Source organism: Trematomus bernacchii, unplaced genomic scaffold, assembly GCF_902827165.1.
Source record: "Trematomus bernacchii unplaced genomic scaffold, fTreBer1.1, whole genome shotgun sequence".
Lineage (NCBI taxonomy): Eukaryota > Metazoa > Chordata > Actinopteri > Perciformes > Nototheniidae > Trematomus > Trematomus bernacchii.
In genome coordinates this window covers 13,034,810-13,323,167 of record NW_022988050.1, presented here as the reverse complement: position 1 = coordinate 13,323,167, position 288,358 = coordinate 13,034,810, and the positions used below count along the sequence as shown (strand labels likewise).

At 40.2% G+C, this 288,358-nt stretch overlaps 9 protein-coding genes across 35 annotated transcripts; 3 read left to right on the top strand and 6 right to left on the bottom strand.

Moving 5' to 3' along the window:
- Window positions 1-26,276: 26,276 nt before the first annotated feature.
- On the bottom strand, window positions 26,277-28,657 carry arl4d (ADP-ribosylation factor-like 4D). The gene is made up of 2 exons (XM_034118992.1): window positions 28,564-28,657; window positions 26,277-27,662 (listed from the first exon to the last, which is right to left on the bottom strand). The coding sequence occupies exon 2, from the start codon at window positions 27,534-27,536 to the stop codon at window positions 26,931-26,933; it is 606 nt and encodes a 201-aa protein (XP_033974883.1). The 5' UTR covers window positions 27,537-27,662; window positions 28,564-28,657; the 3' UTR covers window positions 26,277-26,930.
- A 588-nt stretch (window positions 28,658-29,245) lies between these two features.
- On the bottom strand, window positions 29,246-38,885 carry tmem106a (transmembrane protein 106A). Its single transcript, XM_034119930.1, has 8 exons — window positions 38,745-38,885; window positions 36,466-36,636; window positions 35,617-35,680; window positions 35,336-35,489; window positions 33,862-34,002; window positions 33,740-33,783; window positions 33,599-33,652; window positions 29,246-29,954 (listed from the first exon to the last, which is right to left on the bottom strand). Exons 2-8 carry the CDS (start codon window positions 36,629-36,631, stop codon window positions 29,846-29,848), a joined length of 732 nt encoding a protein of 243 aa, XP_033975821.1. The 5' UTR covers window positions 36,632-36,636; window positions 38,745-38,885; the 3' UTR covers window positions 29,246-29,845.
- Window positions 38,886-43,534: 4,649 nt separating this feature from the next.
- nbr1a (NBR1 autophagy cargo receptor a) lies at window positions 43,535-60,923 on the bottom strand. 4 transcript variants are annotated; one of them, XM_034119199.1, is made up of 22 exons: window positions 60,714-60,923; window positions 60,300-60,362; window positions 59,422-59,440; window positions 59,129-59,151; window positions 58,472-58,654; window positions 57,874-57,951; window positions 57,556-57,770; window positions 57,194-57,313; window positions 56,624-56,923; window positions 56,119-56,278; window positions 55,526-55,774; window positions 54,444-54,569; window positions 54,230-54,305; window positions 53,953-54,063; window positions 53,413-53,592; window positions 52,753-52,923; window positions 52,461-52,606; window positions 51,874-52,310; window positions 50,926-51,011; window positions 50,473-50,577; window positions 50,162-50,261; window positions 43,535-45,024 (listed from the first exon to the last, which is right to left on the bottom strand). In XM_034119199.1, the coding sequence occupies exons 1-22, from the start codon at window positions 60,813-60,815 to the stop codon at window positions 44,985-44,987; spliced, it is 3,090 nt and encodes a 1,029-aa protein (XP_033975090.1). In that variant the 5' UTR covers window positions 60,816-60,923; the 3' UTR covers window positions 43,535-44,984. The 4 variants fall into 4 exon arrangements, with proteins under 4 accessions (XP_033975090.1, XP_033975091.1, XP_033975089.1 ...); XM_034119200.1 differs by having other exon boundaries at window positions 50,162-50,253; window positions 50,490-50,577; XM_034119198.1 differs by having other exon boundaries at window positions 50,490-50,577; window positions 53,413-53,589.
- A 78-nt stretch (window positions 60,924-61,001) lies between these two features.
- On the top strand, window positions 61,002-66,424 carry psme3 (proteasome activator subunit 3). Of its 2 annotated transcripts, XR_004555083.1 has the most exons (11): window positions 61,002-61,154; window positions 61,791-61,823; window positions 61,915-61,977; window positions 62,395-62,499; window positions 62,599-62,647; window positions 63,025-63,143; window positions 64,743-64,879; window positions 65,045-65,099; window positions 65,292-65,343; window positions 65,539-65,625; window positions 65,729-66,424. XR_004555083.1 is itself a non-coding variant. In XM_034120169.1 (10 exons), the coding sequence occupies exons 1-10, from the start codon at window positions 61,113-61,115 to the stop codon at window positions 65,807-65,809; spliced, it is 771 nt and encodes a 256-aa protein (XP_033976060.1). In that variant the 5' UTR covers window positions 61,002-61,112; the 3' UTR covers window positions 65,810-66,424. The 2 variants fall into 2 exon arrangements, 1 of the variants encoding a protein (XP_033976060.1); XM_034120169.1 differs by lacking the exon at window positions 65,292-65,343.
- A 13,786-nt stretch (window positions 66,425-80,210) lies between these two features.
- Window positions 80,211-98,796, bottom strand: g6pca.1 (glucose-6-phosphatase a, catalytic subunit, tandem duplicate 1). The gene is made up of 5 exons (XM_034118975.1): window positions 98,405-98,796; window positions 98,212-98,321; window positions 83,444-83,549; window positions 83,242-83,357; window positions 80,211-81,125 (listed from the first exon to the last, which is right to left on the bottom strand). The coding sequence occupies exons 1-5, from the start codon at window positions 98,620-98,622 to the stop codon at window positions 80,620-80,622; spliced, it is 1,056 nt and encodes a 351-aa protein (XP_033974866.1). The 5' UTR covers window positions 98,623-98,796; the 3' UTR covers window positions 80,211-80,619.
- Window positions 98,797-100,339: 1,543 nt separating this feature from the next.
- g6pca.2 (glucose-6-phosphatase a, catalytic subunit, tandem duplicate 2) lies at window positions 100,340-103,733 on the top strand. Its single transcript, XM_034118971.1, has 5 exons — window positions 100,340-100,631; window positions 100,727-100,836; window positions 101,642-101,762; window positions 102,083-102,198; window positions 102,715-103,733. The coding sequence occupies exons 1-5, from the start codon at window positions 100,402-100,404 to the stop codon at window positions 103,227-103,229; spliced, it is 1,092 nt and encodes a 363-aa protein (XP_033974862.1). The 5' UTR covers window positions 100,340-100,401; the 3' UTR covers window positions 103,230-103,733.
- Window positions 103,734-104,879: 1,146 nt separating this feature from the next.
- On the top strand, window positions 104,880-109,410 carry LOC117473352 (zinc finger protein 2 homolog). The gene is made up of 3 exons (XM_034118907.1): window positions 104,880-105,079; window positions 106,083-106,268; window positions 106,834-109,410. Exons 1-3 carry the CDS (start codon window positions 104,989-104,991, stop codon window positions 108,399-108,401), a joined length of 1,845 nt encoding a protein of 614 aa, XP_033974798.1. The 5' UTR covers window positions 104,880-104,988; the 3' UTR covers window positions 108,402-109,410.
- Window positions 109,411-120,197: 10,787 nt separating this feature from the next.
- LOC117473305 (ankyrin-3-like) lies at window positions 120,198-272,404 on the bottom strand. 22 transcript variants are annotated; one of them, XM_034118825.1, is made up of 45 exons: window positions 223,023-223,154; window positions 198,784-198,885; window positions 197,953-198,051; window positions 195,240-195,338; window positions 190,770-190,868; window positions 185,677-185,862; window positions 184,239-184,262; window positions 181,804-181,902; window positions 180,157-180,255; window positions 179,381-179,479; window positions 178,578-178,775; window positions 176,194-176,292; window positions 175,764-175,862; window positions 174,359-174,457; window positions 173,757-173,954; window positions 172,390-172,488; window positions 172,050-172,148; window positions 168,729-168,926; window positions 168,435-168,533; window positions 168,010-168,108; window positions 167,723-167,821; window positions 167,375-167,470; window positions 166,328-166,400; window positions 165,830-165,889; window positions 160,947-161,070; window positions 157,457-157,468; window positions 155,338-155,425; window positions 152,865-152,971; window positions 151,441-151,473; window positions 149,933-150,157; window positions 146,683-146,837; window positions 145,758-145,969; window positions 145,095-145,302; window positions 144,552-144,648; window positions 144,230-144,458; window positions 143,604-143,729; window positions 142,304-142,426; window positions 141,775-141,801; window positions 141,148-141,229; window positions 130,076-130,150; window positions 128,066-128,197; window positions 127,727-127,870; window positions 121,751-122,468; window positions 120,930-121,122; window positions 120,201-120,629 (listed from the first exon to the last, which is right to left on the bottom strand). In XM_034118825.1, exons 1-45 carry the CDS (start codon window positions 223,137-223,139, stop codon window positions 120,216-120,218), a joined length of 6,162 nt encoding a protein of 2,053 aa, XP_033974716.1. In that variant the 5' UTR covers window positions 223,140-223,154; the 3' UTR covers window positions 120,201-120,215. The 22 variants fall into 22 exon arrangements, with proteins under 22 accessions (XP_033974737.1, XP_033974716.1, XP_033974725.1 ...); XM_034118834.1 differs by lacking the exons at window positions 157,457-157,468; window positions 223,023-223,154 and adding an exon at window positions 272,117-272,404 and having other exon boundaries at window positions 155,338-155,440; XM_034118830.1 differs by lacking the exons at window positions 157,457-157,468; window positions 223,023-223,154 and adding an exon at window positions 254,400-254,582 and having other exon boundaries at window positions 155,338-155,440.
- Window positions 272,405-276,195: 3,791 nt separating this feature from the next.
- acsl5 (acyl-CoA synthetase long chain family member 5) lies at window positions 276,196-285,138 on the bottom strand. 2 transcript variants are annotated; one of them, XM_034118795.1, is made up of 21 exons: window positions 285,031-285,138; window positions 283,883-284,051; window positions 283,398-283,509; window positions 282,990-283,054; window positions 282,798-282,899; window positions 282,603-282,702; window positions 282,112-282,290; window positions 281,837-281,869; window positions 281,694-281,745; window positions 281,283-281,356; window positions 281,122-281,199; window positions 280,902-281,036; window positions 280,088-280,222; window positions 279,913-280,008; window positions 279,192-279,264; window positions 278,675-278,763; window positions 278,151-278,267; window positions 277,733-277,876; window positions 277,560-277,661; window positions 276,703-276,774; window positions 276,196-276,348 (listed from the first exon to the last, which is right to left on the bottom strand). In XM_034118795.1, exons 2-21 carry the CDS (start codon window positions 284,036-284,038, stop codon window positions 276,214-276,216), a joined length of 2,049 nt encoding a protein of 682 aa, XP_033974686.1. In that variant the 5' UTR covers window positions 284,039-284,051; window positions 285,031-285,138; the 3' UTR covers window positions 276,196-276,213. The 2 variants fall into 2 exon arrangements, with proteins under 2 accessions (XP_033974686.1, XP_033974687.1); XM_034118796.1 differs by having other exon boundaries at window positions 283,883-284,048; window positions 285,031-285,126.
- Window positions 285,139-288,358: the final 3,220 nt, after the last annotated feature.

Sequence of the window (288,358 nt, the reverse complement as noted above, 5' to 3'; positions counted from 1 at the left end):
GAGTGACCTGCCTTGAAACCAGACTGGTGCGGATCAAGAAGGTTGTTCTGATGGAGATAACAGGAGAGTTGTTTAAAGACAGCGCGTTCAAGTGTTTTAGACAGGAATGGGAGGAGAGAGACAGGCCTGTAGTTTATAACATCGGACGGGTTGAGAGTGGGTTTCTTTAGGAGAGGGTTTACTCTTGCCTCCTTGAGACTGTTTGGAAAGTGACCAGAAGTTAGAGAAGTGTTGATGAAATGGGTGAGAAACGGTAGAATATCAGGAGCGATAGTCTGAAGGAGGTCTGAGGGGATAGGATCCAGAGGACAGGTGGTAGGACGGGCAGAGGTAATGAGGGTAAGAACCTCACTTGGAGAGAGAGGGGAAAAGGAGGTTAGTGTGTGGGTGAACGTGGGACTGGTGACCCAGTGGTGACTAATGGTGAGTCGGAAAATGAAGAACGAATATCATCAACCTTTTTTTCAAAGTAGTTAACAAAGTCGCTTGGAAGAAGGAGGGGGAAGGGGCTCTGGGGGGGTCGAGGAGGGTGGAGAAGATAGAAAATAGTTTTGGGGGATTGGAGTAGGAAGAATGGATCTCATATTGAAAGAAAGTGCTTTTTGCCTGAGAGATCGAAGAAGAGAAAGAGGAGAGGAGAGATTGATAGAGTAGGAGGTTGTCAGGGCGTTTGGATTTCCACCATTTCCGCTCAGCTGCCCGAAGGATGGTTCTATTAGCACGCAGTGCGTCATTTAGCCAGGGAGCAGGAAGGGACTGACGAGCCTGCCGAGATGTGAGAGGACAGAGAGAGTCCAGAGAGTAACTATCGGTTTTGGGGGCTCAGTACTTATATTCCATTATTATATTAATATGTCAGTTATTTATATACTCAACATAGACCAAAAAGACAAGAAGTTACAGGATAAAGGTATAAGGTTACATTTGTGCATTGAAAATAGCTAGCAACAACAGTTACAAATTAGCTTTAGCCAGCTCCGGCTCAACGGTTGTGTTGTAAATTGCTCTTGCTAAATAAACATATAAAGTAAAAAGAACATCTAAAATTACAAAACTAAAAGTGTTTTTCTGATCAGAAATCTTTTTATTGTGTTTCGGCAATGCATGAACAGTGTTTGTAATTTAGAGATGGAAAGCTAAATATATGCATGCAAATGAGACAGTGGTCTGTACTGATTGTATGTACAAAGAGAAAAACAAATTACAAAGAACACAAACAAACAATAATAACGACTAAAGTAATCCCCTACATTCACTGCCAGTGAGCCTCATACACACGATTATTTATCAGACTCAGATGAGTATATATGCGTGTAATATGCATATACACAGGGGTGCACATAACTTTTTTAGTGAGTTACTCAGATGAGTACCAGGAGACAGCGTTTGGTACTCACCCCACACGAAGCGTGGACCTCCTCAGTGTCTCCTTCACTGTCCTCTATTTACACTTCTTGCATGCTAGATGATGAAGATGATGAAGATGCACCTCCCTGTCTCTTTTTAAGCCTCCGATTTGCTTTCTCCAAAACTTGTTGCCAAAACTGTGAAGTCCTTGCATTTCCTGAGGCCAAGTTGAAGGATCAAATACTAAGAAATTATCACATGACTTGAAGTCATATCTGATTTCAGATGTGGGAAGTTACTAAGTACACTTATTCAAGTACTTTGATAACACTTTAATGATCAATAATTATAAAACATATCATATATATTATTCTGAAATGGACCAATCTGCACAGTGACTACTTTTACTTTTGGTACTTTAACTATATTTTGATAATAGGCTACTTTTCAAATTTTATTTGACTAACATTTTGAATGCAGGACTTTTACGGCCCGTCCACACAGCGGCGTGCGTTGTAGCTTGCTCCATTTTTTGGAATATGAGGAAATGACCTGCGGTGTGTCTCTCCCAGCATACACGCGGGCCGTTTCTCAATCTCGAGGAAACTGGCTTCCAAGCCAATATTTCAAGGATGCTACGTCATCGAGTGCCGCCGAAGGACTGTTCCAATCTCCAGCATACTTGGAATTCCACCGAGGCCGCGTCCTTGGTTTGGGGGAAATTTCGAGGCTGCACATGGGTAGACTTCGCGTCCTTAAAATCCCCACAATGCTTTGCGCACGGACCAATTTCCCCAAATCTGTGGCGGAAGATGTAAGGCGGGGCCTCTCATATGACGCACACCTGCACACTTGCTAGCCTGTTCCACTCTTCGTTTTCCGAATGCCAGGAAGTATTCTTGCCTCGCTTCTGAAGCAAGATGCTCGGCAGACTTGTGCTACCAAGCAAGCGTACTCGCGATTGAGAAACACCCCGTATGCCAGGAAGGATTCTTGCCTAGCTTCTGAAGGAAGTGACTCGGAAGACATGTGCTACCAAGCAAGCGTACTCGCGATTGAGAAACCCCCACAGTTTGATTGGCTGCATAAACGGGATTTGATTGGCTGACGCTTCCACCGAAGCTTCAGAAGCTTCAAAAGTTGAACATTTCTCAACTTTTGCAGCGAGCCACGCCAGCAAAGCTCCGCTTTGCTTCCCACAATGCAGTTCGGCGAAAAGTGACGTCACCCCATTCAAGTGAATGGTAAAGCTTTCAACGCACGCCGCTGTGTGGACGGGCCGTTACTGTAACAGAGTATTCCTACACAAGATCTGAGTACTTCTTCCACCTCTGTCTGATTTCAAACTCTCCCATGAATACCCTGAGTAAGTTTGCAATTGCAACTGTGTGTTTTACTCCACTTTGTTGAAAATAAAACTGCAGCAACTTGACCACAGAGCGTGAACGTTGTGATCAGCTGATTTTGCGCAGATCTCCAGTGTGTGCGCGGGGCACAGAATGTGCACAGGGGAGTCTCCCACTGCAGCCAGTTGGCGGAGTTTTGGCACAATTCTGTTGTTCATACCGACGTTAACCCTGTCTGTGCACACGGTGAACAACTCTGTCATCTTCCTGAGGCCTGTACTACGAAGCTGGTTCAACCTATCCTGGATATGTTTGAGTTAGCCGGTTGGCCTAATCCAAAACATACGCGCTCTCGCTAAGCGGTCCTACGACGCTGGTTATCAAGTGGATCGCTCAAGCCAGCCGTGTCCTATCTAGTTAGGTGCGCGTTCACATGAAAGGGGTGGTATTTGGAGCATTCGACCAATCACAAACATGGACAAGCGTACTGACAGCGCAGCGTCATACTTCCTGAATGAAAAGTGAACTTTAATATTAGTCAAATATGAAGAAGTTAAACTTTAAACATCCATGACTTAAACACTTTATCCAGGATAAAAGCCACATAGCTGCACCTGCAAGGTGAATACAGCTGGTAAAAGAAAAAGTGTTTGAATGCGTACATTAACAGGTTTATGATATCACTGCCCCGTCCAAGACACGATCTGACTTTAATTACATTTGACTCGAATGTTTCGTCAACTTAATGTGTTGCTTAAAATAATACTTCTGCATACAGTATGTGACACTGTGAGTGTTGCACGGCCAGATACGGCTCAAGAAGCTGACTCAAATAAGGAAATATATGATACATTATGATGTGATATGAAATGAATGATAATGGGACACATCAACGTCTGCACTCACAGTGCCGCGGACTGTACTTAATGTTACTCTGATCCGGTTACTTATGTCGTGGCAGATATTTAAGTAAGCTTTCTTAACGCTAATGTTATTATAGTCAGATTGCTCTGAAGATGGGAGGGGATATTCTATTAATTTTCACGTTCACACAGTCAGTTGATTTTTGCCGGCCGTCTTTCCTGCAACGGCAGTTTTTCTGTATTTCCTCTATCCTGTAATATGACTTGATAGCTTTAAACTCCGCACACGGAGCTCTGATTGGTCAGCAGGCGGTGCTTTCACTGAGTTGATCTCTTAGTCTGCAACCTAACCTGCTCCGGAGGAGGTTAGCCGCTCAGCATAAGTTACCATGGAGTTCTAGCCCGCTAAAAAGAGAACCAGCGTCGTAGGACCGGAAAGCCCGAGTTTTCCCTGAAGTTAGCCGGCTAAGCGAAAATCCGGGTTCGTAGTACAGGCCTCAGGCCTCTGGTCCGACGGTTATGTCCTGCGCGGCTCGCAGCTCCAGTTCAGTCATAGAAAGTCCGAAGATGTTTTGCAGGGAGCGAAACGGCAACGTAGCTGCTTAATGTCTTTGTTTTTGTTGACATGTATGTCTAGTAATGTACTCCATTGAGTGTTGACAAGAAACACGTGTAGACGAAATATGTGTTTTGTTTTGATGTTTTGAGGTACGCAAAGGCGTGTAGTGACATAAGTGACGTTACGCAATTCAGATTTGTGCCGCGCATGCGTACCGGCTGCGTACCAGTTATGTGCACCCCTGCATATACATACATGCAGCAAATACCTACCAAATACACATACATATACTGTATACTGTACATATGCTGCAGATAGGCTATACCAATTGCTGATTGTTTTATAGATATATAAAAATTAAAAGTGTTTTTGACGCATATTGTGCTGGATGAGAGATGCAGTTAATTTATCGGTTTTCAAATTATATTCTACGATTAATCAACAACAAATTGCAACTTTTCTTTTTGTTTGTGCAAAATTGTCTTTTAAATTGAAAAAAGCATAATTAAAATTAAAACAAAAATGATACATACTACCGTACATTTATATTTTCAAACTAAGGTCCCATGGGGACACTGAAAGGGGTGGACTTTAAATCTCTGTTGCAGAGTATGGTTAAACTCCAGGTCAACTACTACCATAGCCACATTTTACCTCATATATTGCATTCAGTAAACATTTGTAGGATTCTCAAATGCAGTTTTTTTATATTTCCTTCATTTTTAACAGCTGTGAGTTTTTGCATAACAATATACCTAATCAGTCCTTTTTTTATTGCCAATTTAAAAAAACGTCAACAGCAGCAGGCTCCGGGGGCAATAATGTAACATAAAAATGCAGAATAGATAAATTACGGGGAGGGAGGGCAACCTCGAGCCCCATCTGGCTGAGAGAAGTCAGGACTTAACTTTGATTTAGTGGCATTTTTATTGACAGTTTCCCCTTCCCTCATTCTTCATCATGATGCTGCATGAACAGTATGGGTGACCACCACCTGAGTCCTTCTGCAAATCAGCTGAGTGACACTGCACGCTCAGATCTGATTACTTTTATTACTATTATTATTTCCTTATTTTAGAAATTAGACTTAGATATTAGGCCCTGCCAGATGTTTGGGTCAATATATGTAAATTCAGACACTTTTTTCTGTATAGGTGGAAAGTATTGTACTATTTGTTTTTATCTTTTCCACATTTCTCAAGTAAATAATCCATAGGAGCCTGGTAATCAGCGTCCAATTTTCCCAGGGGAGCTTAAAGCAGCCCTGACTGGGACATCAGCTTTGTTTGCATCTTTTAACAGCTGCATACCAGCAGGGCAGATGGAACATGGAGGACCCCCATCAACATGTAATATGCATGTACATTCGTATGTGGGATATTCCTTTGCTCGTGCACATGCAGTGGGCAGATACATTTACATGTCCTCTCATTGTCAATCCAAAGACTTCTTCAAACGTGCGTGGGCGAAACATGCATTAATGGGTTTTCCTTTTCATTTCTTGACCAAGACAGCATCCCTTCTATAAATGTACACCCATCACTGTCTAAGAAACACCAGCAGAGGTTTGCCATGGCACATGGGAACATGGCCCTCAAGTACAGTATACAGTAGAGCCTTAAATAGTTTACAACATCAGAAAAGCTACTTTAGGGCAAAATATTAACTCATAGATATCGCCATGTTGGGCATTGTGTTATACAATGTGTTTTTAAGTGCCAGGTTAAAAATTCTTGTTTAATTTCTTCACATAAATCTATGGATTTACAGGGGGAACTTCGGATATTATTATTTTTTATCACAAAAATTTCCCAGATTGGGATCAATAAAGTATCTTATCTTATCTTGAATAAGTAAATACAGTCAACAGCCATAAGAATATATATATACATTTTCGCAAAGCCTTTTAATAATAAAATGTTGCAGGGTATGGATTATGTATGAACTTTCTAAAAACGTACCTAATATAAATAAATATCTGTATTTATAAAAATTAATTAACTTATAAATCACATTCAAACTTCCCCAGTCGATTACTTAAGACAATTCATTTCTATGCTTCAAGTTTTCTGAAATGTAAATATGCACATTTATTATTATAAATCTACAGACAAATATAGTATAGTCAATACACACCTGAATGTATATTTAGGATGTTATCTTTCCACAGATAAAACACATATTATGGAAGCAAAGTAGCCAAAACTCTAAAAGATTGGGCGTGAAAACTGTATTTTTGCCTGTAAAGCATCTAAACTAAAGCATAGTCATTAAAATATAAGAAAAAGGTCTCTTTTCTTAATTCTAGAAGCACCCTCTCTTGCTGAATTCTCCAGATGGTCTCTGCATGTGCTGTACTCTATCATTTAGAGCTGCCTCTCTGCATGCACGCTCTATTGTAATGCATATCTGCACATGGTGCCTTTTAGCCCTGAGTTCCTTTCAGAGCAGAACCACTGTGTCTCAATCAATCTGAGTTCTCTTTATTCACACTGACCCCCGCTCGGTCCGGCTTTAGCCAGGAGCTTTTGTAGGCAGTCAGTAGAAGGTTATTTGTCTTATATTGGAGGATATATAACAAAAGGAATTTCTATAGGATGGGGGAAACAACAAGTGTGAGGTGTGATTGATATAACCATCTGCCTATTGGCCACCTGGATAAAACTTGAGGAGAGCAATCTGAATGCTGATGCCTTTGGATAGTGCGAAGAATTTTAAGTGTAAGGCAAAGATCAAAGTAGAAAAAGTGGGGTATTATTTTTTAAGTATTATGTTTGCATACATTTGTGTAACGTACCTGTCTGGCGTTTCAGTTGGAGAGTGTGCTCCATTCTACTGGGTGGTCATTCTGTGCCCACATTAATCTCAGTGTGGAAACAAAAGGTCCTGACCTCGGGTGTTATTCTTTTCGGGGATGTCATTTTTAGTCTGGGCAGTCTGCTCGTTTCTGATTTGTAAATGCAAAGCAGTGCCTGGTCAAGGAGTGTCCTTTTTGTCTGACTGCGTATTTCCTCTGTGGTTAATTAAAATGAAGGCTGGGAGTTTACTGAAAAAATAAATATGGCTAGATTAAAATGCAAAGCAGAAGTTATTCAAATAATTAAACAGATAGAGAACACAAATGAAGAGCTTTGAGGTTTTTCCCGTGCTTAATCAATGTATTATGTGTAGTTTCCATTTAGGGAGAAGTGCTGTGTAAGAAGAAGATTTATTTTGGATTAATCCGGCTATACCTTTCTCAATTTGTGATATTTAGTCTATAAAATGTCCAAAACATTTGAAAATGTTTTGGTGTAGTTGAGTTTCAGAGTTTATTTATTTTGACAAATAGATTAAAAAACAAAGTAACTAGTTCATTATATCATAAGACCAAAACAGCTCATGATTGAGAAGCTGGAGCTAGGTAGAGTTTGGAATGTTTAGACTGAAAGATGCTTTTCAGATTTCTAAAAGGTAACAATTGTGCCGTAATGACGTTGGTAAAGCATGCCAGTGAAACAAGCATCACAAATCCTTGCAGACTCCCAACATCTTCTCTCCTCTGAATAATAACCTCTGTCATCAGGAAGAAGACTTTGTGTGCCAAAGTGCAAATCAAACCGCTAGTAGCTATAGTTTGTTCCAAGCCACTGCACTCTAATGCTAAATAGGCTTACACAAGCACTTAGTACTTCTGCACTTTAATTGTTACATTATGGGTACAAGTTGTCCGTACATCCAGCCTTACATCCGTTCCATTCTCGTGAATGAAATATAACAAGATCGCCGGAGGAAATTTGTTTAAATTTAGCAAAAGCATTCACTTGGCCTCAAGGAAGCACACATTTGATTTGGTGGTAAAAAGCTGATGTCACTGTGACCTCACAAGTTTATGGCCATAACTGAATAAGGAATTGGCTAAGATAATTTCATACCAATGTTTTAAATTATGAAGTGATAACATTTAGTTTTCAAGGTGCGATGTTTTTTATCAAACCAACCAACCATCCCTCCATTTTAAAACCACAAATCAATCATCAAACCTGTGTTATCGGTACACAAACATCTATTTAATTCTCCATATAATATGCATTGGGTCACAGTTTAATGGGTAGATGTCTTTTACTAGTTCGCCATGAGTCACTAAGCTATCATTTAACGACATGACCTCTCCTCTGCCCCTTCAAATTAAATATTTTCTTTTAGTAAGTCACAAATCTCCTCCTCTATTTTCACACTATTCTAAGATGACTGAGCAACCATCCAAGCCTCCTTTCCAGATCCTCTCCAATCATCTAAATTATTAATATTATAAATCAAGGCACATGAATGTATTATTTAGTAAGGTCCTTCAAATTATGCCTATGAAACATATAAAGAGCTTTCTTGTGGTTTATAACCCCTCCCTCTAACTAACGGTTTCATAACTTCCATAATTCACCAAAATAGGGTTGTACTGTGATTCAACACTGCCCCATACAAGCTACGATTAGAGGCTGTGTGAGAACTGATAACATTCTCCCATCATAACAAACACTTTGCTCGCTTTCCACCACAAACAGACCTCAGTCTTGTTAGCAGAGAGTGCCACGTTCGAGGTCAGGATTTCTCACATTTTCTAAAATGCGATTTACAGCCGTGACTCACAATGGCCTCTTTGTCACACAGTGTTCAGGCCTAATGTTATTTCAACAACAGGGACTGATAATGTGATAACCACAGCCACCCAGCAGTGTTGTCTTAGGTAATCTGTGATCAAATAATGACCCCCAGGAAAAGAGTCTGAGGGTATAAAGACAAGCCTGGCTGTTTGTCTGAGCTGACAGCGGCGCAGACACTAATCATTCGAAGGGGGTTGATTCGAGGAAACCGAGCAGAGTTCAGTGAATCCACATCTCGTGATGCCAGTGTTTTGATATAAAATTCCTTCATCCATCCAACAGTTCTTACGTAAGCTTGCTAGATCATGTTATATCACAATGACTGAGCTGTTTTCACATTAAACAGATTTAATGGTTACATAGAAACAAGTAATTTAAGACATCATGACCTACTTTTAAAAGCCATGTGGGAAATATGTTGATCACCTGATCACATTGTTGTTCTAAGAGGCTGGATTTAAGCAAAGAAAATACATATTTCTTGCCTATTTTAAGAAGAGATGATCGATACCACTCACATGTGTGTGTGTTAAATATGAAACTGGAGGCAGCAGAAGATTAGCCTATAGCAGAAAGACCGGAAACAGAGGGTAACTGTTAGCCTGTCATTGTCCTAAGTGAAGGCAAAGCTCACTTATTAACATGTTGTTTTTTTCTGTAATTCATACAAAATGTAAAACCCCAACTTTTTAAAGTAGCTCTTGTTTCAGTTGGTTTGTTCTCTTGGTAAGTACTGGCCAGATTGTAATGACATTTGGTATAGATATCCCTAGAGTATCATATTTAATGATTTTGGTAACCCTGTGACCTCTACTTCACCATTAGGCAAGAATCAGATTTCAGAAAATGGACACCCCTGTTTCCTAAAAAATAACGTTCCCATACAAAAAAACTGCATTGTCATGACATTTAGGTTTAGAGCAACAAAACTACTTAAGTATAACTTTGTTTTAGCAAGGCACAATCGCAGGTGTTTGGGATAAAACCCAGACTGGTATATCCACCTGATCTCCACATTTGAGGACTCGGCCGCCCATTAATGAGAATCATATCAGGTTAACCCTAAACAAGATACGTTCTCAAAGCGCTATTGACAATACAATTGAACTGTTTTGGAACTTAATTTTTACGAGCTAAGGCCCATACCTATACAAAGCAATAGGAATTGTCCAGTATGGATGTTATTCAGAGGGACATCAGGCTGCATTAACTTGTTAACAAGTTCCTGTCATGAGAGTGAAAATCAAATGGTAGAAGTTTTACTGAAAACATCATGTCCTAAAAGTTGTGAAACGAGGTGAGAAAAAGGCAAAACATTGACTTGTTTGTCTTTTTGTTTGGGACATTGTGAGCCGTCCCAGATGCTGCTTCAGTTCATTCCACTACGACACACAGCAGCTATAAATCCACTAAAATGAGTTCCTCAGAGACTTTAACAACCCCGTGTGATTGAGCTCATGGCTGTGTGCAGTTTTTTGAACATTAGTTCAGTTCTATCTTTAGACCCTTACAATAAGTCAGCTGGATGGAGTTGGTGAGAAGTATTGACATGTGGCTGAAGGGAAGTAGATCAATGTGTCACTGCCGCTAAGGATGTCATTTCTGTTTAATTGACTACTTAATAGTCACGTTTGGCAGGTCTGGTGCAACAAATGTTGTCATTATAATCTGCTCAAAGTCTCTTGACTAAGACAAAATACTGTACATAGAAAACCATGTTTAGTATGGCCCTTAAACGATTGGGAAACTGCATCCAATGCGAAGTTATAAATCCTGAGAGTTCTCCAATATGGTTGACTGTGGATCTCTTGTCTCAAGATTAGTGTGAAGATTACATGTATTGCTCCTCCTAAAGGGCTGCTATGAATCCAGGCAGTCTACCATATTGTTCTTTTCTGCAGAATCATAAATCAAAGGAGGGTTAGAAAGCTTGCAGGCATAGTGTGACGGATAAATGCTCAAACATGTTACACACTTTTACATAGGGGAAATGCTGTTTACGCAAACACCTTTTCGAGTCGAATCTTCAAGACAATACATGGTGCTTTTATACTGTAGATAAAAAAATAAAATAATGGGGCCATGAAAGGTGGGAATATATTCCAAAAAAGAGAAATCCTACTTTCCTCTCCAAATGCACACATTTAATGCATACAAGAAAACATTTTTTCACTTCCACAGCCGCGTATTTGTCCTGCTGTGGATAACCTCATCAAATAATACTTCACAATATGATTAAGCATAAAGAAATAGAATATCCATATAATCAAAAACATCCAGAATTTGAAGGGACGTTGCCCTGAAATGGGCCTTTCAGGAGAAAACAATGATTTTTGACATGTTCTTAATATGCACTTCTCACTAACATGTGTGTATGCATTTCCTGTTCACCACTAGAGTGATATAAGGATTGTTGAAGTAAAACAACCATTTTTTAATTTCATGTTTCTCAGAAATATTTGACTTTAATCTCAGATCATTAAAAACAAAACCTTGCTAACGTATGAATTTATACCTTTAGAAAATATCTGTGATTTTTATCTTTTGTTTCCTTTGGAATATTAACCCCTCCCCTGGCTCAGAATAAATTATTAAAAATGAATATTCTGTAAAATGTGTAATTTCCATAATACGGAACACAAGCCTGAGTTGAACATTGCAGCAATGAATTATTGACAGTGTACATTATTCCTTAAAAGCTTAATTATTTGTCTAGTTGTTTTACTTTTTTTGTTCAATAGGGGCTTTCTCATGCACACTCATGCCTTGCTGTGGTCCCTCTGTATGTGTGTGTGTGTGTATAACCTTGACAGTGAAATCTAAGCTTCATTGAGTGCCTGCGAGCGCTGTGCTATCTTTAGCTTTTGTTGAAGCTTTTACCACTGGCCTCCTCCTACTCTTCCCACTCTTCCTCCTCCTCCATTCCCCTCAGCCCACTCACTGTTGGCTGCACATGCAAACAAGCACACTTATTCATGCTTGCACGCATACTCGCACACACACTAGTGTAACATACAGATGAACACTGCATAACTGTTACAGGGCAGATTAGAAGAAGCAACCTAGTTCTGGGGGAGAAAAAAAAGGCTGATGTTTGTTTCTTGTTGCAGAGTGAAAGACCGACTCCTGCTCCCTGAGCCGCCCTGATTCCTGCCTGAAGGCAAGCTGAGAGTCTCACAGGATACACTCGTATTCCTATTGGCCCAAAATGTATTAAATTCAGTCAGTGGTGCACTCATCAAATATAAACTATTAATAAATAAATTTGCCCCGAACCAAACTGTGCTTACACCAATTATATTTCATCAGTGTAATGGCCCAGCGCCTCTTCAGAACATTTATATTGCATATTATGCACATGGGATACTGATACTTGAAATGCATTTACTGTTGGTTCCTAAATCAGCTTTTTAATTTGCCATGTTGATTCAGTAATATTAATGCATGCAATATTTTGACTTTTTTCCAAGATAGAAAAACTAAAAACTAAAGTGGCTAATGTAGATGGAATAATCAACAATATAATGTTATTGTTTTTATCAAACAATCCAAAAAAAGCTTCAGTCATCATTTGTAATCATGTTAAACACTGTCTTAAGTGATGACAGTCAATCGTCATCCGACATTTAAGATATTCCACAGAGGTTTTTTTAGCATGCACATCCCTTTTCATGCTACATATTCATTTGTTAAAAGCTCAAATAAATTGCAATATAACATGCCACAATTCAGTAACCCTGAAATAAACATATTCGGTTTAAATCGTATCTTATTTAGTTTCTTTATAGAAAGAAAACAATGAGGTTAAGCAGTTCCCTTAAATTGGTCATCTGATACCTCTTTATGTAGCAGATCTATATCCTTCTCAGCAATTTCACTGCTAATGTTATTCTGTAAAGACTTCTTCAATGATTACCGTTCTCATTTTATTCTATTATCAGATTTTTACATTAAAGGCCAAAAAGCCGGGAGAGGTTTAGCTTATCTTATCTTATCTTATCTTAGCTTAGCTTAGCAGGAAGACTGCTGGCAGGGGGAAACAGCCAGCTTGGCTCTGTCCACTTGTTTTTACAGGTAAGGTTTGTACTGAATGAAGACATAAGATGTAATTGTTATTAAGTGAGCTTTTACCTTCTGACAGAGCCAAGCTATCTCTTATCTTTAACGGCCAGATAAGAGAAGAAAGTGCTATCCATCTTCTCATCTAATTGCCAAGAATACAAATATTATTTTTTTATCATTGGCCGGATTGCATATAAAAAATGTCTGCAAAACACTGCGTCATTGATGCCTAAATATGTCTGACAAAAGTTCATTCAATTTTAATAACAATAATACAGGAAAGAAAATACTGCAAATAGGGAGAATCATTTGTACGACGACATTATAGGCAACCTTTAACATTTAGTTTTTATTCAAACATCTCTGTTTAAATCATAGTGTCTTAGTCATCAGCGGGACAATCTCTCCTCCCAGCATGTGAGAATTACCTGGGAACTATTCTTGCATTCTTAATAACCATGAAATCATGTCAGTGTGGGGTTGTCTAATAATAGTCATTTTACAGGGCAGAATGAGCGTTATTGGTGTCAGTGTGCACCAGTAATAGTGTCCTCCCCTCTATCCTCCTCTCTCTGTTTCTGCATTGCAGTGCCTGTATGTCAAGAGAGCATATGCACTGTGTGTTGTGCTGGCCTCTGCTGCCTGTCATCTCTCCCCTGTGCAGAACAGGCCACCAGGCAACACATCGAGTAACAGGATACACACTTCCCCTGTCCTCCCCGCTTCATCTCTGAGCTGTAGTCCCCTGACACACACCTAGCCGAGAGCTTTACACTGCAGCGACCAGAAAGTATTGCAGCTTCTAAAAGACAAATCAGATTTTTATAATATGCCTCTCACTGTTTGAATAAGCTGGGTGCATTCATTCTCATTCTCCTCAACACATATTTAGAGATTCAGTGTATTTCGCTGCTAACCTCCTGCAGTTTTTCCACCAAGGTGTTATGCTTTAATCCCAGTATGTGCGCTTCAAAACAGATAGAACCCAACTGGTGAATAATGAATGGAATGGCACATGTGTGGCCTCCACTGCCTTAATATAAATAATACCCAAGTAAAAGAAAGAGTAGTTGTCAAATCCTCTACATTTCCCTGAGATTGTAAAAGCCTGCCCTTGACAGAATGACAGGGTATTTAGTCGCATTCGACTGATGCCTGGGGCGTTTCTTCTTGTTTCTTTTTTACTGTCGCACTCTCCGAGTTTCCATTCAGGTTTAATAAGTTCCTAATGAAAGGGGGCCGGCGGAAGCTGTTTCACTTGTGCACAGTTACAGATCATTGGATGCCTCATTTAGGGTGATTTAAATGTGTGCCATGGGACATATTCCAAAAAGCAATTGACACAATGGCTTCCCATTTACTTTCCTCCTTCTCCTCTCCTATTATAGAAATGGAAGTGGGATTGTCTAAGGCAACAGACAAAAGAAAGCACAATGGTTATACCCCCCAACTCAACCCCTCCTCCCATACTCTCCTTGGAAATGGCATGACAGTTAAGTGTGCACCCCGGTGTCATTATAAAATATATATAAAGCTGCGCGATCAATCGAGTAAGACAAAAACTACCGGTGCAAACTATGCTGCATGTCACCACTTTGCAAACATATATTTGGACTTTGCACACTGACTGTGTTGCTTACTTACAGAAATATGTTGAAGTATATATGGCCCTATAGGGAGAGTAAGAATGTTCCTCGGCTCAATACATTTTAATAATAAAATAAAATTAATATGACACATTAGGAAGATTATGTCCTTAGTTCTAAGTGTATCCATGTCAATATGTTGAAAATCACCCGGCTCATCGATGGTACACTCCATAAAACCTAAACCTTAAAAGTTGCATTGAGCAGCTTTTTGAATTCAGATATTGATGTCTCTAAATTGTTTCAAAAGATTTCTTAAACGTCAACTGCATTTGTAACGTCCATCTCTGAAGACAGACTTTACTAATCTCTTACAAGGACGTACGATTCTGAAAACAGAGGGAGGACCCGATTGCTAAAGCATTACAAGATTAGCATACATTTTTGGCTAACTGTAGCCAAAACACTTTTATCAAATAGCATGTTTACAGCCAAGCCAGCGAGCTCACTTGGAGATTTCACACATAATTTCCTAATCATTAGACAGGACATGGGTCTGCATATGAAGGGTGTTACTATCCATTAGCTGTCCTGTCTAGACAGGACTTAAGGCTGTTTGTGACCTGCGGGTCTCATACCACTGGTGCTCCCTGGCAACACTTTGCTTTAGGTCTGTGTAACAGGATTAAAGCCTGGAGGACTTGTGTATGTCACCTATGAGATGGGGGTGGGGGTGGGGGTGGGGGGGCAGTAGACGTGATACAACCAACAGCTGTAACGCCCTTGATGCTTGATGTAGAACAACTTTATATAAGATAGATGGGTGAATGAGGTTTCTAGTATTATAACCTTAACCAAATAGGTATGGTTTAGGTTTGGTTTGTTGGTTTAGTTTAGCATGATTACATAAGACTACTATTAAAATGATTTTCATGAAACGTGGGGGAAGAGCAGATTATATTTTGGAATGTAATGCATTTTTTAAATGCTTTTGTATAGGTTTGCGCTCACCTAGTGTAATCTTTGTCTGTCCCTTTATTTTTGCCCTAAGTTTTCTCAACACGATGATCGTGAAATGTCCCAACACAAATGTAATTGTCAACATTGGTCCTTAGAAACATAATCACATAGCCACGGCATTGATATGAAGTTAATATATGCAATAGAAAACCTACGGTGGCCCTGAAGTGCAAGTCACTACAGCATTTCACAAAACACTACAGCATTTCATAAAACACAACGAAATTTCAAAAAACACTACAGCATTTCAGAAAACGCTTCAGATTTAACACATTTGAATCCAGGTTGATGTAGAGTTAACTGAATTACCACATCCCCTTGTGGGAATGAACTCACTGTTGTCAAATGAGTCCTGGTGGTTCCTGTGTTGTAATGGTCACTGGAGGACAGAGATTTTACTGCTGAGCCTCAATAAAAAAAAAACACTCAACTTTATCCAAGCATGATGCCTACTTTGAAGTACTGTACCATGTATAGTCTGGCCAACTTCAGACCCTCAAACAATGAAATCCTTGATAAAATAACACGGAAAAGCAACAAAAGGAACGCTGTGATGGCTGAAAGGCCGGAGCATGGTCGGGATGAACAAAAAGGCCAGTATGGAAGCCTCATTTGGGAGATCAAGCCCCAAATACCAGATCTGATCCGCATGGGTTCCCCCTCACAACCTTGGTCAAGATTTCTGGGTTCTCCTATACACAATACAGCTTGCAGTCTATTGTACACCCATTATGGGCATTTATGACTGAGAAATATTCTTACTAAGTGAGTTTGTCATTTTCTAGTCTTCACTTTTTGTGTAAGTAAATAAAAACTATAATTAGATTGCAGCTTTCCCATTCTTCAAACAAAGATTAGGTTATTTTTGGACATATTTATGCCAAAAGGATCTGAGCTTTAGGACTTTGGGTGGGAGTTTCAAATCATACAGTTGACTGAAATTTGAGAGCCGGCCTTGGTAGAAGTGTGCATGTGTGAGTCAAAGAAGACTTTGTCCTTTTAAAAAAAAGCCCAAATAATGCAGTGTCGTTTTTAAGACGGATGGTAGAAGCTAGCAAGCTAGGCTAACTAGTTAGCTCAACATTGGGTTTGCTTTATCTAGCGTTATTGTTGTGTAATATTACTAACGTGGTGTATTGCAAAGCTACTATCTGCAGCTGCATCTGTTTCTGTCACAAAAATATCCGTACTTAGACTTATTCACATTACAGCGGAAGTTGGTACCGGTGAAATTGTCAATTGTTTTCTATTAAAGGCTTTACTGCTACAATGAATACTCCATACTAGTCATAATGTGGTGAATACAGGGAACAGGGATATGACACAAATGCAGATGAAGTTCAGTGATGTATTCAAGGTAAAGACTTACTCACGGCATTTCGTGTTATAGTCACGAAATTAATCTATTGACTCGTGTTCCAGTGGCGTCGAAGCCCCGAATGTTTTTTTTTAGCCCCGGACAATTCTCCCTCAATAATATAATACATTAACCGTGCTCTACCTAAACCTCATCATGACACTAGAGAGGATGGCAGGATTGTAATTTCCCGTGTTCAGTGAATGCAATTATTATGTAAAAGATTATTTCCAAGGCACACCTTCATATGATCATTATAGTTATAAAATAAATAAGAGAATAAATGAAAAACAGTTATGAAATACTATATGACAGTAAAACAAGAATACAGTTTAAAAGGGGAGTGATTTGTAAAATATCCATAAAGAAAAAGAAAATCTGTTTACAGTTCTGTTTCATATGGGTGTTGAGAGAGGTATCCATATCTCTTAATTTTGCTCTCAAAGTGCACCAGATTGATGCTTTTAACTTCAATATTTAAAAAAAACTCTTCCCGGGGGAGCATGCCCCCGGACCCCCCTAGAGGATGTTAGGTCCACACACCACCTATAAAAATAGCACTTTACCCCTGCTTACACCTATATGCTGTGAGTTGATCATCGAGCCTTCATTGTAACGGTCGCGGGTACACTGTGTATGTGCGTGGGGATTGTTGCAGTAGAAAATTCAACTGTAGCGCCCGGTACATTAATGGGAAACCCTACATGTTTGAGCACCCTCTATGAAACGTCAAGCTACCCCACAGCACCACCAAAAGAAAATCTCTGGCGCCACCACTGTGGGCGAAGCCCCGGATGTTTCCAGGTCCAGGAAACGCCCCTGGTGTTCACCAACACGATTTCCCCATTTCTTTCGTGTCACACAGAACGATTTTAAAAGCAATGTAAATAATAACAAATTAGAAGGAAAAAAAGATTTAAAAAATACAGATTTCAGTATTCTGAGGCTCTGAGGCTCTGAGCCCCATTTATTTTCCTTGCGGACGACATTATACAATTTAAAATAAAAACAATAATCGTGGCATGATATTGAGTAAGATTTTTTTTAATGAACCACACAGCTTCCGGTCTTCCAAGACCCGACCGGACAAAAAGACGTGGTGCAGGCACGAAACATACTACCAATAGAAATACATTGCTTTTAAAATCGTTTTGTGTGACACGAAAGAAATGGGGAAATCGTGTTGGTGAACACGAATCAATAGATTACATTTATTTCGTGACTATAACACGAAATGCCGTGAGACTGGTTTGGTAAGCAGACAGGTCCAGGTCCAGGTAAAGGGGCAGAGGAGGAGAAGCAGAACAAAAAAGATGCAGCTTGGTAACTTTGATGGTCTTGCAGGGAATGAATGGAACTAGGCAGGTATATTAACTGAGAGACTGATGGTGGACGGGGAAGCCCAAAATCCACAGGTGCAAATACTGTATGCAGTTGATCACATCAAATATGTAATTTAAAAGGACAACACTAAGTTAATTTGTTAAAGGCTAACCTGCAGAACAGGATTCCATTGTTTCCTTTTAAGTAAAGTCAAAAAAAGTCATGTGACAGGGAAATCTAGTGGATGCATGGAAAATGACCATGAAAGGACCTGGGTAATTGGAAATGAGCCCCATGTACCTGAATCAATAAAATAAAGAAACAAGAAGTAACACATATTTAGAATGTTACAATTCTGCCTTTGTGGACATGTTGCACTATACTGAGTAATCTGCTACGTACATATGTTGGCAGCTTATGTCAAAATATTCAACACTGTATTCTTGATTGAAGGTAAGTTTGGTGCAGAAACAAATCAAAATGTAGTTATCTATGTGCAATTGTAAGTACAATTCTGACCATCTAAGTACCCAAGCATGCACCAAAGGATTTTTTTATTTCAGTTCAACATCAAAATTATCCAGGCTGAGGTTGGTGACACTTCCACACAAAACATAGTATAAGTAGCAGTATTTGTAGAAGTACTAAGAAAAGTTTAGACAAAATGTTTTGTACTGCAAGGATATTACATTTTAGTCTTCAGTATGAAACAATACATTTGTTCTATGACGGTTTTCTAACAAAAACATTCTATCTTGTTTTTACATGAGCTCTACAGCTCACGTGCAGCCTCACTCCCACATGTTCTTGCTATCTGTCCAAGGCTGAAAAACACCGGCCAGTTTACAGCTGGTCTTGCTTTCAGGGAAGAGCCACAGCACCCAGGGGTCCCACACTTGATGGAGCTCTGATCTTGATCTTCCAGGTGGGACGCAGAGTCAACAAAGAGGTCACATGGGGACAGACAGTCCGACCTCAAAGATAGAGACTTGGCTGCAGTGGATTGAATCAGCTTCTTTTCTGACACAGCTGTACTTCAGTGCATTGATATAGTACAAATTGTCCTGAATATGATGCTAGGTGAGATTTTAACTCATTTACTCATCTGGTATTCCCTGCATAGTAAACATTCAAATGTCTCTGTAGCAAAATAAATGCTTTCCTCACAGTTTTAAGGTATTTATCCAGTCCATTTAACTTTTTACTACATTGATTTGACATCTATAAGAACTCAAGATTGTACATACTGTCGGGGAAAAGAACACATGGTTAAATTGTAAGATAGGCATTATTATAGATTAAACTGCCCAACAGTTTTTATAGTTATTCAAATCAGCTTTAACTCTGCTAGCTAAAACATTCAAGTACTGTTTAGACAACTCATCATCATCAAAATGTGTGTACTTTTAAGTACTTGGCTAAACATATTTGTACAATATTTGTCCTATGGTATTTTCCCATTGTAATATTGTTAGTCCCCCTAATCTAGTAAATTGAGATTTAAGACATTTATGGGTAACTAGTTCACTGTAGAATACGTTTAATTTACATAAGTAGCAGAAGTGAAGCCTTGAATTTATATGAATTTGTTAGCACACTTGTGTACACTTTTTGACACTTAAATGCAGAAGAATAAATATAATGTATTACAATAAGTATGGCCAGTGTCTTCAGCATGTAGTGATTCACAGCCATGATCTCTGAGTCCATCTTTAACAGCAGCAATTATTTATGTCCCATTCCATCACATTAAATTATTCCATTGCATCAAATCAAACCACATTATTCCTTTGTCAGCACATTCACGGATCAGCCCACTGGCAGGGTGACACAAATAAACAGCCCTGATCCTGATGGAGCACCTCACAGCACGTCTGATCCACATCTAGGGGTTGCAGCTCAGAGGCCTGTCTGCTGTTAAACGGCAGTAATAGTCAGGATTAACAAGAGCTGGTGTTTTTGGTGGCCACTGGGGCATTGATCATGTACACCCCGCTAGCTGGCAAGCACCAGATGGGTTTCTGGGTAATCCTAGCGTGGGATCAGGGGTAGACCCAGGGGTGGAGGTGTGGGAGTGCAGCAGAATATACACTGGATTATCGCTGCCATATTAACCCATTTGTGCCAAGAGACTATGTTTAGTATGATAAGGAAAGATGCCACAACAATTTGGTCGTGATTGATCTTTACATCTAGAGTCAACGATGCTATGGACAAATCACACTTTCATCAATAGTCATAAAATAAAATAAAGAATGTCTTCCCTATGAGTTTTATATTCAACTTTTTAGTTCTTAGTTATTTGCCAAAGATATTCTATGCTCTTGGTAGTTTCTAAGATATAGCCATTTTCTTATCATACTATATTTAGTCTTTGGACACCTGGGATTATTATCTTTTTCCTAAAAGGTAATTATATATTAAATTAAAAAACAGTAGTCCCATCTCCCCAAATAAGAAAAACTTGCTTCACAGCCGGTTTGACCGATTTTGTCTTGAGATTTGTATTCAAAATATAATTTGGCACAAATGGGATAAAAGAGAAGACACCATAAAACGTGAGCAGCCAAAAAGAAGGTATTCAATTTCCAATACTGTTTTAAAATTCAAAACCAAATGTTCAAAAATGACTTCAATATGCTTCACCTCGTGAGAACTGTGCATCAACAGAACACAATAAGAAGGGCTTCTTGAATGATGATTTAATCTCAACCCTTTTTAAACTCACATGAAATCATCTATGAAGTCATATTTGAATCCCCCCTGCAGCCAAATAAGTTTGGTCATTAGGTTTGGATCACAGTAAATATGAGGCCCTTTATTTCCGCATGGCTCCCATGAGCAATGAATCACCCTTGACTCTGACTTAAATGTATTTGTGATTATGAATAAATGATCTCTGACCCCTGATGTGATACCAATTCTTCACACATAAAATGAAAATGATGACCGTCTTTTAGCTGATGGCAAAGGATGAATAAACGGGTGATTACATCCATATGTTTTGGTGCAGGGTCACCTCAGAGGTAAAGGGGATTTCATATCACCACAGAAGCCCCACCTACTGTGACATTGTTTTTCTCGAAACCAAGACATACAGCTTTGGTGTTTCTTCATTGTCAGCCCTAGGGTGAACGGCAGCACTAAAATCAAGCTATGGTTTTCCTCACAATCCCCAAGCTTCCATTCAATCCTACAGGCTCGGCTCTAAACGAAGGCCCAGTGGCAGCTTTACGACCTTTCAGGAATAAAAGCCAAAGCAACTAATCCAGCCCTCCCACCACCATTGTCCCTTTTAAACCCACAAAGGACTTTGACTCTGCAGCATGTCCGGTACAAACAGCCAACTCTCCTCTGAAGTACCATCCCCCCGCCTACATCCAAGGCAACGTCAACAAGGTCCATTTCCTAGAAAGATACTGTAGTAGGGACATGTAAGATACTTGAATCAATACCTAGAAAAACAAGGCAAATGACAGTGAAAGAGCAACACCTTTATATCAGAAGGAGATGAAATAAAGACACAAGTAGGGGGATAAAGAGGTTAAAAGAAAGATGGGAAAAGAAAGAGACAGTTATAAGGATTCCAGTATTGATCTGAGCTTCTATTTCCAATCTCTGTAACCTTAGCTGGATTGGACATCAAAGCAATTTGACCCCCACAGCTGCCCCCACGGGTCACCCTTTAGTGACTGCTGACTCCAGGTTGCCATAGTGACAGAAGAATTATGTCTAGGCTCTGTTTGGACGGGTTTAAGAGACTTGGATCTGTGCCCAGCACCCGATTGCTTTTAATCACGGGCACTATAAAAACGCTGCAGCAGAGCATTATTGCTTTTTTGCTTTTGTTCTATTGTTGTTATTCTTCTGGGTATTGTTTTATGTTTTTATGTTTTTTTGAGAAGAGGAAGAAACATTAGGTCTGTCACATCCCTCAGTTGAATTTCAAGTTTGTGCATCATCATAATATAAATGCCAATGTGGAACTGTCTGTCCGTAAAGCCATCCACCATTTTGTTCCAGATTGAAATATCTGAAAGGCATCATGGATTGCATGGATTGCCATGAAATTGTGTACATGTCGGTGAAAAAGAGAATGATTCCTAATCAGATGCTGCTCACTTAAAAAGGCTTTTGATACTGTGAACCATACTATACTGCTACACAAATTAGAACATTATGGCATAAGGGGTCAAGCCAAAGAATGGGTTAAGAGTTATCTGATAAATAGGCTACAATATGTGGATATAGACGAGGCGAAATCAAACAATCTTCCTATAACATGTGGAGTCCCTCAAGGATCAATTTTAGGTCCAAAACTGTTCCTGATTTATATTAATGACATAATCAACACCTCCGACATGTTAAAATTCATTTTGTTTGCCGATGATACCACCATTCTCTGCTCCCATCATAATCTTGGTGATCTTGTTAAAATTGTTAATGCAGAATTAGAAATACTATGTAACTGGTTTGCAGTTAATAAATTATCCCTTAATGTGGCCAAAACAAATTACATGTTATTCAATACAAAGTCTGAGAGTAGAAATGACTGTATTATACGGATTTGCAATACTGAGATAGAGAAAGTTGGTGCATGTACATTTTTAGGACTCATTGTTGATGAAAAACTCAACTGGAAGGTATTTTGTATCGTACTAAGAACATTCTCGAGGAAAAAATACTCAGAACTCTTTATAACAGTCTATTTCTCCCTTACCTTTATTACTGCTCCGAAATATGGGGAAACACGTACTCAACAAATCTACAAAAAATAATAACATCTCAAAAAAAGTATTACGAATAGTCTGTGGTGTTGGTAAATATGAACACACAACTCCCATATTTAAAAAACTCAATCTATTCAAATGTGTTGATATAGTTAAGCTTAAAAGATTACTGATTATGCACAACATTTTCCATAACAAAATGCCTACTAACATTCAAAAGCAGTTCCAAACCACAGTCAGGAAATACCCAACTAGGCATCCTAACTGGTTGTGTAGCAAGCCCTGTAGAACAACCATCAAATCACACAGCTTATCCATAATCGGAGTTAGAACGTGGAATGGACTTCACCCAGACCTTTCAAGTATCACTAGTCATCAACAATTCAAAATTAAAGTAAAAACAATTCTATTTGCAGATTACTCCAGCTAACAAGTATTGGATATTCCCAGTATTATTTATATATGCATTTACTTTTTTCTTGCCCTAACTTTTATTTTATTTTTTTCCAGTTTTCATTAGTTTTCTTTATTTCTTTGTACTCCTTAATTTCTATACGTTTTTGACGAAATAAATGCCATTGTTACTGTATATTGATGCTTATGATGATGCACGGGAGGGCTACTCCCCATAAGCTATGCTTCAGCCCTCCCACTTCTACTAATTTTGTTCATTTGTGTGTATGAATTATACGTTTTTGTTTTTGTATGATTTTAGTAGAATAAATAAATTTAAAAATAAATTTAAAAAACTTACCAAATTGTCAAAAGTGTGGTTACAAAGAACTTATTGATTGTATTTAAAGTCCCCACTTTTGTATCTTTAGGTGTGTTAAGTGATATACTAAAGGATCACAATGAACTGAGTTTATGGCTTCATTATTGTCATTCTATTTTTGACGTAATCACTGTAGTGCAGTGTTAGATGTGTTTTAATCAAGTAAAATCAATCAATCAATAAATGGTTCCCAGAGGATATACTGCTATTACTTTGGTGATTGCTTGGATTTAACTCTTCCGCTAACATGGGGTTCTGTCTCTGATTTTTGATGGGAATTAGTTTTAGTACAGACAATAATATTCTGCTCAATATGAATTTTAATCATTTTGGTGACTATTTTATTTGACCTCTTATGTTTAGCATTTCTGAAACATTGCTTTGTGACTAAATACCCTCAAAACATATGACATCAGCCGTTCCCATTAGCCTCAGCTGCCAATTTGTTAGCTTGCTGACATTAGCTCAAAGCTATACGCTGTGTCTAATGCTGCCTTGAAATGAAGGCTAGCAACATTTTGCAAGCTAGAAAGTAAAGCAATACAGGAAATGCTATGGCAAAATAACAAAACAAAAAGACTAGGCCGTTGGGATGTTTCAACATTTTTCTTCAGATATATTTTAAAAACTCAATTTACCAACAACCAAATAATGAACTTCCATGGCCTCCCACCATTTTTGAAAACGTCGTCAAACATGTCAGGTAGCTTTCAGAAAATGTCCACTATACAGGTTGTGAATACCTAAAGAGGGGGTCATACTTATGGAGTCATGTGAACGCAGTAAAAAAAATGCCTATTTTAAGGCAGCATAGGTACAGCTTCACTGTACAGCCTACAGAGCCGCTAGCATCTCTGTAGGCTGTAACCTCATAATCTTGTTAGGAACTTTTTAACAGATGGTGCCCCTTAGCAGTCATTGGATTGTGTTTTTGAGGAGAGGAAGATACATTTAGGTAGTTTATGACCTTGGGTTGACTTGATTTACTGGCCTGTGAATGATTTATGTCACATGGTTGCAGGGAAACACCTACTGTAGCTATGTGCAACCACATAAATAATCCCCAAGGCTTCCCTCATTTGCGTGTTTCTTGTCAGCCACCATTACACGTAAAGCATAAGAGGCAAGAGAGTGGCACAGGGAATAACAGGGACAGGTGGGTAACGGAATGAACGGAAACATGCAAAAATCACAATGCACATTCTGCTCCCTCAGGTTCCCCCCCTGTGGATGTATCACGGCTCGAAATTCAGCAAGTCAATCATGTGTGCAGTAGCTCCACTGCCAAAAAACAGCACATTTTCCTCAGCTGCAGTGTCTTTTACACCTTTTTTCTCAGAAACGTTGGCGTATAGCTGCCTCCACATGCCTCACAATGTGTCTCAGCTGTTGAAAACGCCGCATCATGATGCAAATGTATTCCGGCACCAGCTGCTGTGTCAAGATGATTCGGCAAAAGACATCCTTGAAAGTTTTAATGAGCTTACCTCAAGTAATGAGGACACTCAGGTCACGCAAGTCAAGATGTGTGCTTGCTTGGGCGTGTGTATCAGTGTCTTTTCATATTATATGCGCATGCATTTATGTCTGTTTTGACATTCAGCATTTAAACACACTCTGTGGGAGGCATCTGAGTAGGTAACAACTCATTATCTCCTCATGTCAAGCAAGAAAATGACGCAGCAGGGGCACACACACTCACACTGTGATAGTATGCAGGTCAGTAATGTGTGAGGGGAGATTGGACTTTGTATTTGTTGAATAACATCACATTTCAGGACCAAATTAATAGATTTGCAGAAAAGCAAGCGGGTTAAAAGACTTAAGCCCTTACAGATTTGCCACAAACTGAAACCGGGCATTCTGAACAAGCAAACAATCACCGAACTCTGTTACCATACACAGTGACGTGACAAAAACTCTGCCTGGATTGAACAAAAAACATGATTTAGGATAATAAATTAAAACAAAGAACCCTTCAAATATGACTACAAACTCATGTGATGATCATAACCTGATTTAGTTTCAGTTTGGAAGTCAGAGTAAAGCATCTGCTGATCTCACAACAGGGCTGAGCTGCCTCACCTCTCAACTACCTCAACACTAATCGATGCAATTACAATGTCAGCAGCTGGCAGACTAGAAGGTGGGAATCAAAGTAAATGGATTGTTTCAGATTGTGTGGGGAAGGAGGAGGGGGAGAACTCCCCTCTCTCTGCTGACTCAGGCATAAATAGGGAAGGAGTGTCACAACTCCAGACTTCAACATTTGGATATAATCCAGAATGAACTTTCTTTTTTGCTTTATTTTTGGTCTCCACCAACTCTTGAGGGAAAATCCGGCTCTTTTATCTGCTAAATAGTCCACCATGTTCCTCAGCATTTTTCAAACTGCTGCTAGGCACAGTGGTGTTTTCAGAGAAGATTCACTAAGAAAACCAAAAAGATGAGTATTAAAACCCCCACTTGAATGTTACATAGAGATACATCACTCATAGGATCCTTTGTTAATATAAACATTTTGATTACGGCAACTTTCATTGAAATACTGAATCATTTGCACAGATTCACAATTTCTTAGTCCCACTCCCAACCCTAAACCTCAAAATGATCCTTCATTCCCATTTATTAACTTCAAGGAAAACAATTAATTTTCTGTACAGTGCTTTTATTTATTAATTCTTCAGTGTTAAAAAATGTACAATTTGTATAAACATTATTATTATTAATAAAGTAACTGAAACTTAACCTGTGTGGCCACAAAGGGAATGCACTTGGGATAACTGTTCAGTCATGGCAACAAAATGAATTATACGTTTTAGCTCCTTCACCAACTGAAATCTGTCTTATTTCCAAAAAGAAGGTCCCTTTTGTCCAACACAAACACAGAAATATGGAATAAATATTTCGGGGAAGAATCCGTGGAACATAAACAACCATTTAGTGGAGGAAAATCTGTGCAAGCTTGTGAAGGATATTAAGGACATTCAAAATTCTATAGGAACCTGCCACATGGAAGTAAATCTTTATATATTGGTCCTACAGTTAACAGGCAAAGTCTTCTTTAAAACAAGTGTAGAAAAGCACTTAGTGAAAACTAATTGCTATCAAGGTTCCCTTCAAATCTATAATAGCTTTCAAGGGGCAGAACAAAGGATTTGTCGATACTGCTTCAATTATTATGAGCAAATCCATTCCTCCTGACCCTGCGGCCGAGGGTTATTGTTGTTGTGTTGGCACAAATCGCCCATTAAAAGGGTCCATTAAAGAAGTGTCCCAACCGTGGATAAATCTCCTAATGTCCACAGCGTCAATAAAGAGTTCATCTCCTCCTGTTCTTATTGTGCTTCACCATCTTCTTCCTCTTGAGAATCATCTCGTAAAGTTTCTCCAGGCCCTGTTGGAGCCCCTCACCATCCACAGCGCTGCAGCTCTGCACGTGATGCAGCGTGTACATGCTCAGTTCGTGGACAGAAAGCATCTTCTCCACTTCGCTGACGGACAAGGCTGACTCCTGGTCCTGCTTGTTGGCCAGGATTAGCACGGGGACCCCCTGGTTCTCCGACGTGCGGGTGATCTTGTGGAGCTCCACTTTGGCCTCCTCCATCCGCTCCACCTCAGTAGAGTCCACTACAAACACCAGGCCATCTGTCCGTCGGGTGTAAGACTTCCACAGGGGGCGCAGTTTCTCCTGGCCGCCAACATCCCACACCTGGAAGTTTATTGTCCGGGACGTCCCAACGGCCACCTTGATCTTCTCCGTGTTGAAGCCCTTGGTGGGGATGGTCTTCACGAACTCCTTCAGTTTGAGCCGGTAGAGCAGAGAGGTTTTTCCGGCCGAGTCCAGCCCGATAACAACCACGTGCAGGGACTGGAAGTTTGGCAGGAAGGACGTGTTAGGAGCGATATCAGTCAGCTGGTTTCCCATGGTTGCAGCCAGCAGATCACACCTACTTAGCGTCAGGTGACAGATTCCTGATTTAATCCTGTTTTAGTAGAGTGGCATTTGCTCCTGGTCCTCAAGAGGCAGACGGGATCAGATTGGGCTGGAGACCTTATCAAAACACAAACAGAGTTAATTTTTAATGAGAAGACAATGGGGGCTTCAGGAATGTCAATCATACCAAAGGGATTTTACAATAGATAGTGATGATTATCAGTAGATGTGAATTCATCCCAAAGTGTTTCCTGCTGAGTTCACGCCTGAGATTTATCACTTTAAGCCAATACTATTTATTCAATTCATGTCTGCACACTTTTAAATGTGATTATACAAAACAATAAATGCTTTAGCCACATTACAGAGCCAAACAACAGCTAATTGGCTGGCTGGGGTTTCCTGGAGCCTAAATCCTCTTACCGCTGCTAAACCTGAGAGGCTTTTCTTCAAGGCAGATTGATTTCAATGCAGTACATGGATAAGTATTCACTGTGTCTATGAGGACTGCTGCAGCAGCACTAATCCGGTTGTTGTTGACATCCTGATACCCATCAAACATCTGCCAGGAATTGTTTGTTTGTTTAGGATATATTTATTATATTTATTATTGACGAGCAGGCGAATTCTAATGCTGCATATTATTAGAAGAGTATCATTCAAGTATTATTGATTATAGAGGCTAAACTGCTCATTCATGTTGGTGAGTCGATGTTTTATGACTTTTTCTTTTTACATTATTATGTTGGGAATAAGCCACCGTCTTCCTCTCCAGCACGAAAACACCTAATTTATATTGCATGATGTTAACATAGTATTTTAAGTGTACGAACCCAAATAAATTACACCATTTAAAAATGTCCTACTATGCACAGAGCTTGAAATATAAACTTTAAGAGATAACCAGACTCAATTAAAGCTCAAAAATATAAAAATGCATGAGGGTTACACATCAGAAATAATTTAATCCCTAATATTAGATCCTGTCCTCGTTAATGTATGTTTAAAATAAACGTACCTCTTTATATGTGCAGCAAAAACATCATCCACAAGCAATAAACACGTCCATGGTGAAAAGATTATGTTTGTCCCGGCGGAAACATCCGCTCCTGTTCTCCTGCAGCAGCACTGAACAGCTCGAGAGGCACGAGAGCTCACAGCACCTAAAGCCCCGCTGACGTCACGGCCACCTAGAGAGATGCGCCCCGCCCCCTGCAGGTACAGCGGTTAACTGCAGGTTCTCTAGTGGCACAAGCAAAATAGATTTTTACCAACTAAATACAACAATTACAGCAGAATGGTTAAATGTAATATCATTTAATTATTTATACTGATGCAGGCATGCAAGTTGAAGTTGATTTTAATTATTTAGATTGCTATTGTTTAGGGATATTTTATAATTTGTGTTTGGTATCTTCATCTAGAATGTCAGATCCATAAAGTAAAAGTTGCAATATTTACTTTCAGCAGCACATTTTACTAAGGAAATTGCATATTTATGACTGAATTGCCTCATTTAATGGCAGCTCTACATGTTAACTTACCATAGCCTGTCTACACCGTCAGCTTACAAAGCGTTGGCTCCACCCTGTGTCCACGATCAAGATCTCCAAGAGCAACATTTGGGTCTTGTTTTTTTAGTTTTCTATACATTAACATTATATTGGTTGTCAAATAAAAACAGATTCTAACAGACAGAATCTTAAATGCCAAAGTTTAATGCAGTGCAAATTACATAAGTCACGATTATCATAGGTGATATCATACAAAATATGGCATCGTTTTCCCAAAACATTGTGAATCAGTTAAAATGTTAAGAAACAAACACATCGTCATACAAAATCCACATTTGTCACATTTTATATTGTGCTTTTACACAAATGTAGGACACCCCTTATAGAACACATAATAGAAAAATAATTGTTTTAAGTTGTACAGAAGTGTATTTTAAGCATCAATATGTTTCTATTGTAATATTGAAGTGAATGATTGAAGTCTTATTAAGGCATGCTAAAACAACATACATAAATGGATACGTGTTTTAATGTAACCAAGCACATTTTTCTCACTGTTTGCTAGAGGAATTTAAGTACACGTTGTTGCTAATACTTGATCTCTACTCAAGTACAATGTTGAATGCAGGACTGTTTTCATTGGTGGTTTCCTGAATCACTGGATAAGATGCATTTTCACAGTAGTTATCATTCACAAAGTCACATCCCCGAAGAAGATGAAAAAGGTGCAATGTAGCAATATTCATTATTTCACACTCCCACATTGGTGGTTTCCATTTGATCTCATCATCTCACGGGATGAGGGATTGTTGAGTTGGTGCCACAGTCAATATACTCATAGGTGTCCAGAGACAGCTGCTCAATGTGAGAGAGATAGGAAATATTCAGTGTCATTCTGGGGAGAAAAGAAAAATAATATTTTAAAGCTGAACCAATCAATATTTATTGGATCAATGGTTGAAATAACGATGCGCTGCATAGTGTTTCAGTGTCTTTTAGCACCTTGTTTTGGTTTTCAACTTACAAAAAGAGCCAGATATTTTTCTAGTTTGTTGAGACCAAAACGTAATTTTTTTAAGGCAAGGCAAGGCAAGGCAAGGCAAGTTTATTTATATAGCACCTTTCAACACAAGGCAATACAAAGTGCTTTACAAAAATGAAAGACATTAAGAAAATGGCATTTAAAAACCGTCATTAAAAAGCAAGATAATAAAATAAACATTAAAAGAAAAAAATACATGGATAAAAGTTACAGTGCAGTTTAAGATGTGAATAGTTCAATTAAAAACAGCGGCAAAAAGAAAAGTCTTCAGCCTGGATTTAAAAGTAGTCAGAGTTGCAGCGGACCGGCAGGTTTCTGGGAGTTTGTTCCAGATATTTGGAGCATAATAACTGAGCGCTGCTTCTCCATGTTTAGTTCTGACTCTGGGGACAGAAAGCTGACCAGTCCCTGAAGACCTGAGAGTTCTGGATGGTTCATAATTCAGCAGTAGGTCAGACATGTATTTTGGGCCTAAACCATTCAAAGTTTTATAAACCAGCAGCAATATTTTTGAAATCAATTCTTTGACACACAGGAAGCCAGTGTAAGGACTTCAGAACAGGGGTGATGTGATCCACTTTCTTAGTGTTAGTGAGGACTCGAGCAGCAGCGTTCTGAATCAGCAGCAGCTTTCTAATAGATCTTTTAGTGAGGCCTGTAATGACACCATTGCAGTAGTCGAGTCTACTGAAGATAAAAGCATGGTTTTCCAAATCCTGCTGTGACATTAGTCTTTTAATCCTCGATATATTCTTAAGGTGATAGTAGGCTGATTTAGTAATTGTTTTAATGTGACTGTTGAAACTCAGGTCAGAGTCCATGACTACACCTAGATTTCTGGCTTTATCTGTTGTTTTGAACATTGCAGACTGAAGCTCAGCGCTAACTTTTATGCGTTCTGCCTTGGCTCCAAAAACCATTACCTCAGTTTTATCTTTGTTTAATTGGAGAAAGTTCTGACACATCCAGTCATTCATTTGTTCAATGCACTTACTCAGTGTTTGAATTGGAGCATAGTCTCCTGGTGAAATGGTTACGTAAAATTGTGTGTCATCCGCATAGCTATGGTAACTTATTTTGTTGTTTTTCATTATCTGAGCCAGTGGTAGCATGTAGATGTTAAAGAGAAGAGGCCCCAAGATGGAGCCTTGAGGAACCCCACATGTCATATTTGTCAACTCAGATGTGTGTTACCTATAGAAACAAATTTTTTCTGTCCTTTAAGTAGGATTCAAACCAATTTAGAACTGTTGCCGAAAGTCCCACCCAGTTTTCCAGTCGGTCTAGTAATATGTTGTGGTCAACAGTGTCAAACGCAGCGCTGAGGTCTAATAATACTAACACTGAAGTTCTGCCACTGTCTGTGTTTTAAGTGGATGTCATTGAAGACCTTTACAAGAGCAGTCTCAGTGCTGTGGTTTGGACGAAAGCCTGACTGGAACACATCCAAACAGTTATTTAAATGCAAGAAATTACTCAACTGTTGAAAAACAACTTTTTCAATGATTTTACCTAGAAATGGCAGGTTTGATATTGGCCTGTAATTGTTCATTACTGAAGCATCTAGATTATTATTTTTTAAGAGCGGTTTAATGACTGCAGTTTTCAGGGCCTGTGGAAAAACACCTGAGTGAAGAGACTTGTTTACTATGTGAAGTAGATCTGAGGCCGTGCAATGAAAAACATCTTTGAAAAATCCTGTTGGAATAATATCAAGGCAGCAGGAGGAGTCAGATGTTGTATAATATCCTCTAGGTTTTTATCATTAATCTGATGGAATTGTGTCATGATGTCTGAATTGATTTTAGGTGGACACAGGGACAACACATTTGCTGTACCTGATACAGAGGCACTGACTGCTTGTCTAATTTTCTGAATTTTGTCAGTGAAGAAGGAGGCAAAATCATTGCACGCCCTGGTGGATAGAAATGTCGTGCATTTTTCAATTCCATAAAATTATAAAAGCCAAGTCTCTCTTTATAGATTTCAAAATGAACCTGGAGATTTGTTTTTCGCCACCTACGTTCAGCTTTTCGACACTCTCTTTTTTCTGTTTTCACGGTCATGGCCTTTGTCCATGAAGATATTTTCTTGCAAGACACTTCCTTTATCTTAGTTGGAGCAATGGCATCTATAACATTTTGAATTTTTGAATTAAAATGATCTACTAGCTCATTTACTGAGATGTTAGCAGGGGCAAGTGTGGAAGAAAAATTATTTTGAACATTTTTGTGAACAGAAATAGAGCCCTCAAAGAAGACACAGGAATGATCAGAGAGTGCAACATCAGTCACCACAACCTTAGAGATATTCAGACCCTTTGAGATAATTAAGTCCAGAGTGTGCCCCTTATTGTGCGTGGGCTCCGCCACATGCTGGGTCAGTCCATAGTTATCAAGAACACAAAACAGTTCTTTAGCCCCTCTGTCCTGGGGGTTGTCAACATGGATGTTAAAATCACCAACAATGACTGGACGGTCAAAGTCAATACACACTATAGACAGCAGTTCAGTAAAGTCATCAAAAAAGCTTGCATAGTATTTGGGTCTATAGTTCCTAAATATCTATAGATATTTAGGATATATCTATAGATATTTAGGAACAGAGCTCGAGAGGAGCATTTCAGCTGAAGGGCCACATATTCAAAAGAAGCAAAGTTCCCATAAGATGTCTTCCTGCATTGAAGGGAATCATTGAACGCAATAGCAACTCCACCTCCTTTCTTATGCATTCTTTCCTGACTCATAAAACTAAAGTTGGGAGGGGTTGATTCGATAAGAACAGCTGCACTGTTATTTTGTTCAATCCAAGTGTCCGTTAAAAACATAAAATCGAGATTGTGCTCAGTGATAAAATCATTGATTAAAAATGTTTTTCCTGGCAAAGATCTGACATTTAATAAAGCTAGTTTAAGTTTGTTAAATACACTATCAGTCAGATTTTTTGTGACAAGCTGTGGCTGACATGGAATCACTGCTAAATTTGATAAACTCACACAAACGTTTGAGCGCTTCCTGTTTCTAAGCTGATTCACCGATCTTAATCTATTACCTATCAACAGGTACATGAATTTACATGAATGCTTGTTTGCAATAACAACTTCATAAGGTTATAATATGTCGATGTTTTCAGATTGTTCAACTGCCCTTAATAGCCAGAAATACATGAATGCTGTTTTAAATGTTATCACAATGACAAAGTTCGATTGATCACTTTTCCCTGCGGTAAAACCTGTTAAATTATCTTTTTAGAGGCCTTTTAGAGTTTTTGTATGGCCAATGAAAGCTGCCAAAGTTTGACTTTAGTGTGTCTGTCTTATCATCTCTTCCCCTTTTATCTCCAAATCAAATGTCTCATTGAAAGATTAACCCTTTATATAAAAAGAGAACCAGTGTGTGGCTGTGATTGTGACCATGCTTTTTACACGTAGTGGGTGTGAGAAATGCTGTGAGGCGGCTGCCTCCTCCGGTGTTTGTCAGATTGAGATTGATACTTACTGCAGCTGCAGAAATAACGTGTGAATCTTGAAAGACTTCGACTTGCAGTAAGTGCTGAAAGAGAAAGAGGCAGTTGAGTTCAGACATATAAACAATAATGATGGAGGAATATGTTACTTTCTCACAGTATTTCAAACTTACTTCAAGCCTTTATCAGCAATAGGCAGGTCAATTTGAAAGGTGTACTGCAAAAGAAGGAGGAAATGAATTGCGTGTCAAATACAACAACAGTATGAATGCGAGTCATCCTGCGTGTAACTCACCGAATTTTGTGAGCGGGCCTGGATGTCGGTCATGTTAGAAATCTTGGCTTTACCCACAACTGCGTTAGAGATAAGACCCTGAACGCTAAACTCCACAATCTTCACTGGGACATAGTTCTGGTTGGAGATGTTGACAAGATTCTAGAAGAGAGAACACACACAGCTGGTCAGGTGCAGCAAACACACCTTTCCATCATTAAAAAGTCAGCGGGAACTTTGTCCTGTAACTGCAGCAGCTATCTACAGTCAGTCATGTGAATGCAACTCAGACACTTCTTGGTGGACGAGGTTTTCACACCTACAATAAAAATATGGTTGCTCAGAATGTTCAGCAGAGAGCAAATAAATGTCACACTTTTTATTGCACACTTACACACAGTATAACACACTGTAGCTGTGTCTCAGGGGCTAGCTTTAGGGTTGACATTGTTAGCTTTCTTTTCTAGCTGTTTGATGGGTGCTAACTAGAATATGCTTGGTTTCAATCTATGTTTTATAGTTACTGCTAACAACAAGTTACACATTTGTTCAGCCTCAGAGTTGGCAGGGCTTTGCGAGAAAAAAAACACACGGCCAATGAAAACAGCCCAAAAACAAACTATTCCCCCGCCAAACCATATACTGACACACTGATTTTTCAATTCCAACAGCATCTCTATCATTGCCAAATGTAGTGTTTCTTCTACAAAGTAAGACCACACATGGTTAATGTTCCAGCATACACAGTTTTCCCTGAAGAGTTATTTCCCTTAGTTTCTAAAAAAAGGTCTTGTGAAATGTAATTATTATATAATAGAGCTAGAATAAAATCCAAAGATAGAAAATCTTTGGGTTTTATGACTCCGCTCATCAGGTTAGATCCTGGTTTCCAAAATAGCATTACTTCATCATTTTTGATTTTAAGATATTTGTGTCATTGTTTTTATAATGAGAGCGTAAATTCCTGACTTATGGTCCATAAGTCCAAGAAAATGTTTTCGAAAGATTGGAAGAAATTCAGTATTCTGAGATATAGCTTTCACGAGAATGGCATGGCATCATTTTTGTTTATGTAAAGTCAAACAATACTCAATTCAATTGTGTGTTTGTATGCATAGGAGTCAGTTTGGTAAGATGTTGATATGAGTAAATTATCTAATGACATACATTTAAAAGAAATATATATGATTCATTTAATTTGCATACACAATAGGCCAACAAGTGATTGAAACAATTCATCCCGCGATAACATTTCAAACGCAACCCAATAATATTATCACTACTACTTATTTTATATATATATATATATTGTTAATGTATGAGCAAGACTCTGGTCCTGATTCACTTTCAAACTAAAATATAGCTTCTTTAATTTTGGCGTTGCACTTTCCTTTACCATAGACACAAATGCAATCCCTGCACATTGTTATACTTCCAAACAACAAAGAGGTGGCACAGATGTACATGTAACAGCATTACTGTTCCTTTTACTTACTGTGACCTCCATTTTCACAGTGTCTGGTGTGAAGTACACCATGACTGACAGCACAGACACAGGCGTCAGAGTGACACTCCGGGGGAAGAGGAAGAAGAGGATGAGAGTGCAAACGAGGAGACACAAGACCATTGACACGCACACGTACAGCTTCCTGAAAAACAATACACACATGCTGAATTATATGTGTCATGGTGATACCCTTACTTACATGTGCATGTTCAAGAGACATAAACACACTCACACTAACACATACACACACGCATTCATAGGTCACTTACGTGCGCCTTGGTTTCAGCCTCACATCATTACAGGGTATTACAGCCACTAACTGGTCTTCATGGCCTGGCAATACAAAAACACAGCTTGTTTAACCACAAAAATGATCTGAAACTGGCATCTCGTAAATGGTTATTATGTCTGGTGCTGTTTAGGAAATGTAACATATAATCTTTAATAGTTGTAATAATAAAAGGGCATATTTCAGTACTGTATAAAATATTGCTTTCCTACTCATCTGTATCCTCTGATGGTCTGAAAGACTTGATGAAAAGGATAACCGACACTTACACTAATTTTAACGTACATTAATTTATTAGTTAGTAAAACTATTATATTCTCTCGTGATATTTTTATGAACTACACGTAAATTGTTTTATTGTTTAAATCTGAATATTTTATTCTGAAAAGGAAAAGTGAAGCCTTTATCACTGCTTTGCTCTTTGCTCTTGGCCAATAACGGTGCATATGTCCAGTTTTTATAATTAATAAATAAAGATAAAAATTACTAAACAGTACAGAGACATTTTACTGGTGACTATCTGGGTCAAACAACCTCCTGCCTTTCATTTTTTATTTGTATATTTCTTGCCTTTGTCATCTGACGTGAGATTGTTTTGTAACTCTATGGTTTGAAGAGATATTCTTTTCCAAAAACATGAAGTGAAAGTGGAACAGTAGTGGCAAAACAAAGTTCTGCTGCATACACGTTTGTGACTCTCGTTTTGACTTAGTTCCTTTAGTTGTTGGATGTGAAATGAAACATAATTTGAGGATGATGGTCTCAGTTGGCTGCCCTTGCACTAAAGCTGCTCAGAAGGCCGTCAAAATCATCAAAAAAGAAGACCAACCTCTGGGAATCCTCCCGGTGCCGCGACATGTGGGGCAGGTATCTCCTGCTGAGGTCCCATTGATGGCGCCGTACGGAGGGAAATACTTCAGAGTTTTCACCTTGTCCATCCCTTTGATCACATCAGGTACTTCTGTGGTTTTGCTGTTCTTCGCTGGTGCAACCATTGCACCTTTAACAGAAGAAAAAAAGAGAAGAAAATGGCTGAAATATTCTCCTAAAACTAACCAAACAGCCAAATGACGTGTTGCAATAGGAAATATATTGTGACTTAGCAGTTTAAAAGTTTGAATAAAAGTGAAGATCTAACTAAAACATTGTCAGAGAACAGGGAACATCATTTGTATTGTTTTCCATCTGAGCTGTCTAGTATAGCAGTATAGTGCCAATAAAAACTTATAAGGAGACGTTTGAGAATTTTAATGTGATGCACACAAAGTGCCCAACCCTCATGGGTAAATTGACACCTGAGATACAGCTGCTGTGGTTTAACATTGCATCCCATTAGAAATGACTTATAATGGCATATTAGCCAAATCTTCCAAATGTTTCAGATAATATCTGCTATGGAATATGTTCCTTTCCTGGAGCAGAAGTCAAGTTTTTCTTATCCAGTCTAAAGAATTTAGCATTTATAGAGGCCATTTTCTCTTAAAAGTAAATCCCTTACTGTATGTCCTCGTTGACAGGACAGTCAAACACAAAGTGAACTTCATTCTCATAGCCCCCTTACATACATTTTGTTTTTCACTAAGATAGGACTAAGGATGGGAAGGCTCAGAAACGACCAAAATATGATAAAAGCAACTTCTTTCCCCAGATATCTTTTTTTTTGTTGAACAACCTCAAGTGGAACTAATTTCTCTAAATGGCCAATTAACGCCCATTCTTGTGCTAAATGTCCTCATGTGATCAGAGTCCATGGTGTGGGAGTGACAGAGAAACTCCAGCAGTGACTTATGTTATAACTGACTTCACAAAGAAATGAATAAATATAATGCATATATTAAAAAATCCTGTTCCTTCAATTGAAATTATCTAATCTTTGAGCAAAAGGTCTTGAAGAACACATGTGATAGCATTTAGGAATTTAAACACATTTGGGCTTTTGTTTTGCAAAGTAAATGAGCTTTTAGTATTCACTTGTGTTGTACCATCTCCGACAGGATTAAATGATTATATGACACATTTTTACCAGTATTTTTCTGGCAATGGTGCAATAACTAGCACTTTCTGTGTAGTGTTACAACACTTCACTGGCGGTTGAGTTTATTAATCAGGCACAGAGTCTTTCTGTTTTCACAATGTGATTAACTTGTGAAACCAGGATCAAAGCTGGTATAAAATCTAAAAAGCAGCAGCCTAGTATTAATTGTATATATACTGAGCATTATGTATTTGAAGGCAACTGCTGCCATACATCATAACATAAAAAAAGCCTTATTTTGAACTTTGACTTCAACAAGTGGATTTGGACTCCTTCCCGTTTTTCTAAAAATTAGCTGAGCTGGTTTGTTTTGTTGGTTATGTTGCTCTGTAGCTCCACTGACTTACAGTAGGCCCAATAAAAGTAAAATGAAAAACAATCTTACAATAGCCTACATTCTTCTTTCTAGGAAGTGTCACATGGGTGTTCTCACTTTATTTTGAAGCCCAATTTTAAAATAAAGTTTGAAATAAAACACACAATTAATAACTCTTCAAACATAAAGAGGAAGTTATCTTGTAAAATATAGAAATCATGATAATTTACATTGCCTATTTAATGGCTTAATCAGGAATTGATCATACAAATTGAAGTTATATTCACCTGCATAGTTGGAAAGAATATAAAAGGTAAAATTACTACTGTATTAACGGCAGACATTTCAAATGCAGGACTTGTACTTGTAATTCTTCCGTGTATTTATATTGCCGTATTGCAAATAATACTTAAATTAAAGATGTGAATACTTCATCCACCAGTTAGGAGCAAGATAATAGCATTTTGGACGTGTTTCATTTGGATTTAATGTTAAACTTTACATTGTTTATTAGATTCAAACCTCCTGGGAGACACCTCCCATTAGATAACCTCCATCAAAGATGGCGCAAACAGAAGCGATGGTTTGCACTTTGGAGATCATGTATCACTAATCTATCTGACACCATATTATTAGCAACATGCCTTTGAAACCTAGATGTCGCAGTGAAACATGGTTAGCAAAGACGCAAAACATGATGAGATGATTGATCCCGCATTACTGCAGCGGGCAGAAGTCAATAAAAACAAGTGTTTACCTGACAACACGACTCAGCTCCGAGTTGAACTGCTCCACCGCTTACTTCTCTGTAGTTTTAAAAAGATATGAAAGCTAAATGGTGACCGCCTCATACCTCCAGTCTACAGAGAAAAGTGGGAGGATCACTTCCTCCTTTAGGTGACAGCTCGGTTACAGCTGCAGATCACATGTGCTGCTTTCCATTTACTTATAAAGAATGGCAACACATTTTCACACCTAATCTAAAAAATGTGCAACTAACCCCAAACGTTATAGTTCAAGCTATTTTGACCCTGGCATCTTATTTGTTATACCTTGGCCAGATTAACCTGAGCCAAGGGGGACCCTCCTGACCCCAAACAATGATGACCCCCAACCTTAGAGTATCTCGAAGATTTTCATTTAAGTCACAGTCTATTGCTTAATTGAGCATAATGAGGAACAGATTAAGTATTGCCATATTTATACCTTAACAATTGATACAAACTGGACATATTCTGAATTAAAGGGGCCCAATATCCTTATTGGGGGTTTCCCTTTCCTGTAGTGTTTTCTCCCACATACAGTAGTTTTACTAATTGCATTTACTGCCCCATTAGTTCTGGGACTTGTAGTATCAGCAGAGGTGGAAGAAGTATTTGGAACCAGAGTCAGAGTGTCGGAATACTCTGTTACAAGTAAAAGTCCTGCATTCAAGTACAAAAGTATTTTCATCAAAATATACTGAAAGTACCAAAAGTAAAAATACTTATTCTGCAGATTGGTCCATTTCAGAATAATATACATCATATGTTTTCCTTATAAGTATTGATGCATTAAAGTTGTCAAAGCTGGTAAAGGTGCAGCTAGTTTTAATGAATTTGTATGCTGCAGGGTAGCTTTTGAATTTACTCCAGGTGTAACTAAAGTCTGATTTAAGAGTTGATTATATTTCACATTATTCATCCAAATCTGCAAAGTAACTAAAAGTGTTAAATACATGTAGTGGGGTGAAAGTACTCACTTGAACTATGAATTGTAGTGGAGTAGAAGTACAAAGTAGCATAAAATGGAAATTCTCAAGTAAAGTATCTCAAAATTGTACTCAAGTACAGTACTTACGCCACTTAGTATCAGACTGCATTTGTTACAGGGTGATGCCAAATCAATCATGACCCTAAGTAAATCCCGCTGATGATAGTTAGTATGTTCTTTTTCTTAAAGCTTGGGTAGGAACATTTGGGGAAGCAAGCCAGAGTGAGTTAGAGATTTAACATGACCCAACCGAAAAAACAATCCCAGTGTTGCGAACTGTCAATATTGGTCAAGGTGAGATTTCCATATCTCGGATTATGATGACGCAGACACCACAAATATGTCAGAGCTGGAAACACTGACTAACCAGAGCCGTTTTGGGAAAAGGGCTTAAAGAGACAGGCACTTAAAACTGAGCATTTCAGACAGGTGGTGATGACAAGTATGCTCAGATACAGTATGAGAAAATTGATGTTTTTTTAAACATTTATGTACTTTCTAGTACAAACTCAAAACTGTATGAACCTTAAAATTATATGTCAAGTGCAGTGAGTCAGCCTCTTGGCTACCGACATACATTAGTAATGCAGCTTTGATGTACACAAGCGGTCATAAAATATGTTAAACCCAACCTCATTCTGTCAGAAATGCAGCATCATCACTCCTGTATCTGTGACAACCCTGTGGTTGTCCAGCATGTGGTGCTGTTGTAACCTTGGTTTTCCTTGTAATCAGCAGTGATGAGACCCACCTGTGGCACCTGGTTCCAGTATTTAAGAGGGCTGCAGAACAGGCTCTCGCTCTCTCTCGGCTGCCCTGCTCGGTGCACCAGGCCACCGCTCCTCTGTGTGTTTTATTGTTAGTTGTAACCACTGTGTTGGGATAAATAAATGATCGTTTTGGGCAACTCCTGTGTGGAACTGTTGTCCTTTTGTCACAAGCAGAGCCAGCTTGTAACATATGGGGGCTCGTCCGATCCAAGAACCAGGTGATATTTGTTTACTTGATTTGTCTGCCTTGATTGTTAGACAGTTTATTCCTGGTGTAGGGCATTAAGGAGTAGCTTTGGGATTACCTTTCCTGATAGGCATAAGCAACATCTCCTTTAGGGGAGCTTGTTGGTTTGTTGTTTTTGTTTGTTGTTTTTGATGATGATTCGACATTTTTGTCATGGGTACACGTCCGTGGCTGTCTTGGTGAGTAACAGCTTCGCTGGGGCTTTACCGGGTCATTGGGTAAGTGTTTAAAACACCTGTCGTGGCATGCATGAAGACTAGGGTGAGACAAGATAGTTAGTATTGGGTAGGCAAACAAATCCTTTTAAGTGTCTGTGCACCAGGTTCAAGGGAGTTTGCATAATCATGGCTACATTGATGGATTCTGTTAAGAGTCCCAGTGTGGAACTGCTGGAAAAATGTACCAAAGACCAACTGTTAAAGATTGCAGAGCATTTTGAGGTAGACGTTCCAAAGCAGGGTCGTAAAGACACCATAGTGACTACGTTACAGGCCCAGTTGGTACTGCAAGAAGTTCTGCCAGCAGTGGCTGTCGATGGTTGTTCCGAGGATGAGTTGGCTGAGAAGGCAGCTATAAATCCAGGGCGGCAGAGAAGTGCAGGTTTTTCTTTGTCTGACTTTGGTGAAATGACATTTGAACAGAGAAAGGAAATAATGCTGCTGCAGTACCAACAAGACAGTGAACGTGAGGAACGAGCAAGTGCTCGTGAGGAACGAGCAAGTGCACGTGAGGAACGAGCAAGTGCACGTGAGGAACGAGCAAGTGCACGTGAGGAACGGGCAAGTGCACGTGAGGAACGGGCAAGTGCACGTGAGGAACGGGCAAGTGCACGTGAGGAACGGGCAAGTGCTCGTGAGGAACGGGCAAGTGCTCGTGAGGAACGGGCAAGTGCACGTGAGGAACGGGCAAGTGCTCGTGAGGAACGGGCAAGTGCTCGTGAGGAACGGGCAAGTGCTCGTGAGGAACGGGCAAGTGCTCGTGAGGAACGGGCAAGTGCTCGTGAGGAACGGGCAAGTGCACGTGAGGAACGGGCAAGTGCACGTGAGGAACGGGCAAGTGCTCGTGAGGAACGGGCAAGTGCTCGTGAGGAACGGGCACGTGCTCGTGAGGAACGGGCACGTGCTCGTGAGGAACGGGCACGTGCTCGTGAGGAACGGGCACGTGCTCGTGAGGAACGGGCACGTGCACGTGAGGAACGGGCAAGTGCACGTGAGGAACGGGCAAGTGCTCGTGAGGAACGGGCAAGTGCTCGTGAGGAACGGGCAAGTGCACGTGAGGAACGGGCAAGTGCTCGTGAGGAACGGGCAAGTGCACGTGAGGAACGGGCAAGTGCTCGTGAGGAACGGGCAAGTGCTCGTGAGGAACGGGCAAGTGCTCGTGAGGAACGGGCACGTGCTCGTGAGGAACGGGCAAGTGCTCGTGAGGAACGGGCAAGTGCTCGTGAGGAACGGGCAAGTGCTCGTGAGGAACGGGCACGTGCTCGTGAGGAACGGGCACGTGCTCGTGAGGAACGGGCTAGTGCTCGTGAGCAGGAAACAGTGAAGATTACTTTAGGGTAAAGACTGCAGTGCTAAAGGCTTATGAGTTGGTGCCTGAGGCCTACCGTCAGCAGTTCAGGAAGCTAAGGAAGTCAGAAGGACAGACTTATGTGGAACTTGTTCGGGAGCTGACGATAAAATGTAATCGATGGGTCACGGCTTCTGAAGTAGTAAATCTTAATGATTTGAGGGAACTGTTCCTTCTTGAACAATTCAAAGATATCCTTCCAGAACGCGTTGCTACGTACTTGAATGAGCATAAGGTTACAAATGTAACAGATGCTGGGGTGTTGGCTGATGAATACACTTTAACACACAAGATTCATTCAGGGGAGAGATTTGACTGGGAGAGCAGAAATAACTGGTGACCCCAGAGGTAAAGTGGGTGAAGTGTTAAGGTCGGAGCAAAGGTCCGTGCATGGCTGGGGGGATAAAGTAGATCTAAAAACTTGCAACTTTTGTTTGGGTAATGGTCACAGGAAAAATGAATGCCCGGAACTTAATGCAAAAACCAAGGGACTCCAAAATGGCCAGGTTCCCAGGCCTGTTGCCCTTGCAGCTCCTGCCCACAAGGTTGCTAGGGAGGAGGCTATAGCTGCGGTTAAACTCCATTCTACCCCGCAACCAGTTGCTGCTGCGGTTTCTAACTTGGGACTAGCCCTGCAGGAGGTGAAGCCTCGCCCCTCCCTGATAGCAGAGGAATTTGATCCAGGTTATGCCCCTTTCATATGTCAAGGTTATGTGTCTTTGCAAGGAAGTGACAAGAAATTCCTTGTTAAGATACTGAGGGACACAGGTGCTTTGGATTCGTACATAAGTGAGGGTGTTCTTCCATTTTCCTCGGAAACTGACACTGGAAGTTGTGTATGGTCTAGGGCAGGGGTTCCCAACATTTTTTCCCAAGAGCCCCCCCAAATGGCTCCTGTTGGAAGCTCTTATTTAAGAGGGCTGCAGAACAGGCTCTCGCTCTCTCTCGGCTGCCCTGCTCGGTGCACCAGGCCACTCTGTGTGTTTTATTGTTAGTTGTAACCACTGTGTTGGGATAAATGATTGTTTTGGGCAACTCCTGTGTGGAACTGTTGTCCCTTTGTTACAAGCAGAGCCAGCTTGTAACATATCTAACTTCTGAACTTTTGACAAACTCCATATAACCTAGTACAGCCTGTCCTCCTGTATATCAGATATATAGTGTACCATGACTTACATCTAGACATTTGGCATTAAAACAAAAGAGACAAGCGAGATGTGCAAATATTTTATTGGCGGATTGAGAGTAGAAGGATATTTAATGTATACACTCTGTGACAGAGGAATAAGTTGACAAGCATAGTAGATATATTCAGAATTATTCTTCAGAGCATGATTTTTTTTTTTAAAGGTGGGTGATCAACAAAAGAAAATCCTCAAGCACCCACACAGGATTCAAAATAACAGACATCAACTTAAATCTGCACACTCACACCACAAATCACCACATGTATATTTCAGTAAACTAATAATCATGTTTTTATAAAGGCAATGTAAGGAAATAAGATATACTTTGTTCCACTATGAGAGTGAGGAATGTGTTGTTAGAGACATCTCGGGTTTAAGTAAGTGTTAAATGACTGTTTCAGCTGGATATGCGAATAGAGAAGATGCAGGCAGGATGTAGGAAGCGGACACTTTCTACCGTGACTGTGCTAAGACCACGAGAAAACACATCTCTAAAGCCTCTACCTGTCATGCAGGTGTCTCCTAAAAAGCGATAGAAAACATCCGAGTCAGTTTCGGACAGTTTAAGTATACATTCCACATGTCAACGTCTAAAATAACAGTACTCTGATACAGAAAGAAGATTGCATTGTTTAGGCAGAGTTCACTACGATAATCGGGAAAAGTTTAAATATTCTCATTTCTGCACTGCTGACCCTTACCACCCAGATATCGTTAGCTACGTTAGCTTCAGTAGCACACATGAGAGCTGTCTCTTTCTATCTTTAATGACATTCAACAGTATTCATTTTCCTAGCTCTATTTGTGAGAGGAATCTAGCCAAGCCCTGTCAAAATACTTATTTTTCAGCGCCGAGGAAGCAGCAACAACAGCCATACGAACACTAAATATGAAGAGCGGGAATACGCACTTTTTGCCTGTCGAAGCTACAGCTCCTCCCCTTTCACCAGGTACACAAGGCATGGCAAAGGCTAACCACTATTTGTAAGAAAGCGTAGATATGGTTAATTTTGTCAAAATGTTTAAGCTAAATCAAAAGGCAATGGCAGAAAAAGCCAATATCTATTTTCTCTCTGAACAAGTCCAAGAAATAAATCCTCTTTAGAGACTTTGCCGTCTTATTATCGCTAATATTAGTTCCTAAATAACCATCCACCCTTTGGAAAAGTATTGAATTGCACGAATCATAAACATCTTTCTTTACATAATTTAAAACAAACTAGACACTGGAAAGGGTGATGTATACGCAGGTCATAATCTTAATATTCTCTTGAAGTAATGTTTAAAAGTCAAATACATTTCTTTTTAGAGTAGCGTTTCCCTGGCTCAGTGCGGAGCATTGACAGCTTTGCTCTGGTTGTCCTCGGCGATCTGCACCAGCTCGTTGACGGTGTGCAGCAGGCTGTAGCCGTGCTTCCTCAGCAGCCGCTGGTTGAGCCGCTGGTCTCTGAAGCCCATCTCCAGCAGCATGGCCATCAGGGAAGGGTCCTGCCGGGTGGCCGGGTCGATGCCTCGCTGCAGGGGGGGAAACAAAACAGGGATGAGATGGTGAGATACGGGGACATACAGAGTAAATACAGAGTTTACTACGTTTGAGGCAAATATTCTACTATATATTTATTGGACAGCCTTAGTTACATTTATAAAAGTCAGATGTTTATTAAGATAAGATGTACTTTTATTGATCCCAATTTGGGATTTTTTGCATTGCAGCAGCACACAAAAAACAAGGCATTGCACAAAAGAGAAATTAAAAGAGTAGAAATAAACAATTCTAAAATGTAAACATCTCAAAATATAAATTATTTATAGTATAATTATTATAAAATATGAATCAAGTAATACATTTTATATTTTATAATTGCCACACCTTTACCTGTGGCTTATTATAATCAGCAACAAGGTATTGTTATATTATTATAATAATATAATGTGTATACGAGTATAAAATGCCATTCTATATAATGAGTAGGGATGGGTATCGTTTGAAATGTATCGATTCCTATTCTGCTTATCGATTCCGGTTCTTATCGATCCCCCATTTCGATTCCAAAATTGTAAAAGAAAGAGGTCAAACGTTTAGATAACAAAAATATCTTTATTCTTTTAAGCTTTAACTGACATTTTTACAAATAAAAAATATACATGCAATACAAATGTATTGCATGTATATATACAGCAATAGCTGTGCTTTATTTGAACTGAGCTATGCCTGTGGCAAGCTATTAACAGGCATTACACTGTGCCTTGTCTTTTTCTTTTTTAGTGTAGTGGAGCCTCACTTTAGAGCGTTTACCGCGATCCATCTTTGGTGTTATGAAGTGACTGAGCTCGTGAACTGTCTACGGGAGGGCGGGGGGAGCCTCGCTGCGCGGCAACTGTGGACCTCTGTCGCCTGTCAGCGCAACTTACATGATGCCGTTTAAAAAAATTAAGGGCGGTGCCGGCCGTCAGCGTACCGAGCCAGCCGTCAACGGCCCGCTGACGACTGGCCGTTCTGTGATTCTCCAGAACACACAGATGGCCAGTCCGCCCTTACCCTGTATTCCACGGGTCACCACGGCGCAGTGGAATACAGGGTCTACCGCGTTTAGGAACCGTTAAGCAGAACCGAAATTGTGTATTTTGTATGGGTACCCGGTACCCGGCATTTTCTTATCGGTTCTCATCTGGAACCGAGTTTCGGTTCCCAACCCTAATAATGAGTACCTTTTCTTTTTCTGCTTTACATGTAGATGCTGATGAGTACTTTAGTACTGTTACAATAAAGTAAAGTTTTGAATGCAGGATTTTTACTTGTAACTGCGATTTTCAACATTTTCCTATTACTGCTTATACTTTGTAAAAGGTCTGAGTACTCCATACCTAAAACAGAGCATTTGGTTAATGGAACGTGTTGGCAGCAGCTTTATACTTTATACTTGTTGACACAATTCAGGGAAAATATGTGGGGTCACAACGGTTAATGAACTTCTGGTCTGACTCACTACACAGGCGAGTAGCTACTGAAACAATACCAATCATATCATTCCCGAGCTCTCAAATGCACTTTTCACTTTCATTTGATTAAATGTTAGGATTAACAGCAGTTTGTTAAAGTTGCATTCTTTTCCCAGCTGAGTTACAAAAGGGTAATGGAAAAACCTTTAAATGCAACACTGACATATTATTACCTTCTAAAGCTGTTATGATGAACTTTGAGTTCTGACCAGGCTTGGATTTTCGTCATTTTAGGGGCAAGGCCATTTGGCTTTTGGTGTCACACGTTTTTTCAGGGCGGAAAGGCCACATGCCAAAAATTAGGATTTGGAGCTTACAAATAAATAACTTCACTTTCTGATAAGAAATGACATGGAAAACAAATCACTTTTTTTAATATCAATAATGTCAAACATATCATCATATAGGCCTATGCCTCCTTAGTATTACCGTATACTTTGAATAATTAGTGTTTGGTATGTTTTCCATCTACTACTTCTCCCATTCACAAATCCGAAATCAAATAAAAAAAATCTAAAATTCTATTAATATGTAACAAATATATTCCATTTCAGAGCAGAAGAAACAGCCTTCAAGGGTCAAACTCTGCACATACATCATTCAGCAGTGCACAGTGAAGCTCCAACATTCAACTGTATGAACAAGCAATACTTTGAAATGCAAAAGTCTGTGCGTGTGCATGTGTGTGTACGAGAGTCTCTTTAATCAACTCCTCGTATCTGTTCAGAAACTGGACAAAAGTTAGACATGTACAAACCACAGACTGTCTGTGTGATGGCGAATACAGTTGCTGCTTTAATTCGGTCTTTAGGACGTTGCTGTGAGTTTGGACGGAGCAGCTACAACGTTAGTTTAGCCTGATCGATCCAATCTCCATTCAGAAAACACGCATTTTAAAAGGTTTTTCGCCTGCCGTCTTGTCTGCACACTTAACAAAGCATTAAAGCATGTTTTTTACTAACCGTTATCAGTATGTAGTTACTTCGGCATCATTTTGAAACGCGTGTTACAATTAAATCACGGTAAAATAGGTTAATTTTGTCGTAGTTGGTTTCCACCACAGTATTTACATGGATATAAGCCCCGGCCCCTCTCCAGCGCGTGCTGTTTGAATGACAGGAGAAAACACAGCTGACAGCCGCGGTGAAACTCCAGCGGTTAGAGCAATGCGAATATTCGCATCGTGTCCGTTGTGAACGCAGCATAATGCAGTTCAGAAACCACTGTTCTGACGCTTTTAAAGCAACTTCGAGATTTTAACAGTGCGAGGGGCCCAAAGGCCATGGTGGCCGTAGGACGTACAATTATTTTGTGGGACATAACGGCCAGACCGAGGGGCTACGACGGCCATGGCCGCCGTGAAAATCCCACCCTGGTTCAGACACAGAGCAGAATTAGCTTTCTTTTGATGTCCATTGATGATATTCACTTTCCTTTAAGCTCGGTTTGTTCTAAAAACTCCTCAGTGGATATATCTGGCTCTTTAGTTTCTAAACGCTCCACTAGTTTCACCAGCCGGTAGCTTATTTTGTCCCTCTGCTGTCTGGTGCTGCACAGGTTGTGTAAAGGGGGTTTACCAGACATTGTTTGGTTGGAAAAAGCTGCCTGCTATTAATGGAAATGTGAAACAGAAAAAGTGAAGTGAGTGAGAAAACAATTACCTGTCTGATGGGGATCTCAAAATGTTGGTCATACATTAAATCTCTGTCACACCTTTCATATTACACATAGAAGTAGGACCTGTTGTTGTTATTATAAAATATTCCTTCTTTAAATATTATCGATCACATTTTTGCAAAATGATCACACATTTTCTGGGGAAAATGCTGATGCAAAGATCATAAGATCCTAGAAATGTAATATCTCTCACGCATGTTCTCGCCAATGTGATTACATTTATCGGAGGGCCAACTCTTAAAAGGGGCCATATTATGATCATTTTCAGGTTCGTATGTAGTGTCTCTCCTGGGACATGTCTCCATGCTTTAATGTTCAAAAAGCTCTTTTCACCCTCTGTCTGAAACCAGAGCCCAGTCTGCTCTGATTGGTTAGCTGGCGGGCTCTGTTGTGATTGGTCAACTGCATAGACATGTCCAACCCCTTATATATCACGTACAATGTGTTGGAGCGCTTGCCGATAAGATGTTACTATGTCACGGAAGAAAACAAAGGATTCCGATGGAGGTGTTTCAGGCAAGGGTTGGGGGAGGGAACTTTGCAGACAATTTACATGCACACAAATCTATATAACAAACTACAGAAAAGCGAAAAAAATTTAGTTGAAAAAACTATATTTTGAAATGAATATCATCCACTTGCCCTTCAGTAATGTAATCTTCCCACTATAACTCTGATATACTGTTTGTTTTGCTATGCATTTATGATACATAAAACAAAAAAAAACTTGAAATAAGGGTTTCTATTGCCCCTTTCACACCGGCGCTTTTCCAGCTCCTGCTCGGAGCTGGAGCTGGAGCTGGAAAAGCGCCGGTTTTTCCTGTTCACACCGCAGCGGCGCCGCCTCTTAGCTCCGGAATGCGGTTCACTTCCAGCTCCAAAGAATTGTCGGTCTAGAGCAGGGGTCGGCAACCCCTGGCACGCGTGCCAGCATTGGCCCCGCTCTCTTTAACTCCAGGTGACTTTCTGCCGCTTTCCTCCGTGGTGCAGTGCTGATCGTTTCACCACGGAAGAAAGCACTTCACAAATTGCAGTACCCATAAGGAGCTTTACAAATGTCGCAGTTTTTGCGTGGCTGTGCGTGTCTTTAGTTGAAAGCCCAGTGGCGATCTGCTCATCTCTCATTGAAATAATATGCTACAAAGGGGCGGACTGGCCATCTGTGTGTTGAACTTTCCTGTCGGCTCCCAGACCGTAGTCGAGGAGGGCAGAAGCAACGAGCTTCAGGTTCAATAACCCACTTTAGCTTAAATGACTGGAGAGAGGCGAGCTCTTCTTGAGAGGCCGTTGCATTTATTTAGCTGTTCTTCTGTTTCACAAAATACATCACAGACCTCTGTTTTTCTGCTGCCTCGTTTCACTTCCAGAAACATACTCACACGCACACGCCACACCCCTCTCTCTCTCTCTCTCTCTCTTAAAGGGACAGCGATCTCATCTCACTCTGCATGACCCTAATATCATAACATGTGTGTTCTGGAGAATCACAGAACAGACGATCGTCCTTATTATTATGCCGTTTAAACCAATTATTTAAATGTGTTTGTTAAATTCGGTATCATGTAAGTTGCGCTGACAGGTCCACACACTGCTTCCCCGCAGCGAGGCCCCCCCGCCCTCCTGTTGATAGATCACGAGCGTCAAGCTCCTCAACATCCTCAACCCCCCCCACGGCACTCTGGAGAAAAGTATAAGGTTGGAGAAGTCGTTATTTTATTTAATCTGGCTTCGTATGATTAAAAGCAACACGATCATCGACCCGCCGCAGTCCCCCCCCCCCGTTGTTGTTGTTGTGAGCTCCGTTGGGGAGAAACTCAGCGATGTAAACGGTGACGTCATGACGCAGCAGCAGCAGCAGCTGGGCGGTGTGAACAGAGCGGGAGCTGAAAAGGGAAACCGGAGCTGAACCAGAAAAGCTCTAGCTAGGAGCTAGAAAGGGAAAAGCGCTGGTGTGAAAGCCGCATGTGTGATGTACCTGTATTGAGCAGTTTGGTCCTGTGAAGAGAGCTTTATAAGCGGACGCTGCCACAGAGAGGGCCCCTTTGACAAGTCCCTCGGTGATGCCTCCTTGGCCCCTTGTATAAAGACAGGGATGTGGTTAAGCTGGGTTGTATAACAATAAAGCAGAGAACAACATGTTCTAGTTAGACTTGTTTATAAAAAAAAAAAAAGACTCAGATCAGGTTGTTACACAAATAAAATATAAAAACAGATGCGTGTCGTCAACACAAAAGAGAAACCAAAGAAGGAATCTGCTTTATGAAAGTGAAATATATCAAATTTTACTCTTTGTTGTATTGCACCTTGGCTGCAAAGCGTTGCTGGGTCTGGGGTTGTATGTCTCAAAGGCACTGGATGCTGAGCCTGCTGATCTCGACAGACCAGATGATACTGCAAAGCAGATTTAAAAAAAAGAAAAGAATAAAAAGGAACAACACACATGCAAACACAATATTAGAGGAGGAACAAAGCATTCTGCTGAAGCAACAGATTCTGAAAGCTTGTGTGCGCTCTCACTTCCTGTCTTCTCACAAAGGGCAAAAATGTGTTTCCTTTCTGTGAGGCAACACTGAAGTCAATCCACCACTGTCTTATTTATAGAACACCCAAAAAACACTGGTGAAGATGTTGTGTTGATATTGCTGTGTCATGCTCAGTGGTGTTATGCTCCATGTGTGCCAGTTTGTACTATGACACTGTGATGTGCTTAAAGCTGGGGGGATAAACAGTGAAACTCACCATTTAGGTGGACCCTCGGTTGATGTGGCTCATATGGATCACAGGCTGGAGGACTGGGATCCTCGGCCAGGTACAGTGCCTCAGACCTGAAGCACAAATCAAACAAAGACGACTTAAAACATAAGTCTGTAGCAGGCAGAAGAAGAAGAAAAAACGAATCATTTAATGCTCTATTTAATCCCAAATTACTTTTTTTTTTAAGTGGCAATAGACAAGTTATTTCCTTTAACTTATTGTGAAGTAAATGTAATAGGTAAAGAATAATTAAACCATCAGTGTTTAGATTGGTTCCCTATAAGTCTAGCTTTCAAAATGGAATTCTGCCTGACCAGGTTTGATCTCTTGGGAAAATAAATGCGTAATTTACGCACAAAGCCGTGGAAAACAAAATGCAGAGTGCCGTGTGCAAAGTAGCAGCATTAGTTAAACGACGCTAAGGGCATTTATTTGCATAATTTGCGCTGATGATATGAAGTTTCTAATTTTGTCGCTTGAAGTAAGCAATCTGGTTTTCATTGTGACAGAGGCGGCGAGAATAATACCACTTGAAAAAGCGCAGTGATAAAACCTTGCCAATGTCACATATTTGAAACGTAAACATTTTCTGGAAACAATCAACAGTTCAAAAACTGTTATCAGTTGGAGGATAATTCCCCATTTGCTAACTTACAAACACATTTAAAGTTTTTTCATTTATTTAAAAGAGACATTATGTATTTTAGCTTTTGTAACCAAAACCGTTCACGGTGCAATATATCGTCATTAATTAACTTTCATACTGGGTTCCCATAGGGATGGTCATGTGTATTTATACTTGACATTGTTAACGAGGAAAACGAAGACATTTCAACCACAAGAACAAAAAAACTGACAGAAATCCAGCTTAAATACTGATTCACATCCAAAAGTTAGTTCCACACATGCCAAAGACCATTTGTGTGATCTAACCTGGGTGAGTAGAGTGTGGGGGGGGGCAGCAGGGGGTCAGGCAGCACTGGTGGAGGCACCACTACAGGCGTGAGCGTCACGGCGTCCAGGGTTTGGGAGGCGCACAGCATCTGGTTCACACTGCTGTGGGGGACGGGGACGGGTGGGGGCCACGTGTTCACAGACAAATCCTCTGCATCCACCGCCTCCTGCCTCTCTCTCAGCGGGGCCACGTCATCCGGCTCCGAGTTGGAGTCTTCCTCTTCCTCTTCCTCCTGCAGTGCGTCCGGATCGGCTGGGGTCACATCATCAGCAGCAGCAGCGGGGGGGGCGGGGTCCGGCTGCGACATGGCGGAGCTGTACATGGACTCCCCCAGAGGCCGGCTGGTGTCAAAGCAGTCTGGGAGGACGATGATGTAATCGTCGCAGGAGGAGACTGAGGAGGTCTGACTGCTGACCTGAGACACAGGAGGAGAAGATGGTGGATGTGATTACATTAAGACAACTGATGTGGTTAGAAGGGAAATGTGGATCTGAAATAATAAAGCAACTCTTACAGATAAGATGCCAGAGAAAGGTTTCAGTTTAAAAAAAGGTTAAACCCTCACCTCCTCCCAGTCTTCTCCTTTAGTTCCACCCTCCTCTTTCTCCTCTTGAATTTCTGCCATGTTCTGCATGTCATCAATGACTTCTTCGTTCTCGATATCATGATGTGAACTCGTATGCAGGTTTTCATTTGCTGGTTCCAGCAAAACTGAAAAGAAAAGGCAAAAAAAAAACACAAAATTAGCATCTAAGAATTGCAGATATCAAACTGTCGGTGTGCAATTATAACCACAGATGTAATACAAATAAGTTAATAAACAGGAATAAACAGAATCCTGGAAGTGTTCCACTAACCTGGTCTGGTCTCCTCTTCCTCTGTGATCTGGTTGAGGCCTGTGTTGACAGGCAGAGCTGAACTCTCCAGTCTAACAGCACAGATCTCCTCACTTCCCTCCTGCACTGTCTCTGTCGTCTGCTCAGCCTCTACAACCCTCTCCAAGCAAAAGCTGGTGCCCCGCGACACAACTGGAAGAAAAGAAGGGAGAAAAACTAAGTGTGAGCACCTGATTATACTGCACAAAACAAAACTGAATTTCTGAGTTAAATTACTTTGGCAACAGTGTTTAATAACAGTAATGGAAATACGGATTATCAATAAAACACAATGCCATGATGTTGTAAAAACAATAAAATCCTGTAAGCCTTACTTAAAAATAGTAGATAAATGTAGATAAGATGGTGCAATGTGACCACACAGGAAGTTACAATTGATCTGATCATGGGTCTAATGCCCTTAGAGTCATGGGTCAGTAATATCATGACTCAGCATGTATTCACTGAATCTGTATAAAAGCTGACTCAGTTTGAGTTGTTGCTCTGGGCTGTAGAGACTTTTGCTTTCTGAAAGCTGTGTGACTCCAAAGTTGATAAAAGAGTCAGAAGGACAACTCTTGGCCAGTTCATTTCAAGGGTTTCCACCACATAACACAGTGTGATTGAAGGTCTCATTCTCACCTTGAGGTTTGTGGCTGCTGTGCTGGGCCCTACGCAGGGGTCTGTGATCAGGGGCCTCCTCTAAGGTGAGGGAGCGGATGACAGTCTCACAGAGGAACTGGGCTCCACTGATCTCCTCCTCCCGGTCCTCCTCCTGGACCAAAGGCTCCAGCTGCTCCTTCTGCTGCCTCAGTCTTACTGCTTGACCAAATACAACACATATTAACAGAGTAATCCACAGATTTACCAATGAACTTCTGTAATGGACTAATGATATACTGATTTATGTGGCAGAATCAGAGATATCTTCTTCTTTATTCCACACATTATTTTTCTTGTTAAAATCTAGCGACTACATTAATATGTTATGCTAGCAGTGGCTAATGTTATGCTAGCAGTGGCTAATGTAGCCTTCAGCCGCTAGCCCAAAGATAAAACATGCTGGATACTTTTTTTTTTTTTACTTGAGTTGCATTTCCTTGGGAAGCAACAGACAACTTCATGTTTACAAAATTAAGAACACATAACTCAGGATTTTTTTTGTTACACAATCAGTCTTACCAAAAAGCTTTCTGACCCCTGTGACCTCTGCGTCTTCTTTAATCTGGAAATGTACGGGCTCCTCCAACACTGGTGGATCATGGGGCAGAGGAGATATGCAGGGAGTCAAATCTACATTCAGGAAAAGCAAACGCAACACATTTTACACACTTATTTATCGATTCTCAAACGTGTAAGTGTAGCCATTTTTTCCTAGCAAAGCTAAGGGACATTTTGGAAGGGAGGAAGTGGCACAAACCGCTCTCTTTCAACTAATCTCGTTTAAAATATTTCTCACCAACAGGAGTGTTGTTCGGAACCTTCTCCAACTCTTGCACAATATTTATATCCAGCAGCTCAAATGACAGTAGATCCTATAAAGAAACAAACAGAAGACATGTATGGAAGGTAAAGGCTGTTCTGTGAGTGTGTGCGATCACAAACAAAGCAGAGGTATTGGCTGAAAATACATGATACGGTAGATGTATGGCAGATTGTTTTTGAGCGTGCACCTGTGCAGTGAGCAGGTCCACGGAGGGGAAGTAGTAGTCTTCGTGGTTCAGGTCTACAGGAAAGACAGGGCCGCTGTCCTTTGACCTGACATCCTCCTCCTTCTCCACTGGACTCTCCTCCTCCTTCTGAAGCACACACAAGCACCATATCATGAGTATCACTACAGTGTGCGTTCAGAAAGTTCAACCATTACATTTTAAAGAGTAACCCAGGTTTAGTGTCACAATGAATTTAAGGGTTCCACAATGAAATATATGTTTCTTTAAAACCTAAATCACAGATATCCTGTTTCTAATTAATACCCTAGAACCAGACACATCGGCTTTTAAATTGGATTGTTTCTCTAATATTCGCTTTTTTGTGAAATACTGAATAATGTAACCTCTTTACAGCCCCCAACTAAAATGTAGGGGAAATCTCTCTTTGGTAGAACTGCTAACAACTCATCTGAAATGTGTATGTGTTTTTTAAAGTAAAACGCTAAGCGATTTTGATCCTGTGTCTTAATAAAAAAATGTATAAACCTAAAGGACAATGTTACTAGGGGTGTAAATCTAATCATCATCGATTCAATATAGTTTATGTAAAGTGAAACCATTGAACATCTTAAGATATGCTTTTATTTTGAAATTCCTTTGGCTGTGACCATTTCCGTCCAAGTGTATATACTTTACACAGAACCAACCCATAAGATTGTGAAATAAAATGTCAGCTCCCTTTTTTTTATAAACAAATATAAATGATGTCAAATGTGAGTAAGATGTCATCTCAAATCGAGCCCCTAAATCGGAAATTGTGGCAGAATTTGTGATTCAAGCAAAGGATGGTATTGTTGTCCAAAGAATACAAAAATATATTGTTGGTGTTAAAAATGTGATAACACCCCTCAATGTACCTTATCATTGTATCTGTCAAATAAGTCCAGCCGAAGTATAACAGAGCAAAAAATCGATATACTCAAGTAAACTACCAAAAAGATCGGTACAGCACTAGTTACAGATAATGGCAAATCTAGCCGTGCATGCCAACAGTTAACGTTCTCTCTGCAGTTGTACATTGTGTCATTGGTTATCAGACTTGCCAGTGGTTTGCTCTGATGCCCGGGTGCGTTCCGGCCGTCACCGAGGTCGACCACGATGCTGCACCAGACCCGGGGGCCAAACTGGCAGCCGCAGTGCGCCAGCCGCCAGTGGGAGGTGTACGTCCCCTCCATCACGGGGGCCACAAAGGCCACACTGACCACTCCCACTTGTCCCGGCAGCAGCAAGGGGACCGGCACCTCCTTCCTCTCCTCTGACGCCAAGCCGAGGTTTCCCCACATGAACACTAGCTGGGTGCACGTACACACATACACAAAACACAAAATAGGAATACACATGCGAAAAAGGCACAAGGACAAGAGCATGCAGCCAAAGTCACTCAGCAGAAAAATAATAAACTCAAGTGAGGGATACCCACACACACACTCTCAAACAATGACGAAGACTTAAAAACTTAAATAACAAAACTGAATTAACTGAATTCAAAACAATTGAGATCTCAGACGGAAAGGGCATTAGTAGGATTAGGCTGGGAAATACATTTTAGCTGGTGTTAGTGGATAAGAAGCTGAGTAGGGACTCAAAGTGGGAGTGAAGCAGAGGGGCCTGTCCTCTCGGCGGGGTGGAGCAGTACCTTAGTCTCTGAGGTCCAGCTGATAGTGCCCGAGTTCCTCATCTTCCAGTATTTGATGAACTTGGTACCAGGCTCCAGACGGGTGCCGTCCGGCAGATTTTCATCCAGAAACAAGGCAGCCATAGTAGGAACCAAGGACGTGTTCGAGACCCCGGGACCCCTAGTTTCAAGTGTACAGAGCATTGTTGAAAATAGCCCTGGTTTCTTATAATACCCATCTCTTTTGTTCTCTATGAATCAAAAAGCAGGACCACCAGATTTTTTTTTGCAGCTCAAAAGCAATTTTTCTTAGAAAATCTATGAAGCAGCAGCAGCAGCAGTTTCACATTGAGGTAGTTCCAACATTTTCCACCACCCCAGAGCAGCCAGCGACACACTCATACAGACTAGATTACAAAGATGGCATATTTTGATTTCTTTTCTTGGAAAAAAAGGACTTTTATTGCATCCATGCTGGGTTTGAGGTACCCAGCACTGGCGGACGCCCTTCCCACATGGCGCTTACTCTGGACTGGAGGTCTGGGGATCAGGGGCCAGGGCAGGGACGGGACCTTGGGCTGGGGCTGGACCTGAGGCAGTTTCTGTGGCAGCAGGGGGGGACAGGGCTGGGACCTGCGTGGACGTGGAGGCCATGTTTGTCAGGTTGGCTCTGCCTGAGGTAGAGGGCCCACTCCACTGCAGCCCCCTCTTCTCCAGTCTCAGTTTCTTCTTGATTTCCTTCACTTCAGCTCTGAGCTGCCTCCTTTCAGCTTTGAGGCGCTGTCGCTCGGCCTTGCGCACAGTCATGTCTCCTCGCCTTGGGAACCTGGTTTGAAATGTCATCAGGAACACCTATTTGTTGACTATCAAAAGTTTATTTTCCAAGAACAAAACACATACACACTTATTATTCATTATTTACGGTAATCTAGCTGCTAAAACATGTTTGCAGTCTTGCTCTGCGACTATTTCATATATATGTTTTCCTCCAATAATGCAGAAGAAGTGATAGCAAAAAGGGCTAGCACTGTTGCAAGTAAGAATGTCTTATAGTTTCAAGAAGTGGGAAGATTGATCCTCGGTCTTGGGCGTTTACCTCAACTCTCCCGACATGCCATGCTCAGGGATGGAGAGAGGTGTCTTGGTTCTCACGAGGTTGTGGCTGGGGTCATGGCTGTGTCTGCACATCTCACAAAGGATGCAGGACGGGCATACACTGGCAGGACACAAGCCAAGAAAAAGCAATTATATGGATACTCATAAAGATGCTTAAAGAGCACGGAATGCAGGAAAAAGTTTGACGTAAACAAAGTGCAAACTTAGAAAAAGGCACAAAGGTCTAAAGGACCACTAAACATTGTGTATGACAATATCTGTGACATGTTAAGATCATCTCTGTTGACTCATCAGGTGAAACATCACGGAGCTCCTTCTCATTGTATTATCATGTGTTCCTACCTGCACTTGTAGGCCCCTTCAGAGGTGAGTTTTTTGCAGCTGCTGCAGTTGGGGGTGTAGCCCAGGGACCCACTTGAGGTGGAGGGGCCCGGCCCTGGCCCTAAAGGACCGCCACTGGCTTCAAGGGGCCCATCTGGTGATTTGTGGGTACAACACTGGCCAGAAAAGTCATTGCACATCCTTTCCACCACCTCTTTCACTACCTCATCTTTAAACTATGGAACAAGAAGGGGAAAAAAAGAGTTTGATTTATATTATTAAAAGCTGGAGAGACAACAATATTAAGTTGAAGTTTAATTTTTTGTATTGAAATCTTACCTTCTCCATGTACGATCTAAACCACATGGGAGGTGGTTCATCTTCTGGCTTGTTCCCCTTGTTGTCCTTTACTGTGACCTGTATCAGAATAAATCAGACTTACATCAAGGAGGTGTGAAGTTAATTTTCTAGCATATTTGAGTTGAGCTTGACTTTCATTATTAGACACAAACTGACCACACAATTCCCTGTAATATTTCCATCATTGCCAGATAAATGCATAGGCAATGAAAGACTGTTATCTGTCCTTAACATTAATTGGGCTTTGCTGAATTGCATGGTCCCAACCGGATTCGAACCCGGGTATTTCGCATGGGGACCAATCAAACAGAATAAAAAGAAATAAAAGGTTGTTTATATAAAATTGGAATCTAAAGGTTATGGCTGAAGCTTTAACATATAATGTACAGCCCTATAAAAGCTATTTAAATAATAATACTACAAGAGATGAACCACAGCGGGTGCTTAAGATGTGTTTCTAGACTATTACTGTGCCTAACAATGCCAAAAAGACGCTGTAAACACTGCAAGTGTGAGAGCATGTAATGAGTAGAAAGAGGAAGGAGATGGGAGGAGGAGAATCTGTTTGTTTCCTTACAGCTTCTCGCTCCGGGGTGACCTGTGTGCCTTTATCCACCGTTTTGACCCTTGATGGATACGGAGGAGCAGGCCGGAGGTCTCCTTTCAGCTCCTTCACCTCCGTCTTCAGCGGGCCTCCACAGGCCTGACCCTTCATCTTGTACACGTTCATGTGCAACTGGTTCCCCTGCTTCTCTGCACTCTGTGTGGAAAACAAGAATGAAACACATACCACAGGAGACACAGAAGTATGAACATTTGACAAATTGAATAAAAACAATAAGCTAATATCTTGACTATGCCAAAAATAAACTTATAAGGATAAAATATAAAAACACAGTGTAGTTGTTGTTGGCACAATTGCTCTTTAAATATCTATTTAAACAACTATTGGAATGCTGCTAGACTGGTTTATGTCTTAAGGTAGGTCACACAATACATGTGATGCGTCACCTCATATTTTGTCACATGCCTGGAGAGTAACAGTCACGCAATGCAATGTTTTTGTATTTTCTTATTCACGCAATAATGTTTGACTGAATTCTCCTTCCACTACAATCGTCACTTGATTCCCATATCCTGCATGATCTCTTCAATTTTCTAATGACTTGTGAAATGTGCCTTTAAATCTCATCTTGTCTTTAATATGCGACAGAAATAAAGCAATGCCCTGTACCTTGATGGCTTCTTCATATTCATCTGAAATAAAAACACAACAACAGAACATTGATAAGTAACAATTAGTTGCACACACATATGTAAAGTACACATATTTCCACTTTTAATATGAATTATTTATAAGTATTTGTATATTGTTGGTAAGAATTGTGTATTTTCTGTTGTCTTCTTCGTTATTCCGCAGTAAGAATTGTAACTTTAAAACAAATCATATCAGGTATTATTGTTTGCTCATATTCTACTTCAAATACATTATGAAATGAAAAGATAGGCAAAAAAATGTTTTCTTACCTTGACTGTTTATACAAATCTGAAAGAAAAGAGTGAATGAGTTAGGAATATGTCAATGGATTACGCCTAAAGATCATGCAGGTCAAACATTATGATCATTTTATCCTAAGTCTAAAAACCAGTGCTGGAAGAAGAATAGAAATACTGTTTTACAGGTGAAATTCATGCATTCAAAATGTTACATAACATAAATATTATCAGCAAAATGTAAAGTAAGAGGACTTACTGTAACAAATTGATATATATCATGATAGAGAAAGGCCCAATTCAGAATAATAAATGGTATCAATTATTGTCAGTGACACATTAGTATCCACATCTCTTCAGTGTTGTGGCTGGTTAATGTGGGGCCAGTTGTCATAACTCTATATATTGCTGGGTAGCTTAATATATAATCAGTTATAATAAGTTATTAGTTGGTTTTATGTTTCGTATTAATAATCTAAATCTGGAAAGTATTTGTATAAAAGTGGTTCAAAATGTAAACAATGAAGTAGAAGTACCCAAAAAGTGTACTCCTTTACATTACTTGAGTAAATGTACTAAGTTGCAGTTCACTACTGCTCCCTTACTTAGCTAATAACAATCTTACTTCAGTTTGAACTAAAGTATTCTTATGTTTGTTAACAAACTACACTGTTTATTTATATGTTGTCCTATTAATCCGAATCTACAAAGTAACTCAACCTTTTAAATAAATGAAGTGAAGTAGAAATGACTATATTGCCATCCCAAATGTAGACATACAATAGCATAAATGTACATAACCAAGTATGGTACACTTACTTAGAGTACTTAAGTACATTTACCAAGTAACATTCCTTCAGTGGTAAACACAACAAAACGGACACATACAGTATTTGTATACACTCCCTTACCTCTTCATTATCCTCATCAAAGTATTTGACTTGAAAGTGGTTGATCCCAAAAGACGCTTTGATCTGAAATGTACACATTTAAATAATTGATTATCAAACCCCGAGGAAAAATATATTTTTTGAATCAGATTTGTGTTCCTCACAAGTGTAAGGAAAACATCAATAATGGCAAGCCGAGAAATACCTTTACAGTACAGCTAGCTACTGTAATTGTCCTGTAAAACGCATAATAGCAATCCTAACCCTCATATTCAGGGTAAGCATTAAACAATAACCACGTATGAACATTTTGTCGCAACAGTATTGCCTGTCCTTCAGGTGGTCTATTGTTTACGTGTCTAGGCCATGTCTGGGCCTGCTCTTCACCAAACTGCGCCAGCGTTTAGCCAGCACGCTCAGCTAGCAGCAGCTTACCCAGGCTTCAACGGACTCCCACTCCAGTTTGTCCAAATCCTGAGCCAGAAATCTCTTCACGTTCCCACGGAAATTTACTTTAATCGTAACAGGCAGCCCCATGTCAGCCGTTTATGAGCATATAGTGGCTATCATTTGCGGTGACACCGGCCTATTTGATCCCTGTTGCCCTCGACTGTCTTTTCTTGTTTACATCGTCAGCTGCGTCGAGAAAAATACGGTGACGTTTTCGCGCAGGCGCAGTCCAAACATCGAGTCCCTTTCTCCTGTCGCGTGTCAACCACGTCATCTTTAAGCTCACAAAGTGTGGCTGACAGGTAAAATAAGCCACACACACGTTTCAAAGGCCAATTTAATGCTATTGGAACACTCTTTTCTTCACCTATTTGATCACATAAGATGTCTTCGCTCCTCAAGGTGGACAATGAAATTAAAACCAAGGTAAGGTTTGTGTTTCTGGAAAGCCCAGTTGAGGTTATACGACGTGTTGTTGCTATTGCCTGCTAGCATGTTAGCCACGTTTTGTAGCATGATATGAGAACTCAAGCTAACAGCAGCTAGCTATCTAAAAGCGGCTAACCGTCTTGTTGCCCGCCTGTTGGAATGCACCTGTCAAACCTCCTAACAGGCGTTGATACACAAAGACAATACGCTTCTTGTGTGGAAGTTAACGTTGCAGCACTGTTTGTGAACAGGACATGCATTATATAGGCCTGAGCTAACAAGTTAGCCACTTAAACAAGCTGCCGTTCTCATACCTGCGTTATGTTAACAAGGGATATAGCTTTAAATTGTAATAGTCTACTGACACACTTGCTACACCTAGACTGTGTATGGTCATAAGTAAAAAAAACAGTGCATTTATTGATCATCCCAAACCTTATTTACCTATAAGTATTCATCAACAACATTAACTAAATGTATCGTATTCCTTGTGCAGTCAAATGTTCTAATCATTTTAACTTTAAATTATATTTTGGCTAATATTACTAATGCATTGATGTGTATGTTGCGTTTACTTGCTGTTGAAGTTTAAGGTTATGTACATTTGTGGACCCTTGTGTTGTGTTTTTGCAGGTCGATGCTTTCAGGGAACGTATTACTTCAGAAGTAAGTAGTGTCACATGAAAAAACACAGCAAACATACTGCTATCAAAACTATTCTGGTTTCCAAGTATCTAAAATATTGCATTTCTTTTAGGCAGAAGATCTAGTTGCAAGCTTTTTCCCAAAGAAGTTGCTGGAACTCGATCACTTCTTAAAGGTCAGTTATACTGTATGTCCATTCAACTGAACACACATTGATGAGCCTTAGATCTGTGCACATCTTGGTTAGAAGTGGGAGATTTGGGGGTTTTCACTTACAAGGAATTTGCCTTGGTGTGTAACAATAAACAACATACATGGCAAAAAGGGTTTTTGACTAATCAAGTAAGTAACATCAAGGTGTTTCATTAATCTGATCCAAAATGTATACAAAATCCAAGACGCAGATCTGTCATTACAAACTTGGAGAAAGACACTCGTATAAAAGGTCAAAATCGTTTGTCAAAATTATTTATCAGGCGATACATTTTTTATAGTCCTACAGTATATATCTTTATATCACCAAACCCTTGATCTTGCCAAGAGACCGATAATTATTTATAAAATAACAGCTAGTAAAATTGTTGATTTTCAGGATCCAATCATAAACATCGCTGATCTGAAGGAGATACACTCAGAAATAAACCTGACTGTGCCAGACCCCATTCTGCTCTCAAACCTCCATGACGGATTAGAAGCGGTGAGTCTCCATTTTAGAGAATAATTAAATCCTCAATAACTAATGTGTGCAGGGCAGAGGGGAGTGTGTAGCCTGATCCTGTTTGTATCTGTTTCTCAGCAAAATGCCAAAAAGAGAAAGCTTGAGGATGGAGGTGGGGAGGACAAGGGTGAGTACAAGACTATTAACTAGGTCAAATAGATTTAAAGGGAAATAATTCTACTTACCGGTACTTTACTTTTTTTCTGGATCAATGGACACCATTCATCCTTTTTTCGCGGATCAATAATAATAATTTAGATGTGAATAATTCTGCTGTAAATAACAGCCTTCTTATGTTTGGATATGAGTGGTGTCTTTACTTTATTAGCTCACATCAAAAGAGAAACGTTTTCTTTCTTGCAAGCAACTAAAACGCATTTTACATTTTTTTTTTTCTTGCGCAACGGTAACACTTCTTTGCTGATACATATACCAAATGTTCCTGCTTTCCTGGTTGAAACGTAAATATTCTCCCCTCCTTTCTCTCTTCCCTGTGTAACGCAGTGACTGGCACCAAGGTCTTTGTCATGCCTGGTGGGATGATGAAGAGCAACGGAACCCTTGTGGATCTCATTGAAAAAGTCAAACCAGAGATCAGGACACTCATAGAGAAATGTAACACAGTAAGTAATGTCTCTTATATCCTGTCCCAGGGTCGTACTCTTGCGTCAGAAGCTGAATGTTAAAATACCAACAGTAAACCTACATGAGTTGATACAACTAGACATTTGTAAAACAAGTCTAAGACTAATATAAGGTTATTGATGAATATGGTGTGAAAACTATTCTGAGTTGCCAGGCTTGTCTTAATTCAAAACATACACTTACTAAAGAGACTTCTAAGGCGCCGTTTACACAAGGACAAAACTGCTTGTATCTGCATAGTTTCGCGTGCGTATAGCCCTATTATTTACACGAGGCCGATAGAAACGGACCCCACAAACGATAACGGGTCCCAAGGTGGATAGATTTGCAAACGAAACGCTCTGGGGGGTCAACCGAGTCCGTGTAATCACCTCCATACGAATATTTCCTGAAAAAATAACGATAGCCCCACCTCTCCCCGCCTCTGCTGCTCACTGCTGTAGCATGGCCAGTAGCCATCTGTAACGATCAACTATCAAAAATAGCTGTGTTAATTAAACGCACAAGGGGTTCTTGAATGAAATAATATTATAAAAGGCAAACCAGAATTGTTAACGCCCAATATACTCCTTAAACAAAATAAACAGAGTCAGATTTCATGCATTGATCCATTATATTGACAATTTTCCAGCCAAACAACACAAACAACACAAACAGTCCGCTCTGCGATACACCAAAATTGTCTTTACTGCCTAATCCAGGCCATTATTGTTCATTGCTCACCCGGTGTTTGTAGAGAATATCTCTCTTTCTGAGCGCGTCCTCTCCACGGAGACGTGCTTCTTGGTCGGTCGATGCAATATCCACAGATTCGGTTTCTTTCAGTTAACTTCCCCGTTGCATTTATCCATATATTTACATGCTGAGGAAATTACTACATCCCGCTGAATACCAGCAATCGCCACACACAAAATAACGATAGCCCCACCTCTCCTACTCACTGCTGTAGCATGGCCAGTAGCTACTGTCAGTAGCTACTGCTAGTGCTACTGCTACTGACCATGCTACAGATGTTAGTACAACATCTACAGCTCCTCTACCACAACCATCAGCAACAAGTGGACATGGAGAATTACATTAACTACTACATGTTGCTAAATCCACCGCGGGGCATAAACAGAAGGGTAGCCATGGCAACATTGCTGCGGGGCTGCTTCGGGGTCTTCTTCGCTGCTTTTGGTGTATTTTGGCGGAAGTTACAGCGCCACTTACAGTCCCGGCATATGTACTACAGCGTTTCCAGCAGTCTCGTTTGAACAGACACGTTAAATGAAACGAATGCATGTGAACGGAAGACTTTTTTGAAAGCGCATACTGTGCATAAACGCAAACGTTCCCGTGTGCACAACGCCTAAAAGGGCAAGCTATGCGTCTAACTGGTTGAACAACTTTTCTAGCCTAAACGTATTCACATTCAACCTGTTAATGAAGAACATTATTGTTAGTATTTAGTGGCCACCGTTTCCAGACAGTTACTGCAACTGTTGTGGACATGACCAATCTACGTCTATACTTCACTGTGAGCCTTCCAGATGTTGCATCTTTTTGTTCTTAGCATTTTTTTTGTTCTTCTGTAGGTCAAAATGTGGGTTCAGCTGCTAATCCCCAGGATAGAGGACGGCAACAACTTTGGAGTGTCAATCCAGGAGGAGACGGTAGCTGAACTCAGAACAGTTGAAGGGGAGGCAGCATCTTACCTTGACCAGATATCAAGGTCTTTCAAATTCCTAACCATATTGTTTTACAAAAACCTGGTTAATGTCAAATTACTTGGATGCTACAGTTTATTTTCCTGTGTTTGATTGTTAACTTGTTCTTTATAATTTACAAGATTCTTCCTGGGTTTTTTAGCAATGTTAACTGTCTTCTTTACTTCTAGATACTACATCACAAGGGCAAAGCTCGTATCTAAAATAGCAAAATATCCACATGTGGTAAGTAAATATTTTTGTTAGCACATAGCATTGCCTCTTTTTGTCTATGAAAAAGGGTTGATTTTGGTAGAGTTTCAACATTTTTAAACTGCATTTTACTTTACTGTTGGTTCTCGACACTATGGCATGCTGATAAAGTCACGATAAGTGTTTAATGAATCTTTTGTGCATGTGAATGCGATTTTATTCCAGGGCGAGAGTGGCTGTCCCTCCCACAAACAATGAAAACTTCTATAGAGAGAATGTAAATACATTCAATGGCTATTACTGAAAAATTGTATATGATAAATACATTTAAAAAATGGGTTTGTTACCCTGAACATAAAATATAAAGCAGTAAAGAAAACGGAAGTTGTCTGGCCCTTGTGAGATTGTGTCTAACTTAAGTGAAGATGAGCATGAATATTGACATTTGGATAAACTCTATGTTTTTTATTAGGAGGACTATCGGCGCACAGTAACTGAGATCGATGAGAAGGAATACATCAGTCTGAAGATCATAGTTTCTGAGCTCAGAAATCAATATGTAAGTTATTATTTCTATTTCTCATATAATATTTGTTTGAGTCAATGGAAGTATATCAACAGTAAGCTGTATTTTCCACATGGTCTCTTTATTTTCTGTGAAGGTAACGTTACATGACATGATCCTGAAGAACATAGAGAAGATCAAGAAGCCTAGAAGCAGTAATACTGAAGCGTTGTACTGATGTTCATACAGCCATCTCTGCCTCCACCCCTCCTCCACCCTATCATGCCTGTTGAGCTGCAGTAGCCCTCGTCCGCAGGACTACAACTCAACTTTCACCTACAGTACAATCATCACCACCCAGTACAAGGACAAAGCATCCACACAGGGACACATGTTTTTGTTTTAAATGTAAAATATTGTTCTTGTTTGAAACCCTTTGAAGGAAAATGGGGAAATAGATCATAGACAACAAAAGGCTCTATGTATTTTTTAATTTTAATTAAACATTTCGTCCTCAGCTCCATTTATATCTTAAAATAATTCAAAGCAAAGTGGTTTGTTTCATGTCCACTGCTTTACTGAATTTTCCTTTTATTTAAGTCTTCTATTTGACTCTTACACCATCTTTCTTGTTGCACATCCATTATAGTCTTGAGGATACGCAACACGAAAGCTGTTTTTGTTTTTTCTCCGAATGTTATACATTACACAGTATAATAGTAACATCTGAATACTAAGCAGGTTTTAGGTCTACATGCTTATTAGTTTTCAGTGAAAATTCCCGAGTCACCAAAGCATCTCTTATGTTAAGGCATTGATGTTACTGAATAAAACCTTTTGATAAAAGAACTACTTCTGGCATTTATGTTTTTTTTTTTAATATATCCTTTTGGATATATGATGAAGATAGTTTTATAGACACATGTAAAGAGGTTTTCATTAAACGTTCATACTGTAGTTATGGGTTTAGGCGTACAGTAAAAAAACATGTAGCTATGTTTTCTCTAGACCTGCAGATGTCACTGTTGCTCTCTTTACATTAGCAGAAGACACAAGTAGCGCGTTCACACCGGAGTACTTTTCCCACAATAGTTCATCAGAACTACGATATATTTGCGTTCACACCAAAAAGCCCCAGGAACTAAATTAGTTAATCTGAACCATTTTGACCCGCTTTTCAGTCCCTGCTAGAGAGCAGGGACTTTCGTGGGAGAAAAAGGTTCATACGTCTGATTGGCTGTGCGGAATGCAAACCACGCCCCGTACAACTCCCAAAAAGTGTTATAAAGCAGCCATTTTACTTGCTCGCATTAAAATCTCAGCGTAGCAACGAAGATATTACTTTTTTGAAAGAAGCTATGGCAACACCAAAGAAATCAGCGGAGCGGTGGAGTGATGATAATGTGTCGGCGCTTCTGGAGATTTACTCGGACGACGCGATCCAGAGACTTCTGCTGAAGGCATTTTCCAACGCGAAAATGTACGAATGTATTTCGGTAAAGTTAGCGGCCATCGGAATCGTCCACAGCGCTAAGTCATGCCGGGACAAAATAAAGAACACAGCAAAGACCATCGATTCTGGCACGACCCTAACCGCTCGTAAAACACAGGAGGTATGGAAACTAAGAACACCATATGTGGTAAATTGTACAGCTAATATAACACAATACATTAGTTGTATTTCCTTTAAGGTCTGTGTAGTAAGAACAACACCAAAGTACTCTGTTTTCCCAAGGATATGGTCTCCGACTTGGCTGAGAAGATCCTGCATATTGGGGCTGAACATCCGACTGTGAAGAATGTGGTACTACATATTGGAACAAATGATGTTGTGAAACAACAGTCAGAAGCGCTGAAAGAAGACTTTAAATGTCTGTTGGAAACTGTCAGCTCTCTAAATGCGGAGGTGTTCATCAGTGGCCCTCTACCGCCAGTCAGAAGAGGAGTGGAGAGATTCAGCAGACTGTTTGCATTGAACATGTGGCTTTCAGCTGCCTGCACTGACCATTCTGTCCATTTTATTGACAATTTTAACTTTTTCTGGGATCGCAGACATCTTTTTAAGGCAGATGGAGTTTGCCTGAACAAGTCAGGAGTGAAATTGTTTATCTCTAACATATTCAACTGCCTGCGTCAGCAATCTGTTCCCTCTGCCAAGGACAAGCGGCAAGAGGAATCAAAACAGGAGAAAGACACAACACATTGCGCAGAAAACCCTGAAGAAGTATCACTGCACCCGCCTGAGGAATGTTCTGATTATGGGAGACCTATGACACAAATGGAGGAGTCTCCACTGCCCGTCACCCCCCCTGTCAACGCCTTTGAGGATACTCTTCATTCATCCCCCAGCTCTCTCTACTCTCCGCTCACCCTTTCACCCTCGCCCTCCCCCCTGGAGTTCGATGACCGCATGAAGGCGAGATGCAGGGTTGGCAGCATGTCCTTTACCCCCGCCCCTCAACGACGCCCACCAAAATCACCGAAGACAAGCCTACGTCAACCACCTCCCCCCCCCTGGCAGCATCTCCTTTTCCCCCGCCCTTCCACAACGCCCACCAAAATCACAGAAGCAGAGACGCGCACCATCTCCCTTCCCTTCTTCATCACCGTGCCTACGTCAACCACCTCCCATCCCTTCAAGAAAGCATCTGCAGTCTCCGAAGCCTGATAAGGATGTGTGTGTACAAAACGCAACAAACTTTTACTGATATGTGCTGGGTCCAGGCTCAAGGGCATATGGCACTCTCAACTCTTTCCAGCACATGCCGGGGCCCTGCCTGCCAGTAGCTTTGCCGATATCTGTGTTGATAGGTAATAGATTAAGAGCGGTAAATCAGCTTAGAAACAGGAAGTGCTCAAACGTTTGTGTGAGGTTATCAAATTTAGCAGTGATTCCATGTCAGCCACAGCTTGTCACAACATGTTTTACTGATAGTGTATTTAACAAACTTAAACTAGCTTTATTAAATGTCAGGTCTTTGGCAGGAAAAACATTTTTAATCAATGATTTTATCACTGAGCACAATCTCGATTTTATGTTTTTAACGGAAACTTGGATTGAACAAAATAACAGTGCAGCTGTTCTTATCGAATCAACCCCTCCCAACTTTAGTTTTATGAGTCAGGAAAGAATGCATAAGAAAGGAGGTGGAGTTGCTATTTTGTTCAATGATTCCATTCAATGCAGGAAGACATCTTATGGGGACTTTGCTTCTTTTGAATATGTGGCCCTTCAGCTGAAATGCTCCTCTCGAGCTCTGTTCCTAAATATCTATAGACCACCCAAATACTGTGCAAGCTTTTTTGATGATTTTACTGAACTGCTGTCTATAGTGTGTATTGACTTTGACCTTCTAGTCATTGTTGGTGATTTTAACATCCATGTTGACAACCCCCAGGACAGAGGGGCTAAAGAACTGTTTTGTGTTCTTGATTGGTTAGGATGTATTAGAACGAAATCTAAAATGAAAATTGTAAATAAGCCATCTGTATGTAAAAAACCACCTGTATGTAAATTGTAAATAAGCCATCTGTATGTCAAATATGTCTTATATGTCTTAAATGATATGATGAATTGGAAATGGGGGACCCTGATGTAAACAAGACGAAAGTCTTTCTCTGGTCTGCATCCCCTTAACAATTGTATGTTTTGAGCTGTACTGTACTGTACCCAATATACAAGCTGTTAATAAACTTTTCAATCAATCAATCAATAACTATGGACTGACTCAGCATGTGGCGGAGCCCACGCACAATAAGGGGCACACTCTGGACTTAATTATCTCAAAGGGTCTGAATATCTCAAAGGTTGTGGTGACTGATGTTGCACTCTCTGATCATTCCTGTGTTTTCTTTGAGAGCTCTTTCTGTTCACAAAAATTTTCAGAAAGAGGTAACCACAAAGCGATATTTAACAGAAAATACTAGGGAAATGTTTACTCATAATTTTTCATCCACACTTGCCCCTGCTAACATCTCAGTAAATGAGCTAGTAGATCATTTTAATTCAAAAATTAAAAATGTTATAGATACCATTGCTCCAACTAAGGTAAAGGAAGTGATTAGCAAGAAAATATCTCCATGGAGAAAGGCCATGACCGTGAGAACAGAAAAAAGAGAGTGTCGAAAAGCTGAACGTAGGTGGCGAAAAACAAATCTCCAGGTTCACTTTGAAATCTATAAAGAGAGACTTGGCCTTTATAATTTGGAATTGAAAAAGGCACGACAGTCTTTCTTCTCTGACATCATTACCAAAAACAAAAACAACGCACATGCCTTGTTTGCTACCGTCGACAGACTAACTAACCCCCCAGTGTCAGTAGCCTCTGAATTTCTATCCACCAGGGCGTGCAATGATTTTGCCTCCTTCTTCACTGACAAAATTCAGAAAATTAGACAAGCAGTCAGTGCCTCTACATCAGGTACAGCAAATGTTTTGTCCCTATGTCCACCTAATATCAATTCAAACACCATGACACAATTCCATCAGATTAATGGTAAAAACTTAGAGGACATTATTCAACTTCTGAAATCCTCCTCCTGCTGCCTTGATATTATTCCAACAGGATTTTTCAAAGATGTTTTTCATTGCATGGCCTCAGATCTACTTCATATAGTAAACACATCTCTTCACTCAGGTATTTTTCCAGAGGCCCTGAAAACTGCAGTCATTAAACCGCTCTTAAAAAAGAATAATCTAGATGCCTCAGTAATGAACAATTACAGGCCAATATCAAACCTGCCATTTCTAGGTAAAATCATTGAAAAAGTTGTATTTCAACAGTTGAGTAACTTCTTGCATTTAAATAACTGTTTGGATGTGTTCCAGTCAGGATTTCGTCCAAACCACAGCACTGAGACTGCTCTTGTAAAGGTCTTCAATGACATCCACTTAAACACAGACAGTGGCAGAACTTCAGTGTTAGTATTATTAGATCTCAGTGCTGCGTTTGACACTGTTGACCACAACATATTACTAGACCGACTAGAAAACTGGGTGGGACTTTCGGCAACAGTTCTAAATTGGTTTGAGTCCTACTTAAAGGACAGAAAAAACTTTGTTTCTATAGGTAAATACACATCTGAGTTGACATATGACATGTGGGGTACCTCAAGGCTCCATCTTGGGGCCTCTTCTCTTTAACATCTACATGCTACCACTGGCTCAGATAATGAAAAACAACAAAATAAGTTACCATAGCTATGCGGATGACACACAAATTTACGTAACAATTTCACCAGGAGATTATGCTCCAATTCAAACACTGAGTAAGTGCATTGAACAAATCAATGACTGGATGTGTCAGAACTTTCTCCAATTAAACAAAGATAAAACTTTTTAACATAAAATGGTTTTTTGAGCCAAGGCAGAACATATAAAAGTTAGCGCTGAGCTTCAGTCTGCAATGTTCAAAACAACAGATAAAGCCAGAAATCTAGGTGTAGTCATGGACTCTGACCTGAGTTTCAACAGTCACATTAAAACAGTTACTAAATCAGCCTACTATCACCTAAAGAACATATCTAGGATTAAAGGACTAATGTCACAGCAGGATTTGGAAAAACTTGTCCATGCTTTTATCTTCAGTAGACTCGACTACTGCAATGGTGTCTTTACAGGCCTCACTAAAAAATCTATTAGAAAGCTGCAGCTAATTCAGAACGCCGCTGCTCGAGTCCTCACTAACACTAAGAAAGTGGATCACATCACTCCTGTTCTGAAGTCCTTACACTGGCTTCCTGTGTGTCAAAGAATAGATTTCAAAATATTGTTGCTGGTTTATAAAGCTTTGAATGGTTTAGGCCCAAAATACATGTCTGACCTACTGCTAAATTATGAACCATCCAGAACTCTCAGGTCTTCAGGGACGGGTCAGCTTTCTGTCCCCAGAGTCAGAACTAAACATGGTAAAGCAGCATTTAGTTATTATGCTCCAAATATCTGGAACAAACTCCCAGAAACCTGCAGGTCCGCTGCAACTCTTACTACTTTTAAATCCAGGCTAAAGACTTTTCTTTTTGCCGCTGCTTTTAATTGAACTATTCACATCTTAAACTGCACTGTAACTTTTAACTTTTATCCATGTATTTTTTCTTTTAATGTTTATTTTTATTATCTTTTCTTTTTAATGACTGATTTTAAATGCCATTTTTAAAATGTCTTCCATTTTTGTAAAGCACTTTGAATTACCTTGTGTTGAAAGGTGCTATATAAATAAACTTGCCTTGCCTTGCCTTGCCTTTAACTGGTGGATTATGGATATATAGTTGCTGATCGAAAGCTGGAACACAAACCACCAAATACAAATAAATAATTCAGATCCAGTCGTCATGACTCCACTCCGGAGGGATTCCCCGATCATTTCTTAGAGTTTCTCATCAAGGGGGTGTCTCCTGTCCCCGGTACAAACACACTGGCCGTTTCTCAATCGCGAGGATGCTGGCTTGGTAGCACAGCCAAGCCGAGCATCTTGCTTCAGAAGCAAGGCAAGAATACTTCCTGGCATTCGGAAAACAAAGAGTGGAACAGGCTAGCAAGTGTGCAGGTGTGCGTCATATGAGAGGCCCCGCCTTACATCTTCCGCCACAGATTTGGGGAAATTGGTCCATGCGCAAAGCATTGTGGGGATTTTAAGGACGCGAAGTCTACCCATGTGCAGCCTCGAAATTTCCCCCAAACCAAGGACGCGGCCTCGGTGGAATTCCAAGTATGCTGGAGATTGGAACAGTCCTTCGGCGGCACTCGATGACGTAGCATCCTTGAAATATTGGCTTGGAAGTCAATATCCTCGCGATTGAGAAATGGCCACTGCCTGAGGAAGGTTAGGTGTATTGTCATTAACCTTTTTCGGAACACTTATTTATTTATTTTGGTGACGATCCGACCTCCATGCTGCTACTCTGGTTCAAACTGCATCCACCAAACAATATGATTTATCTCGACCTCTCGAGATGTATTTTTTAGCTGTTCTGTCGTCATTTCCTGCGATCTTCTTCATGCAGTCAGTCAAAATGAATGAATGAACAGCGACGTGCAGTCAGGGGAGGCAGGGGAGGCAGAGCCTCACCTGTCATACTCCAATGTAACGGAAAAACAATTAAAGAAAAACTAAATAATAATAATAATAAAATGTCTCCACTGATCTTGTGTAAATGTGATTTCTGTATGATTCCAATCGCATTTTATAGTCAAAATCAGCAAATTTGCCGAGCTCCGCTACGAGAGCGATGAAAAGTGAGGCAGGGACGAGCTCTGCCTCATGTAAGCCCACAATAACTTGCTGGAAAGCGGGCCCTAAGCGCATGCCTGTTCCCATCTCACTGTAGGTCACCAATGTAATGTTTGTAGATCCCTTTATTACATTTATCCTCGCCATCCATAGTCTCTAAATATGGGATCTTACTTAGAAAGAACAATCCAATATTTAGATTTTGGGTATCCTTTTGTTGATCGGTCTGTTTCAAATTAATCATAGCATCAGACTAAAAAAGCTTTTGAAAATAACAGAATATTTCGATTAAGGTCAAAATAGGCTATAATATTTGTAAATCTGACTCTGAAAGAGTCAGTGCCTCACCAGCCATGAACCTCACCGCACGTCACTGTGAATGAATGGGCGTTTCTTTGACTATGTATGGGCAAATATGGGTGTGATGGGAAGCCAGCAAAAGCTGCGCCACATTTCGAGTCGATTGTGATTTATAAAGGGAAACAGGCGTAGGAAGTGCAGTACGCACTTCCCTCGCCGGTACGCAATGTTTTGTGAATCGGAAAATGTCGGAACATTTCTGTACCTATTTTTTTGCTTTGTACTACGTAAGCAACCTTCCCACGTGAATCCTACGCAAGGCGTTATAAATGAGGCCCCTGGTCTCAGAATAGGGATGTGTGATCCATCTACTGCACCTACACACTGTGGCACACCCCATCTGCCCTCAAAATATAACGCCATCTCTAACTTCTCAGAGTTCGGCCATGGCATGAACTCTGGAAGGAGTAGCGTCACAACAGAGGAGCAGAACTCCTGCACACAGCAACACACCGTAGATCTGCCGACTCCAAACAAATGAGAGATGGTTCTGTACTCAGAGTTGGTCGCAAGTTTCCACAGTGCTATGGCAATTTTTTTAGGCACGGCCCGGGTACACACTCCCGGTAGTTGGTGTTGCGTCTCCCCAACGTTGCTTTCAGGCGAATACAGAGGAGTTGAAAAGAGCCCTTGGACATTCGGAAATCTTTGATCCACTGCACATTGGTGTACGTTGGCACCACCTTCTCCCACCAGGCCGATGTTCTATTGTTCACCCAGAGAGAGCGCGGGACACGACGCGTTCCGTAGTATTCGCATATCTGGAACACATACAAAGACACAAATTAGCCCTACATAACTCCACAAATCCTACATTAGATAGTATTAATGTGATTTACTGAACTTACCATTGCTGTTCTTTGGGCGTGATAACGCTCATCATCCTCAGCTGTCCTACGGCGAAACATGTCCATAGAGAGGCGAAGTCCCTCCCTTTCCGGTGGACCTCCATGGGACCTTATTTCGGAAAAGTTATGCATTGAAGTCAATGGAGAGAGAAAGATTATCTTTCGATCCGTTTGAATTGTGCCACGAATTACACATATGATGTTTGTCAATTTAAAAGATAATTTTACAAGTCAAAAAAATAAAAATGTGTCGTAAAACTGTGAAGTAACACTTTTTTTTGTGTGAACCGCTCAATGACCTACATCTCCCGTCTCGCACCACACACCAAGACGGCCGTCACGTTGGCACATTTCACTTCTTTCTTTCAGAATGAGGCGAAAAGTATTATAAGAGGTGAAAATCACTACAAGTCTGGTCATGTTGAGAGCTGTACATACACAAAAGGGGAGTTAGTCGGTTCCTAAGAGCCAGCATGTGGGACCGGGATTCTGGGATTTGTAGTCTTTCTAGTTGCGTATTTTTCATAGTCTTATATTTCAACAGTTTTACGACAAACTGTGACTTTTTTGACATGGAAATTATTATTTAAGATTGACAAACATCATATGTGTAATTCGTGGCACAATTCAAACGGGATCGAAAGATAATCTTTCTCTCCCCATTGACTTCAATGCATAATTTTTCCAAAATAAGGTCCCATGGGTCGGAAGTAGATGGGCGGGACTTCGCCTCTCTATAGCGTGTGCTTTTCGTCGTCCAATCCTTTTGTTAAGGCTTCTTAACCGCCTTCGCCTCCGAGTCAGCATTTCTATTGCATTTGAATGGTCGATCTGTATTTGTGGCTGAGTTATTGGCTTAAATAACTCAGTTACGAAGCTGTATAACACGAGCACCAAAACCACAACTTCAGTCAACTCCATACCGTGTCTGAGGTCGGAAGGTAAACAGAAGCATACAGCGGAAGCGGAAGTTTTTTTTCTTCTTCTTCTCTCGGTTTTTTGGCGGATTGCAACTTTAAGGTGCATACCGCCACCCATATCTATGCCGCCACCTACTGTACTCGCCGTGAAGTTGTTTGCGGCCTGCCAGTAAACCCAAAGCAGAAGAAGAAGAAGTGACGTGAGCGGTTCATTTGCCTAATCCACCCCCAGGAACTCATTTTGGTGTGAACGCGATCTGCTTTAGTTCATGAGAACTAAAAGAGTTCTCATGAACTAAAGTTCTCATGAACTATTGTGGGAAAAGTACTTGGTGTGAACGCGCCTTATAAGCACACTGGGGTAATAACCAAAATATACAGTTTTTATCCAAGATTGAGATAATTTTAATATGTGCAATTTTCTTTGCAATAGATGCACATTTGACTAAATGAAAACGTTTATATTGTTAAATCCCTTGAAATTTGGATGTAAATCTATCTGTTGATTATAAATGCTAGGAGTTCGGGTCAATATTCTGTAGAACATTTTTTCCATCACATCCTGAGTAATTGTTGAATGCAGTATCTTAAGAAGAAGCTGTAATAATACATCCATTAAAATGAAGGCACTAAAGCAAAGGACTCTTAGTAGTAAAGATTCAAACACTGCCTTATCATTTAAAAGTCAACTGATGTAAACAGGGTAGTGTTGCTCAATGTTTCTGACGCAGTTGTAGTGTCTGTCCCCTCTGTCTGTTTTACCCTCCCACAATCTAGCCTGCTCTATAGAGCGTCACCATATAGATATGGCTTCATGTGATAAGCAGCGGAAACACTTAAAGGTTGAGGTATACTAAAATAGATTTATACTGTGCATTTTTCCAAACTCACATTGGTTTCTCATACATGACATCATGCCGTACAAGAATCAAATGGACAATGACGTATCTCCAACGAGGCGTTTTGGGGAGGTATTTTCTGTGTTAGAGTTTTACTCGCTATAGGGTGTACTTTGAGGGTTTTGACTCTGCACACCGTTTACATGCATAAAAACCTTCATAGCACACAAGGGGACGGGTAATAACCGGAAAAGCATGACACCTCTCCTTTAAGAGGGACCGCAGAGATAAGAAAAAACACACTTGCAGTTGGGAAATGTTACTATCCACAATGATTATGTCACCAAGAGATTTCTCACTTTGACCCTGTCTACGGTGTGCCCAGCTAAATTAAACCACATTGGGATAAAATAGCATAGCAGACTAAATCTTACATTTTTGAAAATGACAATATATAACTTTGGTATTTTAATAATAGAAATAATTTACATACTTGTTTTATCATTACTTCAATGACTTAAATTGACATCTAATTGCCCTCAGTTTACAATATTATAAGCACACTTCCAGAGGTTCGTCTTTCTCTGCAATCCTGTTGATCTCACGTACATCCTTTAATAGCCCGAACAATGTGTTTCTTTTAGAGCCTGAAAAAACGCACGTGTTGTCTGTAACGTATTCTGCCCCTTGACCCTCCATGTCCCTCCCGAGAGCGCATGGCTGTGGTGAAAGGCTGTGTCACTATGTGGGACTGCCGAGTGAAGGGAGCATGCTCTGGTTAATATTTAATGGTTGTTCCTGAAAGAGAATTAATCAGTATTAGTCTGAGACATTCGGAGAAATCCAATTGGGGAGCCCAGCAATAGTCAAATAAGCACAATTCTTTATAGGAAACAAATGGTTATAAAACAGTTTTTATTACATAATTTATTGATCCTTTTGCTGATTAAGCACTTTTGTTTTCTGAATTTCAAACTACATTTGTATAAAAATCTCTAGACTATCCAATAAAAGAGCCTGCAATGTGTGTAGAGCCCTTTTCAGGGAGAAAAGACAGTTGACCTAAACAATCAGACCTTGAAGGCCGAATTTAAACAAAAATGAAACATAATTTTATTTCACTTTACTGTCTGCATCTACATTGTTGAGCCTGTTAGCCTAGCTTAGCATAAAGATTCGAAACATGGGGGGAAACCTATCTTGGCTTTATTCAGAAGTGAAAAAATCAGTCAACCAGCACCTTTGAAGTTCACTTGTATACATATTTCATCTTCTTTGCTTAATCTATACTAAAACCAAGAGTAAAAGGTAACTTGAGGTTTCACCATGAGGTTGATAACCAACTAGCGCAGGGGTACTCAAACTTTTTTATTAAAGGTCCACTTGTGAACTTTATACAAGGTCACTGGTCCGGATCAATGCCAGTAAAGTCACCCCCCTCCCCCCCCCCGGAGCGGAGCAACGAAACTGAAATTAAGAAAATGTTTCTTACGGCGCTCTATGCATGGGGCCCCCTTGAGGGGGTTTCCCGACATGTCGTTGCAATAAATTAAAGGGTGTTTCATGTTGTCGTTGCTGTGGACCTTCTTAATCTACCTTCTTTGGGGGCCCTCTTGTAATATACACACACACATTCAATACATACATACAGTATGATGGCTTGAACTAGTGGGAGAAATGGCACTGTTTGTCTGTAGCCAATGCCTTGAACCTCGGCAAAAAAGGCATTAGAAAGTCAAGGTAAACTTGCGGTTAACTTGCGGTCTGCAATGCGTGTCACGCTCGTGCACACAAGTAAATATATATGCATGTTGTTGGAGCAGAACACCTCTGCTACGCGCCGTTCGTTGGATGAGGCTGGATCTCTATTAAATTAAGAAAGGAATTGAAAACACCGGAATCAAAGTTATAACAAATTATCTGAGTTTACTTCTAGTAGGAAACCAAACACATATACAAGTTATACAGAGTACTCGAGCACTCCGGGCTTCAGGCCTGTGATGCGGTTTTACAGGTAGACAGACCAGCTTTCAGAAAACGAGAAGTATGGACTCCAGGTTTGTGATGCGGTTTACCGTCTTCTAGCACCAGCTTTCAACAGACCAGAAGCATTTTTACATACAAAACCAACCGTATACATATCCCTATTTTGGGGCGGAGATGTGTTGAATTCTTCCTCCCCACTTTTCTCCCAAGCGAATTAGAGAACCCCTGGGGAGGAGCTGTTTAAACTGACCACCTCCCCCAAGTGCCCTGACTGGCTGGATTCGCTTCTGGCCGGGTTCAATAGTTCTCACCAGGACTTGAAATTCCAAAGTCCCCTAAGGTCAAAAGTCAATTCTTATCTCTGTCCCGATCTCCCCTCCCTACCTTTTCCAGGGGAGTTATCTCATAAACTTTTCTTTTTAAAACAATTAAACCTTTAGTGCCCCCATAAAAAGAGACCCAAATCTACCTTAAAAACAACATCTGGTGTGTTGAGGTGAAAGGGACAGGGTGTGTATATGACCCAGGAGTGTGATTACTTAAAACAGTTCAAACATGTTCACTAAAATACAATTCAAAATAATACATCTTTACTTCAATACAGTTTAGAATCATATCTTCTTACTTCAACGTTCATTCTCACAATGCGTCACACAAGACGCGCGTACACAATGATGTACATTAATTTATCAGAATCATAATTTTTTTTTTTTTTTTTTATAATGGGACACAGGGTTCGGTCCGGATTGATTTGCAGTTCGGTCCGGATCCGGACCTTGGTCCGGAGTTTGAGAAGCCCTGAACTAGCGTATTACCAAAAAATTGCCTGGACTGACGACAATAAGAGATTTATATAGATCGTCTTGGACTTTTGGAGGAATTGGTATGTACATTTCGCCCCTCTACTGACATTTTATAGACCAAATTACTTATAAAAAGAACATAATCTGCAGATTATCAACAATGAAAATCGCTTAAAGGTAGGTAGCAGTGGCGGCCGGCCCATAGGGGCGCTAGGGGCGCCGCCCCCCCTCTTCCCACATTAAAAATAAAAAAAATAAAAAAATATATATTTAAAAGATATATATGTTTTATTTTTATTTTTATTTTTAATAAACAAGGTAAATATTACATAATTGGTATCAGTAAAATGTATAATCTACAATAAAATCTCGTTTAAAATTGTGTTACGATGTCTAAAGTTACTGATAAGTCACATGTTTCCTGCCTGGCCTTGCCCGTGTATCATTACTCCCTCTCGTCTGGGCGCTATGCACAGCGCCCAGACGAGAGTGCAGCAAGTGCAGCAGAAGCCAACTGTTGCTATCTTTAAACTATGCCGCCGAAACATAATTTCAGCCAATCAGCGTTGTCAAATCTGATGGTCACAGGGCTCCTACGTGAGCGCCCGGTGCAGTCTGTGAGTTGTTTGGACTCGTATCCAAGGAGACAAAACAGGAAGCTGTCATACACTCTGGAAGCTACCATTAGCAGCTAATGAAAACTCAGTTTTTGACATAAAAATTGAATTATGGATCATCAATCATTTTTCAAAGTGACAGACACATTGGATTAACCTATGGATTAACCTTCAGCTGCGTTTTTCTCGTTTTTGATCAGAATTGTTATTCTGCAAAAGGTGAGCATATCTCCGTGTTTTGCTACCTAAAGCTACGTCGTGTGATGTCTGTATTTGCTTCCCCTGTCGCGAGTTCTGATCGCTCAGTGATGATACTTATATTTCTAGAATATGTGGAATCTCAGCATGTAAGCTTGTTTGTGCATATCCGATAAGTATATCGATTGATTTATACCTAGAGTGCGTTAGCATTTTTTCGCTCAGGGCTCATTTAGACGCTTATTGTGAGACTTGTGTTTTGTTTCGGTAAACATGGTTCATATCATCAGTTAGATGCGTTTCCTCTGAGTAGGACACATGCATAGTTTATTACATTTTAAGAAGCCCTGAGACACAGTTTCGTGAGAAAAAAAACGGGGGAAAAAAGCCCCTTAACAGGTTAAATGGGAATTAAATCAGTGTTCCCAAAGCCCCGGTGTTCTGCAGTTTGTGTGGGCCTACTGTACTGTTGCACAGTTTATGCTGTAAAAACTATGTCCAGGACAAGGTGTTTGGAAGTTTTGGAAGATTCATAGCTAACCACACTGAAGTTATGGAGGTATTGATCAGTCTTCTCATATTTTTAAGCCTCAAATTGTCCTTCCCCCCCCCCCCCCTCTAACATCACCAGAAGTCATAATTTAAGGGGTCTTTTCTCAAAAAAAATTACCGGGGGAGCACCCCCCCGGACCCCCCTAGTATTGTTTGATCACCATTACCACAGCCCCACCTAAAATATTTTCCACCAGCCGCCACTGGTAGGTAGGCCATCCAGTTATTTTAGAATAATTGGTCGTGCTTTTTACAGCGCCACGGCTTCCACAGATGACATTTTTTTATGTATTTATTGTCAAAGCATTTAATGTATTCATTGCTATCGGGATGTTAAGAGCATTCCATGGAATTAAGTGAATTACCTACCCCACCTTTAATATAACATTGGCGAAGTCCAGCTAGCTGCATACCCGTTAAGCTAAGCTAATAGGCTGCTGGCTGTAGCTTCAGTGCTACTAGGCCTACAGACATACAGTAAGAGTGGTATCAATCTCACTCTCTAAATTAGAGATTAGGCACAATTCCTGAAATGTCAAACTACAGTACATATTCCTTAAAGGAACTGATATCCACGCAAGCACATTAAATTCAGGAACAAAGTCCTAAAAGTCTAAATGTCCTTGTGCATTAAACACGAGGTACACATAGAAAACGAATCTAATAATTGACTTTAAACAAGAAGTTGTTCCTGAATCACACCTTCTTGTCATCTCTATTTCCTTTGCAGATCCAGAGCATAGCCCAGGGAACCAGAGTGGTCGGGATTAAAAGTGCAACCGCGCTTTTAACAAAAGACAGGAAATAGTAAATCATGTCATAATCAGAGGCAAATGTCCATCCATCCAACAGCTGGAGCAGAAATAGGGAGACAATAATACATCCAATCTTAAAACCGGTGCTTGTATATTTCTTAGTCTCAGTGTAGAGGGGCGAGTGCAGGCCGAGGCCCAGGCCGAAAAGCGTGCCCATGTTACGCAGGAGGCTGGCGAAGGGCGTGGAGTCCATGTGGACCCACTCTGCCCTCACACACCACTTCTGGGCTTTTTCCAACGTCCACAGAAGGTCCACACCCACAGCTTTAAGCAGCAGGTAGAAGCCAACAGCGAATGAGGTCAAGAAGAGAGTTGTGTAGAAGTATTTCTTCATGCTGGCGCTGTAGATCCATTTCTCCTTCGAGACAACTTCAGCAACAAGTACACCTGACACAAAAACAGAGAAGGTGATCTGTTCAACAGAGGGCCAGAAGAGCTTCATAGGATTTTAGGTGCGTAATGGTTTGATTGCACATACTTCTCACTGATATTTTTTACCTGAACACATCCACACTATTATGTGTTAGATAATTGTTGCTACATTGTATGGAAATCACGAAACATAAAAACACGTGTCGGATTATGAAGCATTTAAAACAACAATTTGAATCCCTGTTAATTCATTCACCGTGAACCTTGATTTTAAATGTCCCATGTCATGCTTTTCCGGTTATTACCTGTCCCCTTGTGTGTTATGAAGGTTTTTATGCATGTAAACGGTCTGCAAAGTCACAAACCCTCAAAGTACACCCCGTAGCAAGTAAAACTCTAACACAGAAAATACCTGTCTATGCTGCCCCAGAACGCCTCGTTGGAGATTTCTCTTTTTCCATTGTTTTCTTCCTGGGTACAGTGACGTGCCCATACCCAAATGGACCCATTGGTCCAAATGGACCAATCCGTGGAGCCGTTATGTTACGTCCGCGGAGCCGTTACGTTAAGTCTGTGGATTGGTCCAAATGGACCAATCGGCGGACTTCCTCACACACACACACAGGCCGTTTCTCAATCTCGAGGAAACTGGCTTCCAAGCCAATATTTCAAGGATGCTACGTCATCGAGTGCCGCCGAAGGACTGTTCCAATCTCCAGCATACTTGGAATTCCACCGAGGCCGTGTCCTTGCTTTGGGGGACATTTTCGAGGCTGCACATGGGTAGACTTCGCGTCCTTAAAATCCCCACAATGCTTTGCGCACGGACCAATTTCCCCAAATCTGTGGTGGAAAATGTAAGGCGGGGCCTCTCATATGACGCACACCTGCACACTTGCTAGCCTGTTCCACTCTTCGTTTTCCGAATGCCAGGAAGGATTCTTGCCTAGCTTCTGAAGGAAGTGACTCGGAAGACATGTGCTACCAAGCAAGTGTACTCGCGATTGAGAAACACCCACGCTCAATCTTTTCTCAGCTGCAGCTCCGCCGATTTACAGCGAGGCTGTGAGTCGGGTGTGAGTGTGAGTGAGTGTGGGTGTTTCTCAATCGCGAGTAAAGCTGCTGCAGAGCCACTATTTCAAGCATACTACTTAATCGAGTGCCGCCGAAGTACTGTTCCAATCTCCAGCATACTTGGAAATCTACCGAGCCCGGCGTACTCCGTTTGGAGACATTTCGAGGCTGCACATGAGTAGACTCCGCGGTCTTAAAATCCCCACAATGCTTTGCGCACGGACCAATTTCCAAAATCTTTGGCGGAAAATGTAAGGCGAGGCCTATCATATGACGCACACCTGCACACTTGCTAGCGTGTTCCACTCTTCGTTTTCCGAATGCCAGGAAGTATTCTTGGCTCGCTTCTGAAGCAAGATGCTTGGCATACTCGCGATTGAGAAACACCCTGTGTGTGTGTGTGTGTGTGTGTGTGTGTGTGTGTGTGTGTGTGTGTGTGTGTGTGTGTGTGTGTGTGTGTGTGTGTGTGTGTGTGTGTGTGTGTGTGTGTGTGTGTGTGTGTGTGTGTGTGTGTGTGTGTGTGTGTGTGTGTGTTCGGGCTGGGTTTTGCTGTGTCTCGCTGTCTCGCAGACGGCCATTGGGCTCATAGAGAGGGGGGGGGGGGGGGGGGGGGGGGGCAGGAGCTCCAACAAGCCGTTTAGGACAGAGAGTGAATACACATACTATACAGAGATGCTGTATGAGAAACCAATGTGATTTTGGAAAATTGCACAATATAAATCTATTTTAGTATACCTCAACATGACATGGGACCTTTAAGAGTGCAGGGACAAATGAAAACTCACCTGGTAGTGCCTCTCGGGGCCAAAATAAGTATTACAACAACAAACACTTGATCCTGAAAGAAAAACACTTCCCAAAACTCCATCTATTTTCACAGATGGAATAAAAGTAGCTAAGAAAATGCATCCTACCTCTTAAGTCATAAACACAAAAGAGAAAACACTGAGGATCAGACGATATTTTTTTATCTCACTTGCCTCTTAGGACTTCCATATGCCATAAATTGTTCATCAACACAAAATGTATGACTGTTGAATATTTCTAGCAGACTTACCTGTAAGGACTCCAGCAACAACCTGGTGGGGGAAGTGTGCAGCCATGTAGACCCTGGACATGCAGACCACCAGCACTACCAGCAGCATGAGCGTCCACAGGCCTACCTGAAATAATCTGACCAAGAAGGAAAACTGAGCAAGAGTGCACAACAGATTATTAATGTTTCAAATAAATAATTGGTTGTATTTCCAAAGACTCACTTGCACAGTAAAGGGGGGCATCGCTTCTCTTTGGCAATAACTAGTAGCGCTGTCACCATCACATACCAGACCCCAGCTGCACCCATAGCATGACCTGAGGGGCTTCCTGTAGGGAACAGACTTACTGTGAGACTTCACCAAATCAATATACATCACATCATTTGTGTCATGGAACACAAATAGGAATGTATTAGCAGTTAGAAGGCAGCTTTTATTTTGAAATGTACTTTGAAAGAGATGGCACTTCCTTTGTGGCTATGACCACTTCCTTAAGTTCCAGGAAGTCCTTTTACACTAGGGGTGTTTCTCAATCGCGAGTAAAGCTGCTTCAGAGACACTATTTCAAGCATACTACGTCATCGAGTGCCGCCGAAGTACTGTTCCAATCTCCAGTATACTTGGAAATCTACCGAGCCCGGCGTACTCCGTTTGGAGAAATATCGAGTGTGCACATGAGTAGACTTCGCGGCCTTAAAATCCCCACAATGCTTTGCGCACGGACCAATTTCCCCAAATCTGTGGCGGAAGATGTAAGGCGGGGCCTCTCATATGACGCACACCTGCACACTTGCTAGCCTGTTCCACTCTTTGTTTTCCGAATGGCAGGAAGTATTCTTGACTCGCTTCTGAAGCAAGATGCTCGGCAGACATGTGCTACCAAGCAAGCGTACTCGCGATTGAGAAACACCCCTGGGTTGCGGTCGAATAGTCCAAAAATCAGCTCCTAAGTTCTAACCCTATCGTCTATTCCTTGACCTCTGAGTGAAACGTCACGGGGTTAAGGGATAGTGGATAGGAGAATTCAAAAGGATTTAGGAGAAGAGACTGCGGTACTTTAGAGAATCCGACTGCACTTTCACTATCCGACGTGTTTATGATGCGCCAGCGGAGGTCATAAATGTGCGCCTGCTGCTGTGGGGAAACTATGGAAACTACAGTTTTCTATACAGCGGACTACAACATGGATGTTTAATAAGAACGAGGGACTACTGTAAACTCATCTAGAGACTGCACCGTGCTCTGATGCTGTTGTTTTATGCTTTATGAACGGGGACAACAGAGAAACATATTCTTCATGACCAAAGTTGGAATTGAAATAAAAAAGGAAAGTGAAACTTATGCTCGTCACCCTCTCCCTCCGGTCCACATTAATACAAATGATCCCAATACGTATGATTGTATGAAAAGATCTTAAAATCAATACAAATGTATTTATTATAAACGTTAGTCCTTAACATCTATCACTGTGTATATCACCATTCAAACATATTTTAAAAGTTGAACAAACCCCACACAGCTCAGTAAAGACTGTGAAATGTTGACTTTATTTGATCATTTCAGTAAAAACTAACGTTCATATTTCTTTTTTTGATTATAATAGCCTACTGATGAACGTTCAAAACAAAGCACTTTGGCAACTTACCACATACGTTTTAAAATGCTTAATAAGCACCGTAACTTTCATGATATCATTTCTCGTTCATAATCGGTTGTTTCCGTGAACGGCCGACTGTTGTGTGACGGCAAATGCCGCGGCCCACGGCCGCAAGGCATTGTGGGGCAGCATTTTCTCCTCTCCTTTAGGTTAGGGAGGTCCAGTGGTTCCTAAGCTAAAGGAGGTTATAAAGGAAGTTTGAAACCTCCTTTCCTTTCATTTAGAGAATTCGAACGGCACTTATCATGGCTGCCACTGAGGGACTTCCGGGTCATTTCACTCCGTTAGGAAGGTTCCTAAGCTAAATGGACTATTCGACCGCAACCATGGACACTAATGCAATAAGCATGTAATGGGAGCACTCGCTGCAGAATCCCCATCCATCCTTCGTTCTAAGCCCTAAACGTGGTATTATCAGTAAGTCGGTGGTGAAGGATGAGGTGGCGTTGTCACAGGGTTTGAGAAGTTTGCTGATGGTGGAGAACAGACGCTTGGGGTTGCTGGAGCCAGGCTGAAAGAGTTGTGAGTAGTAATTAGACCGGGCTGCTTTGAGTGCGTTACTGTACTGCTGGAGATAGTCTTTGTAGATTTGAAGATGGACTGTTAGTGTGGTTTTCTTGTGTTGGCGTTCAAGTTGACGTTTCCTTGATTTCATTTGGCGGAGTTCGGGGGTATACCAGGGGGCGGAGTGTAAGAAAGAGACATTTTTAGTTTTTGTGGGGGCCAGTTCATTGAGACAGAAGGAGAGGGTGCTGTTATAATAGTCCACAAGTTCAGATGGGTTTTCAGAAAGTGGGGGTGGGGAGACAGACATCTTGCAGGTAATGGAGGCAGTGATTGCTGAAGGTGAGATGGATTTGAGATTTCTGTAGGTTATTGTGTGTTTTTGCTTTTGGGCGGGGATGGGGATGTTGATGTCCATAATGTTGCATTGCATATTTACCTGCAATAACCTGTTCTTGTAAAAAGTTAATTTATTCTGTAAATGTTAAGAACATATCATTGTTTTATGTGTACTTATGGAGAAATGTATTTTGTTTCAGTTTCCCACTTCTTACCATTAAAATCCCTGCCAAATACAACACCTGCCTGTTCCTTGGAGGAATGATGCTGAGGAGAGTTTAGCTGGCTGTTAAGTTTCAATATCCATACATTGAAACGAGAACAGTACAGTGAAATGATACCTACATTACAGAAGAACTGGATATAGATATGGATTTATGTGAGTATGATGCTCTGCTTGCTGCATATCCAAAGTCATACAGCCCAGACACATACTGCTTACAACAAGTTATTGTAATTCAACATCATGGAGGATGAGTTGAAATCAACATCGGACAAGGAAAGTCTTAAAACACGTTCTCATGTATCCCACAGTAGTAAATCCGCCCGCTTTGCTAAATCCTCACGCTCTTCAACAGCAACAAGTGTTAGCATGGCAGCTACTAAGGCACGTGCGGAAGCTAATGCAGCTCAGGCTAGGGCAGCCTTTTCACAACGAGAAATGGATATAAAAATTGAGAAAGCTCGTATCGAAGCGAGAATGGATGCTCTTCAGCATGAGAAAGAAGCAGAGTCAGCACTCGCTAAAGCACTGGTCATGGAAGCTGCTGCTGCTGAGTTAGGCTCCCGAAGTAGTGTGGAAGAGATAGAGTCCTTAACTTCTCAGATAAGTTCACATCAGAAAGTCAGTGAATATATAGCTCAACACACAACTATAAATGTTAACCCAACAGTCAAGCATGAGTCTGACTCACGTCGTCTAGAGCAGTGGTTCTCAACTGGTGGGTCGCGACCGTTTCGAGTGGGTCGCAGATGTGTCAGTGAAGAAAAAAAAATGGAAAGAAAAATTGAAAAAAAAAAAATTTCCTTTTTTTTTTTTGGGAAAAAAGTCAAACTTTTATTTTGAAGGCCCGATTTTCTAACGCTGTGCATGCAGTAGGCGCAGGGCTGGAAGTACCGGAGACCATACACGGTTTTGAAAACTTCTGTCACGTAGTGATCATCTTCTCAATAAAACATCTTTGCTGATGTTTTTTCGAGTCTTCTGGCCAATCAGAATCAAGATTGTTGCCGGAAGTCCCCACGGAGAATAACTTCTAACTATCTCCTCTTTGCTCTTCTCTCTGTGAGGAGCAGCAAGCTGTCAGAACTAAGTGAAAAACAAACAATGGCATAAAATATTATTAATATGTCGGGTAGTAATAGATTTATTTATTTTCTTCTCAGTGTACCAGAATGCTTAGTTTATATGTTAGTATTTCAAAAAATCTCCTGGGGGACAATCCCCCCAGACCCCCCTTCTGGGGTTGGGTTTTCAGCATGTGTGCCTTTTCATGTTAGTTCAGCTTTGATTCCATCATCTCATTAAACCTTTTTTATTTTAGTTCTGTGAAGGGATATAAGGGATGCACTGTACTTCACTTTAATTAATAATGTATGCTGAAAAGCGTATATATTACTGCACGATCTTTTGTTGAATAGATTTGAGTGGTTCAAAATTTCGGGTCGCGATCTATTGACTAAGGAAAAAGTGGGTCCCGAGGCCTGACCAGTTGAGAACCACTGGTCTAGAGCAACAGTCTGATTCACGTCAACAGGGACTACAGTCTGACTCACGTCAACAGGGACTACAGTCTGACTCACGTCTTCTAGAGCAGCAGTCTGACTCACGTCATCTACAGCAGCAGTCTGATTCACGTCAACAGGGACTACAGTCCGACTCACGTCATATGGGGCTACAGTCTGACACACGTTCTCTAGAGCATAAGTTCAGCCCGTATCAGGTTCATCATGAGCATCCTGACGCAAACCCTTTCAGCAAAGCAACCAACAGCATTCTAAATCACACCACCAGGACCAACATCAGGGCAGTTTTTATGGAGACCAGCATCAGACTGTCACACCATTTCATGATAATGAACAAGCTCTCAATCAAAACCGCTCATATTCTCATTATTACCCAGATCAAAGAAAATAAATGTCAGAACTTGCCAAATTTCTAGCCAAAAGCCAGCTGGTGCTAGGCGGATTGACAACATTTGATGATCAGCCGGAACATTTCCTCGGGTGGAAGTCAACGTTCAACAGCTCTGTGGAGGGTCTGGATCTTTCTGCTCATGAACAAATTGACTTACTCATAAAATGGTTGGGGCCAGAGTCAAGCAAACAAGCACGTCGACTCAAATCAGTCAATGTCAGACACCCGTTGGTCGGCCTCAAAATGATTTGGACAAGGCTGGAGGAAAGTTACGGCTCACCTGAAGCCATAGAGAGTGCTCTGTTTTCTAAAATAGAAAACTTTCCAAGGATTTCTAATAAAGAGAACCACAAGCTGCGTGAGCTTGGTGACCTGCTCTTTGAACTAGAAGCAGCCAAAGAGGATGGATACCTACCTGGCTTGACCTTCTTGGACACAGCAAGAGGTGTGGGTCCTATTGTAGACAAGCTGCCTTTTCATCTGCAGGAAAAGTGGATGTCTGTAGGTTCCAGATACAAAGAAGAACATGGAGTAGCCTTTCCACCTTTCTCCATTTTTTCTCAGTTCATACAACGTGAGGCCAAGGCTAGGAACGACCCCAGCTTCAATACCACAGTCTCTACTACACCTTTGATAAAGGAAAGACCAGTAGGAAATCCCATCAGCAAATACCCTGTCACAGTGCATAAAACCAGTGTGTCCATCGAAACTGCCAACAATGCAGAGACATCATCAGAAGATCCTGGAAAATATGCCCGATACACAAGAAACCTCACGCACTTGGGAAATGCAAGAGTTTCAGAGCCATGCTTCTTGAGGATAGGAAGAAATTACTCAAAGAAAAGGGCATATGTTTTCGCTGTTGTGCCTCAACTTCTCATCAGGCCAAGAACTGCGAAATAGTGGTAAAATGTGCAGAGTGTGAAAGTGAGAGACATTTAACAGCACTTCATCCAGGTCGTGCTCCACACCTACCAAAGCCATCAGGTCCCTATAAAGAACATGGCGGGGAGCAGGTAACTTCCTTCGCGCACTTATCTAACCAAGCCGCACAACCAATGTGCACACAAGTCTGTGGAGACAGTTTCAGTGGAATGTCATGTTCTAAGATATGTCTGGTAAATGTATATCCATGTGATCGTCGTGAAGAAAGTAAGAGAATGTATGCCATTTTGGATGACCAAAGTAATGTCTCATTAGCCAGGACGGAATTCTTTGATGTGTTTAACGTTCAGGGAATGCCAGCACCATATGTCTTAAGAACCTGCGCAGGGGTTGTTGATGTATCCGGTAAAAGAGCTCAAGGGTTCATTGTGGAGTCACTCGACGGAAAGACAAGCATCCCTCTCCCAACTCTTATAGAGTGCAATCAGGTGCCGAACAATAGAGAAGAAATTCCTACTCCTGAAGCCGCATATCACCACAGCCACATGCGGGCCATAGCTAATGAACTACCAGCACTTGATGACAATGCAGATATCCTGTTACTCCTGGGACGGGACATTCTACAAGTCCACAAAGTCCGGAAACAGTTTAATGGTCCTTATGATGCTCCGTATGCACAAAAACTGGATCTTGGATGGGTCATTGTAGGTGATGTGTGCCTTGGTGGTGCACACAAGAAAAAAGAGGTCAGCACTCTGAAAACCTGTATCCTTGAGAATGGTCGACCAAGCCATTTGACACCCTGTGAGGGTCAGAGTCAAGGAGAACTTCAACCTGGGCTGCCCACAGGTCACTCCAGACTGGTCTCATATGCTAAAACCAAAGAATCGTGAAGCAGAGGAACGTTTCGGCCAGACAGTCTTTCAGAGAACTGAGAACGACTATCAACTTGCACCTTCATCAGAACCAACTATTCCCAGACTAGAACTCTGTGTAGCAGTACTGGCAGTAGAGGTTGCAGAGTTTGTCAAAGAAGAAATAGGGCAGAAGCTGGACAAAGTGACATTATATACTGATAGCAAAGTTGTCTTAGGATATATCTGCAATGACTCACGAAGGTTCTATGTGTATGTGCACAACAGGGTTCAACGTATAAGACAGTCAACTTGCCCAAGTCAGTGGAAGTATGTTGCCACTGACAACAATCCTGCAGATCATAGGACACGGTCTGTTTCTGCAGGTCAACTGCAAAGTGTCAACTGGCTGTCTGGACCATCGTTTCTCCTGGAGCCTGAGAACTCTACATCTGACAACAATCCTCAGTTCGAAGTGGTCGATCCAGATTCAGATGTAGAGATCCGTCCAATAGTTACGGCTTGTTCCACCAAAGTCTCAGTAAAGGAGCTTGGCACAAAACGTTTTGAACTGTTCTCATCGTGGAGTTCTCTAACGAAGAGCACAGCTCGTCTCTGTCACATTGCACAAGGTTTCAGCAAACAATCAGACAACCCCAGCTGCAGGGGACGGCATATCTGCCCAACAGGTCCCACTATTGCTGAGATCAAAAAAGCAGAGCATATAATCATTAAAAGTGTCTTCTCACCAACCTAAAAGAGACATACACAAGGCCTATCTCGGACCTTGTGCTTCTCCTGGCTTCTGGGGAGTAACAGGAAAGAGAAGAGAGGAAGTAGCTAAATGTGGCATCATTAATGACGCCAGACGGGGAGTGTCATGGAACACAAATAGGAATGTATTAGCAGTTAGAAGGCAGCTTTTATTTTGAAATGTACTTTGAAAAAGATGGCACTTCCTTTGTGGCTATGACCACTTCCTTAAGTTCCAGGAAGTCCTTTTACACACGGGGTGTTTCTCAATCGCGAGTAAAGCTGCTTCAGAGCCACTATTTCAAGCATACTACGTCATCGAGTGCCGCCGAAGTACTGTTCCAATCTCCAGTATACTTGGAAATCTACCGAGCCCGGCGTACTCCGTTTGGAGAAATATCGAGTCTGCACATGAGTAGACTTCGCGGTCTTAAAATCCCCACAATGCTTTGCGCACGGACCAATTTCCCCAAATCTGTGGCGGAAGATGTAAGGCGGGGCCTTTCATATGACGCACACCTGCACACTTGCTAGCGTGTTCCACACTTCGTTTTCCGAATGCCAGGAAGTATTCTTGACTCGCTTCTGAAGCAAGATGCTCGGCAGACATGTGCTACCAAGCAAGCGTACTCGCGATTGAGAAACACCCACGGACACTAATGCAATAAGCATGTAATGGGAGCACTCGCTGCAGAATCCCCATCCATTCTTCGTTCTAAGCCCTAAACGTGGCATTATCAGTAAGTCAAGTTACTAATTATTATTTTAGCTACAAGTGCTTGATATTATTTGTGGTAATATAATTTTGTAGTAAGGATAATTATAATTTTTGTAAGAACTTGTTGCTGTGTTATAGAGTGTTACGTAATGCTGTGTAATGTTGCATTGCATATTTACCTGCAATAACCTGTTCTTGTAAAAAGTACATTTATTCTGTAAATGTTAAGAACATTTACATCTGTACATTTACATCTGTACATTTACAGATACGTATACGGCGCCGTGCTGGTGGCTGCCTGTTGCTTGCAGCTCCCGGTGTTTTATTGATCTTTGTCTTTTTGTTTACATTTATCCTTAGTTGTACTTTTTTCTTTGGATATTTATTTTGTCTTGTAGCGAACTATGGCCACGTTTTATTCTGACTCGTGATTTGTGATGTGAATCCTCCGGCCGATACTCTGAATAAACCCATCAGTGTTTGACATCAAAGCTCCAGCTCTACCCCGTGTCTCCTTCCTGAGTCGGTGACTCCCACTGCATTGCTTCACAGACGTTTTCCCGCACAGTATCCACCAGGATTGTGAGGAAGTGGACTCCGGAGGCCAATGAGGCTCTACAGGACTGCTTCGAGACCACTGACTGGGACGTGCTTTGTGTGCCACATGGAGAGGACATCAACAACATGACTGACTGCATCACAGAATACATCAACTTCTGTGAACAAACAATATTACCGGCTAAAACTGTCAACTGTTTCCCCAACAATAAACCCTGGATTACTAGTGGCCTGAACACTCTTTTAAATAAGAAAAAGGAAGCTTTTAAATCTGGGGACAAATCACTGCTGAAGAGTATCCAGCATGAGCTGAGAGACAAGTTGAGGAGGGGCAGAGATTCCTACAGGAAGAAGCTGGAGACTAATGGCGCGTTTCCACTACAGCGCGGAGCACGGTTTAAGAGGGCTGTGACGTCAGCGGCCCGTTTTTGGTTGCGTTTCCACTTGGCCTAGTACCGGCCGGCGGGTCCTAATTCACAGTTTTTCTGGCCTCATAAAATCGTGGGTCTAGGGCCAGAGACAACGAGGCTGAGCCGGGCTGAGTATGCTAAACTAGAGAGAGAATCGCTGGCAAGGGGGCTACAACTACAACAAGATGGACATATTTGACCGTGATTTAATTGTAATACACGTTTCAAAATGATGCCGAAGTAACAACATACTGATACCGGTTAGTAAAAACCATGAATTAATGCTTTGACAAGTCTGCAGACAGACGGCAGGCGAAAAACCTTTTAAAATGCGTGTTTTCTAAATGAAGATTGGCTAAGCTAATGCAGTATATGCTCCGACCGTCCACACTCACAACAACGGCCTATACAGACATAAATAAAGCAGCGACTGTATTCGCCATGACACAGGCAGTCTGTGGTTTGTACTTGTTTAACTTTTGTCTAGTTTCTGAACATATATGAGGAGCTGTGAGCTCTGAGTGCTAACAGCTAACGGCTGTGTTGTTTTTCTGGGGTTCTCATTGAAGATGACGTCACGGCTCCGCCTACACTGCGTTACTATAGATCAGGGGTGGGCATTTTATGGCCCGCGGGCCACATCCGGCCCGTTGGCCGGCCCGTGTGAGGTTGATCATAAATTATAACATAATGAAAAAAAACAGCAACCTTTTCAAAATAAAAGCAACACAGCTGTATTGCTTGCATGGCGTAAATACTTTTCTAACTGTGTTGCTTTTATTTTGAAAAGGAAGCTGCTGTTTTTTTTATTTATTTACGTAAACGCTTATGCCGTAACAGCTACGAGTGATGCTGGCCGGCTAGTCCTCGAAATGTCCGCTAAGGGCAAAAAAAGAAAGATCGATACTGAATGCCGCGTTTTCAACAAGACATGGACCGCTAAGTATTTATTTACAGAAGTGAAAGGTAAAGCTGTGTGTTTAGTTTGTGGTGCGCAGGGCGCTGTGTTCAAGGAGTACAATTTGAGTCGCCACTATGCTACCAAACACGCAGATAAATACAAGAACCTGTCTGAGGAAGAGCGGGCAAAGTCGGGTCGGATGCTTTGCTAGCTAAGCTGCAAAGCCAACAACACATTTCCACAAAACATTCCACATCCAGAGATGCAGCTGTCAAGACGAGTTATGTCTTAAAAGTTAACCGTTTTCGGACGAAGAGTTCATTAAGGAGTGTTTGTTGGACACTAATATGCCCGGAGAAAAAGGAGGCATTTGAGAAAGTGCCGCTCTCCCGACGCACTGTTACGAGGAGAATTGAGGACATCGCGGGAAATCTGGAGCTTCAGCTGCAGAACAGAGCGGTCAACTTTGACTTTTTTTCCTTGGCTTTGGATGAGAGCTGCGATGTACGTGACACTGCCCAGCTACTCATCTTCCTACGTGGGATAACTACAGACTTCAAAATCACGGAGGAGCTGGCAGCCATGCAGTCAATGAAAGGTACAACAACAGGGAGTGATTTGTTCACGGAGGTAAATGCATGTGTGGAAAAGTTGGGACTGAAATGGGACAAGCTGGCAGGCGTGACAACGGATGGTTGTCCAAATCTGACAGGGAAAAATGTTGGACTATTGAAGAGAATGCAGGATAAAGTGACAGAAATTAACCCTGAGCAGAAATAGGTATTTTTGCATTGTATTATACATCAGGAAGTGTTGTGTAAGTCAGTGTTAAAAATTAACCATGTTGTTGATGTTGTAACTAAAATAGTTAACTTCATCAGGGCAAGAGCATTGAATCACAGACAGTTTGTTGCACTTTTGGAGGAAAGTGAGACTGAACATCGTGACATACCCTACCATGCAGCTGTCAGGTGGCTCAGCCTGGGCAAAGTGCTGAAAAGAGTATGGGACCTGAGAGAAGAGATTCAAGACTTCTGTGTGAAGAAAGGAAACGACATCCCACAGCTTTCAGATGCAGACTGGATGGCAGACCTTGGTTTTGCTGTAGATGTGACTGCACTAATGAGTGAACTAAATGTCAAACTGCAAGGCAAGGGCCTTTTTGTGCATGACATGTACAGTGCAGTGAAGGCTTTCATGAGAAAGCTGCAGCTTCTCTCAAGCCAAATGGAGGACAACATTCTCACACACTTGCCAACACTGAAGGAAGCCACACCATCAGCTGATCACCTCCAGAGGTACTCATCCATGTTAGAAGCACTGCATGGTGAGTTTTCAAGGCGATTTAAAGACTTCAAAACAGTTGAGAATGAAATGAACATGATCTTTTCCCCATTTACATGCCATGTGGATGATGCACCCAGTGATGTTCAGCTTGAACTCATTGACCTGCAGTCTGACACACTTCTGTCAGAGCACTTTAGGTCAGTCTCACTGCCTGAGTTTTACTCTTCCCTGAAAGAGGAGAACTTTCCACACATCAGGAGACGTGCTCAGAAGATGATGGTCCTCTTTGGATCTACCTACATATGTGAACAGACATTCTCAGTGATGAAGTTCAACAAATCCAGATACAGATCCTCTATCACTGATGATCACCTCTCAGCTGTCCTTCGCATATCCACCTCAGACATTGAACCAGATTTGGTGCACTTGTTCAAGCGCAAGACAGACTGGATTTTTCTCACTGAACAAGTCAAATTAACTGAAAAACAAAAATCAAAAGCACTCATTTCTTTTTGTATAAAGCTGATTCATTTCTTATCTTTAACATACTGTAAAACACCTTTTCAGTATTGCTATATTGAGCAGAATTAAGTTCAACTTATTTTTGATTCGGCCCCCCAACACAGTTCGAGTTTCTGAAGTGGCCCCTTGTAAAAAATAATTGCCCACCCCTGCTATAGATACTACCCCAGTTCCTAAACTGTAATGGAAAGCACAATAAAGTGAGCCAGTCCTAACGAGGCCTAGCCATACCGAGCGAGGCCGAGCGAGGCCGTATAGTAGAAATGCGCCATAAGCTCCAGCAGAACAATAGCAGGGATGTCTGGGCTGGGATGAAGGCTATCACTGGCTTCAAAGGGAGAGACAGACTGACTGTGGGCACCCTGGAGAGGGCCAACGAGCTGAACACCTTCTTCAATAGGTTTAGCTCTCTGCCCGCTGCTGTCTCCTCCACTTCCTCTTCTCACCTCACCTCCTTCTCTCAGCCTGGCGTCAGCATCCCCCCTCTGCTCACCACCTCCACTTCACACCTCTCCTCCACCACCCAGCCTGGCTTCTGCACCCCCCCTCTGCTCACATTGCCGCTGACCCCCCCCCCCCCCCCCCTCTGCTCATCTTGCCTCAGACCCCCCCCCCCCCTCTATCCCCCTGCCATCAAGCCCCCCCCCCCCCGCTTCACTGTGAGCACAGGACAGGTCCAGAGACAGATGGAAAAACTCCACCAAGGCAAGGCTGCTGGCCCTGATGGTATCAGCCCCAGGGTCCTGAGGACCTGTGCCCGCCAGCTGTCTCCTGTTCTCCAACATCTGTACAACCTGAGCCTGCACCTGGAGACCATCCCGGTGCTGTGGAAGACGTCCTGCGTTGTTCCGGTCCCTAAAAAGACGACTCCTTCTGGGCTCAATGACTATCGCCCTGTAGCACTCACATCTCATGTGATGAAGGTGCTTGAGAGACTGGTCTTGGCCCATCTCAGACCGCAGGTGAGATCATTCCTTGCCCCTCTGCAATTTGCCTACCAGCCTCACCTGGGGGTGGACGATGCCATTATTTACCTGCTGCAGCGTGCTCACTCATACCTGAATGGATCGGGTTGCACTGTGAGAATCACCTTTTTTGATTTCTCCAGCGCATTCAACACGATCCAGCCTCGGCTACTGAGTGACAAGCTGCAGGCTATGAGGGTAAACTCGTCCACCATCTCCTGGATTACCAACTACCTCACTGACAGACCACAGTACGTCCGGCTGGGCAGTGTGCTGTCTGATGTGGTGGTTGGTAGTATTGGAGCCCCACAGGGGACTGTGCTGTCTCCTTTCCTGTTCACCTTATACACCTCAGACTTTCAATACAACTCAGAGTCATGCCACCTGCAGAAGTTTTCGGATGACTCTGCAGTGGTAGGGTGTATAAGGGATGGACGGGAGGAGGAGTACAGAGCGCTGGTGGGTGATTTTGTAGAGTGGACTGGTGGAAATCATCTGCTTCTGAATGTGGCCAAGACCAGAGAGATGATCATTGATTTCAGGAGGAAGAGGACATCTCCTCCTCTGCCCCTGTGCATTCTAGGAGAGGATGTGGCCGTTGTGGAGGACTACAAGTACCTGGGAGTGCACTTAGACAATGGGCTGAACTGGAGGATCAACACTGACGCTGTGTACAAGAAGGGGATGAGCCGACTCTATTTTCTGAGGAAGCTGAGATCCTTCAACGTATGCAGTAAGATGCTGGAGATCTTCTACCAGTCTGTTGTGGCTAGTGCACTCTTCTTTGCTGCGGTCTGCTGGGGGGGCAGCATAAGAGACGGTGACACCAGCAGGATCAATAAACTGATCAGGAAAGCTGGGTCAGTCATCGGCATCAAGCTGGACCCTTTTGAAGCTGCGGTGGAGAGGAGGACACTGAACAGGCTGTTGTCCATCATGGACCCCACCCATCCTCTCCACCTGCAGCTGGACAGTCAACGGAGCTCCTTCTCCAACAGACTGCTGCAGCTCCCCTGTCACAAGGACAGATACTGGAAAACGTTCCTGCCCACTGCAATAACTCTGTACAATAAATCACCTCTGGCTGGAAGAGAACTCTCTGCTCCATAGTTTCTCTAGAAATTAAACCACGTTGTACATTTTACTCATATAATCTGTTCAATATTTATACTCCATATTCCATAATGTCATATATTTTGAATATATATATATATTTGTATATATAATATCTGCATGTATATTTTCTATTTCAACATGTATATTTTATTTTTCTTTCTATTCTTGTATATTTATTATTTTGTAGTTTTGTTTTATTGTAAAATGCCTTTTATGCTGCTGTAACAACAACAATTTCCCAATTTGGGATAAATAAAGTACGATCTATCTATCGATCTATCTATCGATCTATCTATCTATCTATCTATCTATCTATCGATCGATCGATCGATCTATCTATGGCCGTGGCCACCGTCCTGACGTCAGGACAGTGTTCAAATCGGGATCAGTTTTTATCAGATCCGTTGCAGCCCCTTTTTTAGAGATTTGGGTATGGAGGAAAATAGAGAGGGTTGTGTTTTCTGACACTTGGTGAGTTCCCTGGAACACCGGGGACACATATTCATGTATAAAAGACGTACAAAAGTGCATTTTGCATGATAGGTCCCCTTTAAAATCCCTGCCAAATACAACACCTGCCTGTTCCTTGGAGAAATGATGCTGAGGAGAGTTTAGCTGGCTGTTAAGTTTCAACATCCGGAGACCGTTTTTCAAATTATTTTAAACTTTAAACAATAATTTCAAAGTCAACGCCAGAACAACTTGTTTTAACCTAAGAATGATGATTAGATACTGTTTGAAAAGGACCTTTGTTGTGTAACCTCTTTGCATTAAGTGCGTTGTATATGTGCTGGATTTTCTTTTTTTTAAATTGCGGAATCCAAAGTCATTTCCATCACAAGCATTTTAAGATACAAATCACTACACAGTGCCAAAGGTACTAGAGTACCTTTTTATAACCTAGTTATCACATTCATTCAAAGAAAGCAATGAGTGTCTGCCAAACACTCAAGATATTATCTGGCAATCAAGTACTTTAAGTGGAACTATGCCAATGTTCTAAATTCATACATGTTACTCCTATGGTCTGATAAAAGTCAAATCAAGCACTAGTGTGCTTAAACTCAAATTTGTTGTCGTGAGGTTATCGGGTATAAAGTATTGAACCCCTCTAAAGACCATTTTTAGCTCATTTGGGTATAAAAAAACTAACAAAAAACACTGTCTTTGAGAGAAATTAATTTGTGAAGATCTTCACAAATATTGATTGAACTCTCCTAAGCCCTGCAGATATCATATTGGAGTTCTTAATTTAGTTGTGCTCCCCTTTAATTATCAACAAGGCTAATGGTTGACTTTGCTAGATAAACCATTCCATTCAGTCAATCAGTTTTTCAAGACAATAACAATCATCACGTGATCCACTGCAGGTCATGAAGTGTACCTGGTCCAGTCTCACATGTTATCGGAAATTGCTGCAGAGAAGGGGCCGCTCCCGCTCCATAAAACCGGGTCTCATGGACCCACCAGTACGGCCTCTCCCCAAACAGAACCCTGTCATGAAAACAACAATAAACTCAAAATACAACATTTATTTGTATGCGTTTCAATAGGCATTACTTCCAACAGTTGTTTACCATTTCAGGACCAAGTTGAGCCAGTCTCCGAGGACGGCCACCCAGATGAGCCTGAGCCCCGTGTCCCTCCGCAGGTGGAACCAGATCGGGAAGAAGCAGAAGAACGTGGTGTGCAAGTCGGCCACTGTGGACGCCAGGCTGAACAAGCCCTCATGTCTGCTGTGTGTGGTCTGCAGATGGACCACCAGCTCTACCCCCCAACTGTGGAGAAGATCCATGATATCACAACCTCCTGCCTGAGGCTAGTGCACTAAATCTGAGTCTAGGTTTCTCAGTTAGGTTGCTGCCAAGCTCTTCCCAGCCAGGCAGTCCCCTCTGTGCTGCCTGTGTGATCCCCATCGGACTTTAATCAAGGCTAGCCCATTTTGTTTGCCTTTGGGACAGTGCAGACAGGTTCCTTAACCTTTACCCCCCCCCTCGTTCTAAAATACATCTAACACAAATCAATCACTAGCCAGGAAAAGGCTAGTCACTGTGACCTTTTTACCTGTGCTGGACTATGGTGATTTGATACATATGAATGCACCTGCCCATTGCCTGGAAAGGTTAGATGTCGCCTATCACAGTGCTCTGAGATTTGTTACTAACTGTAAAGCACTTACTCATCACTGTACCCTGTATGCCAAGGCAGGTCTGCCGTCACTTACTGTACGGAGGCTCAGTCACTGGTACATATTCATATATAAAGCTATGTTGGGTAAACTCCCAACTTATATCTGCTCTTTGATCTCACGGAGAGTGGCAAGTAGCTATTGCCTGAGATCACAGGATGTGTTTTTATTACATGTGCCAAGTGCTAGGACTGTTTTAGGTACTAAAGCTGTTATGTGCGCTGCTCCTCTGGCTTGGAACACTATGCAATTTCTTTTTCAACTGAGCATTTTGATTCCCTTGCATAATTTTAAAGCGCGGCTGGATGAAATGTTATTAGATACCTGTCATTGTGAATAGGTTGCTAATTTATACCCCTGTAATTATGTTGTGATGTCCTTTTGTTTTCTGTTGTTTTTATGTGTAACCAATGTACTGCAGGTCTCCCTTGAAAAAGAGATCGTTGATCTCAATGGGATTTTTAACCTGGTTAAATAAAGGCTACAAACAAACAAATCGCCGCCCCTCTGACGTATCACAGATTTCTAGGAAAACCCTTTTTTTTTTAATCCCTCTGTTTATCAATGAATATGAAGTAGCTTCTGTTCGGAACTCATACTTGTGAAATCCATTGATCTTGGCTCACATTTTATCCGGTGTGTGCCGAGTAGAGTGCGTCATTTGTGTCTTCCTACTGTAGTTAGGCTCCACTATTTTAAAGATAAGATCAAATATGAGAGGCAGGTCTCTGCAAAACCTGTTTTCCCGACAGACTTGTACACAACCTAAAACCTGCCAAGCTGCTCCTTCAGTTTCATCAACAACTATCTCCTCCGCTTCAGTCCAAACCCAATCATGTAATCATTGATCTCCTTATGTAACCTACACATGGCTGCCTCCACCAGGGAGATTCTTACACCAAATCATCAGAAATCACAATTACATAACTGAACAGTGATCACTCAGTGGCTGCATACATGAGAAAGAAAGAAAAGGACATAACTAATGTTTAATAAAAAAAATATCATGCAGTTAATTGAAAAGCAAATGCTGTTGTGCAAGTTCTTTGATTTGTTCGCGATCCATTTATTTATTTACACAATTGTGAAATACAGCCATGAATTGACTTCCTCTCTGTGCTGCGTACAGTAGTTCCGTGACAAAAAAACTATTGACGATTTGTTTTCCCGCTATCTTTTCAACATGTTTGTGTGAGAAACCTCAAACTCTCCTGTGTCCGGGTGTTTTATTACGTGCAAGGTCCAAAGATCAGTGTGAGCATGCGTTTAGGCGGTGGGTCCCTCAGGTATAAAACCTACCAGCTGTGTTACTGATAGTAACAGTCCTGTATTTGTCACTCACACAGCACCAGACTGAGATTTCTCTCCCTTCCTCTTGAGGTAAAGATGAACGCTTTAATGGACTCCATGTCAGGTTTTGGGGTGAGCACCACCCACTACCTGCAGACAAACTTCAAGGATGCCCAGGGTTTGTTTCTCTGGGTCTCCTGGGCGGCAGACCTCAGGAACACCTTCTTCATCTTCTTCCCTCTTTGGTTCCACCTGCGGTCTCCAGTGGCCATCAAGCTCATATGGGTGGCTGTGATCGGAGACTGGCTCAATTTGGTGTTCAAATGGTAAGTCAAGTAAATCTTTGAATTAGAAGTTTTTCAACTGGCCATAACATGTTTTTAGACCATGATGGAGTGTATATTTATGTCGTCTTCTTCAGGATTCTGTTCGGTGAAAGGCCTTACTGGTGGGTCCATGAAGCGGATTATTATGCAAACACAGTTCGTCCTCACATTGAGCAATACCCCATGACCTGTGAGACCGGACCAGGTGAGAAATGTCCCTAATGGGCCGCTTTTATTACCCCAACTCCTCAGAAGTTCCTGGAATATTATCGTAGATTGGTTTTTACAAAATCAATGTACCTACTGTACTTGGGTGCAATATAGGCTGCAGACTTTGTTCGTTATTATTTAAGGACCCATCTTGCTGTCATTTACAATTGTGCTTCATTGGTGCAGTTAATTAAATGACCCTAAACCAGTACACAGTGCGTTCTTAGTACCTTTGGGCACATAACAGCTTTGTTCTGTTCTAATCTAGCCTTGTAATCATGCCCAGGTATTGTCTTGAAGGAATATGAAATCAAACCTTTTACTTAAGTGACAATAAAGCATTGAATAACATATTATTTTAAGGTAAAGTCATTCAAAAGTAAAAGTACATGAGTACTATCAGTTCAATTTTTAGGTTCTCCATAATATAAATAGAACTTAACTGATTTGAGAAAGAACCTATAATTTTTCTCAAATCTTTAGAAATATTTGAATAATTGTACCACTTTTGGTCATCTGAACAGTTAAGAGGTGAATTTAACAATATTACATGGCATATCCTTTATAACCATAAGCTACTTTAGAAAAAAACCTAATTAAATTGTGTAAGAAGAACTATAAAATAGCTTGGGTACAGACCTTGAGTTCATGTACAGTACTACTTTCACTGCTGTTTTAAAGATGTTCCTTATTTTATTCTATTTATTCATTCTCTGAAACAACCAAAAATGCTGAATGAACAATGTCACTATACTTGAGTGAATCAGCCACTGATACCCCCCTCTCTGTTTGTGTTACAGGAAGCCCCTCTGGCCACTCAATGGGAGCTGCAGGAGTCTACTACACCCTCGTGACCTCCATCCTCGCCATAATGACCACCAAGAAGAAATTTGGAATCAAGAAATCCAGCAACAAAGATTGGTGAGTCAGACAAATTAACATTTTACTCATCCATGTCTGTGTTGTTAACCATTTTATTCCACCCTGAGCTTATCATTGTGGACACACTATCTGTCCTGAGCTGTGGTTGATCATTGACTCCTGAGAACCATGGTTGGAGAGTGGAGATTATATGTGGGTTGTTTTGACGTCCAGGCAGCTGAAATTCTCATGACCAGCAAGAAAACACTGAGTTCATTTTTATATTGCTTTAAAGGATTGACTTGCTGTGAAAGGGCAAGGCAAGGCTGTCTTGAATCTCAATTGCTGATTCAAACAAAAATGAAATGTGTTTTTCACAGGTATCCGAAGGTTGTTTTGTGGACACTGTTTTGGGGAGTGCAGGTGTGTGTCTGTCTCTCAAGGGTCTTCATCGCCGCCCACTTCCCACACCAGGTCGTAGCTGGTGTTATAACAGGTCAGTGTCCTTCTAGGGATGAGTATTGTTTAGAAAAATACAATACCAGTACCAATACAAGTACTGATACCAAAATAGTTCTTCATCTCATACAATTCTCCGCTAACTCATTTGATACCCATCATGTACATGGAGCATCAGGTGTTGTTAAAAGCATCCAACTTATTGAAATATTACATTTTTACCATGCTCAACTTTACTAAACCCAACAGGTTTGTGGGCCAATCACACTTAGCATCTAATCAAAGAACGCCTGCGCTGATTGGTTGAGAGCAAAACCAAACAATTAGTAGATTTATTTTTTTCTAAAAACTATTGAATGCAGGTATTGTTTGACTAGTTTTGTTACTTGGTAATATTGTATTTAAATCGAGGCATGAAATACCAATGTTTAATTTATATTAACTGTATTGCGTACCTATACCTTAGGATTTATGCTTAGGATTACTGATATCTTAGTGGTATCCAGTACTTTATAACTCCAAATATTAACCTGGATATTCCATTGTTTTCTAGGTATAATGGTGGCAGAAGCCTTCAACAGAACTCAGTTGATCTACAGCGCCAGCATGAAGAAATACTTCTACACGACTCTCTTCCTGACTTCCTTCGCTGTTGGCTTCTACCTGCTGCTTAAAGCTGTGGGTGTGGACCTGCTCTGGACCCTGGAGAAGGCTCAGAAGTGGTGTGTGAAGCCAGAGTGGGTTCACATGGAATCCACGCCCTTCGCCAGCCTCCTGCGTAACATGGGCACGCTGTTCGGCCTGGGTCTGGGCCTGCACTCACCCCTCTACACTGAGACCAAGAAGAGCAGCAGCTCGGCGGTCAAAGTGCTGAGCGTCATTAGCACTCTGCTCCTGCTGCACCTGTTTGACTCCTTCAAACCTCCCACGCACACCGCAGCTCTGTTCTACCTGCTGTCCTTCTGCAAGAGTGCCACCGTGCCTCTGGTCACCGTCAGCATCATCCCGTACTGTGTGAAAGGAGCTCTGAGCCTGCAGAACAAAAAGGGAGGACACACTTACATGTGAAGGAGTCTCTTCCGGATCAAGAAAAAAAATACGTTCCTCTGGTGCTTTTGACTTTATATGTCCAACTGTTCCTCAGGGAAGAGCCAATACGATCAATGTGAATTGGTCACTTGTGTGATTTGGACACTCTTTGTGACATTATGTGAAGCCCTTTCCAGGAGTGGCACCAATTATGAGTTTAGCAAAATATGATAATTCAATTTGTTGAGTCCTGGAAAAAACAGAACAATGAACACACGCTGCACTTGTTGTGTTTAACCTCATCTTAAAGACAATGGCCACCGCTCACAGCATGGTATTTCAACTGTATTAGTAATGTATTTGAAATGTTATAGAAAGTATTTTTGAAACTGTTTTGAATATTTTTAATAAAAAATATATAAAAAATGTATTAAATGACTTGGCTCATATTTTACTTTTCACAGTATTACTCTTTATTTGAATTATTACCACTATCAACTACAAAATAAAGATGACTGCTGGGCAGCTATACCTATCATTTTACATTCTTTTTCTATTTGTTATTTCTATTTTGTTTCATTAATCTGGATCTGCAAAGTAACTAAAGCTGTCAAATATTTGTTGTAATAGAAATTAAAAGTAAATACAAATACTCAAGAAAATAAACAGTACCTTAAAAGTGTACTCTATTACAGTACTTGTTTAAATAAAGACACTTTACACTTCTGTTTATACAAATGTACTAATGTAAAAGCTCCCCCCTCTATCTTTATCTCAGTGACCCCCCCACATTATTTCCTTTTTTGCTGACTGACTAATTTAGTTTCATTTGCAACATTTTCTAATTTCTTTAGTAAACAGAAATGAACACACACACATGGCCCCCTTCCAAAAATCCATTTTTTAATGGCCTAGAACATTTTTAAAGATAAATATACCATATTGGCACAGACAGAGTGTGATATAAATCATTAACTCAGCACCAAAGCCCTGGCCTTTAGCCTGACCTGCTGCGATGACATAGACTCACACGTCATAGGACTGTCTCAGGCTGACAGTGCAAGATGAACATTCAATATTTGTCTGTTTGTGTTCAAATGGACACAAAACATCCAACAATACTGAGTTGTGCAAGACTGTGTCACTACTGCTGTTCAACACTTTATCCTTGGGCGTATAACGATAATTAGTTTCTTCTTGGGCACAGACATTCAAAAGGCCCCGCACTACCTATTCTGCATATAGGAACAGGGTGTGTTAAACACTTTTTTGTTGTTGATTTGTGTCTCTTTGTATTTGTTTTGTGTTTGTTTGTTGTCTGTTGACGTATGCAGGTGAAGGCTGGGGCGCTGACCATTTGAGGTCACGAAAACTGGTTAAGATGTAAAGTACTCATTGTGTAGAATGGCCATTCTTAGAACAATGTATGTTTTCAGTTTCTAGCCAAAAGCTGTTTGCTTTAAGCTAGGACTGCACATGTGTATAACTTATTATTTAAAGTTGATGCAATTGGAATTTTTGTAAGTATTTTGTGGTGGTACTGCTACTTTAATTTAATAACATATTTTAATCTTTCCCCGCTGCTTTGACACAATCCTCTGTAATACCACTTATGATCAGAGGGTGGCGGTGTTTCACCATCTAGCTTTAGATTTACAATGCAGAGGAAGAAGAAGACCCTACCGGAAGCACTGAGCTTGCTCCTCAACTGTTTGTGTTGTTGATAAAAGTGTGTCTGCAGGTGCTGTTAGAGCAAAACAAAAATGTTTCGATGTTAAAAAAGTATTTCTAAGACTCCATGATGTCCAAACTGCAGGCGGTGAGGGCGCTGCTGGCGGAGAGACTGTCGGCGGCCGCGGAGCAGATCTTCAGCTCTGAGGAGGCAGCAGGCATGTAAACCACACATTCAACACACACGTTATTAACCACCAAGTCAACTAATCATCATGAAATCAATATGTTCTCTTGTTATCTCCCAAAGGAAAAGTAACGTTAGTGCTTTATTTAAAATGTTGAAGTTATGTAGATTATAACTATAACAAGTGCTCAGATGTTTTGCTTAAGCATAAAAGAGTGTAGAAATACACTACTGCGAGTCAAAGTGCTGCATTCAAATGTTGCCTACAGAAGTAGTACAAAAAGCAGTCTTTATTATGCATATTAAGTACCTCCAAATTGTACTTAAGGGCAGTACTTGAGTAAATATGCTGAATTACTTTCAATTGCTGGGTGCTTTGCTTGAGAATGTCAATGTTCTGCTACGTTTAACTTCTACTCCACTTCATATTGGATACCAGTATAGTACTTTTTACACATTTTTGATACCATAAGTTACTTTGCCCTTCCAGATAATTAAAAAGGTGAAGTATTATAGATGTATCCATCAACTGTAAGATAAACAGTAACTCATTAAAAGTTCTTCACCATCAACAATAGTGCAACTTTTGTATTGATATTTAAGATATAAACTGGAACTGGATACGTTGTGACCTTTTTTTGTGTATGTGATGAAACTTAAGTTAAGCAGTTTTTTAACGCACCAAAGCTAAATATGTTTTGGAATGACATGATAAAAAAAAGTATTACAGTGGACATAAATACAGATTTGTTCTGTTTGGAGCAGGAATGGTCAAGATCAAGAGCTTGGGTATATTATGCTCATCTTTATTCAAAAATGTCACCAATTTAAGGATAAATGCATAACTTTTGAACTAAAACAAACTGTACTTTCATCCTAAAATCCACACAAACTTAAAAAGTACTGAAGTACAAAACAAGCCTCTCTGGTAAAGGGCAAATTAATGAATTGTATATGGGGAGCAAGGATCAGCTGAATTATTCTGTCGTTTGTTTATACTTAAAGCTATTTCTTTATTTTCTCCCTTTCTCCAGACATGCCTTGTGAACAGCAGAGGGCAGCTGTACACAAGCGGCTGTCGATGGTTGCAGACGAGATCTTTAGGATCCTGGAGGACATGATGGGAGAATACGAGGCACGAGTGACCGAATCCCACCAGGAGAGCCAAAGCCAACCGCCCAACGTCATGCTTAAAACTGAGACACATGTACCCAGCTCAGGTACATTACATAATGTCTAAACCAAACAATTATTTATAATTGTACAGTTATATATACATACAATTTGTTTACTGCTGGTACCATCATCATTTTATTAATCATTATGCACAGCACAACAAACAAAAGTGAAATCATGAAGTTAGTTATAGATGAATTACACACCCATGCCAAGCATTTATTTGTGTGTTTTATGTAGAGTATGAATCTTTGATAATTACCATCCTTAATGTGTTAACATTTGAAGGATAGTTAAGTTTGCTTATTTATTTACTAAGACATTTATCATTGACTAGATTTTCTTGTTTACATTTGTGGACAGCTTTGCAAAGATAAATAGTAATCTGTTACATTTGTGATAGACCTAACACGCCTTTTTGAAATGATTCCAAAATATATATATTGTGTCAAACGTTCACGCTTTGTCGACTTAAGGAAGTGTTGCAGAATAGAGATTGTTTTGTTGCTCATGCTCCCACAGCTACAAGGGAATCTTTTTGACGGTGTCTGTGTTTTTATGCAGTTTACAAAATAACCATGCTGAATTGTCTCTCTCATTTCCCATTAGAGAGATTGACACTCCTTGGGTCAAACACTGAAAAGGATGTTTCTTCCGAGCAGAGCAGGACATCCAGTCTGGTCCAGAAAACATTACATTTAAAGTTTAAAGACGCCTATACAGACACAGACTGTGATTTAATCCACACTGGGCTCTCACATAACCATCAAGCACAGAGATCAGAAAAGGGAACCTCGACTATGATGGAAACGGAGACACAAAGTAACCCTAAGGTTCTATCATCGAACAATTCAGAAACTCCAAGTGAAGATAATAACAGTGAGATAAATGAAAAACATCTCAAATCACTTCAGAGCCATAGTCAGGGCGAGGATTGTTGCCACCTGTGTGGAAGGTCTTTCCTCAATGGGGTCATTGGGAAGAAAATAAAAAAACATAAAAGGAACAATTTGACATCTAACAAGAGCCCGACTGCAGGACAGAGTTGTTGCAGAGTGTGTGGAAAGTTTTTCCACTACAAACGGTCTTTTCTGAAACACGTAGTTACGCACAAACAGAACTCCGATCTTTGTGGAGCCTGTGGGAAACATCTGGACTCCGACGAAAGCCTGGAGGTGCATTTACAAACGCACAAGGAAGAAAACATCTGCAGGGATTCAGAGGAGAAACAGTCAGAGGCAGAGGGCTCTGGGAATAAAGAGGACAGTGGTGAGGAGTGGAAGGACAGTGAGGACAGTGATAGTGAGGAAGGACACAGTGAGAAGGAACAGATCAAAGACCGACCTTGTTTACGAAAGTCAAAAACAAAAGGAGCTAAAGATAAGGATTACAAGGATGTATCTAATCCGAAATACCTCTGTAAAGTATGTGGCAAGTCTTTCTCCTACAGAGCTTCGTTTTTGCGGCATGTGCTAGAAGACGAGGAGGATACAGATGTTTGTGGCGTGTGCGGGAAACGTTTTAAATCCGAGGAAAGCTTGAGGCGTCACCTGCAAACCTACATCCAGACGAATGATTGTGAAGTCTGTGGGAAACACTTTGACGGCCACAAACAACTGGAGATGCACATGAGGACCCACACGGGAGAGAAACCGTACATCTGCACCGTGTGCGGGAAGGCGTTCGCTCAAAACGGAAACCTAATGGGACACATGAGAGTCCACACGGGGGAGAAAACGTACGTGTGCAGCGTGTGCGGGCAGAGCTTCAGCTTTAAAGAGTACATGATGGCTCACATGAGGATCCACACAGGAGAGAAACCCTTCCTCTGTAGCGTCTGTGGGAAAGGATTCAGGCAGAGGGGGACTCTGAAAACACACATGATGATCCACACAGGAGAGTCCACTCACCGATGCAGCGTGTGTGACAAGAAGTTCTATAAAAGCGGAGCGCTAAAGATCCACATGAGGTCGCACACCGGAGAGAAACCGTATTTGTGCAACGTCTGTGGGAAAAGCTTCACGGCCAGCGGCTCGCTGACCAAACACATGGGCGTCCACGAGGGGGAGCGAGCGCACAGCTGCAGCGTCTGCGGGAAAGGGTTCACAAGGAAGGAGGATCTGAAAAAACATGTTCAGACTCACCCAGAGGAATCCACACAGCTGACAAGTCTTTAATGTTTGTTAAAGGAGAAGTTCAACATTTTGATAATACGCTAATTCACTTTCTTTTCAAGAGTGAGATAAGGATATCAATAACAAGAGCTGAACTCTGTAATTTTCCATCTTTTTAGTTGCAAGGAGTTGCATTTTTTCTGTCTTTTGTGAAGGTAAATATATAATATTGGTCTGTTCATCATAAAAAACTGATTTAGCAAAACCCAAATTTGAGGCTATACTATTACCCACAGTTGTGTTCACAATATATTCATTACATGTATTGCTGTTATTCTGTTTATCTTGCTTTACCCTTTTGATTAGTTCTTAGTTCTTGGTTATTCTCTTCATGTTTTATCAACATTAAGTGATGTGTCCATTTTTTATAATCTCTCTTTTATGTTCGATGCTGCTATCTTGTTCAGGACTTCTCTGGTGAAACAAATATGTGGTTAGCTTTGGTTAGCATAAAGCTGCTCGTGAGAAACAAATCCAACACATCCAAAGCTTGAGATTTTATTTATATGACTAAATGTTGAACTATTCCTTTAAATGGTACATAGCTAAATGGTTATCAATTTGAATGTTATTTGTTTTACATTCACATGTGTTTTGATGAAACTGTGAAGGAACACCATCATTTCTAAAATAATATTTTACAATGATAAGTCCTGCTTTATTGGTATGCACACTACTTGAAGAAATAATTCAAAATCTAAATGATTTAGTTTTTTCTGGTGTCATTTGTAATCCAACTTTGCTGGTTTATTGAAACGGTTTTAAAATTAACCTTGTGCCTCTTCGGGGGTGCTAATACTTAAATGTAAACTTTATCTTTTGATATCGCCGTATTTAAATGTTGATATCTCCGTTAATATCTGTACTTTATCTCTGTTTTTTTTCTCCGTCAGGTTTTTGCTTTGGGAACAGTAACTTCCTGCTAATAGCGCAAAGTTGCCTTCAAAATAAAAGCATGTCTATATAAAACAGGAAGTTACGTTAAGACATGTATACAATTGCAATGAAAGTAACAAAAACAATGCCATCTCCCTTTCAGGTTCAAAGAACACAAATTGGGTCATTTACATATTCCTGCTTGGGGCGCAGAAATCTTTGGCCATTGACTGTTATAAGTGGTGCATGCGCAGTCCGCACCTCTTCAATACAAGTGATAGGAGCAGCTCGGGGTGCACCAAGCTGGGCCCAAAGCAGCTGTTGACACTGCCAACAACTAGGGGGCAGCAGGAGCGCCAGAGTGAGTGATTGACATTTGAATGAGAGAGAGTTAGACGGAGACGGAGTGTAAACAAAACTAGATAGCGAATATGGAGAAGGAAAATGATGTTTAATCACTTAAAGGGGACCTATCATGCAAAATGCTCTTTTGTACGTCTTTTATACATGAATATGTGTCCCCGGTGTTCCAGGGAACTCACCAAGTGTCAGAAAACACAACCCTCTCTATTTTCCTCCATACCCAAATCTCTAAAAAAGGGGCTGCAACGGATCTGATAAAAACTGATCCAGATTTGAACACTTTCCTGACGTCAGGACGGTGGCGCTACAGCTATTGGGCCAACTCCACCAATCAGGAGGAGACAACCACGGCATTGCCGTTTGAAAGCGCTGGAGACGCTGTAGTACATATGCCAGGCCTCTAGATGGTGCTGTTGCTCACAGAATAAACCCTTGCAAAAACAGCTATAAATTGAGCGAAATGAGGCATGGCTAAAATGCATGATCTGTTTGGTATTTTGAAAAAAAAAAAAGTATAAATATGCCTTATATAGAGTGGCGAAGTCACGCCCATCTACTTCCGCCCCATGGGACCTTATTTCGGAAAAATAATGTATTGAAGTCAATGGAGAGAGAAAACTTGTCTTTCGATCCCGTTTGAATTTTGCCATGAATTACACATATGTTTGTCAATCTTAAAAAATAATTTCCATGTCAAAAAAGTCACAGTTTGTCGTAAAACTGTTGAAATATAAGATTATGAAAAATACGTAACTAGAAAGACTTCAAATCCCAGAGTCGCGTAAGTGATGTCACAATTGTTTTCCTCCACTAAGAGATAGCTAAGATCAGCGCCATATAGATATAATCTATCTATATGGCGCTGGCTAAGATAAGATAACTTTAACAAGATGCCTGTGTGCTTAGTACCAGGTTGTTATTATACCAGCAATGGGTCTTGCTCGTTCTTTCGCTTCCCGTCTGATGAAAGGACCAGGAGTGCAGTAGCGTGGCGTGGGGAAAAATTTAGGGGAAGCCCATTTTTTTGGGTTGGTTGGGGGGGGGGGGGGGGTCAATAACGTAACCAGATGAGTGATTACAGAGCCCGGTATCATTTTACACACATTTGTATCACACAGATGCAGGACTTGCACACGGCTGTTATCTAACCGACAGGTCTGCACGCACTCTCCAGCCGAAACTCTCGTTTTATTAATTTAAGCATTTTCTTATTAATTTATGCAGACACCCCCCCCCCCCCCAAATGCAATACCAGCCGCTCAATGCGCAGTGCAGCTTCGGTAATGAATAAAAAAGAAGCATTAATTCACAAAGTAAATCAGGAGACCTTTAAAGTTTTATGTACACATCAAAGTATCAGTAGGTGTGTATGAAACACATGAATTCAAAAACAATTATGTACAGAAACATTTGCATGCGATAGTCCACCTTCTCTTCCCTTCCCTTTCTAACACACGGCAAGTGCAGCAACAGTCCTCGTCTCTGTAATTAGCTCAGTCCGTAGTCCAAAAGTAACTAAAAAATATAAACAATCTCATCTATTCAGGTGAAATCGCCAGCCGCTTCTGAAGGGAAGCCAGAGAAAGCTGGCTTCCCTTGGCATGGCCCTGACCAATCACAGGTTGGCAGGGGCATCACGTGGGCCTCATCTGATTGGTCAATCCCTCAATTTTTTTCACCAAGGGGAGGGACTTCGCCACTCTATAGAGTGGCGAAGTCCCTCCCCTTCCGGTTGAGCCCCATTGGACCTTATTTCGGAAAAGTTATGCATTGAAGTCAATGGAGAGAGAAAGATTATCTTTCGATCCCGTTTGAATTGTGCCACGAATTACACATATGATGTTTGTCAATTTAAAAGATAATTTTGCAAGTCAAAAAAAAAAAAATGTGTCGTAAAACTGTGAAGTAACACATTTGTTTGTGTGAAACGCTAAATGAACTACATCTCTGGTCAACCACACACGTCACCAAGATGGCCGTCACTACTGTCATGTCAACAAACGATTGACTATCACCACAATGAAACACGTCCTGAAGAATGTCATGCAAAGCTGCCTGCCTGCCTTCCTTTGATTCTCTCTGAACTGCCTGGTCGTTTTAATGTTTAATGTCAACCATTTGTGCAGATAGCATGAAGTAGAAAAGATCGCCGATGCTAACGTTAGCGTTAGCATTTCTCCCCCGGAATTAAATGGTGTATTATAGAATGATCACACCGGTGACAGTACTATTCAAAGGGTTCACGAAATATGACTACTACTCTTACTGTTTAACATTTTGGGTTACTTAATGTTACTTCATGTTAAGGCTAATAAAAATGACAAGGCTGTAATGCTAACTAACGTGCTAGCTACTAGCTAGGTAGCTAACTTGATCAAGCCACTCCTGGTCGTTTCATCAGACGGGAAGCAAAAGAACGAGCAAGACCCATTGCTGGTATAATAACAACCTGGTACTAAGCACACAGGCATCTTGTTAAAGTTATCTTATCTTAGCCAGCGCCATATAGATAGATTATATCTATATTGCGCTGATCTTAGGTATCTGAATGGTGGAGGTAAACAATTGTGACATCACTTACGCGACTCTGGGATTTGTAGTCTTTCTAGTTACGTATTTTTCATAGTCTTATATTTCAACAGTTTTACGACAAACTGTGACTTTTTTGACATGGAAATGATTTTTTAAGATTGACAAACATCATATGTGTAATTCATGGCACAATTCAAACGGGATCGAAAGATAAGTTTTCTCTCCCCATTGACTTCAATGCATAATTTTTCCGAAATAAGGTCCCATACCCCGGAAGTAAGTGGGAGGGACTTCGCCACTCTATAGGTATGGTCCTACACTATATTATTCAAATATAGCATGATAGGTCCACTTTAAAGAAACACCCTTTGAGAGGGAAAGCTGATAGTAAAAGAGCTCGGACCTGATCAGCCTGACATAGACAGGAGTTAAGGACAGAGTATACGTGCTCTTTTTCAAGGAGCTGGTTTAGCAAGAAGGCTAACTACCTGTAGCAACACCAGTGCTATATTTTGCTTCCCCTGCCTCCTTTTTTCAAATGTCAGGATCAGACCCAGCATGGATCCAGACAGAAGTGAGTGACTTAAAGCACATATCAGAAAAAACTAAAAAGCATGAACAAACTAGAGTCCACATGGACGATGCTATGCGACTAGCCATGTTTAGGAAAGTAAACACAGCTGTCCAATGAGGGCTACAGAAAAGGGATCAGTAAGCATATGGTTGACAAAAACAGGCAGTAAAATAATAGACTGTATCAAGTGCTGTGTGCCTTTGAGCTATACTGTAGCCCTGCGTTGTAATATGACAGTTATTCAGCTCATTTAAGTTAAATTAAAGTGGACCTATCATGCTATATTATAATAATATAGTGTAGGACCATACCTATATAAGGCATATTTATACTTTTTTTTTCTTCAAAATACCAAACAGATGATGCATTTTAGCCATGCCTCATTTCGCTCTAATTGCACTTTTTTACCCCTGTTTTTGCAAGGGCTGATTCTGTGAGAACAGCACCACCTACAGGCCTGGCATATGTACTACAGCGTCTCCAGCGCTTTCGAATGGCAATGGCTGTGGCTGTCTCCTCCTGATTGGTGGAGTTGGCCCAATAGCCGTAGCGCCACCGTCCTGACGTTAGGACAGTGTTCAAATCTGGATCAGTTTTTATCAGATCCGTTGCAGCCTTTTTTAGAGATTTGGGTATGGAGGAAAATAGAGAGGGTTGTGTTTTCTGACACTTGGAGTTCCCTGGAACACCGGGGACACATATTCATGTATAAAAGATGTACAAAAGTGCATTTTGCATGATAGGTCCCCTTTAAAGAATATTCAATTGGCTCCCCAAACCATAATTCATTACCATAAAAGAATGTGCCTAAATGGCTCTTACAAATTGTATACTACCCAACCCCAGACCAACAAACCTTGTGAAGCTGTCAATGTTGGCTCTGGGAAATTGTGATGGCATTTCTTACTGTTTTTCTCAAATTTCTACAAACCAAGCAATCGTGCTGCTTTTAAATGAACGTATTAGTAATAGTAAACTAATCATATAACAATAACAGGGGGAATTGTGTAGTACAGTGTACTTATTCAAGGATCAACATACTTCCTCCACGCCTACCAGTGATGAATCCAACGCCCTCACGCGAGAAAGGCTTTTATTGTGAAGCTCGACAGCTCCTCCTTTAGATTTTGACGGCTTCACATTTCAAGTTGAACTGTGTCTTGATAAAAACCATGACATTGCAAAACATAGCAAACACACAAAGATCAGTTAAACACAATTTATTTTTCTGCTTAAATAATGACTTGGATCATCCAGTGTAGGCTATGTTGGTTCGTCATACATGTTGGTACCAGATTCATCATTAACAAAGGATGCTTAAGGTGGTTTCGTATGAAAAAAGACATACAGAGAGAAGAAATCAAATTTCACAAGAACCGTAGATCAGATTTCTAACAATGTGGGATTTAGCCATTAATACAAATTGGATAATGGGGCTAAAAAATGACATTCTGTGTTCTTATGTAAATACAACCTGTTAAATAAAGATAAAAGTCATCAAACCGTCAAATTAAAAGTCCCCTTTTTAAAATCACAGCAGACCTAAAAGCTTAAACGTAGACTCCTAGTGTGCATGATGGGCTTACATATAGACATTTGTATTTGATGTTTCACACACACAGGGTTGCTAGCAGATAGGAGAAAACACAACGCTCTGCAGGTTACATCGGGGACAACGTCAGCACCTCGCTGTGCGTGTGTTTACATTTTCATAAAAAACGGTTATAGATGACACATGGTTGGGTTATTATGAGTGCTATCAAAGACAGAAGTACCATCTCTCTAATTGTATTACAGTGTATTTGAATTAGGAGGAAAATGAAAGGAAAGCGTTTAAAATAAGGTGACGTCACATGCAGCAAAATATTATTTCTCTGAAGACAAATAATGTTCCACAGGAAGTAGATGTTGGCTTTTGAAGAAACGTCCTTTTAAAATCAAGCAAGTATTATTTTTTTTCCATTCCTTTCTCTTTACATACAGCTTTTTTTTGTTCTTTTTTAAATTCATTTAGGAAGAGCGTGTCAGGTCGCACTCTCAAGGCTGCTCAAACAGTGTCGACCTCAATACAAACGCACCGACTCGGCAAAGCTTCCACTCAAATCAGTGCATAAACAATCTGTGAAGCTACTGATTTCTATTTTTTTTTTCATTTTATACAGTGTCATTTATATACAACAAAAATCACCCATTTACTATTATATTTCATTTAAAAAAAAAGAACCACATGGTACACCCCAATACTGCGGGTCCAGGAGGAAAAAAATAGACCATATAAGGCGAGTGTCTGGGAGAGAGAGAGTGAATCCTTATCTGTCAGCATTTAGTTTTCCTTGTTTGTGCCATCTTTGGTCACACACGCCTTCCATTGGTTAAAGATCATGTAAGAAAGCTCCAGCTCACGTCCGTGTGTGTCCCTCCCGTGTTGTTTCCAACAGTGAGTGAGTTGTGGTGACATGCTCATGCGAAATCAAAGAAAAGTTTAGCTTGTTGTCTTGCTGAAAACCATGCGTTGTAAGTGAAAGCTTCAGACACGTTTTTGGCCGATTGACGAGGCTTCCAGTCTTGTCTTTCCTCCCAGGGCGTGTTTAGAGTTGCAGATGGACCTCATGGACCTGGAGGGAGACAAATGACATTAAAATGTGAGGCTATACTGTAGTTATTCAATGCCCCAGAGTTAATAAGATCTGTTAACGGGCTGATAATCTGCAATCGTTTAGTAGGTCTTAAATTGGATTTAATTTGATCATTCATTTGATTGATTTTCCAAACAAAAATGACATGAAATAGCTACTTCCTGCTTCTCAAATGTGCTGCTCCTGTCTTTTTATGATTATAAATGTAATATTTTTGGCTTTCTGGCTGTTGGTTAAAAAAAGGCAATTTGAAATATAGATTTAATGCAATTTTATATACTTTCTGACCTTTTAACACTAAATATTAAGGAAAAATTAAATCGATATTGAAATTGAAAGCCAGTATGCTTCTTTTCTGCTTCTTTTTCAGCTAGTTACAAAATGGGTTGAACATTTCCAAAAATACTAATTTGAGGTTTAACACAGAGGAGGGAGTTTTGTTGCATATTTATCTAAAACAAATTCTAAAATACATAGCAGATTAGAGTGTCTTAAGAGATTGATATTTATTATTATATTCTTACCTGCTTGAGTTGAGTGCTCTACTGTTATGACTGACTCTTCTTCCCTTGTTTCTTATTGGCACTGTCTCCAGGCTTGGCGGGGGGAGAAGCATCGAGTTTGGTCAGAAGAGAGAAAAACAAAGAAAATAAAGTTAGAGTGGTGCTCCGACTAAACATGAAGTGTGTTAGTGAAGCGCGGTGGAGCTGTACTACTGCGGAGGAATCACAGGAAGCATGCTGCAAGAGAGGCGGGCTTAAGGAGAGAAAAGGATGTTAGTATTACTACTTCAAATCACACGTGCATCAGCACATCTTAAAAGAAAGAACTGTATTCATTTCTCTATGGTAGTTGAAACACGTAATATTAGTATTTCTCAAACCACAGCAACCTGACATGGCTGTTGTTGGACATCAAACACTACTGACACACTGCAGTACAGAGGAAACACACACTGCAGTACAGAAGAAACACACACACTGCAGTACAGAGGAAACACACACACTGCTACTCTATTACACAGCACTCGACACACAGCTCAGTTTAGTACTGAGATCAGACTTCACAACAGGAGCCCGATCCTACAGATATGCACGACTTTTTATGTATTCTATGGTCAAGTTTAATATGATCCATAACCTGTCTTTGATACAATAGTTCCATCCACTATTGTATTGTGAATATTAGGAGTTATTTCAAGGACCATCAGCAGGTGGCACTATTCCTCTGGTCAGATTCCATTCAAACCAATGCAGAAAGCATCAGAGAGCTCAACCTGATGATGTTATACCATAATAAACGCCAGTCGAACCAAGTCAAATGAAAATGATGGTGGAAAACCTAATGGAAACTTAATGTGGCTTTTAAATAGATTGCTAGCTTTTTTAGCAAACTATAAATACCTATCCACTTTTCAAAGAGGTTTCAGAAGTCTATCTGTGGCCTTAGCTCGAAGAACGCGAGCTATGAATGGTTAGCGTTCAGGGTGTAGTCTGAAGTTTAGGTGCCATTATCTTCTCATTTGATAGTGGCTAAAGGGAAGATATCAAAGGAGAAGGTAGCTTAACTAGCCTGTAGCTCAGTTTTTTTATTTTATTGTATGCTCTATGCTTAAAGCAACAGGCCTAAGCTCGTCCTCATTTGCCTCCACTAGTTTACTTCGGCTCTTGACTGTGACGGATCCCTCCCATTCCTCTGAGTGCTCACACAGGTAAAGCTTCATGCAGGTGTAAGGAGGCGCGGATAGTTCAGGTGAAGACGTTTGACGGTTGGTTTTTAACCCCAACCTCAGTTTTTTCTCCAGATTTCTCAGCCTTGTTGGCATGCCGGGAGCGCTTCCCCTTCTTCTTGCTCTTCCCCCCCTTGGATCCTGAAGAAGAGGCAGCATCTGCTCCACCTGTGGCTACACCATCACCATCACCACCATCACCAACACCAGCTCCGTCTTCTTTAATAATATCGCCTTCACTTTCCCTCCTCTCAGCCGTGTTGTACACACGGCGCACCACCTTTCTGGTCACCTGTAGGGCAGAAGCATGTCATGGGGAGGGAAGCAGGAGAGCATTATGTGAGCAGGCATAATGAAAAGGAGGGAGAGGAGGAGTGTGTGTGTGTGTGTATAGTATGATACAGCCTGTATGTTACTGTGTGAAAGAGGCTGTGTGTTTTCTGTTGAACGACTGTATTTCAACCCTTTTTCCCATTTCAAGCAGTTCTAGTTAAACGTTTACGTATCAATTCAAAAGAAAAACGGTCATGTTATGTAACACCAGATAATCCGTGCCACAGTGACGCGTCCTACAACCCGGAAGTAAACTCCTTCCGGTTCTTTCAACAAAAAAGCAATGCAATTTCTCCATAGGATTTTGGAAAATAGCTCGAAATCAGGTCTGTGGTTGACACACATTTAAGAGACGGATCACGTTTTGTTCAGCCGGATAACATCCACATGTCTACCCTACTTTTATAATTTTCGAATCATAAATCTAGTCGCCAGAAGCAAAATGCTAACGTTATGCTATAAACGAACTACAGCAGGGTCGCTGCTTCAACGTCACGCCAACTTAAGATCCATATTCAAACATACAGATTCTAAATGGTACAAGTTGAAGCGTCTGTTTGAACAGTTTGCAGGAGGCAGGTACTTGCTTTCAAGCAGAACAGGGCCAACAAACTTAGCGGGGGTGTTTTACGTGTTCGGTGTAATGGCGTAAAACGGCCTGGACAACTTCTGTAGTCCTATTCAGCCACATGTTAACAACCATCGTTTTTCAGACACGTAAACTCTTCAAAAATCACCAGCAGGGTCACTGCTGATGTATTTAATGTCGTAGAACAAAACGTGATCTGTCTCTTCAATTTGTGTCAAACACAGACCTTATTTCAAGCTATTTTCCAAAATCCTATGGAGAAATTGCATTGCTTTTTGGCGAAGGAACCGGAAGTGGTAAAGTGCTAACTTACTTCCGGGTTTTAGGACGCGTCACTGTGGCACTCTATTAAGAACACATGATAGTGGCCTCTTGTGGCCGAAATGAGTATTACGAAAACAGATGATATGATTTTTTCCTACCCGTTTTTTAGAGACCGTAAATGAAAAACACAAGATACACAGGATGATGTGTGTGTGTGTGTGTGTGTGTGTGTGTGTGTGTGTGTGTGTGTGTGTGTGTGTGTGTGTGTGTGTGTGTGTGTGTGTGTGTGTGTGTGTGTGTGTGTGTGTGTGTGTGTGTGTGTGTGTGTGTGTGTGTGTGTGTGTGTGTGCGTGTATGTGTGTATATGTAAGCTGTTGGGTAAAGAGGTGATGGAGGAGGATGAGGATGGTTACTTTTCTGGTGACCAGATTCCCGTCTTCATCTGTGAACTGCTCCTCCGTCACAGACTCCCCAGGAATGTTTCTGGCTTCCTCTCCCTGGGATGAAGGGATGAAGGGTTAAAGGATGAGTGAAAGGTGGATGGAAGGGTGGAGTACAGGTCGGGAAAAGTTACGAGAGGTCATCTTGTTGACAGTTATTCATCTGGTTATTTAGAATAAAGAGAATATACGTCTGCCTGCCACAGAAGATGGTTTTCAAAGTGCAGTTTCCTTTTAATAAATTCTCAGATAGATAAAAACATGTGCTATAAATAAAAGATTTGACCATGTTAATCTGTGATGCAGCACTTATAACAGAAAAACAAGACTTGTTACAATACTTTAAAGGTGTTTAAATTCAATAAAATGTTGATTTGGCAAAGTAATACTTTGGAACCCAAGGGATGCAGGTGCATGATACAGGCTCAACATGTTAGCAAGGCTCTGAAAACAAGCTTCAAAATGCACACCTGCAATTTAAATGAAGGTTCAATCTAGTTATGGATAACTGTAACTGTTAATCATGACACATCTCAGAGACCAACAGCATTAAGTGGAGAACAAGTGAAAAAAAAACCCTGCCATGATGAGTTCTTCCTTCAAACTCATGTCATGCACAATAAAGGAAACCCATGAATCACTCTGTCTGTCTGAGGCTCCATTCACACAGAGACAGATTGCCTGAGCAGCTAACTTTAGTCAATCGACAACAAAATGAATTGGTTTAAGTTATTATTTAGGATGTTCTCAATTTCAAGCCTCTTTAGTGTCAGTACATACTGGTTTTATTCATCTTATAAACTGAATATCTTTGGGTTTTTGAAGTTTTGTCAGACAAACAAGCCGTCATCAAGCTCACTTCCTGACCTTTTATACACCAATCGATCGTTCCATGACTCTAGAAAATATTCATCAAATCAACTTTGAATGAAAATAATTGTTAGTTGCAACCGAGATAAATGTGTTTTGTACAATAAATGTAAGCATCAAGTTGATACTGTTATTGCTCTTGAATCAAGAGTGGGCAAACATCTGAGAGCTCTTGCTCCAGGGACACACGGGCGTTGCGACCATCAAAGTTGGGTTTTTACATACTTTAAGAGATGTTCTGCTCCTGTGGAAATCTAGCCTCATTATACGCACACATAGTATAACACTCTCTTGATTTGAGCCAAACGCACAGCACAACCAGGAAGAAACACCAAACAGCTGCTGGTGCAGTGGATCGCACCAACAAGCAGTGAGTAGCACTTCATGCTAAAGCAAGGCTAAACAACCACATACACTAACCCCCCCCCACATACACACTGTCCTATGCACATAGACAATGTTTCCATCCAAAAAAAAGCAAATCAATTGGATCTATCATCCATAATTGTTATGTTAATATTAAGTGTTGGTGCAGATCCAGATAATAAGTTGAAGATGGTAATTCTCCTGTCGGGTGCCATAAAGCCAATTCCTGAAGACTCCAAACAACATTATGTAATTGGAATTACGGTGAACTTGATGGAAATGTGGTATTTATTCAGGCATTTAAAAAAAATCCAAGCATAAACAAATTCTGTGTGATATTTAAACTTCTTGAATTTGAACTCTCCAAAAAGCAGTTGGATGGAAACACTCTGTATGTTACACTCTCTGTCACACAAATACAACACCAAGTAAAAAACACACAAATGCTGAGCACACACCAGCACAGCTTCTACGTTTTTGTTCTGTTTCTGCAACTGGCGCCTCGACACACACTTGTTTCTGAAAGCTTTAAGCATGTTCACTCTGCCTGGAGCCGCCACACAGCAGGCCTTACACACCTTGAGTATGACCCGTCTGCGGAACACCCTGGTGGTGACAGTGGTCTCCCCATCGGAGCCGGACTCATCTATAACACTCTGCTGATGAGGGCAGTCCAGGAGCATTGTTACAATAAGGACCAAGTGTGTGTGTGTGTGTGTGTGTGTGTGTGTGTGTATGTTTTTTACTTTATGACTTAAAAGGTAAGTTAAAGCAAAAATTGGAGACATTTGTTTCCAAAAAAAACCCACTACAACTAAATGTAAGGCTATAAGACCTTGAATTATAACAAAATGCTATTTGGTCCACAATGACATGAGGTTTCTTCGGAAAAAAACACATATAGTTCAATAATGACAAATGAGTCCGCTAACCCGTCGGTTTTAAAGAGCGACTCTCACCTGGACTTTGTGCTGGGACCTTTCTCCTCCCTCCTCCCGTCCTCCGCTTGGTCCCGCTGTGCTGCTGTCCTCCTGAGATCCCTTCCTCTTGGCTTCCTTTTCCTTTCCTTCCCTGACGGTGTCGATGTGACCTCCGTTCTGTCGGTTGGCCTTAGCCGGGGGCTGCTCCAAAGAATCAGCCAGACTGTCGGGGCTGTGGGGGTGACATGTGGGGAGGAGATTAAATCAGATGTTACCACCAAACTACTCACAACTTGGTGTTTACTAAACGTTATTATATTCCATGATACCCACACTATATCATGTCATATTTAATTAGTCTTTTTTGTGTTGGGTGGGGTTCCTTATCTGCTTCAAGGGTCTTAAGACAGAGGATGTAATATACTATATATTATATATAGTATTCCATAAATTGTTTCTACACTATACTATGTTATAATATGTTACTACCTTTCAGCATACTATATCTGATGTCAAATCATAATTAAAAAATGTGCGATATAAATAAAACTTGATTTGATTTGATTTGATTTATGACATTATTTATTATATTAAGATATTATGTTTGCATTTGTATCTTTAATCAAACTAGTCACCTGTGCTTGGAATTGCTGTTTCCAAATGCTCTTGAGAAAGTTATATTTTGGGTTTTTATTTTTTATTTTCATTATAATATCCTTATATTGTTGTGTTAATTTATTCTGCGGTATATCGGCCACGACACTCTTGAAGTATTTCTTTTTTCAGTCCAGTGACACATTTTAAGGTTAGACAAAAATACGTTATGTTAAATGTTTAAACTAAATAAAACCAGATCCTACCTGCCCTCCTCGGTGCCGGGGCTGAGGCCGGGGGCTGCTGACTCTGCGGTTGCGCCGGACGTCTCATTTCTCCAGCCTGGAACTGAACACACGTCTTTTTCTGCTTGGTGCAATTGATCGAGAATAGCATTCATCCTCTCCTCTGTCATCTCCTCGTCCTCCAAGCCTCCCTCCAGCTTTATATCGTCCAGCAGACTCTGCAGCCTCTCCGGGGTCATCTCCTCCTCCTCTTCCTCTTCTTCATGCCTTCCATTCCCATGAGGTGTTTCTGAGGCGGCATCCTCTCCCTGACGCTCCAAAACACCTTGTTCCTCTGCCTTCAGTTCTTCCTCTAAGGCCTCAGCGTACCCCTGTGTTCCCTTTCCTGATTGCTCTACTGCCCTTCTGTCATTATCGGGCCTGTCATAATAAACCAGCCCTGTCTTTTCTTCCTTAGAAATCTCTACTTCTCCACTGGTCAACGCTGTATCTTCTGCTCCAACGATGGGGGGCTGAGCGGCACTGGAGGTGGGGCCTGGGGCGACTGTGGGGGGGTCACTGCTGGAAGTACTGGTGGTCTGAGTGAGAGAGAGGTCGCTAGGTCTAGTAAGCGTGATCTTGCTAGGGGAGTCTGCGCTAGCTTCGCCCTCACTAAAGAAGTCGTCTGGGCGAAGAGGGGTGGGGGGCTGGGAGTTCAGTTCTGTGGGGGTTTGCAGTTCCAGGTCTATATTGTCGTATCCTGGGTGGATGGCAGGAGTAAAGGATTAGAGGGTGAAGGGATGCAAGAGGTAGGGAAAGACAAAAACAGGGAGGAAAGGAGGGGAGGGAATGAGGGGGTAGAGCAGTGGAGGTGATGATATGAGAAACACTTGTAACATCTAAGGGTAGCATATGTTCAAAAGTCACACAGGTGTAACCCTAAGAGACTTTAAAGCTGCATTACCTTGTTTTTTTTGGCAACTTGGATCAGAAGCTATAAACAAAACATTGACCTTTTATCACCTTATAAAGCTAGAATTGGGAACTTGCTAGCAAACAGTTATCTGTTTACACATGAAGTAGAAACAGCGTAACATTAGCCCTCATTCTGAATCGTATTTATGCTCCAACCAATAGTTGGGTATCAGTAAGTGTTTAAGGTCCTTACCCACTTGACAGCTTTTTAGCCATTGAATGCTCCACTTTGTTGACCAGTTGGCCGCTAGGTGCTAGCTGTCAGCTTTGGGCAGGCAGTTTACATTAATGCATTCACTCTTTTTCCCCCCCTTCTTTTGATCTGGCCAATCCTTGAGAAAATACCACTAGGTATTCTTTACCTGCTAGTTGCTACCTTTTCCTGACTGGTGCTAGGTTGGACGCAAACAGTGGGTTTGTTAGCGTTTTGACAATAATAGCAGCTGCCTTATGTTGACTGTCTTGGTTTTTTGGCCTGAAGAAACTATAGTCCAACTATTTTCAAAAGAGTTTAAAAAAAGCTTTATGTAAAGGTGAGAGGAACTGTAGTGTAGGGGGATTATTCTCTACTGACGACCACACAGCAAATATCTTGTGAACATAGTGGAGCATTAAGCAGCTAATGAGCCAGATAGTACCCCCAGTAGGTGGTGGAGACCAAAGACAGAGTGAATACAAGCTAACTGACCATTAATACTAATCGAAATGAATGGGAATGTCCCCCCATATTTGATTAATATGTAATAAACAACTGTTTTGCTTTGTTAAGAACTTGTTCTGATGCCTCCTAGTGGTCACAAAAGTAGAAGAATAAATGCTGCTTTAAGGTTTTTCTTCATTCAACACATGGAGACTCCTGTGTGACTTCAAACTTTACAGAGTAGACACATGATCAGATCACAAGATGAAAACAGAGAAACCAAAGTACCAAAGACAGAATATAAAAAAAATAAGATTGAAACTTTATCTGTATCTCATTTATATATTTGAACATGAACATTCAGTCTGTTTTATGACTGTTTCACACTGTTTTGTTTTCAAACTGGAGCTTAATTCAGCCACACTTTTTGTTAAAGCACTTAACCCTAAAGAAGCCTGACTTCAGCTCAGCATCTCAAACATTGTGTTAATGTTAGAGTATTAGACAAAGCTTGAAGTAGAATTCAGGTAGGGTAGTTGTGTTGATTTCAACAAAAGGCAGAGAGGAGCAAAGCAACACACAGGCCTCTAAATGTAAACTTCAGGGACAGAGCGATCCTTCCTGAAGTAAGAAGGGATGCCAGGAGGGAGGGGAGAGGGAGGAGGGGAGGGAGGAAGCAAAGGGGGAGAAGGTGAGTGATGATTTAGGGGAGGAGAAGGGGGACAATGATGTGGGGCAGAAGGAAGGGGAGGAGAGGGTGAAGGTGAAGAAAATAGTAAGGGGGGAGAGGTGGTAGGAAGTGGAGGAGGAGTGGAGGCACATATGAAAGATGGAAAGTAGGGAGGAGAATGAGAAGATGTGGAAGAAGGGGAAGAAGAGGGAAGAGGGGGGGGCAATTGAACAGTTGGAGGAGATGGAAAAAGGGGAAGAGACTCAAGAGGGAGAGGAGAAATGGAGGAAGAGGTAAGAGGTGAGGACAGACTGGGGGTTAAGGCAGGGAAGCGACTAGAAATGGACGGAGGAAGAGAGAAAAATGAGGAGCAGCTAAAAGGGCTTTCAGGGGAGGAGGGGGGAGGGTGGGGGTAAGAAGGAGCAAAGAAGTGAGGGAGAACAGGAGCGACAGGCAGGACGCAAATGGGAGGTAAACAAGAGGGAGACGGGAAGTGAAAGACAATGGAGGAAGTAGGGTCAGCAGGAGGAAGGGGGAGAGAGAAAGGAGCGATATGGCTGGGATGAGAGGGATGAAAGGAAGAGAAGATGGAGGTAGAGGAGGGAGGAAGAAGAGCTACAGGCTGAAGGGTTTGACAACACAAGGGAAACGTGGGAGACCTTAGAAGTTTCAGAGCTATTACAAATATTCCAACCACAAGAAACAAAACGAAACAGAAAACAACTGTTAGACAAGACTTGGATGGAAAGACAAACAGCGTATAAACAGATAAATGCACAGACAGTGAAGTGAGCGATGAAGTCTTAGTGTTTGAGAAGCTGCAGAAGCAAACGCATTGCACACTACTGTCATGGGATTGCTTATCTGTCGGTAGATAAGCGGGAATAAGCTCCTAAGTGAATAGCGATAGCATCTTCCGGAACAGTGGAGAGAGAAATAAGGGGGAAAATATATTTTCTGGCTTTGTCTTGCATCAGGACAGGCTTTGGGATGTAGGTAACGTTTGTTGAGCTGAAGATTCATTTTCTTAGAGGAACTAAGAAGTAGGACAGGAGCTGGGAATGCTGAAAGGCTGGGTTGTATTGGCAGGATTTGTAACATAATGAGATTCATAGACCAAATTTCCCCGGAGTAAACCCACACTCTCTAAAGACATATTTGGCTAGCCTTCAAACAGCTGTGGTGTCCTAATTCCATAAATAATCCTAGTAAGTATTATATATCATGTATTTTGTACTAACAGGAAGTTATGTATACACATTACAATATGTCACTTAATACATATCAAATGCCACTACCAATTAATTATTAAAAACGTTTTGAAGTGTTTTTCTAGCTGTCTCAACTAAATTAAATCAAATCTTTTTGTATGTGCTCCTATATTTCCTTTGCAAATGTTTCATCTTCTGTGCAGCACCAAGTATTTGTGCATGCTTTTGTAAGTACAATATTGTAGATTAAACACAAACTCACAGACTGATTGTTTTGAGTTGACTAATCTAGATAAATAGCCTGAATGTAATGGTCACACTACAGACTGAAAATCGACTCATACAAAAACACTAACATTCCCAGAACAAATATTAAAATGACCTTGTTGTCCTCAAGATTAAAGTTATTTTGAAAGGGCAATATGGGCGGGGATATGATAATGCAAAAGCCTGCTTGATGTGGATGTCATCCATTCAGAAGCTACACTGGGATCCAGAAGCTGCTGAAGTTAGCATAGGTAGCCAGCGGTGGGAATTAGCCGGTTAGTGGTGTTTAGCGCTGAGGAGGGAGGTTGCAGAAGGAGTTAGTCACTCAGAAGCAGAAGAGGAGGAGAGCGGAGGAGGAGGAGGAGGAGTGGCGGGGAGTCTGCTGGTCTCAAAGCAGGAGAAGCTACAGAGGAGTGTAGAGGCTGGAAGGCTCTGAGGAACCCAGGAGATGATAGGTACAGTGCAGCTCACAGCAGTAACACAGAAGCATCAATATACACTGTACACTTCGAAAAAAGGCGTTTCATTTTCAACTCATCTGTGAGCGTCACCTAGGACAGAGCGCATTCATACATCAACGTGAGCAAGCACTCGTGCATCATGTGTTGAAAAGGCTGCATCCATTTGAAGAGTGCCAATATCATTAGAGCAGGCAGCCTCACACAGAGCCAAAGCCATGCATTTTGTGGGTTTTATCTATTAAATGTTGGATTCATTTTAAATCATCTTTGCAAAAAGATCCACTGCTTTCATAATAAAGCAAAAGTAACGCTGACCTTTGTGTTAAGATGACTTTCAGAAACATAAGTAGACAGAATGGCAATGAGACCCATTTCAGAAGTATGACTCAAAAGGTGCCTGGATAAAACTGTAGTTAAATCTACAGACTGCTGAAAAGTGTTGATCCGATTTGTTTCATTGACAAGCAAAGGAACAACCTTGGAGAATTGTGTGGTTGTTTGCTGATCGAAAAAATGTCAAGTACATAATTGATGCAACGGTGGATGAAGTACTCAAAAATAGAATAAGTTAGTCCTCATGCAGCAGGGTGGTTCCAGTCATTATCATATATATTATATGATGTAGTTATTATCAGCAATGCATTACCATTTAAAGAGCATTTTACTGTTGCAGTTTGACAAGCTATTTTTATGGTATATGCCATTTTTGTAGTTTAAATATGAATCTGTTAAGTAATTGGTAACTTTAGCTAACAGACAAATGTAGAGTGGTAAAAAGTAAAATATTTCCCTTTGAAATGTAGCTGAGTAAAATTATGAAGTAGCAGAAAAGGGAAATACTCAAGTAAATGGTACCTCAAAGTATACTGTAGTACTTGAGTACATTTGTTCTAAAGAAATGCAAATGTGCAAATATCTGAACAAAATATCAATGGTCAGATTGCATTGTGGGTAATGTAAGCACCAGTAATTGACTAGAAATAAGAACGCTGGGGTAAAAATACACAATATCAATCAACTATCTGTAACAAAAGGCACATTGTCATCACATTTCTGAAATGCCCCTCATTGGCTCTGTCAGATGAGCAGATACTGGTAGCTGCCACATTTAGTTTTCATTTAAGAGGATAGAGAGAAAGTTAGAAAGAGGGAAAGCCTTGCCATGCTGCTTAAAGCAAGCATGCTGTTATTAAAAATAGCTTGTAGTATTAATGTCTTCTATGTATTTTCTAATAGCATATGACAGAAATTGAAATCATGAACCAAGGCCGTCAACATTCTGACAAATGAGTTTCAACATAATTATCAACACATTCATCAGATGGGAACGAGACAGCGGTTCATTAGCTGCTTACATTTGCTTCATGATCATGCTTTTTAACCGTTTACAACATACATACTAAAAAGTCTCATGTACCCAAAATGGTACAGACTTTTAGCAATAATCACCCAAAAATCTATCACTTGCCATTAACGTTCCAATGACTGAGTGCTTAAGTTAAATGCACTGCCCAGTGTTGGAAAACTAACAAGCTGAGTGGGGTGACTAATCAATAAGGACAACTCTAATGCTATTACTACCTGATGGTCCATTTACTGATTTGCTCAATGGACCTGCTGGAGCATTAAGTATTTTCGGTTCAAGTTTGATTAACTTCCATTGTTTGGTCAGGCCTGATTGGTTGTAGTATTATTTTTAAGTTGGACTATCTATCTGAGAGAGGAGGTGAAGAAGGGTGAAGGGATAGACTGAGAGATAGACTGATAGTTCAGCTAGGGTGGGCTACACTTTACCATCGGACTGATCCGGGAATACTGCGTTATCATCGGCAAAGCAGCGTGTGCCTGAAATGTTACCGTAGTCAAATATGGGCCCTTCCAGCAAAGTCACAATATCCAACCGATTGATCTTAGTCAGCACCGCAGTTAAAGCATCCGCTAGGGAGGAGAGAGACGGAGAAATAGCATTCACAGTCATGTTGTGATACTATAAAAAAGTAATATTGTCAGCTATATTGATTAATTGTTTTCATAAAGTAGCAACCAATATGTATTCTCATTTACGAGAAAAACTAGATATAACCTTGAATGGCAATAGCATTTTTCTGTGTCACACGAACAATCACTGCTTACTTGTGGCGTTTTTACCGTCCCTGTACACCCATTTCTTAAGGAGCATGAAGCTCTGTGCTGTCAGGGAGTTGGGGTTCTCCACTCTGATAAAGTTGATCTCATCCACAGAGAAATCCATCTCCCTGGCCAGCTCTGTAACAACACAAACACCAGAAATAAACATTTTTTTACGAGAAAGTCAAACCATGCAAATGCCATAATTTGTTGATCAATGGGTCGACATTACATGAATCTAATTTCCAATTCCTGCTCCTCGGATAGCCTTATTTCCGGAAAGGATATCAGTTTTTCACACATGCCACACCCTTTTACCAAGTTTGGCCAGTGGGTTTCAATAATTCTGCTGACTAACAAACTGACCAACCAAGCCAAGGTTATAAAAATGTCTGCACTGTCAATAAGGCACTGTGATTTAGTCACTATCTGACAGAATCACAAATCGACTTTGCAAAAGGGAGTGACAGTACAAAAATGCCTCCACACATGCAGATACCTTAGAAAACAGAGAGTTATCTGATGACAAGCTGCGGACTGAAACATCACGTGTGAGGTAAACAAGTTGCTGCCAAAGGGATTTACACAGGGTTACGTGTGTAGCAATGCAGAAAGACAGAAATGATATATGGCAAGAAAATATATATGGAGAGCAAGGCTTTCTAAATTATATTTCAGATATGCAGCAATTATAATTCCCCTTTCAACTGATCTGTTTTCATGTAACACATAAACGTGATTGCTTATGAAACATAGGGGCTGGACATATTTTTATCGGATGAAAAAATATCAATACTTGTGTGGATACGTAAATATATTTGTATTGCCAAACACTGTGCCAAAACCTAATGAAGGCTTCTCGTACAGACAAGCATAAGGGCTATAAATATTAAACTGCGAGAATATTATGTTCAGCAGATCGTTCACTGCTGCTCTGCAACAGGAACACACATTACATATGGATTAGGTTCCACTCACTCAGTCACTGCATCGGACAGACAGTCACACAACTATTCCCACTCATACGCAGTACAGACGACGCCCATGTACACACGACTGCTGCACACACACGGTGACGCCCACTCATCCACACACATGCAGGCAGGCGTGGGGCAGTGCTGCAGTGCAGGTGGTCAAGCTGGGACTAAACTGCAGCGGCCACACCCTATATAGCTGCTCATAAACAAAATCATCCTACTATGGCTCTTACAGATTTCAACACAAAGATACATGACATGGAAGGACATAAATTCATTGCTATAATATATTTTCCCTTGTAAAATGTGAAACGTAATAAAAATGAAAATGTATTAACTCACTTATTTGCTTGTGTGATGATGCTTAGTTTTCAAAATTCAGTCGAATTCAAACTGAGTTTTGACTATTTTCACTACTTTCATGCTCTAACGTGTTCTGACGATGATGTTTTTGACTCTAAATGCCACTGCAGTACTGCTCAGTTAAAACAGTTGTGAACTATATGTCCACCAGATGGCAACACACACTATAAAACTGTTAGTGTGAGAGCTGTGCACAGTCCAGCTCATTCATTTTTTACATACATGGGTGTTCTTCAAAATTCACATGCTGGATATGCAAGACGGGTATCAATATCTAATCAGTGCATGTGCAGGATGAATATTTCAGTTGTTCAATGTTGTATCAATTAACTTAATACACATGGTATTCTATTCTTGCTTTAGAATAGAATAGAACTGGAGGGATGAAACCCTCTTTAATGGTCACACATGCAGAGCACACAGCACACACAGTGACATTTGTTCTCTGCTTTTAACCCATCCTAGTACCAGGAGTCTAGTACTAGGAGCAGTGGGCAGCTATTGTACAGCGCCCGGGGAGCAATGGGAGTGGGGGGGGAAAGGGGGATGTCCGGTGCCTTGCTCAAGGGCACCCTACAGCCCCCAGTCCAAGCCCCTACTGACTGAGCCACTGCCGGACTTAGTTCTGAGGTTGTTGAACATGAGGTGTGAAGAAGTGAGATGTGTGTAGACTCACCAGTCCAGCTGAGTCCGAGGTGGTCGGCTACTATTGCCATGCGAAGGTCTGTTCTCTCACAGGGACTCTGAGGGCCTGTGCAAGGAAGCATTGAAGGGCAGGACACAACAATTAACATGTTATATGATGTCGATAATCCCCCCAAAAACGAAATGTTGTTCTCAGTATGAGACACAAAAAAGTACTACTCTAAAATGGCTACATAGAGGATCAATGATGAAAGAAAAAAGATTGGGATTGTGAACTGAAAGTTTGTCTGTTTCAAACTGAAGACATTAATGTTGTTTAACTATAAGCACCCCTAAATACCTAGTTAATGAGTTTTTGTGTTTTTATGTGATATTCATATTAAACCCTTGTGTTGTTCACTGAACAAAAATAAAGACTAGCTTTAGCTCACCGTCCCAGGTTTCACCTCTAAGAGAGAAAAACAACGTTTTTCTGGCCAGACTCCTCAATGTTTCAATTTGGATAATGGAGGCTAGGTGAAATAAAAAGCTTTTGGACATTTTGGGAAGCACAATTCATTTTCTTACTGAAAATTATATGAGAAGATCGATACCACTCACTCTGATTTCAATATAAACTGGATCCAGAAAACTGTTAGCTTAGCTTAGCATGAAGACTTAAAAGTGGGGGTAACAGCTAGCTAGCATTGCTCTGTACAAAGGAAGAAAGAACTCTATCTACCAGTACATCTAAAGCTCATTAGTTAACACATGATATTGAATGTGTTTAATCAATACAAAAACAAAATAGTAAAAAAAAAAGCTGTGGTTTTTCATGGGGTTTGGTGTAGGATGGACTCTTTATAGGGCTATTTGTTTTACTTATTTTTCTTTGAATTACTACCTCACAAAATATTGAATATTGTATTGTAACAGTGGATTACCATACCATACTAACCAGAGTAGCTATCATACCAACCAGGATACATAAGTCAATATATATGAAATATCAAACAAACTTCTTTTTGACTAGCTCTAGTAAAGAACATCACTGAGGCAATTAAGACAATAAGAGATAAGTTTAAAAGCATGAAGATCGGTGAGGCCAGAAAAGAAAAAAAAGTATTACATTTTCCCACTAAGATGTTTGACAACAAGTAGTATTAGTATGAGTAGTAAAGGTTTAAAGAGTTTTGAAACACATCACTGACAACAAACGATCTACCATCAGGCAACATTCCCTCACACTGATAAAAACAGTTCATGGCTTCAACTTGAAATCAAAAATAATCTAGCTGCACCAACTTTTTCTACCGACTGACTACACTGTTGTGCAGCCGACAACTATTTGATTGGCAAGTTCAGCCGATGAATTGGTTTCACAGTGTTTTTAGAGAGCAAAAGTATCACAAAATGATTTCTACAAACCAGGCAAGCAGACCAAAACAAACACAAGGTCATATTTTCCCAGAAAATCTTTTTACATCTAGGGACCTAATTAATGTTGAGGGTGAAAGTGAGCGGTGTGGTGTCATCATGTGGTGAGGTGCGAGGCTAACTTGATCTGTTGAGTGATATGAAAGTGAGAATGTGTGTGGCAGCCTATAGGACCCCACAGTAACAGAAAGGAGCAGAAATTACTCTTAACTTAGCCCCTCAAGTGTACTTTCTTGCAAACCAATACTGACAACTAAAACGAGTTGGCTGATTTTGGAATTGTAGTTCTTGTGCATCGAAGACTTCCCTATAGTCTGATGTAAAGCTCCCACACCATGAGGTAATAAATCCAGCATCCTATTACGTATTCAGACAGCCCTAACCCTAACCGCTTTAAATCATCATCAGTCAGGGAACCAGGGACAAATATTGAGTGTTGCTGATTCTGTCATCGAATCATAGCCTTTACCTCTTTGTCTAAATCAGACAGCACAGGACACAGATAACAAGAACGACAGGAAGAAGAAGTGACAGCTACACTTACAACGTCACATCACAGGGCACCCACAACAGCTACATGCATCTCAGAGATAAAGATAGAAGTATAACAAGTGTTTAGAAAGAGTTTACAAACTAGTCTGGTTATCTGTGACAGGAGCCGTGATTGGTTGATCAACCTGATTCCCTTCCTCCTTCTGCTCTTGCTCCTTCCCAAGTGTCCGCCTACTCTTCCTCTTGCTCCTCCTCATCCTCCTCTCACTGCTGGCCTGCTCAACCTCAGCTCTCACATCTCTAGCAGATGTTGTTGATGTGGTGGTGCTGGTGGAGGTGGAGGTAGAGGTGCGTGAAGGGCGGGAACTTCTAGAAGCTCTAGATGGTTCTGACAAGGAAGTGTTCCTGGTAGTGCTGTGGCTGCAGCTCTCTTCGTCCTCAGTGGGCAGTGTTTTCCCTTCTAACTTTCTTTCAGCCTCCTTGGCAATTGTTTGGTCCAAATGTTTTCTTGCCTGGCTATTAACCAACCTTGTTTTAACGTTTTTTGAGAACACTGCACTGTTTTTTCTCCTTGTCTCATTTGTGCTACCTATACCAGCGGTTTTTACTGAACTGCATCTGTGTTCAGTACTCAATCTGCCTGTACTTGGTTGTTTATTACTCCTGTCTGTTTTAGGACTTCTATTACTAACCACAGATTGAGTTTGAACCTGCTTTTTCTCCTGGGAAACAGAGGAGTTTTTCATGGATTTCATTACTGGAATTCTTGATTTAGGAATTACATTCTTAAAAGGATCTAGTCTTTCCCTGAAATTATGAATTGAATGTTTTCTTACATGATCTTTTACTACTTGTTGACTTTGACTGCATATTTTGTGGCTAGGCGCCCATAATGGTAATCTGGATTTGCATATCTTGCCTTTGACCTCTTTGTCTCCTGTGTTTGTTATTGCTATATTGGTATAATCCCTGCCCTCCTTGCTGTTTTCTAGCTGGCTGAAAGACGCTTCTATCCTGCTGACCTCCTGCAGAGTTGACCCTGAAGCAGACAACAAGTTAAACGCAATACTGCCGCCCACCTGAATGATGTCTGAATGGACACAATGGGAGTCAGGGATGTTTCTACTGGCATTGTTGCTCCATGTTTGGGGATTGCTAATCTGTTGTGAGGGTGCAGAAGACGAATCTGCGCTTTGGTAATAAGTGTGATTTTTCCAATCCAAATGGTTGGAAGTACCTGAAGGAATTCTTTGATTAGTATAATAATCTGTGATGCCTGATGGTCTATTATTCAAATAGTTATCTGTCACGCCTGATGTATCAAAAGTAGGATAATCTGTATAGTTTGAGGTTACAGAATAATAACTATCTACAGTTGTCCCTGAGGTTGTGTCATTAGAGTGATCAAAGATGTTTGGTATTCTACAATTAGAACTGCTATTTGAAGCATTAGACGCTGTATCAGCTGACACCTTGAATCCTGTTCTAAAGGTGGAGAATGTTGGCTCCATATTGGAAGTTGAGTCTCTGCATGTGGTGTAACTGGCAGTCGGATTTGATATTTCTAGCTGGACAGTAGTAGTCTGAATGGATATTTGAGGGATTGGTAAAATATTTGTGGGATCCTGAATATTAAAGTCCCCATGTTGCAAGGAGGAATCAACCTCTGAATCCCTAACCCTGTACCTGCCCGCCGAGTAGTAATGCTCACCAATCTGAAAAAACTGGAGCCTCTCCTCCACCATGTCCCTCTTGCTCATGTCAATCGCACCACTGCGTGTCATCTCGAACATTTTCCCTTCATGGAAGGGGAATGGGTTTGGCTCGCTCGTCGGCGTACTATCGTCTGTTGGTGTTCGGGCTGGGGTAGTGTCTGGTGTTGTAGCCTGAGACTGGTCATCCACTGCCAGTCCAAAAGGCTTAGGCTCACCATTGCTTCCCTGTGTCCCTCCCATGTCAACAACTTCTTCGTCTCCACCTTTACTTGGCCAGGGGTCAAAGTCCAGCCCCTTTGTGGCAACAGTCTTAAAAGGAGAGTGAAACTCTTCTTCTAACTTATAACTGAAGTAAGTGTCTGAAAAGCCCTCCTTGTCTGACTTATTTTGTTCCTGACCGTTCACCCCATCCTTACTAACACCATCAGGTGACCCACCATTAGGGGGGGAATCATTTTTGAATGTGTCCTTTTGACATTCCTCTGGGGTTTTCTCCTCTTCAATAACTTCCAGTTTGGTTGGAGGGAAAGAGCGGTCTGTGGACCTAAATGTGTCTGTTGCCCAGACGTCTCTCCGACTGTCTGGAAGGCCAAACAGACGTAAATCTGCCTGCTCACACAGTCCATCATCCTCATCTTGAAGTTCATATCCATCTAGGGAATCTATCTCTGTCGCATCTGTGTCATGAGAAAATTCTGCAGTTGTGGCTATAGAACAGTCTGTGATTGACTGGTCATTTCCATTTTGTTCATAGTCATATTCCTCTCCTTTGCCATTAGAGCCTTTACAACCATTGGAGCCATTTGTCCCATCATTAGGTTCCTTGTTGTTTCCGTTTTTGTCATTTGTTTGGGATATTGAGGCCTTTTCTTTCTCCTTCCTCTTCTCCTCATCCTCAGCACCTTTGAAACTAAGTTTCTTACAAGGAATTGGTTGAAAGATTGACCCATCATCATCTTCCTCTTTATCATTTGATTGACTGTCACAGGACACAGGCGAAGGAGGTTGGATACGTATTATTGGCTCTGTTAGCAAATGCTTGTCATGTTCTTCCTGTAAGTTCACCTCCATCATTTCTGTCTCAGTATCTGAAGAGGCACATGAACCCTTCCTTTCTCCGTCTGACTTTTCTGAAGAAGAGTCCAGAGGAGGAGGGGGAGGGAACTCAATATAAGCAATACCTTTATCTTTTGAGACCTCTTGATGCTCATGCTCTGTCATTCGATCATACTTGCCATTGGCTTCTGTTTCTTGCTGGTTGGAATTATCAACTAATTCCTGCTGGTTATCATTATCTTTTGATTCTTGCTCATTAGCATTTGCAAGGTCTGCTTGGGTGCTGTGAGCACTAGTTTTGCTTTCTTGTAGGGCCTCTTTAAAAGAGAAAACAACTTTGCTTTGGTTATCTTCCTCTGATTCTTCAGATACCTCCATGATAGGACTGGGTTGTCCTAGCATGAATCCCATAAAGCCATCAGGGCTCTTGGTCGTGAGATCATAGCTGACCTCCTCAGAGCTGGGGGTTTCTGGTGTAAGGGGGCTTTTCCCTGAGCTATCTATGAAAGATACCTGTTCTAGTGTATCATCGTCAGGGCTTATGGGGCTGAGGGCCAAATTAGATTTCTGCTTGACTGTGTAAAGTGCCCCCTTGGCTTCCCTCTCTGCCTGCCTTCCGACCTGGACACTGACATAAACAGGTAATGTTTTGATTCCTTTAAAATGATCTTTGGTTGTTGTAGCAGCGGCAGGGGTTATGACTTTCTCCAGTGTGTCTCTAGGGCTTGAAAGGTTATTCGAGTTGGAGTCTCTGGGTGCATTATCTAAAATTTCAAAAGTCCGATTTTCATCGGTTTTTATTGGGGTTGTCACAGGGCTTGTCTGTATTTTACTTTTAGATAATGTAGGTATCTGTGAAGGTTTTGTCTGTTTCTTTGTGAGGTCATTATCCAAAGTAGAAGGCAATCTTACAGGAATTTGGGATTCTGTCTTTTTCCTAAGGTTTTTATTCAGTATTTCTTCTGTGTCTTTTCTTAAAATCTCAGCTATCGCTTCTTTGGAAGCAGACTCAGTTTTTGTGACTTGTTGACACTTTGTAGCATCACCATTTTTCTCTAATAGTTTGGTATTATTATGGACAACAGCTGCCTGGACCTTTTGACTTTTATTGCTTTCTTTAATGTCCCGAGTAACAGCGGAAGATATATCTTTACCTTGAGTAGTTGCTTTTTGACTCTCAGTTTCACACATTTGTCTTTGCAACGGGGGCTCTGCAATATTTTTATTTGGTGACTTGTCTCTTGTTTGTTTTGGGGCTTTAGATGTTGGCGATTTTAAAGCAGCTTTACTGTCTGTGGCAGCACATGTGTCCTTCTCTATATCCATTGCTGGGGTTACTTCTTCTAAAGTTTCAGATACTTTTGAAGTTGTTTCTCCAGTAAAAAATTGATAAACAGGAAGTTTGCTATCCTGTAGTTTCTTTACTGATGGTTTTGGCTGCACCGGGGGAGGGACTTTGGTTGGACTAGACTGAGTTTGTTTCTGAGCTTCAGATTCAAACTTCATCCTCACAGCACTGACTTTGGATGTTGATTTTACATTAGAGGGAGAAGAGGGTTCAGACTCACTGGTTTTTGTTTGTTGTTTAATGTTATCCTCACTGCTATGAGGGAGCTTGCTTTTCTGGGGACTGCTTGGTAAGCTAGAACTTTTATTTTCTGTTGTAGTGGTACGGTCAAACATTTTCCCAACAGAAGGCTCTTTAAGTTTGCTTTTCTTGAAGCCCTCCTCTGCTTTAGGTTTCTGTAGTGTTTTCTCAGGGGTACTGCAAGCTGAGCTAGGCCATGACCTGGGTTCCTTTGGCTCTCGTCTAACAGGCTTTTTCTCAGGGGACTGCAATTCATCATTGAGCTTTTCTGTTTTGTCACGGAAAAACTGTGATACCTCACTAAGTTTTTCTTCAGCTTCCTTTACAGTTTGATCCACCCTATCCTCATAAAGAAGCTTATCCCTGCTCCTGTCATGTTTGTCCTCTGTAAATCGCATCCAAACAGCATGTTTGGGGCTGCCCTGCTCTGTGGAGTAATGAAGCACTGTCACCTTATCAAACTGAGATGGTTCATCCCGCTGCACAAATTGACCCGATATTGGGGACCCATCTTTTGAAGACTTAGAAGCAAACTCTCTTTTTGGGCTTCCATGTGGCTGACTCTCAGTATCACGGCTACAACTCTCCTCAGAAACTTGGTGGCGTTTTTTGTCAGTCACTATTGCTGAATCCTCTGTGTCAGAGTGAGACAGTGATGATGTTTCAAGTTTCTCTGAGTGGAGCATTTTCTCAGCAAACCTATATGACTCGCCTCTGATTTCTGATAGTTCATCATCACAGTATTCTATGGAGTTCTGGCTCAATAGTTTTAGGGCTTTATAAGAATCATCTGCTATCAACTGGGCAGAATTTGGGCGACTGTCCTCCTCCTGTGACACTGGGGTGTTGACGCGAGATGTATCTAGAAAGGAGGGCAGGGATTCTTCAACAGTAAGCTCCTCCTCTTCCTGTTGGGCTTCATAGTCATCCGTTAGTTCCTTAATCCCATGGTCACCTTTGTAGACATAAAGCTCAGGGTGTTTCTTGGTTTCCCTGATAATAACCTCAGTCGGTTCTGCTGTGCTGTGGCCCTTTTCAATATGAACCTCAATTATCCTTTCGACTTTAGGTTTAGATTTAATGTCTCTGTCAAGAAACCTAGGAGTCAGCTCATCACCTTTGACTGAATCCTGACTAGCCTTGTGTTCAAAAAGGCCTGCCAGATCTTTAGATGGGTCCCTACCTGACTGGAATGCTTTCATGATATCTCTAACTGACAAACCTTCTTCTATCATCTCTGCACAATCAGTCAGTTGGGGCTTATGATAGACCATTCTAGTAGTAGTAGTAATATGAGTTTCCTCTTTAAGACACACACTTTTGTTTTCTTCCGGTATTTTCATTTGTAAAGCTTTCATGGAGCTCATTGAAGCTGCATCTGGCTCTAAAGAGGGGAAAGCACATGCAGCTTCCTCAATGAGTATAGGCCCACAAGGATCATCAAGTTGTTCAAAGCCCCTCATATGGACCGCTTCAGTCCTGGTTTCAGTAACAGAGGGAGGAATGGGTAAATCTGTGAATAAAGGCTTTGGTCCTGTACTCTCTGCACTCTGAGGAGCAGAGGGTGTCTTTTCACTCCTTGTCTCAAACCCGCTGTCTGACAGGGGACTCTTATCCTGCTCATGAGAGAGGTCCTCTGGGGACTCCAAGATAGTGTCACTCCCTTGATATGATGACTCAGAAAGTTTACTTAGGTCCTTCTCTGATGGAGACCTGAGCATGCCTGAGACAGGCGGAGGCATTTTGAGTTTGTGCTCTTGTATTGACATTGATGGTTTAAGAACACGTTTCTGTTTTTCTTCCCCTTCCCTTTTTGCCTCCTCCTCGTGCCTACTTTTCAACTCTGCCATTCTTGAAAGAGAGCTGGCGCCAATATCATTTGTTAAATAATCGACTACTTTACTCAACTGTAAGTCTTTGCTTGAAATGGACTGCGGCTTCAGCAGGAGAGTGTTTTCCTCAAAAGGAGGGTAATTGTCTGAGAGGGCACAACTTTGCGCCTCCTCAATTTCATCTTTGGAAAATTCTTCCCATTCATCCTCAGATGCTCTGTCTTTACCTGCATTAACCCTACTCTCAATCTTGATGTCTTTCTGTAATAGCCTACAGACCTTAACTAAGTCTTCTTTAACTTTCTCCACTAGCGTAAATGGCTCCTCATCCTCTAACTTGGTTTCTTTAGGAGTGCCAGTTTGAGATGTTTGAACTGTTTTAGCTGCAGTCTGTGTGTCAATCTGTAGGATAGCCGTCATTCTGATCAGATCCTCTTTCATGTCTGCTACATCTTTTAGTATCTCCTGGTTGGAAGTTCCCGTTGGGTGGATGATGGGCGGCGTGATAAACGGAGGGGATTTAAGTTGGGATTTTATTTTTGATCCAGTAACACAGGAAGACAAAGAGGAAGAAAATGAAGATGAGGCACGGGAAGAATCAGGCAGTGCCATTTTGAGAGACCCTGGCCCTGGTTTGACAGGGGTGTCTGGAATGACTAACGAAAACACTGGTACAGTTAGTGTGTTAGAAGAAACTGCCAAACTGGAGGAGGCGGCTACAGATCTCAAAGAACCATAAGCAGAGCTTGCTGCTGCAGACCTGCGTGAGGTGGACAACGATCTAATAGTGCCATAGCCTGACACAGAACAAGAGTCTATAGCTTCATTTATGGCTGCGCTAACACCAGAGGTTGCTGCTTGGGTGGTGGCCTGTATTCTCTCCTGAAGGCTGCTACTTCTCTCCGAGAGATTGCGAGACGAAGGGGAGGATGGTGTGGAGGAAGAGGATGGATATTTAATAGGAGAGACTGATCCATTCATCGTGGACAATTCTGAGGAAGCTATGGTTGTCTGTCCAGTTGAGGAGAGTGATGAGAGGGAGGTTCTTCCTCCTCTCGATGCAAGTGTTGAATCTACAGAGGTTTTTAACGAGGACAGGCCTGACATGCTTTTAACAGAGGAATCTGTCACAATTGTGGACCCAAGGGCAGTTTTAAAAGGCAAATTAGAATTGTACAAGTTGTAGGATGACTTTGGCGATGCTGGAGCAGTAAGAGAAGCTGATGACCTCTCTGGTACAGAACCATTTGGTATGGTGTGAAGTGGGGAAGTCCTTGATGTGTATGCTGAAGCAAGGTTTTTGATAGATGCTGGGTCTGTGGCAAGTTTACATGGGCTTCCAGAAGACACAAAGCTGGCAGACCCCTGTACAGGGTACTGACCCAGCTGGACAACAGTTTTAATGGGTGAAGGCATAGTCCTGTAAGACCTGATGGGGGATGAGAACACATTGTCATCAACAGGTTTAACTTGAGTAGGTGGTGGTGGTGGTGGAGCTCCCAGGGTAGTTCTGATTGTTGCAGCGCATGCAGGTGAAGGGGAAGAGAGGGGCCAGGAGGTTTTCAATGGAGAAGCAGCTGGTGAGCCTGCCGGGGAATCGGTACAGGTGAGGGAACCCCCCACTCCGACTGGCCTTGTTTGGCCAGGGACGGTAATAGGAGCAGTCGACCATGGTGGGTAATGTCTGGTTGGAAAGACAGGTTTGTGAGGGTAACCAGCAGGCAGTGTTCTTGCAGTTGTGCTCCGCTGCTCAACGGCCGTTTCTTCAGGTGAATTTAGAAATAAAGATAAAGAAGGAATGGAAAAAAATAATAACAAAAATGTGGAGTTGTAAAGGTAACATAAAATGATGTTGGGGAAGGAAAAGGAAGAAAAAATGTGTAAGAAGAAGAGATCAGAGGAGGAATATTTGGTCAGTGACGCAGTCCTGGTATCAAGGAAGGAAAAATTGCAGTTTTATGATGTGCTGATATTTGAGTATTGATTGAAGATGGAGTTATGAAAAGAAACGGTTGTGTTTCCGTGTGAATTCAGGATTAGTACATGACTCAAACAGCGAAAACAACATAATGAATAAACGCAACAAAACACAAACAGCAGCAAAGTAAAATCCCAAAGACAATGGCTTGGACTGACAATTGAGAACATAAAAATGGTAAGACAAATGCACCAGGATCAACATAAACAAAACTTCTCTCTTTGGACTTCTGATGTTCTGAACATCAGCCTATGGGTTCTGGCTCTAATTTCAATCCGCTTCTTAAAGTGCCTTTTATCTGTTTGGTTCAAACGTTGAATGAAAGGTTTTAAAAGACAATTTAGACACAATTGATACAACATAGCCAATGGCTCCAGAAGTTTCAATTTTTCTATAATTATACAACAAAACATATGACAAAATGTGTTTTCCAAGACCTAGGTGTTGGCCCATTTTGTCATGCAAGATTGATAAGAACTGGTGACAAGCACAAAGTGTGAAAAACTGGAAGAGACACCCAAAAGAAAGCCAAACTCAAGACCTCCTATCATGCATGTGTATCCCACAAAAAGCTGCTACATCATCACAAAGCCAAATGAACTCAGAGGGGACAAATGAAGAATAAATACAATTTTACTTTGACTGCCTCTCAAATGCCAACGACATTGTGATGGTAAGTCAAAGAAAATGTTTGATGTTGCTGTATTAGGACTTCTAAAACTCAGCAGTGGAAGTCAACCAAACAAACCCAGAAGAAATACAACTCACAATGTGGGCAAGCACAGCACAAAACCAACTCATTGACTCATGCAAAAAGATGTACCAAGTTGTAAACAGGCATGTGAACAGTGCATGTTATGTGGGATGAGAGATATGCATTTATAACATTAGGTAAGTCACATCGGTCTACAAATCGGTCACGCATTTTACATTTGAATTAGAATTGTTAATAGACGATCTTATCCACGAAAATTGGCATAATTAAATTCATCAAAGGTGTTTGTTAGTAAATATGTCAAAACTCACTCAGTGCAGGCTCGGCCAGATAGCTGTAGCGCTTACGTAAGGCTAGGGATGCAAAGGTATGACGTCGCTCTGGCTTTTCAGTCTGCAACAATAGCAAACAACACAAACACCTATTAGTTTAGGTCACCCTACATTATACGGTGCGGCCAAATGACAAACATTTGGACCTTATCAATGTCAAATTAAAGCTAACCCATTGGTCTGCATTTTTTGGTATTAACATACAAATGTTTAGTACGTATATTCCAACTTAAAAAAATTGTCACTATGCCAAGATAGCCAATTTAGCTTAAGTTAGTCATGATAACCCTACAAACTCTAAATGATAAGTACTTAAAAGTGCAACATTATTTTGGTAACGTTACTAAAGGTTAAAAAGGACAATATAAGTAAACCTAAACTCCAAACGTACTTGTATTACATACTGTAAAGCGGAAGGAATAAGGATTGGACATAACACAAGTCGTTTTACGATATTTCATGCAAACCCTAGCAGCTAAAGGTTGCTTTAAACAAGGAAACTTGTATTGTTCCTTGTAGAAGCGAAAAAGAATAAGGCTATGATGAAGCAGGGCCGCTATAGATCTAGCGCAGAGGACAGCAAATGGTGGGGAGGGTGTGGTTTACCTCGTCCTCGGCATCTGACTCCATTTCCTGGTTCCCAAGATGCATTGCAGAAACAGGGGGAGTAACATAATGGAAAAGCAGGGGAAAAGAAACATCAGGGCGTGAAAAAGGAGTGATTGACAGAAGCTCAGAAGAGAAGCCACTTTAGCAAACTCAGCAAACCAAAACCAAAAAACACAGACTTGACAACACCAAACAAATAAAGTGCCAACACTCAGCAGCAAAAACAGCAAATGAAGTCAAGCCACAAAAAGCCAGCCCGATAATAAAAAAAAAGCCCTTTTTGCACAAAGCGCTCAGCCAAAAGCATGTCATCCAAATCAAAAGATACGTAGGGACAACATGAAACAGCCAATGAAAATAATCCACTGCATAAATAACTGATTTACATAGAGAGAAGCTTTAAACAGATAAAAGACACAGGCGGTGGTTTGGCCTTCATCTATCTGTTTAATGGGGCCAAAGTACCCTAACCACGAGTATGGTCATGGAGGTGAAAACAGAAAATGGTGAGTTCAGGTTACCTTACCTTTTTCACTGCTGGCAGTGTGATGTTCAGGTTGCAAACGGCAGTTTGTGGAAGGCCTTTTATGGTCTTACACTCTTTGAGGAACGTAAGACGACCGCAGGGTTCCTGGCTGGGGTCTCTCACCTGAGGAGAGAACATTGCTTCTTTATGTACCGTGTTCCTATTTTAAAGGTGGCACTGCGGATGTGCTTCAGTGTGTAAACCCTACACCCTAGAACATTCATTCTACCACACAAAAGTGCATACTTTATTTTTAATGTTAAATGTATTTTTTGTGTTTTTTAACAAATACAATTGTGTATGTCAGCAGTTGACAGCAGCATATACAGTGTATTTTGTGATTTTTGTGGTGTATGTACTGTATATTTCTTTTATTTGTGCAGCCAAGTAGGAAACGGAATAAGAAATGTACCTTTGAAGCATATACTACCTGAAGGCTATCCTGTTCATATTGTGAATATCTTACAAACTGTAAGATGTATTCATAAGTTAATACTGTATATACTTATTACAAACTGTGTTATGTATTTTGGTAACTGCAGCACATGTCATACTGTCCATACTGTACACATTCTGCTGAATTCATACCCCTTACTGTTAACCAAAAAACAGGTGTACAATCATTTTGAACTACTGCTTATTGCACTACTGACCGGATGATAAACTGCACTTCATTGTGTCAGGTGTGCAATGACAACTACGGTGAATCTATATACAAAATCTCAATTTGATAAAGTTCCAAAATGCCACACAAAGCACATACCATTTCTGTATTTTCTCTTGTTTTCACATTTTATCTACTGACATGTTTTGCTAAATGAACATTTGTGGAAATATGACTAAAGGAATATATTTGTAAGTAATGTTATACACATTGAAACCTGCTTCTGTAATTTCAATTAGTGGTGTTCTAGTTCACACACAGCAAGAATAGTTTTTACCCAAATGTTGCAAGGGGATTGATTATGGAGAACATGAGGTTAACGCGTCAATCAATGAAGCATTTATCAGGGGCAAAGGGAACTAAGTTACTATACCCTGTGGACCTTTGTTTATTGTATTAAAAGCTAGTGTGAGAAGGAGTAATGTAATGCATCATTAGAGAATGGAGCTAAAACAATCATGGTATTTTATCACCATCAAAGTTGTTTCTGCTCCTGCTTTCTCATTCATTAAGTCTTGTTTCTTGTGACATCTTAGGTATACTTCTTAGTAACTTCAAAAGTTTTTGTCATGTTGATTTATAGGTCTCCCAACTCCAGCCTGAGAAGGTTGCTGGTAAAGAGTGTAAATGCAGTACCTTGACACAGAAGGGCAGACGGTTCTCCTTGAAGGCGTAAAAGTTAAGAACTAACTGCTGACCACCTTTAGTCAGAGGAGCCACGTTTCCATAGCAGTCCACATAAATGGGCCTGCCTTCCAGAACCTGAGAGAGAACATTACAGGTAAGAACATCTTATCATGTGCAAAATAAAAGTGGATCACTCGGTTTCAAAGTAGCCCTAAGTTATAGGACTGTTCTCAGGCCACTTTGACTCTAAGCCTTACACTCCTTTCTGTTGCCTTTATAGCTATGCTAGTTATTTATAATCTTGGAAAAAACAGCTTCACATTTTGTTTTACATGTTTTAAATGGAAACATATTCACAAATGAAACTGTAGCTGTATAAATAACATGAATTTGTAGAACTAAATAATTAATTATGAAGGTATTTGATTAATTGGCAATTGCTTTATATCTGGTGTTTAACCTGACAGAACAAATATCCTAATTTAAGGCATTCAAATACATACAAGAAGTGATAATAACTTGTTCACACAGGGAAAAGCATTTGCATACATTTGAAACTAAATAATTTAGTAATCACTAAAATCATTTTATTAAAGGGTTAAAATAATTTATAATACCATCATTTCTGTATTTACCTCTATGTCCTTGCTCCTGGCCACCTCCTCAAAGTTCTCCTGCTGCTCCAGGGTCTTATCCACCTTGTCGTCTGTCATACAGAAGCACCTCAGTCTGGACTCCATTGGGTCGTTGGTCTTAGCAAACACAACAAACTTGGCCATGTAGGGCACGCAGATGAGTTCCCTGTACAGCTGCATGGCCAAGCCCACCGTCTCTGGGATCTGGTGGCAGTCAGCTAACCAGAACCTGCACGGATGAAAAATAAAATGATTTTAGACACAGATGTTAATACAACAGATGGAAAAGAGTAAAAGTGTGTGCATGTAGTCAGTGTCTCACCTTGCAGAAACATTAGTGGTGAAGGAGACGCAGTCATTGACGAAAGTGAGAGGAGTGGTGCCAGTGATGTCTTCCCACTGTGCAGGGGACGTACCACCTGGAAGATAAATAGAAAGAGTTTGATTCATTTTTCGTCATCATACAGTATATTCTTTTGACAAGCTATTTTCTAGTTAAGTTAAGATGAAACAGTTTTTATGTGATGTGCCGTTGCAGTTCAAAGTAGGAAAGACTGCAAATAAAACAACATGTAAAGAACAAAAGTAATCGATAAGTTGCAAAAAGAAAAGTAGACCATGCAAGAACTATTAACAGGTTTACAGTCAGTGTAAAAAAATAAAATTAAAATAAAGGTCCCCTCCAGAAATTTGTATTAAACTTATATGCATTATTATTGTAAATGTATGTCAAATTTAGTTTTCCTATTTAACAAATTAAATTAGTAAAGACAGGCCACAATATCCCCAAAAAAAAAAAAATCACTCTTCACAAATCAATGGTCCTCACAAAGATAGCCATACAAGTACTGTCACACACACACACCTGTGATGCTGCAGAGAAGGCGGAGACATGGCGTACAGTCTCCTTTGTAGCCGTTGGTAAACCCCTCCCCTGAAAGAGGCGGGACTGGGATTGTCATGGTGATGGGTTTGTGGAACTTCCTTCTTCTGGGCTCCACGGTAACGATGGGGCTGAAGGTTGCCCGGTTACCGAGGATTTTCTTCACAGTGTCGTCGGGTGCCGGCTGGGCCTGGGAGAGAGGGGATTAAGTAATGTGTGTTTAATGTTTGTGTATGTTTGGTTAAAGCTTCTGAGTGAAAGACAAACTGATATAGGTATTTTTTACTTATTTAAGACTAAAATGCCCAGAATTTAAGCTAACTTAAACTATATATAAAACTAAAAAGAGTGATTCAAACTAACAAGGACAATTGACACTGGACTTAGAGAAAAAATTAAAACTAATCCAAAGACTGTTATTTTGTATATATTTATTGTTGTGTTTTATCTTAATGTGTGCATACAGTATGTGTAAATGTGTCTGTTGATTGTATATATAGAGGATATACATATTTATACATATGTATACATATTTGTATTATTGTATTTTGTATTCGGGATTGTTGGAAACGTTATTTCGATCTCTCTGTCTGTACAAACCCACAGAAAAATTGACATTAAAGTTGACTTTGACTTTGAACTCACCTGCAGTCCAACTTTTATCTTCTTGGTTAGCGCCCCCTCAGGGAAGGAAGCTTGAACCAATGGGACGCTGCGGCTGCACAGAGTTCCGCCCTCTGGTCCCATCTGATTGGTCTCCTGCCGGATTCGAGACACAACAGCAAAGTACTGTGGGAAGTCCTTGGTGATGATGCGGCAGATTCTCTTCCTCTCCAGCTCCTCAGGACTGTCCAGCTCTACAGGGAAGCAAAATACACAGTTTACAATATATAACATGTGAAATATAAATCATTTATTTTCCCAACCTACAAAACAGCTCAGTTTAGTACTTCTAGAATCAGACATGAGTCTGAATCTTTATAACCTCCTTAAATAAGGTTGGTCTTGCTTTACATTTGATTGTCAGTCAGCAGGATTAGAGGGAAACTACTTGCCAAAATGTCATGCATCTTGGTGGATGGCATGCATTCTTGGTCTACTCTCTCCAAGTAACTTACTTTAATTACATTGTCTTGTCAATCAATCAATGTTTATTTATATAGCCCAATATCACAAATGTTACATTTGTCTCAGTGCTTGTGATTACATAACTTGCATCCTTTTAAAAACAGTACATAGTAGGTAGGTACAGAGACTCTGGCTAATATTTCAAAAACAAAAACTAATGCTCTCAGAATAATTGACATCGTTCTGTGATGCCATATCATTCTACATAGAGGGACTTAAAAATCACTATATCATTTAATTTGAAAGAATAAAAACAAAACAAAAACTACTTCTCATGTTTTATCATTTTTTAAGACATTACATATCATTTATAAAGACTTTTGAAAGAATGGTTTAGGAAATGTTATTACCAAATCACCTTGAAATAAAAAATACTTGGCTGATTGGCATTATAAGACAAAGTTTTGACAAAAAAAAGAAGAAATCTGAACTTGTGCTTCACCTTCATCCATCCCACTGAGGAGCTGCCTGAGGTCGTCAGTCTTGTAGTCGTACACGTGCTCCTTCCAGCTCTCCCCGTTCTCGCTGCGCAGCAGGATCAGCTCTCTCTCCTGGCCTCGCATCGAGCCAAAATGAGGGATCTCCACAATCACAGGCCTGGTGAGGAGCATGTCATGAAAGCAAGATGTAATTAATCGTATTCAAATGCAATGGCAGGTGATGGGTAAACCAAGAAAGTCGAGGTTAAGTTGCAAAATCAAATCTGAAATACAAATAATGGAGGATACATCATACATAGGGGGGTGATAGTCACTAATGAAAGATGAAATCCATTCAGATTGTTAATTCTACAAGGGAAATATGAACAAGGAACATTAAAGAACGTTGATGTCAGAAACACACTTTACAGGTATGAATGAACTTTGGTTCTGCTGATGACAGAGGATCTTTAAAATGATAGCGGTGGCCGTGCTGCAGTTGAAGGGACACTTGCAGTGTGTGTCATACAGTGTAAGGCATGAATTGATATGAAATAGACGGAGGAGTGAGGTGAGAAAGCTGCACAGCCCTTATTCAAACAAGGCACGATGACAACACAAGAGAGAAGGATGAACGTACTCTAGTTTGAGGACCATTTTTACCCCAGAGTAGAGAGTACAAAAGGACACACAGAGGAACTATAGTTATTGATCATTCCCTTGGCAAAGTCACAAAATTAAGTACTTTTTTCTCAATCAGCGTCTTTCTATGAGTGATAAAGTCCTACATCTAGGTTGTACACAGACGGTGAAAAGGTACCTCACTTGTAAATCTGTAGTCTAGGGAAAAGGTACTCAAATATGTAACTCATATGTATCACAACAGTGTAGTAATACTCAGTTACAAGTACAAGTCATGTGTCAAGTAAAGGTACAAAAGTATTAGCATAAAATATGCTTGCAGTATCAAAGTTAATCAATCACTTGTTCGGAAATCGTGGGAAATTTCAGTCAAGTTTTAACAGACTGCTAGCACTTTTTGACTTTCTAGTTCTGTGCTGTTATTAATTGCTCTAAAACTAGAGTTCACTTGCAGGTTCAATGCCAAGTAGTTATTCATTTAAATGTATCATTTTGTGTTATTACTATATTATATAAGTCTCTGTAAATAAATAACACAAACATTGTGTGGGATGACATACAACTGAACCTAAAAGGTGAAGTAAAGTAACAGCGGTCATGAGAAGCAGGATGATGCTCGGCTTGAGGAGGAAAAGGCTCATGCCCAACAAGTGCAGTCAAGTCCAAACAGCCAATCAAAACTTCTTCTTTCAGGGACGTCATAAGCCCACTGAAAGGTTCTGAAATAAAATATATACAATGGTCTCTGAATGAAAGTGGCTTGAAAATAACCGTCATGGATTTAAAGGGTAGTTTTAGGAAGAATTATAAAATATCAAATGTAAAATCTATATTTTATGTCTCACCCTAAGATGTTATTAAGGCTAATACAAATCATACAAATGACTTTATATGTAATACTACTAACTAATTGTCCTCACTTCAAAAGGTTAATTACGTCATTGATTTCTTCCCAAAAATACATGAAACCATGTAGCAGTAATGTTGTATCCTGACAAATCAATAGAGATGGAAAATAATCATATCCTTCAGCATGAGTCAGCCTGGGTCATGTTGTTTCCTCGGGGGAGGTGGGAGGTACGTAAAGGAGAGGAGAAGGTGGTGGTGGGGGGGGGGGGGTGCTATGTTTGGTTCCTACCCAACAAATCTAGTTCCTCTGGGTCCCAGCTGAAGCACTGGACTAACCAGGCTCTCGCCTTCACTAAGGGCTGGCAGCTTTCTGGGAAGATGTAGTTTACTGCGTCCACAAGATAATGAAAAACACGCGCACCCCAACATATACACACACTTGTAAAGTCAGTAACAGCACACACTGCAGAGTTGTATCGTTAAATTAATTCCTGTTTCTATTGTCCAGCACTCATCAGGGACAACAGCAACAGCAAATGCACACTCACAATAACAGTTTCTGGTTGGTATACACACATGGTGTATCAACATCTAATATTAACACATGTAATTACTTCTGAAGATAATACGCTCCGGTGGAAAAACTATTTAAATTCTGTTAAGCCATTTTCTATTACCAAACAAGGTTACCAAATGGTGAACGAGCAGATTCATATTGAAAGCATTTAATTGTTGAAACACAAGCGACTTTTATCATGAAGTTGTCACAGGACATGCAATGTGTTTTTCAATGAGCTTGACGTTGGCCGCTGTTGTTCATTAAAAATGAGCTTAAAAAACAAGACAGCAAGACGTAATGTGCGGCATTTTTGACAGCTGTTAGAAATTATATTACAAATATTGCAGAAAGTAATGGAAGAATCAAGAGCAGCCACAGTGAGCGGTAAGAGGAAGAGCTATGGACGCGAGGCAGCAAACTTTCATTTTCACATACTTCTTTGTTGAAATGACAACAGTTTATTTTGCTGCCGCAAAGCATCTAAAACCACAAATAGGGTGATGCCTGATTCACTAGGACTGTACGTTTAGGGATTTCAACTTAAAGTAGAAAAAAAAGTAATATTGCAGTGTAGAAAACCTCTGTTGCATTTGTCTATTTAAAAGCATAATCTTTTTACTTTTGTCTTTATTTATTTTTCATAAAATTAGATCCAGCTTTAAAACGAGCTGAAATAGTAACAGATATTTGTGTCTCAAAGCTGCAATCTAATTCAGAACTATCTTTGGACATGCAGACATACACAGTGTGTTGCATTGTATTAACACTGTAATTATGTAAATGAACCAGGAGTGAAAGCATGTTCATTCAGTTGAGACACATCTATCATCTCTGTTGGCTTTGACAAACTTCCTGACATAGGGTGGTAATGTATATAAAACTAAAACATGTGCACTATTCATTTTCTTCCCATGGTCCTTAATTTTCCAGTTTACATCCGTTAGCAATGTTGCCTTTACTTTGCCAAAGTCCGGACTTAATGCTTGAGGGTTATCACACTGCAACAATTACACTTTAACTGCTAATTAAACAGCACGTATTCCACCTAAACATGCACATAGACTCATTCACACTTTAGAAATATAACGCAGATGGCGTGAGATGGCTATGGCAAGAAGCGGAAGGAATAAGATGTCAAGTCACCTAACAAAAGTGCCGTAAAAAAAGCAATTAAGCAAACAGCAACACTATTGGTGAGTTAAAAAAAGAAATGTGAGTCTCACCCGAGGAACTGAGCTCCTGCAGGACCGACTTCAACCAATCGGCTGGCCAGGCCTTCTCCTTCCACCATCGGAGGGGGCGTGGCCAGTTTGTGTCTCTTGACCAGGCGACAGGTGATCCTGGTGGGCGCTGTGCACTTCCTGGGCGGGATGATGATGCGCATGCCGTTGTGACGACTCCCTCTCATGGAGCCACCTCTGGCGTCCACCATGAAGCTGACCAGGAACCTGACAGAGGGAGAGGAAAGGAAGAAAAAGGAGCAGAGGAAGAAGAGTGAGAGGAGACGGTGGAGCAGAGAGTGCAAAGTGAAAGAAAGATGGATACCAGATAGAAGGAAGGATATAGAAAAGGAATGGAATAGAAAGTAATACACATCAATTAAACGTCGGCATTGATGGAGAGGGAAGAGCTTTAGTTGAGGTGAAATCAAGGTAGTGAGACACAAAGTGTAAGTGTGAGCAAAAGAGATAAAGACAGAACAGAAGTGTTTCAGAAGAGTTTTCTGTGTTGGCTATGGCTGCCCTTGAAAAACTTTGCCAAGTAGATGTAACAATATCGCTACATAAAAGTGCTTATTCTTCAGTGAATATTATTACAAGTGGATGAATTACCCATAATGCCAACACAGGAGCCTCCGGTGTAACCTGTGTGTCTTATTCATACAAGGTACAGTAGCCCTGTGTGTAACTCATTGTAGAAGGAAATACCATAACACACACACTGCACACAGATCCACACCATGCAATTTGGTGAACAATATTTCATGTTAGTTATATGTAGGTTTTGAATAAATGATGTGAATATAAATGTAATTTTGCATCCTTTGAAAAGTATGATTCTGACGTCTCAAGTGAATGCATAGATTCTTCAAAATACATGAGGTATCACACATGGTATCTGTAGTTGCAGTGTATTAATCTTGAATTGGACTGTATTACTAATATTTGCTTTCCATGTTTCTCTCATTAAGATCCAGACGCTCAGGAGGTCTATATCAAAAAGCCGAGGGTCTCCTCCTTTCCAAAACAAATGGACATGGTGAGTAAAAGCATTAAAGCAATTTCACGTTAATAATCAGTGTTTGACCAATGCTGTTTGGCTACCGCTTACTTTTGCTCAACTTGTTTCTCCGATAACTTATTATCCAGATGTTCGATGACTAAAATCTGTCGTCCAGTTCAAATATATAAAAAATATTATAAAGAGGAAAAAAAGTTTTAAAAGTATTGTAAAAATGTACCTTAAAATGTGATAACAAATAATTTAACCAGACATTTGAACATGAAAATGTCACATATTATACATTGAAGAGACTCACAAAGATTTCCTCCAAACAAAAGGAATACACACAAGGTCCAAAAATTAGATCTGTTACAACACAGTTCATGTGTGAGGAGAGCAAACGCAGATGTTATGAGTGAACGGAGAGGGGGGGGGCGTGATGTCACCAGGAAGTAACAACAAACAAGGTGGAGGTGACAAAAGAGGGCAACCAATCACAGTCAATCACCTGCTGTCGTACTGCGGGAGCGGAGAGGAAAAACTGCAGGATGGACGACAAAGCAACGCAGGAGTGACAGGTCAACAACAGAGCTTTGTCAGAGGAAACACCACTGAGAAGACCACCACCAAGGAGTCCTTTAAAGAATAGCTCGACATTTTGGGAGATATGCTTATTCGCTTTCTGGCCGAGGGTTCGATGAGAAGTTGAGCCTGTCTTTTATATATTGGTTCACAGTTATCAGCCAGTTAGCTTAGCTTAGCACCAAGTCTGAATTGTAATTTCTCCTCTACATTTTGATATAACAGCTGTGTTCAAAATCACAAACTATACTACTATTGATAATTAGTGTGGTGTAAAATTATGTATGCAATGTGTTCCAATTTCAAAGTACTGTATGTTGATTTGTGTACGCCAGAAATGCCTGGATGTAAAGAAGATTAGCAGGAATTTCTGAGTATGACACATGAATTTACGGGACATATTTAACTTAGACTGTCCAATGGCGGACTGCAGGAAAGCTGGTTTAAATCATTAACCAATAAAATAATAACAAAAGATGACCAGTGAAATAAGGTGCGGTCACGAGGATAAATGCTCACATATACAAAATAATATGCTGTCAAAAACATGTTTAAAACTAAAACCTTTAACAATTTACATTTGCATTGATATAATACTGAAATATATCAATTCTACGGCAGCTCGGAGAAGTATTGCTAAACGTTACTGTCAATAAATAAGACAAATTGCTTGAGTTAAGGTAAGTGTGAAATGAAATTTTCACAGTATTTAGTAGATACTAATTAAGTTTGTATTGATGGGATTTCAAACACAACCCAAGTGTGCTTTAGAGGTGCTGGGTGGATCTTAGAAAGGATCAATGTTTTCCAGGTTTCAAGTATTTTGTGCTAAGCTAAGCTAATTCGCTACTTTCAGTTGCCATTATTCCTTTTCAATTTACTGGACAGACCTGAAGTAAATGTTCTCATTGAACTCTAGTCCAGAAAGCTATGGGCATACTTCCGACAATGTCAAACTTTTGCTTTAAATTTCAGAACCTTCATTTCCGCATTTCTCTGAGTCACAGTGGGATCTGTTGCGGCGAGGCCAAGGATTTACCTGACCTTTAGCATCAGATGAGCACAGTTCAGATTTTAGGGTTTGGTTAAACACAGAGAAAAACTGAAGCCATCAGTTTCTAAGGTTAAATGTATTTGCAGACTGATTGAATACAGTGACTACGGAAATAAGAGAAGTGTCACTTTTGCTAACAGACAGAGGGGGAGAAGAGAAACTGCTGCAGGTAGGAACCATTTTCTCAAGGGAAAAGTAAATGAAAAAAGGAGACAGACAGAGAATATACAGGTGGGAGGAAACACAGACAAGCACATGTCTTGTATCCTTCTTTATCCACTTTAAAACGTGCTTACCCCGAGTGTATTGGCGAGGACACTATGTTGACATTATCATGGGCGTCTGGGTTCCAACTGTATCTCCTCAGAGAGTCGTTATCGCAGTCCTTAGCCACCGCCAGATGCTGTGGAGGAGACAAGGTCATTGCAATGCATTAGTGTGTGTGTATGTGTGTGCATGTGACCGACATTGCATGTGCAGAAGAAGAAATAAATAATAAAACATGTTTGAGAGTTACCTCACAATGTACGATGATGATGAATTCATGCATTTGAATTGCCATGAAGTATACAAACCAAATATGAAAATGTGTTGATAAAGTCTGTTCTCGTTTCCTTAACCTTTAGTTTTATTCTCGAGAGCTAGCTGTGAGCTCTGATATAACATGATGACAAGGCATTTCCTCTCAAGCTTATTTCTAGTTTCACCTCCTCTGGGGAAGGTGGCATCAACACTAGTACCGCTTGCAGGATTTATGGCTGAGTCATAACATTATTTCTATAGTCAGGAGACGGCAGCAGCTGTCGTTATGAAATAGAACATCTGAAGATACTGTATGAGTACCCAAGTAGTCAAAAATACCATCTATACATTTAGTATATTAGTGGGAAAAAAGGAAAACATTACCAGAACAATAGTCTTTTAAATTAAAAAAAATCTACTCCTTTACAGATGGTAAGAACAGAAAACCAGCACCATATGTTTAAAGTAAATGGATGCAATTGGTAAAGAAAACAGGTCTTTAAAAATAATTTTACGGCTAATTAATGCTAAAATGCATTAATAAAGACACAGTTTGCTGACTTAAAAATGTAGTGTTTTATTCCCCAAAAATAGCCATATGTCATAAAACTTCAATGGACACTTATAACTGTTATGAGTGTTAACGTTGGTAATAATTATAAACACCTATATAACTAATGTTAATGAGTTGATGACAAAACATTGGAATTCCTACCACATAAGATGTACAAAATATGACTCTTATTCAATCCCATCATTAATAAGGAAGGAATCCAGTAAGTAGTGTCTCTAATTATTCATCATCAACACATGGATAAAGAAAAGCGGTTCACTTAGTAACAATGATTTACATGCTTTGATGACAAAAATAAATACACCACATATAAAACATGATCAAATGAAAAAGTGTGAATGACATATTCTCACATGCACTTAAACGTCTACCTTGTTGCGTTTCTCTACAATGAAAGACCTCTCCTTACAGAGCATCTGGAGCAGCGTGAGAGGAGACGAGCTGTTATTTAGCAGCTGTTACATTCACACATCATTAAACCATGTTTCTCTGAATTCAATTACTCAGTGTAGCAACACTGTCTGTCACACATTTGCAGGAAAATAAATCGCATGCATACTAGAACATGGCGAGACTTCTTCTGAGAAAAGCTTTAAAGTTCTCCGCCTAATTCTTTTCATAGGGAATGTAGGATACAATATTTTTGTAAATAGATTAGGAGTTTCTGGACCTGTCTTCCAACTGTTTGAAAGTGCAATACTTAAAATATGGCAACTATTGTAAAGCATTGTGGAGTTTGACATATTTGATTAAATAAATAAAAACATCTGTCACCAAAAAGCAATTAAAAGACGATTGTTTCTGTATCATGTATCATTTTGGCAATGACATTTTCTAACAATAAGCAGCAATTTCTAACCCTGGGAACATTTCTAGTTTTTTGTAATTTACTAGGGATCCCACTCGATTCCCTCATATATAATAACCCAACACGACATAGTCTGAGAGACGGATCAATGTTAATAACCATTGGACTCTCTTGAGGCAGGTGGGGCATTAACAATATCTAACTGTGGGAAACGCATGCAGACAGCAGTATGTCTATTTACTAACTATTACTAACAAAAAAATGTCCTCAAATTCACAAAAGTTCAAGGTTTTCAAGGCCTCATGGAACTACCACTACCAAAACAAGAGGCTTTGTCCAACCCATCTTTTTTGATTCTAGAACTAATAATGCTTATAGATGGAGAACAATATCATTTATATTATGACACTAACGAAGATATTTGATAAGTCTTCAAAACAAACTCATAAGGAGGTAGAAGTTTACTGATGCCAGGCCTGGTTGGGTTGTTCTTGGCTCATGCGATATACCCTCTAAAAAAGAAATTTCACATGAATTCCAACTTTACTTTGAAAAAGCCAATTTGTTGCACCCTGAAAGTAAGTGGTCCATGCAATCCCTCGGAGATAGCACCACTCACCACTGATCCCATTTCCTCTTTCAGTCCTATGTAACAGGATTGGCCGTTTTCATGTCAACACAACCTCAGGTGTAAGAGGATTGGTTTAACCTGGCCTTTCACAAAGCACTTAGTCAGCATGGCACATTTAGAGACAGAACTCTCTGTCTCTTGTTGAGGTTAATGACCTGTGGATTACTGAGCAGGAAATAAATTGAAATTGATGCTAACATGGAGAGGGAAAAAAAAGAGACACCTAGTACGTACCATGTCCTTGCCAGGTGCCAGCATCTCCTCTATCATCATGCTGTCCCGCGTGAAGGAGCTCCGATTCAACGTGTTGGACCTATCAGAACTGAAGGAACGCAGGCTTGGTGGGGTTGCCGGTTACCAAGACAACATTCACAATGATGGAGAGGGGAGGTGAAGAGGACGAGGAGGGGTTGGGAGTAAGGGGGGGGGGGAGAAAGTGAACAGAAAAAACAAACATAAACACATTAAATGCATGCAGCTTCCAGGAACCTGACTGTATGCCACCAGTGACAACAACAACCACATGGGAAGGAAGAACGATCTTTAGGAGAGAACTTAAAAGTGTTTCCATTGCTAGAAAGAAGGGAGTGGTGTACAAAGGATACTGTATGAGGCCACAACACCAATTACAAAAACTGTAGAAATCCAGATGCAAATGCAGTTGACAATGTCGATTTTCCAAATAACATTGTTACAACAATTCCTAGGGTTTACACCAACTTTTTTTGAGCCTCTTCAGTCTCAGAGGCTACTCACATCATGCCAGCACACCATTTGAATGCCCTAAAAGCCTGAGGGTAGCAGAGTAGCTAATGAAAGCTAAGCAAACTACTATATGATGGACAATGGACACAGCATGAGGACAGTAGGCTGGCTGACAAGATGAAAAATAGGCAGATGATTAGCTGCTAATTTTGTCTTACACTTTACACTTCTGTCCAAATACAGTTGTCATGGACGATGAGCTGTGTTGTTTATGAGACATTAGTGAGATGAATTAAGAGCATTCCCAGGCAATGACAAAAAAATGAATGTTTGCTTAATGTCTCTACCACGGTTACAGCAGCTCTATTTGCTCCACATACTGTAAGTAAACCGGTGTGAACCAATTAGCCGGTGCTCAGAGGAGCTGCTCTGTAGCGCAGCAACTCATTCTGACAGGACAAATCTGTGGAAGCACAGAAAGGCCGTCTGGCAATATAAATAATATTTAAATTATCTCAAGATTGCAAGAGTCTTTTGCTATCTCAAAATAATAAGCAACTTCCTCATAATAAAAGGTTATACCTTTGGAAAACAAAAGGTTGTATTGTTCAGATAACGATCCCATTACCATGCGATCACAAATTATTTTCACATTTAATTTGATGATATCTAAGATATTCATTTCTCTATACATTTTTTTTTATATTTTGAAAGACTTAACGTGCCCAATTTAATAATAGATGAAAGCTCCACCCATGGCCCAATAACACTTTGTGTAAGGAAAACATGCAATACTATGATATTTGTATATAATACAATTATTATATTATATATAATTAATAGATGTAATCTATCTACTAGATACAAAATTCAGGTTTGTATTGTTAATAAAATATTGAAATAGTGGCACCAAGATAATTGATACTTTGTAAAAACTGATATTGTTGGCAAAAAAAAAAGAATCATCCTATATTTTCAATGACTTTTTGTAGTTTCTTTTCAAGCTAGATATATCATTATTATTAAACAAAATAATGTGTAAATTAAATTCATAATGAATAGATTAAAACAGTTTAAATGTACATTTCCATATAAAAGAAACAAACAAAACATATATTGCTCAAGAAGAAATGTGCTCGACCACAGACAGTAAGATTATTCTTTACTGTTCCTTACATGACACTAAACTGATGTAGGCAATAGCTATTGCCGACAGATATATCAGTTCAGGCCCCTGGAAGCGTGATGAGGGAAAACTCCGCACATAAACCAAAATAATGCAAAGCTCCACCTTTGTGGCTAACGCACAAAGACCCAGGCGGTTATGAAACAGTCACCACAGTCCAACACAAAAGCACACTCATGGAGCTGCTCCCTCACAGGCAGGGAACACAGCACAACTGTTTTCAAATGAAGGCATACATAAAATATCACACAAGTGGACCACAGTACGCAACACAGGGCCTGATGTCAACATACAAAAGTGTTCAAACAAAAACAATCTGGCGAAAATCATCGAGTTAGTAGTCAAACATTCACAGTAAAGATGTATTTCAGTTGACCACTGGAGTCTGGGGAGGGGAAGGGGTGAAATGTGGGAAGGGGTTAGGTATTGGGAGGGGGGGGCTCTTCATGCCTTCAGCCTTACCTGACTTTGGGGCTAACATTAAGAACGGACATGAGGAGAGAATAAAAGATCATGAACAAACAGAGAAGTGTAGAGATGCAGAGAGGAGAAGGCCAGGTTGGTAGAATCATGCCAAATGCTGACTGACTGACTGACTGTCTCACTGACTGACTGACTGACTGACTGACTGACTGTCTCACTACCTGACTGACTGACTGACTGTCTCACTGACTGACTGACTGACTGTCTCACTACCTGACTGACTGACTGACTGACTGACTGTCTGACTGACTGACTGTCTGACTGACTGACTGTCTGTCTGACTGACTGACTGACTGTCTGTCTGTCTGACTGTCTGTCTGACTGACTGACTGACTGACTGACTGACTGTCTGTCTGTCTGACTGACTGACTGTCTGTCTGTCTGACTGACTGACTGACTGACTGACTGTCTGTCTGACTGACTGACTGACTGTCTGTCTGTCTGACTGTCTGTCTGACTGACTGACTGTCTGTCTGACTGACTGACTGACTGACTGACTGACTGTCTGTCTGTCTGACTGACTGACTGACTGTCTGTCTGTCTGACTGACTGACTGACTGACTGACTGTCTGTCTGTCTGACTGTCTCACTACCTGACTGACTGTCTCACTACCTGACTGACTGACTGACTGACTGACTGTCTCACTACCTGACTGACTGTCTCACTACCTGACTGACTGTCTCACTACCTGACTGACTGACTGACTGACTGTCTCACTACCTGACTGACTGACTGACTGACTGACTGTCTCACTACCTGACTGACTGTCTCACTACCTGACTGACTGTCTCACTACCTGACTGACTGACTGACTGACTGACTGTCTCACTACCTGACTGACTGACTGACTGACTGACTGTCTCACTACCTGACTGACTGTCTCACTACCTGACTGACTGTCTCACTACCTGACTGACTGACTGACTGACTGTCTCACTGACTGACTGTCTCACTGACTGACTGACTGACTGACTGTCTGACTGTCTCACTACCTGACTGACTGACTGACTGACTGACTGACTGACTGTCTCACTGACTGACTGTCTCACTACCTGACTGCCTGACTGACTGTCTCACTGACTGACTGTCTCACTACCCGACTGTCTCACTACCTGACTGACTGACTGTCTGACTGACTGAGTGCCCATTAACCTGCCTGGTATCCACACCTATCACTGTCGGACTACAACTTTGAGCACACATACCATTTATGACAAATGACGTTATGAACTCCCAATATTCTGGAAAACATCAGTGCTTCTTCATCTTAACCCCCGACATGTCATCCTGCTTCAAATCCAAACTTGTAAACTACATTTAATACAGCCTGGTCAGTGGCCTGTAATCATGATGTCATGGGATATTTTTGGCAAGAAAGTTAAATATATATAGTTGATGTTTGCAATATAAATTGGTATTAGAGAGGGAATGTTTGACCTTTAGAACATGAACCTGCAAACGGTTATGAAGGAGTGTAGGTTGAAGTACATGGGATGTACTGTTTTGTTTTAGCTTTTTAATAAGCTATCAAATTGGGTATGGAAAGACCTGGAATTACTGGCATTGGTTTTGACTACTAATTTCTGTTATTGTGAAATCCTGAACTTGCCGGTATTAGTTAACAAACTTTAACTAACCTAGGTCACATACACAACGTACTTAACTGACTTATGTTACTTAAGTTAAGTAAAAAACCTATTTATTTAAAGACAAACTATGACTTAAAGCTAATCAAGTAAGTATTTTAATTCACATTGTTCACCAAGTGTTGAAGTCTATTGGACATAAGACTCAAAATAAAACTTTAAAATGGTGGGACAAAAGACATCTGGAACATGCAGTTACTTCCACACTTTATTGGGTGTGCCTGTTTTGCTTTAGGTGATGTCCAAAAGGATAATGCATAAAAAATGTTTCATGGCTTTCACTGACAAAACTGTGGCCAACTAAAAACATACATGATGTTTTTCTTTCAGCTAAGAGGGATTTTATAGATAATTCACTTCCTAAATCGACTGAACACGAAGACATTTGAACTCATTTCTACAGCGGACCAGCAATATAGTTAAACTTATTCACACACTCACACACACGCATCCCAACCCACTTAGATAGTGTGTGTTATTGTAACCTGGGGCTAAGTGCCATGAAATCGAACATGTTTCTCATTTCCTGTGGCTCAGTGTCCGTGTGTGTGTCACTGTTCAGATATTCAATAACCCCTCCCTCTTCAGCGGGGTTGAACAAACGTCAATAGTTTTGTGTGAGCGAGAAAGTTCAACAGCCACAGAAAGCGAACTATGACCTCCCACTGGTGAGAGGAAAGTCTGTGTGCCGGGGGTCAGAATAATGTAAAGCCTTACTTCTTCTGTACAATACGAGAATAAAAAAGGAGCTCCTACAATACCACTTAGAAACAAGTCCAATACACTTTGAAAAGAAAGTCTTTAGCACGTCTAAGCTGAGTGTATCTATCAAATGCATTGCTATACCTTGGTACACTGTAGTAACTATAAACTAAATGGTGAAAATGTCTAGCATATCACTACAATAAATAAAAAGACAATTTCTATTAACCCAGACACTTCCTGTTAGAGTAGCAGCTAACAATAGTTCCCCTTCATTTTGGATTATCTGGATCTTTGATTCCTACCATTGTCAAAATACTTTGCTAAAGGGTACTGCAGGAATAAGTCCTAAAACATGGAGATGAGTCAACATATTTGCACTTTGGGTTCCCTCGTATTGAAGTTTTTGATGACTGAAACAAATTTTGTTGTTCTCTATACGTCATTTTTCAAGTCAGTAAATACCCTACTCATGAGCGTTGAAGTTTTAAAGCTTGCAAACTAGTGGCTGAATGAGAATACGGTTGTTGTCTAGGACATTAAATGTCATCCCGCCAAAAACAAATCCACCTTTAGCTGAGTGATGGTGACGTTGAGGACATGTAACTAGGTGAAGTTAGTTTAGAGCCTAGCCTTAGCTATTTACTTCTTCAGATAGCATTTATCCTTTAACAAATCTGAAAAGTGTTGTTTATAGGTCTGGTGATTATCTTGCTGGACACAACTTGTACATATCATTAACCTTTGTTTGCCACAGAGCTTATTCTCTTCAATAATCCAAACCAAATGGGAATGAAGGGAAACCGATTGTTTTTTTTTGTGAAGGGAACCAGGGCGATGCTAACTTCCCGGTTGGTTACCAGAAATAGGTCATCACTAATGCACTCTAAAAGGTCAAATGTTCAAAGTGCCAGAGTTCAACGAATGTCAACCCTGCAAGCTATATTAAATAAGCTTTGTTGTGAAAATGCTGTGACCGGGCCTATACACATCAGAAACATCAATAAACGGGTCATTTGTTATTATACGTCATAGCAACTGATATACGTGTACATTAGCAAACATAGACATAGTCACAATATAGTTTATTAACTGTGGGAAAGGTCATAGTGGGTCTTACCTCTGTGAACGCGCTCCAACGCTGAAGCCCATGTAGCCCTCCTGTGGGAGCGAGTCGTCCCCCAGCTCCCGCAGGTCCTGGGGGGCTAGATATTTGTCTGTGTCCCCCGTCATTGCATCATCACCTGCAGGTTGAAAACACACAGGGCCGAAGAAAGGTTACAGAAAGTAAGCGTAGTTGATTTTCTGGCTTTTTAGTAGCTATAATCTTCTTGTGAGGGACCAACACTTTGCCATTTCAAAACTAAAATCAATAACTGTTTCATTAGACCTATCAACATTTAGCTGTGGCAGCCTAGCACTGGCTAGAGTGGGAAATTCTGTGAGTGCAAATGGAACTTATTGGCTACTCTCTATGTTTTTTGTTTTTACCATCCACACACAGACCATTACAGAGTAGCTCTTTTAAAACAGACAGATCAATGCAGCCTCTGCCCCGGAGGCCGTTTTCCAGTTCAGCTGCGGTCCAACAAACACACAAAACAAAAGTCTGTGCTGTCACTAAAGGCTTTTTGTCTCAGTCCCCAGATGACAAACAAATGTTAACAGTAAAGCTTGCAAACAATAAATCGTGCTGCTGTCAGTAACTTTTTCTCTCAGGTTATTCTAGTGAGTTAACTAGGGCTGCAACTAATGAAAATGTTCAATGTCAATTAATCCGCCGGTTATTATATCAATTAATCATTTGGTTTATAAAATGCCAGAAAATGGTCCATCCTAGTTTCAAAAGGTCTGTGGTGATGTCTTTAAAAGTCTTGTGTTGTCAGTCCAAAACCAAAATATAGTCACTTTATTATCATTTAAAAAAGAGAAAAGCATGAAATCTCCCTATTTGAGTGAAAAAACCAGTACATCTGACATCAATCCAAGAAAAATACGTGAGTGATTAATCAATTATCAAAATAGTTCGTGATTATTTTGCTTTCCATCGATTACTTTGCAAGTCAATTAACCATTCAGCTCTAGGAATAACAATAAAAGCAGGTTGACATCTCTATGTCTGAGTAAAGTGACTGACCACACATTTATGTAATGAATGTTCCTCTTAATACAAATACCCACAACAGAAGTCCATGTCATCACAGCAAACAAATCACTCAAGCCATAAAAGAAAGTTGTTAAAACATACGTTAGAGCAGGGAAACAGAGAGCAGCATGGTATTCCTCTCAGAGTTACTGTAGTACTGATGAACCGCACAGTAGAAACAGAGAAGGCAGCAGAGGAGGAGTTAAAAAGTGGGAGAGGGGAACAAGTGCATACAGGCGGAGGGACGAAAAGAGAAAGAAAAGGAAGGCATTCCAACAAACCACAAAGCTCCGGAGACCCCCGCCTCACCCTCCTGTCCCTTCATCCCCTGCTGCTCCAGCACCCCTCCCCCCTCCCTGCACTTTCTCCATAACAGACCCCAACTGGCTACATTCCAGCCCATTCTCATGTCAGCCGAAAACTCACCTCCCGCTTTGAAGCAATTCATTCAGCCAGGAGTCCAGTTTGCAGGATTTGCACCCTGAACTAACTTTTTTCACGGACTACCTTTAACTTTCTGTCGCTCTATGTCCTGCACACACTCACACACACACACACTATCTGTCTCTCTGTCTCACAGCCCAGCGCTCACACAAACAGATCGGCTTTCTCCCGCCTACCCACCCTGCTCTAGGATTATCCAGTGTGTGTAAATGTGTGTGTGTGTGTGGAGGGGGACAGACACCTAGAGCTCACTGCAGGACAGAAATAGTAAGTGGATGTGTGACTCTCTACCTATGCAGAGTACAGTATACATGCTCTCCTGTTTTTATTTGTTGCTTTGTTTTGTTTATCTTGTTCGTCACCTCCTTGCTCTACCTGTCTGTCTGCTTGGTTATCTCTCTATCGGCTAACTAGTACACATACTTTGCCTTCTATGCTCCCATGTATATCTTCATCCTGACTGATCTCTGCATCTTTCTACCTGCTGCTGCTTCTGTGTGCCAACTACCACGTCTAACAACTTGTGTTTTTCTGTCACCTCAGGAGGAAGCAGTGATTGCAGGAACTCAGACAGTAACTCTGCATGGATTTTGCATCAGGGGTTGACCTAACTGCTTGACTGTTTTTTGTAAATGGTCAAATAATAAAATTCAGAGAATCAACTGAAAACAGACTGCTGTTACGACCAACATTTTTAAACCAACCAATCTGAAGGTAGCATTACAACGATGCAGAATACACTGAACTTTGCACCCATAGACATATACAGTGCATATAGGTCTATTAGTATGTATACATTGGTTTATGAAGATGGATTAAGCCAGTTGTTGATGTGTCTATACTTGCATATATAAGCTTTGTTGGGCTACGCTTCACTGGGCATACAGTATGTACATAATATAAACATATTCCTTAAAAAAATGATTTGATTTTCATGTATATATTCTTTCTAATTTTGAGTTTAAAAAGTCACTACACTAATTTGCTGCCTGGCCTCAAAAATCAAGTCTCAAGTTATTTTATGGAAATTGAGAGTCTGTTTATGTCCAAAAATGAGTTAAAAGTTGTTGTTTTTTTACAAGGATTATAACACAACTACAATTTAATTACTCAAGGTTTCCAGAGTTATATCAAATATATTATATATATATATATATAATATTTTTGCCTTTCAAGCACTATTTCTTTTATTAAGTCTGACTCGAGTCCAATTCTATTGATATAAAATGTTCTTAGTTACAGTCTATTAATCAGTTGCCATTTTACAAATGAGTCGGTTTCCTTCTTACTAACAATCTTTCTTCTATTTTTCTTCTAATTGCAAGTGTTATATTTAGTATATGAAATGTCAAAGAAGAAAACATCTGACCAATTTTGGATCTTAGCCTGAAAGCAACCCTGGAAACATATCATTACACAAACGATCAATTATTGGAATAAGTAAAAATCTTGGCATCAAATATAAACCAACATGTGGCAAATCTGTTATTGCCTTAAAAATAGTTAAGTTTCATATGATTCAGATTTCCACTACATATAAATTAACTTTACAGCTTTGGGGAAAAAACTAATTTGAAAGCCCACAACAGTTCTTAAAGACTGCAGAGTGTGTGTGTGGGCTGTCCTGATTAAGAACTGTGTGTGTGTTATTGGAGATGTTAATCATTGCTGTTACTCAGCTGGTATGTGAGCTTGGGAAAGTATGTGTGTTGGGGTGTGTGTGTTCTGTATGTGTGTGTGTTTGTGTGCCTAGAGTTACACTTCATAGATATTTTTAGATCAGAAATGAAAGATGGCCGCTCTGCTTAAGCAAATCAACCGACAACAACTCGCACAAAGAATTTGGTTTCAGGGCAAAACGTGTGCATTACATACATATGAAAATTAGTTCAGCTGCACCACTTCAAACTGGTTATTTGAGTTAGTTATAGCAACACCACTCTCTTTTTGACTTACAGGAATAGCTGATGCAGATATTTCCAACATCCATCTCTGTTCAAATAAAGCAAAAATAAACCTTGAACCATATTTGTTTGAATTATTTTCGGAATATCTTTACACTTTTTTAATTCATGCATGCAGGAAAATTACTGACGGAGACATTACGCTGCATTAAAATGCTTATCCAATGAAGTTACAGAGTGCCTGTTTATATTTCCCTTTTCCTTCTGTACCTCGTCTTCCATTACTCATCCAATTCATCCGATTTTATCTCTTTTCTTTTGGTTTTCTGCTTTCTACTCATCTACTCCAAGTGTGGTTTACTAGAAAAACACACTAAATATTCTGGGAAATAGCGATAAATCATGGGACAGGCCTACACTTTATGAGATCCTGCAAAGAACAGTCTATATAAAGATCTATGTTACATATAACTGCAAAATATATTGTAAATGGGAACTGAAGAAGTTGTCTCGAAGCCCTGAAATGTGATTTCTGCAGGCTGTTGACATTTACATGCCATAAAAACTGACATGTGCAGACGGCATGAAACATGTGACCACGTAAGGTGACTGAAAGCCTACCATTCTTTACCATCAATGCTTTAGCAGAAACACCCGAGGGCAACATTGAAACCAGCTATTGATTGAAAATCTCACTATATCAAATTATAGGTTTTTTTCTTCTCCCCAATCTCATTAGGGAAAGTCAGTGAAAAGTTCAAGTTCAGCCGCTTTTCAGCCACACTAGACACCAAGAGAAAAGAGATACACAAAGTAAACACACACACACACACACACACACACACACACACACACACACACACACACACACCACACACACACACACACACACACACACACACACACACACACACACACACACACACACACACACACACACACACACACACACACACACACACACACACACAGGCACACACACACACACACACACACACACAAGCAGCTGACACCGTGTTTGCTTTGGTCTAAATGTGTGAAACTACAATGGAAGCGTCGCTGACAAGCCCTCCGAAGACAAAGGATCTAGTGTGTGTGTGTGCCGTCTACTCCACGGCATGAAAAGAAATCTGTCACACACTCCAAAACGCCATATGCAGACAGTTGGTATGGCAACGGGGAGAAAATAGCATATTCCCTGCATTTCGACGCATTAAAACACTGAAGGGTTTAACAACAAAACAGCATCAGAGAGTGGAAGAGGGAAGCAGCAGCTCAATACAGTCGGGTGTAGCGCACATGCACATTACCCTTGATGTAAATAAATAAGATGAAAAAGCTCAATTATATCATGGTATTTGACTACCTTCAATTGAATAAAGCACATGTAAATCTTGACACAAAAAAGAGCAACCAAAGATTGGAAAGAACCAAGGACTGACAAGCAAAATGAGGTATGAAGGAAGTAAAGATTAAAAGAACAAAAAAATGAAGAAAGATGAATAATACCTTCTTCCACATCAGATATATAGTCCTCTGTGATCATTTCGGGGACATTGGCTTTACAGACTGTGTGATTGGGATGGAGGAGAGGGTTAGAGGAATAAGGGAACCAAAATATATGGACAAATTATAACAAAATAAAGGCAAAGAAAGAATAGAAAACAAAGTTCATGTCCAGTGGCTGGTTAAATAAAGGCTTAAATCATAATTGTTGCTAGAATGTCAAATAAAATAAAAAATGTTAACGATGGAAAAAATAAAACATATTTCTATTGAATAACTCCACAACAACAACAAAATGTTTCCATAACAACAGTAGGGAAACCAGTACCGGGACTAAATCCAGCCCAAAAGCCAAATATGACTCAATGTGAGATTTTAAAGACGTAGGCAGTCTCTCCCTGATTTTGCGACTAAAATCAGGTTGTACAGAGAAAAACTGTTTAGATGTATTTAAAGTAAAACAGATTCAGACATCAAAAAGGTATAAAAATGAATCCTTACCATCGTCATCGGACATGTCCAGCACCTCGTTCATGGTCTCTGGAACGTTCATCTTGTGCTTCTCTGTAACAGTCTGTCGAACAGAGGCACAACCACCAAAACAGTCAATTATTACAGAAAAGCCTTAAATGAATGTCATTACTCATATGCACATGTATGGTGTAGAGGTTCAATTAACACAATATGGTGTAAATTCATACAATCATTTAAAGCAGTAGCTTTAATGCACCATTATGTCTCTTGCACTATTTCATTACTTTTTTTGTATATTAAACACAAAGGAGCATCAGTTTTTCTTTATAACAGTGCTTTCATTCATTAGTTTCAATTGCATCACCTTTGCCAATGGTATGCTTTAAATATCAAACACTATTGCAGGAAATCACGAGTGTCAATGACGCAAGTTTGAAAAACCTGACAAAATTGACCTGGAGGAAATTAGTTAGTGTGTATTTTCCACAGAAAAAAGATTATGTAACAGCAAAGCAATAGCAAATTAAAGAGCATAACATAATAACTAAGAATACATCTCAAATATAATATCGTTTTGATAACGGCCTTATATGAGAGTTCACTCTGTTAAAGGAGCCCTATTATAAGTTTGACATTTGTATTTAGTGCCTCTACTGTGACCTGTTTACATGCTTTAATGTTCAAAAAGCTCTTTATTTTTCTCATACTGCCTGTGCTGCAGCACCTATTTTCACCCTCTGTCTGAAACCAGAGCCCAGTCTGCTCTGATTGGTTAGCTGGCTGGCTCTGTTGTGATTGGTCAACCTCTTAGAGATGTCTCGCCCCTTAGCCAATCTAGCACAATATGTTGGAGCGCTAGCCAATAGAAGTGCGAGTGTTACATAGTGATGTCACTATGTAGAAGTAAACAAAGGAGTCCCATGGAGGTGTTTCAGGTAAGGAGGGAGTGTGTGGAGAGAAACTCCCTCTGGTGTGAACTTTGCAGACCGTTTATATGCACAAAAACCTATATAACACACTACAGGGTAGGCTAGATTCACCAAACTATACATTGCAGTTAAAACACATACACACCTGCGTGGTAAGAGTTTCCTCTGTGACTACTTTGAGCGTGTCAACGACAGAGATGTAGCCGAGCCTCCTTGCAATGGACAGAGCGCTGTTCCCATTCTGGACATCAAAAAAGGAAAAAGGAAAATTGGTGACTTATTGATTTTGAACGGTAATAGAAAATCCAAACTATTCAGTACTTGTGTACAATAAACCCTTAAACATCATAAGGGTTTTACATTGTACTCAATGTGTGGGGATGAGTATTTTGTTCTTCAGTTAGTATTTGGATACAGTGCAGATCTACAAAGTCAAGATATTTGTAATGTTTTTATTTATTTATAATATTTGTCTGAGTGAGTGTGTACTAACAGCTGTGAGTTCGTTGGGCGATGCTCCGTGATGAAGCAGCAGGTTGATGATGTGTGTGTGTCCCTGCTGTGAAGCCTGATGGAGAGGTGTGTAACCGTTCTGCAAAGGAGAGAAAACAGACACAGTTAGAGTAAAAGAACACTGACACTGCCAACAAAATACCCTTTTAAATGTACTCTACACCCACTGACATACACTATCAGTGACACACATCGAATATTTCTGAAAATGTGTTAAGATCTCTAATGCACAAAGAAATAAAAGAAATATGTGCACTGAATGTTTACCTTGGTCTTAGCGTTGACCTTCGCCTGATTTTTCAGCAGGAAGTTGACCATCTTTACGTTGCCATAGTGACAGGCCACATGGAGCGGAGTGTATCCCAGCTGATGATGGAGAAAATCATTTGGGGATTAGCAAAGAAAGCAACACCAATCATTGGTGTTGTAATTGTCCCTTGTTGCTCTGCTTGAAATGTGTTTCAACTTTATGAAATGGATAACTTTGATCCCTGCAGGGCCTTGGAGACATTTCATATCAAAACTGAAGTGTTTTCCAATTGACAAGGGTCTGTCAAAATATCCACAGTCCAAAACCAAAATAAATTCAATTTACAGCGACTAACATCTAATCCTCACATTAGAGAAGCAGTGAATATTTAGTTTTTTCTTGACAAAAGTGTTAAACCATGAAGACAACAAGACACTCGTACCTTAGTCTCAGGGTCTAGAGTAGCTCCCTGGTTGACTAACACCTCAGCAACGTTGACTTTATCCTCCTGGGCAGCCAGGTGGAGTGGGGTCAGACCGGACTGAGGATAGAGGGATAAATATGAATCAAATATAGGGATAGCGCAAATAAACAGAGCTCAATATGCAGACAGAGGGAGACGGAGAGATTGAAAAACGGATAAAGACTTTTAGAGTCAGGCTCTGGCCATTTAAACACAAGAAAACAGTCCACCTAATCAGATGAATGTTTTTGTACTCAGTTCAACTTCTCGTACCTTATTGCCCATATTGATCGGAGCGTCTCGGGCCAGCAGCAGCGTCACTATGTCCACGTTGCCTTCCTGTGAAGCGAGGTGCAGAGGAGTGATGCCCTGGCGGGTCACTGTGTTGGTGGAGGCACCGTACTCCAGCAAGGTGGTGGTAATCTCCATCTGATTCTTCTTAGCGGCAATGTGGAGTGGTGTGTAACCATTCTGGGTACAGAGAAGAGAGTTATTTTCTTTGTTTCTTACACTGCCATCATTCACTTACATATAGCTAAAATATAATAAAAATTAATTTAGACAAAATACAAAATATTTGATGCTGATTATACCAGGGATGCAAACTCATCAGGTATGAAAAAGGTGACAAGGATCCGAGCCCCCCGACCCCACGGAATATCGGCTTTAAAATGAGGAATAACAGAGGATTTTAGAAGTCAGAACAACTCAAGCAGTTAATAATAACAGAAACGCCAAAGAGTCACATCTAATAGAAATGTATAAAAGCATTTATTTGAATTGTGTAGCAGTCAGTTTATAATTTTGGCAGCACTGTTGAGCATTTTGAAAATATATTTTCATGCCTCTGTGCAAGGCTTAGTCTTTCTATCTTTATAGCCATTGGTGTAAAGTAACTAAGTTCATAAACTCAAGTACTATACTTGGGTACAATTTTGAGATACTTGTACTTTATTTAAGTATTTCAATGTTTTGCTTATTCTTCTTCTCCTCTACAGTTCAGAGGTAAATGGTGTACTTTTACTCCTCTACAGTTCAGAGGTAAATGGTGTACTTTTACTCCACTACATGTATTTAATACCTTTAGTTACTTTACAGATGTGGATGAATGATGTGAAATATAATCAAGTGTTAAATCAGACTTTAGTTCCACCTGGAGTAAATTCACAAGCTACCCTGCAGTATACAAAGTCATTCAAACTAGCTGCACCTTTACCAGCTTTGAGAACACTTTAATGATCAATCATTATAAAACATATCATATATATTATTCTGAAATGGACCAATCTGCACAATGAATACTTTTACTGTCGCTACTTTAACTATATTTTGATGATAATACTTTTATACTTTTACTTGAGGAACATTTTGAATGCAGGACTTTTACTGTAACAGAGTATTCCTACACTCTGGTACTTCTACTTTTACTCAAGTACAAGATCTGAGTACTTCTACTTTTACTCAAGTACAAGATCTGAGTACTTCTACTTTTACTCTAGTACAAGATCTGAGTACTTCTACCTTTACTCAAGTACAAGACCTGAGTAGTTCTACTTTTATTCAAGTACAAGATCTGAGTACTTCTACTTTTACTTAGTACAAGATCTGAGTGCTTCTACTTTTACTCAAGTACAAGATCTGAGTACTTCTACTTTTACTCTAGTACAAGATCTGAGTGCTTCTACTTTTACTCAAGTACAAGATATATACTTATACCACCTCCGTTTATAGCCTATGAAAAAAACTATTAGAAAACGAAGGCTAAAGCTAACGTTAGCAGATAGTGACAATGTATGCTAGTTAGCTAGCTCAACGATTCCTTAAATAATATTGCGACAGAAAAACTTTTCAGTGCACATCACGCTCTGCCGCTCCGACAGGGAGCTCTGCTCTGAACACCTGAACGGCCCGTTCTAACAGCTGTTCACCAGCGGTCCAGTCTGTGCCACAGTGACTCCGGACCGCACAGTTAATATTAACGAACGCACCGTAGGTAATGTGGCTATTAAGCTAGACCCTCATCCCGGAGCAGCAGAGCCTTATTATACATCCATGAGCAGAGCCGACAGGCAGGAAGACTCGAGCACACAGCTCGCACTTCATTATAATATATAAAAAAAGAACACCATGCGTGTCATGATGGCACATAACAGCTTGCGGCCGCAGATTACTCCCATACCCCAAAAATATTTTTATTGCAGATCTACATGAATCACACAAACGACATATTTTGGATTCAAAACGGCGAATTTCACCGAAAGGTGACAAGTTTGCATCCCTGTTATACAATGTAATATATATATAATAGATATGACTCATATATTTGTTCATTAAATATCAACCAAAGGACCTATTTAGCTTAGTTTAGCACAAGAAACAAGAAACACCCAGCATGGCTCTGTTCAAAGTTTACAGATTACATCTACCAGCGCCACTAAAGCTAACTAAAATAAACAATCTTTTTTTCTTCTTATCTGTGCAAAAACATTAAGATTCTGTTTTAAAGAGAATTATGTGACAGGCTATATTTTTGTGGGGGAGCGGTAACCTTCTGAATCAAACTTAAATTGATAGAAAGTCAAAGAAGTTACTGCGCTAGTTTTCGGTCTTTATGCTAAGCTAAGCTACGCTAACATGCTGCTTACCGTAGCTTCATATCTAACATACTGACGTGACAGTGTGGTTGATTCTGTCAAAGTCTTTTGTTTCACAACTGTAAATATGTTTTTTTCTCAACTCAGCTAATTAAACATCAAATTCATGATATAGCCATATATTGCAAATTAATTATATTTATGTCTACATTTTGCAGCTGTTATACTTTAACGGCCCGTCCACACAGCGGCGTGCGTTGAAAGCTTCACCATTCACTTTGAATGGGGTGACGTCACTTTTCGCCGAACTGCATTGTGGGAAGCGAAGCGGAGCTTTGCTGGCGTGGCTCGATGCAAAAGTTGAGCAATGTTCAACTTTTGAAGTCTCGGCAGAAGCGTCAGCCAATCGAATAATATGCCAGTACAAGCTCTAGCCAATCAAACCGCTGCTTGTGTGTCAGGGGCGGGAGATTCATGTGATTGGTTGTTGGTCGAGTTTCAGACACGCCCGCCGGCAAGCTTCAACCGTCTATGGCTTCAACACACGCCGCTGTGTGGACGGGCCGTAACTGATAGAGACGGCTTTATCCTCTTAGACTATTTATTACTAAGTGGTGTATAACGATATTTTAAGCACATATAATTACAGCCTATGTCCAGGACCTAAAGTAAAGTATAAATAATGTCTAATAAAATAATCACTAACGTCATTGTATGTCCAGGGATTGCCTGAGAACCCTGACTATGTGCGTAAAAGTGATTGGGGCCTAGCTAATTTCAGTGGCAGCCCTCTCTGGAAGGATGCTGTTAGAGTGAAGAGGGGATTCCAGCCAGCCAATCACAATACAACGCTCAGCTATAGTGCATGGTGTAATTGCATGTGGGCGACTGAAACTAGGTCAGCCTGCTTTCATCCAGAGCCAAAGAGAGTGAGAGAGAGGTTTTGGTGCATCAATGCATTAATGAACATTCGATGTGGCGCACTTTGACTGGCTCTTACCTTTGCAGCGGCGTGCGGTGAAGCTCCCTGGTTGAGCAAGAGCAGCGCCACCTTCTGGTTATCATAGTGTGCTGCCACATGCAGTGGAGTTAGTCCACTCTGAGCGTACACACACAAAGATTGTTAGAACGTGATAAACATACAATATTGTGTGATGAGGAGAAAAATGTGAAAGCTTTGAGTGGAGCTACAAAACAAACATGAAGGCAGCTAATTTATACACATGTGAGTTGCATAATATTATAAAACATATTTACTGTAGGGTTTTTTTTATGTGGGAGCTCTTTTTGTGCTCTTAAAGCATCATTCTCTCTCATACCAGTGCTTCAAAATGCGTTACCTTCCCAGCAGCATCAGCCGGAGCGTTTTTCTGCAGCAGCAGGTTGGCGACTTCGATCTTGCCATACTTTGCAGCCACATGCAACGGAGTGAAGCCCTTCTGCAGAGACACAACGACATGACAAGAATGTTAAACCAAATGTATCACAAACTCTGATCCAATTTTTACAATTGTTGTTAAAACACTTCAGTTAATAGCCACTGAGCCATATGGGTTTGATTACTTATAATTTAGTCATTTGCAAGGTTATGTCATGACATTACATGAGGAACTGATTATTTGGTGCTTGAAAATTATGCAACTGAATAAGGGCCCAGGGTGTGGAAACGAGTGTTACATCAGATTCCTGGGCCATGAGGCAATGCGGATCCATGAACACACTCTGTCCAGATAGAACTGGCTCTGTGTGAGTGTGCACATGGGCATGTTGAACGAGGTGACAAATCGTTAATGGGACTTGACAGAATCCAGGCTTCCTAGTTTAAAGACCCTGAATATCATAATATTACATTTCTGCCACTAGGGGTGTTTGTATCATAAGAAGCAGTGATAAAGTAGCTTGGGCCGTTGTTCTCCCCATTTGCATTCCGGCTCCGCTTCTCCCATTTAATGCCCTTCATTGTGTTTATTTGTTAGTCTACAGATTTTATCTTTCACTGTCAACATGTATTTATTTTACTTTTCAGTTATTTATTTTTTTCTATTTTGAGTGTTTTTTTTATTAGTTTTTCTGATAGCTTAACATCCAGATTTCTGATGATGTAAAAGTGTCTTAAAACTGGACAACGATACAGACAACCAATCAGAGTCATGCACAATACATACATCACCATTAAAGGTGACCAAAAGAATCAAAGATTTATCTAGATTTATAAATTGTTGGAAACGTTTCAAATTTCAGTGTCAGTTTACAACCGTAACAAATTGTAAAATATGTGTGTCTAGTCATAGAAGAAACTTTAATGCAGAAAACGTACATATTGTACTCTTAAGAAACTTTGACCATCACAAACCTGCAGTTGTGATCAAAAAAGTCAAAACTGTGGCCATCATGTGCTCTGTTGCGGTTTAAATGGATGTAAGGAAATGAATGATGCACAAAGGCTTTTTAAGCTCTGGAAAAGTTACTTTGACACTCACTTAGTGGCAGAAAGTCAACTAAAACCTATGGTCTTCAATCCAAGTATTTTTTTGGACCAGCATGTGTCTTGTCAGTGTGTCCTTGTACAGTATGTGAGTAGAGGTAACAGTAATCCTCTTGGTCTACTTCTTTGAGCAAATCAATGTAACTTGGTCATGTAACTTCTTATCAACCTATCAAAATAACCAATATCCAAGACGTATGCATCCCCACAAATCAGACTTACCTTGGTAATGATTCCCAGACTGGCTCCTTGGTCCAGCAGCGCTGTAGCGATATCTCTGTGTCCCTCCCTGGCAGCCAGGTGTAAAGGAGTGTATCCGGAGCTTGTGGTGGCATCTGGGAAAGCTCCGTTTGTCAGCAGCTGGTGGACGATGTCTGGCTTACCAAGACGGCTTGAGATGTGCAGCGGTGTCTGGTCGTCCTGGTGACAACAAACACAATGTGTTAGTTGGCTTTACAGATCAACAAACGAGAATGACTAATTAAAAAGATAAAATGAATACAGGAATATAATAACATTACAGGATAGAATGTAAAATACAAATGAATTGAGTCAAATAAAATGAAATATAATAACAAAGTACCATAAAATGTAGGACCCAGGAGGTCGTTTAAGGGCAGCCTGAAACCAGCCCTTTATTAAAAAAGAAGGTCTCTAGCCTATAATATTTAGTAACATAAAAGGTCAAATAAAGGAAAAACTACAATGTGCCTCTAAAACGCAGAGGAGCGGAAGACTAAAGTATGGAAACGGTTAGTAAAGCTCATCAAAACTACATTTTGTTTAAAAGGAACATTTGTTTTCTGAAGTCACATGAGTACTACCTTGGCCTTGGCATCGACCCGTGCTCCATTCTGGATCAGATATTTGACCACATTAGACTGTCCGGCCCTCGCTGCCATGTGGAGCGCTGTCTCCCCCCTCTGCAACACACACAAGAAAAAAAGGAAATGATAGTTATTCCCAAGTTTGAATATTCGAATCCATAAAAACTCTCCTTATGTTAAGATGGGAGGCAGAAAGAGGGAGAGAGAGAGCCCCCTTCCTCTCCACACCCAACCCTCCATAATGACGTCCCATAATGCTCCGTTTCTACGGTAACCTGGCCACAGACACGGCGTGGGCGACCAAATTCTTGGGGTTGAAGAGTTGAGCGTGCAGAACTCTTTCCCCTCTCTGTTTGCTCATTACCCACTTTGTCTCTTTCAACTCTTCCTCTACCTATCTCCTTCTCTTCGGTCTCTCTTTTGTTCTTTCAATTAGTCAACAGGGTCAGTAGTTAGAGTTTCCAGCTCACATCAAAAAGTGTTTATAGAGTAGATGAGAATGAGATGTCCTCTGGTTACATACAGTACACATGGCATTAATAGACTTCCTCTCCTCCCTCCTGAAGTACACAGCTTTTCTCCGGTGTCTGTTCCAATGACTGTGCTTTCTATGTTTCATTATCAGGGATCCCAAGCCAAGGACTTTCCAGGTACAATTCCCTTAAGTTCAAGGATGCAACATGGCATAGATTGGGACACGATAAACAGTTAGACTTCATACAGATTTGTTGATTTCATACAGACTGTAAAACACAGACTGTAAAACACAGCAGCAGTGGATGAGAAAAGAGCATATTGAAATATTGCTTTTCTGTTGTTAATGCTTGTTGAAGTATTGTATACATTTATAAAGGTTTAATTGCACTTCCAGGAATGAGCAATCTCTATTGTCGCACAAAATATATAAATTAAATCACTTTCCAGGCCTCAAATTACCAAACATTGTAGAATTTCAAGGATCCAGGGGAACAATGCAATATATTGTTTTAACTTTTGATTTCAGTTCTTACGTACGCATATCATCCCTTTTTGAGTGTCAAAAGTTATCATCAGTCATTTGAAGCAGTGATTGTGGCCACTTGACAAATGTAGGAAATGTTCTCACTCTATTTTAGCTCTATGTTTGGTCTCCACCCACTCATTTGCAGCTAAATGCTCTACTATGTTCACCAGTTAGCCTGTAACTGCTGTTGAGCTTTTAGGTAAATCGTGATGAAAACAACCGTGAACCTACAATCTGAACCCGAACAGAAAAGTCTGATAGATACACAATGAGCTGAAATGATTTATGAGGCTCCGTAGTAAATATAGCTCCTTTAAACCACTGCCTATCATAGAAGAGAAACTGTACATATGGCAATTGGGAGGACAAAGAAGGATAAAAGAAGAAGGAAGAACTTACCACATTGCTTGTGTTTGGTGAAGCCCCGTGGTTGATCAGCTGGTGCACGATGTTGTCGTGTCCCATAAACGCTGCAACATGGATTGGAGTCAGACCGGACTGTAGAGTGAACAAACACACAGAGCAAGGGAGAAATGAATGAAAATAACAACAGAAGTTTGCTGTTCAAAAATCAAGCAGAAATGTTAAATAGAAGATACAGTTTCAGAGTATAGAGTAGTAATGTGTTTGAGTATAATCTACATAGTATTTAGTATGATGTACTTAAATGCAGTAAGTATACTTGGTTACGTTACACCACTGTGGAGACAAATGTACTTAATATGATTCTATAACTAAAAACAGATTACAAAAAAAAACACTGATGTCATTGTGTTTCAATGACATTCTACACACACACTCACACACACACACACACACAAACACGTACCTCAGTGACTGCCTGTATCGACGCTCCATGCTTCAGAAGTAGCTCCATCACCTTGACTCTGTTTTTCTTACAGGCAATGTGCAGGGGGGTGAAACCATTCTAAAAAACACAGGAATTTAATAACAAATATAAACATTTTAAGTTTAAAACTAGTCCAAAAACAGTTTGTGTGGGTTCCCATGCAGGTTTTGCTGAGCTGGTGGAAGATAAGTGTGGAACACCGAGTGGAAAATACAGTACAAAGCGGGACTTTCTTTGCTTGTTCCTCCTCTTTCTTTCCCTTTTTTCTTCTTCTTCACTTGTCTGCATATAAACTACACAAGCATATGTGGAAATAATTAACTGGATTTTAAGCTGTAAAAAAAGAAAAAGTATGCTGCACTGAAATAGATACGTTTCTGTACAACTTACTCCTCTCTTGCCAACGTTGTACACTCTGCCCCCTCCCTCCCTCCCCCTCGCTTCACTTTGAGGTTTCTGGCTCAATCCTATGACTTCATTTTCCTCTGTGTCCTTTTTTTCCATCTCATTCTCTCTAACTATAAAGTCCCAGTGCTCTAACCACACCCAGACTTCTCCCATGACAGAACAGAGATGGTTGTCTTACACCAACAGAGTATAAGTGTCTTTTTAGTCTTGTTTAACTTGTTTACTTCCTTCATTCATTTCCTTCACGTGTCTTTTCTTCTCCATTAAAGTCTCTTATTACTCTCTTTTTGTTATAAACAGACAAATAGTTGAGATAATGGGGGAGGTGAGGAAGAAAGGAAAGAAAGGAGGGAGAGAGGAAATGAAAGGGTTAAAAATGAGGGAGGATAATTTTGGTCGGTTGGGAGATTAAATCCTCGAGCCACTAAATGGCTGCCACTACCACAACCTGGAGCAACACTGCTGCTTTAATCCATCTATTTTATACTTTGATAAGCATAAAGAACCTTCTGTGAATTATATTCCCATTTAGAGCAAATAGAAAATAAAGCAGGGTATGGTTTGATGTACCTTGTTGTTGAAGTGTCACCAATATAGCGTTTTACAGTTTGGGTCTCTTTTAGTCTTAGAACTTCAACCCATTGGAAGTTTATTTGGTGTATTCGACTGTAGCTCCAGTCTGTCATGATACTTCTGTTTGCTAGATGGCAATGGCCAATAACCAAGATGGTGACAGTCAGAATGAAAAACTCAAGACTTTGAAAGGTAGTCCACAAACCAATGGCTACCTCACAGTGACATCATCTACATCAGTGGTTCTCAACTGGTCAGGCCTTGGGACTCACTTTTTCCTTTGTCAATAAATCGCGACCCGAAATGTTGAACCACTCAAATCTATTCAACAACAAATCGTGCTGTAATATATACGCTTTTCAGCATACAATATTCATGAAAGTGAAGTACAGTGCATATATCCCTTCATAGAACTAAAGTATGCTTTTAAAAAAGGTTTAATGAGATGATGGAATCAAAGCTGAACTGTATCACATAAAAAGGCACACGTGCTGAAAACCCAACCCCAGATGGGGGATCTGGGGGGATTCTCCCCCAGGAGATGTTTGGAAATACTAACATATAAACTACGCATTCTGGTACACTCTGAGAAGAAAATAAATAACTCTATTACTACCAGACATATTAATAATATTTTATGCCATTGTTTGTTTTTCACTTAGTTCTGACAGCTGAACTTGCTGCTCCTCACAGAGAGAAGAGTAAAGAGGAGATAGTCTGTGTGAATTACTTTAAATTGTGGGAAAGGGTAGATAGCCCCCATTGTTCTGTGACCTGTCAATCATCAAACCGGGGGTTATATTTCATTATGTGTTCATTTTTATCTGAAGTTGTACCCATGGAGTAGTTCTACCGCAAAGTTATTCTCCGTGGGGACTTCCAGCAACAATCGTGATTCTGATTGGCCAGAAGACTCGAAAAAACATCAGCAAAGATGTTTTATTGAGAAGATGATCACTACGTGACAGAATTTTTCAAAACCATTTATGGTCTCCGGTACTTCCAGTCCAACGCCTACTGCATTCACAGTGTTAGAAAATCGGGCCTTCAAAATAAAAGTTTGATTTTTATTTAAAAGAAAAAATGATATTTCTTTTTCTTCACTCACACATCTGCGACCCACTCGAAACGGGTCCGCGACCCACCAGTTGAGAACCACTGATCTACATGATACATACAGTTGAATAGGTTGGTAACCCTTTTGAGAAATCGGGGCAAGATCTGTCTATCATCTCACCATCTTAACCCCTTCTCTGTTTCTGTCTATTTTCCTGAAACGTTCTGTTCCCCCAAACAAATCCAGACTTGATAATTAACTATTGTTGAGATGAAAAAGCTCGAGAGCGTCAACTGTCTCCGGTCTTAAATCATTTTATCCTCACCAGAGCCTTGGCGTTGGGGTTGGCCTTCTTGTCCACGATCACCTTTGCCACCTTGTAGTGTCCGCAGTGTGCTGCCACGTGCAGCGCTGTCAGATAGTCGTTGGTCACGTCATCCACAGGCACCTCGTGGTGCAGCAGCAGCTGGACGCAGTTCAGGTGGTCGCCCTGGGTCGCCATGTGGAGCGGAGACAAACCGTTCTGTAGGGAATAGGGTCACCAGTTAATAAAGCTGTAGTTGACATCAGTTGTGGAATGACATTTAGTACAGTTAATCAAGTACAAATTATATGTATCATTAATAGACCACCAATCAACAACTATTTATTATTATTGATATTAATACTTTTTCATGCAAAAACACATCATGGTTCTGGCTTCACAAATGTGTAACCAAAGCATTTTTCCTTGTATTACTAAGCATTGGGAATATTGTACTACGGGTTGGATAAAGCATTTTGATGGTGTCAATATGATCTCTGAGAATTTATGATTGTAGTTTTTACTAATTTCAGAATTTCTCCAAACCAAACCTTAGATTGAATAATAATGGTAATAAGATGCAGGTGAATCCATGGAAATAATCATTAGTTAATTCTTAGAAAACGGCTCCACCTCAACGAACTACAACAGAATAGAGTGGTGTCAGCATTTGCACTAGTTCTTTCGTAATTTCTTCACCATTTAGTAATACGTCACTGTGTAAGAGGGTTTGTCAGAGTAGATGAGCCAGAGTGAAATTGAAACAGTAAGTAGTCATAAAAACAGGTGAGAAATAAAGAGACACACAAAGGTTGGAGGTGTACCTTTGTCTTGGATAGTATTGGAGCTCCTCTGTCCAGCAGCATCTCCACCACCTGCTCATGGCCACTCCTGGCTCCACAGTGGAGAGGAGTCAGACCGTCCTGGGAGAAACAAACAGCACAGGCACAGTTCAATCAAATCAAGTTTTATTTATATAGCACATTTTTAAAACGATCTTTGGTCGAGCTAAAGTGCTGTACATACAATAAAAATACCCTACAATAAAGACACTTTTACAACAAATACAACAGCACAGTTTGTACAGAATATCAGTATGAGAAAACGATCGTCATCGTCATTGAGTGGCGCCGAATCACAGTTAACTTCATACTATTATTAACAGTTTCCCTAAGCAATGCAATAAAGCCTTCAATGCATGGGCTAATGCACTGCAGGTCACTTCCAAACCACTGTAGGAGGTTTTTGGGTGATATTGAATTTGAAGAATGATATGGTGGTCTATTGGTTGGTAGAATCCCTTATCAAAACAAAAGGGGGACCCACCGTTTGACTTGGTGTAGATGATGATATAATACTGTACTGTATGAGTACTATTGTATTGGAGGATAAATGGACAAAGCTCGGGCCCTTGAAATACTTTTTTTTTTGTTCAAAGATGTGAATTGATTAAGACGTAAGGGGCTTTTAAGTTGAAATGTTTTTTATTGTATCTGTCTTTTGCTGGTTGCTAAGTTTATAGAAGTGTATTGCTGAATTGATGGAGATCTAACAAATATTTACATCAGTAAAAAAATGTAGATTTTTGATGCGTTTTTACCTTGGTTCGTGCATCTATCTTGGACCCTCTCTCCAGCAGCAGTCGCACCATGTTGCCGTTCCCACGTTTGGATGCTACGTGCAGTGGTGTTATGTCATTCTGAGAAAGAAAAAAGCATAATTTCCTTATTCAGCCACAAAGACAAGAAGACACAGAAATGTATCACCCATTTCAAGTCATATTTGTTTTAAGAGAAAGGGTAAATAACATAATAGTAACACTACACTAAATGTCCTAACTTTGTTTTTGCTCACATAATGTCAAGTAACTTAAAAATGAATAATGACATTGTGCATTCAATGGGCTTCCAAATACATTTTAACTGAAAATGAAACCTTCCAACACATTCCAGACAGCCTGTCCGTGTCTCCAGCATTTTAATACATCTCCCTTGTCTAAAATGTGCCTACTCGACAAAAAAAGGGCTCTATGTGACAGTGGCCGTTTCTCAATGTCGAGGAGGATTGCTTGGTAGCACATGTATGCTGGGCATTTAAACAGTGATTCGGCGCCACTCGATGACGTAGTATGCTTGAAATAGTGGCTCTGGAGCAGCTTTACTCAACATTGAGAAACGGCCAGTGTAGGAGGAAACTAGATAAATATCCCCCTCTAGGGGAACATTACCAGTCAAGCAGCTTCAGCCTCAAAGTGGTTTTAACGTTCTAGTTTTTTCTATAGGGCTAAAGAGGAGGGGGAGGTTTCAATAAGACACTCTGCACTGTATTATTGTACGTGGTACAATTGTATCCTCATATTTGTTTGAAAACAGACTGATACACAGTGATGTTTGCAAGAATGTCTTTTAAATAAGGTCACAAAAATATAAAATAACCTAAATGATTTGACATTTTCTACAATAAATGCATGGATGGATTTCTGAAAAAGGCTACAAGCCAACAGGTAACAGGAACTGGCATCCAAAGTGTCAGGAGTTAACCTTGGCTATAGTATGTTAACATAAAACTAATACAAAAAGGCTACAAAAAGAAATCTGCAAGTAGACACAAACAAGACTGAAAAAGGGCAAAAAATGATCAAAAAGATACGCAAAAATTACTACATAGAGACACAAAACAACTGTAAAGAGACACAAAGATAACAACAAAGAGACACAAACCTCAAAGAGAGGCATTACAACTTCAAAGAGACACACAACAACCCCAAAGGATTTACAGACACATTTAAATCTGTGGTGCATCTTGCTTCTATGTTGAACAGTCTGTTCCAAAATCAGTCAGGAGTCAATCTAAAAGGACAGGGCTGTCTTTTATTCTAAACTTTATAATCAGTACATTCACTTAAATAACATCAACAATGAGGACTAAGTATTAAGTAGTTAATTCTAAATAAGTTAAACATCTTCTTCTACCCCTGCTTATTTGGGACATACTCAGTCTCAGCCATAAACCCAGCATCTTTTGCTCCTGTCTGTAGGATCCTATAGCACACTGACATCTCGTATATGTTCTCCAGCAGAGTGACAGGCACAGCTGCAGGATTACGTGTGTACGTGTTAGATTCCTGCACACACATCGTCCCGCCCTCTCATATGAGAGTCGTACAGTGAGTGTTTGCAGAAGCCCTGACTTCAAAAGGTGTGTGAATATGTGTGTGTGTTTGCCTTCTTTGAAGCAAAGTACCTACCCTTGCCTTGAAGTCCACAGCTGCCCCTCTGTTCATCAGGAGTGTTGCTACGTTGATATTGCCGTAGTGAGCCGCAATATGGAGTGGAGTGAAACCGCTCTGAGGGGGACGAGAGACAGAAAGATAGACACATTAAATTAAAAGAGAGAATAAAGGAATACAAAAATAACTCTCTCAATGAGCTGCGAGCAAAGCATAATGGGATATTAAATAGCAGCTTGGCCAAAAGCAGGCTAATAGAGCAGACGAAGGTTGAGCAGAAGTCAAACATGCTCTGAGTCGTGGATTCACATCTTATTAGAAATACTTTTCTACTTTTCTTGAGTGATAGTTGCAGCGACATAGGTCAGGTGTGTAGTGGATAGAATCACAATTATATTCAAACATAGCACATTGAGCTCCTGTCAAATTAAAAACATGCAAAGGCAATTATAAAAGTCTCTATTTAGGATTTGTCTCGATTCCTTAAAAAAATCTTGCAAATCTTGACATGCAGTTAATCGTGCTTCTGCATTAATCAAAGACAATATTAATTGAATAGGAAGTATGTTGTTCTAAAAAGGATGCTTTGAAGGAAGTATTTGTTGGAAGGCTTGACCTAAAGAAACCTTTAAATTAGTCATAAACCAGCTTAATTCATGTAAATAGTTCAAAATAATCATCCAAAATCATTCATTTGTTCAGATCTTTTTCAGACTTAATAAATCACTTCCATTTCCAAAGCAACAAATAGGACAGGTCAACATGCTATTACAAAAATTAAACCAAGAAGCTACTTTATAGAAAGCTGACTAAACTGCTTTCTGGGCACAGTGACAGTTAAGCATTTTTTTCAAAGGACAGTCAGCATAATGTCACATTTGTAAAAAAAAATGCAATTTAATTAAATCTACTGGCATGCTCCAGTTCAACTGAACCCATTGCTTTTACTTCAGCCCTACAGTTTGTCCTCTCATTGGCAGCTAAATGAGAGCCTTCGATGGGATAAAGCACTGACATTTAATTGAACTTAATTCAGACAAAAGCAATTTACAGTCTATACAATGTCTTAAGCAGTGTGAGAGCAAAAGCACTTAATAGATGTGTAATTGTAACTGGAGTAGGATCACATTACAGAAAGGTTCTTCTGTGGGTGGAAAAAGGTAACGGGGGAAAGAACAAAAACATCAACTCTGTGACAAATGTAATTATAACTGCTAAACACATGGAATTAGCCATTTACGGTAAAGAGGATAAAAACCTAGAGAGTGATGGTTTAATGATCTGGCAATCAGCAGCAACACATGCAAATCATTTTCTGGCCAGACCACAGACGAAAAATTACTTTTTCATCATTGAAAATTCAATATTGCAATATGCTAGTTATTCTATTAAGACATAAAAACAACAGTTTTATATCAGGCAAATACTCTTATTCTTGTAAATGCATGAGTTGGACAGAAATATCAATATCATTCCCATGTCTGTATGGAAGATATGAAGCTAAAGCCAGCAGCCAGTTAGCTTAGGATTAAGTCTGGTTACAGCTAGGGGGAGACTCCCAGGAAATCTATTTTCCAATTACATTTGTTATGGATCAAACAAATGATATATAATGTTCAAGTTTTAATGCTAGGCTAAGCTGCTGCCTTTAGCTTCTCATTTACCACACAGATATAAGAGTGATGTCAATCTTCTCATCTTACTCTGCAAAATAGCAAATAAAGAGCATTTCCCAAAATATCAAACCATTCCCTAAAGTCTGAGCAGCAGGCCTAAACCTTCATATTTAGGCCTTCATACCCTTAGCATGTCTGTGAACAACAATTGCAGCAAAGTGTTCACTGCTGCCTTTTTCATGTTAAAAAAGACATTCACAAAAAATGTTTTCTGATTCAATGCTTCAATTGATTTAAATGGAAATGAGGCTTTTTTGCATTAGACAAGAATAACTACCGTAAGCATACCATACATTAAGAACCAGTTCTTTGTTTTCATTAGAGATTTAATTCCTTATCTCTTTTGTGTCAATGAAAACTGATTTTCCTGAAATAAAGGAAGAGAAAACAGTATCTCATGTTAAAAATGTAAACAAGTACATCAAAGTGCAGAACCCCAACAGGACTGCTGTTGTATTGATCAAATTCGGCTTGATCGGCTCATAAGTGAAATGTTTCCAAAAGCTCTATGTATATATATACAGTATATATAAAGCTATCTCTACTGGCATTTATTAAAACTCTGCTAAAAAGCTGCAAGCCACTGGATGCACATAGAGCAAAGTCAAAAATGCGATGCAGATTTAAAAAAAGCAGGTGAGACATTGTCAGCAGCGAAAGCTTCATGCCAGCATTTACGGTGCATGCCAGCAGACAGAAGGCTTTGGCTTTGCAATGGTGACCATGAGTGAACACTGAAAGGAGAGGAAGGAGAGAAGAAGACAAGAGACGATGTACCTCTGTTGTTCTATTCACCATCATCTAGAAGGGCAGCGGTAGGGTAACAATAGGAAACGAATAGGAGGAGGAGGAGAGAATGGGGTGGTTAGTGCACCACAACAACTACAACACCAACACCACGGCTTCACCAAGCATAGGATGGATACATGAGAAAATGTTGGGAGTGATGAAAAGGACTAAAGGGCAACCAAACCGAGGTACACACAACTGGATGATGGACTGAGACTCTCCCTTAAAGGTCCCATGTCATGCTTTTCCGGTTATTACCCGTCCCCTTGTGTGTTATGAAGGTTTTTATGCGGTTGCTAGTGGAGCCTCGCAGATGGGGGTGCTGCAGCCCCCTCAGCACCCCCCCCTTCCCGCGCAGCAAGCAGGAAATGAACCCAGCTCACACTGTCCGCTCCTCGCAGCAGCGAGCCGCGCAACGTCCCACCAACACGGCACCCAGACCCCACGCAGCATTCTCATCTGTTTGTCATTACTGGTGTCATTTTCTGGTTGCTAACAAACGCCATTGTAACACATAAACACTGATGTTCAGCTGTAACGGTGGTGGACTCATCAGAACAGAGTGGGCGAGCTGACCAATCAGAGCACAGTGGGCTCATAGGGAGGGGGGGGCAGGAGCTCCAACAAGCCGTTTAGGACAGAGAGTGAATACACATACTATACAGAGATGCTGTATGAGAAACCAATGTGAGTTTGGAAAATTGCACAATATAAATCTATTCTAGTAGACCTCAACAATGGAATTATGATCAGTAGAAATGGCCATGACATGGGACCTTTAAAGTCTGTAGGTGACACAAATGTATTCCTCTAATATAAATGAATACTGTACTGTTCTTTATAGTTTAGTTACTGTATATTGTTACAGATTTAAATACTTTTTTCCGGAGAAAACATGTTCAGGACTTAAATGCTGTCATTATTGGAACCAACAAAAAATCACATTCGATTCAATTTTAATAACAGAAGAACAAAAAAAAAAAAAAAAAGTATTCCTCCTTCTTTATTCCGCATGATGCCATGAGTAAATTCACTGCCATATCTAATATTAAATGTGTTGTTTGTTCAGTTGTTAAGTGAATATTGAGTGTTAGCTAACTTAGCTTAGCACAAAGACTGTAAACAGAGAGAAACAGTTAGCGTGGCTCAGTCTAAAGGTTAAAAACCTGACTACAATCACCTTTAAAGCTCATTAATGAACATGTTCTGTCGTATTTCAAAAATCACTTATTGCCCAAAATTCTTTAAGAAATGTAGTAAAACTGCAGCACGTGGCTCACTTGCAGGTGCCGATTCAGTGAAAGACTTCAGTTGCTTCAATAATCCAATCAAAATATAACAATCAAATAAATATAAAATAATAAACAATCACTTCCTCTGTGAGAGTAGATGATTTGTGGTCCTGTATATCGTGCGGAGAGCGTACCTTGGACTCGACGTCAGCGTTGTGGTCGTTCTGGAGGAGGAGCGCGGCGGCCTTGGTGTCGTCCTTCCGTGCAGCGATGTGTAGCGCGGGGAGGCGAACTTTCCCTTTAGTGTCGTTCTCCAGCAGCAGGGAAACCACCTGCTCGTGGCCTTGCTGCAACGCCACTGCCAGAGGAGTGAACCCATCCTGTGAACCAAATACAAGAGCAACATGTAAGTACTTCATGTTAGCTGCTAACAGTTAGCAGCAGCCAAACTGAAGAAAGCAAGTTAGGTTGTGTTTCCAACATTCCAAAAACAAATTGTGACAAGTTGGTAAAACAAAATAAACCAACAATAATATATTACATTTGTCCTGCAAACAAACAACTCTCCATTTATGAATGTATGAGCAACTTTTTTAATCTTCACTTAATATCTAAAAAGCAAAGAATATACTGTCACATTACATTTTGTTCAAGGATTTAACAAATACATTAAAGAGATGAAGATCACCATTTTGTGATCTCTCCAAGGCTTTAGAATGTATAACCTGCCTTTATTTATGACCCTCATGACCATCACTGTCATCAGTTTCCTCATTTAAAGATATTAGAGAGCACATTTTAATGTCCGTAAGTGCTCAAGCAGTAAATTAGTGGAAGTTAAAATGGACTTTTTTCGAACTGTTTTTCGTAGACAAAGATTTAACACTAGAACCGCCAATCGGGTAAATTTGACCCAGAGCTGTTTTTTATTGTGTGTAACTTTTTTTCAATAAAATATTAAAGTCTTCCAGTCCGTGACTTTTCCTGAAAGTGTGTTATGTAGCACCCTATGTTGTTAAAAATGGTCAATATGAAGTCAGATTGAAGAAATCGCCCAAAAAATTGCCATTTATACCTATTTCCGCCAAGCGGGTCATATTGACCCCACCCCTTTTCATATAAACATGACGTGTTGCTATAGCAACGCCTTTTGTCTACTGCGGTTCCTTATAGATTGAGAGATAGATTGAGAGAGAGAGAGATAGATGGATAGATATATTTATAGATAGTTATATAGAGAGAGAGAGAGAGAGAGAGAGAGATAGAGACAGTCTGTAGTGAGTGTAAGGAGTGCGCTCCCGCTCACGGGAGACTGCTCGCGCTGTGCTCCGCAGCAAACAGCTGTGGGGCGAGTTGAAAGTACGTTATGCTGGCCGCGGTGTCTAAATAATGCTTCCGGCCCAGCGGGCCATTTATAATGTCGAGCCCTGAGAGTCCACAGATTATATTGGTATACGTTTCATCCCTGTGCGATCAAAACTCACTGTTCAATAAAAGAACATTTTACCTTGAAAATCAATGCATTCTAATAGCGGGTCAATTTGACCCAGGTGGCGGTTTTAGGTATAAAAAATCTCTGGCGGTTCTAGTGTTAAAGGTCTCTTGACATGCTTTTCCGGTTATGACCCGTCCCCTTGTGTGTTATGTAGCTTTTTCTGCATGTAAACGGTCTGCAGAGTCACAAACCCTCAAAGTACACCCTGTAGCGAGTAAAACTCTAACACAGAAAAGACCTGTCTGTGCTGCCCTAGAACGCCTCGTTGGAGATTTTTCATTTTCCATTTTTTTCTTCCTGGGTATGGTGACGTAACCATACCCAAATGGACCAATCCGCGGAGCCGTTACGTTGCGTCCGCGGAGCCGTTACGTTACGCGGATTTCTCAGCCTGAGACGGCGGGACGCGGCGAGGCTGTGAATCTGTGTCTGAACACACACACAGACTCACAGCCAGGCTGCGGGTGTGTGTGTGTGCTCGGGCTGGTTTCGGGCTGGGTTTTGCTGTGTATCGCTGACCCCACGCAGCAACCAGGAAACCACACCAGTAAGCCAGCTCACACTGTCCGCTCCTCGCAGCAGCGAGCCTCGCAACGTCCCACCAACACGGCACCCAGACCCCACGCAGCATTCTCATCTGTTTGTCATTACTGGTGTCATTTTCTGGTTGCTAACAAACGCCATTGTAACACATAATCACTGATGTTCCGCTGTAACGGTGGTGGACTCATCAGAACAGAGTGGGCGAGCTGACCAATCAGAGCACACTGGGCTCACAGGGAGGGGGGGGCAGGAGCTCCAACAAGCCGTTTAGGACAGAGAGTGAATACACATACTATACAGAGATGCTGTATGAGAAACCAATGTGAGTTTGGAAAATTGCACAATATAAATCTATTCTAGTAGACCTCAACAATGGAATTATGATCAGTAGAAATGGCCATGACATGGGACCTTTAACATCTATTACAGTGGTTTTAGAATAAAAGAATAACACACAATTCTCCCTCTGCATGTTTCACCTTAAGCTAATGCATTCTTTAGGTTAATCAGTTCAGATAACTTATTCCAAAATAGTATAATTATATATAACATTTTAAGATCTATCGCAGTGACTTTAATGTAAAAGTGACCATTGAAACTTGTTAAACTGTTATTAGATTAGCATGAAGGTGGACCTGTGTGAAAGGGCTTTAACAAGCAAAATGGCATTCTAATAACCATTTGTCAATATAAGCATTTCAGCTCATGCTCTAAAGAGAGTTTAAGTGCTTCAGTAGGAATTCAGTGTCTCGCTCAAGGACAAATCGAAAGGAAATGCAGCTGCTAATGGGCACAAACTGAGAAGAAAACAAGACGACGCCAACTGCATCCTACTGCAAACATATCCATTCACACAGGCAGCATAACAAATGAGAGACACAGAGAGCATGAATCATCAAAGCAAAGGAAATATTTCTCATACATAAAAACAACACTTGTGTTTGTATGTGTGTGTATGAGGACGGGCATGTGTGTGTGTTTACACAGGACGCCGACTGTCTGGATAAAGCCAACTCCGCATCACTACACCCACACATCAAAGCAGAAGCTCTCCTTATAGAGATCACACACACCCACAGGAAAACAAACACACCCGTGCTAGCACACAGTCGTAATCAGAGCATCTCCGCAGTACACCAGGCGGACATGTTAAAATGCATAAATGTAGCCTTTTTGAGAAAGTCATAAGCCTTCCTTGCACTGCCCTCCTGTTTCATCTGCTTTATTATGGATTCAGGAAAGGCACTGAGACAGTTTAATGTCCTAAAAATACTTTAAAAGCAACCACAGTGAACAAACAACGCTGAAAGTGGGTTTTGATCTTTATCTTCTAACACTTGCAATGACACAGCACATTTTACCTGCTGTTTTTTAAATTAGCTAAAGATCACTGAGTTGAAAAACATAAATAAACTGTAGACAGGACAGTAGGACACTCAGTACATCTTACTTGACAAGTCATTAATCATAAGAGAAATAAATAATAACAAATAGATCTGCAAGGGCGACCTTCATACTACAGAAACATGAAATCATAAATAAAATATGTCGATATCACTGCAGAATATCTTTACATATTTTGTACTGTTGGACGAAAGTACCTGCAATAAAAAAGATAAATTGCAGACGGATGATTTTTAATAAACAAAGGATTCCTGACCTACTCTACCTCGTGCTATGCTGAAACGGTTAAATATGAATTATTGAACACCGTGAGTTGCTTCTAACATGGATTTATGTTTGCCCTCATGAATAATTCATCCATGTCTCCCGCTGGAGGAGACTGTGGGGCAGAGGAGGAAAGAAGGAAAATGGCGAGATGTGGCGGTGTGGAGAAGGAGGCAGACAATAGGAGGAATGATGGAGGAGGAGAAGGATGGAGAAGAAACAGGAAGATGAAAGGAAAGCAGAGTAGGACAGGGACACTCATGGTGGTTTATTTTGAGACCTAAATACACCGTCCGCTGACCCAAAATCTTATTAGAGCACCAAATGTGTATAACTACGCCGCTGAAAAAAACACCACTTTACTCCTGTTTGAGTCATGTTTTCTCAAAACTGCAGTGACTAGCTTTTAAAGGTTTTATAGACTTTCAAAAAAAGAACACAGTATTTATGGTTAAACAAAAGATGAAGGTCTGAAATTGCACCATTTCAGAATACTGTATAATCATTAACAGGTTAGGGTATGATAGCTTCTTCAAGTCAGGATCAACAAAAATGTGTAATGCTGGGGTCAAACCTCAACACTTTTTGACACAAATCTGTCCATTGCACCACGTTTTTCATAATTACAAAAGGTTGTTTATCTTATTTGTATTATTATCTTGCTATTTACCATATTCATTGTTTGAAATGTTCCCGATTTATATTCCAATGTGGCTTATTTTAGAGTTACTTTTACTTATGATTAGGTATTATGACTTTAGTTCATCTTACTGATAACCCTTCTGTACAAAGTTACATTTCAAATGCAGGAATTTATCATCATAAATCATAATTTAGATGTTTGTTTAAATAAGTAAAGGATGTGAGTACTTCTTACACCCCTGCAAAACGGAAATAGTTTTGCTATATGGTATCTGCAGGTATTGGCACTATAATCAACATTTTTTTTTAAACATACAGAAAAACTTGTAAAAATAGGCATTGGCTTCACAAATGTGTTTTAGTGGCAGTTGGCTGTCTGCCGTTACTACAGCAGAGCAGATGATGGATTGTACTGACACACTCACAGCGTAGCACTTGCTTGCTCACACACACACACACACACACACACACACACACACACACACACACACACACACACACACACACACACACACACACACACACACACACACACACACACACACACACACACACACACACACACACACACACACACACACACACACACACACACACACACACACACACACACACACACACACACAGATATCAGACTTCAGTTACGTCAATGGTTCCGTCCTCCAGAGACAGTCAAGGTCACTCTGAATGAATACTTCGTCATGCTATTCTACCCTAATCATCTCCTCTTAAATTAAGCAACAACTTCATGTTATTCCGCTTTTGTCTCCTAAATGAGACACTAGTTGAAGCCACGTATTCACCATTTACAGAAGTATGTCATACATAACACTGCAGAGTAATGACAGGAAGTCTAAATAAAGGGTTGTGATAACGGTTTGATATGCTATGTTTGTTGTGTATGCGTTGTGTATCATCTGTTTGTGCTTGTTTAGGTACCTCAGTGGCGATGCTCTGACTCGAGCCGTGGTCCAATAAGTACTGCACCACGTCCATGTGGTTCTCCTGCGCCGCCATATACAGCGGAGTGAAGCCATTCTGGAAAACAGAGAAGAAAAAAAACACTGAATCAAACCAAAAGTCATGTTTTTTTTAAGGTGCATCACACCACTCCTGTCTGTTTATCTCAGGGAGTTTGAACATTAGTAACTATTGAGTTCTGCCATATGACTAAGAAGTCAAAATGTGCTGTACTCGAGTGCATTGCATTCATCGAAGTCAGGTATTTCATTCACTTTGTCAGCCAAAAACCGACATTCCCACTAGGGTTTATTTAAATCTATAAATGGTTTCTCTATTGAATTTCAAAAATGTGCTTTATCATCATATTGTGCTATTATACATACAGTACTTTTAGCATCAGATCCCAAATGACCTCTACAACTACAACAAGAGAACTACTGTCCCGGAAGGGCTATCATGAGTACATACTGTCACCTCCCCGCATACCTCACACCTGATAACAGCAAAGATAAAAGCAGATGCAGTGCTGCAGTTGAAGTGTGTGTGTGTGTGTGTGTGTGTGTGTGTGTGTGTGTGTGTGTGTGTGGTGCGACACTTAAACAAGGCCAAGAATACAGATCTCCATAGCAACACGAGGATCCAAAAATCACTTCAGTATTCAAAAGAGCTCCTCCTCCTATTTTTGTATTTACTCTGATGTCAATGCACCAACACAATCTCTTATAATATATTTCAATGCACCTTCACAGTCAAAATGCAGCGATGACCAAGGACGCAGTGGAAAATAAACTACTCTGCCAAGTAACTAAAGAATAAAACCGCAGATCCTGCCAAGATCCTGCCCCCCATATGAACTCAACCTTCATTCAGATCACATTTAGATATCCGTCATGTTTACATCTTGTACGGTTGTGAAGGTATTGTGGTGAATTTTAATCATTTTGAACATGGCATAGTATTTCACCTAAGCCTCTTGTGGACAAACTGAGTATTACAACAACAAACAATACACATGTTCCCTACCTATTGCATTAATGTGGATTATATAATTTGTTCAAGTATTATATTTTCCTTTTATATAGATTGTGAAGTAGCTGTGCAGACTTCTGAAAACATCAACATGTACATTATAATAAAAACATTGTTTATTAATTTACCAGCCATCTCTACACACTACTTTCCTTATTGCGCTGTATTCTTTAACAAAAATACAACTAAAGATGATGTTTTAATAACGTTCAGTTTAGAACAAATCATTATCGCTGATCAATTCCAACGTCATCTTCATTCTCTCAGCAGCTCTGAGGCCTGTACTAAGAATCCAGTTCAACATACCCTGGATATGTTTGAGTTACCCGGCTTACTTAATCCAAAACAAACGTGCTCTCGCTAAACGGTCCTACGACGCTGGTTATCAACTCGGTAACTCAAGCCCGGTGTGTGCCCTATCTAGTTATGTGCGCGTTCACATGAAAGGGGCGGGGCTAGCAACATTTGACCAATCACAAACATGGAGAAGCGTACTGACAGCACAGCGTCATACTTCCTGAATGAAAAATAAACTATAATATTAGACATATGAAGAAGTTAAACTTTAAACATCCATGACTTAAACACTTTATCCAGGATAAAAGCCACATAGCTGCACCTGCTAGGTGAATACAGCTGGTAAAAGAAACAAGTGTTTGAATGCGTACATTAACAGGTTTATGATATCACTGCCCCGTCTAAGACACGAGTGGATCTGACTTTAATTACATTTGACTCGAGTGTTTCGTCAACTTAATGTGTTGCTTAAAATAATACTTCTGCATACAGTATGTGACACTGTGAGTGTTGCACGGCCAGATACGGCTCAAGAAGCTGACTCAGATAAGGAAATTATATATTATGATGTGATATGACACACAATTATATATTATGATGTGATATGAATGATAATGGGACACATCGAAGTCTGCACTCACAGTGCTGCGGACTGTACGTAACGTTACTTTGATCCGGTTACTTATGTTGTGGCAGATATTTAAGTAAGCTTTCTTAACGCTATAATAGTCAGATTGCTTTGAAGATGGGAGGTGATATTCTATTAATGTTCACGTTCACACAGTCTGGGATTTTTGCAGGCCGTCTTTCCTGGAACGGCAGTCTAAACTGTATTTCCTTTCTCCTGTAATATGACTTGATCACTTTAAACTCCGCACACGGAGCTCTGATTGGTCAGCAGGCGGTGCTTTCACTGATGGGGCTTTCACACCAACGCGGTTCCAGAGCCGAGGAGCTAGAGCCTGAAAAGCACCGGGTTTTCCTGTTCACACCGCAGCGGAGCCGCCTCTCAGCTCCGGAATCCGGTTCGTTTCAAGCACCAAAAAATGGTCGGTCTAGAAGCAAGAACCACATATGTCACGCTTACGTCGGAGGGAGGCGAGATTAACCTGAGCTAACAGTTAAAGGCGAGTACGGCAAATAAAAGTTGTAACAAGCAGTAGCGCTTCCAAGGAACGAGGGGACCGTGCGGCAGAGTTTCAGTTTCAGTTTCTTTCGCCGGTCAAGATGTCCGTTAAAGTTTAAATCTTCCGGACAAAATTAGAAAAGTGCCGGTCAAAGGTCTTCTTTGTTATTTATTGAGCTTTAAAACAAATGAATAACGACTCTATATAATAAAACACGGAGGACGGAGATCTCTTTTTCTCCCCGTCTTCTGACAGCCCAGCAGCCAGGGCGTGGTCAGCAGAATCAGACCCGTAGACAGCAAACAGCACATAGAGCGAAATGAGGCATGGCTAAAATGCATGATCTGTTTAGTATTTTGAAAACAGAAATGTATAAATATACCTTATATAGGTATGGCCCTACAATATATCATTTAAATATAGCATGATAGGTCCACTTTAATTTAATCTGGCTTCGTCTGAATAAAAGCAACACGATCATCGACCCGATGCAGTCCCCCATTGTTGTTGTAGTGAGCGCCGTTGGGGAGAAAATCAGCGACGTAAACTGTGACGTCATGACGCAGCAGCGGCAGCACCAGTCGGGCTCTGGGCGGTGTGAACAAAACGGGGGCTGAAAAGATGAACCGGTTCCGAACCAGAAAAGCTCTAGCACGGAGCTAGAACGGGAACTGCGTTGGTGTGAAAGGGGCATAAGCTCCGGAATCCGGTTCGTTTCAAGCACCAAAACATTGTCGGTCTAGAAGCAAGAACCGCATACGTCACGCTTACGTCGGAGGGGGGCGAGATTAACCTGAGCTAACAGTTAAAGGCGAGTACGGCAAATAAAAGTTGTAACAAGCAGTAGTGCTGAGCAAAGTGACTAGAACGCAACCACACACTTTATAAAGTCAGGCAACACTAACCAGGCTTAGTGTGATTCTGTTTATTTGTACCTTACTTTGACCATCCGTTCGCTGTCATTGATCATTGTGGAGAGCAGGCAGACGTTTTGTTTTGTATTATAGCAGCTATCAGATGGAATCAGGGGCGGACTGGCCATTGGGAATACCGGGAGTTTTCCCGGTGGGCCAGTAGCGAAGTGGGCCTTTCGGACAATTCACTAGCACCCCCCCCCCCCGTTGACAATTGACTAGCGGTACTGAGTTGGGCTGGTCGGCCGGTTGAGTTTCCCGGGCTGATTTTTAGTCCCAGTCCGCCCCTGGATGGAATCAATACATGGGCTGCACAGGTTGTCATGACTCATGTCCGACTATCAGAAGTAGAATCATAATGAAAAATACGCCGGTAAAATGTGCCGGCTTATGCCACAATAGGATAGCAACAAGTAGTCAAGATAGTCATTTTTAGCTTCGGTTGCTATGCTAACATCACCCATTTTATACCAGAGAAACTTTCATAACAGCGTTGTGATGCCAAACAGCAGGCAGCACTGCAGCGGTCGCTAAATGCCGATGAAACACATTAATAAACAATGAACCACGGCACTCTGGAGAAAAGTACAAGGGTTGAGAAGTAGTTATTTAATTGAATCTGGCTTCGTATGATTAAAAGCAACACGATCATCGACCCGACGCCGCTGGGGAGAAAATCAGCGACGTAAACGGTGACGTCATGACGCAGCAGCGGCAGCACCAGTCGGGCTCTGGGCGGTGTGAACAAAACGGGGGCTGAAAAGAAAAACCGGTTCCGAACCAGAAAAGCTCTAGCCTCAGGCCAAGGCTTTGACGTTGACATTATTGTGGTTGCTGTGGTGACCAGAACAGTGTGTGTGTGCTGACGATTGAATGTGGGCCAGGAAGCACTGCAGAGCTGCTAACAAACACGCACGCGCACACGCACACGCACACGCACACACACACACAGACTGCATGTACACTAGCTGTATACGCATTAATCTGCATGAAAGCACACACTCAAACGTGGATTTCCAACAGAGATGATTTGAAAATTAGAGAGCTTTGTGGGGTGTGTGTGTGTGTGTGTGTCTTACCTGAGATTGTGCATTGACGTTGGCACTGTGGGTGACGAGTTCCTTCACCACGTCGATCTGCCCAGCGAGGGAGGCTATGTGAAGAGCTGTGTTTCCTTTCTGCTTTGAAAAACAGGAAATACACACTATAAACTTTCTTTTAAATAACTTTCAACTTCAAATCATAAACCCGGTCAAACATTTACACAGAGATATGAGTACATTTTCTATTTCTAATTGCATCTTAATCACCCCAGGATATCATTATCTCAGAATAAATGTCTGCTCTAAAATCATAGCAAAGAACAAGTTCAGAACTTGCCTTAGGGTCATGATCTTTATTTTATTTCTGTTATCATAGTAAACCTGTTTACATCCCCCAATTATGGAAGCTGTAGTTCCAAATCACTTGAAAATGATTAGAAAATGTTGAGTTAGAAAACACATGAAAATAAGCTTTTCCATTGTAAAATACAATTATTATTTAAACGTTTTTGATCTTTATAGTAAAATAAACTTCTAAGATGTATTTTAATCCCATGAATGTGGTACTAGATGGCAGATCAAATCCGCAATAAAAATACGACACACATTCTGACCCTCAGTTATTTCAAAGCATTTCTTTATGTCATTTTCTTAATTGCAATTAAATAATATAGGAAATAAACATCATAACACAAAACACACACACAAAAAAGAAATTACTTAAAATGTAAAGCGTAAAGTGGCTCAGTCAGTAGGGCCTTGGACTGTGAGCCGTAGGGTCGCCGGTTCAAGTCCCCTAACTACAGACCTAGTAGGGACTGCTACTTGGAGAGATCCCAGTTCACCTCCTGGGCCCTGCCGTGGTGCCCTTGAGCAAGGCACCGGACACCCCCCTCCCCCCCACTCCCATTGCTCCCCGGGCGCTGTACAATAGCTGCCCACTGCTCCTAGTGAATAAATGATTTAAAACTTGCTAGAATCACTTCTGAAAAATCAGTCAGCATGTCTGTCACTTTCTTTTACATAATATTAAGACATTACTATGAACGTGCAGCAGGAGGGGAGAAGGGTGAGCGGTCTCAGTCAAGAAAGTACCCTCTTACTGTATAATGTACATGCAGATTGTGTTAGAGTTGGTATGAGGGTGAGTTCCATATACTGAACCTCTAATGGATGCACCTGTTGTGTCTGTGTGTGTCAGCAGCAGCTGTTGCCATGTTGTCATTCCTGCTGCCAATGGGAACTCCACATAAACACCTCCCCTCATTCCAGGATCTAGGCTGCCCTTTCTCTTTTTTCCTCTCATGCTGCTACACTGCATTAAGACTAGAAAGCACAATTTCATGCAGGCTTATGTAACAATATTTGAGCACATTGAATTTGCCAGCAGTTTCCTCCTATAGAGATAATATGCAGAAATTAAGCAAAAGCTGGTGCTTTCTTTTTCTGCTTTCCGTCGGGTTTATAAACGTCTAAACCTGCATTTAGATTTTTTATTTAACGCTGATACAAGCATCAAATACAACACAGATATAGTATCACTTAATGAAGTTGTTATAACACATTTGTTAAAAACCAGATGCCTATTTACAAATTAAACAGCATTCATTTGGATTTATAAGTCCATCCACTTTGCTCCAGAATGTATGAAACAAATTCACCCAAAGAATGGCTGCTTGCTGCCTTTGAAAACATTGCTGATGGTGACACTCAAGCAGAACAGTAACCTGGTGGGCCTTAAAGCCAAAACAAGAACTGAAAAACGCCAACACTTTTTGGGGTTGGGTCATACATCTACATGGTTTTGTCACCATGACCTCTCTCTCATTCTAGTCTAGTCTTTTGATCCATTCTTAATGTAAACATATTACATATAGGCACTTTTCCATAATGAAGGTAACGGATCAGAACAACCCTATTTCCTCAGCCATATTTCTCCTGGAGACCGCTGCCAGTATAATCCTCCGGAACCCATGGATTATTCAACGATGGACTGTTAGAATTTTTATAGCGGCAAGCTTTTGAAAGTTTTACTGATGTTTCCTTAGAATATACTCTACCGGTTCACTAACAAACATGAATAAAAAATGTTAGAGCAGTGGAACAGCGAACTAAAGGAACAGCTCGCTAAGAGCTAGGATGCTAACATTGATAGTGAAAAGGAGGAGAGTAACCCAGAAGGTCGTACTAGTTAACCTGTCTTCAACTTGAACTAGACTGGCATCCAAGAGGACTTGAGCTTCAGCTAACTAAGGCGGAGAACAACAGCTGCCTGTCACACCCCCACCTCCAGTTGATCACCATACCAACCTTTGCAGAGGTCCTGCCCTACACCAAACTAATGACAGAGACCTTGTGGCAGGTACTGTACAAGTCCCAGCCTCCACACACATGACCTCTATTTTCTGCCAATAACCCCTCTTTAGCATTTGTAAACACTTAGTACATAAATATCCACTTTAAACGTACAAAGAGCTGCCAGCTCCAGAACAGGAAGTAGTTGCAGATACATCCTGATTCAATAGAATTTTCTTTGCTACGTGAAACTGCATCACTGTCATTTAATTAAGATTATGTGGGAAACAAATAACCACAAGGCCAAATGATTCCTTCATCAGTTCACCGAACTTCTCCATTACCACGCAGCCATTCATCTCCTTTACAATGTGACTTTGGGAAGGAGCTGACGCAGCACTCTACAGTATGTGAGGGATCGAGTGTGTTTGTGACTCCTGGGCAGCACACACACCTTGGTAGCTGCGTCCACGTTGGCGCCGTGCTTGATGAGCTCAGCCACCACCTCCACATGGCCCTCCTTCGAGGCCAGATGGAGAGCATTTAGACCATTCTGGAGAGAAAGAAAAAAAGAGATTAAACCCTTTTGTTTGTCTTTATTGTGAAAAGAATATGAATCCTGTTCAATCTTCTGCTCTTTTACTTAGTAACACTTTAATGCATCAATAATTATAATCAAAACATATCATATACAGTTTATGATTCTGAAAGTGGGCCAATATGCATAATGAATACTTTTACTTTTGGTACATACGTTTATTTTGATGCAAATATTTCTGTATGTTGCCGGACTTTTACTTGTAACAGTAAGTATTCCTACACTCTGTAACTTCTACTTTTACTCAAGTACGAGATCTGAGTACTTCTCCCACCTCTGGAGCATGTTAACTCTTGCTAATAAGCAGAAAACGTACAGCTACAGTAGGGCTTCTATTAGTTTTGCAGGTAAGCCTTTTTAGTTAAGAACCAAACGGTAGATAAATGTCGACCTGATGATGACCCAATAAGAAATGTGAAAAGATCACCAAAGTTATTCATCTCGTGAAATCATTAAGTTTGGAGATAAGGGCAATAGTGTCACATGGAAACAGTGTTTATAGCAATTTATTCAGGAGCCAATGCAAATTTGGGAAAGTGTTTTTTGTCATTTTAGGTTAATCACCACTTGAATGCCCCACAGACCTTACTGGCAGCTTCACTGTTATAGTACAAGATAAAAACAGACCACCATGAAGTGGAGGTAGACTCTTGTTTCCTTAGAACTATACGTTATCATGCTTCCCACCTGATTGCAAATATTGATGTCGACTCCATTCTTCAGGTAGTCCAAAGCTTTCTCGAGGTTCCCGGCCCGAGCTGATCGCAGATAACAGGCATTTATATCCGTCTGCAGGACACAGAGAGGAGCATGTTGTCATCTTTACTTCACAAAGGTCAACGCAGGTACAGGAATACCAAAGAAATTCGTATGTTAAAAGATTTCGTTCGGGTTAAGTGAAAAGAAAAAGCGTTAATTATTTAAAGACAGCAAGAGCTCAGAGCTTATTCTAAGCTAGTTATTATTTGGGATGCTTAGTCAGAAGCTGATACTTCATCCATGTGAATCCCTGCAATTAGAGATAAGTTGAATAAATCCTTAAAGGCAAGTATGTTATTAGGTGGAGAAAAAAACATAGGGTACATTTCATATGGAAAGCCTTTATAGAAGATGAATAAGAGCTCAAAAAAGGTTAAGAGTGAAAGAGAACATGCCTGTGTGTTTTTCAAAAGCAAAGAAGGCTGCTTAATCCAAGCCAATGTTGATAGGAAGGTTATACAAGGTAGACACAAGGAATGTATCAGAATATTTAGATTTAAAAAAGGAATACAAACAGGCCTAAAGGCAGACCATCAGTGAGTCCCTGATTTCATGATTGCAGTGCAGAGCTCCTGTGAGCCACACCCAGACGTACACAGTAACACAGGAGGGGCACTCTCCAATTACCCTCTGCTCATGTGCCTATTAACCTAGCAACCCACCTATTCTCTAGAAAGCATATACACACACAAAAGGCTCTTAGTTCTGCAACTGGGCTCATTCACAAACCCTCTTTCACAAGTCAACTCTAGCAGGGAGCTGAACATATGGTCCATTCATTTACAGAAACGACAGACAGTCAACATATTATACAAAATAGATATTTGTCCAAAAAGAGGGTCATTCTCAATCAAAGACAAACCAGTAAAAGATGGTTATCTTTGTAGTAAAGATAGAAACAACTATATTATTTATTGAGTTTCCAGGGTTCAGTGGCGACAAATTGGAACTGATTTACTGAACATACAATAAACACATCTGGAATGTGCTCCTGGAATACTGCAGCCATAAAAACATGAAGTCTTTGCATTAAATATTTCATATAGATTTAGTCCTTTAGATGGAAATCGTTGTATTTATGTCCAAAAATACTCTGAAAAGCCTTCAGTGATATCCTGGAAAGTCCCCAATTGGCATGACATGCTTTACAAAATAAAAAGTGTGTTAGTGGTAGCCAAATAGCAGCATCATTTAGACATTTTAGTCATATAATAAAATATATATTAAAGGAACAAAACAATCATTATCAGTTTTTATTCCCCAACACTAATTCATCAGGTATTTGTTTTTTTCTTAAATTGGGTAATCGAGGCTTTTAAGCTTAAAAAACAACACATGAGATGATATTTCACTGGATTTATTCAGAATAACTTTGGCTTTGTGGGTAATTTAAATATAAGTGCTACAGACAGTCCTGTCATGCTCACTGCACCATGATCTGTGTTGTTGTAGACAGATTGTTGGCTAAAGCTGACAGCTGAGCTCATTTCCCACTCACTGAATGGATCTTATCTGGGTTCATCATCATCACACACACACACACACACACACACACACACACACACACACACACACAATACACACACAATACACACACACACACACACAGTGTTTCTGGTGTCAGCATCCACTCTGTGGGGCAGAGACTCGGGGGGCTTATCCGACGCCATGCCATCAGACACACAGGTTTATCCAGTGATCGAGAGTGAACTTCCTGAATTCAGCCTATTTCCATTATTATAATTAACTCCATTGGTGTCTTTGTAAATGTTTCTGAATCTTATTTCTTAATTCATGCAGCAACGTTACATCTTTATTTATTGTATGACCCTGTTGAATTTAAAATGTTAACGTGGTTTTTATCAATCTTCTGTAACAAGGCTAATGAAATCCCTAGTAAGACGTTCATTTGTAGACCGTCCCTACATCAAGTACATGCTGCACCAGTATAACACACATAATATACATTAACTTTGTTGTTATGAAACAATAAAACTTGATTTGCAACTGTTATGAATCTGTATAGCTGTAGAGTGTTTTTGAGCAGAACAGATATATGTCATGTTGTTAGGTATGGGCTAAAAACTGGAAAATTAGCACCATTACAAGTATGCTAAATTGGCTATTAGCAGTTCCTTTATAACATACCCATTAGTTTACGCACAGCTATCACTGGAGTACTTTGACACTAAAACACATTATAAAAACATGAGTATTGTCAGTGAGGCTTATATGAAGTGTCTATTTTTTGATGACTTCAAAACATAATTATGAATGTTTCTTTACCATGGACATCAGAGATAACAATAGATCACAGCCAATCTAACCAAATTAGGAAAGTGGTATATTTAGCCACAAGTTGATAGACAGACATTATTTTTCACTTATATTGCATAACTATTTAAGGGACTGAAAAGTGGTTGAGACTTACATTTGATCAGACTGATTGCATAATTATCTCCAGCCTTTATGAATAAGATGCTAACTGCACAAAGAGTGGAAGTGCACACTCAATGAAAGGTGCAGCAAACAAAAGGACTTGAATCTGGCCGTCAGTATCACAGCGGAAAATGTTGGTTTGGTAACACCAGCAACACAAGTGGAGGAAAAGACCAGCAAACGTTTCTTATCCACAATAAAACCTTTGGTGGGTTTCTGTCTTATGAAAGCTACGCGCTGTGTGAGGCGGCGTGCTGTGGAGGTTCTCTAAACCCTGAGAGGGGTTGTAAGGCACCATGCCAAGCCTTTTGAGTTCAAAGTGGCACCAGGCTCGACCGCTCATAACTCAGAGCATTATCAGAATACCAGTTTAAAGCATCACGCTCTGAGGAGCCAAAACGCACAGAAGTCCAGTTGAGAATTTGCCAATCCACTGATAAAACCAACAGCTGCACATCAGATTCATTCATCACAATCAAACTAAAGATAGAACTGAAGACATATTTTCTTATCTTTATCTGTTAAATAAAATAAACCATTTGAATATTTTCCTCTTTAAAAATACTAGTTTCCTGATTAAAAAAAATAGATGCAAACTCACTTCACGACCCAACCTTTGATTTTATTCAGAAGCATGTGTAAGCCCGGTTTTGTATTTCTTTACAGCCTCAACAAAAAAGTTAAAATAAGAATAAAAACATTATTTAGGCAGCTAAAGAGAGAAAAGGGAAGGCATATTGCCACTTCAAACATACATAAACGTATTGCTGAGCAACAACAGACAGTACAGTATGCAGTTACAGTAATGTTAGGAGAGCCCATAAAAAACATTCAAGTACAAAAATAGAACCAATGAAAGTGTCTTCCCATTGAAATGAATGCTCCTGCTGTGATTCCTGCCATCAACTCTTCCCCTGTTTTCATCACCATGCCTCTCAGGTTCTCCAGCTCTGGTGCTGTGCCACATTAGGTTATCAGTCTGAGCCAGGAATGCATTTGTCACTATGTTGTTTATCACATTAATATCTTAACGTCCAAATTAGTAAGTAAGTAATACAATTGAAGCAATTCAACCATTTGAGAGCAGCTATGATAATCCATTGTGGAGGCCATGTACAAAAGCAAAACATGTGGTTTAAGACAGACAACAAGACAATTTACAGACCAAAACTTGGGCTTTTCTACAATTTCGATAAAAGGTCAAATTATGTTTATTTATTGTGAAGTATGAAAGTTTCATTTTTACTTAAAGAAATGACGGAAAGAAAATCCTACACATTTTCCGAGGTATTTATTAGCAGCGGTAAGTAACTGATAATTTTGTCAGTTTTACTTTTGCAAAACCTAGTAATATTAACTCAGATTTGAATCAGATCAGGTGGACATTAAGGACTTTGACCAACTTACATTTTAATCAATTCATTGGGGCCAAAATGAACACTGATAGGAAAAAAAAACTGCAGATCAGTAAAGCTAGTTTGAATAATATCTTGGTTGTTTGTAGCAGCAGAGTTACAACTTGTGTTCTCCAGTGTAACTTTATTTATCCATGAGAGATATGCAAAGAATGCTACGGTGGCTCTTTTTCTGGAACACGCTCATACAGTTACGCACATTCCAACATGGGAGCTGCCCCCCCGACCAACAACAACGCTGAGGGACGAGCCTGTTACTCATTCATATCACCAGACAGACTGAATGTTATAGTGAACAGGACAGCCTTTTAACTGAATGAAAAATCACATTTCTATCAAACTAATTTCAACACTATAATACATTGAATGTAATCCATGCTAGGTTTGATTTGGCATGTCATACAAATGTGGCACATTTCCAGCAAATATCTGAGGTGACTATCAATTAAATGACTGCTTGGCCCCCTGCAGTAAGTCAGTGATGATAGCTAGCTTTTACTGCATACAGTATATCACATATCACCATGTTCAGGGAGACCTTTTCCAATCACAGGGGCTCATAAAGAGTCTGTCTTTCTAACTAAGTGGATTAACTTATCATGAAAATTAACTAATTAAAAGCAACCATTTCTAACATCAATCTCTCCCTGTTTACTCAAAACGTTATTATGACGTTCTCCGTATTTGCAATTCAAGCCCCCTCGTCCACTGAACAGTATTCTACAGTTCTCCTTGAGTGCTATTTTGTCCCTGTTTTCCTCTAAAATGTATATTTTAGTTCTTTCCTTTTGCTCCTTTCCCTCTATTTTAGAATCAAAGTCATTCCTTAGTTCTTATTATTTGCTATTTTTTCCCTCTTTTCCATTCAATGTTATCTTTTAGTTATCTTTTTTAATCCTCCTTTTCCCCTAATTTGTCTTCTTCAGTTCTTCATTTTTGCTCTTTTATCCCTGTATTCCACTAAATGTCCCCTCAGTCCTCTTTTTTTCTGCTCTTCTATCCACCTTTTTCTCTAAATGTTATTCTTTAGTCCTTTTTGTTCCCTTTAAATCCACATTTCCCCCTAAATTGTACTCTTCAGTTCTCCCTTTTTGCCCTTTTCCCCCCGTTTCCACATAAACACATAGAGGATGCACCACTGTCCAAGGTCAGGTGCTTCCATACACATCACTGTGCGACATGAAACCACAACACTGTATATACAGGTTCATACAAACGCAATCAGCAGAAATGTTTCAAATGTTGGTCCAAGTAAAGCAGTCAGGAATGCAAATAAGCATTCACACACACACACACACATACTGCAGCAGAGTGGTGCAGCACAGTTGCCACTGCCACCCGTCCCATCAACGACCCCTCAACGTCTCACCTCACCGCCACAACATCACTAAATCCTACACCGGCTGTAAATTCCCCAAATCCTGTTAGCATGACTCAACGCAGCAGGACAGGAGAGTCTGTTTACAGTCACAGAGCTCAATGACTTTACAGTAAAGTACACACGGTAGAGACTTACTTCAGCCAAATAGTCTGCTGCCTCCTCCACTGCCATGTTTCTCAGCCTGCAGCTGAAAGAGTGAAACCTGAGCACTCAATTACTGTTGCAGCTAGCCATAGCCCTGGAAGCTAGGGGAGAGAGGGATGGGGGCAAGAGAGGAGAGAGGAGGAGAAGGGGAGGGACGATCTATGGGTGAGTGAGGGTGAGGGAAAGACAGAGAGAGAGAGATAGGGGCATTATGTCACAGCTAAAAATACCTGGCTTGCAGTGAGAAAGTCCAGAGCATGGTAGAGAATGGGGGGGAGGGAGGGGTGAGACAGGAGAGTTTCCGGCGTTAATCTCACCAACTCTCACTGGAACAGCACGGGATCAGAGGACAATGAGTCTGCCAGCCACTTGTTAAAAGTAGAAAATTAAAATCAAAGTTTCCTCCTTCTGTAGTCTGTGCTTTACTTTAGGACAGATAAGAGGGACATATTCAATTGTACTGCCTATTACTATTTACCTTTTAGATTTGATCTGAAAAAACATTTAATTATCAGGTTTTTCAAACTTTGCCTACTTATGATTGAGAAGACTATAAACTAAATTAAAGAGGAATGTGTCTTTTTAAAGTATCTTTTTGCTTAATTGTAATAATAGTTTTGTTCCATAGAGGATAACTTTTTTCACAAATAAAGAAAATAATTGCAGATTTTTTTTAATCATAACTTTTTTCCTCTCGTTCAACATCTCAAAACCCACCAGATTAATTTTGTGCATGTAATAATGTACTAATAACATAGTTACTGTTTACACATAATTTAAAAACCGTTTAACACTATTGACTATTTATGTTATTAGCGTCGTTTAACAATAAATACATTTTAAATGTAGTAATGAAAGTGGCCCTATTACGCTTCTTTGGGGTTTTCCCTTCCTGTAGTGTGTTATGTAGGTTTTTGTGCATGTAAATGGTCTGCAGAGGCTAAAATCCCAAAGTTCCCTCCAGAGGGGGTTTCTCTCCAACACACTCCCCCTGCCTGAAACTCCATCGGAGTCTTTCTTTGACTTTCGTAACAAACTGACATCCCTACATAACGCTTCTATTGGCTAGCGCTTCAACACATTGTATGTGATAGGCGAAGAGGTGGGACATCTCTAAGCAGTTGACCAATCACAACAGAGCCGGCCAGCTAACCAATCAGAGCAGACTGGGCTCTGGTTTCAGACAGAGGGTGAAAAGAGGTGCTGCAGCACAGGCAGTATGAGAGTAATAAAGAGCTTTTTGAACATTAAAGCATAAAATACAAATATGAAACCTGACAATTAGCATAATAGGGCCCCTTTAAATTACATTTTTGAAATGAAGTGTTAATATTCCATAAGCTTTTCCTTACCTCTTTCAAATGACCAAACACACACACCTACTAGTTCTCCCTAGGAATTATATTTCCACTATTACCACTACTGCAGTTATTACATTAACAGTATACTTGGCTCTAAAGACTCAACCATTAGGCTGATTACCCAACTGTATTCAGTATTTCAGACTATAGCTCCACAGTTATGATCCTATCTGCGTGTCTGTGTGCATGAAGGGAATACTCCCTGACATACGATATCTGCATCCACCATCCCCTATGGTTTACAGTAAACACAGAGACAACTGCACGCGAAGTAATCTCCAGCAACCCATGTAACTGTACCCGACTGTGGAAGTAAAATCTCTTCTAGCCTCCCTCTAGATCAGGACCAGCAAGCCAGGATGTAACCAGACACATGCTGAGCCATAAAGGACGGATTAGCAGGATCTGGATTCCTCAGGTATTTAAGATGCAAACGGCAGCAGTTAACCTGGTAGAAGGATAGCCAGTCAGCCTGAAGATTACCTCCTCAGTGAGAGGAGCTGGTCAGTACTGAGGCTGTGAGTCAGAGCTTATAAGGTGGTGAAGTTCACATCAGTGTCACAGTCTTGAAATCAAGTAAAAGCATATTTGCTAGAACTGTCCAGCCTATATCACACATACAATTAGCTCCTTCATATTAAAGGACAAAATATGCAGTTTTTTCTTTCGACAAATAGAAGCTTTTAAAACAATTACAAATCGCTGCTGAAAAGTACATCACTTTTGCGATTTGACTGGGTTATGGTTAAGGTTTGGGCACAAAAACAACTCGCTTGGACTTGGCGAAAGGTGCCGGTTCAGTTTAAATTAAATAAAAACATGTTTGCTTGTTCATCTTCCAAAGTAACAATTCAAAATGAATAACTGCAGCTTCGACTATATCATCACCATACTGTAGATGCAGAACACAACATTGAGATCATGAGTCTCAAAACAATTATTTGTTTATTTAATAAAATGTTTAAAGTAAACATTTTTCAAATTTGAGTTCACGCTATTCTTCATTTAATGCATTTCAAAATCTAAATAACTTTTGGTGTTAGATATTCATTTGTGTGATTTCTCAGTAACTTAATGATTAACTGAAATATAAATTGACTAATTGATATAAAATTAACCTATTACAGTTGTTTGGTTATTGCCTGTTATACTGCAGCGACTCATGACTGCAACAGATTACAGGGTCAATGGCAGTCAAAGCCACTCGTCCTGTTAAAGTCTCCTTGAGCCTGAATCCTTCTAATCACTTCATGTCAGCCTCGACGGAGAAATCATACATAAAGATACACTCACTACTCAGTTTTTAGGCCCTTTAGCATCACACTCAAGCATCCAAGAAATCAGAGAATCATTCAGTGCTGTGATACCATCATTACGATCATTCATAATGCTGTTTAAAGTGGACTGAAATAAGACTTATGGTCTAAGATAATGGTGACAGTTAAATATAGCAGAGTATGGACTTATATTTAAGCCTGGGTTTGGACAGAAGGGTCTGACGTTGACTGTGTGTAGTGTACCCCATCCCTCTTGTTCAGGTTTACTGTGACATGAACAAGGAGTAGATCGACAATTCTGCAGAAACACAGACGGTTAGGATTGGAGGACACACCAACTGCAGAAGTCAACCCACTTCAGTTTTAAAGACTTTGTTTACCCTCCACAAAAATGCATTCTGAGTGTAAGCCATAATTAGCATTACGTTTCATAGAATGAATGTTTTCTTCATTAAAGCTGTACTAATTGCCTTACTGTTTTACCTTGGCCAACCTACAGTACCTAGCCAAACCAAGAACTACGAGCTGAGGTTGGAGATCGTGGACTTTGAGGGTGAGAAATTCTACGGACATGATCTCTTGCTGGTCCAGAGACGGAGCGGAGGGATACCAGCTATACCTTGGAATTTACACCTTTTGCTTTTTCTATCACCCAGTCAGGGTTGGTTAGAAGTGTTGATATTGAAGTGAGGAAAACGTTTTTTTAGAATGGGACGATTTGGCAGAGAGTGGCCTATAAACACTCCTAGAGAGCTTCAGCTAGAAGAGGGAACACCCTTTTCTGTGCACAATATAGCAATTCCACTTATGGAGGGAACCAATTATCTTGAATGATTTATTGACTATGCGCCACCGTTTTTTTGCCGTTTGACTGTCCAAGCTGTTGTAACAAACTGTTATGGATGAGATGATTCAGCAAATTTGTATGGAGAGTTTAAGCTTCCTTACGGACGGAGATTAACACTTCCAAAGGTCAACAGGCTGAATTACTTCTCGGCCACATATCGGTTAAATGGTCACTATAACCCAACCACTCATTGGTTTTCCATTGAACTATTGGGGGCTGATGATGATGGATTTAGTGAATTACTGTTCTATGTATTAGACCAAATTAGTATTTTCTAGATTGTTCTATTAGGGGACAATGGACAGAAATGCACTGTTACTGTCAAAGATCAAGATGGTTGATCTGAACTGCGCCAGGATTGCCTATGGAGGATTCTGGTTGGAAGTGTGTTTTCGGGCTTACTCAAATAGTCTCAGACAGACTCTTTACCGGGGGAGTTTCACCCTGTGCAGCTGGTGTACAGAGGAACATCTTCAAAGGGCTCGGTTCCTCTCTGAAAAACATCACGATGAAGATCAGATTGCTTGCTGCTTAAAAATGGAACTGGGTCAACCTCGGTGAAGTCAAGACTCACCGCGCTCAGCTTTGTTTAACCGGTGCATCACAACCAGCAGGATTAGAAGATGTCCAAATAAGATAAAACGTTGCTTCTGTTGGACTGTCGCTGATTGTTTTGTCAAGAAATCAATTTATTTATTTCAGTTCTCAAAGAGAAGCGGGTGAATTTGTCTCTTCTGTCACTGCAGTTTGGCAAAGGCTACCCCCAATAATTTCAACCCCCACACACACACACATACCGACACACACCAGTTTAATGATCCGTTGATGGTGCTTTATGACATCTGTGAAAGGGAGGGAGGTGTTTCCATGGCAACTGAAGCCCCTAAATGTGCACTGCTGCACTGGGTACATTGGATCTTGAGGGATGTAAAGAACCCATTGGTGTTAAAACTATAACCACTGACACTTGGATTAACCTAGTACAATCATTTGTAATTATTGCAGATGTTGTACCATCGCCAATGAGGGACTTCTTCACGGCTGAACATTTTTTTTGCATTGTATCAAAATTCCAATATAGCCTACAGCTTTTTCTTTCTTTTTCATCTTAGGAGGTGCAATGTATGTCAAAATACTAATTCAAATCACAAATTCTCTTTAAGAGGATAGAATACCCACATAACATTCTACAGACTTAAAAAAACATCTTTGTTTGAAATAGGATAATGAGGATTAGGGTGAGGGTTATTCTCTACCGTAATCCTTATGTTTTTCAAAACAAATGTAAATAATGATGTGACATGATCACTCCCCTTATTATTGCAAATCATATCCCAAGTGTTAAAATGATCACAATGTTAGTTGTGTATGACATTTCAATATGTTTTTGATGTAGCTAACAAAACTTGAGCGTTGCAAAGTCAATATGTTGGAGATGAATTATTGAAGAATATTAACAAGAACATTGAACTTTATATTCTGAATAATTGCTGTTTTCATTTATTTTCCCATTTCATGCAAGCACACTGGGGATGCACTTTTGTGACTTAAACTGTACAAATAACAAAATGAATCTGTGTACCATGTTCGATATCTCCAGCTGGAATTCTCCCTGTTAGCTTACAGTAAACAATTACTTAGAGATATCCTGAAATGTATTAGATATGTTCTTGATTAAACAAAGATTGTTTAGAATATGAAATGTTAATAATATGGTATAAATGTCCATTTACTGTCTAACAACAAATACAAATCAGCAATTAACCATATTTTAGAGGCTGGAACATGAATGTTTGACTAACGTCGATCAAATGATAGTGGCAGATCTGTTGTGGGAACTATAAAAAGTGTTAATAGTAATAGTCTATGTATTTGGTAAATTTAAATATTGAGTGCACTGAAGTCCAACATGTGTGTGCATGATGAACCAAACTAACACACACCCACACAACAGGACATAAACACACTCCCACAGCTTGCCTGGTTACAGTCATTAATTCCCAGGTCCACTATCAGTCCCTAGTGGTGACTCAGCAGAACTACTGCATCTGCTGCACTGTGACGACTGTCCCTCAATGTAAACAATATCCACTTTTAACAGTTTGTTTAAAAGAAAAGAGATACAATTACACAATACTAAATATTAATATATAGAATCAATACTGTTATGAATGTAGTATATATATTTGGCTACATAAGAACAGATGCAGTCCCTCTCTGAAAAAGCACACGTCATTTGGACTTGTATATATTATGAAATCAACGGGGAATGGGTGGATTTAGGTGTGTGTGTACGTGTGTGTGTTGTCCTGCTTCCGACTGGTGCTTCATTCTGATTGGTCGCTTGGCTACTGCAGTCTCAGCCCTCTCACAGCAGCACATGAGAGGAGGATAAAAACAGAGAGTACAAACTCTTCAACTACTCTTACTGCTCTTTGCTGTCACACTTCACTGCAGATTCGTCTGAGAGAGCCTCATATCTATGATCCTTTATATATGTATAATAATAAATCTGCATCACTTCGCATCAACAAACCCTCCCTTCTTTAACTAGTTCCTATAGTCAGCTGCAGGATCAGTCCCTGGTTAGGGCTCCCTGTGATTGGCTGGCAGATTGTCTCTGCTGTCTTCTCATTGGATGACAGCAGATGATGCTGCTGCTGCTACTGGATTACAGGCACTGTGCTGATGTAAGGCTGTGTGCTTCTCTACGTGTGTGTGTGTGTGTGTGTGTGTGTGTGTGTGTGTGTGTGTGTGTGTGTGTGTGTGTGTGTGTGTGTGTGTGTGTGTGTGTGTGTGTGTGTGTGTGTGTGTGTGTGTGTGTGTGTGTGTGTGTGGTGACTGGTAATGTAGACACACTATGGCAGCCCTGAGGGGAAATCAGACAGAAACACCAAAAGGCAGATCATCGATAATTTCTTCTACTTAAAGCACACACACTCTGCAGCTGCAAGACTTCACTCTTGCGTCAAAAACGAACTCTCTTGCAAAATAAAACCCCCAAAATTAGGTCCATAAAAAAAAAAAAAACAGGTACAGTAACAGAAAGGAAAAAAGCTACAGTAGCACTGCTTGGTTAACCTCTTCTGACAGAGACAGAGCGCTGGCCATGAATAAATTAACATCTGGCCGGGACCAAAAGCACATACAGCACACACGGAGAACACACAGTGCACCAACAGGGCGGGATGTGTGGTGGTGCATGTCAACAACCATACCCCTATATGCACACACACAGAGCCTAGTTTTATGATATTTGCAACACTCTGCCCCATTGTCACGCAAGGTGAAACACAAACAAACCATGAAAATTAGGAGCCACAAAAACAATTACACATTTGTTGTGGGTATCAGTCATTCAGAGGTTAACAAGATAAAGAATCCAGAGTCATGCTAGCAGCTCAAAAGGCTAACATCAGCAAGCTCACAATGACAATGCTAACATGCTGATGTCGCTAATTGCTTGGAAATTGCTTTGGTCACATTTGTTGTATTGCTTTAGACTTTTTAATGAATTTTCCTTATTATTTTGGATTTTCCACTAAGCTTTATTTTTCACTGAAACATTGAACCCTCCAGAAAAAAATCATTCTGAAAGATCTCTATACTCCATCCCCAGTGGTAAATATTTGTTTTCCACTTTCTGGCACTCTTACAAATTAAACAGGTTACGAGATGAAATATATCAATTAATCTACAGGAAAAACAATAAGAGCAGAGAAAGAGAAGTGAAGTACAGTAGGAGCATTGTCCTTACACTACAGCTCATGGAATCCGAAGGCAATTAAGGTATTGCTCAGAAAATCAATAGAGCACTTTAGTCGTACGTCCAACATCAGCATGGCTGCTTCCTCTCTGCTGACTCTCACGCCTCGTGCCACACAGGGCTGTGGGCCTACATTCTATACTCATTATTCCTTCACTTAAAGAGAGCTGAAGTGAAACAAGAACTTCCGGGTACAGTAGGAGTTCAGCAGAATTCTCATTGTAAGAGCAAATTAAAAAAATCCAGCCTTGAGAATATACAAACAACCTCAAGTCAATTGTTAGTTAACATTTCATTTTCTAATGGTCTTTAAGAACACCATTTCCCAGAAGCCCTGCATTTTTCCATGCTAAACGTACTTTAATGTACTTTAGTTTTGGATATATTATGGTCATTTGAGAAGGTTGGATTTTTTTTTTTATCACAAAGGTTTCAACTTCAATAGTGCTGGTGGATGCCATACAGAAAATAGAAAGTAAACCCCAGAGGCATGCTTTATTTCATACAAAAACAAGAAAATGCTGAATAAAAGATCAAACTACAGAAGCTTTGAATTGTTCAAACTTGGAATCAGTAGTGAGAGAACAAATACATTTCATGTAATTGTAATTTTAATCAATGAGGTGCGAGATTTCTATTGAAAGATGAAGAAGTGTATACAGCTTTATACTGGAGAGAGGAAGGAATAACACATGGAGATGGAGGCAGTAGGGAATTGTGTAATTGAGGACAATGTTTTTGGCTCCATGAATCCTGAGTGGCTGCACATCTCTGCACAATGTTAGTGGGCCAGGACATGAATAAACTACGACACCCTTAAAACCCCCTCTCAGCACGAAGCAAGAATGCAGCGTTAGCTCACCAGAGTCACATAGTAGCCCGCTAAAGTCCTGTACAGCCAGGTGCTGGGGAGTACTGTGGAAGTCATACACTACAGCGTCCATGCATCCATCCCATCTACTGTAAATACTCCCGATAAACCGTAATAGAGGAGAGGAGATTGAGACTTATCCCAGCATGCAATGGGAAAAGCCGGGGAATCACCCTGGATCAAGCCCATGTGGAGCAGTACCATGTGAGGTGGCTTCAGCATTTTAAAAACATTCCAATAGACACTCTTTACAGAAAACCTGTTTGAATGCTCCAAAATGCAGTGGAAAGCAGCTAAGTATATTTACGTAATCTTCTACGTGCAATTCAAACTAACTTGTACTTCACCTGAGGGTTTTAACATTATGCAACTTTATACTTCTTATCCGCTACATGTAGTTTTGACTTCACTACATTTATTAGGCACCTGTAGTTACTTAGCAGAAAAGTATTTAAATCATAAGGCTTATTTTTGTAACTGAAAGCCCATCTTGGTTGCATAGTGAGTACTTTATGCTTCATTACTTATTCCATTAAAATGGAATGGACATTTCAAAACGTGTGGCTTGCTGCAGATTTAAATACTACTCGAGTAGAACTTCACATTGACTTAGTAACACATTTCTTGGTGATGCCGAAGGCTAATTAAAAGATGTAATGTGTATGAGATTCTTTGTATTGTTTTGTTTTAAGGACGGCTAATGACAGCAGTGTTGAAATTGGTTGGTCCCATTAATACTTCCAGCACTTTCCAAAGCCCTCTCTACACAGGGGCTGGATCCCTTCTATCTATACAAGTGACTAAGACAAGCCTAGCCTTCTCTCTCTTCTGTGTCCAAACCTCTGTCTGTCTGTCTATTTCTGTCTGTCTGATCTAGACCCTTCTTCTCACCTTCAAAATGTCTGCTACCGCCCGTTACACATACTCACATCCTGTCTGTGTCGTGACTCTGTGCCATGCTTCATCACCTCACCCACTGAGAGCAAACACAAGGGGTTGAACATAAAACATCCCTGTCCCCTTGATTCTCCCCGTCTCGTACGATATGCCAGCATTTCACTCGATGATAGCCTTAAGAACAACATATGCAGTATTTATATGCCTTTTTTGCTGCTGATTGCCACCCTGACATGCAAGACAACGTTTAGTTGCTTTTGTTCTGCACACAGTGTCCCAGATAATTATTCAAACAAACACAAAAGGAGAACCGATGTCAGTCTATTACAGGGTCCATCTTAAGCACTTACTTAGCATATAACAAGAAAAAACATATTTAGGTTGTGTATTGTACTTTTTAGAGCAGTGTTTCACAAAAGGTAATTACAAAATCACGTTACTCAAAATGTGTTTTTCTCTAAGCTTTCGGGACAGTAACGGGCCGTCTCCACGGCAGCGTTAAAAAAATCTTGGAGGTGGGCGTATCTGAAGCTTGGGGATTTTTTTGCGATCAACCAATCACATGAATCTCCCGCCCGCGACATACGAAGCCAAAAAGCCCAAAGTAAACTGGATATAAACTCCCCAAAACAGGCGAAAACATACCACTGTCTCTGCCACCTCCCTCCATGCCTGGCTCCTCCGGTTTATATCCCGGTAGGTCTGGTCATAAAGCACCGGGTGATTGATTCGCTACCGCTAATTTCTCCTCCATTTTTTGGAATATGAGGAAATGATCTGCGGTATGTCTCTCCCAGCATACACGCCGTTTGATTGGCTAGAGCTTGAACTGTCAGATTTGCGTACACGGGATTTGATTGGCTGACGCTTCCTCCTCAGCTTCAAAAGTTGAACATTGTTCAACTTTGGATCTTGAAAATCCTGAGAATCTCCGCTCGCCTGCCCACAATGCATTTCGGCGAAAGCGAAAAAAAGTGACGTCACCCCATTCAAAGTGAATGGGCAGAAGCGTTTCAAGATTTTTTAACGCTGCCGTGGAGACGGCCCGTAACACAAGTAAGGTCCTGGCTATTTTTTTATAATATGAGTAATATGGTTATTTTTTTCAAAACAGACAATGTTATCTTTCCTAAAAGTGTAATGCAAGATTCTACATACTGTATACATGTACAGAAATGATGGAAAGAAATCAAGTAAGAATTTAATTGGATTGAAAATGATATTTCATCAAACAAACACAGCAGGATTACCGTTTGTCAGTCTATTACAGGGTCTATTTTAAACACAATTTATGACCCAAAAAAGCCATCTTTTTGTTTTTTACTTGGATGACATTAATCGCTATAAAACTGCTACGTACGACTTTGCACACAAATAAAGAAGAAGGAGATGTATTCAATAGGCTGTGCTTAACACTAATCTGGCTGTAGAAAGGGAAAAGACAGTGGTGTGTTCAGTGAAATGAAAGATGTGTTTAATCTGCGGGTGTGTGGGTATGTGTGTGTGTATGAATAAATGGGAATGGCCCAGTTCTTGGTGCCGATCTTCCACTTTAGTGAGAGAAAAGAGAGCTGCAGGGAGGCAGAGGAAAGGAGGATAAAAGGCCTCGCTAACAACATCCTCATCTTCTCTGTCTCTCTGCGTGCCAACTCTCCCATTTCCTCTCTTTTTCTGCCACTTCATCAATCGCTCTCTTCCATCTCTCTTTATTTTAATTTGATTTCATCCTCCTCTCTCATCCCTATCTATTTTTTGCAGAATGTTGGGGATGCATGTGTTACCTCTCTCCCCCCTCAACAACCCCCTCCTTGTCCTGCCCCGTCCACCAATCACGACGCTTGGAAGGCTCTGCACCAATCATGTGCCCCCCCCCCCCCCCCGTGAACATTAGGATTTGATGCCGCGAGGGTGGCATAAAAACATGAGTGCCTTCCTATCCAACACCGCTTTTCCAATCTCCCCTCTTCAAATCTCTCCTCCTCTAACCCTCTGCTTTTCTTTCTGAATTCATCTCAGCTCTCTCTTCTCTCTTCAGCAGCTGTCTACCCTCCTCTGCTCCGTAATGGAGTCATTCTATAATTCATAACGCTCTCTCCTCAGTTAGGTCACTCCTTTTCAACTTAGTCATCTTTGCCGAGTGCTGTCAGATTGTCAGTGTCGGTATCTGGTGCGATACGGCTCTTGTTTGGATGCGTTACATGTGTTCATGGCTGATTTTGTCCTCGGTTATTTTAAAGGAGCCTGTATTATTTTAACTTTTAGGCTCATATTTGTATTGTATGCCTTTACTGAGACAGGTGTACATGCTTTAATGTTCAAAAAGGTCTTTATTTGTCTCCTTCTGCCTGTGCTGCAGCACCTCTTTTCACCCTCTGTCTGAAACCAGAGCCCAGTCTGCTGTGATTGGTTAGCTTGCCGGCTCTGTTGTGATTGGTCAACTGCTTAGAGACGTCTAAGCTTTGGTATTTTATCCTTTGCAGACCATTTACATGCACAAAAACCTATATTACTCACTACAGGAAAGGGAAAACCCCAAATAGCATAATAGAGCCCCTTTAAAGCATTATTTGTTAAAAAAGTTCTGAAATATACCAAATAATGTTAACCAACAAATGAAAGATCTAAATGGTTTATTCACAGTGACCACAAATCAAGCGCTCACTGATCAGTAACTTCAAATATTTCTTGATATATATTTTTTCCTGATCTTTGTAATTATAGACTCAGATCACCCCAATACATTGCCTCAAATGTCATATGTTGAACACAATTTAAAAATTATCTGAACCCTATGTCCCCACCAAAAAGTGACGCCCTTGCTTGTTCTGTTTTAAAAGGTATCTTGAAATGAACTCATTACGCGTTCTTCTGATGACAGAAATAAGTTTCCTCAGCTTGTCACTGTGTGATGAGTGTTTCAGCTCCATTTCTGTAAGTGGCAACAACAACTGCCACAATGGAGAGGATGTAGGAGAGGGTTTCATATTGACAAGTCGCTGATGACTTTCTTTTATAGGACTTTTATCGAGTCAGTTCTCACATTTGCTTTCATCTGTCAACATGCTCTTCTCGACGTCGAACAGAACGACGTGGTGGTAAACGTCTGCAGCTATATCACTGTTACTGTGACATTTATTTCTTTGTGATTTCATATTTCTACACACAATTGGTATTACTGCTGCACAACCATTGACCTTTTGCAGGTAAAGTGATTGATTGAATGTTAGATGAGTGGAGTAGAAGCAGGAGGCATTCAAGCTCAACCTTATTTCCATCATCAACTAATCTGCTGATTATTTTCTCTAGCAATCAATCAGTTGGGTACTGAAATGGAAGAACCGTGAACCTGCTGAGAAAAAAACAAGGATCTTAAGCATGCTTTCTTGAAGCATTCATTTGAACAATGAAGTGATCATCACAATATTTGCAGATCAATTTCCCCTCTATTAATCAACTTAACATTTCAGCTGTAAATATAGTACAGCATCAATGCTAAAGCTAACCTGCTTAATCAATGCATTTATTGTATTACATCGCATAACAAAAAGAACATTATATTATGACTTTGTACTGTACTGTTTGAGGCAGTGTTGCATAAAAGGTTATATGGACACAATAGGCTGTACATTTCAAGGACGACCCCTTTTAATCACAATAAAAGTAGACTGAATTCTTTCTTGTAACAATATATATATTGTTATCGGGAAATAATAAATATGATGTTTGTTAAAAGTGCCATTCAACCTTCTACGTGCTACAAAATATAAATGTATGAATTGATAGGAATAAATACAAACAATAAGTATAAGGAGTGAATATTTAAATGGAGACGTGGTGGCGTATAGGGGACAAAGAGATGTGGAGCAGCAAGAACAAATGGCTTTCACATATGAATCTTAGCTTAAATAAGTGTCAAGGGATTAAAGTCGTACAATGCCTGGTCACAAGGGACCTGTGTGTGTGTGTGTGTGTGTGTGTGTGTGTGTGTATGTGTGTGTGTGTGTGTGTGTGTGTGTGTGTGTGTGTGTGTGTGTGTGTGCGTGCGTGCGTCCCCCCCAGTCCCAGAAGCAGAAGTGTGGCAGAACAATAAAGCCTTCTGCCAGCTGACAGAGATGCAGGGGGGGGGGGCATTGAGAGAGAGAAAGAGAGATGGGGGGGGTGGCAGAGTGGAGGCTTTAGATAAAATAAAGAAGCAGCCAGAATCGAGTCCATCTTAAAGATACACCACAGAAGAAGCAGCATTTCCATCCTCCCCTCGCTCCAATATAGCGGACATCTAAGTCATCCCTGTATGAGATTTTTGACTTCCTACGAAGTGTTGACGCAGTTCAAATCTTCAAAATGGATAATCTAATCTTCTTTTTAACAACTACATATTTTTCTCATTTGGTTGAAATTGCTTTTTCCTCAAGTTTAAAGCCCCCCCCCCCCGAGCGCTCTGTGAATCTGTAGGAAGACAGAGTGCAGCTGAGGCTGATGGGAAATGTCATTACATTTGGTCATATGGGATCAATTAAAATGATGTGTATGGCAAACTATCCAATAGTTTTGCATCTGGAGGCTTTTTCCTAGACTTTAAGGCCATCCCCTTCTTCCTTTAATTAATCTGCATTATTGAACTTAAACTCATTTGTATTTTATATACATAAATACAAATGTTATTAGGAGTTTGCGTCTATGTGTATGGACGTGTGAGTTATTTTAGAAAAAGGACACAGAAGAGGTGAGGGAAAGCCGCCATCGATTGCTCCAGAGTCTGAGTCACACCATCACTTAAAGCATGATATCGAAAATGAGAAAAGAAGAAATCTGGAGGAAGGGAAACAATGCCAACAATTCTGACTGAGTGTTTGCATTACACTTCTCTGCCTTGAAGACCATTTGGTTACACACGCTGACTTGGTTCTGTTGCCAATTTTGACTCCCCACTGACGGGAATATTACCCTCCTCTACTCCCTTATGAAAGGTCAGCACACAGATGGCTTTTTGCACAAATATCAATATTGGTGTGAGAGTTTTCAAAATGAATAATGCTTAAATTCAGCAGATGCCCGAAACACTGAATATTAAAGACTGACATTTGCTGTTTTATCTCACAGACAGTCTACCGATAGAGTACAAGCGAGTTAGTGCACCAGCTAATCAATCTGAAAAGCAGGACAGACTGCAGTGCTACAGGAGATGTAGGAAAGGATACAGCAGAGCTTGCAGTTCAATAGTCAGCTAAATGTTTGTTTGAAGCATGCAGCTAATAGCTCTAATGGTAGCTGCTGCTGCTCCATTTGTCTCAGTAGCCTTAATGTAAGGACTTTGTTTCTCAGTTTCCAGTAATAACCATAACACAAACCAATTGAATGCATTTGTAATCAATACAAAAGGTTTTAGTTATGATATTACATGTAGTGTGTTTATCATTTAAAAAGGTATACATGGGCAGGGGGCAAGAAGGTCTAAATGAAGGCAAATAAGCCCATTTAAGTCCTAGTATTATAGAGAAATAGCTACAGCATGCAACTTAAGAACACAACTGCTAACAAACTAACTAACTATTTACAAACAACTTTTTATTAGGGGACTTTAGTCATTTGTTTCCCTGCACAGCCTGTACAGCCGGTAGACATGCTAGCAGATTAACTCGCTAGCTATGCTAGCTAGGTTGACCAAAAGCTCACATGACCCCCCACATTTGTTTTTATGTACAGTATGGGTTAAACTAACAGGATCAATTGTGTGAATATGACAACTGTATACGTATTGTAAGATTTAATATTGTTACTTTTTTAAAGCAAGTCAGGCCAAGCTGTTTGCAAATGCCTTAAGTATTTAGGCTAAGCTATGCTAACATATCCTGGCTCTCGTATCTTTTGGAAAAAGTAAAACAAATCTATATTTCCCAGATTTGTTTAGGACACAAAGAGGGAGTAGGACAGAGAGAGCTGAGAGATAAAGGGAGAGTCTAGCGTATTATCTGTTCAATCATTGTCTGAGAGGGAGACAAAAAGCCAAGACACAGTATAATAGGCAGAGTGAGTTGAGCTAAGGCAATACTAAGAAAGGTATTGAGGTGACGTGATCCGAGGATGGAGAGGATATTTTTTGCACTGTGATGCCAAGAATTGTCCCCTGGCAGACAGCGTTATAGATTTACCTTGAGTGAGCCCAGGATAGCTGATACCCTGCCTAAAACATTACGCTACAAACTGAGAAACTGCTGATGTCACCCAATGCACACTATAGTACAGCAACACGTTTCCTTCACCTGTTGCCTTAGAAACCGTAAATCTGTTATCACACCGGCTCAAACTCAGCCTCAAGGTCAAACCTCCCTCTTCCATTCTCTTACAGTAGCATTCAAGCTATTCAGATTCCTCAATGTAAGAATTTAAAAAGAGTGCAGCCTTGAATTCCTCTCAGTGTTTGATGAAGCAACACAGTCTCACGGCATTTCGTGTTATAGTCACGAAATTAATCTATTGATTCGTGTTCACCAACACGATTTTCGCATTTTTTTCGTGTCACACAGAACGATTTTAAAAGCAATGTAAATAATAACAAATTAGAAGGAAAAAGAGACATATATTCTGAGACAGAACGATTTTAGAAGTAATGTATTTCTATTGGTAGTATGTTTCGTGCCTGCACCAAATAATAACAAATTAGAAGGAAAAAAAGATTTAAAAAAATACAGATTTCAGTATTCTGAGGCTCTGAGCCCCATTTATTTTCCTCGCGGACGGCAAAAAAACTCAGACATTATACTATTTAAAATAAAAGGGTTAGGGTTAGGCTTAGGGTAAGATATTGAGTAAGAACATGTTTTTATGAACCACACAGCTTCCGGTCGTCCAAGACCCGACTGGACAAAAAGACGTGGTGCAGGCACGAAACATACTACCAATAGAAATACATTGAATACATTTCAAAAAAATTGAAAATCGTGTTGGTGAACACGATTTTCAATAGATTAAATTAATTTCGTGACTATAACACGAAATGCCGTGAGACTGGGTTGGATGAAGGCACGTCATTATGCAGCATATCTATTACACAACCCACATGCTCAGGAGGATCAATGCATTCAAATCGATGCCTGTGTCAGAGCTCGGGTCTAATGTAATTTACAAGATTGGTAGAAACCATGCCAAAACAGGAATGGGATTAATTACAAATCCATTATCGTTTCCTTGTCCCTAAAGAAAATACTTCTTCGACAGTCACTTATATAATATCTAAACAACACTTAAAAACTGGTAAAGGGGAGACTGTCCTCACCACAGAAACAACACAACTGTAAATTGTTTGTTAAAATGTACCTGACAAGGGCATATTATAATCTTAATCTCTATGCAGCAATGGCAAGATGACATTATTATAATGCTGGTTGAGAGAACCAAGTTTTGGAAAGCCATCAACAAGAAAAATGCATGTAAAAAGTGGAAGTAGTCACCACAACGTCAACAATGGGTTTGTGGTCTAAGGTTTTGAAGCCTTGATATTTGCACTTTTGCCATCGCTATCTTGGTTTTTTGGAACCAGAAGTGACAGAAAAAAGGGTGGAGCAAAGTTTTTAGGCGAGAAAATTGCTCAAATGTTCTCGCCTAAAGAAAATGAGAAAATGGTTCAACTTCTTAAACAAAAGCTGGGACAACACCCAAACTGGACAACAGTGTTTGGGGACCTGTCAATCACAAGGGAACCAGGCAAAAAAAGCTAACGATTGTCCGTTTGACTCTAAATGGGACCATCACTTACAAAAAATACTGAATTGAAGACTGGCAGTCAAGATCATAGATCTATTAGTAAATTGTTTGCGGAGGTAATACATTACTAGACTTACAAGAGTCATAATTACTACAAATGTGTCACTTGAACATAAACATGTTGTTTTATAGCATTTGTTGAGTAAGCATTATGCTTGCTTTAACGTTAGCCTCAGTAGCTGTTGTAACAGATGTTACACATTCATATGCCAATTACATTACTTGTCAAACGCCCACACCAAAGTATCTAGGATTTACACCAATGATATTAAGGAACCTGATCAAGTGAATGAGGCAAACTGTAAACTCTGGGTGTGACGCAGCGTTGGGTGGAAACCTGCATCCCCCTAGAAATAGCTCTACCGGAGAGGCTGATCAGATAGCCAAGGATAGTAATCAAAGTATTCACTCTGAACATCATCAACATCTTTTCTTATAAGATGTTTGATGTAGAGGGTTACACTTGTTTAATGTATTACGTTTTTTAAGCAGTGGTACATTTTATGAAAAAAAAATGTAATTCTCTTCCGGCTTCTCCAGCACTTAACTAGTACCACACAATCCTCTTAACTTGCTACCACGAGAAGTGACCTCTAAGCTCTATAAGTCTATATCAATGTTGACCTTGATGCAAATGAGGTCACTGGTATTGACTGTTTGTGACAGGTGGCTAACCCCAGACTATTGATAGCCTGGGGTTAGTCAGTATTCACACACACAAACGCACACACACACAAATGTCAGCATGTACACACTCAAGCAAACATAACTTATTTTAACCACAGGCTGAATTACAGTAAGTCAAATACACACACATACACACACATACACACACACACACACACACACACACACACACACACACACACACACACACACACACACACACACACACACACCACACACACACACACACACACACACACACACACACACACACACACACACACACACACACACACACACACACACACACACACACAGGTCAACAAAGTTATTGAAACACTTAACATCAACTTCACTGAACTGTTTTGTCAAATTAAGCTGCATTGAGAAATAATATTGATTTCAAGTGTGACCTATTGATCATCTTATGCATGTTTGTGTGTGTCTTAACTTTGTCCTTGCACAATGACGCATGTGCACTCACACACACACACACAGATACACAAAAATAACTCACACCTATCCGCAGGGCGTGACTGTTGCCGCTTATTGGTATTTGTGCATATTCACACACGTTTTGCTTTAAAATATCCTGAAAACACACTTTATCAGATGAAGGGGAGATTATGCAGGGGAGGTGGGATTTTAAAGTGTTGACATAAGGAAAAATGTTCTCATACAAGAAAGTTAACATGGAGATGGAGTGGGGTGACTGAGGACAAGACTCACACACACACGCACACACACACACACACACACACACACACACACACACACACACACACACACACACACACACACACACACACACACACACACACAAACAAGCGTCCTATCAAAGAGAGGTAAACCTGAACATATACGGAGGTTCTATTACAAAACAAAAAGTGTGTCAGAGTGATTAATGGATGCTTTACTATTTTTAGATTTAAAAAAAAAACAACTAAAGACAACAATGATGTGAATCCAATGGAAACATTTTAGAACTCATCAGGGAACGGTCTCTTTCACATAATAGCAACACCGCTGCCTAAAATACCAATCTGCCATCCATAGCTTAATCGTGTTATCTTTTTCTTTTCTTCCCTGTCTGTGCGCTCTTCTCATCCATCTTTCTCTGTCTTTTTCACCCTCCCACCCCACCTCCCAGAATTCCCCTCTTATCACACTGGGTGTGTATGTGCATGAATGTGTGTGTGTGTGTGTGAAGAGGCTGCATCATGACAAAAGAGAGTCCACCAGACCGACGCGTCTCAAGCCTTTCTCTCTCTCCCCTGTGGCAGCTCTCATTCCTCCATTTCTTTCCTGTTTTCCCCAATCCCTCCTTCTCCTCTTTCTCTACCTTTTTCTTCAGCTCCCGGGAACGCTTCCTCGCTGCCTTCTTCTTCTCTTTCTCATCCTCCACAGCGTTGATGTTCTCATCCGCCTTTTTCTTCAGCTGCGAGGCGGCATGCGCCATGCTGCTCCAGTCCAATTAATCCTCACAGGTGGAAGGAGGGATGAATGGATGGATGGAGCGTGGACCCAAAGTCTCCTCTTTAGCCTTTTCTTCCCAGCTCCTGATTATCTTTTTGTTCCTCCTGTTCCTCGGCTGTGCTTTTGTCAGGGAAGGAACCCTCACAGGTGTGTGAGAGGGAAGGCTTTCCCTCTTCTCGTTTACAAGATTCCCCTCTTTCTTTTGTTCTGTTCTTCCCTCAGCAGCTATCCACTCTGCTCAGACGCAAAAGTCCAGTTCAGGGCAGGGCACAGACAGCACTCCTCAATCTCCAGCGCTGTGAAGGCTTCCACTTCTCAGCGCTCAAAGTGCAAAACAAGTGCAAATGATAGCAAATACAAAACAACTATTTATTGATATGGTCCACAGCAAGTTGAGATGGTCCCTTTTGATTAAGAATAACGTATATAAAAACAGTTACAGGTAGAGCTCCAGGGTTGGAGGTCCAAGAAGGGGCTCAATATCCAGCCCCTATTCCAGCAGAGTGCTCTGTGTGATGGGTAAATAGACTGGTCCTGCTGCCTGTTCCACTGGTTCCCACAGCCCGCTGCCTGCACCTGAGCCCTGAGCCATCCTCTATGTACACGCTCTGTCGGCAACGTCTCGCCGGGACATGTGAACAGGAGGGGAATGACGGTGGAAAGGAGGTTGAGAAAGGAGGAGAAGGTGGGGGCGGATGAGGAGGAGGAGGGGTGAGAAAGGAGGAGGCAGAGAGAGGTAGAGAGAGCCAGCTGGGACAGCAGAGAAAAAGGAGGGAGTAGGGATGGATGAATACCTCTGCTTGGCACCAGCTGGCTTTGGCTGGGAGATACAGAAAGAGAAAGGGAGGATGATACTTCACACAGGGTGCTTAAAAAATACACACACACACACACACACACACACACACACACACACACACACACACACACACACACACCACACACACACACACACACAACACACACACACACACACACACACACACACACACACACACACACACACACACACACACACACACACCACACACACACACACACACACACACACACACACACACACACACACACACACACACACACACACACACACACACACACACACACACACACACACACACACACACACACACACACACACACACACACACACACAGGGGGAGTCCAGCATAATACGTGTGGAGAGTGCAGTAAGTGTGCTGCCATGATGCTCTTGTTATAAAACTTCTATTGCTCAGCCTCTTCCCGGCTTGATCACAAGTGTTCTTCTCAAAACAAGAGCTGATGAGGAATTCATCTCTCACAGATCTATATGTGTCATAAGAGTTTTATATTTTTTTTAAACTGTCTGAAGTGTGTATTGTAAAATGATACAGCCATTAATAACAATCAATAATCAGCATAGAGATCTGAAGCCTAATCATTAACTGGTAATAGTGAAATAAACCCAGAAATATTTTCTACATATATTGGCTTTACATTATATATGCTTTGTGTAAAATCTGCAAAGTTTATGTTGCACCATCATTAGGTCCAATTGTTTCCATTTCTTTATTGCCATCTTTATATCCTGTAAATTATATAATTGTAATGTATAAACTCCATTTTGCTGTTACATTGCCATGAGACACACGTATTTTTAAATGAACTGGATTAAAGTGAGCATTGCCTTGCTTTAAGGAGGCAAATTACTATTGACGGCTACAGTTTGTAAAACGGCTGATTGATTAAAAACAGTCGCAGTTAGTTAACTGGATGCACGGTGCAGGAAGCAACATATCTAGTGAATATGTAAATAGTTTAATTGAAAATGATTTGGGAAAACCTAAAACATAAAGAATGTTGTTACATGCAGGCTGCTGTGCACTTATGGATACATTATTAAGATTCTGATGCATTATTCATAATAAACCGATATACTCTGATATGCTACAATCATACCTTAAGGGGATGACATTATAATGTCTCTGCAATTAGCTACCTCAGGGGGGAGCCCCAGCCCTAAATTAATGAGAAGCTAAATAAAAGTCCAAAGTGTTGCCTAAGGTGACAAAAAACCCATTTAAATATAACAAAGCATCATGAAATAATATCAGCGAACAATTTTAAATGGCAAGATGTTCTTAGAAGATCATTACATTTTTCCTCGATGTAATTTACAGCTTTCAGTCTGTGTGTGCTTATCAATGCATCGCTGCATGTTTTTAATGTCTCATTGTGTGTGTGTGTGTGTGTGTGTGTGTGTGTGTGTGTGTGTGTGTGTGTGTGTGTGTGTGTGTGTGTGTGTGTGTGTGTGTGTGTGTGTGTGTGTGTGTGTGTGTGTGTGTGTGTGTGTTGGTATGAGCTCATGTCGGTAGACTGCAGCCTTTGCATATTAACAACAACGGAGAGGGGATGGGAAATGTGACAGTACAGCAGGCTTGCTATTGGCTGTTTGGGATGTGAGAGGGCTGTAATTGGCTACCTGGAAAGGGAGGTCCCACCCTCAACCTCACAATAACAAAGAGAAGAGGAGAGGATGTCTCAAAACAACAAGCGTTTGATAGTAATTACATCTAGTATTATGGTATTTAAACGGGTAAATATGGTAAGAAGAGCCTTCTGTTGGGCTTGGAGACGATTCATCACAGGAATAATATCACGGATGTGTGTGTAACCATGAAGCGTAACTGCCAAGCTGCTATACAGCGTGTGGCCCAGATATTTCCCTCTGGGTGTGAGCCAAACAGTGAGTGAACATTTGGACATGACATTAACTGCAGTATGTAGTGTAAACAACACTCTACATGTAATTGACCTGTACATGATCACCATGTTATTAACTCCTGTAAATAACACTCAAGCTAATCGCCCAAAAGATAATAGATGTATTACAATAAGTATAATCCGTTTCTAAGGTCAGTCGGTCCAACATTTTGTTCTCGACTGAAATATCTTGACAAGTCTTGGATGGATCCACAAGAAATGTTTTAGAGAGATTCATAGTCCCCAGAGCATGAACCCTTCTGACCTAATCCCCTGATTTCCCCTTTAGTGCCACCATGAGGTGGACCTTTGTGATTTTGTCTCAGCAACAACTATTAGATATATTTCCATGACACATTCATGTCACTGTAAGGATGAATTGTAATATCTTTGGTGATTTATTAACGTTTACAGTTTAAATTGTCCAATACTTTTGACCTGCAATCATTGAAAATCCCTTTCAGCACCAGGTTTATTTTGTGTTTATTGCAAATTATCTAAAGTTTGCAAGATAGTTGACGTGGTAAACATGCTACACATTAGCATCTTAGCATGTCAATATTAGCAATAAGCTCAAAGCACTGCTGTGTAATACGCAAGCATGACTGTAGACCTATTGTGAAATTAATGTGTTTGTTTCTGAAAGTGAGGTCATAACAAATATTGTTATGCTAGTGTTAGAGAAACAAACGATTCCCAATTATAATACTTAAGGTAAAGGAATACACGATACTACAACAGCCAAGTAACTAGAATGATAAGCTGGTTTAAGAGCAGCAGGTCAGATATTTAACTAAACCTGACAGATGCTGTTATCTGTATACAAATAAGAAGATGTATCATGATGTCAACATGGTTGCCTAAAGTTGACATTATCTTCCCTGACGTGTGCTCACTGTTTTGTGACAGGCGCTCACACAGCCTTTCAACACAAAGTGAAATGTTGGCCTGAAGCTAATCGCAGGCCAAACTCCAGTCACTGCACCATAATAAGTCATCAGTCAGTGAAAGGCTTCAGACAGGATTTATTGGACTAATCCTTTATTATCTCCATCTGTAAGAGGAGCTTATGATGTGGATGTACTATCCTTTAAAGGCTCTCTGTCTGTCCTGAAACTGGGATTAACAGCAGGTGATTCCTCTGTACATGGATCAGAAATTATAAACGAGCCCGACAAAAGATGATTATGTTTAAAAGGTTGAAGACTTTGGCTTGCTGTCTCTGGTGGTGTCTTTCCAGCCATACTTGACTGTCTCTTTCCCTCGCAGTGTCTCTGTTCAAAGGAAACAGCATCCTCAGGAGTAATGTCAGGCTCCAGATGTGGGTCAGCAGCAAAGATGCCAGTGTTGCTATATTTCTTTTTTTTTATTATCCGCTGCCTTCCTGTTCCCTTTTTTCTCGTTTCTGCTCTGTCTGTCCTTCATCAATCTTTCTGTCCCTATGCTGCTGATCTAAACAATGCTAATGCTAACCATCGCCTGCAGCAAACTGCTCAGTGCATACAGCCGTGAAACTGCAGTTAATCAAGTCCTGGGTAAGTGTGTGTTACTGGCCTCCGCAGGGGAGGAACAATACCGCACTGTTGGAAAGGAGGAACACCGTGGCCTTTAGGGGGAATCAGAAAAATGAGGCTCTTTTCATGGATGCACTGTAACAACTTCATGTCATATTCTCAGTTGGAAAGTTGACCTACAATCATCATCAAACAATGTGGCATTTCTGATATGTTATTTTGCCAACCAAAGGTCCAAAACCCAAATATATTAATATGATTGCTGCAATAAATCAGCTAAAATCTACATTCAATAAGCTATGAACAGCAAAAATAATTTAATATTGTTGCTATAATGCTACATTAACGATTTATCGACTAGACTTCTTGTTTCGCAAAAATAATATTAGAGATTGTTTCTAAATAAACAACATCATCAGGTTTTTGACTTACGACCTGCAACCAAAAAAAAACCTGATTAAGACATATTATTTTTATCCAATTATAAGTTGAATAATTTGTGTTTGTTTATACAGTAATCGTGATTTAATGTCAGAAATGTGAAAAATACCCAACAATACAAAACAGTTAATGAGTTAAATATTGAAAATGTAGTTCTGTTTCCACTAGTCTAGTGCATCTCAAACGGCTGCTTCATACAGGGGTGTGTTGGAGGTTTATTTACAGATATACATGAAAAAAAGCAAATATATAGAGAACATTTCTCCAACAGTTGAAACAATTAATAAGTAATAATAATACACAATTAATTTTCTATTGTTTCTCTATTTGAACAAACAACCTGATCCGTCAAGCCTTGAATACGGAACACAACATAGACAGGTGCACGCTTAAACACCCACACCCACCCACACACCCACCCACACCCACCCACACACACACACACACACACACACACACACACACACACACACACACACACACACACACACACACACACACACACACACACACACACACACACACACACACACACACACACACACACACACACACACAGACAGAGAGCTCGTATTTCAGCATGAATCCAAATGTGGACGGTTGGTTGTTGTTTGTTTGTGCCTAATGGATCCGGGACGGGCCGCCCAACCAGAGGAAGGGAAGAAAGAGTGTGTTCATGAGTTGTGTGTGTACGGGAAAAGATGAGATTGAACTGCCGTGAGTACAGTTTCCAGTTTCACAGTCAAAACCTGGGTGAAGTTGACCCTATGAGTTTACCTCACCTTTATTTGTCTTTATGTTAATCACTACAATAAACTGTATTAAATTGTTTACACTACAATACTTAATTGTACATGTGTGTCCAATATATATATATTGTGTTGCATTGTTGGAGGAGCTCTGGACTTAAGATTGTCATTTCCACACTGCAGCATCTGTGCATATGACAAAGCCCTTGAACCTACAGTACCTCACCTAGTGAAAATAGTGAGAGTAACCAAGGACAGAACAATCAGGTAATTATAAGCATTTATAATGTGCAAACACAAAAAAAATAAACATAAAAGTAATTGGATACAGTATTGGGAAATGAAGTGCACAATGCTACAATATGCACAAATAAGTACATGAGTGACTGTAGCTGATGTTGTATGTTTCCAGTGGTGTCTGGCTCCCTCTAGTGGCAATCTCAGAGTATCACAGTTTTACAGAGCAAATGTCATAAACCCCATTAATTATTTATGTATACATGATGGAGGAAACCTTTTTAGCCCTTAAATTACAGTACTGTAGAAGATCATATGAGAGTGGGAAATCATTCCTACAAATGTGAGTTGTCTGCCTCTTAGATGGATTCAAATAAATATTAGGGCGTTTTGGAGATCTGAAAATGTGTGTCAGTGTGCTTTACTATTGAGGGTGTTTTTTTGTATTTATGTTTACTTACTACAATGTGTACTAGATGCAGTTCTTTCTATGACCACTGAGAGGCAGCATCGCGCCGAGAGAAAAGAGAATCACAGTTAGGAAGCAAGTGGATTGTTGTTGTTTTAAACTCACTTCCTTAAACTGACATTAATAGTTAAAGTAGTGTTAATTCAGAAATACGGCTTTTCTTTAGTAACACTTTGAAATGAAAAAGTGTCAGTCAAAGCCAGTCCCACTACTCTGAATGTTATATTTACCTCAGGTTAGACTACACAATTATACTTTGAAGACATTTTCATGCACTGACCCCAGGTGACCCTCATAACTGCTGTGCTGTAAACAGATTGAAATTGCAGCGGATGTCCAATTTAATTTGGCATGTGCTGCAGTTAGTGCTTAATTAGAATATAGAGCTCAGACCTGTATCAATAAAGTCTTTGCACAGCACTCCACTTAGCATCTCCCAGCTGACAGGAACACAAACAACTGCCAGCTTTTAGAGTATAGTGTTACAGTTTGTGCACTCACTTTCCTTTAATATGGAAATGGATTTGTCCTTTTTTGTAATAACATTTTACAACATGTCAAACATTTTCTGCTCTGTGGCATCGTACGTGGAATTGATGTGATTGTGCTTGAAATGTAGTTTTAACCCACTGATTTGAATAAAAAAGTAAGTTGATTTACTATGTTTCAAATGTTGCATCATGGTATCAATAGGTAAAGGACAAATGGTCATTTTTGTTCACTTTACGTATATACCCTAAAATATTATATTTTTAAAACAAACCATTAACACACTAGGCTTCCTTCAGCTTCTCTGGCTCTCTGTATGTGTCTATGTGTACACAGTATGTCTTTGATGTAGCTAATCGTGTTAGCATTCTGTTCCATTGCACCTCTGTATTCTCCAGTCTAATTAAAGCCAACATCCCTTGTTAAGAAATAAGAGGAGGTGCAACTGTTTAGGCACTGAACATGCTTCAAAGTTATTCTTAAATAATGTTTCCACCTGCGCATAGCACCAGGTGTGTGAGGACTTCAGCATCAGGACATTAGCATTGTGAAATCTGATGTTCTTTTAAAGTTTCCCTCATGGAATTTTTTTTACATTTTCTGGGATGTGTTACACAGTTTGGTGTACTCAGAGGCACACATATATGCTGATAAAGTAACAAAAAAAGCATTGCTAGTTCCAGCTAATGCAATCCTTTCTGGACAAAACTCAAAGAGTTGAGCTGCACTAGAGGCATGTAAAGCCATCTCACCACAGTAGCAGTTTTTCTTCACTAGTTTTAAAGATGAAATGTAGAATAAGGTTGTGCTGTAGTTCCCTGCTTCGTGTTTTATCTCTATGAGTCTCTTTGCGCTTTTTTTGTAACCAATATCAAACTGTATTTGTTCCTTATCTTGTCAAAACACGGGTGAACCTGCTGATTGTTGGGTCTTATCGCAAAGGACAGGGAACACGGATGTCCTTTTGTTAAACAGCGATGCTCCTGCAGTTTTCAAGTCCGCACCCTGACAGCCTTATTGCTTCATTATTTGTTTAGTGTGTGTGACGGTGCAGACAACCTTGCAACTGTTACACCAATGATCTAAAACAGAAAGAAGGATAGGGGCCTATGTTAGGCCAATCTACGGTCAGTACAGGCGACAAGATGCTTCTTCAATGTTGTTTGATGTTTTATAAATGAAAACAAGGTCTTTGTCTTTCAGATCAATGTGTGTGTGAGAGTAACAGCCTTCAGTGAGTTAAACACCTCAAATAACACCAAGAATCATGGCATCCGTGTGACAGTGTGTGTGTAAGGTCAAGTCTGGTGTGATTTAGATCACTGATTCACCTCAAGTGACTGCTCAATTACATATTTTATCTTCAAAAGATGTGCAGACATATACCTCTTTCCATAAATTAGAGCTGGCCGTATTGTATTTTTAAAGCCAGATAGTTATACTGATTTTCTGGATTTTAAATGTTTTTGTTAATGCAAACAAAAGTAGTTCTTATTCATTTGATAGTAGTCAATAGGCGCTTTCACACCGGAGTACTTTTCCCAGTATAGTTCCGATATACAGTAGTTCAAAAAAAGTTCAAAAAAATCCGGAACTAGAACTTAGTTCATGAGAACCTTTTCACCCCCTTTTCAGTCCCTGCTAGAGAGCAGGTACTTTCGTGGGAGAAAAAGGTTCCCATTTCTGATTGACTGGGCGGATTGCAAACCACGCCCCGTAAAACTCCCAAAACGTTTTGTGAAGCCGGCATTTTATTTGCTCGCATTAGCATTATTAGCATTAGCATTAGCCCAGCGCACCAACGGAGAGAGACTAACTTATGGCAACACAAAATAAAACATGGGAGCGGTGGAGTGATGAGGAGGTGTCGGCGTTCTGTCGATTTACTCAGAAGGCTTCAGTAGAAGCTGCTGGGAGTCCCAGCAGCTTCTACTGAAGCCAGTCCCCAACTCCGGGGACTTCCGGCCGGGGACTTCGGGTGGCAGTATACGCCGTGAAGTGGTTTGCGGCCTGCCAGTAAACCCAAAGCAGAAAAAGAAGAAGAAGTGACGTCAGCGGCTTCATTTGCCTAATCCTCCCTCAGGGACTTATTCCGGTGTGAACATGATCTACTTTAGTTCATCAGAACTAAAGAGTTCTGATGAACTAAGTTCATCAGAACTAAAGAGTTCTGATGAACTAAGTACGGCAAAGTACTTGGTGTGAAAGCACCTAATAGGGACACATAACATCACAGTTGAACAAAATAATAATTCGACCAACGTAATATTAATGAAATATCTTTCATTCCGAACATGAACATCACTTAAATATTTGGTGATAAATATAAAGCTACATTAATCAATATATGACTATGTGTAAAATAAAATACATCACTCATAGTGACACCTTTTATGTTTTGGTTCAGTCTCACCATTTTCCTTAAACATCGGTTTTAAGAGAAGCAGAGGGTTGTTTTCAACGGAGAAACTCTGAACCTGCTCACCAGCAAAAAGCAGACGGATCAGTTAGAGACAAGCCAATAGATAATACGTTTGTATGGCAGCTAATGAGTGAATATTAGTCTAACATTCATCAGGTAGACAAAAAGACTCCATATTAGGGTTAGATATTGCTTTGCCAACAAGCTTGCCATTAAACGTTATATTAAGCATATATTTCTGCGTAACCCATTAAAGCTAACAGCTTGCTCTGCTGCCCTTAAGTGGCCAACAATAATAATGTTTTAACACCACATAGGGACATTGAACACATGCAGGTAAAGACCAGTTATAATGAACTTGAGATAGTTTTACTTTCTAAAAATCGTATGTCTTAAATCTCGTGTTTTTGGTTTGTTTGTCTGTTTTTCAGCGTGATTTCTGGGAAAACGACATGTCTGATATTCATGAAACTTGATGAAAGGGTGTAGCATGAACAAATGAAGAACCCATTACATTTTGGATCAGGTCCAAATCACTTGGCGGATACACAAATGATTTTTTGCGTCGATGTTGTTTCCACATTACCACTAAAAGCCATGAAGGCAAAAACATGCCTGGGTGGGGTTCTGTGCTCACAGAGTGCAGTTCTAGTTTTGTATTTTCTTTACATCATTTGGTTTCCAAATAAATTGTTTAATAGTTAAACATTGGATGTCAATGTCGATGTCAACAGTTATTATAAATAAAATGTCCGTTTTACTACATAACCAACATTTATTCAACTTAATTTAAATATGTTTGTCATCAGCTTTCAAGCACCAAAGCAATTTTTTCTAATTTGTGTTTTTTGTAACTTTTTATTATTTCTCATGATTATCAATATCCATACTGGCATTTATAACTCATTGGTCTGGCTCCCCTTTGATGTGACTCAGCTGTCACTTCTTAGAAGTGTTCTTATTGTTTAGACGTTACGTAATGACCTTCCTCTGTTCTGTCTGATATTGTCTCAGTTACTCCCTCTCTCTTGCTGTTTCTCTTACACTTGATTTATTTCTCTCTTCCTCCTTCAACTCTGACGAAGCAGAATTCAGATATCTGACACCCTACAAATGGACTTAAAGACTGGATAAGGAAACGTTTAAGTGTGGAATACTCTTATACTGAAGTGGCTGTTTGATGGTGATGCAGTCGGCCTGCAGGATTAGATCATGTTGGAGCAGTTTGGGTGTGGCCTGCCCAGACGCTCCATGAAGAGAGAGAAAAGCCCATTACTAAGAAGTGATGTGGGGAGACTGCTGCTTTTGGTAGAAATGATACATGCTCCCTCCCTCTGTCCTCCAGCAGCACTGCAGCTGATTCATGCTCAAATGTCAAAGCAGGATAATCACATCAGAATCAAAAACTGCTGCTTCTCAAATGACCTCTGGCCTCGAGATATGAGACATAATGGAGGACGCAGATGTGAAAGATATAGTGTGATGTGATTTCTTAATTTTTTCTGTAGTCTACACATACTGTAAATACTTGGTTATTGATTATTAATAAGAATAAAACACATTTTAATACCTTAAAGGTCACCTATTATGCATAATCCACTTTTTCATGTCTTTCATACATAAACATGCATCTCTGTGTGTAAAGAGATTCTGAAGCCACTTTATGATGTCATAACGATGTTTTGGCTTGTGTAACCATTAGCCAATCACCAACCAAGGTAACCCCCCCCCCCCCCCCCTTATCACCTGAATCTCCTCCTAGAGCACCATTGTGTTCTTTTTAACCAAATATCTCTCAGAGGGGCGTGGGGAGTGGCTCCTTATTTTCATCTAAAGTAACAGACAGAGAATCAGCACTTTTGAAACAGGGCTGAAACAGAGGGGATTATGGGATGCTGCAATGATCTGTTTGGTGTTTGGAGCCAAACACTTCAGAGACATGTTTTGTATATATCTGAGACCTACTGATGAAAAACAGTATAATAGGGGACCTTTAAGTCTGTCGATGCATTTGTCCAGATAACATTTGAGCTTGGAAATTAATTAAATGATGATCAATTACCAAGAATAATTGCAGTAATAGCAATATTATAGTCAAAACTTTTACTAATTAGTAACAACTAACTCAATTATTGACAATAATTTCTGCTTGACTACCAATAAATAAACTGTAGTCTGAGGTGTCACTGTGAGTATGATACATCACTTATTGGATATACAAACAGTGTGAAGCTTAGGGCAATCAAATAATACAACTTATTGATACCAGAAGATTAGATTGTTTTTCTTACTTACTTTTAGTAATGAGATTTACACCCTTTGTTGCTGATTTGAAACAAAATAATAATTTTTTTAGATTTGTCTATACATGTAATCTTTAGTTTCATGATTAAAAAGGGCTTTGTAGGAAAACATGTTTGTATCCTTTAAATTACGGTACAAAAAAAAGATGAATTTTTCTTATTTAAAGGCCGGACTGCTATAACCTGTCAACATTAGCGAACTCCCTCTCACACCAGATACTCCTAATTGTGTGTAATTGGCTACAAATCTCATCAGGACCAATCAAGGAGGCACTACTCAGCAGCGAGTATCAACAAGGTGCTTTGTGAGGATTAGTGTGTCATCTCCATGGAGACAGATGAGGCTGATGACAAGTGATACTGAGATAAAGGTGACAAAAGGGTGGAGGAGTACAACGCTATGTGAGGACAGATGAGGAGACTTCAATACGACATGAAATGATATATTCCTCCCGTACAACATCTTCTTCTGTAACTCTATAACGAGAGTTACTGGGACAAACCCAGAAATCAGAACGGGTAAATAAAGAAAAAGTAAATAAGTAGTTGTGGAAATATATATCAAATCAGATTTGCCTGTTTGGGTAATCATTTATTTATCTGTAACTGAGGTCACCTCCGGTCTCCTGCTGGCACTCTGCCAACTGTCTCCTAGGCAACCGGATACACGAGCCATAAATAGCATCTCACTGCCAAGTATCCCTTCGCCGTGCTGGGGTCGTATCAAACCACATCACACCCCTTCACATTTCAATTCCCTCCACAGCGACAAATAGATCTCATTGGTTAGAACAAAAGACAAATCAGTTTTAAAATCCTCTTTGTTCCTGATACATTTTGTTGGCAATTTTCTTTTTTTAAATTTAAATGTCTTTCTTCTTTTCTGATAAAAACATTTATTGTTCGAATAGTTTTTTCCATAGAGGGAAACAATTGAAATGTAAAATGAATTAAGAGGATTGAAACGATCTTTATACATAACTTTTGGTAATTGAACTACTTGTTATCAGGGAAGATACTCGGGTCTGTTTTGTCTGGTTAAAAAATAAAATTGGTTTTAAGAAAAACATAAATGAATGTATGAAGGAGAATTGTATTTTGTTTCATTTTATTTCATTTCATTAAATTATGAAAATGGATTTACCCACAGATTGTTTTGTTTTTGGGCTGTGGGATATGTTAATAGTATGGTAAGTTACAGCTCTAGATTTTGGTGATAAATAAATATTAATTGAAAAAACAATATGTTGATTTCATGTTTTACAACCACAACCTTAGTTTAATAAAAATGATGCAAGTTTGAGTCTACTCGATACAAGAGTACAAGTATTTTTGGCCAACACAGCATTATTTAAAGCCTTTTTCAGGCTCAACAGCACTGAGGGGGCCCCAGTGATCACTCAGTGTAATGAGTAAACTTCAGAAACCCTCATGTTAAATGACACAGAATTTGAAAAGAGCATTACACTTTCATGCGTTCGTCTTTGGAGAACAAATCCTAATTCCTCCACACACACTCTTCTGAAGCTGTGCTCTAATCCATGTGGAATGATAACCCTCTCTGACATTATTAAAGGTTAATTAGACTTGAACTTCCCATTATAGATACTGATAGCTCATCCTAATCCATGTATTCACACACATACTGCATGTATCTTCCATACAAACACACACTCTCAACTGGATCATTTCAGGACGGGTACCCTGACCTAACTCTGGTGGCCATATGCAAATGACCCTGGTGATGACACTTTGGCTGGCTGTCATGGCAACACATCAAGTAGCAGGCATGTGGCTACTAGCAGGGGACGATGGGAGGAGGATGAGGAGGGAAGAGGTAAAAATAAAAAGAGAAAGGCATGAAAAATGGGGGAGTGAAAGGAAAACGGAAGCAAGGGTAATGAGAAAAATGTATGAAGTGATGAAGGAGGGGAAAGAGTATAATGATCTTGTAAACTGTAGAGGTCTCCAGGTGGCAACTAATATATTTTTCTCTCTATATAAAGGGATGGTTATGACATTTTAATTCCATATGAGATATATTTTCTTGCTGGGGTGTTTGGACTAATATAACATTTTATGCCTAAACCTTTTTTTTCTTTTCTGGATATGCGGGAATATTATGGCACAACTTTAGACATTGGTTTGTTTGCAGCCCTACTGGGGGTGTTGTTTTACAGCATATTACTTTTTTCAATTTGCGCATAAAAAAACAGAAGGAAAAACATTTAAATATTGCAAACAATTGTCTGTGCTTTGCTGAGGTGGAAGAAGGTGGTATAAGAATAAAAGCCAAATGAGGAAAAAGTGTATGGATATACTGTTTATATTATATTATAAATATCACTTTTAAAAAATATCAACATTTAAATCAAGTACACTACATAATTACTTGATTTGTGTAAAAAACCTAAAACATAATATGAATAAAATGTAAAAGTCACAATGTCTAAATGACATTATATGGATGAAGGTCAAAATTAGACGCAGATGCCGCACTGACATTCATATTAATCGTGGTCATAATATAATGTTAGTTTTATAGTACTTCAGCTAAAAAAAAGAAGTGGTTATTGCAACTATTTGTGCTCGAGCTGTGTAATGAAACCAATCATTTTATTGATCATGTGTGCTGTTTTTGTGCTGATTTTACATGACAGATATTAGTGTGTGTGCATGCGTAAGTGACAGAGACAAATAGACCGAAACAGTAAAAGAGAGACGTAGCTGCTCCTTTGAAGGTATTCTGTTTGTTAGGAGGATGCTACTCATATGAAACAAAGCACACAGATTCTGCGTGTTTGTAACCTACGGCCTTAGCTCTATGGTGTCACATGACATGATTGAAGATGGCACTATTAACTGTAAGCAAACACAGACTTCACCAGTAAAACACACACATGCAGACAGTGATGACGTGGTCTCAGTGAGCGGTCTCAGGAACAGTCTGGGTATTTCCAGCAGGCGACCAGTACACTCAATGTTCTCAGAAACCCCTCTCCCTTCTGCTTCTCTTTTACATCATTACAACATCTCCTCCTCTTTCTTCCTTACTTTACCCTCAATCGTTTGTACTATTTCATCTGCCTTCAATAAAGGAGGCAGTTAATCCATACAGTAGCCTCCCACTGACGCACACAGAGCATTTAGGGCTTCCATGGCAGGATGACACTTCCACTTTGCATCACCCAAAGCATGATGGGAACCATAGCGTGCGCGCACACACACACACACACACACACACACACACACACACACACACACACACACACACACACACACACACACACACACACACACACACACACACACACACACACACACACACACACACACACACACACACACACACACACACACACACACACACACACACACACACACACACACACACACACACACACACACACACAGTTGGAGAAGTGAACAGCTATAATACAGTGCCCAGAGAGTAGTGTGGGGGTCAGGTGCCTTGCCCAAGGGCACCTCTGCAGGTCATAGGAGGTGAACTGGCACCTCTCAAAGTAAGAGTTCACACTCCTAACATGGCCCTACAGACTGAGCTGCTGTCACCAAGAATAGGCTTATTTGCTTAGAGTTAAATAAGAAGATTGATAACAATCACCTTTGTACACAAAAGCTGGCAACAGAGGAAAAGCTGGCCTTGCTAACCAATGTCTTATTTGCCAAACCAAATGTATGTGAAGTGTGTAGCCATGCCAACATACTGGTTTTGCTAAGGATTTAAGAGTGGAGCCAAGAAAATACAAACTTTGATGTTGGGCCATAGGATTGGCTAACCAGCAGCCACTGCCTCATGTCACAACTGAGTGGTGCAATGATTACTTATTTTTGTAGGCCGATCAGGATGTTAGCATCGCATGGGGTCTCTAGACAAAAAGCAATGGGATTTCCTTGTTGGATTTCGTTAATGCATAAAATAAACTTTGTGGCCAACACACTTTTATGATACTTATCACATTTTGTTTAGCAGGATAATCTCCACATAATAACACAACTTAATTTTTGAAATGTAAATGCAATCGTCAGAAATAAATAGCTATCGTATGCTGTAACCAAACTAAATAACGGTTGAATGTCTGAGCGTCACCACCGCTAAGCTTAAGGCAGACTCCTGTACAGCGTGATGACGTTTGGAAGACAATTTAGTCTTTTTTTTGCAACAGCCGTAATCATGACACATTGAAGCCTCACACATTCATGAATGGAAAATGTTCTAGTAAGCTTGTGTGCTTCTTCCATTTGAACAAATACGTTAAAAAAAAACATTGACTTTGAGATGAAGGTAATGGAATTGGAAAAATGCTAAGTCTTCTCTGGGGTTTTAGGAATCATTAGTGCATTTCCTTATGCCAGTCAACTCTATGAAGTGGGCGGATTCAGATCAGGACCCAGGTGACTGAGGAGAGGTACATTTGACAAAAAACATTGTATAGTACTACTTAAATGCTGATAACATGTCTAAGAATCCTGATTACCTGAACATAGAAAATAGCTTTCTTGGCTAAGACATGTGGTAACCTAAGTATACCACAAGCCTGTAAATAAAGATTAAAAACCGATGTGGGTTAAGACGTCTGACCTTTAAGTGACTGAACTGTCCATATTTCTGCCTGGTATAAGATCTTTGTATAGCTTCTCTAATGGAAGTAAAAGCAGGCGGCAATCAACTTCCTGGCAACTTTGATATTCAGATAAAGCAATGACAAACAACAAAAGAGGCGTAGAAGGACTGAGAGGGGAGGAGGTAATGGTGGATGTGGAAATAGAGAGTGGTACAAAGGATGAGAAAGAAAAGAGATATGAAATAAACATGCGTAGAGAAAGTGACTTGAGATAGAGAAACAGATAGCCAGGGCAGACTGGATGACGTTCAGTGACAAATATGAAGGAAAAGAGATAGATGGTTTCCTGTGAAATGATTACATCACCTTCTGCATGCTCCTGTTGCCATGGCTACATGGCTACATTAGTCTGGCAACTTCACTTAGCCTTTATCTGAGCTCCATCCATGAACTCCAGGCTTTTCACTTCATTTTATTTCAATGAAAGAGGGTATCTGACTATTCTCTCGTATCATATTCCCCTCCTCCCAGGCCATGGTGAGAGTGCTTCAAAAATATGATTTGAATGCACTTTGGAGATACGCCAAGTAGTTCTGCATGGCAAGCTTCATTACAGAAACAGTTTGGTAAGAGGCCAATGTGGTAATGCACACAACACTTTCGGTAACTGGATCTTCTCCATGTTTCCCTTAAAGGTCCCATGTCATGCTTTTCCGGTTATTACCTGCCCCCTTGTGTGTTATGAAGGTTTTTCTGCATGTAAACGGTCTGCAAAGTCACAAACCCTCAAAGTACACCCTGTAGCGAGTAAAACTCTAACACAGAAAAGACCTGTCTATGCTGCCCCAGAACGCCTCGTTGGAGATTTCTCTTTTTCTTCCTGGGTACAGTGACGTGCCCATACCCAAATGGACCCATTGGTCCAAATGGACCAATCCGTGGAGCCGTTACGTCCGCGGAGCCGTTACGTTAAGTCCGTGGATTGGTCCAAATGGACCAATGCGCGGACTTCCTCACACACACACACTCAATCTTTTCTCAGCTGCAGCTCCGCCGATTTCTCCTCCCTGAGACGGTGGGACGCGGCGAGGCTGTGAGTCGGTGTGTGAGCACACACACAAACTCCCAGCCAGGTTGCGGGTGTGTGTGTGTGTTCGGGCTGGGTTTCGCTGTCTCGCAGACGGCCACTGGGCTCACAGGGAGGGGGGGGCAGGAGCTCCAACAAGCCGTTTAGGACAGAGAGTGAATACACATACTATACAGAGATGCTGTATGAGAAACCAATGCGATTTTGGAAAATTGCACAATATAAATCTATTTTAGTAGACCTCAACAATGGAATTATGATCAGTAGAAATGGCCATGACATGGGACCTTTAAATGAGCAGTGACTGTGCTTATGCATCCCCAAATAAATTGTGTTTAGTAAGAGGTACAGAGGTCGCGAAAAATGGCAAAACAGCGCAACAAATACGGGAGATTGGAATTGAGCAGTTCACAATAATATAATTTAACTACACAAGCTTGATTTATAGGAGTAATGGCCCCATTTGGCCCGTAACCAATGCTTTGAACTTACGCACAAGTGTGACCGCCACATGAGAAGCACAGATCCAGGTTCAAGCAGCTGCCGAGTTTATGTGATGAAATGTCGGAGAATGGATGCAGGTTTCTCTTAGAATTTTCTGATCTGCTGTGCACACTTTTTTTATAGTCTAAATATATTATTGATAGTGTAGCAACTTGTGTCAATTGAGTTAGTAAGTGACAAATGTTAAGCTCCGTATTGATTTGCTGCCTGAACCAGATTTTCCCAAGAAAAATAAATGATTTTAAATATGCTGGTCATAGGTTGCATACCATATGACTGCATTTCTTTCTCAGATCAATTTATTGAAATAATCTTTAAAGGTCTATGGCAGACCATTTAATCAGTTTGTGAATATTTGTATTCATATTTTTATATTTGCACAATGTTGGCAGTGCTTGATATAGGTACTTTTCACATTTTAATTGTGAAGTTCTATCTTCTTTAATCCCATTTAGAAAGTTTCAACCACATTTATTTTGTTGCAGAATAGTTTTTCATTATTACCAGGTCAGGACCCCAGAGCTCTACCTTGTGGGAGCTGTTCACTATAGCAGATAATAAATGAATGTGCCACAGCGCTGTATTGCTGGTGTAGCATCTAAACAGTGATCTATAGCTGACACTCTGCCAGCTTTTCTGCAAACCTTCTGAAACTGCTACTGCTTAGTCAGTCACTATAGCATTAAGCTAATTCATCCGCTGTATGGAGTTTGTGCACATTTTACATTTCACTACTTCAGTGTATTACTAGAGGAAGCATGTCTCTCAGCAATAACCTTATTCAGCAAAAGGATGTATTACTTGTATACCTGCTACACTGGCATCAAATTCAAGCTGTATGTTTGGTTTTCATATTCTGAAGTGAGCCTTGGGAATAAGCTATAAAAATGACTACTAGCTCAATATGTTCGCCACTGTGCAGAAACGCACTCGCACAAAACTCACCTTTTCTATGTAAGCTGATTCAACTTAACCCTTTTAGCTTGGATTAGAAGCACAAACTGTATCAAACCATGTCAGAAATATATTACATGTCACTTGTTAGACGCTTTTATCCAAAGCGACTTACATACATTCAGTACTGTGGACAATCCCCACAGGAGCAATTTGGGGTGAAGTGTCTTGCCCAGGGACACAACGACATGCTGACTGCAGTGGGACTCAAACTTGCTATCCCCTGATTCGAAGTCCAGCACATTATCCACTGAGCCACAGCCTCCCCTGTACACATAACTCTTCCTGTTGTATAAACATATTCCCTCCTTGCTATTGATATACCATTACATCACTGTCCTTTGCACCACAAGGCACCTGCAATTAAACTTTAATGCTGATGTGAGAAGTAATATAGTCAAAGTCAACTTTATTGTCAATCTCAAAATATGTTTGTACACACAGAAAGATCGAAATACTGTTTCCCACAGTCCCGAGCAACCACTTCAAGACATACTTACACAGAAAAGACCATCACCACAAAGAAAAGACGCACATAGCTGAAGAGAAGATAAAGAAATACCTAACTAAAAACAAGGTAACAAGCTTAAAGAAGAGAGAAATTAAACATTTACTGTAGGCACAAATAAAAAACTAACTTAGTGAGAATTTACAATCTAAAAAGGTGAAAAAATATCTATACTGACAGTGAACTGAAGTGTTTTATTGTATCGTTGACGACAACACAATGTGTGCGTTGGTTAATAACCAACAAGACGTTATGGAAACTACAATCTATAATATAACGTGTTAATGTGAATATGCAGCTGCTCTCTGTCTTACCAAGCTTTATAGAGAGTTTCAGCTCAACGTTAGACCGTCAGAGCCACAACTGTATTGTTTTGGTTGACTCTCTCGGCTCTCATATTGACGTATTCACTCACAGCAGGCAGTTTGTCTTCGTTAAAGAGCCCTAAAAACCTACTGTACACTTCCTGCTCTGTAGCAAACAGACATTAGGAGAGTAGCTGCTGAACAAAGTGGAGCTAAAGTGACTAATGAATCAGAGAAAGAGGTCTCTGCCTCCACCTTCCAATAGTATATTTTATCTTCACACTATTATAGCTTTATGTATTGTTACTGGAATTGGATTTTCACTCGGAAATATCAATATTCAGATATTGGTATTAAGAATCTAGTATCTGTCAGGCTATCTTACACTAGAAATATAATATGATCAATTGTAATATTACGATGAGATTGACCCTAGCAGTTATTTATAATCTTTATACATTCTCATCCTAGCTATTTGGTGTTGCTGTTATCATTTCAGCACAGTTTAAAAAGGAAACCAATAAAGCTAAATAGTTTAAATATGTCAGACGGTTAATTGACCTTCCATTCATCAAGCAGATGAGCCAACAGGAACAATAAAAGGCTGCAGAAGGATTATAAGATCAACGTAATTACAAATGGATGTTGCACAGATATCCTTTCCCGCTGAGGATTAGCAGTTGATTAAAAGCATAGATCTTAAGAGAGGAAAGGTCTGCAGTCCTGGGCCGTAGTCAACTGCTGAGCAAGGCAAACCCAACGCAGTAGATCTGGAACTGAAACCCCGAGTCCTGGCCAATGATTACTATCTCACTCCATTCCCCCGCTCTCTGCCTGAACCCAATTACCTCATCATCTCTATCAAACTACTCTTTGTCTCTATAGGTGTGAGTGGGAGGGATAGGGGGTTCAAAGGAGGGATTGACAGATTTCTCAGCAGAATATCTGTTTTGATCGATATTCGCTTAATAAGATGACCTTAGCCAATGGCTGTGGCCAATGTTTATCTGTCGGGTTGCATCAATTTTGCGCTGGCAAATAAATGACGTATTGTAACTGGGAAACAGGAGTTTATGTTTCACAACAAGAATGTTTCTGTTGCCTATGTTTTGAACAATTATTCACGTTGTTTGGGTATTTATTGCAGTGGTATAACCATCCATTGATCTGGATAGATTATCGATTCAATTCAACTAACCAGGTGAAATTTATTCGAAAGTGAAGAAATTGATAACACAGTTTGCTATTTTGCTATTAATAAAGACTGTCAAATAATATTTGAGTTGCTTTTTGTGAGTTATAAATGTAGCAAATTGTGTTGAATAAGCACATGATATCGTCTCATATCTATCACAGGATGCTGAATCATATTGTAATCGTAACCAGGCAGACATTTTGAGTTTTGATGTTATTCACACAATATATATATACTCTATAGAAATCTATATATTGGGAAAAGTCGTATCATTGTTAATCGAATCAAGCATTGTGATTACATTTGTAATTTACACCCCTATTGTCTAGCAGGCTAAAAATACTTTTAAAGCTATGTTAATGAGCGTTTCATACCAGTGTATGATTGAATTTGTGCCCATTCATAGATAGTGTTATGAAGAGTAATCCTTATTTTTTCGATAATACAAGTTATTTGGTTTACTGGCGAAGAACTGGGAATAAATAACAAAAAAAGAAAATATACAACAATGACAAAAACATCTGCATTCAGCCAAAGAGTTTTATCATTGGTATCAGCTCAGAGTATCAGAAGTGCTGCATATAGTAAAGTCAGAGACCTACATGGAACGTAGCATGCTAACAGAGACTCATCCTGTTCCTGTGAAGTGTGAGAAAGAGAGTCAAGCGCAGCACTCTGCTCCGCGGCTGCCTCAGCAAAAACACAATATGTTGGCTCTCAAGGAGCGCATTGCCAGCAACCCTCACCCCAAAGAATATCATCAGATTCATTATACTGCTTGTATCTACCAGCACAATAAATAAGGGAGGGGGTGAAAATCACTGCATGATGAATTGGAAGAAAATTGCAAAGCGCAGTGAATAAACGCTGAGTCTGCACCGGCTTCGTACCTGCTTTAGCGTGTATTTTTTTGTTATCGTTCTTTCATCTTAATCAACTGGTTTCATTACATTTTGTGCGTGGGTTTTTCTTCTGAATTCAAGGACACTTGGCTGACTCAGCAGGTTAGAATACAAACTCTCCCCTCACAATGTAGAGTAGTGCTTCTTGAATTAAGCTCTTGACCTTTGGATGTGTATTATTCCTGCTACTGTAAGCTTTTTAGCAGAGGAGAGTCCTTCACTATTAAAATGATCTTTTGAAAGAGTACCTGATATTCAGAATGGCCATTTTGGTACCATTCTATTAGTATTACTACAAGTCCCTGTTGTCATTTTAGAGTTTAAAAGCAAGATATAAGGATCTCTTTTGATACAAGTGTTGCCCAATGACTTAGAATGTTCTCTCATATTTTGTAATGTGTGGTGGCCCAGTAAAACTCAGGGTGTTTTGTTGGATGCATCCTAAGAAGTCCAAAAACAACCGGGGCATTCGATGAACGCAGACCGATTAAAACTGCAAAATTATTTGTATATCCAACATCCTAAATTCGGAACCGCTAAACAATGTTTTTCCTTGGCCAATAGTTCATCCTTCTACCAAGTTTAATGAAAGTTGGGCCAGTAGCTTTTCTGTAATCCTGCTTACAAACACACTAAGGTATTGACAATTTGGACTTTTTACCCGTTTCCTAAATTGATAATGAGACGAGGTGAGTCTAAGCTAGACAAATTCCTGGAAGAAAACTATATCAGGCCACTAAAAGTGCATTAACGGTCTGAGCATTAATGTATAAAACACCAGTATTAATGATATTTGAGAATATATATATAAATTACCCAGGTGGGTGCAGTGCTCTTTGGCGCTGCTAAGTGCTTTTCCTGTCTTTACTTGAGCGGTACATCACGCTACAGGGTATTACTCAAGTATAAAGTTTGTCTGATCAAGCCAGCAGTATTTTCAAATGAGGCACCTCACCAGTTAATGTTACACTTCCTGCCTTCAGAGAAGTGCCTGCCATACGGCACCGATAGTACAACCTGGCCAAACTCTATCAATGGCTTGTAATAGTGCCTGAGGAGTTATCGGATTTCCCTGGCAACGTCTGTCTCAACAGGAATGATGAACCGTGAAGAAGGGCAGCTAGCTCCATGCTCGCAAAATGCTGTGCACCGCACATTCCAGCTGGGATTACACACGGGGTAGAGTAACCTGTCTGACTCCACCCACTGCAGGGAGACCAAACTCAGGCCAAAGTTTTGGATATACTCTCAAGTAGCCGTTAAAGTGTATGAACAGGAACACTGCACTAATGCTAGAATCTTGAAAGAGGAGAGTGTCAGACTGATGTCCATAGGGAGGTCATTCCATAAAAGGGGGTATGATAGGAAGAGCTGACTTGTTTTTCACTTCTGACTGGAGTTCAGGATTTGAGAAGATAATCAGAGGCCCCTTCAAGTCTATCTGACATGGATAGGTAGCCAATAAATGGGCAATCAGCCTGGTGTAATAAGTATTCTATTCTTAGTTAAGATACTAGCTGCAGCTTTCGTCACCATTGGAAGCATAAAATAAAAAACAATAGCAATACTGTCTGACACAGGTAAGGACATGTGCTGTGGCTACTAGCATACTAGTTGCATTGTAGGTAATTAAGGCAACCGGTTTTTAACAAAGAAGTGTGGAATAATAAAAGAAACAAGACAATACTTGTTAGATAATGCACTGTTAAATCAGCGGAGCTTTAAATGAAAATAAAAATAAGTAAGATGTATTCAAATGGTAGTTACTATCTGCTTTAATTCTGGGGTACCTGGGCAACATGTAATTTCAATTTACACCATCACAGGAGGTTAGTTTGTCCGGTATTTTGTTTTGTTACAAAATATTGTTGGATAATAGACTTTACATATTGTTCGATTGTGCTTGAGGTCGGGTTTAAGCCCTAGGCTCTGGAACAGTCTGCCCCTCCATGTGAGGTCGGCCCAGACCCTAGGGCAGGCATCCTCAAAGTCCGGACTCCGGTCCGGATCCGGACCAAACCACAACTGTCTCTGGACTCTGAGCAAATTATACTTTTCATATGTATTATCTGTTTTATCTGTATTATCTGTGTTATCTGCGAGACATCGCCACAATGCAACGAGTCAAAATTCTCCGCTATGTCCACTGCAAACAGCGCTCTGCATGTCCGACTGTTCCACTCTCTGTGTGTGTCTGTCAACGATTTGGTCCAATCACATTCAGCATCCCGTCAGTGTTTTTTTCCCCCACCAACAGTCTGCGAATCAGAGGCACAGTAGGGTGGGTCTTCGCGGAATGCGGGTGGGTCTCGTCTCTTTCAACCTGTCTGAGTCAGAGCGAGAGTTAACAGCTCATCTAGTTGCATCTGTACTGTAGCTAGTAGCCTAGTTTCACCTACCGGTGTGGCATGGGGTGGCAACTGCCACCCTAAAACTAGGCCTTGCCACCCCAGCTGCCACCCCAGTTGGCAGCTTTGTTTTTGAAAGAAAAGTTGTGGCTCATCGGACATTTATGAGAGAAAGTCTCTAATGTCCGAGTGCAAGTGAATGCAGCACAAGCGGCCCTGGCACGAGCGTGGAAATATGATTGGCGGCGATTTCATTTGAACGGGACGGCGCAAAACAAGAAGCATTCGGACCCAAGTACTGAAGGAATGAGGTATTTGTGGTCTACAATGACAGAGAAGAGACTGTCAAGTTTGGCTGTACTCAGCATTGAATCCAAACGCACTAAAGCTTTAGATCTTAATACGTTTGTGAGGCGTTTTGCTGAACAAAAAGGTAATCGCCGCATTCAGCTGTAATAGACATGTCAACTTGATGCTCTGCTCACGGATGAGCATACAAAACTGTTAAGATGATGACCTTACGTGTGTAAATATATTTTCTTCTTTGTGGGGGTCTGCCCCCAAAAAAACAGTTTTAAGTCCTGAGAAAGTCAAATAAGACGGTGTGTAAAACTACACTGCCCAGCCAAAAAAAAGTAACCACTTTGATTTAACTAGGCCAGTAGGTAAGGACATTCCACTGGATAATAACTGAAGTATAAAAGAATGCATGACTGAAGTGATGGAGACCATGTTTGAAGGCAAACAAAAAGAGGAAATAACAGGTCAAATCAAGCAAATGCCCCTCTCAGATTCCACAGCAACCAGAAGAACATAAATACTGGCTGGTGATTTGATTAATCAGCTTTGTGATGGAATAAAAAATGCACAGTGCATTTCCTTAGCTGTGGATGAGTCCACTGACACCACTGACAATGCTCAGTTGCTGGTGTTTGTGAGTTTTTATGATGAGGCAAAGGGGGAGTTTGTTGAAGATGTGTTGGGCCTGACGAACCTCAGTGGACACACAAGGGGGCAAGACATTTATAAAGCAATAATGGGAATGCTGAATGAAAGAGGGTGCAGCTGCCTTTATTCATAACTGTGCAGCTCTTACACTGCGACTCTGAGGGATCAAGCACAGACACAATAACAATGAAAACTGCTGCATACAGATTATTTTTGTTTTTGCAACCTCGTGTTAAGAATCTTGTTGCATTTGTTCAACAGTTTGAATGACCGTAATAAACGGACCTTTGTCTTATTGAAACATTTCTTTGGACCTTTAAGATTAGTATTTGAGTACCCCTGCCCTAGGGGTTTTTAAATCCTCACTGAAGACACACTTCTTCTCTCTGGCCTTCTAGTCATAGCTGAGTACGACACCTGACATTTCCCTGTGTTTTGTTTTTATATTTCAGTTGTAAATGATTGTCTTTTCTTGTTATTGTAGTAAAGTGTTTTTATTACATGTACAGCACTTTGGCTCGACCAAAAATCGTTTTTAAATGTGCTCTATAAATAAAACTTGATTTGATTTGATTTGAGGAAGTTTGTCATTACTGGAATCAACAGCCATTAGCATGACTCGACGCAAGGCCTAGTACATTGAGAAGGAACTTATGACAAACTTTTCACTTCCACATAGAGTGCAAGTTCTGCAGTCAAAATATAGATTCTGGGCAGAAATATTCCCTTTTTAGTAGAGTTCCTTCTGACAGCACATGGGAATCAAGTCCAGATAATAAACATTGTTCATGCTCACTTACGTTTTAAGATCAAAGAGTAGCCAATAAAACATTTCCTAAAGAGTTAAAACGCCTGTATTGATCTGAAATGACTAAGTATAATTTCAGCTAATAACACCTCCTAGTATTTTCTTACTCTCCACTTTGGATAAATCAGATTAGCAGTGTGCTGAAGCTACCACTTCATGCCTATTGAAAGCATTGACAGTATTGACATTAGAGGGTGTGGGATGAAAATGACTGAACGTGGGTAGTCATGTTACATAAGCAATAGTCCACTTCTCTTACAAAAACAGCACAAAAACACTGACACACCATGCATATGTGTGCTGCTCACCTCCCTCTAACAGATGGGATGTTTTATTCAAGTTGAGATGTCATTATGAGAAGCTAGAAGCCGTTGCTTTGGTAAAAACAGCAAATACTTCAGATATAATAAATGCTATTGTTGATCTATATTATTTTCTGGGTTTTGAGTCCAATCATTTGCAAAAATAAGTACTCCACGGCTGTACCAGGGTTTGCATCCATTTATCGACCAATTAGCCTTTTTAACAAGTCTACACTGTGTTGCTATACAGTATTTCTTGTCATAAATGATAAGTTTGCTAAAGAATACTATTTTCAAAAACCTCTTTTTAGTTAGTACTAAGGACAACAAATTCATATTAGGAAGACTTACAGAGAAGATATATATATATATATATATTTTTTTTAAATGTTGGCTGAATGGATCGTGAGAAAAAATTATGATTATCTTTTTTTTTTTTTTTACAATTTTCTATTTAAAAAAAGGTTCTTGTGTGAAATACTTTTTTGCACAAAAATGTTTTTTTAATATTACTTGTTATATAAAGGAACATTCTAGGTAAACCAACTTTATTTACATAATAAATTAACTACAGATAGATTCAAGAGGCGCTTTCACACCAAGTACTTTTCCCAGGAATAGTTCCCGGAACTTTTCCCTGGAACTTTTATTTCCCCGGAACTATCTAGTAAATCGCGTTCACACCGGAATAAGTCCCTGAGGGAGGATTAGGCAAATGAAGCCGCTGACGTCACTTCTTCATCTTCTGCTTTGGGTTTACTGGCAGGCCGCAAACAACTTCACGGCGTATACTGCCACCCAAAGTCCCGGAGTCCGGGGGGCTCCGGGACTTCGGGTGGCAGTATATCGCCACCCGAAGCCCCGGGTAAATCGCCAGAAGCGCCGACACCTCCTCATCACTCCACCGATCCCACGTTTTATTTTGTGTTGCCATAAGTTAGTCTCTCTCCGTTGGTGCGCTGGGCTAATGCTAATTCTAATAATGCTAATGCGAGGAAATAAAATGTCGGCTTCACAAAAACTTTTCCGAGTTTTACGGGGGGTTGTTTTGCAATTCGCCCAGCCAATCAGAAATTGGAACGACAGGAAAGTCCCTGCTCTCTAGCAGGGACTAAAAAGGGGTGAAAAGGTTCCTGAAAACTATCGGAACTATTTCTGGGAAAAGTACGGGAAAAGTACTCCGGTGTGAAAGCGCCCATAGATACACTGAATTCACACACCTTGCCTAATGTTTACAATGCAGATTATTCACATTATGTCAATACACATTTTTTACTGCTGCTTTACCCAGTCCATGCATGCAATATTAAATAAAATAAAATTGGAAAGGTGTCTAAATTTGAAATATATTCCAAATCTTACCCTATGATTATTTTACAGAGTAATCTAATAAACCCCGCTCCCAAAAAAGAAAGAAAAAGGAATGATGAACGGAGCCAAAGAGCAGTCACTACTCGGCCTCTGTCACCGTCATCCTGTTTCCCTCCTCACTTACAAGACTTCACCACAGACAGGGATTTGAGTTACATATGAATAGCACACACACACGCAGACTAAAAGCAGGGCGGGACAGCACATATCAATTTGTTTTCTTCCTACTAGACTCCAGTTCATCCAGTTCAATTATCACTGAATAACATACTCTGAAGTCCTCCTGTTAACACTAAGCAACTGGATACTTGATGTTGAGCTGAATGCAGTTCCTCCACCTGATGACTAACCTCCACAGCTCCTAACACTTCCTCCTTCTCCCAGGGGGCTTTAGTTGTCATAGTTACAACCATTAACACACCTGCTAAGCTGTGAGGTCCCTCATGTACCTTGCTCTCTTTTATAGACTTCACACCAATACCCAGACCAGAGGTAATTGGTGTTCCATCAACGGGGGACAGATAAGGACAAAATGATGACGGTAAATATGGAGGATGTATCACAGTGTGTCCTGTTTTTTTTACCCACCATTCTTATCTTGTTCATGTATTTTTGTATTTACCCATACATTTATTTAACTAACCATATATTTGAAATGATTAGCTTCATTTGAAACTATCTGGATCCAGTTTAGCATTAAAATATAGATATTGACAGCCACATATTGAACTAAATGTTGGAGCGGATCTAATTAACTGGGCGGAAAAACACATCATTTTCAACTTTGCAGATGTTGCGCTCTCCCAGTGCCCTGCTAGTTTTTTGTTTTTTTTATTGCTATCATAACAATTTTAACAAATGTTTGCTTGGTCACAGCTAAAAAAACTAATCTAAAAAAATAATAAAATTACTAAGTAGGATATCACAGCCAATGTTGCAACAATGAAGCATCATTAGAAAGAATTGGCCCCATATTAACCACCTTTATTATTGTTAAAGAGGCCCTGTTATGTATTTTGGGGTTTGTCGTGAAAAAGGCTTTAAATCCCAAAGTTCCCTCCAGAGAGAGTTTTTGGTAGCAACCTCCGTTTTTTACGACATTCTGTTGTAGAACAATATATGGAAAATCTCTCGAGCTTGTACTAGCATGAGACCTTATTTCAACCAAATCCAAGTAAAAAGAATCATTGAATGCAAGACAAGCGAACCAGAAATGCTAAAATGCCAACTAATTTCTTAATTTAAGGACTCATTCTTGCACCTCTAACCACTCAGCTGACAGTCTTATTATTGACATGAGGCTTCATCTAACTGAAGCATTAGAGCACTCCTGTCACTGAATATCTTCACTCCTTAAATCACACCCACATCCAAGCACTCAATTGTTCCTTTTGGCCGGATGTGATGGTTCTTCCTGGTTACTCATCCACATCAGTGCTACTGTTTTCACTGTGAATCACACATTCCCTGTGTCCCTAGCAACAGGTGGAGAGTGGAGGCAACACTTATCTCATCAAAGCCAAAAGAAATGCTCCTATATTCTTCTTTTTCTACTTCCTGTTCTCTCTATTTATCTTGTCTACTCATTCCCTGAATAGACGTCTTTGATTCCTCCATTTTCCTCCTCTTCACTCTCTGCCTACCCTACCCTTCATCTACCTCCTCCCTTTTCGTCTACTTTATTCCACTCTTTCTTTTCATCTGCTTTTGCCATCTTCTCTCCTCTTTCCTTGCCGACTGTCTGTTCAGTGCAGGATCACAGCGACACAACAGTCATATCAAATCAGTCGAAACGCTGTCTCTATCAAAACATTCCCTTTCTTTCTTTCTTTCATCCTCACCTCTCTTCTTCCTCCATCCTTGCTCTCTCCACTCTTCCTCCCCACCCTTGTTTGACTCCACCTCCCTCTCCTCTCTGTAGCGTCCATTTGCATTCCTCAAATACAAAAATAATCATTAATCTCACCAATACGTTAGACCAACACCAATTCTGAGAGCCTTGCCCCTTCCAAAGGACATAGCATCAATATGAAAGATGTACTAAATCATATAGGCTACACTTTATGCTGCCTTCTTTGTCTGTTTAAAGAGCCAAAAACAACTGTTACACTAGATAGAGAAGACTGAGGTGTGTGTGTGTGTGTGTGTGTGTGTGTGTGTGCGTGTGCGTGTGCGTGTGTGTGTGCACGCTGGGAGACAATTAAAAACAGCTGACTAAACATAAGGCTGAATCTTATAGGATAAAAGGTGCTTAGCCAGCAGCTTTTTTCACAGCAGAGAAACACACACATACTGTACACACAGTGCATAGAAACCATAACCCACACAACAACAAAGCAGAGTTTTCAGATAGAAGACAGAAATGTAAAGTCCTCAATGTGGCAGAGTGTCAAACCTAAACTTTAAAATGCATGGCACTGAGAACTGAAAGCTGTTTGCAACCTGACACCTTTCTCGCTACTTTATTTCTAAGAAGGGACAAGCTACAAATGTATGGCAGAACGGCAAAACCAGTAAGTGTCACGTAAATGAATGAAAGATAACTTTACCTTTTATATGTAAATAACCTGCAAACCTAATGCTAACCATCAGAGCAAGGTTGTTCGATTGGTCAGCTTTTAAAGATTTCCTTATTAAATGAAATGTACAACCTTGAAAACTAAATTCTAACGTTGGAAAAAACATTCCATGATAGATACAACAAAAAAATAGTGTAGGAAAGACAGTAATTCACCAGCTTTAAACTACTTTATCAAGCCAAAGTCATGTAAGGTTGCTGGTAGTTAGACAATATTCAAAATTAATCAATTCATGTATTGATTAATTTCACATAAAAAAAAAACAGAGTATGCCAGGAGATTTAATACGATTCCCATTAGTAACAAAAAATCTAACAAATACTTCTAAATGTCTTTTTTCTCATAATACCCAAAACAGACACCCTAACAAATCCAGCAAATATTCTCGAAAGAATAACTTTTACTGATTCATGTTCTTGTCTAGATTGTGTTATACAGGCAAAAAACACATACAAACTCGCTGATATCCGGCAGCTAATGTAGAACTGTAAATCCTGTCTGCATTGTAATCACTGAACTGGCATGAGAAGGCATTTGCTGCATTAGCATCACAACAACATATTGACATATTGGCTCCTTCATGTTGTAAAGATGCAAGATTCATCAGTAAATGATGACAATTACATTTGTAGGATGATACAGCTCTTTATTTTTGGATGCTCATTCAAAAACAAGTCCCCTCTTTCCTCCCACTTTCACTCATCTAATTCTTCATCCCTCTGATATTTCTCCACTCTCTGTTTCTTACTCTCAACCTTTACCTTTCACCTGATCTCTAATTTCGTACGTAATGTCTTCTCTCCCTTGCCCATCCTTCTCATTTCTGTATGTGCCTGATCACTCTTGAATTTCTTATCGTCTGCTCTCACTGAGCATATTGAAAGGTTAACAGGTGTTTAATACCTGCAGTCACACTTTGTGTTGCAACAATATGGTTCATATTCAACCTTGTATGAACCTAAGAAGGAAACCATTGGAAATTAGACATTTGCTGGATACAAATTAATCTCATAAACAAATAAATGGAAGTGTCTAAGCTACATCACCACATCTTAAATCTCTGTATGGGTTATTTCAATATTTAACTGTACACAATGGCCGTTGTAAAAAAAAAGACTATTTGACTCCATTTGGAATTAATAAACTGCCTTTTTTGTTGAATATCAGAAGAACAAAAGCTGCTACACCACGGTAGTGCTCTGTCATCAAATCGCCTGCTGACAACGACCACAACAAAAGAGCTGCTCCCCATCAACAAAAAGCACAACTTCCAAAGGCGATAAAACTGAAATAAACCCGTCAAATTAGATAAAAAGCATCCTAAATATGAAATCAGACACATGTAAAAAATATATGCTAGAGCTTTTGTTTAAAAAAAAAAAAAAAAAAAAGGTCTCCCTTTCTGGTAGAAAGACTGACATGTTTTTAGTTTTTGTTTCAAGCAGCCACCCCATGTTGTTTACAAGTCATTCTTTACCTTCTTTCCTTTCTTCTTGCGGTGCGCTGACTTCCCCGTAGCTTTGTCTTTAACCTCCTCGCTCATTTCAGCAGCTGCGAGGGTGAATGTGTCCCAAACAGCTGTGTGTATGAGTCCCCAAAATAAAATAAAAAGGGTTTTGTTTTTTTTAATCCAGCATGAATGAGCGGAGAAGAGTGGAGTGGCGGCCACTCTCAACGTGCACAGAAACCAACTCACTCAGCTGCTCACACCCACTTTCACTCTCACACACACACACACACACACACACGCGCACACACACACACACACTCACATTTTGTCTGCGAGGAGAGGTAGCCAACTAGACTGCCTGGCTGAAGCGATGGAGATACACGCATGCTCTCTCTCTCCCTCTCTTTATCTGATCTATCTCACACACTTCTCCACTACCTGTCAGAGCTGTGGTTGACTCCCACATACTCCACGAGTGAGAGCGGAGCAGCAACAAGCTACGGGGCTTCAGTTTATTAATAGCAATCAATATCGGCAGTTTTTAGTGTGTGTGTGTGTGTGTGTGTGTGTGTGTGTGTGTGTGTGTGTGTGTGTGTGTGTGTGTGTGTGTGTGTGTGTGTGTGTGTGTGTGTGTGTGTGTGTGTGTGTGTGTGTGTGTGTGTGTGTGTGTGTGTGTGTGTGTGTGTGTGTGCGCGTGTGTGTGTGTAAAGAGAGAGGATAGACTCTTTATCAAGTTCAGAAAATGTGCTTGTCCATCTGTGTTTGTGGGGACCACTGAGTTTTAGAGGACAGTTTTGGAAAGTGAGGTCCCGTCCTCAATTCAAAGAGCTGTTTGTAGAGCATTCCAAATCTTACTTTAGAAGATAAACATAATAAACTATAAACTAAGCAAAATCTAAATAAACGTACGTCTACGTGTTATTGATATTTTCAAAAGCTTAGTATTGTAGCTACTGTATGAACCATAAAAAGGAATCTCTTTTTTATATATATATATATATATATATATATATATATATATATTTATAAAACGGACAAGTCAAATCAAGCAATCTGTTTGGTTCTTAGCCGTGATATAATGAGCGTATTATCACGGGTAGAATTGTAGTTACGGGCCGAACCACGCCCCTTAGCTGTGATATAATGACCATATACCACGGCCTGTCGTGAGCTATTGCTTGAATATATAATGTTCTGGTTGATTAATCCCTAATAATCAACAGGTCTTCCTACCTGAATGACAGAATAGCTCATTGGCAATAGCTACAAAAACAACAAACAATTTCGCACATTGTGGAATGGTCGCATTTTTTATAACATTGCGGACCAAAACTGATACAACATATTTGCTTTAGTAAAAGATTCAAATAAAGCTAAAGTAAAAAACAAAAAAGTATAAAATAATGATGTTTTGATACAGCTAAAGTTGCTTAGAAGGATATGTACATATGTGATTAAATTAGGTAAATTGGTTTCACACAGGACACAAACAGCATTCTCCAGGTTCAAATATATATCTGACATATATATTGATAATAGAATATTATTATTTAATAAAAGTAACTAAAGCTTTAAAAATGAATGTAGTGGAGTACAAATGTTAAAGTAGCTTTTATAATACTTTTAGTGATGTACAGAAAACATCCAAACGTTTGGCATTCATTTTTTTTCAGTGTTGTCGCAAAGATACTTTCAGGCATGACATGAGTATGAGTTCACTTAAATGTCACTCATGATCTTACTAGAGTAAGAGTAGGATTAAGAGAAAGTAAAAAATAAAGAGAAAGTGATAGACTACTGTTGAGCCTAGCAGGATAAACATACCTCAAAAGCCCCTTCCAATTACACCTCCCTGTGTCTCCTCCTTATCAATAATGGACAAAGAGAGAAGACCCCTAGTGGCAGATCAATGTAGATTGTGTGTGTGTGTGTGTGTGTGTGTGTGTGTGTGTGTGTGTGTGTGTGTGTGTGTGTGTGTGTGTGTGTGCGTGTGTGTGTGTGTGTGTGTGTGTGTGTGTGTGTGTGTGTGTGTGTGTGTGTGTGTGTGTGTGTGTGTGTGTGTGTGTGTGTGTGTGTGTGTGTGTGTGTGTGTGCGTGCGTGCGTGTTGTGGGTGGATTATGCCAATGTGAGCAACATTGCCCAGTACAATTAAAGCTGTATCATCCATTGAGAAGCATGGGGGACTCTAGGGTTTGTTTTCAGGGCTATTCATTATTGTTGCTCTTTATTTGGAAAGGGCACACACACTCACGGCAAAGAGCAATAACTCATGTGTGTGTGTTTCCCTTTTGCTGTTTTGCACACATAAAGATGAAATACCGAACTGTATTAAGGGTGTCTATGCAAAGATATCCATGTCAATATGCAGCATAATGTCACCTGCAGGCATAGTATAGTTGAATCACTGCTTTATGTTTTCTTAGAGTCAATATTTATAGAGAGAGACAGGCTTTTCTAGTTTACTGTCTTTCCCTGTTTGAACTGAAGAAGCTAGTCTGACATCTGGTGGCCAATGCTCTCAATGACAACAACAACCATCCATTACATTCTAAAAACCAATAAAACGGCATGATAAAATTGATGCTCTGACAAAATTCCATAATAAATATGAATTGCACAGACAATAATAATTGTCACAGTATATATTTTTGGGAATAAGTATAATATCAATCAATGTTCTTAATACTTAATACACAGTTTGTTTTTGGTGTTTTCCTCAGTTATGAGCTTCTCCCTTATATCCTTTGAGTACTTTTATGTTGAACCAAAGTGTTTTTAAGTGTACTTAAAAGGAGTACTAGTATTAGAGTACTTCTAATATGTCAGAAAAAAGTGAAAATGTCTATCCCAGTTTCTCAAATTCAGGAAAAAGTCTCGACATGTCTATTTATGTCAGTTGGTATTCAAAGATACTCAGTTTAATAACAAATACAAAAGAGAACATTTGAGAGCCTAAAAACTGCTTTTTCAGACATTTTTGTATAAAACAAATGACATGTCATTTCAGCCTCATGCAACAAACAGAAGAAAAACCAAACAGCCTTAACAATGTGTTTTCCTCTGTGTTTTAAGTTAAGATGGAAACACCAACATTATTCAAATAACTATATATCATTTGATTCACATCTATTTTCTTATGGGTACAATTTCAACACATTATGTTCTGTCTTACATCCACCTCTCTTTTTCAAGCCCTGTCCCTCTGATGTGTCTCTTCATCTATAACACACACACACACACACACACACACACACACACACACACACACACACACACACACACACACACACACACACACACACACACACACACACACACACACACACACACACACACCACACACACACACACACACACACACACACACACACACACACACACACACACACACACACACACACACACACACACACACACACACACACACACACGGCTAATATTCTCTATAAGTCAGCCATTAAAGGCCTTCTGGAAAAGGGAGTGGTTTTATGCCTCCATAACCATAAATTATAAAAGGGAAAATACAACCGGTGGTTACACGAGATAGGGTTGGTAAGAGCCAGTGGGTTGCTAATGGTACCATAGCAATCAGCTCAGTAGTGAGATATACAAACAAGTATTTAAATGGTTATGGAAATGTTAAGATACGGAATAGAAAGGTAAAAGCGTTTTTCTTTCAGCTAATGTATCTAGAGAGGAGACAGATGGGAAGCATCAGAGAGGAGACAGTAAAGAAGAAGGTCTATCTTTAGCTACGTGTTTATACTGTGAGAGTTGTATGTTACATTCCTCATCGTGGCAACGACCATCACGTGCACATTCGCAGTAGACAAAACAGTAATGTTCTCATGTGCTTGGTTGGTTTTTGTCAGAGAGGGTGTGAACTTTGACCGCAGAAGCATTTCACAGAGGACTGGTGTGTGTGTGTGTGTGTGTGTGTGTGTGTGTGTGTGTGTGTGTGTGTGTGTGTGTGTGTGTGTGTGTGTGTGTGTGTGTGTGTGTGTGTGTGTGTGTGTGTGTGTGTGTGTGTGTGTGCGTGCGTGTGCAAGGTTATTACACAGGTGGAGATTTCAATAATTATTCCACTTTCGGTATCATCTGGGATCAGTTTCTCTAGCTTGTGCATAGCCTAAAAAGGCATTTAAAATGTCACACTTATTATGGCGAAACTAATTTATGCCTGACTCCATTTCTTTTTTAACTGTGTTTCTAGCTGAACACCTCCATTTCTTCAAAAGTGTCCCAAAAAACAATCACGCAATAGACAGACGCTACATATCATTTGATAACAATCAAGATTTTCACTTCAAACAATTTTGCACAAAGATCCAATCCATGTTTAAAGACGTTGAAACATTAGTAATCCAGCCACTTTCTGTCGCTCGTGCAGGGTTTAGTTGTGCTGGCAGCAGGCTGATTAAGGGTATCCAGACTCCTCATATTCCCAACAATGTTTTCTAGGGGATCCCAATGCGTTCCAAGACCAGATGAGATATCATTTCAGGACGGTGTTCTGGGTCAACCTTGTGTTCGCATACCAGTTGGGCATGCCATGAAAATCTTCAAGTGAAGGCGCCCAGGAGGCATCCTGATCAGATGCCTGAAGCGACTTAACTAGTTCTGTTCGATGTGAGGGAGCAGCAAGGTCCCTTCATATCTGAGTCTCTAATTATAAGCCCAGACACCCTACAGATAAAACTCATTTCTGCTGCTTCCGTAATAGCATTCTTTTCGCTACAACCCAATGCTCATCATGACCATAGATCAGACCTGGGCATCGTACGGCCCCCGGGCCACATACGGCCCTTTGGTTGACTCTGACCGGCCCGTGTAAGGCTAATTGGAAATTACAAAATAAACATATTTTCTAACTTTACCTCATGCATGGACTAAAGCTGCATTGCTTTTATTTTGAAGTTGTTTTTTATTCACGTGCATAATGACGCAATACGTATATCAAGACGTGCACATTATTGGATCCTTGTCTCAAGACAACTTTAGCCCTCAAAAACATGTCCGCTAAAAAAAGAAAGGTAGATGCTGAATGCAGGGTTTTCAACAAAAATTGGACTGCTAAGTATTTATTTACTGAAGTCGGAGGTAAAACCGTGTGTTTAGTTTGCGGGGAGCAGATCGCCGTGTTTAAGGAGTACAATGTGAGTCGGCATTACGAGACGAAACACGCGGAGAAATATAAAAACTTGACTGACGCTGAAAGGGCGCGGACATCGGAAGCTTTGCTAGCTAAGCTGCAAAAGCAGCAAGGCTTTTTTACCAAGCTTCACACATCCAGTGATGCAGCAACCATGACCAGCTTTGTGATATCCCACAAAATTGCTAAAAACAGTAAGCCGTTCTCGGAGGGGGAGTTTGTCAAAGAGTGCTTGGTGGACTCTGCAGCACTAATATGCCCTGAAAAAAAAGCCGCATTTGAGCAAGTCCCGCTGTCCAGGCGAACCGTGACTAGAAGGATCGAGGACATTGCGGGGAATCTGGAGCTTCAGCTGCAACGTGAAGTGGCAAGTTACGACTTTTTCTCCTTGGCTTTGGACGAGAGCTGTGATGTCCGACCGCGACACAGCCCAGTTACTCGTATTCGTCCGCGGGATAACACCGGACTTCAAGATTACGGAGGAGCTGGCAGCAATGCGGTCGATGAAAGGGACGACGACAGGGAGCGATCTGTTCACGGAGGTAAACGAGTGCATGGACACGCTGGGACTGAAATGGGACAGACTGGCAGGTGTCACAACGGACGGTTGTCCAAATCTTACCGGAAAAAATGTCGGACTTTTGAAACGTATGCAAGATAAAGTGACTGAAATCGACGCGGATCAGAAACTGGTATTTTTGCATTGTATTATACACCAACATGTGTTGTGCAAGTCAGTGCTAAAAATTAACCATGTTATTGATGTTGTTACTAAAATAGTAAACTTCATCAGGGCAAGAGCTTTGAACCACAGACAGTTTATCGCACTTTTGGAGGAGCATGAGACTGAGCATCGTGACATCGGCTACCACACAGCTATCAGATGGCTCAGCCTGGGCAAAGTGCTAAAAAGAGTTTGGGACCTGAAAGCAGAGATTCGAGAGTTTTGTGAGAAGAAAGGCAAAGACTTCCCAGAGCTCTCAGATGAGGACTGGATGGCAGATTTTGCATTTGCTGTTGATGTGACTGCACTGATGAATGAACTGAATACCAAACTGCAAGGCAAGGGCCTTTTTGTTCATGAAATGCACAGCCTGGTGAAGGCTTTCATGACAAAGATGCAGTTTCTTTCAAGCCAACTGGAGAGCAACAATCTCACTCACATGCAAACCCTGAAAGAAGTCACACCATCAGCTGATCACCTCCGCAGGTACTCATCCATGTTGGGAGCATTGCATGGTGAGTTTTCAAGGCGATTTGAAGATCTCAGAAAAATCGAGGATGAAATGCACCTGATTTCCTCTCCCTTTACCTGCAGTGTGGATAATGCACCCAGTGATGTTCAGCTGGAACTCATCGACCTGCAGTCTGATGCAGTACTGGCAGAGCACTTTAAGTCAGGATCTCTGCTGGATTTCTACTCTTCTCTCAAGGAGGAGAACTTTCCAAACATGAGGTGATATGCTCAGAAGATGTTGGTTCTCTTTGGCTCGACCTACATATGTGAACAAACATTTTCAATTATGAAGTTTACGAAATCCAGGTATAGATCCTCTCTCACTGATGATCATCTGTCAGCTGTGCTTCGCATCTCCACCTCAGACATTCAACCTGACTTTGATGCACTCGTTAAAGCCCAGCAGAGACTAGATTTCTCTCACTGAACAAGAAAAGAGAACTTAAAAACACCAAATGAGGTGGTTAGACTACAAATGTTGGCATGTAAAGGCACCAACTAGCAGTGAACTGGGACACTTTCTTTGGAAGCCTTTTTCTCAAAATCACAGTTCAGTGATGTTTAGTGACAGTTCAATATGATGTATCTTGCTTAATATTTGGAGTACAAAGACAATATTGTGATGTCTTTAGAATGCTAAGAACCTCTTTCCAACAGTAAATGAAACTCAAAATGTGTTTGAGTGAATGTGACTGAAAATGTTCACTAATATGAGTCACAAATGGTGAAAAACGTTCATTTTGTTTACCATTGTTTTGGGAAATTTGATTTAATAAATGACATTTTTTTGTAAGGCAACCTCACTTTTTCCATTGCTTAACTATAACATATACTCTTACCAGCTTGTCAAAACAATGCTATTTACTGCTTTTTATAAAGAAATACAATTAATATTATGTAGAATTGAGTTCAGCCTTTTGGCCCGGCCCTCCACAATATTTTCAGTTTCTCATGTGGCCCCATGGAAAAAATAATTGCCCACCCCTGCATGTTGAAATGAAAATTGGACTGATAAATCGAATGCTTTGCCTTTCAGCGTGGATCCCTCTTCCTCGATATAATGGCAGCATGATTGCTGTGCTTACACTCACTCACCGGTGAACAAGACCCAATGACAATTGAACCCCAAAACGTGGGGCACTGACTCTCCCAACAGGGAAGTTATGAGAAAATATACTGATTTACAAATTCTCAGAAATGACAACTTTTCCCTCCAAGGAAAAGCTATCGATATGTACATGTTTTCAAGACTTTCCTCTCTCAGTGTAGTTGCATTGGAAGCTTATATCGTTGTGGAAGTTCCAAACTTGACCAGAAAGGGTTAATGCCATAACATCATGCTTCAAGGATTTGTTGAACTCAGATTTAAGGTGATAGAGAGAAACTTTCCTCTTCAAGGTCTAATGTTTAAACAGCCGTCTACAATCAAACCCTGCCGAAAAATCATCCCTAAAAAACATGCCAAACACACACTTTTGTTGCAATCCATAACGTGTGACAAGTCCACAAGTCTATCAAGTTGACATTGAACGGTAATTGCAATAAATCAATCATCATGTTTTTTGTTACTTCAAAGAGTTTGACAGGACCAACATGACTGTACAGAACATGCACTCAATGAACTTGTTTGTGCTTGTCAGGGAGGTTGTTATCATCTCCAAACACTTGACTATCAGAACTAGTCAAAAGCAAACTATGAGAAAGGATAAGGGCACTGGCGGGGTTTCTCTGTTTTCTAAATCTCAAACTATTATCTTATTTACAATTGGTTAAATGGATCCTTTTATTCGCGTGTTTATTTCTCTGTTTCGGTGTCAGTTGGAGTCATGACCTCAATGTCTGTGCGAACACTGGAGGGTTGTTTGTACGTGTTTGTGTGAGGTGTGGTTTGCACCGAGGCCTGTGATTTGTGCGTGAGTGTTTCTTAGAGAGACCACACGAACAGTGGGTTTGACATAGATGCTGATGTGAGCTAATGAGCTGCTGGCTCCATACCATGGAAGAAGACCAGACTTGTACTCTTGTTTTACAGTAAATCATCAAATCTGTGACGCTCTTTGCACTCCAGTAATGACTGTATTTTGTAACCTGGGATCAACTTTATGTTCCGTGCAATTTCACTCCCACGTACAGGCCTATTCCTGCTTCAGTATGTGATGTTCATGTTCACCCAAAATGCCTTCTTATAAACCCTGAAGCGCAGGTGTGAGCTTGTTGTGGGTTGTGAATGCAGCTTGTGAAATTCCCCAGTAACAACAATACATTAAGCAATAAGCATTAGCACAATAAAAAAGGATCATCATCCTACTTAAAAAAAATACAAATGTGTGGCAGTTTTAGGGTTTGATTGCAGGTTTATAAAACACTTAAAGCATGAACCTGAAAAACATGTCTGTCTGTAAAACATTTGTTCTGGTTTCCTGACATCTAGCAATGTCAATCCAACCATAGCCACCTGATAAGATCATTGTTTCGTGTAAACGATGCCAAGAACATTTTTTTCTTTTCTCTGTCTTCCCTGTAATCTGTTGTTTGCCTCCTTCCCTTCTTTCCACTTATCTCATTTGTCCTTATCCCCTAGAAAATATTAGCTTTACACTACAGCGGATGTCTAAATATTTGCCCTTATTCAACTGTACTCAACTGTAACACATGCACACGATCAGTGATACTCTCTGCATATTAATATCTGTGAATACAATCTTGATAATGACCAGCCAGGAGGAAATGAGCCTGTAGAGCCATGGCAATACATGAATCCCGATGGAAACAACCAAAATGTGGCATGATTTGCCATGACAACCACATAAACTGTGAGCATTATGTTGTTTGAACCAATCATAACTTTGGAAAAAAGGCACCATGTCCCAATATATCAATATTTGTGAAATTATCATTTACTCAAGTACTGCGCTTAGTGAGTTACTTTTCTGCTCGTTTATACTCATACTTCCCTTCATGTTATAGGCAATACTTTTTACTCCACTAGATTTATTTGATCACTTAATTTACTTCATATTAAGACTTATAATATAAAATATAACTAAATACATTTATAATATTATTATATACAAGGCCACAGACCTCCGCCAAATGCCTAAGCCTAACCCTAATCAAACTGTTTTGACGTCACATTTTTTCATTAATTTCTAATACAACGTTTGGTCTTTAAAATAATTTAGAAAAAAGTAAAAGAAATTCCATACTTTCTCTAATTCTAAGGTTTTCTCTTTAAATGTCTCCTTTTGACATTCAGTTTGATATGATATAAAACAGAGGAAGACATGTAATCTCCATATTTGATGGAATAAAGAACAGTTTAAACCTGTTTTAGTTATTTTCTATTCATTCAAAATCACCTTTAACAATGAATTAATCATCATAACTGTTGGCAATTATTATTCCGTAAATCGACAAATCAATGATTTGATTTTACTACTGTATTTTGCAGTGCGTTTAGGAATTTTGTAAAATTCTGCAAAAAATATATACATTTCCATCCTTTTTTCAACATTTCAACCTGGGAAAACCTGTTGTGTTTTATCTGTTTCAACCGGCCAATCAGATGAGCCTTTTTCTGCAACACCCCAGATAAACACAAGTTAAGTGTCGGAGGAAAAGGTTAACTAATGCTCGTAAAGTCAAAGAGCCTCATTTACACAGAAGAAAAGGAATCACACAGACAGGCACGCACACGCACACACGCACTCGCAAATGCACGCCTATTGAGAAAGAGCAGACACACAAACACCAGTCACAAAGAGATGGACTTTCCAACATCCCTTGATTTACAATCCGTCTTTGTCTCTCAGGACCGGCGCACTCACACAATGCTAATGGCAGCAAAAAGGCCACGGTTCCACGCCTAAAATGGTCTCATCGCCAACCGCAGTGAGCCGCACGGTGACAGCAGCAGAGCTGGAAAGTTGGATCCAGAATCACTGTCTACCATCGAGCTGCGTTCTCTGCCCCGACACTCTGACAGCTGCAGCGTCTCCACTTCTCTGAAGCTTCTTCTGCCATTGCTAGACAAATATATGATGCTCAAATGGTCTTGTATCATCAGAGTATTATCTAGGGGAGCTGGGCCAGTGATGGATTTGTTTGTAATGCTGTGGGTTTGATTAACTGATGTTGCATTTGGCACTTTCAAATCATGTAATGTCCACTTGTGTGTGTTAATTAGCAAAAGGGATATTGCTGGTTGGGTAGTTGAAATGTTTTATGTCAGGTTACAAGGTTTAAATGTAAGGAAACATACTTCGTGATAAGAGTGTGACTAGGGTGGATTGTTTAAAGACCAAAAGGTACACAAATGTGTGAAAGCTATATGAAAGGATACGTTCAAGTTAAACAATAAAGACACAGTAAATTTCATTAATTTTTCAATTATTTTAAATCTTAAACACCAAATAAATCACATAAAAAAACGATTAAACTTACTTTGAAAGTTGTTTAAATATAAATAAGATTGCTGCTACTAATAATATATTTTATATAATATTGCCTCTGCATTGATTAACTACAGAATAACATAAAACACATACATTTTAATGATAAAAACTAAAACATATATTTGTTGTATAGTTAAAGTGTATTTTCCAGAAAATTCAGGACCTTAACTTGTAAAAAATTACTAATTCACACATTTTATTATTTCTAATTTAACTTAAAAGTATGTAGGTGTTTAATCTATCACTGCATCTTTACATACAATTCTTATATTTGTATATCTTATTTTAATTAAATATGTTACTTCATTTATCTTTTATTTTAAAATAGAACAACTGTCACAATTTCCCCGGGATAATAAAGTGTTTCTGATACTGATTCTGAGTCTGAGGTTCCCCGATAGTAACCTACAATGAGGAACCCATTCTTGGAAACACTGACCCACATTCACCCTCTTGTTAACCCATTCATAAAGATATAACAGAAGCACCCCCCTCCCCCCCTCTACTGTATAACACCCTGGTGTCAGTCAGTGCTGCGACCCTATGATTCCCGGCCATGCTGCTTACACACTGGTGCTCATTCTTTCATTGATCCGTCCATTCTTTCAAAGTGCAGATGTTCTTTTGTCAGTCATGGTGCAGCTCACCCAGAGTGACTTCTCCATCTCATATAAAGATGCATTATAGACCAAGAACCCTTCTTTTCTCACACTTCCTTTAACATTCATTGAAATTGAAATACAGAGAACCATTTCTTTGGAACAGCATACTTCCATCACTACAATCAACATCTACAGTGTTAGATTCAGTGTTATTAACACATCTAAAAAGGACTAGAACTAAATATATTTGTATGTTAAAGGTGGGGTAGGTAATTTTGGAGAAACCAGCTTGAGTGCGCTAGAATTTGAAAATACACAACCGGAAAAAATCTGCCACTTCCTTACAGAGCCCCTCCTCCAACACACACGAACGCGCACATGACCAATGAGGGCACGAGATAAGTTTGTGCACAGATGGAAGGCTGACAGGCAGGTAGGCCATCCAGTTATTTTAGCCGGGCCGGCTCAGATGATTGGTCGTGCTCTTCACAGCGCTACGGCTTCCACAGATGACATTTTTGTATGTATTTATTGTCAAAGCATTTAATATATTCATTGCTATCGGGATGTTAAGAGCATTCCATGGAATATAACAAAAAGTGTTTCTGAAATGAATGACCTACCCCACCTTTAATTGTACACTTCTATCATTGTTCTTACATTACCGCTTAGTCTTGAAACTGAGCAATAGTTACATCTGTTTTTTTATTTTTTAAGTATGACTTTTGATATATATTAGGGTAGGTATATTCATAAGCACTTTTTTTGCTTCAATGCACAATGATCAAATGTTTTCTCAAAGTCTTACTGTCCATTTAAACTGAACAAATATAATAAATAAACCAGGGCTTGCTCTTTCCAAATGATTATAATACAAAGGTTAACTGTTGATTTGTTGCTGCAGCTTCATTTCATATCCTGCACCATCCTATCAAAACCATATCCGATGATCTACCTGGAGCTTTGCCTAAACTCACATCATGATTGTTTCAACATCTCTTTTCTGTTTTTCCTTTGGCGTCATGATTTCAAAAGAGACATTTAGATATAACACACTCCTTAGGGTAAGGCATATCTGTTCTATCTGTAAGGCCCTTACAGAATATGTAATTAGTTAGTTCATAAAGTTACATTATAATGAATAAATAACTTAAATCCTGATCTCTACTTTTAAAATGTGTCTATCTTTGAGAATGCAGTTGTTTTTCTTATTCTCAAATATAAAAACTAGGGATGTCCCGATCACCTTTTTTTGCTCCCGATCCGATTCCGATCATTTGATTTTGACAATCTGCCGATACCGATTTTTCCCGATCCGATCTTTATGCAATGCATTAAGAGAAAAAAAAGGTAACAGATAACTGCTGGTCATCCAACGCGATGAATTCAGCTATCTTGGCTGCTATTTTTTTGGCCTTTTCACTGTTCTGGGGCAGTTTCGCTTTCCTTTTAAAAGTCTCTGAAAGTGTCGGTTGTTTCAGTGCCGTTACCTGAGTGGCCGCTGTGTACTCGTCGTGTTGTTGTTGGTGTTTGTTTCTCAGGTGGCGTATTAGATTGGTCGTGTTGAACGTAGCTCTGTTCTTTCCACCACGCGCAACCTCCGCCTTGCAAACATTGCATCTGGCTGTTACACTGCCTTCGCTTTCAATTTTATAATACTTCCAAACTCCTGATATTTTCTCTGTCCCGACTCCCGAGTCACCAGCTGAACGTAGCCTCTTGTTAGCTTACTGCTACTATTAGACACTGCGCCCACTCTGTTGCCAGATTTGAGAGAAATAAGCAACCAGGTCTATGAAAACAAGCCCAAAAGAAGCAACACATACATGATGTTGTGTAATTTTAAACCAAAACTAAGGCCTCAGGATGACTTTAAGACGTGAACATGGTCATTTTTGTTTTGTAACATTAAATAAAATAATAAAAATATTTGATAACATTTTTTTTTTTTAAAACAAACAAAATTCCCGATCCCCGATTGTTTTCTACCGATTCCGATCTTTTGAAAATCACGTGATCGGCTCCGATCCCCGATCACGTGATCGGATCGGGACATCTCTAATAAAAACTGTTTGGTTAATGTATAAATACATTTCTTTGGAATGAACCATTCTTTATAATGTCAATGTTTAACAGCTTAAATTAGGTTTTTGTTAATAAATCGGGTTAATCATTACTTTCTGACTTGTTATCGGCACCTTTATAACATGTCCACATTTTTACAAGTGCCTGTAGAACAAAAACAATGATCATGATGGTGACTTGTGCAGACCATGTTCTGGAGTTTGCTTTTTATTAGTCATCAAATGTTCACTTTGAAAAAAGTATCTTGAAACAAACCTGAGTAAAATAAGACCTGGTTTACCAGAAGTTATATTTCAGTTGCAGACGCATTCTTCCTTAATTTTTTCTCTTACAAAAAAAGATATACAACCGCTAGGCAGTCATTTCTATTAGAAAATACGAACATGGACGAAATAAATATGTTTAAAGATAAATGTAATGAAAATATAATTTTGTTTTCATGATAAGGAAATGTTGTTTGTAAGCTAATGTTCAAAGTAAAAGTAACAATACAAATAATCAGAAAATTGAAATAGTATTTTGAATTATTTTATCGCCAAATTACCTGATCTTACATTTGGTTTCTTTACACAAAAAATATGCCTACGGTTTTTCACTCAAAAATGTCCAAATGTATAACTCCCTCTCGGAAGTATGGGGGATTTTCCTCGTAAATGTATCACTTGAATCCTGGATATTCACAATTATTTCTTGAATTCAAACCAACTTCCCCTTGATCCATAATGACTTTTTATGCATCTAAAATGATGACAATACGCCATTATAGCTTGCTGCCCTTAAAAAAGGCAGGGTGAACATTCTTAGTAAACAGAGACATCATATACTGGCCTTTTCTCTAGTGTCTGGGAATCCTTGTTAATAGCTACTATTCAGTTCTAACAGCCTCTGCTCTGTCTCGCCACGGCCTACTGTGTATCTCGCTCAGCTAGTCACAGACCAGCACACACACACACACACACACACACACACAAAGTAAACCTAAAATACTCACATATACCGATGCTAACAGACAACAGTTGGTGAAACACATTCTAATGCTACTAACCTGACATATATGTTTCAAACACCTGACCTCAGTGTGTGATAATCTTAACACCACCAACGTGTGTTTACCAAATAACAGCCTCATCCTCTCCACAAACAAACACTTCACTCGGTGACTTGACATTACCTCACCACAACTGAGGTCATGTTTACTCATTCCATCACAATCCCCCGCACTGAGAGCCAGTGTGGCTGATTCAGTGAGCGCGCTCCGATCATCCAGCATGCTGAGTCAGCTCAACTACACTTTTCCTGTTACAATGACGACTAGGAAAATGCTCATGCAGTGTAAAGGAATACAAAAACTAAAACGCAGACTTGGCCACCTTTTGTTTTTTCATGACCTTTCATAATTATTTTTACAAAATTATTTATGTAAGATTTTCAAAACTGGTTTTATAAATTGCTGTGTATTAGACTCATAATCCAAAAGCAAAACATATTAAGTTTACAACAATTAAAAACTGCAAAATCCCGACATTTTAGTGGCTGAAAGTAAATATTTAGCATTTTTTTAAATAATCTATGTCAGATATATGTTTACATATCATGATCAGTCAGATACAAACATATAATTGACATACATTAGAGCTGTAACCCTCAATTTATTGATTATTTGACCGTCGGAAAATGATCTACCAATCATGATAAGCTGAATAAAATGTCGGTTTTGACCGTTGGTCAAATAAAACGAGACATTTGAGAACATTATCTTGAGTTGAGGAAAAATGACAGTTATTTTTAATTTCTTTCTGAAATATTATGGACTAAACATCATTGCACCCGATGATATAATTCCCAGAATTTAAAAATCTCAAATATATCAGTATTGCTAATAGGCTCAAACATCTCAAATCAGTGGCGCTACAGCTGAAAACAAATGCTTATTCTGACATGACACACCATCATCATTCCCAACAACTAGCCAAACCATGCACATAAATATGACACCAACAGAAGACATTAAATGAGGACTAACTTTCTGATCAGATGCAACTGTACATGTATTGGCAAAAACGCTTTTACACAAAGTTAACCTTTTCACTGTTTTAATAGCATACAAGGAGAAAACACTTCATAATGTATGTTTGACTCTCCAGAAGGCTCTGTACTGTACGTGCACACAGCTCTGCAGGTGGGGTGTAATCTCTTTGTTTTCCATTTGCTTTTGACCAGGCCTTAGGTGGAGTCTCATAATGTTTGCTCTGCCACACAGTGTCCTGACAACAGGCAGTTATTACCACCACCACTCAAACCTTCCATTACAATCTGTGGTCAAACATTAATGGACAGATGGCAGGAAGCACAGACAGATAGGCGCACAAACAGGCAATATAGCTACAAGAAATCATCACACACTTATCATTTCCTTAAAGGACACACAGATCAGGGAAAAGTGAATTAACTGCCTTTAAAAATCATTGAATCAGTGTATCAGTACTTATACTATTCTTTATAGGTGTACACAATTAATTGTCACTGAAAAGTTCCATAACATGTTTCAAATATAGCCTCAGGAAAAATGAAAGTCAGATTAAGTTACGGTGCACCTTTTAACTATTTGTCTAACAAATCAACACAGTCAGAAGAATGCTTCGATACTAACTGCCAAAGTCGTGGGTAAACATCATTATATTTGCCTTATGTCTTAAGTTTCATTTATTCATCCATAAAATCATGGATTTTACATCTCTCCCTCATTATTAACCAATTCTGATTGCATGACACAGGTTAGAAATACTCATAGCTAGTTGAAATATGTCACTAAGTGGACAGTTCCAAGACTAAGAAGTGATGACCAGTCAAAACTACATGTTATTCTGCTGATCTGGTCATTTCAGGAGGAAAGCTGGCATTTTTACAAGCAAAAACTGCAAGCCAACAAACATTGTGGGTAATGATTCCTGTACGAGGAAAGTTACGCTAAGAAATTAAGATCGAAAAGGTAAATACTGACACATCAGGATTGAATAAAAAAAAAGCCTCTGCAGACTGACAGACATTTATTGATGGGTCATTGTTGATTATTTACTGATAACACAGACTGCTTGTTTATTTTCCCGCTGTAAAACGCATTCTTCCACCGGGTCAAGGTTAACACTAGTATGTAGGCCTACGACTGATATACTGTTCACCCAAAAGAAACATGCCAATCACATTTTCCCAGGGACCTAATGCCTTGTATGACAAGTTGTCCAAAACATATTTGGTTTACCATCAAGAAATAGCCTTCCCATTATAAATGCTGAATAATCGTACATTTACAGTTTAAAATTATACTTCAACGGTTAACATAAAAAATGTTGCAGATTGACTTATCGATTTGATTCATTGTCAATCTCCCAGCTCTAGTGCTAGTGGAGCCTCGCAGCTGCGAAACCGTGCTGCGCCACACTAATTGCGCCGCATTTGCGGCTCAGTTGAGGCCCCCTCCGCAAGATGAGGCCCCCTCCGCAAGGTGAGGCCCCACGCAGTCTGCATGATCGGCCTGTAGGGAGGGACGGCCCTGGCTATGCAACTAATGTTTCAACTACCATATAGAAATGAATGGGAATCAATGGCTGCCTTTAAGTGCAAATACAGTCATTAAAATGTAGTGAGTGAAAAAAATATGTATAGGGATATGTAGCCTATTTAGGATGCTTAAAGTAGGCTTATAAAAAACACACTAATATTGTCCTTTAATTTAAAATAAAGCTTTGTATAAGTAAACCGAGTTTTTTTCTGGGTTGTATGTGTGTGGTGCAGTAATTCAGGTGACAGTCAAATATATCCTCACTCATTCCATAGACTCATAGCAGGCCAAAGTGAAACTAACGTTATCAGTGAATTTACTTCATTCAATTTCAAACTTAACCGGGAAAACGATAATATGCCAACCCACAAAACACAGCCAGCCTTCTGTTACAGTAAGAGGATGCTACTATTTGCATTCCATAGTAAATTACCCGTATAGAAATAGCTGTAATGGAATACTTTCAAGTTTTTTTTTGTATTTGTCCAATTTTCCACGCAGAGGAGAATAGGACTCAGAGTCAGGAAGAGTAACACGCTTCTCAACGTTTGTATTTTACAACTTTAACAAACGACCACAAACCAAACAGGAAGAATAACGCTCACATTAAGCATGACAACTGTCATTTTTAGCAGCAGCAGGACGTCAGCTTACCTGTTCCTCGTCGTCACCTGTGGGGGAAGAAGCCATGTTGAAGAAGCTGCTCCGGTTCACAGGTAACTGTGAAAAAGGAGTTGGGAGGAACCAGCTAAATCCTTAAACCGACTGTAAAATAGTGTAAACGCGAAAGAGGAAGCGACATTTGAGTGCAGCTTCAGTCTCTGGCTGAACTGAAGAGACGTGTGTCTTCAGGTGTCCCGCAGCAGCCTGGGGAGAGAGCGGTGTGTCCCGGTGTAAACTCCAGGTGAAGCGGAACAGACTCCAGCTGCAGCCCTGCGAGACTGAGAGGAAGCCGCGGGAAAACTGAACACAGGGGGGCAGTGTTGTTCAGGGGAGCTGCAAAGAGTAGGCGAAACCCAAGGGTACAATGTAACTAAGTACATTTACTCAGTTAGTGTAGGCCAATTTACGTACAATTGTGAGGTATACTTGTACTTAGTAGTAGGATACTTTGAGCTCATGTACTGAGTATTTCCATGTATTGCTTTATAGTCTACTTCTACTATAGTATAGTAGGGGAGACCAGGGCAGATTGGGACAGACCTTTTCTGGGTCTTTGAAAGTCACACAAAACTAAAATGTAACGTCAAAATGTTGCCTTCATTGACCAGCACTAATTGTTGGACAAAGGACGTCGATTTTGTACTAATTGTAATTTTTGTAATAGGAACAGTGCTCTCTATAAGGAATTATAAACATTTCTTATAGGCTTTGTGGCTGCAGTGATGGGAAAAGTGCTGATATGTTTTCCAAATTTCTGAGAGTTTTGCAAGTAAGTCGTTTGTTTATATTGTTTTTATGATACAAAACATCACTAAGGCATGAATGCCATGTTTCCATTCATTATTTTCAACACTACACAGACACTGGTAAATGCTAAAGCCTTGTCAGCATCAGCACATGTAATGTTTGTGCTGTACCACATGAAGGCAGTGTAGACAAACAAAAAGCTGAACGTTTTTGCTTTGGTTGAACTTTGTGAATTGACTAGCTACATCAATTGACACCATTTCGAAATGTAATCCTTCCATAGATATTGACCTCAAAGTGAAGATTTTGATGAGCATGTGCACAATTGTCAGAAGCGGTGACATGCACAGTCATAAAGTTGTCCTAAATGTATAATACCCGCATATACATTTTGTCTGGTAATTTTCTGATAAGTAGCTCTTCCTCTATTCCACTAAAGTCTGCTTACAACAGTGTAAGTTTTAAGCTGTGTGGTGGTCATTCCCTTTTTATTATTTTACATTCATTATTTATTAAAAAAAAAGATTTCATATATGATTCATTTCTTAGCCTTTTTTTTTTTTTAAACTTGACTTCAACCCACACATTTAAGCATGTGTTTCCTGTTCTGTGCGATCTCCAGCTGCTCCACAGGACTCACAGGTCAGAGTTCACCTGTGAGCAATGTTTTCATTTGGCCAAAATAAACTGTGTTGAACCGTGTTTTGAAATTGAGAAGTTATATTTCCAGTATGTTTCATCACCATTTAAAGGGGACCTATCATGCAAAATGCACTTTTGTACGTCTTGTATACATGAATATGTGTCCCCGGTGTTCCAGGGAACTCACTAATGGCGCGTTTCCACTACACGGCCTCGCTCGGTATGGCTGGGCCTCGTTAGGACTGGCTCACTTTATGGCGCATTTCCATTACAGTTTAGGAACTGGGGTAGTATCTATAGTAACGCAGTGTAGGCGGAGCCGTGACGTGATCTTCAGAGAACCCCAGAAAAACAACACAGCCGTTAGCTGTTAGCACTCAGAGCTCACAGCTCCTCATATATGTTCAGAAACTAGACAAAAGTTAAACAAGTACAAACCACAGACTGCCTGTGTCATGGTGAATACAGTCGCTGCTCTATTTATGTCTGTATAGGCCGTTGTTGTGAGTGTGGACGGTCGGAGCATATACTGCGTTAGCTTAGCCAATCTCCATTTAGAAAACACGCATTTTAAAAGGTTTTTCGCCTGCCGTCTGTCTGCAGACTTGACAAAGCATTAATTCATGGTTTTTACTAACCGGTATCAGTATGTTGTTACTTTGGCATCATTTTGAAACGTGTATTACAATTAAATCACGGTCAAATATGTCCATCTTGTTGTAGTTGTAGCCCCCTTGCCAGCGATGCTCTCTCTAGTTTAGCATACTCAGCCCGACTCAGCCTCGTTGTCTCTGGCCCTAGACCCGCGATTTTATGAGGCCAGAAAAACTGTGAATTAGGACCCGCCGGCCGGTACTAGGCCAAGTGGAAACGCAACCAAAGAAGGGCCGCTGACGTCACAGCCCTCTTAAACCGTGCTGTAGTGGAAACGCGCCACAAGTGTCAGAAAACACAACCCTCTCTATTTTCCTCCATACCCAAATCTCTAAAAAAGGGGCTGCAACGGATCTGATAAAGGGTGTTTCTCAATCGCGAGTAAAGCTGCTGCAGAGCCACTATTTCAAGCATACTACGTCATCGAGTGCCGCCGAAGTACTGTTCCAATTTCCAGCATACTTGGAAATCTACCGAGCCCGGCGTACTCCGTTTGGAGAAATATCGAGGCTGCACATGAGTAGACTCCGCGGTCTTAAAATCCCCACAATGCTTTGCGCACGGACCAATTTCCGCAAATCTGTGGCGGAAGATGTAAGGCGGGGCCTCTCATATGACGCACACCTGCACACTTGCTAGCCTGTTCCACTCTTTGTTTTCCGAATGCCAGGTAGTATTCTTGCCTCGCTTCTGAAGCAAGATGCTCGGCAGACATGTGCTACCAAGCAAGCGTACTCGCGATTGAGAAACACCCACAGACTGATCCAGATTTGAACACTTCTATGACGTCACAGAAGTGGCGCTACGGCTATTGGGCCAACTCTCCACCTATCAGGGGAATGTGGGGTTGGGCCACGGCCGGCCATTGCCGCTCGAAAGCGCTGGATACGCTGTAGTACATATGCCAGGCCTATAAGTGGCGCTGTAGTCTGCCACAAAAGCAGCGAAGAAGACTTCCCGCGCATGGTTACCATGGTTACCCTTCTGTTTATTCTCCGCTGTGGCTTTTTTTCTCCCTCCCCGAGGCAAGCGTTTGCTCCCGCTGCTTTAATTCAATGCAATCCCTCCCCGTCGAGGCAAGCACTGTAATTCTCTCCGGTTAGTCCACCAGCAGATGACAAACACCCACCTCTCCGCCTCTTCCAAGGAACAAAGGGACCGTGCGGCAGAGTTTCAGTTTCAGTTTCTTTCGCCGGTCAAGATGTCTGTTAAAGTTTAAATCTTCCGGACAAAATTAGAAAAGTGCCGGTCAAAGGTCTTCTTTGTTATTTATTGAGCTTTAAAACAAATGAATAACGACTCTATATAATAAAACACGGAGGACGGAGGTCTTTTTTTCTCCCCCTCTTGACTTGATCAGAGCACGGCTTCCCTCTCCTGCAGGGGGGCGTGGTCAGCTGCAGCTCACAGAGATCAGCCCCGTAGACAGCAAACAGCACATAGAGCGAAATGAGGCATGGCTAAAATGCATGATCTGTTTGGTATTTTGAAAACAGAAACGTATAAATATACCTTATATAGGTATGGCCCTACAATATATCATTTAAATATAGCATGATAGGTCCACTTTAAAGCACATTTACTGCCACCAAACTGCAGCATCACTCCCACAGCACCACTTCCAGTTTTTGATCACCGATTAAATCTTTGAATTTATGCTCTGTGCATGAGGACCCTTTTAAAAATGAGATCAGCATCTCAAAGGGGTTTATCCTCTAATTAAAATTTGAAATAAAATACACATTAATAAGACCAAAAATGTGACATTACGTTCTATGCTTTCTTGCATCGAACAACTGGGACTGTGAGAGGATGATTCACTCAGGCATTGTAGCCAAAAAGTCTGTCCAGCTAACCCCCAGGATGCACTGCAAAACATGTTCTGCACAAGATGAATAACATAATCTTATTGTCTTAAATGAATGAGGGCTCTGCAGCCAAAACACTTCTCAGAACTTCAGTGTTGTGGATGTTTAGAAAGGCTTCTGCACTAGAGGAATTGTTTGATTCAAAGACAGGAAAAAAGATGGTGGTGTAATCGTTTATTAGAGGTTAGCGTACAGTTTGTCGATCTGTGGCTGGAAGAGGTTTTTGAGCTCGGCCCTCTTGGCCTTCAGGGTTGGCGTTAACAGACCGTTCTCAATGGTGAACTGCTCTGAGTGGAGGTACACCTCTTTTACCTACAACAGGGAGGAAGAGGAGGGGAGGAAGAGAGTGCAGATGGTTAACAGTTTGGAAACAAGATTCTGTCAAACATGCAAACTGAAAAAAAGCTTGACTTTGTTTAGAAGTTGTTGATCTGGTAATAAGAGACAGATTTGGGGGATTTCTCGTCAGTGAGGAGGAAATGAGTCAAGTCTCTGACGTCTGCATGGTCTTGAACAAAACTGAACAAACACTGCTCTTCTTAACCACTAGAGGGTGAACTGAGCTAGGTTTACAGAAATGTACAGCACCAGTTAAACCCAAAGTTAAAATGTGTAAACCTAGCTCATCCAAAAAAAACTTTAAATGGTAAGAAAAGCAGTGATTACCTGCTCAAAGGACTTGAGTCCTGCCTCTTTGCCCAGCTTAGTCATGTCTGACAGAATGGCTTTCTTAATTTCCTGTAAACAAAGAAAAAACATCATCACGGTTAGAAGTTAGAAAATAAATAAATAAATAAATAAAAAAACAGAAACAGAACACACTGTTCTAGTTTAATACCCAATTTGGTTGCAGGCATTGTATTTTATTAGTTTTAGATCAAGGAACAAGACTAGTGATAATGATCATGTTTACTTCTCTGCTGGAGTTTTGGTAGAAAAGTAAAACATACCGAAAGGAGTGGAAAGAAACTGAGTACATTTGTTCAAGTACAACTTTTAGGTACTTGTACTTTACTTGAGTATCTAATTGTATGCTTATCCTTAACATAATTCCAGTGGCAAATATAGTACTGTATTATTTAACTACTATGTTTCACTACATACAAATGGTATATACTTGACCCATTCAGACTTTTAAACAAAGTAGAACTAAAATATATGTTTTATTATACATGATTTAGATACAACTGTATTGATCCTGCAGTTAAGTTCATTCAAAGTATATATATTATTATTATTATCAACATTCAACTGATTTACACCTTACTGTATCAATAATCAAATTTAACATGATTATTCATTGGTGACATTTAGCAAAACGAGTACTTACTTTAGTACATTTACTATATTTACATGCTAATACTTTAACTTTAGTTACATTTTATATTTCTACACTAATCATTATTTAATTATTGCACCACTGCTGCACACTGAACTGCATTATAGTGTACCATATTGTTTTTCTAAAGTTAGTTAGAGTTCTACAACATGAGACAAAGGCCTCCTACACCGAGAAACATTACCGTGTTTTTGCAGAGTTCTTCAATGGAGCCTTTGCACCCAAGACTCTTTGCCAAACCTGGCAGGGTGTCGGGATCAGGGACCACGATGGCGATCAGGCAGGACTGCACACACAGAAAACTAGTTTAGTTATCAGTCAGGGTGTGTGTGCTGACTGTAAAGATGCTGCTCTTACCTGTAGACTGTCTCCGTGCACAAACACTTGGGCCACAGTTCCGCTGCGTCCGTAGACGTTCTCAATCTTCTCCGGTGCAATGTACTCCCCCTGAGACAGCTTGAAGATATTCTTCTTCCGGTCGATTATTTTCAAAACTCCAGTCTATTGTACAGTCAAATAGGAGAAATCAACAAGTTGCTTAAACCTTTTTTCATTTATGGAGCTCTTTAATTCCATCTTAAATCCCCTTGGTCACACACTGAATACAATCAGCCGATAAGACATCAGGGCTTCATCCTCAAACACACTGCATCTGGTTCATGGAAGTCTGTGGTTGTACTGATTCAGTCGGCGGTAAATGTGAACCAAACTCATTTACATTGTGGAGAAACAACATTTACTGGAATCTTCCCGTTATCTGGATTTTGGTTCTTACCGGAAGCCATTTCCCGATGTCTCCGGTGTGGAGCCAACCGTCCTTATCCAGGGCCTCTGCAGTCATCTTTGGGTCCTTCAAGTACCCCTTGAACACATTTTTACCCTTGATACACACCTGAAAGAAGAACAATAAATACATTGTTATTTAATAATCTAATTGTGCATGGTCATATAGCTTTTAAAAGTGCAGTAAAAACAATTGTTGCTAACTAAACTGAAATATTAAAGTCTTTCAGTTTTTTTAAGACTATTGAAAAATAGAAATACAAAGTTTAATGTGTGATAAATGGTTTTGTCTTCACAAAAAGGCAGCAATACAAAATGGTGATTAAAATAGAAACATATATATTCAATATGTGCCTGAGACTAATCAGGTTCTAAGTGAATCATCGAAAAACTGCTAAAAGATAATTCGGCATACTTTTCTCTGTTGGATGTTGCCAAAGAATAAACAAATATAGGCTAAAAACTAAATTAACAGGGTTCAAGCAATATAGATCTTCCCTAATTCCATTATCTTACCTCTCCTTCTCCATTTGAAGCAAAGTAGTTCATTTCTTCGACATCCACCAACTTCACCACATTACAAGGCAGCGGCCCCCCAACATGCCCTGTTGGTAAAAAGATTGTGTTACAGGATTTCTTGCCTATAAAATAACCAAATCTCTTATAATATTTAAAGTGATATGAACATGTGATTTATAGAAAGCTGAATATGAAGAAATAAGACCCTTTAGTTAAGTGCCACTCTGCAAAAAATACACTGTAAAAGTTCAAATCCTTTATTTTAAAATAGTATTCAAGGACAAGTACATTAGTATAATCATTATTGGTCATTTGCTTGTTTCCATTATCAATCCATATATTAATGAATGCAATGCAGAGGAATACAATATATTTCCCTTGGGTTAAAGTATAAAGTAAAAGTCAAATGGAAATACTGGAGTACACATTTGAGTTACTTGTTTGAGTAGAAGTTTATATGGCAGGTTTAGCTTTATATCAGAGTAGGACATGTGTGGCAGGTTAGACTGCGTACCTGAGGTGGCGTCTCCCGGCATGGTGAAGGTGCAGGCGGCGGTGCACTCCGTCTGTCCGTACGCCTCGAAGATCTGAGAGGAGAAGCCCAATCAGAGAGAGATCAAAGATTATTATGACAGCATGGAGCGATGAGATGAACGCCGTTGTGGTTCAAACTACCTCAAGTATGCGACTGCTCTTAAAACTGGGTCGAATTGGCAAAACAAAGTGGCCAATTCTGATCACAGAAAGGTTGCATTTAGGGGATTGAATACAAAAATGTAAGGAGGTCAATCTAAAGAGGTGTTGAGGGAGGAAAAGTTCTGACATCTTTTAAAAAGCTTTCCTGAAATCTTGATTTGCACAGTGGAAAACAAAGTGTTGCAAGAAATAAATAAGTAAAGATATATAGAGAAGAGAAGAATAAATAATAAGGGGGGTATACGAAACCAAAATAGGAGTGAAAGTTCAAAGAGAACCAGTATACCAGAGAAATGAAGACAAAATTACACCAGACTAAATTATAATATGGGAAGTGTTCAAAATAATATAGAAAAAATATGACTACAATATAGTGTGTATAAAAATACGTAAACAGTAAAAGATAGAATACATAATAAAGTATTATAAGTATTACAATATAGAAAATCAGTCCAACAGATGTGATTCAAAATCAAGTAAATAGGACCCGCTTAAAATAACACATTTGCATTTAAATGTACAGTAACAATGCTTCTTACCTGGCAGCCCAGAGACGCCCTGAGGAAGTTGAGCACAGATGGAGAGATGGGTGCTGCCGCCGTCACCATGACCCGAACTCGCCCCCCCAGAGACTCCTGCAGTGAGGATAGAGCGTGCTCAACATTCACCGACTTCCTGTTCTCTATACGTATCTCTGTGTGAGCGGTGCTGTACCTGGACTTTGTGGAAGATTAGTTTGTCCCAGATGCTGTTCTTCCTGACGATGCCCTGCTTCACTTCAGCAAACTTGCTCTCCACAGCGAAGTTCAGCAGCCACTTCTTGAAGGAGGTTTGGGCGCTATTCTGAACCTGTGGATGTTTGATTACAGCATTTAATATAAGAATTGTGGGTTGATGTTAAAAGCAGATTGAGAAGCAAGGGGTAGCCCATGTGTCTAAAACAATTGCTGGAGGAAGTATTGAGATCCTTTTGTTCAGTAAAAGTTGAAATACCTTTTAAAAAACCTGTGTTAGAAATTGTTACTATGCAAGCATGTCATACAAATCAGGAAAATGTTCTTAAAAGCAAAATGACCCCTATGACATATAGTACATATTGCATCATTTAAATACTAAACTTATAACATGAATGTAAAAGCAGGATATTCCTGTTATAGTTTGTTGTGGTGGAACTCATTTCTAACTTTGAACTAATGATTATTTTTATCTTGGACAAATCTTCTGATTCTTTCCAACATGAATCAATTGATTGCAATGGTTTAACAATTGTGAGAAAATGCACAATACAGGTCCTCAGAACCCAAATTGATATTTTAACAATGTTTGTTTTGTCAGGAGAATAGTCTGTGATTCAAAACATTAAAGATGTATAAAAATAATAAAAAAAGTTAAAGGCACAACATCTTTGAATTTGTGAAGCTCAAACCAGGAAATAGCTTTAAAAGAAAAAATGTGAAAGCACATCAAATGAATCTTTAGGGTACAGTTATAAATGTATATTTCATTTCAAGCGCTGTTGATCACTGACTTTGTCGTAGACGCGGTTGAGGAGTCGAGGCACGGCGGGGAAGATGGTGGGCTGCAGCACCTTCATGTCGTCTGGCAGCAGTCTGATGTCTCCCTGGAAGAACCCCACCTTACCCCCAGCACCATACATCACCACCTACACAAAACAGGAACAATTCAGTCATCCTCAAAAAATCTATTAGTAATACAATGACTTAAAAAATGTCATGGTCAGATCTCACCTGTACCACTCTCTCGAACATGTGTGCTAAAGGCAGGAAGGAAATGCTGACATCCTCAGTGGTTGGACCACCTGCAACCTGCGGGACACAGAGGCTGTTAGCAACACAGAATTATACAATACTTCATTCAAATATGGCATCTAATGGTTATTAAAACATACTTCTATGCTCTTGATGACACCCGCAACATCAGAGACCACGTTCTCATGGGTCAACATCGCTCCCTTGGGGTTTCCTGATAAAGAGAAGTAAAATATTTCACCTTTCATGACATTACATTTCAGGTAACAAACAAGTAGGTTTTATAATAACTTAGTTGAAAGACAGAACACACAATGCACGTAGCGATGTAAAAAACAATAAATAAAAATAAGAGGATGGACCATCGACGTGGCCACCAAGTGGCTACAAGTAACCACAGATAATAGCCTAGCTTGCTTTTCATGATTAAAATGCTCCGTCACATGTAAGATTTAACGATCATGGAGACACAGGACTGTTTTTAATGACGAATTCCTATTCTTTAGGATTTAAAAAAGCCTCACTCAGCTGATAAATACGAAATGTCTCACCTGTAGTGCCGCTGGTGAAGCAAACAATACTGAGATCCTCTGGCTTTGGTGGCTGTTGGAACATGAAATGACCACATTAGAACAGCATGCAGCTTGTCAAATCTCATAAAAATGGATTACATGAATATATCAGAATTACTTACAATTGGCTCTTGGTGATTACTCTTCCCCAAAGCCTGGAGAACAGAAGAAAACAGGCTTTCAATAATGTTGATCCTACAACTTAATGCTTGTTCAGAAGGGAAACACAATCTCAATTGAAGCCAGTATAAACACGAGCAATGACTCCTGTTAAAGTGTGGATGGAAATGAGCTCAAAGCTAAATCTGGCACTGTTACGCTTGACACATGTGAATGTTTTAAGTGTTCATTACTGTGCACTGTCCCTGCCAAATAAACAATTAAATAAATAAATTACCTCCACATCCTGCATGGACACGATGTCCACCCCACACTTGGTTCCCCGCTCGACCAGCTCAGAGGGGAAGGGGTCCATGATGACGATGGTTTTGAGGACTGGAGTCTGGCCTTCCTCTCGGCTCTGCAGCAGTGTTTCTGCTTTCTTCTCATTGTCGCACAGCACTGTGGAGATCTCCGCTGAAAAAAGAAACAAACTTTTACCGTAGTACCATTTAAATTGACAGTATAGAAGAGGCGAAAGCGGATAAAAGTGCGGTTAGGGAGGAAACACTTACATTAGGATTAAAAAACAATGTTTATAAGCAGAGCTACTGCATTTTCCCTGCTCTTTGTCTTGTGATAAAGCTTCCAGAAGTGATATCAAAAGCCTAGATTGATAGTGCGGTCGAGGTTAATAAGTGTGAAGAGATTACAGATCCCTAGAGGGGGGGGTGAGCTACTGGACTCTGTTATTAGCCGCATTAAGAGTGCAAGAGAAGCTCCAATTACCTCGGTCGATAATGAACACGAGAGCTTCAGGACCCAGGGTGTCGTACAGGGGAACTGCTACCATGGAGTAGGTGTAGCAGGCCTGTTCGCCAATAATCCACTGCAAGGGACCCATATAACACAGAGACAGCATTTACAGTGTTGTAACTAACAAAGGAAAACACCTGTATTCCCGTTAGCACCGCCCACACTCACCTCAGGTCTATTCTGTGCAAAGATGCCGATAAAAGTGTCAGAGTTGGGCTTCAGTCCTTTATGAAGAAGCCCTGACCCCAGGTGCTCCGCTCTATCAGACACCTTCAGGAACAGGAAGTGGAGTAAAGGTCAGCAAGGGTTTACAGCAGTTCATATTTACTTTGTTGTTTCTCAAATGTTGCTGTTTTTTACCTGTTTGTACTTCAGCCACTGGTACGGCTTCCCAGTTTTTCTGTAGCCCAAGCATGGTCCGTTACCTGGGAATGAGATGACTTTAAAGACCAGACACGACAGGTAAAATTGCTTCCTCTTTAAAAGTAGCTAAATAAAGGTGTACATTTTACTAACTTTGCCTCTTTTTGTCTATATTTCTCCCATCAGTTACCAATTCACAACACCTCATCAGCATATTGAAACATATGTTCAGAAAACTTGTAATACACAAAATAATAGTCTTAAGTAATTAACTAGATTCCCATCTTTATTCTGAAAGTGTTTACAGAGGGGTTTGTTAATATGCCATTTATAGCCTTGTAAAAAAATGGTGTTCCTAAAAATGTGGCAAAACTGTTTCGTTTTTTTAAGGGTTGTATTATGTACCTGAAACCTTAAGGCCCCTCTGAAAGACCTCATAGAGTGTCTTGGCGTCTTCATGGTAATACGAAATTAGGTTGTTGTTATCTTCAAGCAACATACTCTTCCTCGCTCCATCCTGAGGACACCAAGCAAAATAATAAGGATTAGAATATCTTTAGGAACCTGTTAAAACAAAAGCTGAAGGACAACAAGGAAAAGAAAAAAGAATGAACATGAAAACAGAGATAAAATGCCAAAAAGCACAAAATAACATTACAAATATATGTATTGAATATTCTATAGAATGCATAGATGGAAATAATAAAAACAAAACATTATCATGAGAATAATCAGTGGTGGAGATAAAAAAAAATACAAAGTACCTGAAGTGAACTTTCTACCAATCAGTGCTAAGGTCTCAGGAACTATATATGAAGATGAACTATTGATCTCTTCGACATTGTGTGTTGCACTTCTACTACCAACACTCTGAATGGACAGCTCTCTACCTTGATGCCCTCAGACTGGTGGTGGAGGTCTATGGGGCTGGGCAGGGGGCTGGGCCGGGTGTGCAGGTAGAACACGACGCCAGCTGCCAGGGCGAACAGCGAGACGATGGCCGAGGTCGGGAGGGGCGAGAACAGAAGCTGGAGCAGGAAGTCCATGGTGCAAGGTCTGCTGGGATGCAGAGAAATGTGAATTGGAGATATTAGCACTTTGACACATAGAGTTGATTGTATAACTGTTTAAGACGTACAGTCTGTTTTGCTATCCTCAGCTCCTTAACACCTGGTTTTGTCTCCATACTGTAATAACTAGAGGTCAAAGTCAACACGACTTGTGCAACACTTATGATAATCTCTGCAGATAGACGTGAAAGTCAGAGAAGTCTATATGTACAGTGATACAGCTGCAAAATAGTGAGTATTTCCGAACACTGTTAAACTAGTGCGGAATGACGTTAAACACATGGTGGAACAAATAAATAGTTATTCTCCTTAAAAAGCATTAAATAAAATGTTCTTGACCTTTGACACAGATTGGGTTGTGTGTCACATTGTGAACTACACTGAGGTCAAGGGTAATCACTTTATGAGACAAGAGTCTGATTGGGAACAACTCGTTTTATGGTATCAGAAAATGATTAATCCATTATTTTTCCGATACTTCCATTTGCTCTTGATTTAATAACACAATGTGATTTAAATACATTTTGTTTATTGTTGATAGTATTGTTATTTTTCAGTGTGGACCCCAGGAAGACTAGCAGCACTTTATATTTTAAGTGAAGAAAGAAAGAGCACCTGTTTGCTTGCACCATGAAAGAAAAGAAGCAGGTTATGCAAGTAAAATGAAAATATAACTAAAGGATATTATATAGAAGGAATCTCAAATCAAGCAACATAAATCAAGCAAAGACATGTATTTGTTTAAGAATGCAGAGCGACGGTGTGCATGCGCGTAAAGTCCAATACTAATGAGAGAGAAAGAAGGGTCAACTATATTCAAATATATCAGTATTCATCAGTTTGTTTATCAGTATACATTTGATATGTATGACTGAGGTAGACTGATATGCAAATTGCAAACAACAAACAAAATTATAATTCCCATCTTCATTATTATTGATGAATGCGTAATGCCACAGCTTTCCTACCTGCTGCCGGTCCTCTCAGGTGTTCCACTCCGCTCTTAGCTCACACGCAGGTGTGTGTGTGGTTTGTGTGAGCACAGCAGATCTTCCTCCTCTGCTCTGAGGAGTACAAGAACTCATAAAGACAAGGTCAGAGGAACCTTTGAACCTTCCACCTTCACTTCCACTGATAACAAAACCTGACATTAAACTGCTCCAAGTTGTACATGCATGATATTAAAGTGTGTATGTTGCAATTTATTATACGTGTATTTCAAAACCGTCAGCTCTATCAACCAGTTATTGCTTTAATTTCAGTCCAGATAACGCTCATATCTGAGGCGATGTCTGACGAAGTGAGATGCTGCAGCTGATGAAAGGTCAATAATCTTATCTAGCGTTTAACGTATTCAAAGTCCTCACACCTCAACAACAAAACAAACCTTACAGTTCTCTTTGAAAAATAGCTAGTATGTAAGGGGCCCTGTTATGCATAACTTTCAGGTTCATAATTGTATGTTGTGCCTCTAGCTGTGACATGTCTCCATGCTTTAATGTTCAAAAAGCTCTTTATTTTTCTTATACTGCCTTTGCTGCAGCACCTCTTTTGAAACCAGAGCCCAGTCTTCTCTGATTGGTTAGATGTTGTGAGTGGTCAACCGCTTAGAGATGTTCCGCCCCTTAGCCTATCTCGTACAATGTGCTGGAGCGCTAGACAATAGAAGCACAGGTGTTACGTAGTGATGTCATAATGATACAGAAAAAAACAAAGGAGTCAAATGGAGGCGTTTTGGCTTGCACCAAAAACCTATACAACACACAAAAAAAAGCATAATAGTGCCCCTCAATTACATTTATAACATATTTCAACACCCCTACAACTTGCATTTCCTCAAATGTTTTCATTAAAATGTTCACGAATAAAATTGTATAATTTTTGTGAAGTGACATCAGACTCTTCTAGAATTAAGACCAGCCAAGTCTCTCAGTGTGAAATATTTGATTAAATTGTACTTTCTTGTAGGGCTGCTCAGGCCCCGGCTCCACGGGAATGCATACGGCAAAACGCATCGGAGTAACGCAAACGCAACCGCAAAAAAGCTTCCGCCCACACGCAATATACACCGGATTGTGTCAAGCTCCATGAGACGGCTCCGTTTACATCCAACCGCTGGAAAAGCTGCAGTACATATGCCGAGCCTGTACGTGGCGCTGTAACTTCCTCCACAAAAGCAGCAACTTCCTCCACAAAAGCAGCGAAGAAGAATGGTTGTCATGGCTGCACTTCTGTTTATTCTCCGCGGTGGGGGCGGAGGGAACCGCGCAGAGTTTTTCGCCGGTCAACGTGTGCTAAAGTTTAAATCTTCCGGACAAAATTATAAAAGTGCCGGTCAAAGGTCTTCTTTGTTATTTATTGAGCTTTAAAACAAATGAATAACGACGATATAATGATATATAATAATAAAATACACGGAGGCTGTCTCTTTTTCCTCTCTTCTGACAGCGTCAGTGTCTGTCTCATGCAGCAGCTGATCCAGTAAGTAAACCCGACAGTAAAAATAAACATATTTATAACTAGTTTAGGTAGTTTGAGAGGTAATTAAAATAGCTAAGGGTGATGATCTGACTTGAAGTGTGTGTTTTCCTCCCGCTGCATCACAGCGGGAGGAGCTGCGTGTCTCCGTCCTGTCAGATTAGACTTCACTCGCGTTTATGTTCATATCGAGATAAAGATAAATAATCTGAATTCAGTGTGCAGTGTACTTTTGCGGGGGTGAGCAGCAGAGGTGGGGAGAGGCGGGGCTATTGAGTCGTCATTATCACAAACGGATGACCGTATAGGCTACCACACGGCCCCGTTGGACCCCCCAGAGCGCTCCATTCCCAGATCTATCCACCTTTGGACCCGTTGTCGTTTGCAGGGTCTGTTTCTACGTTTCCGTTACGGCGTCGTCGAGCTTAAAGGGCTATACGCATGAGAAATATGCGGATTCAACCCGTTTTCGTTCCCGTGGAGCCTAGGCCTCAATTAATCGTATTTTAATCGCAATTACGATTATGGCTTGCAACGATTACGAAAACAACGTAATCTAAATAAAACGATTATCTTTTTATTATTATTATTTTTATTTTTTTGTATTGGTTTTTCAGTTGAATTATACTTAAAGTTCAGGGTAATCAACTGAAACATACTGTTCAAAAAAAGATTCTCCAATAGATTGGTGTTTTCAAAGTAAATGGATAATCGTTTTTAATAATCGTGATATCAATTATTGACCCAAATAATCGAGATTATGATTTTTGCCATAATCGAGCAGCCCTACTTTCTTGAACACTGAAATGAATTTGATTTGAATGAAAATAACTGTCTAGTAGACTTTCTAAACATATTTTCCTATGATAAAGGTTTTTTTCCAGGTCAGAAATGTGTTATCAGCACATACAGCAGGTTGTGTCGGTGTAAAAGGAAAGATAAGCTGGAATTGCACCTTTGATCAGACTGATTAAAAAAGTAAGACCATGCAACTTTTTCGGGACAGCAGTCATCGTGGACACGTCACAAATAATGTATGCTAAAATCATAAAAAGGGGAGGAGAAAATAAAGACGGAAAACGCTGCAGCAATATCCAATAAAAATGAGTATGGTATGTTTGTTTGCACATTTCTTCCTTGTTCTGCCTGTGAATCTATATTTTAATTAATGTAATCTTTTACAAAGAAATTCTTTGGTTGTCCAATCATATAAACAGATGTCACCTGAATGTCATGTATGCATTTTAAAGGTGTCTCCTGAAGGATTTGATTGTGCAGGATATGTGAGTTAAGTGAGTTCATTAGGAGAAGCTCTGAGGTTACCTGGTGGGATTAGCAGAGGTGCTGAGATCTCCTGGGGAAGAAAAGCAGCTGAAGCCAGAAACACCAACAAGCTGCCCACCTCTGGTCATTAGCACCTGAAAGTGCACTCGGGTGTGTGTGAACTTCTCTGTGCCAGCGAGCAGGGCTCAACCTGCCTCATCAGGTTTCTGCAGAGAAAAATCCCAGGGGGTCATCAGCACACATTTCACGTGTTTTTATTTGTCGTAATTAAATTAGCCTACATTCTGATTGTCCACCCTCCTCATGTATCTGTGTGTGTGTGTGTGCGTGTGCGTGTGTGTGTGTGTGTATGTGTGTGTGTGTGTGTGTGTGTGTGTGTGTGTGTGTGTGTGTGTGTGTGTGTGTGTGTGTGTGTGTGTGTTAGCATGCATGTGTCCCTGTGAGAGTTAGAAAGAGGATACGGGGAACTTTGACACTGGATTTATGAGGGATAACTTAAGGCAGACTGGTTGTAGTAGCTATGGAATTCACTGA

What these genes read in the sequence shown, in the direction of transcription:
- arl4d (XM_034118992.1), bottom strand. Translation starts at nt 27,536, where the DNA reads ATGGGAAACCAGCTGACTGATATCGCTCCTAACACGTCCTTCCTGCCA.
- tmem106a (XM_034119930.1), bottom strand. Translation starts at nt 36,631, where the DNA reads ATGGTTGCACCAGCGAAGAACAGCAAAACCACAGAAGTACCTGATGTG. An exon ending in CACCGGGAGGATTCCCAGAG is followed by an intron (nt 35,681 to 36,465) that starts GTTGGTCTTCTT and finishes TTGTATTGCCAG; the next exon opens with GCCATGAAGACCAGTTAGTG. An exon ending in AGGCCCGCTCACAAAATTCG is followed by an intron (nt 33,784 to 33,861) that starts GTGAGTTACACG and finishes CTTCTTTTGCAG; the next exon opens with TACACCTTTCAAATTGACCT.
- nbr1a (XM_034119197.1), bottom strand. Translation starts at nt 60,815, where the DNA reads ATGGGGCTGCCTGTTACGATTAAAGTAAATTTCCGTGGGAACGTGAAG. An exon ending in TCCGAACAACACTCCTGTTG is followed by an intron (nt 54,064 to 54,229) that starts GTGAGAAATATT and finishes TCCTGAATGTAG; the next exon opens with ATTTGACTCCCTGCATATCT. An exon ending in AGGGGTCAGAAAGCTTTTTG is followed by an intron (nt 53,593 to 53,952) that starts GTAAGACTGATT and finishes TATTTGGTCAAG; the next exon opens with CAGTAAGACTGAGGCAGCAG.
- psme3 (XM_034120169.1), top strand. Translation starts at nt 61,113, where the DNA reads ATGTCTTCGCTCCTCAAGGTGGACAATGAAATTAAAACCAAG. An exon ending in AACTCGATCACTTCTTAAAG is followed by an intron (nt 61,978 to 62,394) that starts GTCAGTTATACT and finishes GTTGATTTTCAG; the next exon opens with GATCCAATCATAAACATCGC. An exon ending in TCCATGACGGATTAGAAGCG is followed by an intron (nt 62,500 to 62,598) that starts GTGAGTCTCCAT and finishes TCTGTTTCTCAG; the next exon opens with CAAAATGCCAAAAAGAGAAA.
- g6pca.1 (XM_034118975.1), bottom strand. Translation starts at nt 98,622, where the DNA reads ATGGATCTTCTCCACAGTTGGGGGGTAGAGCTGGTGGTCCATCTGCAG. An exon ending in AACATGTGAGACTGGACCAG is followed by an intron (nt 83,550 to 98,211) that starts GTACACTTCATG and finishes TGTTCCCTACAG; the next exon opens with GAAGCCCCTCAGGTCATGCT. An exon ending in TGTTGCTGGAGTCCTTACAG is followed by an intron (nt 81,126 to 83,241) that starts GTAAGTCTGCTA and finishes TTTTTGTGTCAG; the next exon opens with GTGTACTTGTTGCTGAAGTT.
- g6pca.2 (XM_034118971.1), top strand. Translation starts at nt 100,402, where the DNA reads ATGAACGCTTTAATGGACTCCATGTCAGGTTTTGGGGTGAGCACCACC. An exon ending in CTCAATTTGGTGTTCAAATG is followed by an intron (nt 100,632 to 100,726) that starts GTAAGTCAAGTA and finishes CGTCTTCTTCAG; the next exon opens with GATTCTGTTCGGTGAAAGGC. An exon ending in AAATCCAGCAACAAAGATTG is followed by an intron (nt 101,763 to 102,082) that starts GTGAGTCAGACA and finishes TGTTTTTCACAG; the next exon opens with GTATCCGAAGGTTGTTTTGT.
- LOC117473352 (XM_034118907.1), top strand. Translation starts at nt 104,989, where the DNA reads ATGATGTCCAAACTGCAGGCGGTGAGGGCGCTGCTGGCGGAGAGACTG. An exon ending in CAGCTCTGAGGAGGCAGCAG is followed by an intron (nt 105,080 to 106,082) that starts GCATGTAAACCA and finishes CCCTTTCTCCAG; the next exon opens with ACATGCCTTGTGAACAGCAG. An exon ending in GACACATGTACCCAGCTCAG is followed by an intron (nt 106,269 to 106,833) that starts GTACATTACATA and finishes ATTTCCCATTAG; the next exon opens with AGAGATTGACACTCCTTGGG.
- LOC117473305 (XM_034118824.1), bottom strand. Translation starts at nt 223,139, where the DNA reads ATGGCGCATGCCGCCTCGCAGCTGAAGAAAAAGGCGGATGAGAACATC. An exon ending in CGCCCAACGAACTCACAGCT is followed by an intron (nt 167,471 to 167,722) that starts GTTAGTACACAC and finishes TTTGATGTCCAG; the next exon opens with AATGGGAACAGCGCTCTGTC. An exon ending in GGACGGTAAAAACGCCACAA is followed by an intron (nt 127,871 to 128,065) that starts GTAAGCAGTGAT and finishes TCTCCTCCCTAG; the next exon opens with CGGATGCTTTAACTGCGGTG.
- acsl5 (XM_034118795.1), bottom strand. Translation starts at nt 284,038, where the DNA reads ATGGACTTCCTGCTCCAGCTTCTGTTCTCGCCCCTCCCGACCTCGGCC. An exon ending in GAGGGGCCTTAAGGTTTCAG is followed by an intron (nt 283,055 to 283,397) that starts GTACATAATACA and finishes TCTCATTCCCAG; the next exon opens with GTAACGGACCATGCTTGGGC. An exon ending in GTAATCACCAAGAGCCAATT is followed by an intron (nt 281,746 to 281,836) that starts GTAAGTAATTCT and finishes ATGTTCCAACAG; the next exon opens with CCACCAAAGCCAGAGGATCT.